This window comes from Apteryx mantelli, chromosome 3, assembly GCF_036417845.1.
Source record: "Apteryx mantelli isolate bAptMan1 chromosome 3, bAptMan1.hap1, whole genome shotgun sequence".
In the NCBI taxonomy this organism is placed as follows: domain Eukaryota; kingdom Metazoa; phylum Chordata; class Aves; order Apterygiformes; family Apterygidae; genus Apteryx; species Apteryx mantelli.
The window spans coordinates 113,230,255-113,487,660 of record NC_089980.1 but is presented as its reverse complement, the minus strand read 5'-3'; the positions used below and the strand labels follow the sequence as shown (position 1 = coordinate 113,487,660).

Here is a 257,406-nt window from a genome sequence, read left to right as displayed (position 1 = left end):
GACCAGCAGCTTGGGTGCAAAGTTTGCAGAGCTGCAAGTGAAAGGCAGGCACAGAATTGGAAGTAGAAGGCGTCCCTTAGCATTACAAAGGCTAAGGTACCCAGGGCATGTGCAACATCATGAAAACATGCCAACATTAAATTATACAAAGTATCTTAGTAATAGTGAGGAGCAACCAGATTTTGATCTCAGACAAAGATTATTGCTTTTATCAATTAATTTAACAACTCCAACCATTGGGGAAAATGTGACTTTTCATTTGACTTCTCAGGTACTAATCAATTCTTAATTATCTTTAACTGTATTGACCTGCTCCCACTGTTTGTGCCATATAGATCAATGAATGACATTATAAAGAACACAATATCACACTTGGAGAGCAATGCATTCATGTATTATTCACTCTGTATAAATATATACTGTTACCTCTTTTTGACCTAAGCAGTTAGCCAAAGTTTGTGGCTGGCAAGTTGCTCGCATGAGGAGATACTGATAATGGAGTAGGGAGTTTCTTTGATATAATCCTGTTTATTTACATCAGCAGCAGGAAAATACAAAATCCTTTTTCTCCAAACACAGAGAAAAATCAGTCTCTTAGTTTACAGCTCTAAGCCTGTCCTGGAGCAGTTCTCAGCCCCAAAAGCTGCCTTTCTCAGGACCGCATTCCCAAGACTGGCTCAGGCTGCAGCTGGTACTCCCTTGGCCGCTTCTCTCTTATCTTCTTTGAGCTTTCTGCCTTTACAGCACAACAACCAGAAAAACCTTTCCAGCCTTTCATCTGCTTTTCTTTCATACTCAGAAATATGCACCCACATCTGGGACTGAGGCTACAGTCTAGTTCTGTGAAGGGACTTAACTGCTTTTTTCCAGTAGTTATGTTCCTCTCTCTCAATGCAGAAACAATGCATTTGGGGTGGGGAGTGTGGTCTGAGAGGTCAAAACACAGAGCATAAGAGGGATAGTGCTTTTGTGCAGAGAGAGTAAGGAAGAGAACAGAAGTCACTACAGACAAACAAAGAAAAAAATACACGCCTCAGGAAAACACAGAAAAGTGTGTTTGGAGACTCACCTGAGCATATAGCCATGTTTACAAGGATTCTTTTCCTTTGGTGCCCACTGATATGTGCTACAAGCTTATGGAAAACAATCCCTCCCAACATTTAAAAAATAATAATCCTGGCTTTGTCTGTAATGCTGAGAAAAGGGGGAATATACTGAATATTCAGTAATATATACTGAAAGGATATACCGAATTTACACTTAGTTTAGCTGAAGATAGAAGTGCCTTTCTGTTTTCTGCTCTTCTTTTCCTAAAATAACCTAATTTCTCCTTGTGATTTATTCCAGCTTCTGCCAAACGCCATGGCAGTCAAAAATCTGTCAGAGCTTTTCCTCACTTCTTCCATGCTCTGCCAGCCCTACGAGGGCAGCAGGGACAGGTGCTTGGAGAAGGGTATTCTGACTTTATGGAGGGGAAAGGTTGAGGTCCTTAGTTCACATTTTTTTCTGCAACTTTAATGGTTTGATATCAAACAAGAGTCTGGCTTCAGAATTATGATGGATGAGTCCTTTGCCTGACTTGCTGTTCTGGACAGGAGTGAGATAAGCGAGAACTGGTCCAGCATTTTAAACTAAGATCTCTAAAGCAAAGAATCATTTTCTCTGTTGATGTACATAAGATAAAAATAAGATTACATGGAGTCCACACCAGACAGAAGACTCAGCGTTATAAACAGTTACAGAATGAAAATAACCCTTGCACACAGAAGCCACAAAAAATCTGTCTCACTTTGCACTCATTTAGAACCTGTTTTGATGGATGAGGTGGGATTTAAGTGGGTACTTTACTTTGGTGCATATCCTCTCCTGAGGTCTACTCTAAAAGTGCATTACGTTGGTCCTCCTGGGCAGGTACAAGTGCCAAAATGGCTTTTGAAGACTGCCAGGTAATAATATCATGCCAGAAGACATGTCACAAATAAACACTGAATTGAAAAAGCATTTGTATTGCCTTGGTATATCAAGCATTGATTCAAGTATTTTTCATGATTTGGAAGTCTGATCCTGAACTCTATATGTTTTCAGAATTTAATACTTTGAATAGGATAAATCCCTCATCAACTGTAGCCTTATTCAAAACCTTGGACTTTTCAAAGAATAGATACATATTTCTGTGTGTGGTGACATGAACAGAGTTAGCACAGTTCACAAATCCCTCTGCTGAAACAGAGATTCTATTCCTTGTTATGGATTTTCTAGTGTTTTAAGTAACTTTATATATTCTGCACCATACAGTTAATCTCTTTACAGGAACACGTGTGCTTATATAACTGTCACTGCACCAAGGCCCATATGCTTGCTTTACTGAATGGGAGCATGAATGTGCTATTTTAATTCCCTCTTTACCACTTTTACCTACAGAACAAGATTTTCCCCTTCTGGCCCAAGACTGGGTACATAACTAGGGTTACTATAACCTAAAGAGAAGTGAAAGCCTGGGGGACAGTGAGGATATCACCAGGGAAGAACGTGGTGGAGGATGTACTTGCACTATGCATATAAGTGCAGCATGAGTGTTGGTCTATACCAAGTGCCTGTACACAAATGGATGCAGCATGGGAAACAAACAAGAGGAATTAGACGTTTTTGCATATTTGTAGAGATATGATCTCACTGTGAGTACAGAAATATGGTGGGACAGCTTATGTGACTGGAGTGCTGCAACGAATTTCCATCTTTTTTTTTATATTCAGTCAAGCTTTTCAGGAAAGACAGACTGGAAAAGCAAGGAGGAGCAGTTGTGCTCTATAAAATGGAGAGGCTCAAATAAGGCTTTGCCTTAGAGCAAGTCAAGATCTTATGGGTAAGGATCATTGGACAGACCAACATGTGTAACACTGTAATATGCATCTGCAACAGATCACCTTATCAAGAACAAGGAGGCAGATGAAGCCTTCTTTAGAAACTTCATGGTCACAGGCCCTGGTACTCATGGGGGACTTCAACCACCCTGATACCTGCTGGAAGGACATAAAGCTGGGTGCACTCCAGGGTGTTTCTGAAGTGTATTGACAACAACTACTTGATGCAGGGCATCAACAAACTGACTAGGGAGATGCTAACCAGACCTGTTACTCTCAAATAAGTAAAAATTGGTCTAGCATGTGGCGGTCAAGGGCAGCCTTGGCTGCAGTGATCTTGAGTCCATTCTGAGAAAAGTGAGCAAGACACATCCTGGAATCACAATCCTAGACCTAAGGAAAGCAAATTTCAGCTTGTTCAGGGCTATTTTAATTCCCTCTTTATTCTCTTCTTCCCTGCTTGACAGGATCTTAGGGGAGACATTTTCAAATGAAAACTGCAAATTTTGGGAAGCAGCTACTTATTTATGTAAATACTTATATATTTATGCAACTTCTACTACTATATGTCCATACTTCACTATAGTGACAATAGAGCAGAGCAGGGATCACAGAATCACAAAATGGCTGAGGTTGGAAGGGACCTCTGGAGACCATCTAGTCCAAACACCCTGCTCAAGCAGGGTCACCTACAGCACACTGTACAGGACTGTGTCCAGATGGCTTTTGAATATCACCAAGGAAGGAGACTCCACAACCTCTCTGGGCAATCTGCTCCAGTGCTCTGTCACCCTCACAGGAAAGAAGTTTTTCCTCACATTCGGATGGAACTGCCTATGTTTCAGTTTGTGCCCATCACCTCTTGTCCTATTGCTGGGCACCACTGAGAAGAGTCTGGACCCATCCTCCTTACACTCTCCCTTCAAATACTTATACACATTAGTAAGATTCCCCCCTCAGTCTTTTCTCCAGGCTGAACAGGCCCAGCTCTCTCAGCCTTTCCTCATAAGAGAGATGCTCCAGTCTCCTAGTCATCTTTGTAGCCCTGCGCTGGACTTGATCCAGTAGCTCCATGTCTCTCTTGTGTTGGGGAGCCCAGAATTGGACACAGTACTCCAGATGGGGCCTCACCAGGGCTGAGTAGAGGGGGAGGATCACCTCCTTCAACCTTCTGGCAATCCTCTGCCTAATGAACCCCAGGATACCATTGGCCTTCTTGACCACAATAGCACACTGCTGGCTCATGGTCAACCAGTACTCCCAGATCTTTCTCTGCAGAGCTGCTTTGCAGCAGGTCAGGGATGGAATCTTTAATCACCTCACACTCAACTCTTCAAAAATGTGGAGTTGAAATTAGAAATAAGCCTATGGCAAAGTCTAAACATGATGACTAAATGATGGTGAATATATGTATAAGGTATGTAATATAGACAATATAGACAACACACACACACACACACACACACACACACACACACATATATATAATATTATAATGCATATCTATGCATTATATGACAACTTAAAAAAAATTTGTTTCATAGTTGGACCCTAAATCTATATTCAATCATGTACACCAAAATAGGATGACTGTTAAGAAGACATCTGCAAACGTTCATCACAGTGAATTCTGAGTTTTCAAGATTTTTGAAAGTTAAAGTATAGATTCAGAAACCTAACCTCAGATACACAAGAATGGACAGAGGGTGGGGCAGGGCTAGCTGGGGGTCACAAGACTCTAAGCACAGGAGCATGATTTCTCCAGGCTTTTTGTATAGTCAGTAGAGAGAGAGCATTTTCTCCAGAGGGCATTTCAGAGCAGACTAAACTATGCTCCTACTCTGAAGTATTTCATAAAGGGACTTATAAACTCTCTACCGACAACTGAGGAAACCTACAGAAAATTAGCCTCCTATGCCTAAAGCTAGTCTTTGTGAATACCCCCCGATGTACTGCTTTATACTATTTCTTTATATAAAGGTAGATCAAATAATTGGACTGTCATAACAATATGGCAAAGGTACTTGTACAGATAAGGAAGGCTTCTTTGATGTAAATTTGAATCTTGAACTTCAGGAGATGCATGATGATATTAAGTTAAATTGGAAAGAAACCCTATGGTTGGAAAGAAACAGAGATAAAAGCAGGGTATAGATTTTTATTTTATTCTGCCCCTATTTCTCTCTTTGACCATTAGTTGGAATTCTAAACTAATGAAAAACCCTAATTTTAATATTGAGATTATAGTTTTCTTACTTAAAAAAGTAAAATCTTTTTCTTACTTTTATTCACCAATTAATCATTCCATTTCTGTAGGGTACATTTAGATCCTCGTTCTAGGATACTTATGCAGACAATAAATACGCATTTAAAATTTGCTTGGGTAAGAACTGCAGGATTAGATCCTTTGTAAGTCAGAACAGAATGCAGGAAAAATAATTTTCTGCTAGATTGTAGGGCAAGTTAGACAAATGTCTAATGAAACTTGTTTATACAGCACTATAATAAAAAAATTATATATGTTATCTATGTGCATTCTAAGCACATCACATCACCAGTCTGAATCATTTTATATCACACTGAAGGTCTTTTAGACAACAATTTAAAAGCATTTTTTTTGCTTATTCAGGAATTTTTTTTCTATTTATACACCTTGAATATGTAGAAGGTTAACTTTGAAAGAGGTAACGCATTCCCTTTGCGTTTTCCACTTTGGGAAAGATATTTTGGATATGTACCTGTTTTATCCTCATTTAAAAGGATTTCACAAATACATTGTTTCATATGTCTCTTCATGATCAAAAGAAAAAATGGCCTTGATAAGCCATGATCAAAAGAAATTTAAAAACAATCCCACAATAATTCATTTTAGCAAAAATATAGAAATAAATGAAAGTCAGATAAGACTGAACAGATAGGTGGCAAATAAAAATCATAAATAAATAACAATAAATTTATGACTGCATAAGACCTTTCATGCAGTACAAAGAATCTACAAAGACAAAATCAGGAACAAACAGTGTTTTTAATCTTTCTATGTAAACTAAAATGTTCTACTTAGAATTGAAAAGATGTTTAGTAAAGATACCTTGTTTCTTCATTTTCACACAGACATTTTTGTCACATTACAGCTAGATATGCACAATGGTTTTTACAAGGAAAAACATGGGAACAACCAGCATCCCAGTATCCACAGGATAGGAATGTTCTCAGATTCATTAAAAAAAAAGCCAAAAAAATGTTTGAGTGTCAGTATCCTTACTGCAGCATATGCTAAAAAAACACTGAAATGAAAATATGGGTTAAGTTCAGCAACTGATTGAGTACTATTGTTTGGCACAGAGGCTGTGCCTTTGTCTTTAGAAAGTATGACCATACTAGTATAAAGTACACTACTAAGTATACTAGAAAGTATACTAGATCTCAAACCTGAAAATATTTAGAGATAATTCATTCAGTGAGTAATATTACTGATGTCCATGGGATTATCAGGATAGAAAAGTTCATTTTGGTCATCATGCATGCTCTAAGGTAATTGCAATACTCTAACTATTCAGTAATCTATCATTGTGATAGACCACTAATCAAGTCAATCAACACAAGGTGATAAACACATTGTCCACTATTTATTACTATTTTAAATAATCTCTGATATGCCCTGGTCAGTCATCATATTATGACATGGAGTTCAGTCAACATCAAACAGCAGATGACTGAATTTTGTAAGAGGTGAAGTAAAAAACTTCGTAAGAAAAACGTGTTTGGATTCTTTCTATAATCAATAGTGAAAAGAAAGTTCTCCAAGGGAAAAAACAGAGCAGTTTAATTAGGGCCCAGCTCTGAACCATCCTCTGCAAGAGCCTTTCCCTTTCAATTATCTATAAAGAAAGCCTAGGGAAACTAGGGAGATCTATGATTTTATGAACAACCTCCTCTGTCAATATAAAATTGGAACCATGGCTGCTGAATGGTTATTACAGCTTATGGTGCAAAACCTTAAATTAATTATCATTAGGTTTGAAAAAGGGAAGAAAAGAAAAACAAAGGTTATAGCCAAATGGATTTCAGTAGGATGGACAATAAATGCTTATTCAACCCCTCTAGTCTTAAATTGCAAAATAATGAGCAGGGAATGCATTTCATGGGATGTCCCAAGTGACTCAGAAATACCTCATCCTTTTCCAATATTAGTCTTACCATTGAAACCTGACGCCACAGTCAAACTGTTTAACAAACACTGTTCAAACATCTTCAACAGTTTAAAAACTAGGAAAACAATGAACATTAGTGGGGGATAGAAGCCTGAAATCAAAAACATGCATGTTAAATTACTTATCTACGTCTGGCAATTTCTTGTATTTTTATAGATGAGATCGCTGGGGTTGCTTATGATTCAGGTTGGTTGATATTTTCCATATAGTATTCTGCCCTTAGTTGCTTATAATCTTGCAAATTTTCATCTAACTCAACTGAAACCTTTCCATTCTGAGGCCAAACACTTTGGAGAAATTTTTGTTAAAATGATTCAGCTCTTTCTGATGATAAGTACAGGTAGTGCAAACGATATTGTAAAGTCAAGGAAAAGGTATCCTGAGCTATATTTGCTCTGCGGTACCTATTTGCCCTGAGGTATATTTGCCCTCTGGTACTCACATGCTTTGACTTAAGGCATGTTTCCAAGATGCACCTTATCTAACTTCATACAAATATTTCTAAAATTGTCTGGGCTGGAAAACATAAAATCATTGCCATTTACAAGTTCTCTGTAGAAACTTTTGATCTTAACAGCTTTGCTTCTGTGTAGATGCTTTGCTTGGTGAGCCTGCTTCAGCCAGTGCAGAGTAATACCTTTCTATGCAGGTACTAGTTTGGATGGCGGTGGGCCAGGAGGGGGCCAGGAGCAAAATCGGTACGGGGGTGCTCTCCTCGGCTTTCAGCGAGCATTGAAACCACTGAACTGTGAACATTCAAAACTGGAAAGACACAAGCTGAGCCTAAAGGGATACAAGAAAGTGAAGGCAAAAAAAAAAAAAACCTGAGGAAGGCAGTACATAAATTGGAACTGGAAGTGAGTGCTGTGGGTAATAACAACTGTGTAAAAGTTGAAACTTGAAAGTGAAACTGCAACTAGGTTGGCAAAAACACGGCAAGATAGAAAAACAAGAGCCAGCAGAACAGATTACTGGCAGGCAGAGGAAAAAGGAAGAGGATGACCAGAGGGGATGGTGAGCAGAATTAGCTGGCAAAGGACTGGAACTGCACTTGGGAAGGGAACTGGGAAGTGCACGTGCAAGGCAGTGGGACAGGTCTCAGCAGGAGCCAGGGTGCTGCAGGGAACCAGGGGAGGGCGGCAGACTGGATGACGAGCACGAGGAGTTACGCACAGTGCCATGGCGGCAGGGGTGCAGGCACTGGAGGAAGAGGCAGACTGATTGAGAAGCAAGGAAAGGCAGACCTCGGACTAAGCAAAGGAACTGAGGAAAAGACAGGGTATGACTGGGCAAGAAGATTAAGAGCGAGGTAGAGATTATGACAGGAAGTCTGGAGTGAGGGGGCAGTCAGATAATGGCCTCCTGTAATCTGTCACCATGGAAAGGGGAGAGGAGGATTTCTCGATAAAGCCTATTTGGTCAGTTGAACACTTTCCTCATTATTCAGTAAATTACTTAATAAAGGAGTAATTTGATTGCAAGGTAATGTAGTTAAGTGGCCAGGGAAGCAATGCCTGTTATTTAAGTGTTAATTTCAAAGCTCTTGTCATAATACCTCAGACTCTAAACTTGTGAAAAAAAGATGCTGGAAGGGAACCCCAATGCCAAGTTAGGGTCTGTAAGATTTAAATTCACTTCATTCTCCACGTCTGGTAGTGAGAAAGGACCAGTTTGGGAAGAAAAACTTAGATGTACTACTTACAAATTACTATAAACCAGGGCCACTAAGGAAAAGGCAATATAATCCCATGGCAGAGTATTTCCAGAAAAGAAGGGGTAGTCTTAGTATTATTGTACAAAGCATGTCTGAGGCTTTATGTGAAATACTGCATGCAATTCTGGCTGCCCAAGGTGAAGGAATTCAAACTGGAACACATGCGGAGAAGGGCTATGGGACAATCAAGGAAATGGATTCAATTTTACAGGAGAAGCATAAGGAGTTTGGCTTTTTTGTCTGGCAGAAGGAAGGCTTAGCGGGAATATGATGTGTCTACAAAAACATCAGAGGGGTAAGTTTCAGGGAATGAAAAGAATTATCTAAGCAATGTTGCACAAGTGTAAAACAGATATTGACTGGCCATGAATAAATGTAAACTGGAGTTTAGAAGAAGGTTTCTAACCAACTGGGAAATGAGGTTCAGCAGCAGTTTTCCATTAGGAGCTGCACAGGCAAAGGAAACCTAAAATGGAGTTTGATCTGTTTATGAACATGATTATTTGATAGGGTTGTCTGTAAAAACAGGAAATGGCCTTAGTAGTGGCTTGAAAAATTCTGTATTTCTACCTTCTGCTTTTAGTAAAATTACATGGCTCTACACCTTCCCTTTGGAAAACAGCAAACTTCTCAAGCACATATAGCAATATGGTAGCAACTTCTCATTTTCCTGTTTTATACTGGGGTTGTATTTATCTTTCAGCATGATAAATAACAAGTTCTATATATCTCTGCACATTAAAAGATGCCAGACCATAAAAGTGGCAATGCTGCTTCATATTACAAGAAAAATAGATAAAATATAAGATACTTCAAAGTAGTTTCAGGAACTTTAAATTCTATTATTGATATGCAAATAAGTGGTAAGACATGACAAAGTTATGACAGTTTGCAGTGGTATAATATTTATATAGACTAAATTAGTTTTATATATATGTGAGTGAGATGAAGAAGGGGCAAGGCCTCAAAGATCAAACACATTACCGTAATTTTCTACGAGCCCTGTGATAGCTACACTGGCGACACAACTTTCATTCATTTGTTCAAAAGATTTCAGCTTTCTGACAAAACAATCAGTACATTCCAAATTTCTTTTTAAGATTTCCTTTCTATCCATTATTAAAGACTTTCTTATCTTTCTAATATGTAAAGAAAGGTTCTTAGAAAATTATTAAGAAAATATCATGAATCTCTGGCCCTTTTCACTGCCTTCCATCAGTCTGTCTGAATATCCCTGCCTATAGGCTTTTCAGCTTGTCTGTTAATGTTGCTGTTAAATACCGTATCTAGCAAAATCTGAGAAAATGAGCACCCCCACACACATCAAGGCAAGAAATGACACACATACTTACAAGTATAGTCATTACATGAATTTCACATAACATGCAATCAGGAGCACATAATAAATTATCAGAAAACAGAGAAAAATCTGTGTTTTGTTATCTTACAATGGACTAGCATTTGAGGAGTTACTTGCAGTTACAGAATTTTAAATTGCAATTGTGATTGTCAAGTTAATATTGTCTGTTTGAATTTTCTACTTCACTTAAAGATGTATAGTTTAAGCTATAGGTTTCATTCAGATATTGTCATTGTTGCAGGTTTTTTCCTCAATTTGTGACTATCATTGCAACAAGATTTGCTTTTAAAAAATGTCATATCATTGTTAACTTGCTAAAAGCTCCCAGTACATTTTTTTAAATGTTTTAAAGTAATTTTAAAAGGAATGTTGTCAACTATTACACTTAAGTTATGATACATGTATGTGGGGATAATTATTCTACTAATCATCCAATTTACATTATGAAAAGGCTGTAGTGTTTTGCAAAATAATTGTTCCTTCTTTGCTAAATTACAACCCTAACTGTAACTCAGCAAATGTTTCTGGCCATCTTTAACAAACATTTTGAATGGATTGATGCTGATTACACGTTTCTTTCTATAGATTACATCTCCCTTCTCTAGTTCACCTGTCTTGCAGCCCTCACAAATTTCAAAGCAGAGGAGCACCATCTAGTTGTTTCTACACCAAAGCTGCTGCCCTTTTCCTTAAAAATATGTACTGCTTTGGGTAGTATTTGTTTCAGGGACTATTATTAACAGTAAGAAGTTAATTGTAATGGCTTTAGGCATATTTAAGCATGAACCCCCTTTGTATTTTTAATATTTGTTTCTACATGAATAAAAGAAGATATTCAAGAAAGAAAGAACTTAGCACATTAGAATTTGTTTGGCATTGTTGCATGTGTTTGCAAGCAGGAACTGGGACTACACAGAGGATATTTCAACGTCATGCATCTACAGGAATGATCTCAGAAATCCCTTTGTCCTTTCTCAGGGATGTGAGCGAGACCCGCTAGCACATCCAGTCTCAGTCAAATTCCTCAGCAAAGAGCAGAGCAGCAGATGTATAAGCTGCAGCTTGCTAATATGGGATACATCCCCCCACAGTTCTTGTTGCCTTTCCCAAACTAAATACCTATCACTCAGGTGAGTTTAGCTTTTTCACTTTTAAATTTAACTGTAAATTATTTTTACAGTTTTGGTGGCAACACAATCAGGATTTTTAGTCCTAATTTTAGCAACGTTCTTCCTACTGAAAACAGCATAGATATTTTATGTAGGCTGCAGAAAAGTGCACTGTCAGGATCTTTGTTGTAATCAGCTGCCCAGCAGATTAATACTGCAGACTCTCCACTAAGAATTAGGAAGGATAATTTTTTTCCTTTGAATTACATAGTTCGTCAGCATGCCTCCATGTAGAATCTGTATTAGTGCCCGAAGAAAAGAAGTACTTGGCAAAAATGTAGTACCTGAAGAGACCTATATGAGTCGGTCTATAAAAGAATCTGGCAAGAGTTAAAGAAGGTCATTGTATCATTTTTACAGCTTCCCAAGTGAAAATTATCTTCATCCTGAAAAACTTCCTAAGGCTGCATATCCAAAGGTACCTGGAGACCTACACTATATTCTAGATGTTAATTTAAGAAATCCAAAAAGACTTTAATACACAGAAGAAAATAAACTATCTTGTCATAGGCATATTTCTTTGCCCTAGGGCTGTTAAAAGCAAGAAATTCCAAGTTACAAACTAAACTACATCAGTTGCTGGATTGAGATGAATAAAATCAGCTATGTATTGCCCTATTCTCAGGCACAACAGAAGCCAAGAAAACTGAAGGTGGAGAACTGTGCACAAGTCTATAGACTTAATGAGAGAGTTGCTATGGGAGAACAAGAAAAAGCACAAATTACACTTATGTATGTCTTATTTATTACAGTAGAACCTGTTAAGAATTATTAGTTGAATACCAGGGCTAAAAAGCTGGAGAAACAATACACTAAAAAGCTGGAGAAACAACACTAAGTCATTCAGGGTAGAAGAAGTTTGTCTTAACCTGTTACATAATATACTTCATAAAAGTTGGTACCCTGAGAAACAGATGGATGCTACAAATTCAATTCCTTAAAGGAGCTGTTAGAAGCAGCCTTTCATGACTCCTAATGAGGTCAAGGTTTAATACGAAATGAGCTAAAGCATTCCAGTATTGGAAAATAACATTTAAATTTAAAATCACCAAAATTTATTTTCATGAACTAGAGTTAATGGTAGGAATGTTGCCCTTCTTGGGCTTTGTTTCTCCAGAAACCACTAAGCTATAGAGAAAAAGCAGTAAGGACTGGAAGAAGAAATCCTTTAAAATAGTAGATGCCATCTCATTTTCTATTAGGATCCTGGAACCCTGCTGAACTTGCATAATCTGGATCCTGCAAATTATCATGATGGGACTGGACCAGAGAGGTGAAAAAAATGACATAACCATTTTTATAGTGTATCCATGGATGCTGAAATATTGCTGTATATAAGAACCTACATGTTTATGTCTGGGCAGACATAAATGATGCAATAATAATTAATTATCTGTAATGAATTTATACTTTCTGTAGAAGAGAAAGACTGCAAAATAATCTCTGCTACCATGTGATTCTGATCACTCTTAATCTACAGTGAGGAACCTCTTTGAACAAAATGAAAACAATAACCTCTTACTGGTAGATTGCTATTTAGGCTGTTTTTTGACTGAACTGTTGCACAATGCATTGGTAACAACATATTATTATGGTATAAATAAAAATTTGGTCACCAAATATTTCTGAAAGAGTTTGTCAATAAATTACAGGTCATAATTTGTCTCGGGTTCATTTTCAGTAATTCTCTTCCGTACACATTTTTAAGCACACCACTGAGGTGCTGACTTTTGCCCAACCATCTAATTAATGAAAAAGTCAAATAAATACTAATAAAAATAAAAAACAACAATAATAAACACAAATTTAGAAGATCTGGTAACTTCACATTTAGGAAAGTTAAAATATTCAACACATTTTATAGATCTTTAAGACCACTGTGCCAACACCTACTATACTTCTTAAACCAAAGCCTGTTTACCCTGAAGTAGTTAAAAAGAGCCAGAAAAATAAACAGAAGAAATATTTCAATATGGATATCAGACAGCTACCCCCACTGGAAATGGAACAGTGTGTTGGAATATTAAAACAAAGTCACTGGCAAATCTCCAAGATAACAGCTGGACGATACCCAGCAAAGTCATACATCATAACACAATCTCTGTAGGAACAGATACTATCTAAATAAAACTGAAAATGAGGCTGATTCTCTGCTTCTTGGGAAGATCTAGAAAGCTAGCCAACATCACATTGCTCCTAATGACCAGCTGAGCCATGGTGCCCCAGATCGCTATCTGCTTTCTGCATCCATGGAGCAAGTCCTTAGAACATCTCACTCAAACTCCAAGAAATGGGGTGTCCTTGTGCAAGCAACCTCTTTCACAAATCTTTGTACTGTGCAGCAGGGCCTTCCTATTGCCTTGTCAACTCCTGTTCATCTGTACTATACAAATTAGGTGATTCACCTCACTGTCCCAGATCCACACTGCCTTTCACTGTCCACACTGACCACGTTATGTCTGGATGTTAAAACGAGGGGCCATTTGTAAGGCTGGGAAAAGTCAAGAAAGGGTAGGTGTCCCCTCGCACCTCTAGCTAAAGAGAAGCAAAATTCAGCATGGTAATATCCCTCTTTATCCCACCTCCAGTCTTTATTCACAGTGAGAGGCATGAATTGTCCCATGCATCTCCAGTGAGATGTTAATTCCACGTTCACTGAGTGGAGAAATTAATAACACCCTTGTTGCAGACAAGAGAAGAATAGAGACAACTCAAGCACTCAAAAATACCGCAGACACTAGAAAAACATTCAAGCCCATTCTTTGTGGGCAGCATGTTGTGGAACGGATTGCATTTATTCTTCAGAAAGGAGAAGGACAGCTATCACTCCAGAAGAGCTGAGAGAGCAGTAGAGTTAAGTTGTTTCTAGCGCTCCAATTTTCTACCTAAGCTATAGGTACAAATACCACAAGTACCTCACTTTCTGTGCATGTGATGTGGGCTGCTGCAAGCTGACATTTATATTCTTCCATCCACAGAAGGAGCCTGGGAAGGAAAATGAGCACTGTAAAACAAACCTGCTCCTTCCCACGCCTCCACCTCCAATGTCCAAGTGAGCAGCTGGCCACGAACCCAAGAGGAATCTGCAGAAGAACTGGCACTGCTGCAGCTGCTGTTCCTGGTCCAAAATGAAGCTTCCGGGCTTTTTTTGTTGTTGTTTTCCAGAGGGGAAAGGCAGGACAATGGTGAGGTCAAAAGAGCAGCATGGGAGAAGTTGTGACCATCTGCTAAAGGAGAGTGCATTCAGCAATCTGGCAACAGGGGACAGCCAACTCTGATCTGTTAGGAAATAAGATACTAAACTTTTTGGTTCATTTCTGGTTTTATTCATGGACTCTACGAATTCTTTGTAAGCCCAACTTTCTGATACAGTGTTTGGTTGAGGAAAGACTCAGGCCGGACATAAAGAAGCCACTACAGTGAGCAGAGACTGACCTACTTCAGGTGAGGGAGGGAGGCGGTGTAGCTGGTGGGCAGGAAGCATTGAGGACAACATTCATGGTGCCATAAAATATTAACATATCCATTTGGCACTGTATGTTTGTACACTGTATGTTCAGCGTACAAACAACATTTTACATTTTTCATTTCTGGTACTGAGGAAAGTCCATTCTCTCCTTTGTGTAAAGTTTAGGAATTTAGATGAGAATTCATACAGTCAGTGTTATTGCTTTATAAGTGCAATCAACCAATTTGGTAAGTATATTACTGGCTGATGTTCCCTTTTTCATTTTAGTGAGAAAATTTTTCCTCAAAGATTTTTTCTTTTTTTTTAATATTTGTGAACAAGTGTGGTAGCCAGCAGTCATTGCCAAAGACTTGTTTCCTTACTAAAAATCTTACCTGGACTTCAGCCATGTTCCTTCCCGCTGCTCTCATTTTTCTGAAACCCTCTTGCTCTCTCAGCTTCCTCTTTCTCTGTTGCAAATACTGTTGATGAGAGAGGAAAGCTCTCTCTCCTTAAAGAATATGTACAACTCCATCCTGTTTACTCCAGTTCAGATTGACCTCCTGGTCAAAACTGCAGAGCTGCATCATTTTATCACAATAAATTACAGCCCCTTGAAACAATGAAACTTGAGTTGAAATGTTTCTGCTCAGTATGAAAGGACATAATGGCACCTAGAAAAATTAACTAATTAATTCTTATAACATTCCTATGCTACAGGGAGGTAGAAATGATTAAATCAAACTGAGAAAACGGATGCATCTCCTGACATCTTGAAAATATATCATTTTAGGTTTCTCACATTAAGAAGTAAAAACATTTACATTAACTCCCCCAACATTGTTGGTACCTGTTTATATTCAGAAATGAAACCCTTTGGTCATTATCCATGAATCATTTTGTTACCCTTGAATTTAGTAAACAAGATCTTTATCTCTTTTGGTCAGGCCGCCTACTTTCAGAGTGGGAGAGCAAGAGCAATGTCCCTATGATGTAAAATAAAACTATTGCAAAAAATGCTAGCTGTGTTTCCTTTTTAGTTTCTAGGTGACTTTTGAAACTCAATTGAGATTGAAAAGTTATGTAAGAATAGTTCTAAAAAATGAAGAAACTGCTTTCCCTGAAGCATTTCAGATTAATGGCACTCCTGATTTTCTCTTTGTAACCAGAAGCATTGATCAGCTTTGATTCATGTAAGGATAATCTTCTGGTGTGCTTCTTTCTGTGATGTGATGGATTTAATTTAATTTGCTCAGTATGCTTGTTTTGCTAGGAGAAGCTTATTTCTTGATTCTTGCTATTTTTCCTCCAAATTATGCACATATCTTGTCTTCACCAATCAAACATAATTTCTGCAGCAATACATGCCACATCCTGGGTTCACAGTCTGCGTGTTGTGAACCTGATGTTGTGACCACAGACAGGTCTGGGACATGGATACAATTTTCCTTTTAGTCTCTGACACCAGATGGGAAGAAAGTCCTGAATTTTTTTTCTTATACAACATAGGGCCACAGTCTGGGAAAAGCAAGGATCACCACTGAATAATGTAATGACCAGAGGGCATGTATAACACTGCTGTCAAAAATGAGGCTGTAGTTCATAATATGCTGTCTTTAATGATGAAGCACACTTAAAAATTTCTCATCCCCAACAGCTCCTTCTGGCCCCTCCAACTTGCTGTAAATCAGATCACCAAAATGAAATAATACTCTCAGAAAAATGGGGCTTGGAGGGAAAGACAGTTCTTTAGAACAGAGTCAATGATGCATCATGAACATCAAACAATTGTAATGCCACACAGAGCGGGCAGCAAACAACGATGGTATTAATGTGCATGCATGGCAGGGGTAATTTCTTAAGCCTATTTCACCTTCAAAGTGATTTTATCGTGGATGTACTATCTGAAAAACTGTGTGTCCAAATACCTAAGGTCTCTCATGAAGTTTGAAAATGCCTCTGATATTTACTATACTGAGAATTACGATGAGTCCAAGTGGTGGTGAACTTGTTAAACTGTTAGAAAGTATACATCATCCACATAAGCTGGTAGTATTTCTCCATGCTTCTAACAAGACATACACGTAGTGGATCCAAAGTTCTCCCTTTATAGGGGCTTTCTTTAGTGTTAACTTCACCAAAAAGACAAAGACCTCACTCATCCTACTGCTTCTGCTGAGCTTCAGTGCTCCTGGAGTTTCTTTTTGTAAGAACTCTTTGTCTTTTCCTTGGCCTCAGGAGACATTCGAATCCTTTTTATAACCCAATATATTGCCAGTAAGAACTCCTTGTTCCAATAGGAAGGGAAAGCAGATGAATTCTATGTCTCTGAGTATGTTCCTAGAGCATGAATCCTTTTACAATCCCATTTGTGAAAGACTTCATACACTACTCCTTATTCAAGCAAGTATAATGATGCAACTTTATTCATAATAATACATTCACTTGCTTTTTGTCTGATACAGTTTTGCTGCTGCCTGCAAGTCCTACATGAAAGCATAGTAAACTATTTGGTTTGCATTCTGCCATTCTTGAGAATGTCAGGTTTAGACCTAATTTTTTTCAAACTAATTAACAGTTTTAGATGCTCAATCCAAACATCTCAGTGTCTTGTTCCAGAGAAAGCTGGACAATGTTTTCTAAGAGTATCAGCAAGTTACCAAGTTAAAAGAGGTTAGCATAGGTCATAAACATGCAGTGAATTTGTCATGCCATTGTAACTATCTGTGTACATACTTGCCTCCCATAAATACCATTATCTTGCTAGTCAGCATGAAAGGATCATCAATCATTTACTTGCTTCCAGGTAAGACAGTTACTCTTTGGCAGGTACTGCACAACCTGTTATGCTGTGACTTTGAACCTGTATGGTGTACAACACCAACAGTAGCCACACTGAAATTTAGGTATGTAAAATTACCATATAAAGTCTGATCAAGGGTCTGGAGTCTACTACTCGTGCCCAAACTGCTTGTACTGTGAGCCCTTTCCTTGAAATCTTTAACACACAAGTCCCAGATCTTAATTTCTAGCCTACAAAACCAATGCAAAAATTTCAACTAGATGAATAGTAACCACTTTCATAAATGTAATGTTGCTCTGTTGGGCTGCAAGAAGGAATAACTTTTTAACTTTTCCAACAGACATCTCTCTACAAAAGGTGATGCAGCATATATGCAGTAGATTAACATGATATAGCAAGAAAAAGGTAATCTTTTTGTTCACACAGTATCTAGCTTTGTGTTACACGGTATATCAGAACTGCATTATGTGAAAGAACACAAAAGCCAAAGTAGCTAGATAATCACCTCAGAATAATCTTATTCTTTTCCTCAGGACTTTGTCCAAAATAATCTTTGCTCTAAAACTTGGGGATACCTTATAAAAGTCAAATAATAGTCCTGCTATCAGTGAGTGGCTTTCAACATTTTCCAGTCTGTGGATCTGTAGAGCTTTTCCAGTAGATATATGTGTCACTTTAAATTTCCACATCCATGGATTATTGTATAATAAATACTGTTCATATTGCAAATTCCTACGAAGTGATCTATGCATCTGTAGCCCACAGGGCAAAAGCACTGTCATAATACATAGAATGCATATAAGTATTCTGCAAGCATTACATAACAACACTGATCACTCAACTGAGAGCACCCTTTTATCCCATTTCATATGTTTTGGACATTTTGACCAAGTTGCTTACTTTTCTGAAAGGTTTTGTTACATTCCAGTGATCCCAATGTATTCTCTCTGTGCCTCACTGAAAGAGAAATTTGAATCCAACTTCAAAAAGCAGAAAAGCAAATGGGTTACTCTTTAGCACTCCCAAGAGTTCCACCTGCCATTTACCTTCTTCCTTATAATCCATTTTTACATTTTCTTCCACTTAATATTAGATTGGTCAAATTCATTACTGGCTTCAGTAGAATTACAGAAAAGATTTATGTGACCCCTGGATAACTAAATGCATATCATGAGCATTGCAAACAATCAAAATGCATTTGTTCTACTTGATCATAAATTAACATTTATCTAACATTTGTCATCTGTTCATAGCAGCAACTTTTGCTGTTAGTCTATTATCTGCCTGCATATGTAACAGTACTGAGAGTTATACCTAGTTCTGTCACATTTCTTCTGTGTACTTACTTTGCTAATAGATAAAACTAACTAAACAGAGCTAGAGGAATGCAAAAACATTTTGTAGCTCTTATTCTATATACTGTTTAGATGTATTCAAAGAAGAGGGAGAAAATGGACAAGCAAGATGAAAAAAAATACTTTATTCATTTTCCAGACTAATCATTTTATCAGAATGTACAGCACAAAAAGGCATTAGATAATGGAAAATCTGGTTGACTGTCAATACTATTGATAAAATACTTATTATACTAAAAACTAAAGTGATCCATAACATTCTGGAAGACAGCAATCTCAATGCTGATGTGTTCTTCTTTAAAAGATCAGATTGTAAGGGGTGGAAGGTAGAAAAATGTTTTTATTCCATCTTTACGACATTGGCCTGATATACAGCATAAGGTGAAAGATGTCATGGACTGCTCTGAGGGTGCAGTTCCACTACATCTTAAACTGGTCTAATTCAGATCTCCTTCAGCCCCTCCCTCAACCATGTGGCCCTGTCCCCTGCCTTGCACATGTACTGTTGCTCATAAGTCATGGGGTAACCTCATTCAGGAGCTGATATAGCTGAAAAATCATAGAATGAAAGAATAAATCAGGTTGGAAGGGACTTTGGGAGTTTGTTCAGCCAACACTGAACTGAGACCAGGTTTGCTTTCGAGTTCATCCAGTTGGGTCTTGAAAACCTCTAGGAACTGAGATTCCACAGTCTCTGGGCAAGCTGCTCCACTGCTTGGCTGTCCCCATGGTAAACATTTTTTTTCTTATGTGAAGTCAGAACTTCCCAGTAGGGAGGATTCCAATTCTTTTGGTGGAGAAATTTTTTTGTATATCCAAACAGAATCTCCCCTGAAGCAACTTATGCTGGTTGCCTTTAGTCCTGCTGCTATGCACCTTTGTTACTGTACTAGTAGAAGCTCTTCTTGTGGCCCATGGTGTCCCATTCCAGTCTCAACTCAAGTTGAGACTCAACTCAAGCCAGGCTCTTGATACATTTATTTGCTTTCCTCAGTATAGGGATGGACCATTCTTACACTTGGAGGATGCTGTCTTAAAGAACTATCAGCTTTCTTGAGCTTCTTTATTTGACCTTCAGGTTCACTTCCCATGGGATCCCACCTACCAGTCCCCTGAATAAGTCAAAGTCTGCACTCCTGGAGTCCGAGGTCTGTACTCAGCTGCTTGCCTACCCTCAGGATCTTGAGCTCCACTATTTCATGGTTGCTACAGCCAAGGCTGCCATTTATTATCATCTTGCTGGTCAGTTTTTCCTTGTTCATGAGTAGTAGATCATTCACTCAGCAAAATGAGTGCCTCTCAGCATTTCTGCCTAATTAAATTCCTTCCTTACAGTATCAAAGTTCTCACAAATTGGAACTTAAGAAACATAAAAATATGTATTCTGGGTCAGAGTTTATCTAATCCAGTAATCTGTCTCAGGTAGAGTCTCCACCTATTTATGGCTTCACGGTGTTATCAGGAGGTCAAATCCGGTAGCTTGATAGAGATGAGGCTGATGCAGCACCATACGCCAAGTTCCAATCAGTAGCAACGCTGAGAATGTATTTCCTGTAGGAAAATATATGCACACACATATACAATGCATGTATATATATATATACATGGCCAGCCACACACATCAACAAAGCACTCACATAAACACAAACAGCACCAGGAAGGTCAATTAGTAGGATATATATATATGATATGTGTATATATATATATCGTATATATATATATATCAAGATATATGTGTGTGTGTATATATATATATATACACATATGTACAGTGTGGATCCCTCTAGTAAGTGGGCTTAGACACTCCATCTACCCCATAGCTGGCTCCTGGATCCCCAGTCTCCCCAGTTTCTGGCACCTGAAAATACGAGCCCCCAAGGCCTGCAGCCCCACTCCAGTTGCTGGCACCCCTTCTCCCCCCACCTTCCCCCACCCCCCAACACTGAAGATCCCTCCACTAGTGGTCCTTGGACATGTAGTCCATCCAGTAACTGGTCCTGGATCCTCACTCTTCCCAGATGCCTCATCCCTAGAGACGTACATACAGACATACAGACATACACACACACACTCAGTCTCCCAGTCGACCCCTGCCCCCTGCACCCAGACCCTACAGTTCCTCTGGCAGTTGGCCAGGATTCCCCTGGTCTCTCCAGTAGCCAAATCCCTCTTGGTCTCACCCTTAGAGACACACACACATACCTGGCTCTCAGGTCATTTAACCAACTTGCCAGCTAGTCCAACTTGATATTCACCAATGATCACACACTGATTTGCATACACTCACTCGTTCCAGTTGCTGGCACCACAGACACACAGGCCTTGTGATCTGTGGTCTGACTACAGTTCCTGGCACTTTATTTCATTCACTCCAGTCTCTCCAGTTGTTGGCACCACTGGCACACAGGCCCCTATGACCCGTGGTCAGAATCCAGTTGCTGGCACTGAGATCTCCACACACACACATGCACACAGAATAGAGTTTCTCACCCAGGAAAAATAGTTAGAAATAAATTTGATATGAAGACAGGAGACACTGTGCTGATCAGGTGCAGGGCATGACCAGACAAGCCTACTGACCTGCCCCTTTTTTACATGCAACTGGTCTTTTTTATCCCTTTATACCTCTAGTTTCCTGTGTTTGCTCCTCCCCAAAACACCTAGATCTCTCTCATTCTCCACCTTTGGTTCCTCCCCTAAACATCCCATAATAAGTCTTGTGCAATCCCCAAATGCTCTTCCCCTGCATCCCATAATGTATCCCATACCCCCAGACAGTAACCCCCTCAGACTGAATCTGTCTCCAGGGATCTGCTCCCATTGACTCATCTTGCTGGTTTTCATACCTGAGCAGTGGGGCTGATGCTCTTATAACTTAAGTTATAAGTTCAGGAAAGCATATACATTAAAACTTAAGTTTTAATACATTTAGTAGCCCCCAATGTATTTTCCTTCTAGCCTCCATCTCAATACTATGTCCACTTTTGGCAACCACAACATCTGGCTGTTAGGAGTTCCACAGTTTAAGTTCCTCTTGTGTGAAGAACCACATTTTCCAGCTTGCTCTGAACCTGCTTTCTGCTAATTTCTTTTGATGCACATACTTCTTTAATGGGAGGAGAGAGTGAACAGGCACTCCCTAATTACGCTCTCCACACCACTCATCAATCCATAGACCCCCTTAGTTGACCGTGTAACAGACTGAAGAGTTCTAGCCTGAAGAGTTCTAGCCCACTTAATCATACAGAGCCTACTCCGTATCTTTGATCATCCCAGTCCCCGATCTCTGAACCTGAGTAGTTCTTCCTATTTAACTAGGGAGACAAGATCTGCCGACAGGAGGCAGCAAACTATAGTTACATGTATAGTGGTGTTCCTTATTTTGCTGCCTCTTCCTAAGGAGATAGAAACAGAGGACTCTTTTCCTATGTGTACCATTTCACTCATAAGCCATGTCAGAAGCTCTAGTTGGAAAGCACTCTAGGTGCCTTCAGATGAGTGTTCGTCATTCATGTTGGGGGGATATAAGAAGTTTTCACTTCCTGTGATTTGTTTTCTTTGCTCTATGTATTGCTTCAGGAGCTGAGTCAGCAGCGGCAAATGTGAATCAGCACCTCACCTGCCTCAGTTCACAGCCTGGACTCCTAATTTACCTTACCATCACTTTTACTAACGGAAACAGTGGAGCAGTTCCGGAGCAGATAGCAGGAGGTGAAGACCTCTTAAATAGCTCTCAAATGTATCACCAAGATCTACCTGAAGACACCCAAAGGGAGGGTGTTTTTAAACAGTCTCTTTCGGCCTGCTTTGCCAAGTGAGAACAGCAGAATCATGAAACATTTTGGATTCTCTTCCTTAATGCTGTCTTCCATAGTCCAGAGCTGCATCTCCATAAAGAACTGTATGAAAAGCAAGCAACATACGGTCAGTATTCCAGCTCTGCATTGCTTAGGAATATCATACAACTTCACTGCAGAATTTTACTAGAGAGGTCAGATAATCTGGCTTTCCCATCCCTTTACAGCTGCTGTCACGGCCTGAACAGCAGGCAGTGAAAGCTCTTTGGAGGACAGATGTGTAAGCTTTCCACACCAGCATGAACAACACAGACACCTGTTTATTAGCATGTTGTCGAGTCATACTCTCAATTATATGATGGGCTGTTATTTTTCAGCATGGTGCTGTGTTTTTCTTTTATGCTAGGTCTTTTGGGGGCATAGTACGTCAAAGAGGTGTCTTGCTGGGTGAGTTAAAACTTAAAAGGGTAAGTCTCTATCCTATTATCAGCATTTCACAAACTCAAAATAAAGCTAGTGCTGTGTCAGCAGATTAGCTGTGGAGCTAAAAGGGATAATTTCTTAAATTGCAGGGTAAGAAGAAAAAATAAAATTGGTGTCACTGCCTCAGCTGAAAAAAATGAACTGCAATTTCCTTTTCTGAAGAAGGCCTCATACTTAGTATATGTCACTTTATGCTGATTGTGAACATCAGCATTAGAAAATGAACAAAGCCATCTCATTGATGAAAATATTTAACAATTTTGTAAGACTACATGATCCATAATATTAAATTTTCTTTGTGACAAGAAATAAATGTCCCTCAATTTTTTCCATATACTGTCAAACACAAACAAGGAGTGAGGCTATCAGTAAAGGTTTTTGACAATGATAAACACACATCTATCTGACAAGCTTATGCAACACTCTTTTTCAATATCACCCACAAAGATCCTCTTGCTATGTTAAAAAAACCCTCTACACTTTTTGTTTTAACATAATATATACTAAAAGGGGAAACTATGAGATAAGAAATTCCTCTTGTCTGTTCAGATTGCATTACTCTGTAAAATGGAAAAGCTTTCATTGTTTTGTAGAACAGAAGTGCAAAGTTAAAACATGCTTTTTTAAGCAACAGTCAAATCAGGGAAACAGGAAAACAAACAAGCTACTGTTGGCAATCTCAGGAGGCATTCTGCTTGTGGAGAAGCAATAAGACTAGAATGCCTCTGAGACTATTGATGCATGACTCCTATGTCTTATTTACAACAGTGCAACACAAACTGCTGCCAGCAGGGGTGTCAGATTACTCTGGTATGAAAATGGGCAGTATCAGCGTAGCCTTTCACTAATCTAGCTCTATTTTGAGCCCTATTTGAGCGCTGTATTAGCGCTGCTTTGGGCTGGTTTCCTGGTCCACTCTGAATCATCAAAATTCATTTCTCACCAGCTGGAGGTGGCCATTCCTGGGCTCAAAGATGTCCTCCTTCTGCCAACTACTCAGGAATGATTCTGCTGATTTTTATATCAACCAGGACAGAAGAAAGAAAAAGGGGTTCAGGAGCAAGGCATGGCACAGAGGAGGGACAAAAATTCTCAATGACACAGATTAGGATGCCTGCTATCACTTTAACATAGCACCTCTCTTTGATAAGAAAATCATTTTTTAGACAAACATAACAACAATTAAATCTATGTTACTTCAATAAAGCATTTGATATGAGGTAAGTTATTACAGAAGAAGAAGGAGGAGAAGGAGGAGAAGGAGGAGAAGGAGGTTTGCTCAGTAATTCTTACGTGGGGAAGGTAGATAGGGGTGAGTAGGATTGCAGTAGAGGGAGAACTAAAGAGGTTTCTAATGGAGGTCCTCAATGGGCAGCTAAGATCCAGTCTTAAGATCCAGTTAAGTCTTAGATCCAGTTAAGATCCAATATGAGTTACTATTTCATTATGACCTTGGAAACAAAGAAAGCGTGTGCTAATGAAATTTGCAGATGGCCTGAAACAAGGCTGTATTAAATTAGAGGCAGACCAGAATATAGAAACAATTGGATGACCTCACAGACTGGAATGGAGTGAAATTAGAAACTAATAAGCAGGCAGCTACAATTTGGAAGCTCATCAGCTGGAAATATTAGTCAATTACAGAATAATTATGTAGCCCTGATAAAAGGCGCATATGATCCTAGGATGGATATTGTAAAGTATATCTAGATACCCAGTACTAATGTCATGGTGCATGGCAGCTGGAACTCTGGGTACAGTTTTGTGTGCTACTTAAGAAAGTCATGTTCAGACTGAAACAGGCACAAGCAAGAACTGTTAGGGTTATCAAGAAAATGCAGAGCCTATTTTCTTAGAGGAGACTATGATGGTTGAAGTGGCCAATCAGAGCTATTAGGAGGCTTTCTGCTGCTGCTTCCTCCATGCAGGCGAGGTGCGGCTTGCACCAAGTATTTCTTCACATCTCTGCATCTATAATGGCCAAGTAGCATACTAGGTAAGCTAGCTGACCTCCCCAAGTATGTTTTGTTGTACAGGCATTCAGGTGTTATATACACAGATTGACTGACTGGGATTTGCTACTTAGGGAGATGTAACATACACCAACTTTTTCAGTTTATCAGGGATTCATAGCTCACACTTGGAAATTTAAAAATGAATAAAAATACAAAAGGTTAAAACTCTTGTTTGTTCAAGTTAGAAATAAGTCTATCAAAACAAACAAAAGCTGGTGATAATACATGATGCTAGATTATACTTAATAATAACATTCCTTCTTAATTGTTTTGGCTGTCTTTTACACAGCTCAATGCTATGTCTTAGGGAGTAATTCATACCCCATCATCTGAACTCTGTTTCAGAGAAATGAAACTTGTCTCTGTGTTACAGCATTACAAAGCACCACCCAAAGATTCCTTGATGAGAGGGAATCTTTTGAATTATCAAAGAAATTATTGGGACTACAACTCCTTTTTATGTTTTACTATTACTTTCCTACTTTAGGAAAACTATTGCATTGTAGCTTTTTAAAAGTTGTTCAAGATTGTTTCAATGCTTAGTAAATATTTAGACATTTTTAGGACTATGTTACCTTTGCTATTCAAAGGATTCTTTGGGACGTTGACTATTCTTTTTGATCAGGAGGTCAAGTGAAATGCAACTTTCACGGTCCTTCCTTTTTAGACATAATATAACCTGTAAAACCCTTTCTTCACAGTGCAGCAATCTACAAACTGTATGTCATATGAGATATTGACTGTAGAGAAACCATGTTAATCTTACAGTTCATGAAATATAGGAAGCTAGGGAGTTTTTAGACACCTTGAAATCCATAATCCTAACAACAAGCCTAGCAGGAGGGCACTTACATTAAGTTGACTTCCACTCCATTTGTTGTCATTTTCAGGAGTTCATTACATCACAAAAGCTAAAACAGCTCTATGTGTTCAAACTGGTAAAATAACAGCTGCAAAAAGATATTACTGCTTTCTGTAAGTACAGGGCAATGAATGCTAAGGAGGAAGAAGAGCTATTTAAACTGAGAGACAATACTGGCACAGGAACAGATAGGTATTAACTACCTATGGAAATCTGAAGTTTTGTCACCATCAGAGAATGAAGTAATGGTAAAGCTTGAGGTAACAGTGAGGTCAAAACTTTAGCAGTTTAACAGGAGCTCTGTAAATTCATGGGATATTTTTGGTATTGTATATATTTATTAACAAAGGTGGGTGTCCCTAGTGCAATGTAACTTTGAATAATCCTAGTCTGCTCTGACAGTGAGTTGTTCCATCCTCTTGTAGCCACTGCTCTTCACTATGTCTACCAGTGGAGAATCAAAGCATACAGCTTTGATGGTACATTTCAGCATATTTCCCTTTAAAGTCTAATCTGAACAACTACAAAACCTGCTGACTCATCTGGAAACTATTCACAAAAACATATAATTTTTGCAAGGAATAGTGAAGATAGGATCACCCTTTTCATATATCAGCTTAAGGCAATTACAAATCATCAGAAGTTTTGCAGTTTCCTGTCCCCATGCAAATCCGCAGAGATGTGGCCAATTTATGAACTAATGTTATTTGCACATGCACAGCAGAATTTGATCTGCTTGCTAATTTTCTGACCATCCCAGTTTCATTACATGCATTTTCAAACTCAATTGAAAGGCTCACAGCTATTTACTTATTCTATCCATAAAGATAATCTTACATAGGAATGGTCCTGAATCTAAGGAAACACTAATTCAATGACAAGACTCTTACTAATTTCAGTGGGACCAAAGTTTCACTTTGAGAGATTAAATGCTACCTCTTCAATTGCTTCATCTTCTTATCTCTCTGCACTTCAGAACTCTGATCAAGCACAAGCTTATCTCTGATGGTATTGAGAACAGAATCTCTCTGACATGGTACATTTAAATCTCCATCGCCTCCTCTTCCAGAGTTGGCTTCAGACCAATGGTGTTTATAGCCACTGCATTAAGACTAGATTCCCCTTTCCTTGAGCCAAGGTTGAGAACCTTGGAAATAATATTTCATTACTGCCTGGCATATATCTATGTAACTTACTGACAGAAATATAAAGTATAAGTAAATACACATATGTATACATACACACACACACACACGTATATTCATTGGTCATTTTGTTCACATAGTGAATACACGTGAAAGGAAGTCTGACACAGATTCAGAAGATGGAGCTACTAAGAGATTTGCTCCAAAAATGTCACAGAGCTAGGGTCATATTTATGTCCTAGAAACAAACAGATTTTACCAATGCTAAAATATTATATATTTAGATTTAGATATCTTTGTTAGTATTGGTGTAGCCATCTGCTAGGTAGACTCCTAGGGGACAAGATTTAAGGTTTGAGCCTGCCCATGAAAATGAGAAAGGCTTAATGGACCAGATCAAAGTCTACTTAGATAAGCATTCTCTCTCCAACAGCAGATGCCTAAAGAATGTGCAGTTCTGGGACTTATTGAGGTAGAGGTGGTTTGTGTATTTTTAATAGTCCTAAGATGGATTTTATGAATTTGCTCAATTTGTTTCTAGAACCCATGTAGTTTGTCATCATTCAGAACACTGTTCCACAGTTCAGTTAGGCACAATGTGAAAAAAATCTCTTTTGAGACACCATCTGCTTGTTTCATTCGACGCCTGCTACTTCTCATATGGAACACAACGTTCCATGTTCACTTTCTCCATACTGCTCGTGATTTGGGAGAGACCTCTAGGACATCTTCCTTCTGCCATTTCTTTCCCAAGCTGAAAAGTCCTTGTGTAAACAGTTACTTCTCACATGGAAACCATGTAATATCTTCATTTTGCTTCTCTATTTTCTTTCCAGTTCTGCTTTGTCCTTTTACAGTTGAAGAAATGAGAACAGCACATTGAAGATTTCAGAACTGATTTATACAATGGTATAGCAATGTTCTTGGTTTTGTCCTGTGCTTCTGAGTTGTGTAGGCTGTGTAATAGAGTCACAAAGCATGGCTTTCCTTTAAAAAGGTATGCTGATTTTTTCTCATTGTAAATCTATTTGTGCTGGCTAATTTCATTATTTTATTATAAATTTTATAAATTTTTTATAAATTTTATCAATTTTCCTAGGGTAGATATCAAGTTTTCTAGCTTTTAGTTCCCTCCAACCTTCTAGCACTAAAGCCCCTAAAGTGCTTTTACTAAGGGTTGACTTACTATAGTCAAGAGTTCAGTTGCCCTCAGGTAATTTTGAACTCTTGGGTAAACACCATCTAGTCTTGCCCATTTGCTAATCCTCCTCTTGTTGGCTTGCTCAGTTTTTTTCCCTCCCCACACTGCAGTTTGAGCCGCAACAGACTTCAGAAAACAGCGATTAGATTCTCTGACGCACCTTCCTATAAAAAAATTCTCGGCGAAGCCTCCAGAGGATTCTTCACGGTAAACACGATCACAAAATATTAATTTATCGTTTACCTTTCAAAACACTATTTTCAGCAGCATTCAGCTGCCCTATGACTCCTCCCACATGCACAAACTAACGCCCACCGGAGCTGGACAAAGCAAACACATTTCTAAAAAATTTGTCAGGAAGTGAGAGCTAATTATGGTTACTGACTTCGGTATCCGTTCAGCAGTGATACCCGGACACCCTCTCCCTCCCCGCCCGCCCGCCACGGCCGCTCAACGGTCCCCGGCACGGCCGGCCCCGCCCCTCGGCCCTCCCGCCACGCCGCCGCGGGCGGGCGGGGCCAGGCGCGCTGCGGCGGCGCGCAGGGGCCGGGCGCAGTGCGCAGGCGCGGGCGGCGGCGTGTTTGAACGGTGGCGGGTGCGGGCAGCGGAGCGGAGCAGAGCAGAACTTTTTGGTCCTGCGCCGCGCCGCGAATGGAGTCCGTCCTGAAAGGTACCGGCCCGTCCGCACAGGAGGGGGCCGTCCTTCTCCCGAGGCAGCCCCGGGGCTGGAGCGGGCCCGTTTCTCAGCGCGACCCGGCCCCGTCCCCAGCCGTTTTCTCGGCGCTCCCCGGCGGAGAGCGGCCGGGCCGGGCCGGGCCGGGCTTGCCCGCTGCGGGGTGGCGGCTCGCCTCCTTCCCCGCCCGGCCTCTCCCTCCCGGGGCCGCCCGGCGCCAGGTCGGAGAGGAGCGCCGGCCTCTGGCGCGGGTTTAGCCCTCGCCCGCGCCGCGTCCGCCTCGTTTCGCCTCATGGCTCTGCGGGCGCAAGCAGGGGGCGGCCCGGAGCGCGTTTGGGAACGGGGCTGCCCCTCCGGTCCGCTGCAGGCCCGCCGGAAAGCGGCGGCGGGAGCGCGCCCTGCCCCATCCCCCGCCACGCAGCCCGGCCCGGGCGCCCTCGGGGCGGCGGTGCTGCGCCGTGACTGCCCTCGGCACGCCCTGCCCCGGGTCCCCCCACAGCCCCTTTAGGCCTCCTTAGGTTGCCCTCTGCTTCCCTTTTCCTCACTATCATTGCCTTCTTCGAGGCCTTCTAGCATAAGTAGCCCCTTTACAAGAACCTGGCTCTTCCCTTCCCAGAGCTAGTTTAAAAAAAGCAAAAAACTCCAAGCCCTTTCTCATCTTCGTTTTTGTCTACTGTACAAAAACTACAAAGTGTTTTGTCTCTCTTTGCAGCAGTGTTTTTAGTTAGCTAAAATTGACTAATTAGAATGCAAAATATACCTTTTATCCTTTGGGGATTTTTATCCTCCTTGGTTTTTTTTTTAAATCCTTTTTACCTTTTATAGTAGGTACATGCATTCCTCCAAGTTCCTTGTTAGAACTTTACTGATATTCTCCAACCTATTTTTCTAGCAGACCTATAACGGAAAAGGTTATAAAAATATTTGATATGAGAGGAAGTTACTGTGTTTTTTTTTTTTCCTAAAACAAGTGCAGTATTTTTCACAATAGAGCAGCCAAAGAAAACAGAGCAACTCTGACAAAAAGCTGCCCTGGTCCAGTAGTAAAATGGACATAATTAAAAAGAGAATTGATAGTAGACTTGTTCTAAGTTCCCATGTGTATTTGAAGTCACAGTGTTGATAATCAGTTGTTTTTTTTTCCCCCTCTGATCGGGCTAAGATAAGGAAGTGCTCTGTGTTTCTTGTTTCTCTTATATGGTAAAAACGTCTAGCAATTATAACATGCTAATTAATAACATGTTAATCTTTATAAAAGTACTTTTACTGTTTCAGCATTATTCTGTTTTGTATTTTGAGAGAAGACAGACGATACTACATACGCACTTCCGATTCATTATTAACTAAGATATATAAACAGTGTTTGCCAAGGATAACACTTACACTGGCATTTTCAATTTTATTCATTAGTTCTGAGAGTTGTCTGGCCTGCAGTTTGTTTAAAGTTATTCTTGGTGCACTAACAGCCTTCCAGTTTTCTGGAATTTTCCTAATGAGTCGCTACTCAAAGAAGAAATTGGTATGACCAGGGTAGCTATAAATCTTTTAGTCTAATGCCCATCCTAGGTAAAACTAATGAAGGGATTGCTATGAGTTTAATTTGCTCATCCCTCCCTGTCAATACATCTCTGTTGTTTTTGCAGGGGGAAAAAAACCCTCAGTCAAGCTGATTCATTCCTTGAAGAGATTCTGAATCTGGTTGTTAAAGGAAGCTGTGTAAATGTACAAAAAAGTCCTGTAAAACAACTGACTTGAAACATTGTTATATTAGGCTTGTGATCTGTACTTAGTTGTGTTATTCAATATAAATAAGGAACTAGTGAAATTTTAAGTCAGTTGGGAGTCCTTAAGTAATAATTCCATTACATTTTTCCCATTATGTTCTGGAATAACTTATGTTAAAATTTGATTGACTCAAAGGTTAGCAGTGTTTAAATAATGGTAAGGATAAGCAGACATGTAAAGATACTGTATTGCTTGATTAGCAGGTAATGTGTTTTAAGTTATTTAACAAATATCAAATGTAATAGTTTGTTCTATTACAGCTAATTTAAATACTCTTAAAAGGAATTTTCCTTCTGCTGCTAAGGTATGATATTCAGTTTATTAAAAGCTATAATTGCTGGGGAATGCAACATGTATAAAAGCAGAATTTTGTTGGGAAGACAGTTGAACCAGTTGTATCTCAGTATACTTACATGGCTGTTTGTAACTTTTCTCTGATCCAGGTATTTCAGCGTTTGTAGATGTTTGGTCATCTAACAGAACAGAAAACTACTCAAAAACCTTTGAACAGCAACTTCTTGATATGGGAGCAAAAGTAAGGAAACTATTTTGAAACAAATGGAATAGGAAGGCTCTTAATTACAAACTGTAGTTTACTTATTCTACTTGTCATGTATATTTATTTGTGGTGTGAGTTATGAAGTGCAGGAAGGAAGATAATCGCAGACCTGAGAACAGATGAAGGTGCTATAGAATTCTTACTAGTGTCAGGATGGGAAATGCATTTAAAGCATATGTGTATTTGTGTACGTATGTGTGTGTACACATACTCCTCGTATATTAGTATGCTACGTACCATGACATTTTATTCTCCCTCTCCTGCAAATGTGGTTCAGTTACAGAAAGTACCAGTAAAAACTCATCTAAGAGTCTTTGTGTATGTTTGAGTGATTTCTTGCCATATCAAACATGCTTGATTTGTAACTGCAAAAGATGTTTAACTGCCAGCTGTAAAACTTCAACCTGAGATTAAAGTCAGACTAGCATCTCCCCTTCTTGCACATTATCACTGGTTAATGGAGATTTTTACAGCCCACATTATGCTCTTAACGTTTGTGTGAACTCCCAGTGCTTTTTAAATGGGCGTGTTAGGTGTATCTCATTGTAATTTATTAAATTTTGCTTCTGTCCCTGAAGCCCCTCTTTCTGTATGATTTTAGCTGAGATGCCATGACAGAATAGAAGAACTGGTTTTATTATAAAAGCAAATGCAACTCACAATATATATCTTTTGAGTAAGAAATATTTCTTGTTATGTTCTTTTAAATTGTTCTATCAGACGTGTAGAATTCTGTTCTGATGATTTCTGGTTTCTCTCACAGAAAATAATGACTAAACAAAAGATTTCAAAATCCTTTCCCTATTTTGTGTTGATCAGAAAGTAGCTGAATGCGTTAAAAGGTACAAGCAGATGATACAATGAGCTTATTTAGCAGATGGCTATGACTGAAAAGGGGTGGTCCTCCTCCTTCATCACTTGATTCCTGGCCAGGTGCTCCCTTTGCTTTTATTGGGCTGATATTATTACATAATACATAATATTAAACTGAATTGGCTCACTTTAGCAGGAGAGAAAATTTCCCACTAGATTGTTGGTTGAGTGGTTGAGTCATCTCAAGGTAAGGTCAGTTAAGTGTCAGAGAACCTTTGGGGTTAAGGGAGGAGGCAGGAGAGGGAGACTGCTGCATGCAGCTGTACCCTTACTGTTGGTTTTGTTATGAGAGGAGAGCTTAAAGTGGTGCTTCTCCATAATTTGGAGGCAAAGCCACATCTAAGGATGTGGCCTCCTTAAGACATAGGCTGTGAGCCTGATGCTAGCCGAAGTGACTAAGAACTTATATCTGGAGTCATAACTTACTCCAAAAGAGGATCATTGGTCCTGTATAACCAGATATTTAAAATCTCATGGTTTGTGTCTTCTGTGAAGAGGTAAATCAGCTTACAACTAGAAAAATCTTTGGAAAAGTCAAATAGCTTTTTCTCAAAGCCAAACACAGATCCAGTATATTGGGAGCCAAATATAGTGGTGCAATTGAGAGTCACAACAGAAAGCTACACAGCTACTGCTCTTCGGTTGTGCTGAGAAGATGCTGCTGTAAAATATTGTCATAAGTGGGATCACAACAACTGATCAAACTGTCCTATACGTAGATGTTTAGTCCCCACAAAATGAAACTTTGGTTGTGAAGAATGGAGTAGCTAGAACTAGAAAGGCTTTCATTTGGTTGTCAATAGAGACTGATATCTAAAGACTTTTGAACAGTTGTACAATGTAATGAAAATCTGTGAGGTATGACACAAGCTGTTCTGACTTGGTTTTAGTATCTCACTTGTTAAGCGAAAAGGTTTATAGTTCATTTATAGTTCATGATGGTTCCACCCTTCCATGATGACTCCCTCAAAACTAGAAGTGATCTTTAATGATGAGATGAGGTTAACTTTTCTCTTTGGACCCGTGATAGCTTTGCTAAATAGAAGAGATGTAATGGTGATTTCTTTGGATAATGACAACTGATTTCTGTGCTGGCTGTTGCATAAAATCATGTTGGGCTACTTAAAAATGTTGAAAAAGTAGTGATATAGCTACAGTAGGGAGATGAAAAAGGTAACCTAGAGAAAAGAAGCTTGAAATCAAAAGGCTATTCTAGTCTGCCTTGTATCAGGAGTACTTGCTTCCAAAAAAAAAAAGGCAGTGCATTGGCTTGACTAATGAGACTTGGTTTTGGTTGCTTCAGGTTTTGTTGCTGAGATGGGAAAGATCAAAACAGTCCTTGACATGTTTAGAGAAAGGTTTTATGTTAATGTTTTGTGCAGAAAAAGTGGACTACTCTATCTAGTTTCATTAGCATTTTCTAATTAGCAGACTGAAAGATGAGCTCTCTGTGTACTTCTGCAGGTTTCAAAAACCTTCAACAAGCACGTGACCCATGTAGTCTTCAAAGAAGGACGTTTGGCTACATGGAGAAAAGCACAGAAGACTGGCGTAAAAATAGTTTCTGTACTCTGGGTGGAGAAGTGAGTAGTATTGAATATAATGAATGTGACTTGTTGCAGACAGAATGTGTTCTAGTACTGTTTTATTTAAGAACTTAAAATACAGTACCTGTTTGGGTTTTTTTATACACTTGAAATAGTGATAAATCTATGGGTAAATGATCCCTTTGCTATGATGACATTATTCCTATTGTAAAGCATATTACTTCTGCCAAAAAGGTAGAATGTTCTCTCTTGAAAAATAAATGTGTTATTAAAGTAGTTGCATAGTTGTTAACCACTGAGCGTTCCACTCCTTTGCTCTCAGATGGCATTCATAGGCAAGGCAGTGAAGACCAGATATTTATGTTGGATAGAATTCCTCCATTTCCATATGAAAAGGCAATTTCATCATCTATGCATAGCACCTCCCCAGATTCCATCAGGGACAAAAATGAAGGAGGTAATTGAACTTAATTCCCATAGACAGAGTATCTCCTAGCAAGTAAGGAAAAGGTCCATATGTAGTATGGCTCTTAAATGTGACAGGGTCAGAATGGCACTGCTTGAAAATTCTCAACTACCATATGGGAAAAGTTAAACTAAAAAAAAATATATCAAATTTAAGCCTTGCTGCAAGCCTGTGAGAAAATTTGCTTGTAGTCCATGTTTTTTCCTCTGAGTTTACTAAGTGGTTGTGAGGCTGAGCTTGGATTTCAGATAAGCTGTAACAACACTTAAAATCTTTAAAAATGTGCGTGTGTTCTACTCAAACACTCCAACGGATGAATTGCTGTAATAATGGAAAGAAAAATATAGGTTAAGTAAAAGGCCCTCTCCTATACTGGTAAAGTGCTACATGTGTGAAGAAACATCCGCTGCATAAATAGAAAGAAGAAGAAGAAGAAAAATAAAAAAACAACACCAGTATCTAAAGCCACAAAAGAAAATCAGGCAGTTCCGCAGAAACAAACTTTTTATTAGCGTATCAGATGTAGTAGCTAAAGCTGTACAATCCAGCTGGCTTTAATACTGAGGAAAAAAATGTGTTGTAAGTTCTCAAAACTGAATGTGAGTGATATAAAATGTTGTTTATATGAATATTTCCTTCTGTGACCTGGGGCTACCTGAGTGCATGTCAGATTAAGGGTCAGTGCAGCAGTGAATCTTTGGTTATAAAATTAAATATGCTTCTCAGATGGCTAATTGTGGAATTTAGAACCTTAGTCAGAGGAACTGTATTCTAGGACTTGGATATATTATAGTTTAATAAAAAAAAAAAAAATCAGATGAGTAGCATCTGCAACTGAAGAATGAGAGCGACTGCAAAGGAGCCTCCAAGATGTACTGTCATAATGGGGATACGATTTCTCTACAATACTCAACTTTAAAAAGGAGTCTACATAAAACTGAGAAAGTTTGTTTAAAAAGAAACCAAGACAGTGAAGGGGATAAAATCCTTGCTGGTATCATGGAGACTATTTAAAGCTCAAGTCCTATGCAATTGCTCTATCAAAACAGATTTTAGAAAGATGTGAAAGAAATTGGCATGGTAGAATAGTTTAAGTAAAATAAAAGAACAGATAATACAATTGAAGGAAAAATCAGTGCAGCTTCTGTTTAGGGAAGTTGTGACCTGTGGCTATGCTAGACACCTTTGAAGGAATCCATAAGGAACTGGACAAAGAAAATAAGATATAATCTATTTGGACCTATAAAAGGCAGTCAGCATGCCTCTGAAGGACTCTTTAATAAGCCATGTGGTGAAAGAATGTCCACGAATGGGTAAGTAACTCTAAAAAAGTTAAGATGCAGGAATAAATCATTGGTTTTGCTAACAGAGGAAGCTTATTAGTGGAGTCTTGCAGGGATATGTGCTGAGACTTGTGTGGTCCAACATATTATTAAATTACATGGAGAGGATGAATAGTGAGTTGGAAACATTTGCTGATGATATATTCTTGTCCTTATTTTAAAAACTTCATATTGTGAAGAATTGATAGGACTCTTCTCTTTGGTTGATCTCTGAAACCACTAAACAAGGAAGTAAGGAAGTAAGTCATAAATAATTACTCCAGCATCTCCTGACATTTCTGCTTTGTGCCAAATATTCTCCCACTTAACAGCTAATGTGTCCTCTACTTTGAAACTGTTATGTGTACACTAGTATTATTTTTCTCGGAGCACTGTTTGTGCCTCTAAGAGGAACATACCCTACGGTTTGAGAAATACTATAATACTCTTGTCCATAAAAAACAGTGCAAGCTATTAGAATGCAAAATTTTGTGCAGTATTCTTTATTGCATGATGTCTTGTTGGATGCTTAGTAGATTTTGAGTGCTCTCTCTCTGGTGATGTTCCTGAAACTTGTATTAGAAGCTTCTACCTTGTAGGGCAAGCCTCTCTTTATTTGCATCTAAAGTGAATGCAGTTCTACAGTTTAACAAGAAGTAATTTTATTGAGAAGGAAAGAAAACTTTTTGAAAGCTTATAAAAATGACAATTGAAAGTCCAATAAGACTCATAACTGCAGAGAGTAGAGTTAATGTATTAAAACATCTTTCAGATTTTTTCATTTTTTTTCTAAGAATGGTAGATATGTCTGTCTTTAAGAATAGTGCACAAGAATCATGGACTTGCTGTAAGATTCATTCAGATCAATTGCAAATTTAATTCAAAATGGGTGACACTTTCTGAATCAATGAGACATTTGAGTTGAAGCACTAAAAAAATTTTTCAATGAGCAATTTAAAAGAAAATACATAAAATAGAATTTGCTACATAAAATAGAATTGCTGAAATCTTTGTGTCCAAATTAAGTCCGAGAGGACTTAATGCTTACAAGTCAAATATACAGTTGGGAAACTCTACTTGTGTTTCCTTAATAAGGTAACTTGCTCCTGTCACAAGTATGATGTGCTAAATCATTTACACTCAGATTTGTTTGCAAAGCAAAAAATTCTTCTAAGTTCTTTAATACATAAATTTCTTCTGTTTAGCTTCTATGAGTATTAATTTAAACTTTAATGTAGCCTGCACCTCTGTAATGATTATTATTTAGAGGTTAATAATAGCCACTGAAGTCCAGGATGTTGAATAGCATCTCTATTTGATGCTCCAGGGAACTCTAAACTTGGTTAGTTGACAATTATATGTAGTTGTTTGGCTTTTTTTTTTACTCAAAACTGAGTAACTCTGAACATTAGATTGTAGTTCTAAAAATATGAACTTTAAAGCAGTTAGATCACTAGGTGTCACTAGAATCACAGTTTTATATGATTTCTGGAGAAATTCTAGTGTAGTCCATAAGGTTCCATACTCTTTCTCATAATCGGTTTTGTTACTGAAAAAACTGTTCAGGAATGAAATTATATTTGGCTATTTTGATCAAAAAACTTATTTTTTAAAATTTTTGTAAGGGGTTCTGCATTAATAACCAAATTCTTGTTTCAACATTATCCACAGCGTTCACAACTATGGTTGATTGTATCATACCCCAAGATAACATTTGTTCCAGTGTTCTTAAGTCAGTCTGTGAATACAAAGAGACAGGAAAATCTAGGAGTAAGGTATAAATTTGGTTGAAAAATAAGTCTGCATAAATATAGATTGCCCCTGGACTGGGGGGAGGCTGGAAATCAGAGAACTGGTAATAATGGATAAATTGTAAAAGCCAGGATCAGGTGAGGCCTCCCTCTTCACTTGTGTGAATAGAAGCATTTCCTTTTTCTTTCTATTTTCATGATATTCTGTAGATTGTAGTTGGGAGATTACTGTCATCGAAGTGTGCAAGTTAAGGTTAAGTATCTCTCTAGCCAGACTAGCGCTACAGTACCCAAAAAATTCAGGGCAAGGTTTGAGGTTCATGTGAATCTGGTCAGAAGAACTGAATAAAGGGAATTTTGAATGCACAGGGAATAACCCAGAGCACTGATGCAGCGGTTTTAGAGGACATCATTAGGACAAATAAATTTGTACAATGTCCTGTATTAAGCAGGTATGATATAGTTATGTTTTTTTAACATTGTAGTAGTAATGCTAAAGACAAACTTAGGAACAGTTGGTGCTTCACATGTAGACCTCGGACAAGTTTTTTGCAATAAAGGTTCTCATCCTAAAAAAGGATATTGATTGTTCTAATTTATTATACAGATGTCGAGAAACTGGAGTACGTGTTGATGAATCTTTATTTCCTGCAGTATATGCTAATGAAGGATTACCCTTGATTAAAAAAGTGAGTATGTAATTTAAAAAAGTGAGTATGTAATTTAAAAAAAATAATAATAATAGGCCCAGTTTAAGTGGACTTTAAATTTTGAGCTTGACTTCCTGACCTCAGGCATTTGAATTGTTTTGTTTCCAAACATACTGTAAATTGTATCTATCCATTTGAGCAGGTTTTTAAATATAGCTTATAGCTGTGATGATTTGACATCTTATCTGACAAAAGGGTAATAAAAGTGGAGATTTTCTATTCGTGAATAGAGATATGGAAATAAAGGTTTAAATGAAAATTTAATGACAATTGGCCATTAAAAAAAAAGCCAGAATGACTTCAGTGTGAGTGGTGTTCCATTGACTTGCAGGAAATCTTAAAATCCTGGTATTCAAAAAGAAAAAAAATCTTTTTAAAGCTTTAGCTTTGTTGCAAGCAAAAAAAAGTTAGACTGGTGGCATAGTCTAGATATTTCTGAAATCTAACCTAAGTGCTCTCAGGGCCTTTTCTACTTATTTTGTATTAAAATTCATTTTGGAAAACGTTAACTTCTGCAGTTATCTGTGACTCTCAAGGAGATAATTATAAATAGTGTAGAACAATAAACTGATAATACTGTGATAAAGAGATAGGTGCATAAGTACTTCTGGAAGTCTTATAGTATATACTTAATAGTTTTATATGTCTTGTAGCACAAATGTATGCAGCCAAAAGACTTTGTTGAAAAAACTCCAGAAAATGATAGAAAGCTGCAGAGAAGACTGGACCAGATGGCTAAAGAATTAGCTATACAAAAAATGGCAGGTAATGCTGGTAAGAACTACTTTAGAGTGAGATTCAAATATCTTGAAATTATTTCTTTAGAGCATTTAGAGTAGATTTCCATATGGCTTTTATGCATCTCACTGTAAAAAAGTTTAATTACTTCTTATAGAGTTGTTTGCAGGTTTGTGGTGTTATCAAGGCACATCTAGTGATGTTAGTATGTAGAACCTAAGTTTGATTTTTCAGAAAAGACTTTTGAAAAAGTTAATATATACATGCTATAGCAGCTTCAGATTAATGTACAAATGCATTTTCTTTGTGTAGAAACTGATATACCAGTTTTGTTATTTGAAGATGATGGTTCGCTTGTATATAGCCCTGTTAATAAGATAAAAGATCAATGTAGTGCAATGGAAAGAAGAATAAAGGAGATGAAGGAAAAGAGGGAAAATCTGTCTCTTACTGGTAAGAAGTTAAATTTTATTTATTCATAAACAGGTGCAAATGGCTTACCATCTTTATTGCTGAATTTTGGCACTTTTGTCTTGCTCCATCCTTTAGGCTTTTTTTTTTCCATACATTACTTATCTTGAAACCTTTGCTTACCTTGACTTGAAATGAAAATATTTAATTACAAAGGCATACATACTTAAACTAGACATGACTTGCTATCCTAACTACCTTAGAAGGATGTGATCTTGAGCTGGTACCATCAAAGTCAGTTAGGGTTTGTCATTACATGGATAAGCATTTCTAAAGGCATTAGTCCAGTAGTGCCCATAACTCACTAAAACGAAGGCTTGCCAGTTGGAGCTTTGAATCTTTGACCTAGCTAGCGCTAAGGTAGGCAGTTGTTATTTTGACTGTGCTGCTGGTCTAAATGATATGCACAGAATAGGTAGTACTTGTTTCCTCCTGCAGTTCAGTGTTAGAACTATGTTTCTGCCCATTTGAAGAATTATATATTTTACAGCTGCTTTGTTATGATTTGACTTCAGTGCCTCTTATGTATGATGACTGGACCCAAAAGCTGAGTATCATTTGTATTTGAACTGAGCTGAGCATCAGTGAGCTTTCGAAGCTGAGCCCTTCTGTGTATTCCGTGCCCCTGACCACCTTATCAGTTTGGCTGCACATTCTCCTTTCCAGTAGATGTGAATGTTTTAACTCTTAATTTCCTTCTATTGAAATGGTAGGAGAAATTATGGAACACCTTTTTTGCAAAAAGGAATTCTTGAACAGTCATAGGACTGTTCAAGAGTACTAATGTATAAATTGGACTTTCTAAACTTGTGAATTGTTACAACTGTACAGCAAGATCCTTAATCTTATTTCCTGTTAAGTTTTAATATTAACACTTTAATTGACAAAGATTTTGATTTTTTGTCTACAGTGACTTTGCAAAATTAAAATTACAAAGTTTAGGACTTAAGACCCTGATTCTTTAAAGTACTTCAATATGATGTGCAGTGTCCCCTTGAACTAATGGGAAGGCTTAAATATTTAATTGATCAGGTATAAACTATTAAAAGCACTGAGATTTAAAATTACATGTTTCTAAGTTTTGCTTTGTTGCTGAAGCAGTATTCACTTCAACAAATAATCAGATTTTTCAGTACTTAAAGTTAAGAGTGCTTCCATACTCCCAGGCCAACAGTTTAAAAAGGAGTCCAAAACTGATGAGCCATATGTCTAGGTACTGAAGAATGGGATTTAAAAATAAACTCAGTTGAGCAAATCTAGATGACTTCAAAATACAGATCCTAGTGAATTATATCTAGATTTCTGCTTTCAACTCATTTGGACAGATATTTATTCTGTGTTAGCATTTGTGTTACCTTTCAGTAAAAGTATGAATGAGGTCTAAATTTTGTTGTTTAGTATTTAAAAAAATAAGTATTTAAATGTACATCATATTTTATAGTAATATTTGAAGCTTCAAAAAGTCTATACCAGATACACTTTGAGGTTTATCACTTCAAAAATTCTTATGGAAAGAATGTGAAGAACTAGTGGCATATGGATGAGAAATTAAACTTAATTTATTTTAGCATGGCTTGTATTTTATGTTTTGTTTTGAAGTGTTAAGGTAATACCTTCAAAATCTTTGAAAAGCATTTCTCCTATATCAAGGCATTACTGCTAATTGCAGAATTTGAGTTTATTTAGTAAAAAAAAAAAAAAAAAAACCCTCAGATGGCTTAGAAATGTCCTTATATTTCATCAATTGTATTTTGGTTTCAGAAAAAAATGGTGCTGAGTTTTCTAGAAATCAGATAAAAATTTTAGACTATCTAATGGCTTTTTTATTGGTGATATTAATTTTAAATACTGCCTAAGCAGTCTGATAAGTATTTGTATGTTTATAGTTAGTCATCAAAGCAATCACTTACCTCTTATCATTGAGCTGTTTGAAATATGATTAGATGCTATGAAAATCTGTTTGTTTGCAGATAGGGCTAACTGATCTATTATTAATCAATTTCTAGCTTCACAGATATCTCAGATACCTCCATGTAATTCACCAAAAGACTGCCACCTGTCAACCTGCATTTTAACTGATTCAGCAGATGTGTTGCCAGGTAATTAACACAACTTCTGTATATTTACTTTAGAATGTGCAGTGATATAATTGTGTACTGAAATAGGAACTTTGTGTTTGCTGTATTGTTTATATTTAAAGTTGAATTATTTTAGGTTTCTTAACTGATAAAGTATGTAGAACTAAGAATTCAGGGAAAATGGAGCATGAAAAATCACTTAGGATAAATTCCCTGCCTTACTGCTGGATTGATTGTGTCATCTTCCCTTCTTTTCTCATCCAATTCCCCATTAGCTTGTTATCCTAGCGTTCTATCAGTTTTTCTGTTCTTGCAGTGATCTTGTATAAAACACAATGTGTATGTTTAACAGTGTGATTTAGGAAGCAAAAAAGAGAATTGAAGACAACTGTTCAACACATGTTAATGCAGATATGAAACATTTTAATGATGAAGACAATGTAAAAATCTGAATTTAGAAGAAAAGCAAATGTGCTATCCAGCTAAAATATTCAGGGAGTGAAGACAAAAGTGCAAATGACGAGAATAAAAATAAATCAGCTTTTGAATTTTTTTATGGTTGCAGATGAATTAAATAGTTCATGTTATCAAGGTTCTTACTCTGATGCTCAGGAAGCTAGGCATTTGTTCATGTGTTTTGGCATAGTAGTAGGACCTAAGGGGGATGGTTACTCTGAAGGTGGTTGATCTACATCAGCGTGCATCTTTATTCATTTTATTTTTGCTGTTGCATACTTCAGATCTCTTTGCTCATGTGACCGACATGAGACATGAACAGCAGTCGGATGCTAATGATTGACTGCAGCTTTTAGAATTAATTATGAGGGGCCCTTGGGTGGCCTGACTAGTTTTCTGTTCTACCATGAGAGTAAGCTACAGCTTAAACTTTTTTCAAATGTTGTATTTTATTGACGACATACAGAAATTCTGCCACTGTGCCCTAAATGAGAATAGGGGCAAAAATTATACAAAGCAGGGTTCTGTAGCCGTCGTTGAGACTGGTTGTTATTTCTTAATGCAGTGTTGTGGAGAAGTAATAGTTCAATTCTGAAAGTAGCACAGCTATGCCAACAAACTCTTTATCTTGGTGAATAAATCATGTGCTGAGAAGGTTGGACATTATTATTTGAGAGCTTCATCTTGAGTTTGTTCCCCAGCATTTTGACTGCACAATGTAATCTTACATCAAGAAAAGACCTGCACATCCCTTTAAGAGATCCAGCATAGCTTCTATTTCTGAGGTGTTATGATGGTGACCCTTTTGTTTGCACTTATGAGACATAGGAGAGTATATTAGTTAATAAAGATTAAAAGATTTGAAGAATCCAGTTTAATTAGAGGACATCAATTAAGATGTTTTCAGTTGTCATTTTGGGTGTCTGATCATGTCATGTGAAACCTCTCCATGTCTTTCATTATTCTGAATTTAGCTAGGCTACACTGTATGTTTAAAAGTATTTATGTTTAGTAAGCAATTAACATCAAGACTTCCTCTAAAACCTACAGGAGCAATTACAGAAGGAGTAAGGAGCTGAAGCTTTGCACCCAACAGTGCATATTAATATAAATATTTGTTGCAATAAATATTAGAGTGCAGGACCTTAGAGTACAGGAGAGCTAGATTTTTAAATGCATATTCTAAATAATTAAAGGTTCTAGCCTGTTCCAGAGGAAATTTTTGCAAAGAGTTGTGAATAGATCCTATGTTACCCCCATTTCATTGCAAAGTTGCTTCATGAAAATAGCTATAAGAAACAATACATTTTTCCATATTCTAGTTGTTTTTAATATACTATTTTGATGTATGTGGTACAGTAATACCACATTGTATTTAACTTCATCTTAACTCTAGGGAGAATACAAGGTGGTGGTGGTAATGCTGTGGTAGCAAAAATGCTTATTTAATTTCCAGTATTATTATAGCTAGCTTTATCAATGTAAATGTGCTTTGTGTGCTATTTTCTCCACATAGTTAAGAATGAGAGTTCTTCTACTGCTTTGTTTTAAAGAAGCAGAGCAGAATTTGGGGATACTTATTACCACATAAGAAGATATGCTAGCTAGTGCTATTCTCACTCCTTGCCAACATAGAACTTGCTTTGTTTCTAATCCATTTTCTGTTTAATTGTTGTTACTAACTTAGCCACAATTCAGACATATATGGCTAAATACTTGTTTACTTCTTTCAATAACTTCATATTTGTTTTACTAAGAAATTTTGAACTGTTTCTGCTGTGTTAAATGTTTATATTGTTGCTCTTCGTATTTTGCAGAAAAACAGATGGAAGACTGCTTAAACTCAAGTTTTGATGATCTTTGGGGAACTGATAAATTCAAAAGGCGGAAAACAGAGGTAGCTGAACACATCTGTGATACTCAGAGTGATGTACGTATTTCCATGAGTGCGTCACTGAATTCTCCATCATGTAGCTATGACCAGAAGAGTTTAACCCCAAAGCGATCTAGCAGGAGATGCTTAGGTAAAAAACAGATTTTGCAACACACGTTGGATGGTAAACTGTCTTCAGAAAAGAAAGATTTTAAAAAGTTTCCAAACAAAAATCGGATTGGTGAAAATACCATAACTCCTTCAGTCACAAACAAAAGTTCACTTCCCCAAATCAAGGGGTTGGGTCATGTTACTCCTTCTGAAAAAATAGTCCAGTTAAATACTACTCCTCCTCTGATTGGCAGTCACTCTAATTCACCAGTGAGCAGTGAAGACTTAAATACATGTTCATTTGGTAGAAGTTTTCCTGTTGATATAAGTGATTGTATGCTTGAAGACGAAAGGAAGAAGAAACCAAAAGTACGATCTAGTTTGAAACCAGCTACCTCAGAACTGGATGCGTCAGGGTCTAAAAAAGAGTTCCTGCAAGCAGTTACTACATATAACAAGCCTTTGTGCACTGAGGAGGTGTCTTATGAAGATTACTTTTCATCATCTAATTTGAATGCAAATGAAGTACAGATATGGGTACCAAAGAAATCACAGAATCCTCCTGAAGTTTGTCGCAATGACTTTTTTAGAAAAATAGAGTCACTTGATGAGAGTTTCAATAAGCCTCATGCTACTTCTGAGAGAAGTAGGGAAAAATCTATTCCAGCAAATGATGTTTCGTTAGAGAACAACTTCAAACCAACTGAACCTTCGGAAAGCATACTATTAAATTGTATGTCAGATGGTGAAAACGCTGAGAATACAGAAGCTCTAGATTCTGACATCGTGACTAGACATGCTCACGACAAATCCTACAGAACCAATATGAATTACTGTACTCGCACTACTGGTAAGTTGCTGCATAGCACTGGAAAGTGAAAAGATATTATCATGCTTCATTAGAAATATTTGTGCAACTAAATTGCAAAATAAATTTTCATTTCCAAGGGAAAATGTATTTCAGAATTACATCAAAAGAAGAAAATGCTGCAGTGGTGACTTTTTTTCTGAATGAAATAAGTGAGTGCATGGGAGCCAAAAGAACACCTATTTATTTTCCCATACATTACAAATATAAAGAAGGCACCGAGAAATAAGGGAACTGTGCTCACAAAATGCAACAAAAGTATATGAGCCTTCTTTTTCCCCTAATACCTGGGATTCTGTAAACTGCTATTCTTCTAGAGTATTCTTAAAAACCACAGTCCTCCTGTTTTAAATGCTATGGTACTCTTGTAAATTGGTTATAAGTAATTTTTAATCATAGGGTCCCTTGCTTAGATTATTTTTATTTCACAAATTAAAATGGCTACTTCAAATTATTTGCAGTTAAAGGCTTAAAAACTCTAGGAAAACCTAATTTTGAAGTTAGCAATTTCTAACTTGTGTTATAATGAAGACTGAGTTAGAAATTAGAGAGCACATGCAAGAATTGCAAAACAAACACCTTTTTCAACCAAAATTTTTTATATGGAACTGATCCTAGTTTTTAATAATTTAAAGAATATTTTCTATATTTAAGCATTTTCAGGTTGGCTTAGCCTCAGTTATTTCAATATAGTTGTAGATTAGAATATTGCGTCTCAGGAACTTCACTGAAAAATGCTCCTAACTTGCATTGTGGTAATTACTTCCAGGTGTTGGTATTTTGATGTCTGTCTGTCAGCCTTTACATAGGGTTAATTATTTGTAATTATGATTGTATATTTTAGCCAGATTTTTCCCAGAAAGTTCTGGAACAGTGCATTAATAAATTATGGTAAATTTAATACTAATTTAAAGGGCTGGACAGACTTGGTATCAGACTTATGAAATCATCTGGTAGAAAAACTAAAAGGTGGCTGTACATGTATCTGTGGGATTTAAGTTGCTGAACTATGAGCTGTTGTGTCGAGTTCACTATGTCTGTATTAATACCTGGGGCACATCATTATAGCATAGTTTTGAAAAAATTGTTGATGCAAGTGTATGCTCATACAAGTGTACATGTACATCCGCATGTGTATGAACTCACTGTACATGTTTTATACCATGTGGCCATGTACTAGAAGATGATCTTTAAATGTATTTTTTAATGTCAAAAACCAGTCAGTTTTTCCTTAATCACAAAAACAAATGAGGAGACTCAATTCTAACATAAATTTTAGTGATTCAGTATGAACAATGTTTTAACATGCTACACTTTTATTTTCTCACTGGTCAACATGCTTAAACTAATAGATTTTGGAGGAGAAGAAAATGCAGTATCCAACAAACAAGAGTTTATCAGATATTTATACTGTTTCTCCCTTTTGGTTAGTTAGGAACTTTGTAAATCTCAAGTTGTCCCTCTAGTGATTTTAATAATATCATTTATCAGTGATGGCCATTTTCCTTAAAGGAAAATATGATTTCATCAGCTTTGTGCATGTGCTGGGTAGTCAAGTAGAACCTTGAGCGTGACAGCTCAAGTCAGCTGTCTTGAAAATGGGAGAGAGTGATAACAAAGTGAGTTGTATTTTACGTAATAATACAAGTTCTGTGGGAAAAATGAAAATCTTGTTTTAAACTTCTAGTTACTGTGATGTTGTAATGTTGAATCATGTGTTTTATTAAATATTGACTTAATATATTTTCTTATTTTTATTTTGCTTGAATGTAAGTTATTGTTCATGTTAATGAGTAAATAAATAGTAATTGTGTTGACCTTTTTCCGTATGTTCTAGGTGATTGAAGAGTGGTAAATACAGTATATTATTTTTAAAAACTAAAGGGGTCTCTTCACTCATCACATGTATGGATAGGAATATTCAGATATCCATATAAGATTTAATTATATATCTGTATATATTTTAAATATCAAACACTTTTCTTGCCCATTTTCTCCTTGTGTTTTTAGGTCAGTGGTTGTCTTACCCAATGTCTTTAATGAAAAGCAGTAAGATTTTGATAAGCATTCTGTGTATAGACTAACTGCAACCTTTGATTTTAACGTAGAAGTGTAATATGTAGGCTAACCAGGGACTAACTTTTCAAGTCCTAATGCTTATGTTGTAGCAAACTTCAGAAGTTCCTTTTTAGGGCACTCTCATGGCCATCCATTTCTTCTGCTGAACAGCACAAGCATAAATCTGACTAATTTTTATTTTGTTCAAGTTATAAATTACGTAGAGATCTGTCACAGATGGAAGAGTTGAAATTAATTAGGAGTTATAAGAATATATTAAAAAAAAACCAAACTTTCCCACTCAGATTCCCATTTTCACCAGAAATAACCATGAGGAAGATGAAATGAGTTTTCTATCCTTCTGATTAAAGCAGTCACATTTGATATATTTCAGTGCTGTGCAATCAATAACTGTTGTGTAACTGGTTTTTGCATGTCAGCACCAAGATTTTCAGCAATTACAGGGTCAGAAATGGGTAGGTTTTCTCTGTCGTGAATATAAGTTTATGGAAATGCAATAATGTTACTTTCTGTGAAAGTTAAAAATCTATGTTAGAAGGGATGTCTAAAAATTTCCATGTCATTCAAGCTGTGAATTGCATTGCTTCAAAGTCCAGTTCATATGCTTATAATTTCTTTTGGTAGGGCTGATTGTAAGATAAGTTGGCGCTTGAACTACATGGTTTAGAATGCTAACACTTGCTTACTTGCTTCTAAGATTTTATCATCTAACAATCACTTAGAAACTTGAACCTGGACTTACTATTATTTCTAGTCTCAACAATAAAGTTAACCCAGTTGAGTGAATTTTAGATATTTATGGTGAATGTTGAAAGCAAGTATTATCTTGTTTGGCAAGAGATGCAAACTAAGATCCATTACAGTCTACTGGACTTAGTTCAAGGTTAAAATGAGGAATCTAGAATATCTTTATTTGTTGCAAAGTTGAACAAGTTGAATTTATTTAGATGAATGAATTTTACCTGAGATTCTAGGTCCAGAATTTCAAGATGAGTGCTTAATGCTGCTAAAATACGATCTATTTCTTTAAAAACACACATTTGAATCTGCTTAGATTTGATCTGCTTTTATTAACTTTTTTCCAGTTTTGAAAGAAAAGCCCTCAAATGTATTGGATGATGTCTTTTACTGACATTACTTTATTAGTGTCCTTTATTAAGCAAGTAAGGGATGATGAAGACAGTTATTTCTTGTTTGATTTCTTTCATTTGTCTTTGCAAAAAGATTAATTGTAGCTAATTATTAAAACAAAAAAGGATAAGCATTTCAGAATAGAGAAATAGGTTGAGGATTATTTCAATGTTAGAATTACAAAGGCTGATGACGCTTGTCCTATAGCAGATTACAAAGTAGATAAAATTGTTTCTGAACCATTAAGAGGGTCTCTTTGAGAACCCTGTGGACACAAGCTTTTGGAGAGCTTGAAAGTGTGTTCTGATTAGCCATTACTTAATATCTGCCCACCCTGAAATAATGACACAAGTTATTAAATATTCTGTAAATGCATACTTACAGGATTAAGAATGATGAGAAAGACTGACTTTGTTCACAGTTAGGGTAAGCAACTCTGGATAAGTACAAAATAGTAGATGTGATATAGTTTACTTTCAGCGAGACTGTTTGTTACAATATTCTCAGAGTAGAATGCTATACTCTAGATAAAATTCTTATTATATGAACACGATTGACTTGATTGACCAAAAACTAGCTCAAGGTAGCTAATCCTTACTTTGCTGTCAGCTGGAAGAAAATATCAAATGGAATTTCAAAGATATTCTTCTGGATCAAAACTTCTCATTGATAAGTGATCATGAATGATGAGAAATTTAAATTGCAAATTAAAGCCACTCAGAGGGTTTCTAATACTTCAGAGGACTATCAGATTTGAGGAAATTTTGATAGTTGTCATTGCGCAATGTTTCAGAAGAGAATTTAGGGGACCTAATGGCCTGCTTTGATGCAAGTTAGCCGAGTGTTTGGACAAAATTTAGGGATAGCTAACAGTGGATGAATTGCTTCAACAGGTTCTGTAAACCTCACCTGAAATACCTAGGAAGGGCTACTAAAGATGAAAACTCCCCACTTGTGGCCAAGAAGGTGCTTTAAAAAGCAGCAGTCAGAGAAAAACAGGCAATAGATAGCCTTTAGTGCTACAAGATGGAAAAGCTATGAGGTGCTGAGAAGTCCTGATAGACAGAGGAGAGGAAATAGGAACTGGATTTTAAAGAATGGTACTTATGTGATGCATCACCCAAAAGAGATAATGGATCTTGTTCCCTACTACTGCTTTCCTGTAAACGTAAAGAATCAGTGAGTAGTGAAACCGAACTGGAAGGAGGTCCAAGCATTTGGTTTTTGGACTCTGTCCCTAAGAATAAGAGCTGAGGAGCTTGAGCATTCAGGCCAAGAGTGGCAAAAGGAGTATTTTACCACTTCTGGCCCCAAAAAATGAAACAGTGCTCGATCCTTTCAGTGATTACAATAATTGTGGAATCCTTACCGGAATTTAACAAAGAGTGATATCTTGCTTTTAAACAAAGATGTAAATATATTCTCCTGCTCAGAGTAAAGGAATGCAGTAGATAATCTCTTGATACACTTTGCAGTTCTGTATCTTTTTTTTAGGATCCAAAATGCATTTTTCAATAACAGCTTTTAGAAGTCCTATTTTACAAATAAAAGGAGTTAAAGAAATTTAAATTCTTTTTTTAGCAATGTTTTTTCTTGTTTGGCACATCAAGATCTTTTATTTCTCTTGCCATTGGTCTTGCTGTATGATTGAAGATGATAAGCCTTAGTGCAATGCAAAATAAAGTTAATGCAGCTAAGTAATCAGTTCTCCATTTGTTAAATAACACTTTTTAATTTAAATTAATGATTGTACCTAAAAGCCAGCCAACCATGACAGCTGATTTGAGAGTTCAGGAAGGATTCTTCTTTGTGTAGGTATGTCTTGAGTTTTGGAACTAACGTGCTCTGGTTTTCTTCTATTACACAAAGCTACTGTGACACTGAGTATAAACCAATATAAAACTTGGAACTTCAGTGTGAAGAAATGATGAAATCTTCACTAGTTTAAAAGCTTAACACATTTTAGGAAAGTAATTTGTAGTGGAAAATGTTTGCTGTCTGTGTGGTGTTCTGTCTTTTTTTTTTTTTTTTGTTCTGTCATTTCAAGGATTAAGAGTTTAAGTAGCTGAGAGGAGGAGACATAAATGATTCTTGGCTGCTATATGCTTATATATGTATCTTGAATTCACTTTGGAGGACTTATGTGACCAAATTAAATGCAGTTAGATTAGTTAATGTGGATATAGTATCCTTCAGTATTTTCTAAAAATGATCAAAACATCTTATTCAGGAGGAGATGGATTTAGACCACTTAAAGTTTAATAATTAGGGATTAAACTGGTCTCATGCATTTCTTTGAAATTAAAAAAAAATAATTAAAGAATTTCCTAAAGTAGACTCCATTGAATTAAATTTGGGAAAAATGACCTACTTTAAATCTTCAGTAATTAAAGCTGCATTGATCAAAAGATAGATCAAAGGTGTGTTTTTCATCTTATGCAAGCAAATTTTCTCAAATGAATCCAGAAGTTTTAGTGCTTATAAAAGTCATCCTGACAACAGGGAAGAATTAAAATACATATTCACAAAACAGGCAATGAGAGTACATACTGCTTTGTGGTAGCCACATTAGAGTACATTCTTACAGACAGTGCCTTTTTAAAGGACAAGGCTGATAAGTGTGCATGTGCAGTTATTCCTTTCCTGCTAACAGCTTGTTAGATGTGCTTGCAAAGTGTCATTTGAAAACGTTTGACCTTCCAGTCATTACAGATGTACATAATGGATACTGAAAGCACTGACATTTCAATTAGAAAGGAAGAATCTAGCCATCAGTGCTTTAAACCCTCAAATATCTGTATTGTGTGTATTCAGAGAAATTACAAATTTTGTAATAAAACTAATTTAACTGATACTTTAGTTCTGACTAATGATATTCAAAATACTGAAAATTGGGAATTTTGCAACAAGTTTGTTTCCAAGGTCAGAGACTGAAATACTGAGTTAGATGCTTGAGTGTCACTGTGTTTTCCATAATTGAAATAAAATAGAAAAATAATTGGCGCAGTTTAACTTGGATTTCTTAATTGTACATAGCTCTACTTAGATAAAATAATCAGTAGCAATTTCATTTTGCAAGATCATAGTTTTATTTCAAGTTTCTAAATTTAATACACTTGGTTTCTAGGTGATGAAAATGAAGTTTCAAAGTGTCATGTTACTGATGGCTCTTGCAAACTTTTTAATGAACAAGAGAATAAGCTCAATGGGGGGTTAAGAAAAACTAGAAGACTTCAAAAGGTCAGTTTAACTAGACATTAAGCTCTTTTCTTGGTGAATCATTGAATGTATTTAAAGAAAAAAACTGCATTCTTTATGCACTATCACCTTAAAAACCTTTTCTGAATCTTATTTTCCTTGAAATATTATGCGAATTGTGTTCAAAGACAATATATACAACCATGGAACTCAGCTTTCTGTATTAGAAACTTGTACTGGCAGAGTTATGTCAAGTTAACATTGTAAGGGAGTTTGGCAGACTGGCTTAAACCACTTTAGTCCCATTCTGTTACCCCCTGCAGAAGGAAAATACACACAGCACAGTAATGGCGTTGCTGCACAAAGAAAGTCCTGCTGTGGAGCAGTGTGAATTCCACAGAACTTGTAGTATAGCTGTGAGTTCCTGACCTGAAAAGATGTTTATCCTTTTTGGAGGAATTACTAAACATAGTCATTTGGGGCAGGGGGTATGTGGTTTTTTGTTGTTGTTGTTTTGGGGGGAAGTTATTTTTTGTTTTTTCTTTTGTAAATATGAAACTGATCAGCAGGAAAATAAATAGTAGTTCTTTTTATCAGTAAGTAGCAAGTAGTACAATTAAAAGGAGAGTACTGATTTGTTTTGAGAATGGGAGGTCCCAAAGCACTGAAAGAAATATTACGTAATTCTATGAAATAAGTTAGTTAGATGTTTCAATGGTAGCTATTGGTAGAGTTTCAAAGAGATTGATCAAAGATTTTGATCCTCTCTTATATAAAAGTTCTCAGCAGGTGCAATTAGTAGGCAGTTCAACTCTTAAGCTTCTTGAAGGTAGGATACTAATCTCTGTGGACCAGTGATCTGTTCTGGGGTAAAAGTATGATTTGACTTCCTGCCTGCATCTTATTACTTGACACATTTCTTAACTATTTGTTCAGTTTCTCCTTCTGAACATCAACATATATATCATTTATATAACTAATAACTTTAAGCATTATATAGAATGTATAAATCAACCTCATTCTAGATTCGCCTTTTGTAGCTACGTTAAGATTGCCTATGTTTTAAGCTAAAGCATCTGTCCAGAACAGCTTCATTTCCTGCAAAAGAAATATGACTAAAATTGCTAAATATATTGCATATCCACAGACTATAATCAGTGGCTCTTCTTAAAGCTATCGCCAGAAATAGTGCTTAGATTTGTCAGATTTGATGGTACTGATTCCTTTTCCTGTGTAATTACGTTACAAGAGCATTTTACATTATTTTTAATTTTTATTTCATTGTTCTTAACATAAATGTCCCAGCATAATTATTACATAATAAAGAGAAACAAAGAGCAATAAAACATTCTTATTGTTCCTGGCTTTCAAACCAAGGGCCAAACATTGGCCTTCAAGTGAAAGGTGGTTGTCTGTGAATGTTGCTCTGTAGTATCCACCAATCTTTCTCTTGCTTGTTGCAAAGCTTTTTCTGTGAGGTGTCTGAAGGTAGCAAAAACTAAGTTATAGCTGGAGAAAATTCATATTCAGTGTTTTGAGGTAGCTTCTTTCATTCATCCATTTTCTGATTAGGAAACCTAAAGAATACAGTCACTCAAGGAATAATACAGATCAATTCAAATCTCATTAACATAGCACACTCTTTCTCTCGAGTCGTGAATGCTTTGTTTTGTCATTTTAAAGGCTTCCTGACACAGTCTGTTTGTACAATTTTTTTTAATTATAACATACAAACTCTACAAAAAGGATGTGACATTTAACCAACAAATTTGCACTGAAAAGCTTTTAATACATATTTAAAGACAACTGCTGGAGGAAGGGAAAAGAATATGAATTAATGTTCATGAATTTATCTGTTGAAGATCTATTATCCATTACTTGTATGCAAATATGCATACAAAATTTTTAAAACCAACATTGGAGATCTGTAGAAATTCTTTATGAAGAAATTTTAAGAGGATATTGTTTTGGTCAAAATTAGACTAAATGTCTAAATTCTTGTAAAAAAAAAAATGCAAACCTTCTTTAGTTCCAATCAAAATATTTTTATTAAGCTTTTGAAACAAACCTGAGAAAAGGGGTTTTTTTAATATAAATATGAACACTTTCTTTGAATGATTGCAACTTAAACATTGCAACATTCTACTAATGTTTAGCAAGGTGAAAGTGAAGTTAAAATACAAAGTATTGTTTTGTTTCCTTTACCTGAAGCAAGAAGTGTGTGAGAGGATTAGCACAAATATTTAAAAAAAAATGTGATTTTATTGACTTATAGGATTATGGAGAGCATTTTAATGCTTGTTTCCATTTCAAAAGGAAGCACATGTGAAAAATACACGCATAAAAGAAATGTCATTTCATAGCTATTTTGATGGAACAACTTTTCTAGAAATATGAATATCCAGACCTTTTCTTTCTAAAAAAGCAATGCTTGAAATAATATTTTAAATTATATTAATTGTAGAATAAATGCAATTTTATAATAAATTGTTCAAATATAGGGCTTCAGATCATATTGCTGGTGTCCTAAGAATCCATTTTAAAATGCAGTCTGTTAATTTCATTATTTGGCTTTAAGATTCTCAATCTGGAAAGCAATGTAAATTGCAGTTATTTTTTTTCCTAGGAAACATAGTTTGAAATGTAATCTCTCTAAAAATTTTAGCTGTTTGCTGAATGTAATTCTTAAAGAATATCTGCACTGAAACTTTATCTAGTACTTTTATTATAACTCCATTCTACAGTGAATGTATGTCAGGTATATAGGGTTTGTAATGTGATAGTAAAACTAAATTTACAAAGGGCACACAAATAGCTGAAGGAATTATGGCCAGAGTTAGGTGTTTGTTTAATTTCATTTGGTGTGGTTTCTTTATTATAAATGAAGCTGTAGATTTGGTGTTTCTCTGCAATGCCATTGTTATGCATTTGTTTTCTTCAAAACCTCATGCAGTTTTAGTTTTTGTATGTTTTCTGCAGAAGTTGAGATAGAGAATGAATTTGTTTAGGTACATTTATATCAGAACTGTAGGTTACAAGTGCTCATGTTTTTGTTCTTTATCTGTACTATTTATATAGGCATGCTCATTGTATTCTAACATGGATGACTTCTAATCAAGGTTATCTGAAGTTCTTGCTTGTAAACTAACAAAAGCTGTGAAGACAGAGCAGTCTATAACAGCAACCTCAGGCATGTTGGGGGAAGATAAGTGAGACTTTAACCTTAGTAGCATCAGGAATGAGCTTTTTTTATAACAAAATCAAGAGTTTTAAAGTGCTGTACTTATTCACACAAAGGTAGATTTTTAAAAAATGCCCTATGTGTAAGAGTTCTTAGATTATGGGTTGTCGTGCCTCAAAGCTGACGACAGTTCCAGATCGTTCTCATGCGGAGCTGGTAAGAACAAGTGGTGTGGGTTAATACCTGCGAATGTCAGCAGGTGGCTTCCCTGGTCTAGAAATCTAAATTGATGACACTGGTGTTCAGGGATGAAATAACCCTTTACATACTGTGGTGCATTTTTCAATTATTCCATGGATTTAAATACATTGCTCTTTGCTGCTCTGCATAAGGATGACCCAGTGATATCACTAAAAACCATAAAGCCAAAAATTTATTCAAATAAATTCATTTCAGTAGTGTTAATTTGTTGGTATAATGTTGAGTGCTCATTTCATTGCTTAATGTCACAAAATGTGTGCATTCATCATCACATTTGTCACATCACAAATGCGTACATTTTGCACTTTAAACAGATCAGAGAGACTCATTATGAATAACCAGTTAACTGCCAATTTTTTCAACTAAGAAGTTGTTTGGGGTTTTTAGAGGGATATGGGTGGTAGTGGACTTTTTTTTTAAGGACCTAATAGTATCATGTCACTTAGAAATGCAACTAGAATAAATTTTACATTCGAAAACCCCTAAGAAACAACTGTCTTTTGAGTGAATAGAGCAAACTATTTAACCGTGTGAGAAAGCAGTTAAGTATCATAAGGGGTAATTAAAAACATATTTTCTCAAAGAAGACATCATAGACTTAGCTGAAATTCCTTAAATTTTGTTTTCAAACAGATTCATCTTGGTTTGTATTTCTGTAGCTCTTGGATTTGACACTCATCTTAGATTTTTAATACTGAACTTGTGAGATTTTTTTGAGAGAGATTTTTATAAAAAAATCTCAGCTCACACAATGGAGAAACTGGTGTAAAACAGGCCATCTTTGGATCCTGTTATCAACACACTGCTTTTTGAAAATATTTTGTTCATGGCAAAACAGATTTTAGTGTCCTGAAAAGTCTGCAACTATAAAACTTGAAGTGCCTGGCCAGAAATACAAGAAAGCAACTTTATGTCCATAAATGTGCACTGACTGAAACAGATTGCATCTCAACAACATCTTATTTTATGTTTTCCTTCCATTTTGATTTAAGTCACTAAATAGCTAGGTAAGTATTTTAAGAACTGATACTTGAAATGTTACTAACTTCCAGTTGCGAATGAATGTTAAACTACTCTGAATTAGACATGGTGAGAGCACTCAAGCTCATTTATAGTTAACATTGATGGTGTTGGAACTACCTGCTTGTTTATGGTCTGGGGAAAATGTTTGATTTAGTGGGGGGAGGTGGACAGATGGGCCTGGAGAGTTATTCAAATTGATTGCTTCTGTGAGCAGAGATGAGATGAGCAAGTAAAGCTGCGAATTGTAAGAGTTTGACTGACTAACATTAAGGTTAAGTTCTACGATATTGACTGAATGTCTGATGGTATGATTTTATGAGAATCTGATTAGATCATGGAATGTTTCAAGTTCAGCAGATATCTCATCCTACATGAAATAATCATGAGCATCTGACCAACATCTAGCTGAGGGCAACTATATAGTTGATTGTTTAATTGTAGTTATCTAGCTGACTCAACATACTGAGAGTTGAAGAAAGGGTGGGAAACAAGTTATTGAGCATACTGCATTGTCGGACAATAACTTTGAAAGGTAAAATTGTCTAGTGATAAAAAAGATTAAATGTTATACATAACTGCAGAGAAGTGCTGCCTTGGAGCGTCTGAAATAAGCTATTGAATGGGACATTGAAATCCAGCAAGATGGTTTGTTTCTACTGGCAAGATGCAGCTTATTAGTCATTATTATAATAATTAGTCATTGTTATAATCAAAATATAGATGCGGTCATTTGTTCCAAACCTCTGGATTTTATAATAATACTAACATTTGAGAGCAACGTCAATACCCTTCTATGGCAAAAGGCACAACCTTCTCTCAAATGCTAAAGTTGAGTGTTTCTTGTCTTCCTGGTGAGACTTGCACCTGCTATCCACACTGTTGATTGGATTGCTGTTTGAAACTCTGGAAACATATTCCATTCCAGTGATGTAGGAGGTGGTTGACTTTGAACTTTGTCATCCTGGCAAGCAGGGTGGTTAAGATCCAGGGAGCTGAATTCACCCGAATTCTTATCGAAAGTTGTCACTCAATTTCTATCCAGTCAGCAGACTCGCATATTGGTTCTCTTTCAGAACCTTATTCAAGAAATAGTGGCATAAGTATACAGAGGATTTTGGTTCTGTCTGCATAGAATTAAGAAAAAAATTTTCCTGTGTTTCTTCTTTTCAGAAGATACGCAGGTATGGTGATTTTTGGTCTGGAGGCTTACATAAAGTCAGAACATAATTGCTCTATCATAATCCAAGTGTTTTTGGTTCCCCATCTTAATTCATATTTGCAAAATAACTACCTGGAGTTTTACATATGCCTTTACCAACACCTGTGTAATTATGGAAACTTTCAGAGAGACATCACACTTTGGTAAAAAATGATCATCTAGGTGCTATTCATTAGGACTCCTTCACTTACTTTAAGGCAAGTGGGAGATGGCGTTAGAGCCAACTGTGGTGAAAAGTGTATATGGATAAGCACAGAAAAGAAAATCCTAAAATCCCAAGTTGTTTGAAGTACATCTACACCTTCTCTGTCCTTTTCCTTAAAAGCCCATGGCATTCTTGGATGTGATGGTGGAAGAGAGGTGCAAGAAATGGATGCAGTTCTTTTTCTGGCTCTGATCATGAGAAACTGTGCATAAGTACTGTAGGAAGTATGAGGGCAAAATATTCTTCGAGTGCTTGAGACGTATGCCTGCCTCACTGAAGAAGGTGTGTATGTATGGTAAGACTTAACTCTAGTTGCTGGTAAATAGTAGTTCTCTATTTCCTTGGTACACTGTTACGTTTAAAGCTCTAGGTCATAACTATCATGCCCAAAAGCCAAATAATCCACTGGACTGCAGCTGTCTTGGCAGCGAATCAGTATAAAACTGAGCCTATTTTCCCTCTTGGCATCAGAAACCACCAGGAGGAAAAGCAACTGCTGGCTAGATCCTCTTGTTTGGGAAATCTAACTCTTGGAAAAATGAACATCCTATGTAAACTTACTGATACCTGGCATGACACTATAGGCCGGAAATCCTTTAGTTGACGGAACTGCTTTCTAAGTGATATCCTCACAGCTCTTGAAAATTGTTGTAAATCAATGTGAACAAAAGACTTCCTAAACTCTATTTCAAAGCATTTGACATATCTTTCCATTAATGATTCTTTTTAAAGTAAATTAACAAATACCTTCGTTGTTTTCTATGTCTAAATCAGTTTATGGATTCTAGGTGTGATCTCTGTAGAACTGTGGTATGAGCTCACAGAAGTCTGAATGGTACAGTAATATTAATATACAGTCTGTTAAATAAGAGAAGTCTTGTACCATATTACTCTTTAATAGTTGTACCTTTTTAGTATAAAGAATCAGAAATGCTGAAATCTGTGGCTGTTCATCATAAGTATACACTCCAGAATTTCTTTTTTAAAAGAATTGTGTCTGTGTATGACTAATTCATATTCCTTTAGGAAAGGAAAATTCCATAATAAGCTGCTTTTTAGAGAAGAAATTCTTCATACAAAGTGGGTTTAATTATTTTCAACTTGTTGTATCTATGCTGAAATTATTTTTTTCTTTTACTCTTCATAATATTGCTGCTGCACATCAAAGCCTTCAGTAAGTACTGTTCAATTAAGTTGCTTATCTTATTGTCTAGAGGGCAGTAAGGCTTTAGCTTAGACTGACTCTCTGACACAGGTGGGTTACAGTCTTGTTAGCAGAGCATTTACTGAAGTTTGCCATCTTGTATCCTAACCTATAGCTAAAATCCAGTCTTTGGGGGGGAGGGGGAGGGAGGGCTGCAAAGGGTGATGTTCAGGAGTATATTCATCTGAAATTCAGCTCTCCTGCTGCATGGTTGGAAATCTTCAGAAGATTTCAACTATCCAAATTAACTTCACTGTGTTAATTTAATTTAACAGTTCAGGTGATCTAAAGATGGTTCTTTCCCTCTTATGATTTCCATCTCACAACCTGCACAATGGGACTGTATCTCTTTGTGCCTCAGTCGCTTCTGTCCGATGTCAAACCCATCATGAGCAGTGTCATTGAGCCCCCGACCTCTGTAGGGAAGTGGCTGAGAGGCAGGCCTGGTTTGTTCTGTTCCTTCCATGATGGGTGGTCACCACCATTACCAAGATGGAATGGACGGCTGATGAGGGCTTAAAAACCATGCCATTAGTTTCACTAGAGCTGCTCTACTGTTGCCCTCTACTTTTGTAAATTTTTTTTATCTCACAGTTAGGATGTCTCAGTTGAAGCCATATGGAAAACTTTACTACTAAAAGGCAACTGAGAACTATGCTGCTTCTTCCTGAGCAGTACCAACCAGAAAGCTAAACATTAACCTCTACCTGTTTGAAGGGCTTGGGCTTCAGTCAGAATGAGAATCACTCTTGCCTGTGCTTGCCAGACACTGTAGAAATGATAATCATTGGCTTTTGGCTTTTTGTGTCATGCTGATTGACTTTTACCTTTCTGTTGGCAGTCAAAGGGGTGAGAAGGAGTGTCTTTGTTACTCAGCTTTCCCCTTACTCTTTGTCTGTCTTACAGGAAAAAGACAGTTTCTAGTTTTGTTAATGGCCACAGCCAGATACACTGAAGATGCAGAGGGCTGGGAGATCTGTCCCTTGCTGCAGAATTTTGTATCACCTGTAGTTGATTCCCCCCCCCCCCTTTTTATTATTGTTTTTAGCCATTATGGTTGTGTTTAGAAACTGAAAATGTCAGTAAGTTGTAAATCTTTTAAGTGACACTGCTACTCTGGAAAGTCTGAAGTGACAGCTATTCATCATCCTTAATCTTGCCCACAGAACTTCTAGGGTTCCTATGCCTGTGATTATAGGATTCCTCATTTCCAATACTTGACACTGGGTGAAATTTGACACCCTGGCACCTGTCATGTCATTTTTATTTTTCTGTCATGTTTTAACCTGCTTTGTTTTTTCATCTTTCCCCATAGTAGGATTGATTTGATTAGGATGGACACATCTTTCACATCTCCAGGATCAAAGCAGAGCTCCTATTTTTGGCCAGGAAATTAAAGTTGAAATTCACTTTGCAGCCAAAGGAATCCAGAAAATAACAGTATCAAAGGACTGATAAGGAGAGATAGGCCAGCCAGAAAGTAAATTATAGCTTTGAGTAATCACTGTTTAAAACTACTGAATAGTAATCATTCACTACAATTATGAATTATTGTCAACTATGATTCATGGTTACATGAATAGAATAAGGTAGTGCAATTTAGGGATTGTTTCTTAGAAACAGGCTTAAAGTTTTGGAACTTCATTATAACTTTTGTAGATAAAAGCAGAATGAAATTAAGCTGATTCCTGAATATTTCTATGCTCCACATAGTTCTGTTTTATGGCTCCTGTAATAGTAGGACTAAAGAATGTGACTTCTGAAGTACAGCTGTAAAGATTGAAAGCAAATAAATATATAAGCTCTGAGTCAATCTCAAAACCATCTGATGGAACTTCAGTAGCCAAAGGAAAAAAAAGATTGAAAGAGTATGAAATGGGTAGGGATAATACTCTTGTACTCCTTTACTCTTTATTTGCACATGTGCCCCCCCCACACACACCCCTACCTCCCTACCTTTTCTCCCTTCCCTCCAAAGTCTTGGATCCTGGCATAGGGGCCAAAGCGCACTGGGTATCTTGTTGAGTCCTAAAGGTGAAGGTCTTTTTATGCTGTTACAGTATATGTCTAACAGAATGCTGAAGATTATTCCTTTTGGGATGTAGGTGAACTTCGGTAAGTTATGGAATACCCCGCATATTAGAGGAATATTTGGAGTAAGCAGTACATGCTTGAGAATTCATTTGTATTGCCTGATATCCTTTCTTGGAGAGAGAAGGAAAAAAAAAATCCGAGGCCTGGGGACTTGTCCCAAAGACAAAATAAGATCTAATTTACTTAGGTCAGAATTTAAGCAGTGACAATGTAAAACATTAATTCCTATCAAGCAAATTCTTATCATGAATGTGTTTTATTCTTGAGAATTAGCCTGGAAAGACATTTTTTTTATGGTCACTTTTTAGTTCATTTTGTCACTCATGGTATTCCTAGGGAAACAAAATTTGAAGTCACTTTTTTGAAAAGCAGTTGTACAATACGACTTCTTTTATTGTCCTTCAGCTCCAAGAAGCACCCGCTGAAACTTAGCAGTAACAAAGAACACATTTTGAGGTTGGATGTCTCTTTTGTGGTGTAGGTCAGTTAACAGGAAGTACTGAACTGTGTTTTAAGTATTGGGAGGGTTTAGAAATATTGTTTCCTTTGAGGTATTGAAATGCCTGTTTTATATTTCATATGACTTGGAATAATTTGATTGTTGGTGGACTCTAAAAAGAAATATCAATGCAACAGTAATCCTCAGAAGTATATAAAGGAAAGCTGAAATGTGAAAATGTTCTATAGGTTCATAGTTTATAACAGTCCTCATTTCAGACCTAAAAAAAAAAAAAATCGGAAAGAAACATGTTCTGATTTAGAGTACAAATATGCAGCTTTTTAGTATTTGGAGATTAATTATAAATAAAAAGGGCCATTTAACTTAATACCACCTTTTTCAGTGTTTTATTAATAGTAATCCTGCTACAAATGTGCATTAGAATTCATAATGATGCTTACCAGATGTCTTTTTGCTAGTCAGAAATGAAAATATTAACTCAAAATATTTTGCAATAAAGCAAATTGTAAAATAAAACAGATACAAGTAGTGTAGAAGAAAAATTGTATGGCAAGGGAGGGGAGAAAGCCATTGACTTAAGATGTATAACTGAAAATTAAAGCAAGTTTGCCTAATTTTTCTAATGAGTAACCATCTTAAAGAAGACTGCTTGTCTTTATTGAAGCAGTAAAACAAAATGTTGTCTGCTTGGCAAATGACCTCTAACTCGCTAAAGATATGCTGTTCTGAAGGAAGATGGAGTAATAGTTTGGAAGAAATTAAATGTATACCAGTCTCTACTTTTTGTATGCATTCTTCTGCATTCTTGAATCTTTGTCTTTAAGAGAGCACTGACAGAGGAGGAGCACTGAAGACACTTGCACACAGTATTCACTGTACTCTGTGATGTACTCTGTACTCCTTATGCTATGTGTTGTCCTAATAGAAGCTGATTTTTCAGGGTAATGTCAGGACAGGCTGTGGGTTTCCCAATTTCTGTGAATCCAGCATGTTTAGTACCTTGAGGGTGAGGTATTAAGAAACTGCGGGTAACAAACATTTCTGCTCTGAATCTGAGGAAACAGTTGTAGGAACTGAAGCTACTTTGTTGGCCTTTGTTTATAGTAATGCTTTTGTTAACAAAAATTTTGGCGAAACTAGTGTTCTGATCATTAGGTTAATGTTTTTGACATTTCAGTTGCAAGCATGGATGCTTTTCTGCACTTCCTCAAACTAAACAGGTGCATCAGGATCTGGATTTGGGACAGGTACTATACAAGGGCCCCAAGGACCTAGTGCAGTTATTTGTTTGGATTAACTCCAGACTTTTAGCCGAAGAGCTTTATTCAGATGGCAGTGAGGTACTGAAGGAGAACATCAGGGTTATGCTGAAGCAATCTGCAGATCTGAAGTGAGGCCCAGAAGAATTGGGTAGAGAAGAGCTAAACCATGTTTTTAAGCCATGTTTAGTGCAATCATGGGCTCTTGGATCCCCAAGGATTCCTTAAAGTTTTAGGAGTTTACATAAACTTCAACAACTTTTTGTGTATTAGGACAGTATGAGGCATGTTTTCGTTATTGTGTATTGTGGCCCTGTGTCTGACTTAATCATCTGTCCTAACCTCTCCCAGTATGACCCAGAATGCCCAATATCTCAGTCCTTTTGCCAGGAGAACCCTTACTGGAAAGAGGTCTTTTTGAGTGACTAATCAAAACGGTTAAATTTTGATTAACCACTAAAATTCAAATGCAGAATTGAAACTATGAAGGTCTTGGAGCTTCCAAGAACTATTAAATGTGACTACTTTTTGGAGTTGAAAATAATGAGGTAGAAGGTCTTTTGGCTAAGATTAGTCTAAGACATCATCAGTAAGTATTTCTGGTAATGTTAGGAATTTTGAAACTTACATTTCTAAAATGTTACCTAGAATTTCTCCTGAAGAAATAGGAGACTTAAGACCACAGGTTTCTGTAATGTTAACTTTTCAGTATAAGAAATATTTGTGTATTTTTTGCATCTCCACTGTAGCTCACTGCTTCACTACCTGCACTGTATCTTCCTCCCTACCCTACTTAGCTCTCTTATTTTCACTTTTCTCATTTTTTGTTTCCTCATGTGAAGTTTTATTCCATTCTGTAAATAAGTTTTTACATTTTCACATTCTATATATTTTCAGTTCTGAACTGTTGTATAGTTTACATAATGTTTTCTAAGTGTGTATTTATCATGAATTAAAAATTATTTGAAAATGCTACATTATTTTTACTTCAAGATTTAAGTAGCTTCTTTTTTAATATTCCTCTAATTTACCCAGCTTCAGGATGAAATTAGTTTGTGTATGCTAATGAAAAGACTCCTCTCCCCCCCAGTCTTACTGGCACTGTATGATATTTTTGGTTAAAACATCTTTGTAACAAAGCATTGCTGCAAAGGAGAAAATACTAGCATGTATACAGCACCAGTTTTTAATATCTGACTTGTCAAGAGTATCTAAATTGTGTTTTAATTATGCAAAGATTGTTCATATGATGAACACCTATATAGTCATGGTACAAACTAAAGGCTAATAGTCTACAGAGCTAATTCTAAGGAACTCTGTTCTTAAATGTGACAAATTGCTTGAATGCTTAATGGAGGATAGTTCTGTACTGATAAGAGAGGAGGGATAGAGTTATGTTAGAGTAGGTTCCGTCTTCAATTCTGTGATTCATTACTGAGCTAACAAAGTTAACAGAACATAACTAAAAGTTAATTGATCTACTCTTTCTACAAACTTAAAATGTTTGTATATGCATACCTGTGCGTGTTTATGTAGTTATCAGTAACTCTTAGCCAAACTTTTCAAAAATTCTTCTTGCGTAGACTTTTTTGGTGATTGTGTTACATTTAGTTGCATGTTTTTCTGATACGGCTAAAATTCATGTTCTGTCCTACCTGCATGACAGAGGCTTTCATGCTCACCACTGATCACTAGAGGACACCTTTTTCTCTTCTGACTTCTATAATGTTAACTCTCAAAATGCATATATAGAACCTGTATGGGACAAAAACTCTTACTTTGCATGTAAGCTAGGGGGATCTGTTGGGGAGGGGGAATGCTTTTTAAGATGTCTCCAAATTGCTAATTTGAGAACTGTTGCACTCTTTGAGTGTACCTTGTGTATTATATTTCTCAGTCAGCTTAGGTGAGATTTAGGAGTGAAACTATTTGATTTAAAAACCTAGATTTACACTACTGAAGTTTCCACACAAAAAAAACCTTTAGCACCAAAATAAAATTAAAAATATTCAACTTATACTTAAATATATTCTTTTGTTTCTTCAGCATCTCAGACAGTTTCTGCCTTTCTTTTGGAATAAACTGGAATCACTTTTACTTAAGGGTGTTTTGTTGAAGTTAGGCTGCTTTTTCCTTTTTATCTGAGAAGAAAAAGGCAGATGTCAAAAAATAAACTTTTTTTCTGTGGCATCTCTGGCTTGAAAGCCTTTGCTTTGATTTGATTTCACTGGTGGAAACTTCTATTCTTGTTTTCTGCTATTGGATGGTTTGATACCAGATGTGATGGAGGGGCTTCCTTCCTTCCTTATCCTTGAAGTTTAACATCTTTAGTGTATGTGTTAATTAGTACAGCCTCTGCCTCAGCTGACACTGTAAGTATGAAGTAGTTCAGTCTTTTAATGAAACGCTTTATAATTTACGTTTTTCTTCAGAGAAAACTTTACAGATTTTTTATGTTTTCTTGTCTCTTCTTTTTCACACCTCTAGCCAACAAGGACACTAGTTATGACGAGTATGTCTTCTGAGTAAGTACTAAACATTTTGACTCTTTAGTCAGAATACAATTTAAACTTGAATGTTGTTAATCTTTTCATGCCTGTTTAAAAAAAAAAAAAAAAAGCGGGTGGGGAATTTATCTATGCACCATGTGTTAAAATATTTTATTTCATTCTGTCTTCTAGCTGAAAACACACATATATTTTGTTACTACTGTACACTGTATAGACACTCGCCTGTGTACATGCATGTGTTGTTATGGTATAGACAGAAGTAGTTTTTCCATGGGTGAGCTCAACAGGCTTCAGGGTAATAAAATCAGAAAAATTCAAAACTTGCTTAGAATTTTTCTTTTTGAAGGAAACAAAAAGTGGAGTTTTATGCAATAAGTGGTTCAGACTTTCAGCCCAAGAATTAGCTTTTTCCACATAAATTTCAATTGTTTTTATAAAAAAGTCATTATGATCTGAAACATCAGTTTAAAATGTTTTCTTTAACATAAATAGTTGCTGAAGAAATATCAGTGTTAGGCTTTTTAGCTGCTCTAGTTGCAAAACATTAGAAGCAGCTGCCACTGCATATTTGGGGAAGAGTTAATATTTTTCTAGCTTGCTCTTATCATTCTCTTAAAACTCTTAGAAAATAAAGAACATCCAACAAAAACACAATTCCATATTTCATACTATGCTTGGTTACAGTTTCTGAATTCTTTTTCAAAACTCAACATGTTTGTACAAAATATTTCAGGTTTAAAGAAAAATAATTAAATCATGACAGTTGCATAGATGTAAGCACTGAGGAGGAGCACTCTGGCTGTCTTTTTAGAAATTCTTTGTAAATGATTGTCAGTAGCTGTTGTCAAGTATATTATATTATAGGTCAGAAACAAAACTAATAATACTTTTTGTTTAATAAAAATGGATACTAATAACACTGAGACTGTAAGTGTACTTTTTGTTTAATAAAAATGGATACTAATAACACTGAGACTGTAAGTGCACTTCACAAATCATGCAATACAGTATTACTGTAAGGGAGCTAAAGATAATAGCTGCAGAGCAGATGAGAGTAGTGGAAAACAGAGGTGGTGATCTGCATAAAAGAAGAAAACAAATCCTGGCAGAGCTGGGGAAAATGTTTTGTTGAAAGAATGTTTGATATCTGTTGACATTTCTTAATAAACAGTTGCTATTTTATTAAATAATTTAAAAGTCTGGTGATAACAATTACTGTTCTTCAGAACTTTTTCATCAAGATTGTGCTTTTGGCTGTCCAGAGTTGTAGGCATTCATCAACATGTAAGTGGGTGAAGGGAAAGGAAGTGCTTCTGAAAGAATTAAAGAACTGAAAACATTCCTCCAAAATACAAGCCAACAGACAAAAACCAGTTATGTTCAAATGGGCCAAAAGTAGCCAAAAGCTACTACCAAGTAGCTACAATTATAAAAGTGGTTCATTATAATTTAAGTTGCAAGATACATTAGTTCAGTGGTTTAATGGCGTAGTGCTTTGAGATTATATTAATTGCTGCTCACTGATTCACAATAGTAACTGCCTTTTCACTGAATCACAAGTTCAGTGAAATTTTGCTGTAAATTTTGCATGCAGCAGTTTTTGCAGCTGACTCAACTGTGAACTCGTGAGTTTTCACTGTAATTTGTAAGGTATGTTACATTTAGCTCTTAGTTGTACAACAGGACCTTTTATTCTAAGGAATTTTTTATAGACAAAAAAGAGCTAAGAAAAGCTTTAGGCAGTGCATGAAAAATGCGTCACCTGAGCAGGTCTAGGCAGGGTCAGCTTCTCTATGGGTTTCACTCTGGCAAAAAAACTTCACTCATAGGATCTGTCAAGTTAAAACACATCAAGTGAAAAGGGAATAATATAAATTCTAGTAATGTTCAATGCTGTATAGCCAAGGCCAGAATTCACACTAACTAGTGTCTGAAGTTAGGCAGTCAATTTAGTGGTTTGGTTATTAAGCGTCTCCACATAAAATATCACCTTTTGACTTCAGTGTGAAGTTAATTTGTGTGAAGCTGTTTGGTTTTACTATTAATTTTTTGTTTGAAACTTTTTTAAATTGCTGGATTCCCTGTGTAGTGTTTACTTTAGCTAGTGTATTTTGGGAGCTTTTTTAACTGAGTTACTTTCAGTAGAGAGAAACATAGAAAGAATGAAATTATCCCAGAGGCTTCATGAGATGTTCAAAGCGTGCTCATGTTATGTCAGTGACTTAACTTGCTGTTTTACCTGAGAGGGTCACCACTGTGTTACATGTGACTTCGTTCAAGGTTGTGCTTAATTACTTGTTCTTGTGTAGAATGCCATAGACACTTCCAAGAAGTCAGGTGGGGAACAGAGAATCCAAGGGAATCAGGCTTTCATTCACAGATCTTTAGCAATAAATTCTTCTCATGCAGCAGCTATTCTCTAGGGATACCTGTTTTTGTGATGATATATTTATATGCTTCAGTATAGATATGTAGAGAAGACAACTTAGAATTCTAGACAGAGGTGACCATTCTGTTTTTTATATGGTGGTAATTTTTTATTTTTTTAAGGATAAGTGAATTTCACTGAAATACTGGCTTAGATGTATAGGTAGTAAGCCAAAACTTTAAGATGTCTTTAAATTTATATGCAGATGCTGAAAATTTGATACTTCCTAATGATACGCTCAGAAAAGCTTTGCCTAAATGGTTGTTTCATAGCAATACTTTTGATGATAGTACTCTAGAAACAACTGTGAATGAGGGTCTGTTGTACTAGACATTGTACACAATATGATAATTTCTAATTCAAAAAGCTTCTATTTAAGCAGGCAAGATAGATGCAGAGGGCAAAAGAACTTTGATATACAAGTAGATACAACTATGATGACAGACAGATTCTGTTCAGGTTTTGGGTTAAGACTAATGAATTTAGGGCTAGGAAATGGGTAAAGGCTGCAGGGGGGAAAAAGATAAGGGGTAAGTGAGTAAGGAAGAGAGGTAGAAACATTGCAAGAAAGTTTGAGTTAATCTTAGTGTTGTGTGTGTATATACTTGTGTATTCACACAATTGTGTGTTCATTCAATATTGTATGCTTTTCCCTTTTCTTTTTAGAAAACAAAATACCATAATTCAGGTAGTGAATAAACTTGGAGACTTTTTGTTCTCAGATGATGTATGCGAAACAACAAGTCATGTAGTTGCAGGGAGTCCTCGTCGCACACTGAATATTATGCTGGGAATTGCTCGTGGATGTTGGATTGTTTCTTATGAATGGGTAAGAAAAATACTTCAATTTTACTACAAAATAAAGTTCATTTTTTTGTAGCTGAAATATCAACTATATAACCATGTGTGTGTCCATACTGTGTACAGTGGTGCAGTGTTCAGGTACTTGGGCTTACCTAGGTAGATAGCTCAGCTAGAGGAAATTTCTCTGTGAAGCTCTGTGTTACCATGACTGACTGTCTTTTACTACTTAATCTAACCAACCTATTCTTATATTGCACTTCAGTGTGCAATTTGGAAATGCCTAAAGTCTCAACATCTGTTGCAGATGGAGACAAAATCATGTCACATGCATTATTTCTGGACAGATTAATGCCGAGACAAACCATTTCTGCTCAACATTAGCCAAGATACAGATTCTGAATAGGAATAACATCTTAGGTTGACTTTTTTTACATTTATTAAATATACTTCTGTTCTGAAACATAGTTTTGTTCCACATTGGTAAAAATGTAGGGGAATTATTGGATATTTTGCTGAGCAGTGGTAAAACTTTTTTTTTCACCAAATGTCTGGATAAAATAATCACTACATATCCTCAAAATTTCTTGCAGACTACCACATAAAGTTACCAGACTGTTCCTGTAAAGACAAGATCATAGTGAATTACTCACTGTGATTATACAGGTCAATTGCCAACCATTCACTCTGACCTTACAGACTGCAGTTTCTCTGCTTTCTTCACATTCCCAAAGTTGTAAAACATAGCTGTTGAACAGCTATTTTCATAAAAATTCCATCTTATATGGAAAAGGGTTGTAGAATAACTTATTTCTTTCATTTTTCTCATAAATACTTTAAAATTTAGTTATTGGGCTGAAAACAAAATAAATATTGTTGCCTTTTTGTTTACAAAATGTCTGAATGAGTGTGAAAAAGTTGGCCCTATATGATATATATGTAGTTATCTGAAGAAGCTGTTATCGTATCCTTTGGGATTTTCCTATCTTTGTACACAGGGCAGTATTTGGATAATCAGTATTCTGACAATTGGTGTTCTGGAATTTCATTGTTTGTTCTATGCACTGCCATGACTTGTCATTTTTATGAACCAATCTATGGCGAAACCATCAATGTGCTCTTTGCTAGACCAGTATTGACTGGTAGCAAAGCCAAATTCTCTTCTGCTTTGGACTAATTCCTGTGGGATACCATTGAACTCATCACAGGGTCAGCTCGATCTCTCATATAATACCAATAAATTAACTAGAACTGTTCCAAAGATTAACTTGTTCCTGTAAGTATTATTGAATCAAATCCTGAAGTTGTCTTCCCTCATTTTTACTGAGCTGATGTCTAGACAAAGTTCTGAAGTTTCTAGGAGAGCTGCATGAGAAGAATCTAGAGAAAAACTTGATAATTTAGTTCTCTAAATGACAATTTTTTTCATCTATTCATAACTATTCACTATATAACTGTGTGAATACTGCTATTTTTCATTTTTATAGAGCTGTGCTTGAATCATTACTGAGGCTGGGTAGAAGTCCATTACAAATGTCTAATCCCACTAGTAATTAAAGTCATTATTTCACTGAGGCTTTTTAGAAAACATCACTTTGAACTTTTTTTTAAAAAGACGATTTCATAATCTGGTTAAGAATCTGGTTAATACATGCGTTTTATTACATAAGAGCATTCTTGTCTTATTTTTAATTGGCATAATTTTGCCATCTTTTTACCTATATTATGTGATTGAATACTTTAATCAGAGAAGAAGCCTTACTTATAACCGTAAGGAATTCTGTAGAAAGTAAGTCAGGAGAAGTCCTTCTATTAATGCTAAAATATCAAATCCTTTAAATACCTTTCTATACTGTAGTTAATCCTACCATAAGTACTCTAATTGGTAAAATATTTCAAATTGGATACTTAAAATAATCAATTGGTCTGTTTGATATTATTAGTACTTTTTAAATAAAGCACATTAATTTTGTGCAATGATAATTGTCTTGTGGAAGATCTTTTCGAACACTTTAAGAAGCTGAAATGTTCTTTATTTGCCATTGCCTTTTGACTTTTAGTGTGGGGAGGGAATTTAGGCTGCAGTATCAGCAGACCAGCAAGACTCAATTTTAGGAGCAGCTAATATATGCTTAATATCTTAATGTTATCTGCTTTATTCTCCTAACTTCCAATATTCCTATGTCCAGCATCCATGCTCAGTCCATACTGTGCTGCTTTATCATTATTTTCACTTAAGTCTTCTCTTGTAACTGTGCAAGCTTGAAAACTTCTAAATAACTCTTCTCAATATAAATACTTCATGTATTCTGAAGTATTATTGCTTTTCTTTATTCCTTTTCCACATTCTAAAGAACTATTGAATAAAAGGATATTAGTGGCTTAACAAGAAAAAGTAGTTCACTCAAGAATATTGCAAATTGTGCCTTGTTTTGGTCTTACGTGATTTTGAACCTTTTTTTAGTGTTGCTATGAAAATACAGTTTAAAAAATTCTCTTCTGAAGTCAGAAGCAAACTCTTCTGTGTTCATGAAAACTTTGAATATTTTAGTGAGTGATGACTTAATTATTTACTGCAGGACCTGTTCATGATCTCTGTATCTAATTTCCTTTTAATCTAAGAAAGTAGATACAGTGCCTCTGTACTCAATTCCAGAACCATGATAGACAGGCATTAATCCATCTTGTGTTCAGATAAACAAAATTCATTTCTAAACAAGATTCTGTAAATACTTCAAGGATTGATAGAGGTTATTACTGCAAAATTGGCCTGTAAAATGAAATGAGATTACTTAAACATAACTAATCCTTTGGGTTTATGTTTTAATCTACTTGGGTTGTTTGCCAGTTACTCTTGGTAGCACAGACATCATTTTGGTTACTATACGGACATGAGGTATGTATTATAGAGCATGGTACATCTGTTCCTACTCAAGATTTATTTATGAAGAAACAATTTTCATGAAGCATGCCTCTAAGAGAGAATTGCGTTAAAAGCTACAATTTTCTTGGTTCTGTGAAAGTTAATTTTCACTGTGTGATTAAAAGAGAAATGGCTTGGATTAACAAGTTTCTCTTTTATTTGCAATAACTGTATAAAGTTGTAAGACCTCAATATTCTTATTTAATTGTAAAAAATATAAATAAATACCACCTTAAAATTTGTATGTTAAAATCTTAAATTGCAGTCTTAACTGAATGTTTTTAAGAAGTTACTTACTATATTTGCCTTAGCTACATACAACAATGCATTATATGTTTCAAATGCTTTTTTTTTAAAGGTCATATTTATTAATGTCCTTAACTCTTACTTTTAGATTTGGTATGCTTATAATGACTACAGAAATAGTTTCTCTTTTTGTACAGCTGAATGTTTTCAAACATTCAGTTGTGTATTTTCTAAAAGTAAACATTCTATTCTCTGGATTTTTGTAATAGTAAAGCTCAACAATAAGTTTGAAGATGTACTGCTTTTCATTAACAGCAAAAAATAGCTGTTTACTTCCAATAGTCTGCAAAACTGAGCACCTTCCCTCCCCACACAAGTAAATCACCACTTCCTTGGTCACACAAAGCACCAACTTTTGCAGCAGTCTATGTAAGAGGGTGTTGTTTTCCCTGAAAGTCATCAAGCATGAGCTACTTTTGACCAAAGACTATAGAACTTATTCCTGATAATTATGAGAGTGCTTTAAAAATTCAGTTTGCAATTTGCTTCTTGTAGCAACAGAATTTGGGCAAAAGAGCTCCTTGTAAAAAGTTGTTATAAGATGGTCTAACTGTATTTAGGAAAATGAGATTTAAAGTACTGAACTATAATCAGTCTGTTAAGTCTAGAATCTTGTTTCCTTAAGTAGTCTGTACAGTTGTAAAGGATAAATATATCATGCTTAATATCTATTATGCTAATTTTTGTCCAAGGGGAACATTTTATAATACTGCTTTCCAAATTTTATGGGGCAAAAATTTTAGAATTTAAATGGTACATAATAAATAGATTTATATGGCATCTTCTTCCAAAAGAATCAAAAAATTTACAGAATATTTCAGTTATTTGTAAATCAAGCATGGAAATAATTTCATGCACCGATGAAGTTCAGCTTGTTCTAAGGTGAATAATGACTTAGTTTAATAGTGCATGGCTAGGCTAACAGTAAGGAACAGACATGATCTGTTTGAAATGGCTAGAGAACTATTTAGGCAAAATGTGATTGCCAGAGAAAGAATTATGCAAAACACAGGGATTTACCTTCTAATTCCATATATCCCATTTTTGGGGGTATCTTCCTCTGCACTTATTGCTTAACTACTTATTGCTTAAACAGCGGGGTACTGGGGGCTTGTTTTTGGTTTTGAGTACATGAATCGTGCTCTCTCATTAGCATGTAAGAACAGTTATTTGAATCATATTTAGGGATTGCCAAATGGGTGGGAGCTACAGAAAAGATGTCGGGGAGCTCAAATATCTCTAAAAGGGGAAAGTTGCTGAATTGTGTGACAGTGAACAGTGTGTGCAAAGAATTTCAGTCTTTTATTACCTGTTTTGGACACTTTATTGCTCAGCTGATGCTGATGAAGCCAATGAGGGGAAAATCAACTCCTCTTCCATTAGAATGTATCTGTGTTTCAGAACTTAAACTATCTAGAAATTAGTAGGAAAATTTGTAGGCTCAAGGACAGCCCCATGATAGGAAGTTAAATCTTTTTTCCATTTCCCATAAAGACAGTGTTTTCTACTCCCTGAGGCATTATGTCTGAGCGCTCTTCATAAAATTCTTTTTAATATTATAGTTTACCAGCTGCAATTTATAATGATAAATTGCTTTCAAGAAGAATTTAAAAGACCAACCCAGGAAAAATCCTGGATGGAATATTTTTAGAAAGTCTTAGAAAAACACTGTATTTCAGTAACTGAGAATATAACCATTTCAAGTAGTAGATAAAATGAGTTAAGATCCCTACAAATGAGATAGTAGTTCAACTACTATATTCATTTGTTCATCATATATTGATATGATAGAGAACCATTTCTGTGACAGGCAGAGGGAATGTCTTCATATAGCCTCAATTTTCAATTTGTAAATATGAGTAGTCCCTATGGAGGGAAAAATGTCATTGAACAATTAAAGTACTTTTTTTTTTTTTTTCCTGTTGTTGTTGTTACTTATCTTGTGATGGCCCTGATGGGAGTCAGAAAAATCTGAGTGTTAGGGCTGCTGCTCTCCAAGGATCATGACCATCCAGAGTTTCAGAGCTAAGTTGAACACTAATGATCATGTATTTTCCAGACAGTCAATGCTCTGCATTTCTAGCAACCTTTTTTTGTAATCTTAGAATATGTTCTATATAGAGAATATGTAGAGTATGTACAGTTGACAGGAGAGGTTACAGGAGAGAATGAGTTGGAGCTGCTTTTCTTTACAGGCTGGCTCACATATGTAATGTGGGTTATATACAATACTTGCATAATCCCAGTTGCTAGTGGAGTAGCCCAGGGGTTGATACTGTTTAACAACTTTATCAGTGACCTGGATGATGGGACAGAATGCACCCTCAGCAAGTTTGCAGATAATGCAAAACTGGGAGAAGTGGCCGATAGACCAGAGGGCTGTGCTGCCATTCAGAGGGACCTCAACAGGCTGGAGAGATTGGCAGAGGGAAACTTCCTGAAATTCTGCAAAGGGAAGTGCTAAGTCCTGCCCCTAGGGAGGAATAACCCCATGCACCAATACAGGCTGGGAACTGACCTACTGGAAAGCAGCTTTGCAGAGAAGGACCTGGGGGTCCTGGTGGACCACAAGTTGATCACCAGTAATGAACCCTCATGGCAAAGAAGGCCAACAGTGTTCTGAGCTGCATTAGAAGTTGACTTTTCTAATATTCAGTCTTCCACGACTTTTGACAATTAGTATAACATCATGAGCAAATATGACTTCGGTATTTTTAATGTTGTGTTTCTATTGTAAAATTTGTAACTTTCTAATTGATTTTTTTGGGGAGGGTTTGGGAAATCATTTGGTTTTGGTAAATGAAATATGCAAAACAACTGTTTTAACTTCACTGTTAATTCTTATTACACATTCAGAAGGTTTATTATTTTAGAAGTCATGAGAGTTATACTTACCACTTAATTTATTTTAGGTTCTGTGGTCTTTGGAATTGGGCCATTGGATCTCAGAGGAACCATATGAGCTATCGTCCAACTTTCCTGCTGCTCCTGTAAGTTAAATTGCCCTTTATGTTTGTGAACATTCTTTTGTTTCTCTGAAAAATGATTGGCCCTGTAAATAGGTTGTGAATAAGAATGCTTACTAGAAAAAATATTCAATTAAAGAATATATTATTTTCTCCTTTATCCACTATTTCAAAGTGTGTGCAAAACCTTTGGTATATATGGAAAGGGCAACAGATTGATTCACTGATTAACATCTGAATAACTTTTTTTTTTAATTTAAGTATAAATGTCCTTTAATTTACTTATGGAATATTTTATTTCTATCTCTACTTGTGTATAAATTGGAGAGGCATGTTATCACATAATGGGAAGGTGTGTCAGTTTATGGACTCAATATTTTCAGTCCAGTTACTGCTTATGTTGTTGTTTTTTTCCCTTAAATGACTTTGGGAATGTAAAATCACTGTGGGCTTCTAAAAATGTGAAGTGAGTAAAATGGAACATTTTTTCCATGTTGAATTCTCATTCTCAAGTAATGAATAGCAAGCTAGTCTAGAAGTGTATATGTGGGGGCATGGTTGTCTGCTTTTGAAGTGGGAGGAGGGAAGTTGTTTTTGTTAACTACTTATAGATCTGGGTTATATCCAAGTGTATCTTCACTCCATGTGTTGTAATTGACTAAACAAAAATTTTAATTTGAACTTGGAACAAGTAGAATTTTACCAGATTAGTGGTCAATAACTCTGATAGTTTTGTCAAAAAGACTTTACAATTTTTCTTGCACTGTAGCAGCTGCATAAGTATATTTTTATCTGCTATTTGTTTCTCAGAGTTTCACAGATGCTTTGAAGAAAGAACATTTAAGGGGGGGATTGAACTTCCTTTTTACTATAATTTTATTAACTTTTAAGAACTTGTTATTTTTAACATTCCTTCTAAATCTACAATTTATGTAAATTTATGTGCTCAAGATGAAGACTTTATTCCTTGATTATAAGCTGTATGTTCTCAAAGCATAGGGAAAATGTAAGTTATTCTGAAATGAGCCCAAAGAAATTAATCATCCACTATAATGTAGTATTTTTTCTAAAAGGCGGGAGTGGATATTTTTTTGCATAGCCAATACTTGAAGAATGGCGAAGCTTAATGTGGACAATAAATAAGGAGCAGAAAAAGGGAAAAAAACCCACAATACTTCAGATTAGGCAGTTTTTTGTTTTCTGTTTCTTCTTGTTTGAGTTTTCTGTTTCTTCTCAGACTGCCTTGTCTAATAACTAAGTATGTTATCGGTAACTACTTCATTTTACATACCATTCTTTGGAAGTGATTGCTGCTGGTGTTGTTTTTTAGATTCTGTTTACAACATTTATCCTTACAGCAGAAGAAGGGGGGGCTTGAGAGATGGTGAGAAGATAAAATTGAGGGAAGTTTTGGTTGTGCTGAGAGCTTGCATCACTTCTGTTTGCAGTGTGCTTCTTTTGTCAAAGGGACAAAGTCAATGTCCAAGTGATAATTCCATCACCTTTCCAGTCATTCCCTCTTGAGTCATTCTCTTCTTACTCTAACAGATATCTTATTTTTAAAGTTATGATTATTATTTGAGCATGAATGAATGTAAAATATTTTCTGTAGTTCTCTGAGTAAATGCAGGAAAAAAACAGGAAATAAAGTGATCTAGTCTAAGTATTTCTATTAAATGTTATAGAAACAGAATAATTAGATTGGAAGGGACCTCTGGAGGTCATCTAGTTCGACCTCCTGCTCAAAGCAGGCCTAATTAGATCAAGTTGTTCAGAGACTAGGGGACAATGTTATTAAATGGTCATTTTAAATATATTGAGATTATTTTATACAGTTCTTCAGAGGATGACTGTTAATTTACATTTATTATGTTTATTTAAAGTCATATCATAAAGTAATATTAGAAGTATTTTTTTCTTTGCCACCCTTTGGTAATGCTGACGTTACACATCTTCAGTGAAGCAGAATGGTGTTGTTGCAAATGGTGGGGTAGTCTTTGACAGCAACTTTAATGACTATCAATATGAAATGAAGAGTGTTTTCCACCTTTTTCAAAATCATTTAATGCTTTTAAGATATAATACCTTTTGGTAAGTAAGCTGCCAGAAACTTTGTGTCCGAGTTGTTTTTGTTTTGTTCTTTGGTATGAGATATGTTCTTGTCTTGCAACTAATTCAGTCATTTGTTGAAAATAAAATTTCCAAAATTATTACTTCAAGGCTAAGATGAAGCATGAGAATTAAAACCTGAATTTAATTTGGGGAGAAATCTCTACAAAATTATTTTGTGTGCTTTATAAAGAATATCTTCTGAATCTGAACTGCAGTGTACAATGCGCATTTTTAAACCATACAATAAAAAATGCAAAAATCACCCAGTGGTGTCATTTATTCATGTTGTATCATACATTGAGGGCCTACCTACTTCACAGAGAATTTCCAGGAAGAAGTGCTAACCTCACCGGGGGTGAGGGGAGCATAAGACCTTAGGTTACTTTCAATTTTCTTCTACTTTTTCATATGTAGCAATTTTTATCTTAATTCATGAGCATGAATTGAATTGCATCAAAGAACATGCATATATATATATATATATATATCTTTTAGATAACTTACTTTTACAAAAGGTATAAATGGACTACAGCACCAGGTGATAATTGATTGTCATAGACAACTGGACATCTGGTGTTTATGCCGTTGTCTCAGTTTTATATAAAACTTGTCAATTATTTTACAGTTATATGACAAGGAAAGAAAAGTGCAATCTTCATAAAAATATAAGGAAACATACTATAATTTGCAGGGATTTTTGTAGCTTAAAGATAGTGACTGTAATAAGTTCAAACTGAAAGAAATGGTGGGTTTTTTTGTTTTGTTTTGTTTTTTTAGCATGGTATTTCCCAAGAATGAATGCAAAGTACTTAAATGCTGTTTGTCCCTTGTTAAGTAATACAGGCTATTGGAAAAAAATCCCTGAATAAGTGTAAGAAGTTTAGGGGACTATAGGAGGAAAGAATGTATTCTTTAACTATGGTATAGAGCTAATTACAGGACAGTATATTTTTTATGTACATAAACAGCAAACATGACATGGATAGATAAATAGATCTAGATCTAGTTAAGTGTTTTATATTAATGTTTAAAGTTCAGTGATGAAGTAAAAGGCATATTTCTAAAACTATTTTAGATATTTTTCACAGTTCCAGTTATTTACTAACACATACATAAATGATCAATAAAACAGAGTCCTTTAAGTTGTCTGACAGTTTCTTGGATGTTCTTTTTATTCAGTCTTTTGACCAATTCACTGTTATATCACGTTCGTGCTTTAGACGTGAATAATATGAGCTTTAGCTGATTGAGGCTATTGCAATTCAAGAATTGGAATGAACTGATCCCTTCAGAACACTAGTGCATGTTTTCTGGGCTTGAAAATGAAACAAGTTGCAGATGTGTGCTTATGTGCTCAGCAAATGAAGTCCTTGAAGACTACACAATACATAATTCATGTAAGAATGCAAAAGCATTTAGAAATCTGCTGGTCGAATCATCATAGTTGTGGCTTTGAGAGAGTATCCTGACCCTTTCCAGTAGTACCACTTGATACCATTAAACTTGTTGTTGTTCTGTCGTAATGGATAATACATTCCATTGAGGTTAGAAGGACCACATGCATCAAACCACCATCCTGCAAGACCAAAAAAAATATATCAGCAAATGAAAATATCAGCACAGGTAGTTTTCAAAACTCTGTGTATGTGTATACATACACAAAACATATTTATATATGAGAAGGTGTTAATGCTTTGTCCAGAATGAGAAAGAAATCTAAAAACTATTTTTCATACTTATGGTTTGGAAGCATCAATATAAAATATTTGCCTCAAACTCAATAAGGAAATATATTTATTTATTAACTGCATATTCTTGAAGCTTATGTAATACAAAGCTAGCCATAGGAGTTTAAAGTTGAAAGGGAAGTTGTTAAGCAAGGTTAATTCATCATCAGTATCAAAGGTTTATGTTGACAATCTGAGGACAGAACTTGACCTGAACTTTAATGATATTAGATCTTCTTTATTTTTCATCTGCTTTTTGATAAACTTGTGTCCTTCACACATTTAAACTCTACATTTTGTATTTTTTTTTTTTTTAGAGGATTAATTCAGTTATCTGTTTCAGTTCTGTATGCAGATCAATTCAAAACCTCCGTGCTGAAACAGCTGAACTTGGTAAGAAGGAAAAGGAGAAAAAAGGCCACATCTATTTTGTATCTTTGTGGTCCTGACCTGTTGGTGGGTTGTAAAGAAAATTTATTTTTATTAATAAGATAATATTTTTATACTTCTATTATGATGGCGATAATGTGTCCTGTTTTATAGGGCAGTAATCCAATCATCCTTTTGGATAAACTGAAACTGCCTTTTGTCTTGCAACTAGTGGTATAGGGAATCAAATCTTTGCTTAAGAGATAACAGGAAGAAAAATCAAATTTTCAAAGCAGTGTTTATATCACAGAGTGTGGAATTTTGGACTTCTGGAATTCTAGAAAGAGTTGTCTGGTTCAAGATTAAGAAAAAATCACCTAAAACTCCAATAACAAGTGAACCATCATTAGAAAAATGTAGATACTTTATATATAATGGTGTATCTTAAATGTATGCATTGTTGTTTAATACTCTTATTGAAATATGTAATTAAATACTTGGACCCTTCTGGGACCTGTAAAGTATACGGCAGGTGAGGACTTTCTGTTTTTTTGTTTCTTTTTCTTCAAGAGCCAATATAGTGTTTTCTTTGCCTTTTGATACTTAGTGAACGTTTTTGTGCTTAAAGAATCAGGAACCATTTCACTGACCAGCTGAGTTCCTAGGGCAAGTTTTCAGACTTTTTAGGTGTTGTGATGTCTGGGACTGTTATCTCATTCCTTTGAAGAGTAATCTGCTGTCGCTCATGCTAGTTCCACAATTACAGACTTTCTAGTACCACAACTTGAGAGACTGGATTTGACACCCTCCACCTTGTGCCCCCACCCCGCCCCCCCGGCACATGTAGTTTTAACTTCTCTTGTTTCATTTTAACTGACCTTTGTCAAACAGTAAAATATGTCATTTGAGGTCACCATGCTAGTCCTTCTATCTGAGTTTTGGACTTCTTCAATAGTTAAAATTTAATAAATCAAAATTACCACTGTTTACCTCAGACAATTTCAGTGCCAATAAAAATAGGAAGACTGAGAAACTGAAAATCATTCCTACCTCCTGTTAGCATTTGTGAACATTTGCAAATACATTTGTCATTGTCTGCATCCTTTGTGCTAAAATCATTTCCTGGTTGGCTTATACTACTTATTTTTCCTGCTGTCCCAGTAAGTCCTTTAAGATGGATCCTGTAGAAGTGAGGAATAGAAAAACAAATATTAGGTGGAAGTTAATGATAGTTGATCTACAAAATAATGATGAAATATTTCTGCAATAAATATCCTGTTCAAATAGTTGAGTTCTCTTCTGGCCAGTGTACTGTTGTAAACTGTTGTTTTGGAGCTTAATATTTTGATATGAGCAGAAATAGTCACTGCACTATTATAATGAATAGAGAATTTAACCTTTACTTGTGTAGAGATGATTGGTTTTTTCAGGTCCTATTAGAACAAACTGAGAGCAGGTAGGTAACTCATAATTTTTCATGCACACCATGCATTTCTTAATACTGTAAATGCATTGTGTGCAGATAACTTTTTTAATTGAGTTTTTCCTTTCTTTTTCTTTAGTTCCTATTTTGCTATTAGCTCAATGTGGCAATGAATCATTACAACTTTGCAACTATGATGGATAAGAAGATTACCTGGTCTACCAATTGTAACTGATATTTTAGGATTTTCTCAATATTCCTTTTCCATTTTCCAAATTACTCTTCCTTTTCACATCTTTCATAGATATAAAAATGTTAGATTATCTCAAGTATTTTATTAGTGTATTTCACTCTCCCTGGGAAGTTAAACTTTCAGGGAGGCTGCAACTGTTTGGATCTGCTCATCCAGGTGCAAATGCAGTCTCAATGGGGAGAGATACGGGGGCACTGAACTGGGGAGGCAATTACACAGCTGCTGCTGTGGTATGCAACTGAGAGTCCACGTGTCGAATTGGGAGGCCTTGAACCCCCTGGGCCCTCAGTAACTCTTTGCCAGTTGCATTTCTGTGTCAAGCAGCTTATCTGTCTCAGAGCTATCCTGTTTGTTTAAGGAAGAGAATTGACTTTTTGAGAAGTAACTTGTCCCCAGATCTGTCTTGATCTTGCATGTAATTCTCTGCTTACTATAAAGGTTGTTAGTTTGAGGATTTTTACTGTAGGATATGTATCATTGTACTGCTATGTGTTACCTTAAATGCTATATAGTTTTAATTTTCGAGTGTCTTTGGTAGTTCAACAGATTATCTTAAAACTTTTTATATAGTCCCTATGTGAAAATAGTGAATTCTCATTCATTTAGGTTTCAAAACACTAGATCACTACAGATTTTTTCAAAAAATCTCTTTCAAAGAGTTATATTCTGTTTTTCCAGAATATACTTACTAGAATTCTTGTAAATTCAAAACTGTTTTCAAACACTGATTGCTGTAAGGCAATCTCTAACGAAGATAGAACTAAAGTTTCCAAATATAGTGTTATGAGCCTAGGCTTGATTTTCAAATATCACTTGAAGTCTAATGTAAGTAGAGTGTTATGCAAATGACTGGATTTTAAAAAGTATAACTTGGTAGAACTGTGTAATATTGCATTAGATTACAATACTTGTACTGCTGTTTTTTGAAGAAAAGCTATTTCCCTGGCTATTCAGTCACAATTTCTCCATTGGTGGTTTGGCTTAGAAGGTCACTCATTTTCCTTCTATACTCTCTTTGGGGAGAATTCATTTAAGAAATGAATTTCCTTCTTAGTTTGTATGTTATGAATTATACTTTGTAGTACTTATACATTATTTACTGCTCTCACACACATGTATCTGTGTGTTTAGGCAAACTGATCTCTTAGGGTATGACTGAAGACAAGAATAATTTTAAAAAAATAATGGAAGCAAAGGAAATCTTAACAGTTTCATTGGACTGTTCCTAAATAAAGATGCAAATATAGTTAATGATGCAGAAATGTCAGAAGCACTTCTGTTCCAAGTTTTGAAAAGGAAGATGATATACTATTGTTACAAAATGAAGTTTTTCCAATGTAGTAACTTAAGCAGTTGTTAAATATCATCTGTGTGGCATCAAGAGTCCCAAAAGAGGGAGCATCAGTAGGATAGAAATCTTCTTGACCAGTTTTTACCAAATCAGGCAAAACTGAAGAAATTCCAGAAGGTCTCTTATGACTATTTGAACATGAAAATATTCAAAAGGAATGAATGGGATGATACACACTATTCCTGAGTATAACAGAAAAACTTTGAGAAATGGTCCTATCAACTAAATCTGATATCATTCTGATATCATTCTTTACCTTTATTATGGAAATTTTTAATTCTAGCTAGCTAGGTCTAATACAGGTAGACCTGTGTAAGAGGTGTGTGTGTGTGTGGTGGTGGGGGTTGTTATTTTTGTTTGTTTGTTTTTGTTCTTTTAGTATTCAGTGGGTTAGGAACTGACTGGCAGATACCAGCAGTCATTGATGGAGTATTTCAGTAGTACTGATGGAATAGTAATTGTAAGGAATAGTAATTGTAGAAAATCACAGAAACATTTTTGTTGATCTAATCTCAAGATTGTATGCATTTCTACAAATGTTTTACTGAATCCCATGTTCCACATATCTGTAAAATGCAAAGATATTTGGTTGAAATGTAATGGCTTATGACATATCAGAGACATTATCTGGTGGTCCCTTCTGTTGGGAACCCTGTGAAACTTGTACAAAGTTTTCCTTCATATACAGCCTCATTTAAAAGAGTTAACAAGTGAAAACAATTTGGACAGAAAGTAGATAACATGGGTATGCAGAAACTTAAATTACTTAAAAGCCCTGAAAAGGTGAGAATTAGAATGATGTCCTCTTGTTCAGATAAAAGTAATTCTCCCTGCTATAGGATTCATGCAACCAAGCTGCAGAAGGTTGTGATACAACCATGTCACCATTAACACTGTGTCAATATGTGAGAAGTAGAATCTAGGTTATCTTACCTTATTCAGATTTTCACTGTGTACTAACTTGAACTAGCATGAAATCTATGGTGGTGCATGGCAGGAGGATGAGAGGCAATAGATGTAAATTGAAACGAGAGCTGCTGACTGGATATCAGGAAAAACATTTTCACCGTGATGACAGATGAGCAGTGGAACAGGCTGTGCAGCCTCCATCCTTGGAGATTATCAAGACCCGACTTGCCCTAAGCAACCTTATCTGATCTCTTAGCTGACCCCACTTTGAGCAGGAAGTTGGACTCAACTGATGCTCATTCCAGTCTGTTTTTTTTCTATGATTCTATGAAATTTTGTTTTTCTGACTCAACTCATGTTCTTTCCAGCATTCAAAAATTGTGTTAGTTTTTTAACATAATGAAAGTTGCTCTTTATTGAATACTTTCTTAATTTTTCTCTTTTATAATGTTAAATATATTCTTTAAACCACCACATTCAATGATGCATTTAATATTTGGTTACATTTTGAAAGGAAGTATTTATTTACAGACAACCATCTTAGTTTTTAGTAGTTATTTTTTAATAATGTAGATGGACAAGGGTAATGACCCATTTTGCAAAGGTTGCCTTTATAAGTATTTTAATGCATTATTTTAAAAATCTCTGCTGTAGATTCTAACTGTTTCCAGATGAATAAAATATTGTCTTTGGAGCTGAGACAACTGTATGCTACTAAGGCATTAAGATCTAGCATTTTGGGGGAGGGAGATACTGATAGTTTTGAATTGCTTTGCATATGAGACTTGAGTTGAAGTAACAGCATCGTCTTCCATTTACCTTTTTATTATCTTTTGAAAGGGGAAGAATGTACTAGTTTTGTCCATGACTGGTACAAAATCTTAATTATACTTTATTAAAGTTATTTTAATAGAATGTAGTTCTTAACAGAATTCAGTTCTCTGAGGTGTCAGATTGACCTTCTTTACAATGAATGGTTGTTAGATCTCAGAGAAATTAATTTAAATTTAAGCAGCTTTTCTGTCCAGTCGGGCAAAGCTCCATGAATCTATACGATTCACAAAGAAATATTCCCAGACCATGCAGTAGGAAGGCATCTGCCTAGTTTCTTATATAAGCAGTCATACACTATCTACTGCATTTACAGAGAGTCTGGAGTAATAGAATGAAGCATGAACTGCCCATATATTTCAGTAATGGCTGATACTGTTTAAAATGTATAAGCTCTTTTATTTTTTTTAACCAAACGTAAGAAAAAATTAAGCTCTGTGCCTATATTTTCTAGAATGATGGGAGCATAAGTGATATGGCTATTAAAATCAAGTGTTAAAGATGACAGTTTGTAGAAGGGTGGGACTAGACTTTTGCTTTTAGCTTCTTTTTCACAGATAGGAACATTATTCTTCCAGAGTCTGAGACAGTGAGTAATGGAATGAGAAGGTAGAATTACCTCTGTACTCAGTGTGCTGCTTCTGTAAAGTGAAAATCTTCTTGCAGGACTGTGTGCCTTAGTCATCCACCTTCTAGGAATGTGTTTATTTCCTGGACTTATGATTTAATAGTCTCTTGTTTTCTTGAAGTAATTTGCAATGTTAATCCAGCAAATTTTTCCTTGTTTTTATTTTGTTTTTATGCAAATAATGGTAGTGGAAATTAACTTTACAAAGTAAAATTGGCTCAGCGTTTTAGTTAAACGGTTAGGAATTCTTACAATTTGATCTTAGTAGAGAAAGATCTGATTATCTAAACTATATTATTTAAAGACAAGATCACTTCTTTCTTTAAAATGTGGATAATAACTACTTAGCTGAATTTATTAGAATGCTGCAAGATACAAAATTCTGTTCAGAGAAGAGGAAAAGCATGTCTAAAAGTTCAATTTGGCTAATAGTTCTCTTTGAGAAGCTCAGCTATGATGTGGAAAAAATTAACAGAGCTAGGGAAAAACAGTCATCCCACTACTCTGCTGATACTGAACTTTGAGGGTAATCACATGCATACATGAATGCATTGTACACAATAGATTGTTGTTATTACCCTCTCTGTAAAGAGTATAATTGTGTGGATCTACCTATCCAGAGAAGAACATGAACATGGGGTCATTTTTCTATTCACTTCCTTTTTCTGCAACTGCAGGAATGTTCCTGTTGCCCTGGAAGTTGTACACTGCCAACTGCTCTGTCAGCTTGTGTAGTATATTTTCTCTTTGTCTTTGGAGCATCTTGTATAGAATATTCACCCAGTGTGCACTAGTAAAATGTACGTACTGTCTTTAAAAAATAAATAAATTATTAAAACTAAAAAGGCAATAAGTGAAAATTGGAGCAAGCCTTTTTTTTTTCCTGAGTGAATTTAAAAACCTTTGTAAATGGTATGAAATAAAGTAATGCAACTAAACAGTTTAAAATAATTAGCATCAGATTTTTTTTATTTAGATCAGGTTTTTCTGCTTACCTGTACTTTAGATCTTCACCAGATAGATAGAAGTGGTCGTACAGTGAATATGCCTCATTGCCTTCCCAATCTTTCAGGTGTATTTTAAGAACATAACGTTTCTGATTAGTCAGTTGAGAAACAAACTCATTTCCTAGCCAGTACTCCCCAGCAGGATCACCAAATCCCTGTAATTCAAGTTGTATATTTAAATAACTTTCATTTGTTTTTTTCCTTGACTTAGAAAGTGATATAGTGATCATTTCAAAGTATCATAGTTTTCAGTCTGTCAACTAATAATTTCTCTGTGTAAGAGAAGGTTATATATCTTTAGTATTTCAGAGTAGATTACAGCAAAGAAAAATTCAGAAATCTGAAATAAAGTGAATCAATGCCAATCTTAGTAGATTTGGAGCAAGTTGCCAGTAGAAACACAAATATAAATAACTTAAAAATGTGGACACATCATGTAATAGTGATTAAGAGGCAGAAAAAAACCTGAAGTTTCTCTTCATATTTTCTAAATGAACATGAAAAAAAAAGACCTTTTGAAACCTGCTTACAATCTGAGGGCATTATTAATATTACTTTATTATATCAGATTTCAGATAATTAATACTAAGGCTTCAGAGAACATTGTTCTTACCATCTTGTACTCTTTCCACGTCCGGTGAAAATCCACACTGCCATCTTCACGTCTCTGAATAATTGTCCAGCCTCCTCCACCAGTTTCCATGTCACAGTAAGCCTATCAGAGTAAATGCATAATGGTGTAAGCGCATGTCATCATTTCAAAACAAAAATACTGAGCATGTACTTTGCATAATTCTGTATAGTGGCGAGTATTAACATGTGCAAGAGCAGAATATGTGGATTAACCTAAAAAAAAGTGCTGTTTTTCATAGCTTTCACACAAGTGAGTCTTTAGTGTCCACAATGATGCAATTGTTCAGTGTTCATCACACTTAACAGAATACATATTAAAAATAGCTGATAGCTAGTATTAAAGGGACAAACTTAAAATGTAGATTTTTTTTGAATGAAAAATATGTTGACTTGGATTCTATACTTGCCTGTCTGTTACACTGATATTTTTGTGAGTTTCCTGATCAAATATTCCTCCTGAAAGATGTTTTCATTTCTCTAGCTGCTTTTGTGAAATATGAACTCAAATTTCTCATAGTTAGAGTATACACATTGCCCACTGCCTGAATTTAACAATCAATCTGAAACTGTTTTTTTTGTTGTTTTTTTTTCTCCCCACTGTCATTGTTTCAATACCTTTGCAGATGATTTGCTCCCCAAAAAGTAAATCTAGGTATAGTACAATTATCAGCTGAAAGTAAACCTTCAAGCCATATTGTTAGTCAGACTGCAGTGGTTATCTTGTATTCTAGAACAGAAAAGTAACGACTATAAAATGTTTTTTCAATTATCCATAAATCGTCTTTGAATTTGCCAAGTTATTGCTACACATTTGAAAGGTTTGACATGTTATAGGCAGTTCACCGAACTCAGTCTTAAGTTGCCCGAAAAATGCATCCCCAGCACAGAGTAATTCTAATTTATAGGTGAGATATTGAAATGAAGTATTTTGTTCAAAATAGATATCCATATCCAATCTGAAAGAAGCTTAGGAAATGACATACTGTGGATTGAACTAAAAACAATGAACAATGAATTAAGCACAACATAGTTGTGGTCCGATTTCTCTGAAGTATACTTTAAAAGGTTATAGGAAAGGACATTGGAATAAAGGAACTATATATATCATGTACACAAAAAAGATGGGCCTGTGAATATATAGAGACTTTACTTTGACTAAATCCTTAGTCAAAAATTTTCAATTATATTTTCTGTCTTAAGAAAACTTTTCTTACATGGGAAGTATATTTCTCATTGTTCTAAATAAAAAAAAATAAAGAAAAAGATCAAATAATTTGAAATGTAATAACTATATTATGATGAAGTGGGCATGTCTTGAAACCTCTTTTCAAAACTGGAGCTGAATTCACGTCAGTAATTATATAAATTACATGTTAGTACTGATACTCAGAAAAACCTGAAAGTTTTTATGCAAGTATTCCTGTTCACAGTTTAACATTACAGGCTCTGTAACTTGGAAGTTTTAAAAAATTGTATCACTTTCTCTTAAGATACTGAAGTTCTGAGTCTTTTTCAAACTCTTTAAAAAGTTTGAAAATTATAGTTAGAAAAAAAGTAGAAAATTATAGCAAAGATTTGGCTTCTTACACTTTGGTACGATATTTCATCTGTACAGATTAGATTTAAAAAAAAAAATTAAAAAAAGAAGCCAACCCCTAGAACTGAGTGTGTTTCATTTTCAACCTGGGTGTTTCTCCCTTTCTTTATTTAGAGAGAGAAAAAAAAAAAACAACAACTCTTGGGTGATCTTTCTTCTTACCTAACTCGTTACTGCTATTTGTCACAATAAATGCCCCAAATCATGTTTGAACGACACTGAAGCTGGTATCTTCATCCTCGTCTGTGGGAGGGGGTCTTGTCAGTACAGGCAGTTTTGAGTTCTTTGAACCACACTGACCATGCTGGAAACTTATTGAATAATATGACTCCAGTCAAGCCAGAGTTTGTTTCTGTGCTGTGGCTGTGTTGCGTGCACCATCATAGGAAGGAGAGTGTATTCCTTACAGGTTTTCAATATAGCTGGCTATTTCAGTGTGTGTGTGTGTAATACGCATATATTTATATATACTTATATAAATCAAACCACTACTTTATCGTGTGAGCAGTGGCATATATACTGTTCAAAGGCATCAAACTTTTAAAGGAAAGGAAAGCCCTTAGAGCTGCTAAAATGAAATATATTAGTTAGTGTATGAATAGGCTGTAAGACATTGGAAATGCAAAGCACATGTTGTGTTGTGTCTAGACTGTTTGTTCAGCATCAGAGAATCAAGAGATGTCCAGCTGGAGATTTTTTGGCAAGATAAAGAAGAAAATGAGTTGGATTAGGGTTTCCTGGTTAAAGTATATCATGTAAATTGAATTTAATAGAAAGCAGCAACTTTAATTTTTACTGCTGCATGCAGTTCTTACACCTCAAAACCTGCGTTTTTGTTTTTTGCTAATCTCTGTACTTGATATGACTGGTAATGATTTGGTAATAGTTTGTGTGTGTGTGTATATACATATATGTATGTATGTAAAAAACAAATAAAGAGTGGAGTTCTAAAGGTATTGTAAAAGATTTATCAATCTCTTGAAAAGCTAACTCCTGCAATGTGTAATGCTTATGTAAAATGTAATTGCTACAAGAGGCTATGAAGAAGGATACAAGGGATGGACTAAAGCACATGTTGATAATTTTATTAAGCATCTCTGCAGGTTAAAATGCTGATTTAACAGTTATCAAATATAATTGGTTATAGAGTAAGTTGTTCACTCCCAGGATCTACCCTACTGAAAGTATTTTACAATAAGCCAAATGCAGAATAAAATGTTTTCACCTTTCTCTGAAACATGTTTTAGTTACTTAGAGAGAGGTAGGATAGTAATTTAGATGGACTACTCGTTCAGTCTGTTGCTATTTCAAACATTAAGTGATGTTTTTTTAATGCTACATAAAATTTCCATGGCCCCCAACATTTAAATTTCAATTCAGTTGGGATTATTACTTTGAAGTTATAAATACATTGAAATAGCACTATATTTAGTTCTAATGAGATTAAAATATTCTCAAAAAGTGGGATTTTCCATTATAAAAAATACTTTCCTGAACTTCTGTTAATGTCTTATAAAAAATATTCCTGTTATAGCCAATAACCATTTTGCATGTGACTGGTAAGGTGACTTGCTCTAACAGATAGTATAGACTCTTTGCAATAAGTGTTTTGGTAGTGCAAATTTCTTCCCTGATGGAGAAGCAATTTAGTAGCAACTGAAATACATAATAAGAAATGTTAAAAGAAAAGACCAGAAAAATCTTGTGTAGATATTTCTTTCCAATAATGATTTTATAAAGTTTATGTAAATTTGAGAGTATAATTTTTCCATGCTAAAAAGAATTTTTAGTCATCTATAAGTGCTTCTTATAGATGCCAGTTTTTTATGGTCTTGGAAATGGAAATCCTTTTCCTTATTGAGTGGAAGGTGGGGCACAGGCAATGGGAACATACTGGTTTACATCACCTCCTTCTCCTGTCATAACACCTGTTTTAACGCATGACAGGATAGTTGTTTGAGATTTCAGTGTATGGTTTCTAACTGCCATACTTTATAGTTCCACACTAGCCCCCTTGAGTTAGATAAAAAGGAAAAATTAGTTTTACCAGCTTTAGATAACCATCATACAGTGAATTTTTTTTGCTTTCAGGCTTGACTGACAATCCAGAATCCTGTTTTGCCAGGCCTCACATATTCAGCTTTACTCATAAAGTCATTCCTTAGCTTTCCAGATCATTTCCCTAAAAATGAAATTTATCAATTTTCTGACTAATCAAGACTAAAATCTTAACCTGCTAGATGTCATATTTACTATAGAACTAGGATTTTCAAATTTACATATATGCTTTGTTTTTAATTTGGGAAAGAATAAAGTTGATGAATACTGACAGTAAAGCTGAAAAAGAGAAATTTAGTGAAATAAGTTGATTAACTGTTGTTACTTTTTCCTAAAAGTACTTAAGTGGATGATATGTATTCATAAGTATTTTTAAGGATAAAGATAGGCTGCTCAGTGGAATGAAGATTAAGGAAAAGATCTGCTTAGTTTAAAATAAACACAGTAAATTTGCTGTGTCAGTCTGCAGAGGGAAACATTTCTTAATGAAGTATGTGATAGATGAGGGGGGAGGAAGTATTTATTTAGACTCTAACTTCTTAAAAAAAAAAAATCTTCAGTAAAATGATATGCATATGAAGCTTTCTCTAACACTCATTACTGGAACAGAGCTCTTCTGATCTTTGAGCCCAGCCTAGGTTTTGTATTCAAAAGGAAGAAATGTAACATTTCATAGAACTAGTAAGGATAGTTACCAAGATTAGATAGGCAGCAGGAGTCTTCAAACAGATGCCAAAAGGAATAAAGAGATTAGCTTCTCAAATTACAACAAATTGGCAAGAGATATATTTGATTTATCTTGTGAACTCCTTCACTACTTACAGCTGTAGCACTGTGGGAGCTAAGGTCAGTTGTTTATATTTTTCACCTTCAGCTAAGGATCAGTGCTGTATTTTTGAAAATGTGGTAAGAAATGTATTCTCAGAAGTAGTAACCTTTCCCAAAGATTCTGTGTCACCTGTGAGCAGTCAGTTTGATGTCATCACTGTCTAGCAACAGTTCTCTGGCCTTCAGAACAAGTCATTTTTCTTCTTTTTAGATCTATTTTTAGATATTTAGGGTCTATGTGTTTTCAGTCTTACTAAGTGATAAGACTATGGCTGAGTTCTTGGGATGAAGATCCACTACATTTCTTATACCAAAACAAGCAGTGTTGCAACGTCTGTGCTGTCTCCATTTGCATCACTTTTGGCTATTGTCTGAATGCTCATAAGTAGCTTTTCAGTCATGATGCTCAATGACTATATTTTTCTTTCTCTGGCTCCTAGAGATGTGACTAGATGAGAATCTCAGCCTTAGTTTCATTGTTCTGGAAAGAAGTAATTGCATACATGGTTTACAAAGTAATTTAACGTAATACTAATTACCAGTTAAAAAGCCAGATGATGAGACTGTTAAAATGCACAAAATGCCCCTTCATCTAACCCATGATTGTATAGTAGAAGCAACATAAATGCCTCTTTTTAAGTTTGGGGTTGGCAACACTTTATGTATGTGTATTTTAAATCTAACCTCCATGGCATGGGCTTCTTCTGAAATGACTAACTAATTCTCTGCATGATCACTTTTCAGAAGAGTTTTACAAAACTATTCTTGTTGCTAAATTCAAACTTGCCCAACTTGTTTTTTGCAAGAAAAGTTAAAAAAAAAAAAAGTTTTTTTAAAAAAAGACCTCTGCTTGGAACATTTCTACTCAAATGGGGGAGGGAGATGGGGAAGAGTTCGGCCACTACATCAGCCAGTATTTTCAGATTTGGGATAATACATTGGTAAGAGTTGTGGGTAATGGTTGAGCTGATATATTGCCATAATGTGGCATTCAGGGTCATCCAGACTCAACTGTTCTGTCTGATTAAAACCAAGAAGTTAGTTGGTTCATGTAACTGCTGTAAACATGAAGTTATTGAGTTCTCATGGGTTTGCCTCTGCTGCTTTTTCTTCTGTCGGCAGTCTTGCTGTTTTTCCTCAGTGTTTTTAAAAGGTCTTAGCTTTTGTCCTGGTGCAGAACAGGAAAGCTTGAAAATATCAATGGAATGAAATAATTTTCCTCTCAGCTGTATTATGCACTGCTTTAGTTTTGCATTATGATGGAAGACACATTAGTGAAGTTGGATTAGTTACGCAGATTTCACAGAAGTTGTTTATAAGCCTGTTGGGAGGTCAGAAGGTGTTACAAGAGGAAAAGATGAAAACATAAACAGCAGTGCAGCACTTTTGGCAAATAAAAAAGGTCATTCTGTTTCCTGGTCTGAGTAGCCATCCACATCGTAAACAGTTGATAATGGTGTAATGTGTTGATTATCCCTAAACGTTCGCTTCCCTTGACAACTCCTCTTATGCATTTGTATTTGTATAAAAATTTGCATCAGATTAAAACCTTTTAGTCTTTTTTTCACTTCATATAGTATGTAAAACTTTCACTAGTTGTCTCTTTCAGGGTCTTTTTTTTTCATTCTGTCTGCAGTGAGCACAATAAAATTAATATTATTAAATAGAATAAAATTACTTCTGTTTTAACGTAGCAAATTACTCTGCTATCAGAATTTTTTTTTCTGCTAAGTGTTTTAGGCCTCTATGTTCAAATGTAAAGCATTTAATGTTTTACAGTCTAGTAAATTTGCAATTGTACTTTTGTCTTAGGGATAGAATATTTTGGTAAATAGTTTAAACACTGAGTTCAGTAGTCTGGCAGATTACTGACATTTCTGTAGAAATGTGAATTGCTATAGATTCTCAGTAGTTCAAACAAAATGTACTAATTGTCTTAAACTTTATGGCTTTGAAAATGCAGTTAAATTTTGACAGTCAGAAATTTCCATTTTGCAATATGGCATGCGTTTGTGTCTGCTTTTAGAAAATACTCATGCATTACCCTTCATGTGGTAATACAACACTCTCTGAATGCATCTTATGTAACTAATTTTGTTACGGAACAGATGTATTGAATAGAGACTATATTATTTCAAGGAAGAACAGCCTTTTTCTTTTTCAAGAGAAGTAGACTGCAGATATCATTAATTTCTCTAGATGTTATCAACAAAAACTGCAATTTTCATGTATTATATTTTCTAGGCTTTACCTAAACAAATTGTTTGTTTCCTTTAGTTGAGACCTTTGTAAGGGTTTTTGTAAGATCACAGTCAGGCCTGAGCTACATGGAAAAAGTCTTTAAGCAATTTACTTCATTGATGAACTTAATTTCTAATTCTTTCCTATCAAAACTTGGGAAAAAATGCTTTCTTTGTCAAAGCTTTACCAATTGCTTTTCCAAATGTGCCCTCACTTTTTTTTATTTTTGTACATTTTCTGTTATGCTTTTTGTTTGTATTTCTTGTATAATAAAATAGGGCCTTAGGAATTCCATAAATACTTTCTTTTGTAAGGAGATGTCTACAATATTAAATCCTGAAATAAAAAAGTACAAAATCGTCTCTTAGTATTTGTCTAAGAAATATATTAAGCATTTTTTGCATATATTCAAATGTCCCTCAGCCTGCTGTTTCTGAAAAGTTGGAAACAAAAATCTTTCATTTGAGCCCTGGTCTTCAGAATCCTCCCTGCAGTTTTTGGTTCTTTTTTTTCTTGTACTCCATCCGGGACTTTTTTTGCTTTCCAGATTTTGTTTCTCTTGAATTATACCATCTGAAGCTTTATCTTTCTTTTTACTCTAGTAGGTGGAGTGTCTTTGTCGGCCATCCAGTGTTTCATCCAGTGAGTGCCCTTTTTAGCTCAGGTCTCTTCTACAGGGAAATATTGTACTGATTTAACTTAAAATGACTTTGAAGTTAATTTCAATTAAACATGTAGAAAAAATAAGTTTTCATTTAAACTGATTCAGTGAAACCACTGCAAAGTCTCACCTTTTATGTAAATCAGGGCAATATTTTGTAGGAGGATCTTCTCTAGTTGTGTCCCAGTGTCAGCTGCACTAATCTAACTGCTAATCAGTTATGCAAATGCCCTTAAAACTCTTCATAACATAACAAATTGGAACCCCTACGAGAGTCCAGTCCTAGTAGATTGCTCACTTGAATCCACAAGTACTCTTCTGTGCCCCGTTTTGTGAAGGAAGTCTGTTGGGTTTTTTATTTTGTTTTGTTTTGTTTTAAACCTCCTCTTGCCACCTGGAGGGACTTGAGCATATGAAGGTACTAACAACTTTGAGCAAACAAGAGATTGCTGGCACTCCTGGTGTCCTGAAATGCTAGCTTTGACTTTCCTTAATTGACAAAGGTGGTGTGATCCTGAGTTTGTGAAGCTGCAAAGGAAGAGTTAATTCAATGTGATATCTAAAGGAAAACTGCATTTTTTTAACATCCAGTGATAAACTAGCTGTCAAAGCACAGTCATGGTTATAAAACACTCAAGGCTTGTATACGTTAGTGTCTTGGGCAGGAATATCTTCAGAGACAAGGACTATTATACTTGAAGGCTTTCTTGCATTATAGGCGGTTAACGTGATCTGTGCCACAGATCATATACAGTGATTGTATTGGAGTTTGAGATTTGATACAGAGATAAAAGTATTATGTTACTTTAATTCTGTGTTGATTTTGTGGAAACAAAGAATGAAATCATGGTAAGCTGAAGTGAACAATGAAATGCTTGGCCAAGATTTCATCTGAAGGACTTTTTTCCCCTGTGAGGATTCAGATCTGTAAGTGATGAACTACCCATAAAAAACATGGTAAGTAAATATTGGGTAAAAGTTCACTATTAACTAGGCTTTAAAATAGCATATTTACTAGATCAAATAATTTTCTTAACATGTATGCATAGGCAGCATTTTATAGGCATCGTACCTTCTTTTCTTCTGCGGTGTTAGGGACTGTTAAGGTGTAGATTCCACTTGTTGTGAGGCCAGATTTAAATGCTTCAGCACAATCTTTGAAACTGATTTGCTCCTCTTTAGCTATGAAGTTGTTTTTAGCTGCTAAAAATAAAAAGAAATTGAAGGCATTTAACAGGAGATGAATAAAAGTTACGAAGGAGTAATTAATGACAGTGAAAAATATGCCTGGTCCTGGAAGAAATGGCAGATTAAGGCTTTAATTATGTGTTACTTTATATATTTGAAAGGGTTGTTCTGGTACAAGCATGACTGCTTGATAGGTTCAAAAGAGATGATACCTATTAATATGTTGAGTAAGAAAACTTAAGATATATCTCATTCAGTTAAGCAGGTTCTGCTTCCGTTGCCTTTTCTGGTCTCTGCATGCATTACAACCTCATGATTAACTACTATTACAAACATATCTATAGAAACTGATTATATTAATAATGACCTTTGGCTGGAATTCTGTAAAGTGGTGAAATCTAATAAAAGAGTTGTGAAATCTTTTACAACACAGCTGACCGGAGTAATTGTTCTCAAAAAGTTTTAGCTAGGTTTTCCCCTCTATACTGAGCAGCAGTATCAGCAGGGTACTTGTGGTTGCTCGTGGTAGTTCAGCACACCCCCATAAGGAATCATCTTTTCTGAAATTCATTTGTATAAAAAAAAAATACATTTTAATATGTCTGAGGCACCTTGTTTTACAGAACAATCTAAGGCTCATCTTCTTGTTCAGTTCTTTATTTACTATGAAGGTTGGAATTTCCTGGTATTTAGCCTGCTGACTGATATTTTATACTCAACCCTTTCGCGGTTAGTTCTGTGTATTTTCCTTTTTTAATTTAATCTGAGGAACACAGCCAATCACTACAAAATTTTAGGTGCTTTATAAATATATGCTTATTATTGTTGCTTAATGTTGTATTCTCTTCAGCTTGCTTATTCATTATTTACCCGTTTACATGCTTTTCCTCAAATATAAAAATAACACATTCAGTGTTAATTGATTTTCCACACTCTATTGTTTGTATACTGTCTTAAAAGCTTTCCCTGCTAATTTTGTCTTTTTGGCAAACATTCATTATTTTTTCCACTCTAGGTTTAATGGTGTTGTAGCGAACATGACTTTGACTTGTTTACTTATTTGTGCACTAGCATAACAGATAACATCAGCAGGAACATGTACAGCCTTGGTAATGGTGTTTAAGGGGATACTGCCAGATATTAAGCCAAACTTGGTACTTTAGTTACAAGTTACAACTTTAAACTTTGTTTAAAAAGACCTAGAAGATCCTATTATTTAGGGCACTATAGATAGTGCATGTTAAACACTTTTCCATATTTGTGATCCAACTGTACTGTAGATAGTGCTTGATAATTTCAAAATGGAGCCAACTCTAAAACAGCTATAGGAGTCTTGTTTGATTATTCAGGCTGAATGAAATAGAGAAAGTAGAAATAGTATATAAAATGAAAAAATGCTTTTCTTGATCAAAATAATCATTTAGGGAAATGTTAAAGAACCTTTTGGTGGAATAAATAATGTAGGTTCCTGTTTTTATAGTAAAAAAACATTTTCAACATTCTAAATGTACATTTATAATTCACTGGACACTGTCTTCTGGGCTGCAACTTCTAGGACAGGAAAATTTGTATTCCCAAACTATTTACTGAAATTTAAATGTGTAAGCATGTTTTGGTCCTACATGTATTCTTAAAGTATGAAACTGAGCCCATCTATGCTCTTTTCGGTTGCAATGAAAGCTATTTTAAATTCTTCCTAGTAGTTCATTTTAAATCCTTTTTAGGTATCCTATATGCTCTGTGTCTTTCCAGCCCTGAGAGCTTCAAAGGCCAACGTTCTAGATTCTTTACTCTTTTATAGAGAGTATCTGTAACTTCTAAATTTGTTAATGTTCCATATGAGACATGAAGTTCAAGATAATAAATTAGCTCACTTGTTTAATTCATGTGCAGCCATAATCTTCAGCTTATGGTTTGTGTGGTCTTTTATGAAGCATGTGAATCTGTATAAATACGGAAGCTATGGTTGGTGGCTATGATTTGTTGCAGGGCTGTCAGGCATATTAGGGATGATGTAATATATAAAATTTGCTCAGATGAGTGATTTTTAGAATGAATAGGGAAGCTTCAGTGAAAGAGTGGAGGACTTCTGGGAGTACCTGCTGCCCCAGGCTGGTGCTGTCTGTGGTCTGGATGCTAAGATCTGGGCCAGCACCGATTCCTTTGCTCTTAATGGCCACTATTAGTTGTCTTTCTTTGATCAACTCTATGTATATACAGCAATGCAAGGTGGCAGAGGCTCATTACGATGCAGGCTCCTGCAGTAATATTTGTGAGCCAGGAAGAAAAACTATAGGCCTACATCATGCAGTCTAACCTGGATGTATGGTTAAGGCAATGTATTACAGTATTGCCAGATGAATGAATGCCATGTGAGATAAATGATATTTGGCACCTCTGTGGTTTGTTGGACTACTGGAGAACTGGGCAGGCAAACCAACATAGAGCACAGAAGATGAGCAAAATGTTGAAAACCAATCATGTGAGCTTCTCCTCGACCCCCCTGGAAAAATAAGTCTGTTAACTCTGTCATAGAATTTAGGGTAAAAACATTAATTTTTGAGGAGCTGAAATGTGGGGAAACTGGTTGTAAAACATTATAGGTAAGAGTGTACACAAATTAATGAATGTTACTCCAATGATGTAGGCATATCTGCTTTTACTTACAGTTTGGTGTAGATATCATAGTAAGCAAGTTATGAACAGTCTCCATCAGATCATGTTGCTGTTTTTGCAGAACTGAGTTGTTTACTGTAGCTGTAACTAACTGTTTTTCTAGTTCTTCTATAATAGAATTCTGTCTGGATACTAATACTTGAAGCTGATCTTTTTCATCTTTTATTGACTTCAGCTGAAGTGTGTGCTTGTCTTCCATCTCGAGAACTCTTTTTTCTAGAAAGCTGAATGAAAGATTACAATTAGGTTCTCAAGAAACAATTTTGAGCTGATATAAAGAATATTAAACCTGTTGCAGAAGTTATTTCCTTCTTTATAAGAACACAGTTCTATTTTTTGATGCTATGCATGCAGTAGAAAGCTGAATGAAAGCTGATGTTTGATATATACATCTTTATTATATAACAAATTAGTATTTAAATAAGCAACATTTTCTATTATAGTCTGTATCTCACACTTATAAAATGTAGCAGTTGAGTGTTTGATAATTCACTGTGATGAAAGAAAAGATATAGTTTGTCTTTTTAGTCCTGGGAAAAGGATAGTAGCACTAGCAGTACAGGGATAACCGGTATAAAATGGATTTAGACCCAAAGTAACTATTACTTATGACTATGAATCATCTTGAATACCTTTTTCCCAGAGGTTTGACATAACAGTGAAGGATTTCATGTTTTGCCCTACTGAAAGATGAAACTCATTTAAAAATGAACCTATTAACTTTTCAATTGTCCTGCATTATAATATGTCCTTAACAAAAATAAATGTTAGACTTCAGACAGGGAAATGTACAAATAGTTACTCTATGATGTGTTACCCGTCTGGAGTTCTGGAGCTGGCCCGAGTAGGTGGCTGGTTGGAGGATGATTTAATTGGTAATTGTTCTGAACCAGACTCGAGAAAGCTAATGGTAAAAAATGCACAATCGGAAAGGAGAAGCTGGCCTAAAATTCTTGACTGTATTATTGGGAAAAAAAATTCTGAACCTTATGTTTCAAGCAGATGAACTCAATGTTAGATAATCTTTTTTTGGGTAAGAAATAACGCTTCTGTATTTACATGGGTTTTATAGGGGTAGTCTAAGGTCTGTTGAGTTCAACACAAAAGCAGTGATGTTCTAAAATTCAGTATTTACTTTGCCTTCCTTTGGTTAAGGATGCTTGTTTTATTAAACTGGTAGAGAAAACCTTTAGGGAGCATATATAAATACAGTAGAGTAGTGAACACATGTCAAAACATGTCTCAAGCTTTTTTAAGCTAATGTTTTTTACAATAAAAAGCACTTTGCACATATGGTTCTCATTGAGAAACATGGCTTTGAAGGAGAAAACACACTGCTATTGCTGCTTTGAGATTTCTCTGTAAACTGTTTATTGCCAAAAGTAAAATAAGACCCCAGTGATATGAAGCTGGAGCTAGCTGAAAAAAAAGCATGCACCTTTGGACAGTGGCTGAGTACAGCAATGAATAGGAGTAATAGTTGGATATCAGTCTGAATTTCAAAAGATAGAATGGCTAGGAACCTGCAACATGGTAGTCTGACTTTTCTTATAAGGTTAAAAAAAAATGTGGCAATGATATGATTGTGTATTAGGATAGCTGTGTACTAAATGAAAATAGAATTTTAATTAGAGATATGTTTGCACTGGCTGGGTTTGAATCCTGTTACATAATTGATAATTTCATCTAGATAAGTCTAAAGAAGACTATAAATTGGCTACAATTGAAATATTGAGAAGTATTTCAATTTTTAACCTGAAGTTCCACATATAAAGCAGGACTTTAGATAGTAAAGAACCATATATAACCAGAACATGTCTAGTTATGGCTTTACTAGGAATAAACAACTGCTGCAGCTATATCTCACTGAAAGTCTATGGAATTTATGTTTCTGATCACTTGAATTGGGAGAGGGGTCTGACTCATTTAAGCACTTCAAGAAGGTTATCTTGCACAATAAAGTAAGTAGTCAGTGCTCCCAGCAATCACCATTTTGCACTTGAAATGATCACATGGATGCTGCTTAGTGGATGCTCCACAGAGTTGCAATTGCCTATCTGATGTAAAATAAGAAGAGACCTGCATGTGTCTTCTGGCCATAAATAATATATGACCTTCGTAATGAGTATAGCTGGGCAGGGGGGAGGTAAGGGAGGTTCTGTGCAAGGCCTAGTAGTAAGATAAGTCTGAGGCTTTTTTTAGTTTGTCATATCTGACAAAGGTATCTTCTTGTCCTTTTGCATTTATGAATAATAAACTGAATAAACCTGAAGCCTCTTTCCCTGAAAGAAGTCCATTAATGATGTGTGACTACTGTAAACCAGAAAGCAATGAATCATGCAAACAAATGTGTTTGTTTGGATTCATAAAAATTATTGTCCTGACACAATGATTGTTTTATTTTCACTCAAATATATTATTATTACTGCAATGTATCAACATACATACATGCTCTAATTCAAGTGACATATAGAATGGCAAGGAAGACTGGCAACACATGGCACATCTTTAGAGTGTATTTCTCTGTTAATAAAGTATCAGGGCTGCTGTGGTGGGTTCTCATCACCTCTCTGTCTTCACAGCAGAGGTGTTTGAGGCCAGGAAGCAAACTGGTTCAGGGACTTGATCTGCTTGAAAATGGATCTATTTACCTTAGTGTGGACTCTCGTCTGATGGCACTAAAGCCAAGTACAAGAAAGAAGACTACTAGTCCTGATTTTTAGGTCAGCTTAAGTTGTCACAGTGTTATATTTTCAATTCTAAAGACAGACCATGAGTTCTGGTACATTTATCACCTCATTAACTGTACTATTTGTTCTCTTTGTAGAATATAATCAAAAATTTTCTGTTCAAGAGATCTTTGTGTAAGCATAGAATTCTAATTGAAACAGGCGCGTTTACTAAAGTCTATCTAACTAACATAACAGAAAGCTAATACTGTTGTATAAAAGGGTAGTATAAAAATAAGAATTTACTATAATGTTTATAACTGAGGAATGAGAATTCACAAACAGAATCAGCATTCACACATCCTTGAATGTTCTGATGTTATTGGAATTTCTAAAAATATTTTGAAAAATGTTAGTAACAATTTCAGTTTAAACAATTAAACTGCAGTGAGGATAATAAACCAATATACTTTAATGAAAAGTATCAACAGTGATGTTTTTTATATTTTAGATAGTAAATGTGGGGGCCTTTTTGGTGCTACTCTGACATTTTAGCTGTCAGTTCTTTCTGTATTTATAAACAAGTTTGGCTATTTCTTCACTGAGGAAAGATTTTTGAAACTGCTGCAATTGGAGAAGCATTATTTTCCTACTTGAACACTTTTGTTTCCAAAACCATTAGAAGGGCACTTTAGAGAATAATATTTTGCTGGGTTGGTAGGCAAGCTTACCTGTTTTTTTCTTGTAGTTTAGTTATCTCGTTCGTCTGATCTGAAATCTGTCTTTCTAATTTGTTTGTTGAAAGAGAATGCTCCAAAAGCTGAAGTTCAAGTCTGGTTGTCTGGTTTAGTACCTAAGTAAAAATTTTTTAAAAGTCTTTGAAAACCAAGATACAACTTTTTAACAAATTGCAATTTCATTATACTAAGTCATACAAATCTATATCTACAACTATAATTTGAACGCTATTTGTCTGAACAGTTAATATGGGCACAAATGCCCACAGAATTAGAATGAAGAAGGCACAGAGTGGCAATTGTGTGGTTCTGTTGACACTTATTATTGGGAATATTTCAGTAACATGTTACATTTCTGATAAATGGCTGAGAGTTACTCTGTCCCTTAATTTTCTTGTCATACCTTCCCCCCTGCTTTGATATCCTTTTTTCATTACTAGAACTATCATGTTTATTATACAGAGAGTAATTTAAATTGATATGTTTTCTCAGTCTGGTGTAGAAAGACACTCAATCTGGTGTCAGTCTGCTTTGTATATCTTTCATTAGTTGACATCTTGGCCCAGTCCTCTGAAATCACTAGATATTTCCATTTTAATTACATAAGTGCCAGAATTTGACACACTGTGCCTAGAAATAAGTATTTTGCTTAATCTTAAATTGTATTTTAAAGTGTTATCCTGTGACCACATTTTTGTCTGACATTTCTTGTGTTTCACATCTCTCTCTCTATACGTATATATCTCAATATATGTACTCTCTATATATTGTTTACTGCTTAAATTTATTTGCATCTTTAAATGAAGAAATGCTTGTGTTAGGAAACATGAAAGATACTTTTTGCTTTGTATTGTATTGCATTACTTTGAGCCCTGTTTTCTAGCAATATTTATCATTGTTTTAGAACAGCTTTTTTTAATTCATCAGAATTTGGCTTTCATTGGAAGGAATAATTGATTACTGAAGTTCTTCATGTTAAACAGTCGTTCAGGACGTGATTTCACACTTAAGTGTAATTGAAAATTGTTGCCAAAAGTAAGTGTCCTTGAGAGAGTAGTTTTTTGCTTAATTTCCTTATGCTGTTAATTAGGCCCTTAACTCAGTCACCAGTAATTGCAAGCAGAGAAGAAAAGCTACAGTGATGATATTCTTCCTCTAAGCTGAAAATAATTGAGTAATTTCCATAAAGACATTACTGTGAATGAGTAAATATATTCTCTCAACGTGTAAAATTCTGGGCTCCATTAGAAAGTTAAGTTCTGCACACCTCTGAACTATGAGCTATCAGTGTATCAAAGAATGCCAAAGGCTTGTTTTAGGTTAAAAAATATTGGAATTCATTGGATGAATTCTACGATAGTACAATACCTAGCAAGGATTTCAGGTTTTGTGTGTTACTCAGATTATATAAAACTAGGTGCTATATACTATATTCAGTATTTGTTCAAGAATTATGTATTGTAATTTTCCTTCCATGTTAAGAAAACTACAAGCACACAGCATTCTACATTAATTGGCTTTGTCCTTATGTTAAAAAGCAGAATGTATTTAAAAAGTTGCATTCTGTTTCAGATGATGTTTGTCTTATTATAGTTAATGTTTTTCAGTTAAAGCAATAATTATGTCTTTTAATATTTTGTTTGAAATCATTCAGAGAACAGCATGTTTACTAGGCAAGTTTACTTCAGTGTGAGTTTACTTTTCTAGTAGCCTCCTTCTAATTCTTTTTTTTCTTGCATGATTCATCTTTTTATTTATCCCTCTTTTAAGTAATAATAATACAGTGCATTGTCCTGGAGATTTGTTATCCCACTTATAGTATCTCTGAAAATGTTACATAAAAAGAGGCATTTTCATTAATAAGAAATTAAAAAATGGAAAAAATTAAATATAAAAAACCTTTTGGCAAATAATAAATGGAACAAGGAGTGTTTGAATGAACATAATATCCTCATTTTAGATAAGATCTGGTAACTGAGGGATGAATAATCAACAATAGAGAGAACAAACAGGGGTTGTGTAAAAGCATACTATTACCCAATTAATGCTTGGATATACACTAGTATTTTTAAGTATGTTATCTTTAAGGAAGAAAGTAACAGTTGTTTTCCTAGATGTACTTAAATCCTCCTGACCATAATGGGAGTCTTTCAAGTGGCAGTGAGCTTGGGATGGGGCTGTACATTACAAAATATTAATGTTTTCTTCAGTAGGGGAGAGCTGTTGATTATAGTGGTTGACTTCTAATTGTTGAATATTTAGAGCACTGCTTTTGTAACACTAAGCTGTGTTAAATGTAGTTACAGGCTTTGGGAAGCAGAAGCATTTTTAGATTGAAATTCATTACTTACTTGTGCTTCAACATCTGTTAATTTGCGGGTCTGTTCAGCTGTTTGATTTAATAAGTTTGTGCCTATTTCAATCATTACTGCAGTCTGGTTCTGCACTGCAGTTTGCTGGATCTCTACCATTTCTTTCTTCATACTGTCTTGGATGTAATTCTCAAGCTACATGGGAAAGGAAAGAGAGAAGATAGTTGCATTCTTTAAATGTTGGAAGGGGGGAGTTTGTACAGTAAGTCTGCTGGCTGACTTGCTAAACAAATTCGTTCTTTGTTCTTGTCTGTTATCCATTTATGTGGGGTTTTTCAATGTTGCTACCAGAAATTAACCTCTGTCAGTGGCTACCAGTTTTTTCAACTCTGTAATGTATAGATTTGTGTTAGGTAGATAGAAGATGTAGCGGCGAGAATGCCTGCAGGCCCTCGAAGCCTGTTCTGTGTTCCTGCTCCCACCGTTGTTACCACCAGAGGAGCTTCACCAGCTCTGGCAGCGGTGAGAATGTTTTAGAAGACAAAAGCTTAAGAGTTTAGTCATCTTCCTGTATCTAGACTTTAAATATTTTGAAAAGCATTTTTTATCACATGACTAGAAGTCACAGAAGAGGTCAGATGTAATGTAACACTGTTATGTGCATATTTTTATCAGAGACACTTTCAAATAAATATATGAAACAGTAGAGAAACCTATAAATTCTTTACATACTTAATATTTAGGAATGCAAAAACTGTTTTTAATACATGATTCCATAGCTATTTCTATGGCTAAACTAATAAGGCTTTTTTGTAGTCATTTTATAGCAGAGTACATTTCTTTCAAGGAACTGACGAGTGGAAGGAGAAAATTCAGTTAATTTTTCATGCAGTCTTTTTTCATGTGTTTGAATTATCCAAAAACAATCTGATTTTTCTCCACGCTTCTTTTAAAATCATGTTCTGAATAACTTCTGCAAATATTTCATAGTTCTTTCATGAGTCTTCTGCTTATGTTGAAACTCTCTGTTAAAAAGCCAGGCCACATGATTTCTCCTCCCCCCCCCCCCCCCCCCAACAGTGACAAGGGGAAACTCCTAGAAACAGATTTCTGGTTCAGAAATCAGTGATTTCACATTTCTGCTGGTATATAACGTTCAAATTTTACTTACTGATTTCAGTGAAATTATATATATACTCAGTTACTTAAGTGTACTACTAAATTGTATCTTAAAATGATAATCATTCACAGGAAAAAGAACTTGATATTTTGTGAGCAAATAATTGATGCATTTCTAAGAATTTTCCCTTCTTTAATTCTAAAAGTCTGTTCCAAAATAAGCCATGGACGTGAATTAGGATTTTTTGATGAGTTCAGTTTAAGTCAGGCTACAGTAATATGAAATTGACACTTCTTGACCATGTCTGTCTAGTTAGCTTTTCAGAATTATAGGTTAAGCTTTAAAATTAAAACTGCTGCACTTCTAAGGAATCAGTGAGGTTACTTCAAAATCCAGGGAATGTTTTTAAAAAATATTCTGGGAAGTCGGAACCTACATGCATGTGCCTGTAACTGAAGTCAAAGCTATCTTCAAAAAAAAAAAAAAAAAAAAACAAGTTTCGAGTTTGAGCCACAAGGTTAAAATGAGTCATTTTAACAGTCTACTGGATTGGGATTGAGAGCTGTGGAAAACACAAACTATCTTTTCAAAATGTGGGAACTGTTAAAAAAAAAAAAAAAATTACTGACAAGACATGGAATCTGTGTTTAAAAAAAAAAGTTTTTTTTAAAAAAAGATCATAAGTCAGCATTTCCAAATTTCTGGAGCTTAAGCAAGCAGAGGCATTTCAAAACAATAATAAAAAAAACCCTGTTTGCTGAAGGGTCACATTTTTGCTGAGGCTTTGGTGCTTTTGGGGGAGGCAGTCAATCTAATAAAGCTAGAGGACACAATATAGCAAAAACAAATCTTTGTCTGTGTTAGTGTTAGCCATAGTCTCTTAATATATGGTTGGATAATTGATTTGTCTTTCTAGCCTTTTGGTACAAATTTTGCTGTCTGCGCGATATGTTGTTAGGGTTCTTTGGCAGAGACAGGGAGGATTGGGGGGAAGACTTAAAACAAAGACTCATTTTCAGCTTCTGCCTGTCTGCTTCTCTACGCTCCCCAAAATTCAAAAGCTTGGTAATTACCTGTTCATTCTTTATGGACTAAATACTGCTTTCCTAGATCATTTCTTGAAGTAATATAAGTACTAGATCTCTTTGTGAACTTTTTTGATATAGCAGTATTGATTATTAGGAGTTTTTTTCCTTTACATTTTCATGCAGCTAGAAATTGTTTTGACCTTAGATGCTATTGTACCAGCAAAAATAAGTGTTCTGGATACTCAGAATTTATGGTGTTTGTCCTTCAGGAAAGCCATATAAGCAAAATCACTCTAATGTTGTTCTATTAGCAGATTTTCAGTTCCTCTGTCCTTGTCTGCACTAAAAAGCTGCTAAAAACACTTGGTCTGCCTATTTCTTCATATATACCATCAGGTATTTAAAAACTTTTACAGACAGTATCTTTCTAAAACAGAGAATTTGCAAACTTATTACTGCTGGGAGGCTATCAAACATGGATCAATAGCAGCAGTATATTCAGAAAGTGTTTGGTAACTGGTTCCTAACTTTTTTCATGTACATAAATAGTCTCTGCAGATTTTCATACCGTGCGACTAATGATTAGTGAGTCTCCGGCAAGGTGAGGTTCGAGAAGTGCACTGAACAGAGTGCAAAATCAGATTCTCGGAGCAAGAATCCAACCTGGTCTCTGCCTAGGAACTGTAATGCAATAGATGCCTGCCAGTTACTACTTTCAGGAGTTTTACTAAGGCAGCCATCATGTTGCCATAGCTAAGGTGGAATGAGTCTTGCAGTCATTTGGGATTCAAGAGAGCCATAACTATTTTTGAGCTTGTTGCCAACCTATGAAGAGGATACTAGCTAATAACTATTAGCTAGGATCATTAAGCACAAATTGTAAAACTTCAGCAATTCCTAATCTAAAGAAAATGATAAAAACAGGATCATATATATATATTTTTTTGAGTTAATTTGATAATGCTGTCTTGATATGGATGATGGCTTGCAAGGAGGTGAGCCTTAAAGATTGTTATATGGCTTATGTTCCATAGCAATAAGGAAAAAGAGGTTTATATTTGAACACTCTATTAAACCACTGCTCAGATATGGCCATTTCATTTCTGAACAGCTAACAATCAATTGCCAGTTCTATCAGCTTGGAATGTTTCCACCTTAAATATCGCCTGGATGTGATCCTGTGCAACGTGCTCTAGGTGACCCTGCTTGAGCAGGGGGGTTGGACCAGATGATCTCCAGAGGTCCCTTCCAAACTCAACCATTCTGTGATTCTGTGATTACTTCAGTGAGCACTAGAATTTTTTGGGGGGAGGGGGCTTCACAGTTATTTTTAAGAAGTGACAAATGAAGAAAATAGGGGGAATTAGGAAGTTAAAACTTCTTGTAAAACTAGAAGTATATTCTTAGTTTCAGTTAAGCATTATTTCTTTTTGTCCAGTGTGACCAGAATTTCAAAGTAGGATCTGTTTGTTCATTCTATTCTCTCCATGCAGCTGGTGAACTGCAATGCACAACAGAGATTTCAGATCTGGCACAAGTTTTAACCCACGTACATTATACTGCTGAAGAAGGGTACTTACTTCTCAGATGTACATCAAGGATTAGCATTTTTGAAGTATCTTTCAGGCAGTACTACATGTTCTTTACATACTAACCTTTTTAGAATACTAAAAGCGGGCATACAATCAAATGGTTTTGGCATGATAATTTGATGTGGGCATCAAGAGGTTGGGTCTAGACTCTTTTCAGTGGTGCCCAGTGACAGGACGTGAGGCAACAGGCACAAACTGAAACACAGGAAGTTCCATCTGAATATGAGGAAAAAACTTCTTCACTGTGAGGGTGACAGAGCACTGGCACAGGTTGCCCAGACTGGTGGTGGAGTCTCCTTCTCTGGAGATATTCAAAACCCACCTGGAGGCAACCCTGTACAATGTGCTCTAGGTGACCCCACTTGAGCAGGGCGGTTGGACTAGATGATCTCCAGAGGCCCCTTCCAACCTCAACCATTCTGTGATTCTGTGATCTTCAATTTCCATCATAATATGACAACTAAAGTACTTTCCTGTTCACAGGATCATGCCTTTAATGTTTCCTGTTGCTCTTGGATATTCCTCATTTTAAAAACTTTCCCACCAGAGACAAATCTAGTTTGATCAACCATTTTAGTATTTTTAAAAACTTTGGAAACATCTTTCAGGTCAGTTTCTCCTTTTCTGTTAAAATAAGATCAGTGGATTTTGATTGATAGGTTGTAATTGTTATAGACCAACTATAGACCTATAGGCCAGCTTTGGGCCTTGAGGTATTAGATTATGAGAAGTTGGATTATAGTGATAAATTAATTTAAAAAGCAGTACAGTATGATATTTAGTGCAACATAGTCCAAGGAGATGTACAAAAATTCTGAGGCACTTATAAAAATATGTAATTTTTCACTGAAGTTAGATCCTGCTCCATGAAGACTGAGAACAACAATTAATGTGTATCCCCCCCCTGAAAAGGTTGGACATCTGGGGATTAAAGAATTTCTGATTCCAAATTAACTTTAGCAATCGAAGTTGGGGATCTGGACATCATTATGGACAGCCTGGAAAAGACCTTTGCTCAAAATGTGCCTCTGTTAAAAGAAAATGAAGGGAGATCTCTAGAATGCATTTACTTTGCTTCAGTACCACACTAACGTATTATATAGATCAAGGATGTGGCCTCACCTGGCACTCCCTATGCATATAGATCAGCCACATTTAGAAAGAACATTGGGAAAACAAGGGACATTTAGAGAAAAGCAGTGAGATATCTCAGATATCAGAGAGCTAGCATATGAGAAAACACTGAAAATATTGTGTGGGTTTTTTTTATTTGGGAGAAGGCTTGCAATAAAAATTTAGGAGGCAATAGTTTTAAAAAATATATTGATCAAGAGCTTTGATTCTTTCCATTTCATTACAAAGAAGAAATTGCTTCATAAAATAATTGTGGATATTAGACCTTGTGCTTCAAGGCTGGATCCTTGTTTACTAGAGATGAGAATGAGAATCTGAGCAGCCATATCTGCAAATAGGATTACAGAATTGCATTACTTTGAAAATGTTATCACTTAGTTATTTCAAAATCGAATACTAGAAAATGAGTTAATTCTGGGCTTAAAGGTAAGGTAAACATTTTAACGTATGTTTAGACAATTGCACGGTTAAAACACAGCTCTCAGGTTGTTCTGATTACAGTAAGCAAAACCTGTGATTACAATCTGAGGCATCTGGTGTTTCTGGTTACCAGATTTTTACACCCCTTGTCACTGTGCTTGCAACCTTAGAAAGCAGTTGTTTTGGGTATTGTAGATCTACATTACAACTTATCTTATTTGAATATCTTTAAGTATAGGCCTATCTCTGAATATCTTAGCTCTGCAATATCTGCTTTTTTCATATATTATCTTATTCATGTGATATATCCTAAATCATTGGAATATTTTTTTGACCTCTAGCTTAACAGATTGTATTCAAATCTGTTTTTCATCTTAAAAGTATTAAGCAAGCAACTTAGAGAATATAGTATTTTTACTTATTTGAAAGTATGAAATATGACCATCAAAACATTTATTTTAACATTCTTAGCCAATTTCATGATCTGGCTTATTTATTCTATTTTGGAGCAACATGAAGCAGCAAAATAATACTGACCACATAACTGGCTTTGGAGCTTCTTTTTTTTTCTTTCTCTAAGAATCATACAAAGCATAAAACTTCTGTGCTTTCTTTCATATTCACTAATCCTCTTCTACTTTTGTCTGTTCTCTGCATGTGTACATCGTAAAATCTCTTTTTATGAATTGACCAAATATATGCACTCACCTCTCTTTGCTTATATTTCCCTTCCTCCCATTGCACAATCCAAAATTGTCAAAAATTGAAGTTTTTACAACTATGTTTCATAATTTTTTTTTTAGTGGCAGGTGCCTACTTCCTTCTTCAAAGATAAAGGAAAGAAATACTTTCATCCAAAATGCCCATCATGTCCTCCTGATCTTAGCGAGGGCAGAACGTATCCCCATAGCATACTTTCAGGCAGTGAGGCCCTTGTGTTTCTCTGAGAGGGGAAAGGAAGAACTTTTTTGTTGCTGCAGCCTCGGGTTAAGGTAGCCGTGGCTCAGTGTCACCGGCACCCTAGAGGATTAGCAGCAATTCTGAAAGAATGTTGTTCCTAGTGGCATATCCCATTGCAGAGTACTATCAGTCAACTTCTGCCAAGAAGACGCCTTCGTTTACAAGCAGTAGCATAGTCAGAATTTCTGAAAGGGAAAAATGGCTTGGGTCACTTCCAGGAGGGACAGACATGGGAGCGAAATGTTGCAGTTTCCATACAGGAGTTTGAGAACTTGGCAGTTTGACTTGTAAAGCGCAGCATTGTCCTTCAAGGTGGTGCTCAAATCTGGGAGGTGCAACAGGGTTTGGCATTTTGCCAGATTACTCCTTTGCTGTGTGACAACTTATGGGAAGATAATTTTTAATCTTTTTAATTCTATGAATAGCCAGTGTATAAGACTTAAGTGTTCGTGTATGTAAACCTTAATTACATGATGGTTATTTTGGACAAAGTAGTTGTCAAAACCTAATAGCTGACTATTAGTGATGTGTCTTTAAATATGTTATAATTAAGAAACAGTTTGAATTCTCAGATAATTATATATGAGAGGCCTGTAAACCTGAGGTGAAAACATGGTATTCTTCATAGGTTGTTTAATTTCCATTTAAATGTAAGACTTGTCTCAACTCGAGCTCAACCTAACAAGCATTGCTCACTGTTCCATAACATGGTTATCATATTCTGTTTTTAAGGGAATAAGTCAATGAATCCTGTCATAAGAAAACTGGAGGAAGGGAGTTATTAACACCTGAAGATTTGAAAGAAGGCATAGTATTTCTGTGATTCTTGATGGGCTTTCTTATGGAACATTCTGTTTTTTGTGTAAGACAACTGGTTGACATGGAAGAAAGCAAATATAATAATGAAATCTCAGATGGGAAAAAACAGGTCTTTTAAAGTATGCTTAAACTGCCTCAAAACAGCTGGTAAGGTTTCAAATAAAATTGAAGAAAATAATTTCATAATTAAGGTTTGTAAAACAGTCATACATTTTTAGAGGAACAAAATTCTCTATTAGGATATAAATTTTGGGTTGTCATGCCTTATTACTTCAAATCATATTAAATTATAAAGTTTGACAGAAATACTTTAGCTAAGTTGCCAAAAAAATGAGGATAGATCAATCATATTTGAACACATTCCAAAACATTGCTTTTATAGCCAAGATTTTGGGTTTTTTTCTTAAACAGGCTTTAAGTTGGCAAGAAAGAAAAGACAACATGTAGAGTATGCATTAACAGAAATTTGTTTTCTAACTGTTGACAGAGGTGAAATTAATCATTTATGAAGGGAGATCTGCCAATTCTTATTGAAATGAAGAGCCTTCCATATGTCTGTTGTATACTTTGTGTCCATATTACAGAACAGTTTTTCCAAAGCATCAGCAAATTATTAGTGCATTTTGCAGGCATTTTAACCTATAATTTTTTCATTTAAAATTATATATGAAATCTTGCTTTTGTTTTTTGTCTGCCAAATGGCTACTCTATACTAATTAAATGCTCATGTTCTTGGCAGCAATTATAGCTATATTAATACATACATTAAAATCCCTTCTTTGCTAAGTGCTACCCGTATGAATGACACAAATAGTACTTGCTGCTGATTTCACCTTTATAGATTTTGTCAGTTACTGGAGCAAACAGTCTTTCCAAAGAAAGTTTTCATGGTGATCTTTTTAATCAGTTATAATCCCACTCTGTCAACTGTAATACTTATTTTCAAAGAGAAGCGATACTAATCCTGAGCTTCTAAATAGTACTGTTTCCCATAGAAGAAGGAGGTAGACGGCTGGATCTGCATGATCTTTGTATCCATCCCTAAGGTCATCAGAATCTGTCAAGATCTTTTTTTCTTTCACTCATGGGTGGATTTCAATTAATACACTTAGCAATTTACTACTTTCAGGAACTTCATCTATAAATCTGAGAAAATACTGACCACATTTTTTAGGCTTTCTCACAACTTCTCTACTGAAATCTGAAGATAATATTTATCTTACAAATACAACATTCTTATACTGTACCTACCAGGAGAAATAGTAAAGAGGTCAGAAGTTTATCTATAATCACATTTCTATAGCCCTGTATTTCGATTGGCAAAGATTGGCCCTATAAACTCAGCAACTGCTATATATGATGCACTGCATGAAGCTCAAGTGCGTTTGTTATGTTCACTCTAACAGCTAAATGCTGGCATTGGTCCATGCCCCAGCCATGTGTTCCTGCTCACCTCCTTGCACTGGCTCTCACAGTCATCATTAGACCCTCCACTCAGCCTGGAGACACTAACCTGAAAGAAAAAGGGGCCAATTCTGTCAGGTTTGTGGATTTAATCTGATGTCCTAGCACTAGAGGGAGAGTAGCTCTCTAAGGGAACACAGGGGAGCGAGAAGGTTGGAGAGGAGGAATAGAGTCTTCCCTTGCAGCTGTGGTGAGTTGTTTGACTGCCTCCAGTTATAATGTGCAATTTTACAATTCGGATACCATCACTGAAAGAACCGATAAGGCTCTGAGTACTTAAGGCTCTGAGTACGTGTGTAAAGATAACAGTTAAGGATGCAAACTAGAAAGCTGGGTTTTGGCAGCTCATTGTCAGCTCCAGACCTCTAGACAGCAGAAACACAGGAAACCTCATGTTGAGGAGCAAAGCAATACAAACTGCACCTACCCCATCAAGGAGAGATGAAAAGAAACAAAGATCTCAGAGAGTAGAATTGTTGCTGATATAACTGTGGCTGTTGATAGTATATAAAATTTCTTTTAAAAAATACTACAATTTAAAAGTAAAATTATATGCAAGAGTTTTAAGTATAGACTTTGCCTAAAATTCTCCTAAGGATAACAGTGACAAGCATGTGAGGATCATTATATTCCTTTGGATAGGAAGGTGCAGTGACAGCTGATTGTTCTCCTGCCACTTATTTAAAGATTCAGGTCCTTCATATTCTTTGAGAGTTTTTTTTCTAATAAATATGGAAAAGTAAAACTAGCAGTAAGCTTCCTTCGTATTTTCAGGAGAGAAAACCAAAGAATATGAATAAAGAGGTCTGGATTCCTCTGTATCCATTTTGTTGTCATCACTTCACAGGCAAAACCTCAGTTTGTAAAACTGTAATTTATAGCACATTTTAACAGAGAAGGAATAGCATCAATATTACCAATTTCTGATCCCCTTTTTATCTTATTCTTGTTTTTCAGTATTCCCATAAATTTTCTCCATGAGAAACAGCCATTGATAGTCTCAGACCTTGATTGTGGTTAGAAATTTTTTACAACACAGTTCAAAATAACTCATGGAAATATTGAACAGTTGGCATTACAACACATATTACATGCTAAGTCATCTATTTTAGGTTTAGATAAAATTGCAGGGCTAATGATATGTCAGTAGTTGTTTTCTTATTTAGGAAAACATATATATTTGATTCAGTTCTGTCTGCAGCATACAATGATTTTCTAAGCATCCATTGCAACTGTCTTCTGATTCTATAATTTTGGGGTTCAGTTTCTAAAATGAGGGTAGATATAGTCAAAATCCTAGCAACAGAAAATACAGCACATGTCTTTGGGCATTTTTTTAAATATGCGTAAAAGCTCCAGTGTTTGATTGATAAATATATTCAGTTGTCAAAAGCTTTCTGAATTACTGTTCTTGTATCCCTATTAAAAAATGCCCTGTGCGTTATGCAAAACTTACCTTTGTGGATTCAGACCAAAAGGATCTTAATAGTCCTTCTATACTTGCAGTCATCATCTTGAGATTTTGCTCCCTAGGCAGTGGGATAATTAGTTTATATACAGAACTGAGCAAGATGAAAAATGAACTTTAGGCAGCCATAATCAATTTTTTCTCAGATTTAGTGACAGGACAAAGTAAGGAAGCCTCAAAGAGGAGTCCCTTCAGTTCTTTTTCTGAATATTTTTTCAGAGTAGAGACAAGACCTTTCCACTTCTCATACTCCAGATGTCATGAGTTATCTTTAACTCAGCAATACTTGGTCTTAGTTGCCTGCCCTTGTTTCGGGGTGGCAGTGTTCTTTGGATTGTAGCCACGTCTGGTTTCTTCATGAGTCATCTGAAGTAGAATTTAGCCCATAATTTGAAACATTTTTTTGAAGCTCTTTGCAAATATGCATCTGAGGCATAGAAGCTCATCTGTGTTTGCCATGGAATCCTCAAATGTCTGATTCACAGATACATTTTTGTATATTAAGACATACAATACAGTTTGTCAAAGACTATTTTAATAGACTTCACTTTTAATTAAAACATTAAATATATAAATTGTTTATTCCTAATATAATAAAGTCTGCATACCAGAAATGTTTTGGGGATGAAATTATCTTTTTGCGTACTGTTGAAAATGGATAATGGTGAAATGTAAAGTAGTTTTGATAAAAAGAGGGAACAGTATCATTAAATATATGAACACAACAATTTCATCACAGCAGTTCACATATGAAGCAAACTATTAGTAATTATATGGAGTTTACCTACATATATACGCTATACATACTGTTTAACGTGTATGTATGTAATGAATGGAGCACAATACTAAGTATTCTTGCCAGGCTCTCCATGTATACTTATATTTATCTTCTGCATCCCTGCAATTTCTTGGTGTTGTGGAGACTTAACTGCTATAAAAATTCTAATTTTGCAGACAGTTTTATTCTCTTTTAAAAAAAAAAAAAAAGCTCTTCATACTTGCTTTTAGTCTATCAATGTTGCTATTACTTAAAATTAGCAAAAAATGGAAGAATCACTATCCCTTCCAAGGTTAATTTATCTTGAGAGATCTAAGGGACTTTTTAAAGGTATTGCATCAATCTATCAATCAAGCTTTAAGCTATTTTAAATTAGCTTTTATTAAAATATTTTATTTTTCTCTTTTCTGAAGGTAAATCATCGATTTTAGTACCCTGTACTTTCAGAAAAAATTATTACACTGAAGAAGAATAAAGTGATTGGGTCTGGAAAAGAGACATTTTAAATTGGGTTTATTGCCCTTTCTTTTGGTTAGGGCAGGAAGTCCCCATGGACTGCGTTGTTTCTCAAGGGAGGAAAAAAGTCTTTTGTGAATGTATATGGGAATGCTTGAGACGTCTCTACAGTATTAGCTTTTTACTTGCCCCATTGAGCGTGTCTGCCTTGGTTAAGACCTCCAGCTAAGTTTTTTCTCTCTTATCTCATTTTTTCTGTCAGCAAACAAAAAGGTGATAGTAATATTATAAGTGAATGCTAGCTGAAAGTGAGCTGTGATTTATTGAAAGTTATTCAAAGTAGAATTGTGTAATAAATTACTAAAAGGTTAAATACTAACTCTTAGACTAGTAAATAAAGACTTTAAAGTAAATTGTATGCAGGAGATGGTTCAGTTAAAGCCACTTGTGCACTAAATGAAAACTTAACAACTTATTCTCATGTGTGATTACATCTCATTTAGAGTGAGCTGTTGGTTATGCTTTTATAATTTACATTTCTTCCTAGCAGAAGATCCCCCTTCATTGAGAAAAATCTACTTGAGTAAAAACCAAATATCTCATTAATATAACATGAAACCAAATGTATAAACTGCCTTCATTGTCTTCACAAATATTTATAAAGAATAGCTCTCACTCTGTGTTCTTGACTGAAAGAATTTTGTTCCAAATACTGAAAGGTATTACAGTGCAATCATACTTCCTAATATATGTTTTGAGCTAACTACAAAAGTTACAATCAAAATTATTGTCTAGAAAAGGCAAAAGAGTGCATAGAAAAAGGGAAGAGATTTTCAGAGCTGAAACCATTCCAAAGCTCTCTTTGTTAGCTCCCACCTTTCCAGACCCTGAGCTTGTTTTGTAAATTTTATAATGCACTACTGCTTTCCCAGCAGCATGTGTCACTTGGAGGATGACAGAGGTTCTTTATAGTATATATGATGCATATACTTTATATGATGCATAGGTGTGCATTTTTAAGAGATGTAAATAAATGTGTAAATTAGAAAGATATTCTTGGTATTTAAAAAAATTGTTAATAAAAACTAAACCATCACCCTGACAAATCTTTTAATAGCCTTTGTTTCTGTGTGGGTAAGGAAATCGTTTAAAAGCAAAATTTAACAATATCTTCAGATCTAAAACAATAATTGGTGATTAAGTATTTTCATTAAGAATAAAGGTTATTCATTAAGGCAGTAATCTAAGATTCTGAATCACTGTTTTTAAAGATCATAGCTAAGTGGTATTTCTCTTAGAAGTCAGGGAAGGAATTCATAAAGTTCCCATTAGTCTAAAAATAAAGAACAAATAAATAAATAAATAGTCTGAGTCATGAATGGCATTTTGCCGAAGTTCAGTAGCATTGAAGCCAGGAAGATAAGAAGCCAGTGACGCTTCTGCCATTCACTGAAATGAATATAAATGTTCCTCATTCAACAATCAACATTCAAAATTAGGATTTCTTATTTATAAACAGTATAAGAAACATTGCCATTCAATATTTATTTTTTAAATTCTAAGTTATAGTATTGGGCTCTAATTTGATGAATATTCAAAAATTTCTGCAGACAAGTCCTATGAGTTGTCAGTTATATTTTTACTTTCATGCTACCTTAAGTGAATCAGGACTCTTCCAGGTTGGTGGGATTCTGCCCCGAAAAGCAGATAGTTTGAATAAACTCAGTTGCTATCCTAGATCTAGAGTAAGCCTTTGCCTTTTGGGGGTATTTTTTTGTGTTTTTTTTTTTCCTCATTACACTGAGCCACTGGCAGCTGAAATAAACTGACTGTCAGGAATGCTGCTAGTGGTATTTATGGCATTATTCTTGAAAGACATTGGCTACATAGCCTTACAAAGTTTATGACACTGTAGCAAGTTTATATCTGGCACAAAATTTCCTTAGTCTAAAACCATTTACCTTTTTTATCTCATTTCACAAATTCAAGTGAAGTGTGTTTTGAATTCAGCTTTCAATAGGAGAGCCAATTTTACATAATAACTCACAATGTAGCACAGAAAATCATAATGCAATTATTTGGGGAAATAGGAAGCAAATCCCTCTTTTCAAAACATGTTATTAGGGAAGTGAAAGAGAGCTAGGCATTTATGGTTCATGCTCAGTACTGCTTTCTAGGGAAGCAGTCATCTTGCATTTCACTTCCAACCAGAAGGAAGAATGATTTGGAGTTCAAGGATCAAACTAGTTAGGAAGCTGTGGAATACAATTAGTCCCTTCTGTAGGCTATAAAACTGGGTGTCTCCTGTTTCAAAGCTGTGTTCTCAGAGCATCTTTGAGCGTGAAATATCATTAGATTTTTCAAACTTCACAGATAAAGGAAACTGAAAACATTTTGAGTATTTCTTAAACTTTGGAACATACTGGCTTCCAAATATAGTTTACAGAGTTTTTACAAAATATACTGTTTTTTGAAGAAAGCTCAGCGATGATGCTACTAAGAGAGACTCAGTCATTTGAGCTGAAAGCATGCCAATTTTTGAATGTTTAAGAGTCTGAGGCAGTGCACATGTTGTCAGTTGCTGACCTCAGTTTTGAAGGAATGAATTTCTCTAAGAACATATGCGCTAATTTTTCTGTACATTTGCACAAAAACAACAAAAAAAGTAATCTGATCTCTTAAGTTCTTAAGTGCAGAAGTTCCTTTTTAAGGCATGCTGCATCTTTCTCTCCCCTGTTTCCATTGCTAATATGCTGGAGGGCAGGGGAAGCGGTCTTTCTGAAAAGTTGCCTCATATTTCTATAACCAGTCAGAGAATTCCTCACTTTTGATGGACTTTTTTTTTCTCTGAATATTGCCACATCAGAGCTGTCAAAGAACTTCCCTAAGGTTTCTAAAATACTGGGGGGGGGGGGGGGGGGGGGGGGGGGGGGCAGTTGGCAGGACCCAAAAAATAAAATGCGTTTGACTGACTGCAAAAGACACTTAAGTGGCCCTTTAAATGAGGGAAGCTCCAATGGTCACCTCTGCTTAGTTCAAAAACTGAACATCCCAGCAGCTTGATATGTTCTTGTCAAATGGTACTTATTTATATCCCTTTGTTGTTGCATTAACACAGTTAATCTTAAAAGCGAAAGCTTATGAGGAATTCCATGCTAGAAAGATAGAACAGGATGCTACTCTGTTGAGTGGACAATTTTAAACATTTGGCAATAAGATCAGCACATATAGGCAGCATACTGCAGAAACAAAATGTGTAATTTTAGTATGTGATACAGATGCTTGAGGAAAAAAAAATATTTTAAATTATGTGATCCTAATGACAAATACTTTTTCACCTCAAGAGCTAGGATTATCCATCTAAAAACAGGTAGCTCAGTTTATTGGAAAAGCACCAAGAAAAAAATTCTTTCCATTCAGTGCTTGCGAACTCTCCTCTTTGTCTCTGGTGTCCCGCAGAGCGCTCGGGTGGTGACGGAAAGTCGCTTCTTGAGCTGAATTCCAGGCAATGCTCCTGGAAGCCTCCAGCCAGAGAGCTGCCTGTTGGTGCCCTTCTGCGGAGAGCAGAAACAGGAGCCAGATCTTCTCAAAACCAAGCAAGCAGTTCATGTCGAATATAGAGAAGAGGAGGAAATCTAAGCACAAACAATGACTGAGGACCAAAGCTGTGCATTTTAGGATGGGTATTTTATGAGACAAAGCTGTCTGTCTGTCAAGATCAGAGAGGTTGGTCCACTGACAAAAGAGACTTTTAAATGCACTTTCAAAAGACTTCTTCAGAGGCCAGACGCTGCTTCCAAGATTAGTAACCGTATCTTGCAATACCAGGCCGTTGGTACTGCATGTAACTGGCCAAGAAAAGGAGTAAGGAAAAGTCTTAATACCCCATAGAGTATCCATAGGGGTGGGGTTAAAAAAAAAAAAAAAAAAGATGAGGCCCAAAGACCCCAGAATTGAGAATTATGAACGACAAGGGGTGTAGCAAAAGGGAGTTCAGACTGAAAAGCCAGGAATCCAAATGGTCTCCAAGAAAGGAAAAAAAAGAGACTGAAGCTGGATCAAAACAGAAATAGAAAAACTGAAGTGTCAGGGATGTGAAAGAGGCTAGCAATTCCTAAAGGCAAGAGCTGCAAAAGGAGGTTGGAAGACTGATGGTAAAGCTGGCTAAGGGCAGGGATTGTCTGGTTGGCTCAAAGTTTAAAAAAACGTCGTGAAGCTGGAAGGAACTCCATGGAGGAAAATGGTGGGCGTGAAGAAATAGACGGGATCAGACTCTGAGGAAGAGTCTTTCCCACTTAGACTTATGAGAGAAAAGAAAATGGTATCTGGTATTTGTGTATTTCCTTCTAATTAAAATGATCACTCTTTTTTCTGTTTGTTACTCATTAGAAGTGGTCTACATGAAGAAGGACTTGCAGCAAGACTGTTTTAGTGTTTTACTCCACTATCATCCTCGCATAGTTAAAAAAGCTTCACCTTTCAAGTCAAGTAAGATTTTTAGATGCACCAGATGAAACCTCAGTTCACTAAAGTCAGTGGGAATTTTCCCATTTGCCTTCAATGGATTTTGTACATTGTTCTCAGGACCATTTTAAAATAATGAAGCTTGCTATAAGGAAGAAGCACAACTCAAGGCATGGATAAGTTTTCTTTATATGCAAGTCAAAAAGTTGAAAGCTTCAGAAAAAAAAAAAGGATAATACTAACCCTTAGGTGTTAGTAATAGGATATAACTAAAACTCTTCTGTAGCTGGTGAAATGTAGTTTAACTGTTTTTCCTATCTTAAGCTGTCAGAATCCTTGTTTGTATGTGGTAGAGGCTTCAGCAGAGATCAGACTGTTTATATCTTGTAGCAGCTTATATCCCTTCTAAGGGTTAGGTTATTAGTCTTGTGTTTCACCTGCTAGTTATTTGTACTTTTCTTTCATCTCTGAGTAGTTTTCAGAAAGCATTCCAAAAAAGGCTCCAGTAGCAGTCACAAAAGTGCTCTTTATTTACTATAACTTTAGAGGTAATTATTATATTTGATAGAAATTCTGGCATCAGGATGAAAGTTTGACATAAATTAAAAATATGGGGATAGGTAATACAGTTGAATTTCAAACCTCACACAAGGAAATTTAGTTTTATTTTAAAATTCCAATTCTTTAAAAGCATAAAAGATCGTGTCTGTTCTCACTTATTCACTTAGTCTTTTGCCTATTTTATCTGTGTTTTTTTTCAAGTCATAGTAAGAAAATGCAAGTTGGTGTTCCCTTAAAATAGTTGAATTACCATGTTAATAGGAAGACTTACAAATTTGTATTTCTTACTTTTCTAAACAGAAAAGCAGAATCAGGGAATTTTTCCATGAAGTCTTCGTCAGGGAATTTTCTTGAATATTGAACTGTCTGACTGCATAGGCTATCTATTAATGCAATAAGAGACTACTGTAAGTGTGTCTTGCATTACTATGTATCGTTCAGTCCTGATCCACAGCTTTTTTGATGTTTGAATGCTGACTTCTTCCATAGCAGAGGTTGCCAGTTGACAGCTGATAGAGTGGAAAGAGCAGGCTGCTGCTATTTGATTGATTAGTACGTTCTCTTTATAGGGCAGTTTTGTATTTCATTTTGAAACTGTAGATTTGAACTAGTATCTTGCAGGTGGTTACACCTTGCAAATGGAAAGTGGAGGAAAATTGTTTCTAACCACAACTGCACACAAGACAATGTTGTTGTAGTTCAAAGGAAAGGCTCTCAAGAGAATAAGTTTGTATAGATCACACTCAAATACCTTCTTAGGAGTAAGACAAAACTAAAATCAGTTTAGGCAGCAGCTATCAAAATTAAACCTCTCAGCTTACTCAAATACCTCAGCGTAAGACCACACATCAAGTCCTGTGATGGAGGGCAGGCCTCCAGTACACTGACGTCACCTGGCAGGTATGGGGGCTGGGGAGCTGCTGGTGGGCAAGGGCTGCAGCTTTGCCCAGGAAACGTCCTTCCCGGAGCTGGGTGTCTCCCCGTTGCCACCCCCTGACACAATGGAACAAAAGAGGCTCTTCCCTTCCAGTATCACACAGGTCAGGTGCAGGCCTGAATCAAAAAGAAACCGTAGTTGCAAAGCTGATATTGTGAGCACGTGAGATGAATGGTTCTTGGCCTTGCAGTGTGAGAATGAACAGGTCTGCACAGCAGTTGTTTGGACTAGGCTTAATAAACGTTCAGTCATTTTACACTAGAGATTTGAAGAAGTTCCTGTCATTTTTAAATGGGTACAATTTTTCTTTCTCCAATGATGAGAACTTTCGGTTTTTTACTTCCCTATCACGAAGTTCTATTAAATGGAGTGATAATTAAAGATAATACATTTGCCTAGTGTGTTTTCATATGGTTTTGGCAAACATCTTACTCAAAAAGCATACAAAAACATTACTTCTTGAGTAGTTCAAATGACTACAGTTGTATGATTGATTATGCTGTACTTGAACAGGTTTCTCTAATATGGTAATTTTGACTTTATACTGAATTACTGTGGTCATCATGTAGGCTTTAGCACAGCTTTTGAAATAGATTTGGCTACTTTCAGTATCTTGATGATTGCATTATTAAAAGATATTACAGAGTTTAAAAATTGAATGTCTGTTCAAGAATTTCAGTTGTTACCATTGAGAGAGCTGAGACTGTATCCAGCCACGCTTTTTTCCTCCCTCCTGGAAACTTATATAGTAATGTCATAGCTAGCTATTCAGAAAAATATTGTCTGTTAATCTCTTAGCTGTGTTACCAAAACATGCTTATTTTGATCACCGACCAAAATCAAGGTAGCTAGTTGATACATTGTCCCACAGAGAGTGGAGGTACACTATTTGCTCTGTCATGATGCTTGAGTCCTGACTACAAATGCAAAACTGAAAGTTTGTTTTTTTTTCTCCGACACTATTAAAGGGTGGTTGAGTAAAGTTAAGATATTTCTTGAGGTTAACAGGAATATCTAGAAACAGCTGGATTGAATGGAAAATCTAACGCATCTAAGAATTCTAAAGTATTCACTCATCTACTGAAGGAAATATTTCACTCCTTATAGCTTTTGTGAATAATATTATTCTGTGAAGAATACTTGGTTTGCATACTTCTACTAAAAGAGAGAGAAGTCAAGAGAAGGTTAGCAGAAAGTATAAAGACAGTAGAAAAGTACCTGTAGCTTCACTCTCTCTAAACTATATCATAATGAGCTGAAAGTTGGAAAGAGAACAGACAGATATCTCCTGACCATGCAAATTGTGGGATACATTTTCTGAACTTTGTAAACAACATCTTAAATTTAGGATTACATTGTTGCACAGGCAGATGAAAACTAATTCTTTGTGCAGGAAAATGTAGTAAGCATAAAAAAAGGCATTTAAGGAGTACTGATGTATTTTCCTAGGCAGCTGGAAAACTGACACAGTGAGTGTTTGCAGAACTATTTAGGTGTGGAATTTTTTTTATACAAAATATGGATCTGGATTTTGTAACTCAAAGAATTCTCTAACATTTCCTCTCTGCTTGGTCTACTTAGAATGGACTTGAGATTCACCAAACAGTATTTCATTTGTTCCTGGAGGAATAAGTACGATTCTTTTTTTCTCCACCCCACTTTTTAAAGATGTCTGCTAAGGGAAACAAAATGATGACAGTATTTCCAGTTGTAAAGCTTCTTTTAAATTTTTTGTGTTTGAAGTTATTTGGCTTAATTTGTTCCACTGTGGAATGTGCCATATCTCTGAGGCATTTCTCAGTATTAACATACACTGTACTATACCTCTGTTTTTTTTCAGATGTTTAACCCTATGAAACAATCTGATTCTCCTTTTATTTTTTCACCTGCAATTTACATTTTGATTAGTCTGAGAGTTTGGAAATTCAAAAGAATAAAATGGGAGACAGAATTATCTTTGTAGCTTATTTCTGAAAGTACTCATTCAGCCCTATAGAAACTCACCTTTTTTTGAAGGTTATATTTGTATTTATAGTCTACTGACAATTTTTTTTTCTCAGCAGTGTAGCTGGCTTTACAAGTGAGAGATTTATTAGGGTGTATTTGGACTACCAACTTATTTTCTCGGTGTAACATCCCTATTTCATATACTAGCACATGCATGAAACATTCTTCTGTTCAAGAGTCACTTCTCCCATCTTCTCTCAGTGCTTAAGAAAATGTGCATTCTGTACTGGTATCCTTAAGGCTCCTATCAGTATCCTGTTGCTAGTTAGATGCCAGTACTTTTTCTCTGAAATTGCAGCTTGCATCTTTTGTTCCAGCTTGCATCTTTTGTTGGGGTGTGGGAATGGAGAGAGACTGAGCTCAATGGAAAGGACATTAGTCCCAGTTTGAGCCTTATATCTAAGCTGTTGTAATGAATGGGAAGCGTAATGTATATATTCATATCTTAGTAGTGTGTTCTACACTTCTACTTATTGTCTCTTAATTCTGAGGTTTGCAAACTTCAGTGTCAAAGTTGTGTGCGAGGGTGAGGGCTACGCAGCATGCTAGCCTTTGCAACAACTTTGGCAAGGCTGGTAAATTTGCATCTTCAAGAGGGATTGCTTTTTCTTCTCCCATTCCTCTGTTTCTCTTTCTTCCAGACTGAAAAGGTGGACCAAACTTACTCTAGGGCTCTAATTTAGATAGTCTGAGTTGTCTGATGGTGCTCTGGGTTTACTAAGCTCCAGAGAAGGATCAGAGAATATCACCTCCCTCTCTTGTAGGCCCTAATCTAAAGTCTGAGACTGTATCTTCTCGGTCAGTTGGCAACATTTTACATGTCTAGCCCTTTAATGATAATGGTGCAGAAAGTCTTACTTTGCCCCATCGTGGCCTTCAGCCAAAGCTATTTAAAACCCTGCAAAACAAGAGATGCAATTGGAGGTTCTTGCATGAAAATATGTAAAGGGTTGTTAAATAAGTATTGTGTTTCACTGTGCTGGTTTGGTTTACTGAGAAATATTGTAACTCAAGTAATGTATAGTGTGGTATATTTTCAACAACACTAAATATTGTAGCATGAAAAGAGCAGTATCATAATATGGTCACTGAAGCTCCTAAGCTTTATATTAAGATGGTTAAAAATGGGAAGCTGTGTGTGTTTTAGGCAAAATTCAATGCTAAGTAAAACCTATGTAGTTTGTTTCTGGTGACTAGAAATCAAGCAAATGGTACTAGTTGTTTTTTCTTGCTAAATTATGGGGAAATACATATTAGTGAATTAACTCATGATTGACAGCAAAAATGACCAGTAGCAAGATAATTGCCTGTAAAAGAAATGACACTTCTAAATGAAACCCAATCTGCAAAAGGTTCTAGAACATTCTAAATGTTCTGTTATTTGTTTTATAGCATATTTATGTTAAGTGGGTGTGCAAACAAAAAGGGCCAGAAGCTGTCAACTTGAGCATCTCCAGGTTTATTTCCTACATGTGCACTTGAAGGAAGGGGAGGGGGGAAAGGACTTGATGTCAATAATGAATGGGGAAGGTCTCCCCATTTGCTGTTTGGACCAGCCAGAAATGATAACTTTATGATCATATTAATAAAAACATAAGCAATGCACATGAAAATATATTTTGAATGCTGGAAACTGGTTCAGCAAAGCAAAAGTCTGTTTACCATAATTTTTTCTGATTACTTCTCAGAGACGGTGAGTTCTCAAATTCAATTTTGTCTCGTAGATCTGTACAAGAAAAACTCTCCTCCTCTTTGTTGATTTTGTACAATTTCATACCTGTTTCATCAATTTGTTACTTGCGGAATGATGCTCAGTCTTTACAAGATAGTTTTTGAACACATGAAACTGTATCAAATCCTTTCTTAGGAATTTATCTATAGAAGATATAACAACAAACTCCACAGTCAGATCATTTAATATTCCTTAGAAACTTTACCCGATATCATGCACCGATCTCAAAGTAAAACAGTATTTTCTTTTGGATCCTGCCAGTACTCTTTTGCTTAGTAAATACATAGCTGATAGACAGAAACAAGCACTTTTCACATATAAGTGAAAACAGATGCATTACTTAAGAAAGGAATGCAGTTCTTGAGTTAAGAGTCAGAATCATCTCTTGCATACTTCAAAATGCAATACTGTACAATATATTTGTCCTTGTGCATTGTGTACAGATGTTTGTGGATGACGGCATATGAGAATATTCTTATTCATATTTGAGATAATACATAGGGTTTTATAGAACTTCAGTACAAGTATTACAAGAATTATTACCATTCATTAATAATTATCCATCAAGAGTTATAAGAATTCATTCCCTACACCTTAAAACATCTGAATTTATGGTGCTTAAAGAAGAAAAATGTTTCAACATGACCAAGGAGTTTTAGTTTCCAGGAAAAGGTCACAAGGAAAAAGGAGTCACAGTTCAGAATATCCAAAACCACTGCACTTCTATCAGTAAAGTGTCTGTCTCATAGTCTGCTGGGCTGGTTCAGGATGAAGTTCTGTTCTTAGGTTTAAAAGTTGACTGCTGCCGCAGACTTTCATTTGTCTTTTGGCATGCTGATAAACTACAAATAAATTGCCTATATTCCGTATGCTATTATCAATTTGATCATATATTGTTTTGAACAAGAAAGACTAAGAAAATGCAACCTGTTTGTTTTGCACAGTTGCTTTGGACAGAGACTCATATCTCCCAGAGTCATGGGATGTACTAAGAAATAAATTCAAGTCAGCATTTGGTTATCTCAGTGTCTTAATACCTGAAAAATGCAGTTACTTGAGTAAAATTGCCATGTTTCAAATGGTAAAGGTGCCATTAATTCAGATAAAGATTTGTTTATTTGTAGACAGACATTTGCTTGTCTTTTAGGAATATTTGAAAACCTGATTTTTTTATATATAAAAGTGTCTCAAGGTTAGTAGTTAACAGTAGTTAGAAGACTGGAAATTTTAAACTTAGTAATGTATCTCAGCTGTATACCAACCTCCTAATCCCATCAAATCAATTGAAAGTCTTGATAGGTTTGTTCTCCCTGCTCCCTCTCCCCAAGCCTCTCCTACACTTCAATATAAAATTGATCCCATGGTAAGGAAGGTCAAAGAAGAAGGTTCATTTTCAGGTACATAACTGCACAACTGATCTAGGGTTTTGGCCTTTGCTCTACAGCATCTACTGCTAGACACCGAGTTAGGTGTAATAGTGGTTTGTATGTCATCTGAATGCTAAAACATAATTTACTTTTGAAAGACATTCCAGCTTTATATATGATATTCACAGTAGTGGCATACAGCATTAACATGCTTCAGAGAAAAGAATGTGTTTTCATGAAGCAATACCCAACTTAATTTGTAGCAATTATAGACCAAAGTCTTTTGCTCTGCATGCAGGAGTAGATCAAAAAAGAACCTGGACCTACGTAACTAATTTTCTTCCCATTGTGTTTGTCCATTAACCAGATAAAGTGCACACTTCCCATGCTGTTCCATTCATACAGCCTAGTGTTCATTCAGGAGCATAATGTTTCCTTTAGTTGATGGATTAAAGGCAGGAGTGGGGGGAGGAGTGTAAAAATGTTTTGGGATGTACAATACTTTTGGAATAAAGTTTAAAGGTTAAGTCACACTAAAAGTTTGTGATACAATTTTAATTTTTTTTTTTACATAGCTTCAAAAGACAACTGGTTTTGCCTCTTAACTGAGCAAAATTATTTTTCTCAAAAGCAAGAGGTAAGGTAGAGTTCTGTGCAATTGCTACGAACTTAATGCCATGTTGTTTTTAATCAAGATTCCATTACATTTCAATACAGTATATAAAGTAAGTGAACAACATTTTTTTGCCAAGCCTTGTCTGATCTTCCATTATATTTTGGTTAACTGAAATATGAACCTAGCTGTGTGTTTTATTGACTGAAAAAAATAGCAAGTAAACTCAGTAAATGACTTTAAAGGTTATTGTTTCCTTTTCATCTTTACTTAGCAGACCAGGTGTCACTAGCACAGCAAATCTGAGGAAAAGCTACTTTTGTTGGGAGTCTCTTTGTGAACATAACAAATGACATAAAGGGCAGGTGTTAAAGTAGTGAAAAAGGCAAACAGTAGTTATTCTACAGGATGTTTAGCTGTGGAACGTAAAAAAAACCCAGCCTATTCTAAAGCATTTTATTTGGAAATCTTTGCTCAAATGAAAGAAATGTGTCTGTCTTGTAGAACAAAATCTGCCTTTTGATCTGCCCAAAGAATGAGTGAGATATACTTGTCCTATTCCTCTTGTAACTGATTTCCCAGAGACTGACAGGAAAAAGGGCAGTTTTTACTAAATAAGGATGCTGGAATTTGCTTACTGGTTTCTGTTTACCTGATGTCACTTACGATATTGTGTTTGCCTACTTAAGTGGTATTTAGCACTGGAGTCTTCTGTGTGATTTCTACTATTTATGTTAGGAAATTGCTTACCAGCTGGGTAGATTAGACTGTTTTACTTTGTGTTTTTCATCCTGCATTGCACATCTGTTACTGTTACTCTTAACGTTACAATAGTGAGCATTGCGAAATTAATAAGTAGAGAGATAAATATGTATGTGGAGGTAAGTGTGCTTGCTTGTGAAATAAGAAAAAGAGCTACTGAACTGATGGTTTAGCTAACATTTGAAAATGTGGGTGTCTAAATTAAGCATCCTAAGCCCATAAAGATGACTAAAGACAGATTTAGAGGCCCACACTGAAGCCTTCATGTGTATGCATTTTGGATTTAAGCTTCAAAGCTTATTTTCAGGTGATGAAAACACTCTGCTTTCTACTGTGAAGTGTGACTGTTCTGCTTTACACACACAAATTTGCTAGATGGTTTCTTAGATTGTATCATACTAGTTCTGTAACTCTGTAACTGATGAGAGACACAAACCCTAATGAAAAATGATTATTTGATAATAATTTTTGATTTAGAATAAAGAAGTGCCTACTCATATTGTAGAGAATTATGAATATTCTCCACTGGCAACAAGTAGTTTTCTTTATGAGAGAAAGCCTTATGACATCATTATAGCATTTAAAGACTTATTTGTAGTTATAATGTCAGTTGCTCAGTTCAATCCGCAGAAGATTTATTGCTTTGAACAGAGATATCTTAGTAGAGACACAGACACAGGATTATAAGTTTACTGTGCAGTTAAACTATACTATCACACTTTCTCAGATAACAGTGAAATAAAAGTTTAATGACTTAAAATATATTGAACTGTATAACATTTAGAATCAAGTGAGTTTCTGTAAAAATGTGGAATAGTGATCAGGTTTATTTTCCAGTAATATCAAGAATTTATACAGAATAACTTTTTCTACTATTTCAGGTAAAATTTTATATATGTTGCCACTTTGGGAATAAACACGTCATTTTCCTATAGTTACGATGGAGTTGCATTAAAGGCAGCTATGTGGCATTTGAAACACTGTCTTTCCCCAATTCTTTCCCCTTGAATATATTATATTTGAGTGGAAATATTACAGGATGCAAAGTATTTCTGTTAATGAACTTTCTTGAAATTCTGTCACTTCACTAGACTGATTTCACTGCAAGTCAGACTTGCAACTCCTCGTAACTGTGGCTTACGTATGTTATTTTCTTGCAGGCAAATTTTAAAATCATGTTTCAAATATGAAAAAAATGTGCCTCAAATAAAGACGTGTTCCATATTGTTTAAATAGAGATAAACTAGCTCTTGTCAGTGAATTGTAAAGTATCTGGTTCTTTCATGTCAGACTTTTCAGACATGCTCGCAGTCTGCCTGTGTAATTACTATTTGTCCAAGCAGCTCCAGTGTAATGATAAACTATAAAGCATGAGTTCTGCAAAACAGTGCAATTTTCTGTACCCTACTAGTCTGTAAAATTTTGTTTTCAGACTTCAAAACAACTTTTTGATTGAAAACTAATTCAGAAATGTAGTCTAGATCATGCATTCTGAGTTTCAAAACTCTTAGAAAAAAAAATGAAATAGATAACAAGATCTTGTAAACAAGCTTTTTAGAATAGAAGTAATATTGCCCTACCTTCATTAGCCACTGAGTGTTGTTTTCCATGATGTTTTCAAGCAGTTGCAGTCTTTGTACTGAATCATCATAATCTAAAGGTGCATCCCTTTGCACCGCGTTCGACACGTAAGAACTGGAAGATCGGCAGTTGTCTGTCTCAGGCAAAAGGAAGGTATAGCTGCATGACCCGTGCTGAACCTGGTACTGCTTCTTGCCTATGGTCTCCATGCTTTTACTAAAGGAGTTGTATCCTGAAGCTAAGAAAAGATTGCAGCTCAAAATAAAGTAAACGCTCAGCTGCATTTTAACTCCTATGGTAACCCAGCAGATCTAGACGGCTTCAGGATACTATCAAGAACCCAGACCTAGGTAACCTGCACTGAAATTCAGTGCTCTGCTGCCATGTGTCGCCTGGATGAGGGCTGGGCTCTTTGGCTGTGCTCGCTGCAGCCTGGAAGCGTGCCGTCCTCTCCCAGTCGCGCCCTGAGCTGTCAGATGCGGAAAGGAAAAGCAGCCCCGCGTACGCTGCGGGAGCTGGGCTCGTTCTGAGAATAAGCTTGAACGCTTTCTTCTGCGCGTCTTTGTCACGATTTTACGGCTTTGGTATCTGAATCAATCACTTTGCTTTCCTTATATGATAAGTTGATAAGAGGAGGCAGACATGTGTAGCGGAGCTGCTCCTCCCTCCTGGCTTGGCCATTATCTTCCTGCCGAGGGAGGTCACTCGCGAGGGAGGGAGGGAGGAGAGAAGCGGGGCGCTCTGCCCAGCGCCGCGCGGTGGGCTGGGGAAACCGCCGGGAAGAGCCAGCCCTTCCCGGACCCCTGCGAATTCCTGAAGCACGGCTCTAATTAAGAGTTTCCTAGACAGAGGAATCAGTTCCGATAGCCTCCTCCAACCATGTTTTCAGAGGGAGCTTGTAAATTATTTGTAGTGGTAATAATTTTTAAACGCTGTCAAAAAAAAAAAAAAATGCCCGTGTGTGTTTGTTCCTTTTAAAGAAAACTATTTTAAAACGTAGACCAAGATGAAACTTCATTTATGTTTAATACATCCTATAATTACAAAGATACTGTTGTAAGCACACAAAAGCAGCTTTTGGCATGCCCTTGCAAGGAGAGCAAGAGAGGTTTTTTTAATGAAAAGTCTGCAGTCTAACATGCAGACAATGTATTTTACCATATCTCTGAGTTGAATTTTTTTTTTCATGCATGTCTTTCAGGAGTTAAATGTTTTCAAGCTTTTCTTTTTAGCGTTTTTTGTCTGTATTAACAGGCTAGCTTTAAAAGGGATAACATTAAAAAGAGTTACAAATCAAAAGTCAGCTGGGACTGGAAGAGGGAATAACTTTACAAACAAAGTGGCTGTAAGGCATTCCTCAGTAAGCGACAGGGGTGCATATTAGTTATTTTATCAGTTTACATGAGCCCAATTCTGGGCCCTGAAAAGTGGGAAATACCTCTAAAAGGTGAGGGGAAATCTAATAAAGGAAATATTTGATTGTATATATAAGAATAAAAAAGAACTCTCCCCCCACTTCCCACTCCCATGTTCTCTGCAACAATCAGTGAACTTGAAAAAGCAGAAAATGGCTAACCAATTTACCAAACCTTGGGAAAGAGTTGATTCCACTGAAATTTTGGAAGAATTTAGTTTTCTGTTGCAGAAGGTATCTTCTTGAAACCAGCATGTTAGGAAACTGATTTCCAGAGAGAAACTGCCTGGGAGTTTTGCTAGGTTTGGATCTGGAAGCTATAGATTTTCTTAATTAAAATAAACAAAGGGAATGCCATACTAGTCAGACTAACATGAATTAGAGACCAAAGGTTCTCTTATCCTAGGAAAATCCCAGTGTGCCTCAGGATCTCTTAGGACAGACTTTCTTACACAACTTTCTATATTTAATATAGTGTATTAATGTGGTTTTTACTTTTTATAACATGAAAGTTGTGTTCAGGGGTTGTCAAAAATAGTTGTAGCAGCTAATATGCATGCTGTACCTTGTTGGTAGCTGTTGGGATTTCTTTATGTAATACAGTCTGTTACCTTTTGAAGGAGCAGTCTCTAGAGTTTAATTCTGGAGACTCCAAAAGGCTCAAATTATACTTGGACTGTGACCCATAAAACCAATTTGTCAGATTTGTTTCCTGTGGAAGGTTCATTTGCCATTGTTCATCCTTCCAGTCAGAGGAAATGGAGGAATATGTTTGGAACTTGGGATACAGTCAAGAATATTTTCTACAAACTGTACATATTTAAAGGGTTTGGCATATATTTGCATTCCCCATCTGTTCAGCTTTCTATTGCAATAACAAAGCTAATTAATATGACAGCTACCTGTGTTGTTAAAGAAACTTCAAAACTTTTCTGCACAGTGATTTCTACTTTTCAGTATATTGAAATCTTTGAAAGAAAGTTTATTTTCGTGTGAATAACAAACTTTTGCAAAGTTTTTGAGGAACCTACTATTACTCAATGAAATCAGCATGTAGGATTAGATTTGCATACTAGACTATGAAGCATTTCTAGGTATCTAACCAGACATTCAAATTCATTAAGTATTTTCTTTAATTTTGAATACTTCCTATAAAAAATTCTATTAAACTGTATGAGAATTTCCCATTATTACTTGTACTTAAATGTCCTTAACTTGGTCTGTCCTCTGCTTTGTTATCCTCTTACAGCTACTCCAAAGAATATAGGACCCCAAATAGAGTAGTGCTGAAAATAAGAATGCTCCAACCCTGAAAGCATCCCTCTCCTAATGAGGAAGAACTGGAAAATAATCTTATTAATTTTCTTAGGTTATGTTTTCATGGATTTTTTAAAACCTTTAGTTATTTATTGAAGGAAAAGGTAAGACTGACCATCATTGTATTTTAGAAGTTTTCTTTTTAATTACTAGACCTCTGCGCAAGGGCTGTACATATGTAAAATTAGGGGAAATTGTTGACCGAAATTGTTAGACAGGATTTCCATGAGAGGCTGGATGAGATCAACAGCTTTTGAATTTCTGTGAAGCTTACATCCGTATGCCACACAGGTGAGTCAGATCACCAACGTAGTCTTCCAGCTCAGTTTTGCTGTGTTTTTGAGGAGAAACTAGAGTGTCTCCAAAGGTTTGAAGTGGAATCTCTTTTCCTTTAGGAAAGGCCAGTAGGTGTCCCTGGAAGGCCCTCGGGCAGTAGAGGCGCCCGGAGCAGAGCTGGACTTGGAGGCTGCCTGACAGTGCTTGCTGTATCTTGGACCTCCACTAGGGAGAACTGTGGTTGTAGGAATACTGGGAAGAGAAATTAGTTTACCTTTTACTGTTCCTTTTCTTGAATGAATGGCCAGGTGCTATGGCAGCTGTCAGCAGTTCAGGGGAAAAGTATGGGAAGTGCAGGTATTGCTCTGTGAAATGCCAGCAAAGGCCTATGGGAAGACCCGTACCAGCACAGCAGGGACCTTTAATTGGGTCCTGTTCTGTGCTTGTTGTCCTGCTCCTGGAGTAACACTGTGAGGTTCCCATGGTAATGCTTTTCCCAACTTTTCTTTGATACTTCCTGGCTGCAGCAGCAATAGCTTGAATACTGCCCCCCAACACACACATGCGTGCACGCACGCACACCGCTACCTGCTTGAGAATTTTGTTATTTCTCCATCTGTGCCCAATGGACTCATACGGCTTTAATGCAGCGCTCTTTCCCACTGCCCAGGAAAGTGAGCGAGCTTTCACCTTACCAGTAAAATAAATATACGTCTCTCTAACCCTGCACTACAGGATAGCACTGTATTTGGTGCATCTTTTGGAGCATTTGTTTGTGATCCTTCACCCTTTCTACCCCTTTGGGAGCAGCTTTCCCAGCTGTGGAGGAGGAAGTGGTCTTCTATGCCTCCCCAGGGAGACAAAGCCAGTCAGAGTTCAGGGGGAAAGAAAGTAGTAAGAGCTAAATTTAGAAAACTAGTGTGAAAAGTAAAGCAAGTTAAATACTTTTTTGTCCTTGAAAACTGAGGAGGAAGGAAGATGCCTGAATACAGCCTTTTCACTGAGCCTCAGAGACTTTAGAACAAGTGTTCTTGCAGGGCAGGACTCATTCCAGCAAAGCTGAATGACAGAGAAGATCTGTCTACTGTCAGTTAGGAGAAGGAACATCTCATTGTTAGACATGCTGAAGTAGGAAGGAATGTAAATAATGTCATGGAATCTTTTATATGCCAGTATGAAATTCAGTAAAAAGTTATAATTCAGTTGCTTCTTGGTATATTTTTAATGTTAATTGTGCTGTTCATCTTTTATTTGTGCTGTAGAGATGGAGTAGCATGTCTGCATTCATGATACATTTATTCTGCAAACTGAAGTATTGATGCTTAGTCTGTGATTTCCTGCTTGCTTTATATCTGAGTGTATATAGTATTTGACATAAAATAGCAAACAGTGGCTTGGTATATTTAAAGTACAAATGAGATCTTTCCCTTTTTAAGAAAGAAGATATTCACTCTACAGAAATCACCTTATAAGAAGGGCAGAAATGTACATTTTGTCAAAACTAAACATTTAGAACGTTTTGCCAGATGTTTCAGGCAATTTCCTTTCCTGGGAAACAGTAATTTCCCTTACTCAGCCAATCCTGTTTTTATTCCATACAGCATATGACTAAGCTGCTTTGAGAGAGATGCCTGAATACCACTAACATTATCTTTCCAATTATCATTTTACTTACAGCTGCAGAGATTCTGTTTGACAGGCTAATACAGAGGCACTTTTGTGAGACCTTTGATAGAAAAGGAAGCATAAGTTTTTGAGGTAACATAGACTAAAGCCAAGTCAACATTTTTTGTACCTGCAGACATAGCCATCTAAAACTTTCGAGGTGTTGATTTAGTAGATAAGCAAGTTTTTCTTTCAGCCATTCTTATGTTTTTGCAAGGAAAAAAAAATACATAATGAAATCTGCAAAATATTGATATAACAATGAGAACAAGTATTTTTTGGTGCTGCATTGTTATACGGTTATTTAATATATATATATAAATTAAAATGTTGTCGTATGAGAATGTGGAACTTCAAAATTAAATCTGAGATGAAAAATTATCTGAAACTTTGCAATAAAATTATTAAAGTATTTTATATATTCCTGGTATTTACATTCCTCACATTTTGACATCCTTATGTTAAGTCCCCAGCTTTGGTTCTTGGTACTTTAATATTAGTTTATGGTAGTTCCATTTGCTGGCTCCAGAATATTTTCTTTCACTGGGAATTTTTTTAGCATGTTTCTCAGGAACAAATGTCAACAAAGACAAGACTCCTGAACTCGCAACTTAAAAAAAACAGTGAATAGGATCCTGAACCCTACTAGATTTTTAGTCTGCTGAAAATCTTATCTGTTCTGAGATCTTACACTCCCCTTAAGAGAAAGGAATGCCAGATTATTATGTTTTCCAATAAGGCAAAATGGATTGTTTTCTTCAAAACACATAATTTGGCCAGTTCCTCAGCTTTTCTAAAATGAACAGTAGTATCTTACCACTATAATACGCTCATCATCTTAGTATCTGAATTAGTATATACACTTACATGAAATATTCACTATAAATTTGCTAAGATAAAAGTATTATGCAAAAAAAACTTATTCCAAAATAAAAAGCCAAGCTATTCTTTTCCTACAAACTGTTCTGTGTATCTCAAGAAATATATTTTTTTAAATAATCACTTTCAGAAATTATTTAGAAATGTCTGTGACAGTACTAGTGAGTGTCAAGGCATTGCATCCATACATTTATAACAATTATTTACAAATCAGAGAGTAAGTTTTATTTAGTCATTGCAGTGATTCCTGTGCCTTAATTCTCTAACTTTTGTTCTTTTTTTGTTCTTTTTTCCTTTTGTTCTTCCCCTTCTAGGTCTTTCTTCCTCTGTAAATGTCTTAATGAAATCATCAGAAATCTCCTTTCATTCTTTCTGATGCTTCTTACATTCCCTCTCATCTTTTTCTCTACTTCTAACTTTGTATCTGTTCTCTATCCCTCTCTCCCCTAAATTATCCCTAAAAAGGATAATTTGCCTATTATCCTTTTTATTTTGTTGCAGCTGCTCCAGGAGTCCACTCACTTTCTCAGCTGCTGCTTTTTCCTAATCATTCAGAACATCTGTTGTAGCATCTTGTGAATTCGTCGTCGCCTTTCTCTTCTGTCTCGGATTGTTCCCTCCACATCTCTGTTGATTGGCCTTCCTTTCAAGGGAGGGCATTTACCCAGTATTTCTCATCTTGCACTTTTACTGAAAGGGCAAGAGGTCATTAATCTAATCCACTGAAAATTTCAGTTATCGTTCTATCTTGGTGACTCAGTCTGTTTGTTCCCATCTTGCCTTGTAACATCCAATCCATCATTTTAGGACACATGATATTTTTTCCTAGATGCCACACCATTAGTTAAGCCTAATGTGGCCCAAAGTAAACTTTATATCTTCCCTTGGAAATGCTTGCTAGCCCCTTTTCTCTTTCACAGTTGACACTGTCACCATCCTTCAATTCACTTAAACCTATTGTCTGCAAGTTAGCTTTAGATCCTTTTGTTGCTTTGGCCAGTTCTTGGTGTTTTATTTTCTCCCTTTTTTTGATGCTATCCTTTCATTTCTGTCTCTCAAATTCTTGTGCTAATCCTCGCCATCAACACCTTGAGTTTTGTAACAGATTCTTTCTGGCTCCTCAATAATATATGAAATGTGACTTGCCTGGGAAGCTCATATCAGTTCTGCCTCACTTAGTGAGTTACATGCAACTTTCTTCTCACCATAATTGTTATACCAGCATCAGAGCTCACAGAAGTGGACTTACCTGCTTAAATACCTGTACTTTGTTTCCATTCTTACAAGCTCTGAATTCAGCCTCCTTTTCTTCTGCCAAATCTGTCAGCTTCATTGCTTCCTTTGCACTTTACACTGGAGTGACTTTCTTGGAGTGTCTTGGCTACATTTGGAATATCTTTTCTCAGTTAATCTGAAACTTTGTGTGACCGTATTTTCGAAGTGTAGACTTATTCTGATGTCCCACTTTTGTTATATAGCATTTGCTCAACTTCTTTGCTCAAGGCTCTTTGAACGAAGTTATATTAACATTAAAAATTTTATAGATGTGTATATATACTGATAATTAACACAATTTGCTTTGTAAAGTGCTTAGTATGCTGTAGATGCAACTATAACTAAAATATATTTGGTTATGTTAGTTTAGATTTGTGGTATCTTATCTTGAGCAACAACGATGACATGCACATATGGGTTTTTTGAAATTCCGGTTCTTATGAATTCCACATTCAGTCCACATCAATCCAAATTTTCAAGGGATATCTAAATTAGAGTACACAAATATGAAATAAATAATGAAGTTCCTATAATGAAGTTCCTATTAATAGGACAAATGGTCGTTTCTTCTACTGTGAACATATTTACTTAGTACATGCATATTTAGTCTTGATTATTGAATTATATTAAAAGAAATGAACAGAGATATTCTTACTCTTATCCTCTTATACTGTTTATATGCTCTTTTGAAAGCTCACCTTTTAACCATAGTTTCGTGTATTTGGACTATTTAAACCTATGAAGGATTTTGACTTTTGTTGTATCATGATGTGAAAAGGCAGTAGACTGTGAAAGAATCCAGAAGGCTCTGAAAAATGAGAAATCTGCCTTACTGACATCTTAAAGAAAAATGTATATGCTCTTTGTTTAAAGGAATGTATTTTAAAAATGTCTAAGCAGTTGACAGTAATCTAGCCTTCCAAATAACCTTAGTCTTTCTGATTTAACCTTTCCTCTGGTAAGCAGTCCTTCAGGTTAGCGGAAGGTTCTCTCATCTGGTAATAACATACTTTATTGCTAACAACTGTGTGCCATACTTACCAAGAACATGTTCAAGTTAAGATTTTGAATTCAAAGATAAATTGGTGTCAAAGAGAGAATGAAAAGGAAGTGAGAAACTGTAAAAGAGGAATAAACAAAGCTTTCAGAGAGAGAGGACATTTATGGCAACAGTAAGGTACCTAGTTCCTGACATCTGTTTCCCTCAAGAAAAAAATACAGTACATAGACAAACTTTTTTATGGAGGGTGCAAGACAAATATTTATAGCATTTTTTTCATGTATTCATGTATTCATATTTGTTGAACTGTATTATACATATGTAATTTGGAGAGGATAGACCAATTATAAACTATGTTTCCATTCCATAAAGATAATTCTTTGCTTTCTTCAATATTAGTAAACAGTTCACTAATAGCTCTTAAAAGCAGTGCCTACCCTTTTACTTACTCCGCAGCAAAAACGGGATTCTTTTTATCATCAGTCTTATTGCTGTACAAGCAGAGAAAGTAAATGCATGCTGTTGCCCTTTTTTTTGTCCCCTGGTTAACCTGTGATGGTTAGTAGAAACCTAACCAGGAGAACCTGGGACAGGAGAAAGATTGCCTGCCTACTGATAACAAGAGTAGGGTTCCTTTGAGCTCGGACTCCTTGCTTCCTTATGGCCATCTAGTGAAACTCCTCTTCTTATGTATATGTTAACATAAGTACCTCACTGGCTGAATAACAGTCTGTTCTTTATCTCTTCAAATAAACCATTTGCTGGAAGGATAATCCTCCATCTCCAATGGAATGTGTACAGAAGATCAGATCAGTATCCTATCATTAAAATGGTATATTCTTCCCAGCATAAACCAATTAGTCCTTTTACTGCTCTTTCACTAAATCTGAATTATAAATGAGTAGTTTCACTGCACATAGGAAATCTAAATCTTTGAAAATCTTTTTTTTTCATCTTATTAGAAATGGATATCAGTGAAATTCAGAGACAATCACGGATGATATCTCTATTGTCAGAAGAAGAATCCCCAGTTCAGGCTAGCCGCAGCCAAACTCTGATCCATATTTAGAAATTCAAACAAATAGTTCAATCTTACCTTCTTAGCTTCAGTTTAAACTTGATTTTAGGAGCTCTTGTAGTTATATATTCTCACGCGGTTTTAAAGTCAGTCTCTTCAGTCAAATCATGTGATCAAATTCTATTTTAAATAATCTATAAAGCTTCATCTTATTATAAAGTTATGTATTATCAGTTTTTACTGGATCAGATGTAGCCTGTGAGGTGTTATTAATCACAATGTGCAGTGGATAGCATTTTTCTTTAACATAATTAACTTTATATCTAATTCATCAAGTTACTGGTCAGCTGATATTGTTCTACTATTTCCTGCCTTTCTTTATCTGTTCCCCACTCATTTTTCTTTTTTTCATAGAGCAAAAATACATACCTCTAATTTAAAAAATTTACTAGATTTTGGCATGACAGCTAGAAGAATGATAGATACTGCCTAAACCTGCCAGCTTAGAATTTTTTCCTCTTCTATCAATGAAGTAATGTGTCACAGTGGGATTCTTTAATATAATATAAACATCACATCACCCTATGCTTCCTTGTAGAGTCAGTGGAGAAATTTCTTTTCACTGATCATAAAGTGGCTCTTGAGTAACTAGCTCGAGTGAAAATAACTACATTATAAGCATCTGAATTTAAGTGAGATGAATGATATATAGTTCACTAAACATTATAAATGCAGGCTTCATGCTTATTAAAAAAAACCAGATTTCTTGAAAAGGTGGTGAGATTGAGAATGAAACCACCTGATTTCTTGTCCTTTGCTAAAAATTCTAGTTTGACTTACTGAAAGAAGTGATGGTCATTCCATTTTTCAGGTATGTCCCATTCTCTCTGCTTAAAGTGCCATTATTGGTATATTATCAACTGGTATTTTTTCATTTTCTTATACTTTCGGGCCTATTGCATCCCAGCTTTATTGTTTTGATTCTCATCTCTTTCAGTAATGGATTCATTGGGCTATGAATCAATTGAAAATCAGACCACCAAGAAACTAGGTCTGACTACATTATTCACTATGGAAATATATTTCTTTTATACTGTGGGCATATTTCTCAAGGTGAAGGCACTATATCTTTGGTAAATGTCAGGAGAAGTGTTTAAACAGTGCCTTTTCTGGAAGCTCATTGCAACCCTCTTACAGATGGCAAAGAAGAATGGGCTAAAGAAGGACTGGTGTTTCAGCCAGCTGTGAGGAACTCCAGGCAGGTCTGCAGCAGGCAGCAGAACAGTTAGGAGTCACAGCCTAAACTTTGTTTTAATTTTATACCACCTATAAAGAAATATCTTCTGACACTAAGATCTATTAGGCTGTAGAAAAGCCTCTCATGAGAAGTGGTGGAATCCCTATTGCATGAGTAATTTAATATAGATGGGCAAAACACTAAAATATGTAAAGAAAAATCCTATACTGGCAGCAGTGTGCATTAGGTGACCTAATAAGCTTTTTCATCTCTAATTTCTCTCATTAAACCCCATCACTTTGCTGATGGAAAGAAAAATGTTTATGTTGGACCTCCATGAGAAAAGTACTTATAGACAAAATATCCATCCCCAGATGATAAGAATATAATTAATATCTTTGAAATAAATCTTTCATTTTCTCACAGCCATGGAATTAAAACCATCAGCCACAAGCTAATATTAATGCCTGCAACCTGTTAAGCACAATTATTGCAATATTAGCAGCAGTGGTCTTAATATCAGAAATTATTATATTGTTAGATTTCATTGCAATACTTGAACAACTGCATTGTATATTATTAATTATAGGAGTGACATGTAAAAGAATATAGTTAGTGCTATTTCTAAAAGCATGAAAGTGAGCCTCTGGTTCATCAGCTATTATTGACCACAAGTGAGCCTGCTTGGCTAACTGAGAAATTTACAACCAGACAAATTATTCTCAAGTATCAATAGCTTAATTGCTAATTTTGTTTTCAAAATTAAAACCATTCTTATTTAAACACAATTCCAGTAAGTGAGTCAGAATGGGGAAATCCTCAAGCAGTTGCCATTTGCATTAAATTTACACAGTCAGGATTTTTTTTTCAGAGATGTAGATTTCTCACCAAAACATTCACTGGACTAGTTAAATCATTGGAAGTATCTTCAAGAGGTGTCACCTGAGTTAAGATACTGGCTTTCATGGCTGGTCCAAATGAGAACCAGGCTTTACAGTAAATGAAGCTGGTTTCCTCTTACTGATTTGCCAATATTGTTCATGAATTCATTAAATGTGGGATATTCCATATCTTTGCTGTCTCTTCCTAGTCAGAAAGAGGCATCTATTTCCAGAAAATGGGATGGCATATGGCTTAGTATGGTTTTCCCATATTACAGCTGGGAGAAGGAAGTAATTAAAATGAACAAAAGATGAACAAGAATGAAGGAACTCAGTATCATAGATAAGGGAGAGAAGGTGTCGTCTTGTCTTTTTTTTCCCCCTTAGTTAATTTTTTTCTCATTAAAAGTAGGGTTGAGAGGTCTTAAATACTAAATGTTAAAGTCCAGGACAGTTGTGGACAGTGTAACAGCTCTGCACATGAAAAGCAAATGCACTGTGGTAGGTACTGCATCTGCTATATATGCATGTTTTGTCTGTGTGTGTGCTGTGTCATTTTGCCAATTTACCAGGCATCTGGAAAACAGCCTGCCTCCTATGAAAATATGTGGAAAGCCATCTCCCATATGCTTTTCATATGAGACACAAGACTTGACTGTGTAATACAGGACATCCCCTGTTATGTGGGACCTCTGTCAAGCCCAGCTGAAAGAAAAGATACAGGTAAGAGAACAAAACCAGAGGAGTAAATCATTACTAAATCCTAATTTGGTTTCTAATGTTTATATTTTTCTCTAGTCTCAGCTGTTCTAGTCCACTTTAACAATGTCTCTAAGCTAAACTGGTTCTCTAGAACAGTTAAATGTATTCTGTTCTTTCTAATCTATCAAATGCTTTATGGTTAAACTTTAAAATGTTCTTCATTTTCATAAGTGATTGTTGGTCAGATTTTAAAGGTAATGTACCCTATAGGTCAAAATCTGTTAGGCTTTGAGTCTTCCAAAAATCCCACTGTGTGTCCATTTGCATCTTTAAGTACCTACACATCTCTGACCCATAAGTACATAAGGGCCTTTTAATAAGTTAAGCACCTTCATGAGTGCTTCAAGTAGTATTTGAAAGCTTAACTGCAGGTGTTATTTTTCACAGCAGTTTTGGGGTTAAAAAATGTTGCCTTGTTTTGGGGTATACCAATGTTGCCAGTGCTTGTGTTACTCAGCTGTTTTGGTTTTGTTATGTCCTAGATTTTGAACTAATTAGATTAAGAGAAAATCATAGTTTTAATTTAGGGGAAAAAATCTGTTTCTCATGGTTGCAGAAGCATGAAAATGTTACTCTGCTACATGGCAGAGGAGAAGGCAAATAATTAAAACCTATAATTATATTTTTAGCATGATTTTGGATGCCAGATTCGTGATTTCTGAACATTTCAATTAGCAATCCTGAGCATATAAATTCCACTGAAAGTCTCATTGAAAGACCTTTATTTCATGTTTTTAAAATTAGTAATGTGAAACTGATAATATTCTATGTGTTTGGCTTTGCTTTTGAGGCTTTTTGCTTGAGGGTGAGACAGGAGAGTTTGAGAATCTCTTAGTAGCATCTTCATTAGTGATGCATATGATGAAGAAAATCTTAGAGACATTATAATGAATGTGTTTACAGATAGGATCCTCCTTTAGTTTAGAGCTAGAGTGAAGGGCAGAGACAAAGAGGAGAAGTAAAATAAATGTGCAACATTTTAATTCCCTGAACATAATCTAGATTATCATTTTTCAGCTTTAATTTATTCATTTAATTTACTCTGTCAGAGTTAAATTAAACTTCAGATACAGCCCAAATCACCAGGGTAGTTGGCAGTATTGCAGAGGTGATATTTTAATAATACTTCTATCTCAAATATATTTACTAGATAACTTTGTGGATAACAAGTTGTTATCCTTACTTTCAAATATCTATTTACATATCTAATATTATTCAGCCCTCTGTTTCCTGGGGTGTATGTGTTTACTATACCTAATGATAAGCAAATCCTCTCACTACAGCTATATCCAAGCATGATTCAATACCTTTGAAAACTTCAGTTTAAATTGGGTGTCACGCTTACAGGAGCACAATATGATCCATAGTTACACTACAGCTGTCCCACAAGTTTCCTGCTTTAATGAGAATCTTTACCTTCATTTACCATGTTTTCAGTAATAACTGAGTTAGCCAAAGGAAAAGAGATGGCAGAGACCGCTTATCCCACCATGGTCTCAGTGTGAATAGTAGTTCAAAGAACATGTTGTCAGGACATTACTTTCTGCAAGTCACATACTGTGTCTCCATGTAATATTCTATTGCTCTTAGTTTGGCTGTGTCATATATCTGTGGTACTCAGAACAATCCCTTTATGTATTTGATATATTACTACAGACAAGAAAGAAAAGAACTTTCATATACTCAGGATAAGGAATGCAAATTACTATTTTTATTTAATAAAGACAGATGGTTGAGGCTGGCACTAATTTTGTCCTTTATTACCAATTAATATATGAGAACTTGAAGTACATTTTGCTTTCATACCAGGGAAATTGGCTCACACTGAAAGAAGGACGACATATCATGGTTTTTTGTGGACTGTCCTTTAAATGTTAGTTTACAAAGACACTCCGAGTCAAAAGGCCAATTTTGTCCAAAGGATGTTTTTAAATCTTTTTTAAGATCCATGTAGCATATTCAGACAAAACGGCCAAGACAGAACAGTTTCAGAAACCAGTTGGACTTTATGTATGGAACCCATTTGTGGAAAGCTGCCCAACTACCTGTATGGCTTCTCTGGCTCATATACTTGATTTGTTCATTTGAACAATTATCATGTCCTGTAATGATTTATGAAGAGCATGTGACAAACCAACTAGTTGCTAAAAAAAGCTCTGATTTGGCTATATAGGTAATTTTCCATGATAAAAATCACTGTATGTAATTCTTGTGAGGTGTACTTTTTACCATTTTCTGGTCCTCGCTTACAGTGCTGTGTATGTCTTGCCACACTTTGGACCTTTCTTTATCACAAAAAAATTTCATTAGTTAATTTGCTCGTAATTTTAATATATGCCACCAGTTTTCTTTCTGCATTTGACTGGTTTGGACTAACATGGCAAGGAAAAATGAGCAAATATAAAGTCTTTGCTAGAGGAAGGACTCAAGTGTTGACAGGATAGCTGATTTCAGCCCAGAGTTTTCTCTGCATAGAACACATTTCATAAAGCAAAACTGCAGGTTTTGTTTGTTTGTTTTGGGGTTTTGTTCCAAGTTTCTTGAAAGGAGATGATCCTTAAATGAAAAGAAACACCAGGATGTGTTTCCATAAACTTCTTATGAGAAATACTGTGATAACAAGGCACGAAAAGAGCAAGCTAAATCTGCAGCAAAGAAGCTCAAATTAATGTGCAGATATTAAAAGGAACAGAGTTAGGTCCAGTCTTCTTTGCAGCCAATATTCATTGCTACAAAGAAATTGAGGTTTATATTGGTCTGTTGAGATGGCTTTGATAGATTCCTGACTTGCTGTAATTGGTAACACATTCTACTTTTACATTGTTTTCTGAACTGTAACCTTGCACTTCTGGAAAATCAGAGTTTGGGGAAGCTGTATTATCATATAAAACCACAATCAAAGCTTTATTTTGGTCTTTCTTTCCACAGTTGCAAAAGCCTGGTTGAGATTATGTGCCATTGTCCATTTGTTGTCTTACGGTGCTGTTACACTGTGACTGTGATTGTGTTTGCCTGTATGATTTATTACAAGCTTACTGGCAGGTGGTCATGTACACTATGCAATAATGCTTCATACTAACAGTAATCAGCTTTTAGCTTTTGTCTGATTTTTTCTGGGGTAAATAGATAGTAGTATAAACATCATCCTAATGCCTAGAAAATCATGGTTGTTTTCAGTCAGTTCCATCAGTTCTTTTATCCTATTCAGTAAAAAAGGTTTCTCTGATTGTGCGTAATATTCCATGAGGGAAAGTAATATTGCATTTTTGGATGGTAGTGACAGAAGAATTAGTGTTCCATATTTCTTATGAGAACATGGTGGGAGAAGAAGTTGTTCATGAGAAGAACAGTGTATGCTAGAAAACTTCCTGGCTCCTACGTATGAATGATTTTGCAACAGTTAAACCATTGGAGCCCCATAGGAGCTATATAGCTAAAGTTTCAAAAATCCTGCTTTGTCTCACTTGATCCCCCCACTTGTTAGTTAGAAAGAAATTGTTTATGTATGTTTTATTGCATAACTGTAAATCAGGCTTATATGCAATGTTTATCTGTCATGGTTAAAATACTGGCAGCCCAAAATATAATCCATTTATTTAAATTGTGAAAATGTAAAGAACTTCTAAACATAGAACAGTAAAATGTATCTATCAAGCAATGCTGTTGTATAAGAGAAAAAATGTGTGAAATATATGGTCTTATCATTATAATATGGCAGAGACACATTTCTTGGTTCTTTTAATAATGTATATTTAACAGTAGTTTTAGATGGAACAGCTGAAGAAGCCACAATATGGTGGAACTTTTGGGGGGACTATTTATAGCTATCTTTACTTCCAGAAAGGAAAATATCTAGTCTCACAGTTTTAGTGGAGACAGCTGTTGAGAAGCTCTCATTGGCTTTTGTTTATCAAAATTGTAGTACACTATATCCAGGCAATAAAATTAGTTATAAATCTGACTCCCTTATAACACAATGTCATGTAATGGTTCCATCAAAAGTGAATCTTAGTAGTTTAATTAAAGTTCCCATATTTTTAACAGATTCCTTGCTCTGTTTCCTTATTTAATCATAAGCAAAGGGATATATTGCAACTCTATTTATGTTCTTGCAAGAACATATGACAGTAAAGTCTGTGCCACAATCTTCACAGCATAAGCTCATGGCCTACAGACCTGATTAGATACTTTTTTCTGAATGTAATTCTCAGTTACAGGAACAGGAAAGTCTTTTTGATTTCCCAAGGACATCAGCAAGGGCATTTTAGCTGATACAGCTCCTCTTTTCAGACTCTTTCATGAATGTTTCTAAGGGATAGTCTTAACTGCTCTAGTCTGTCCTACAAAAATAGAGGTTAAAACAATTCACAGCTAAGATGAAGAAAATGCTATAAGAACCTGAGCCAAATTCTGTCCTACCTGTCCTGGTTTCACTGGTATAAAAGTTGTAACAGGCTCCTTTGATTCCTAACTCCCATACCTTTGCTCCAGCCACACACACACAAAAAAAAATCTGTTTTAAATTTCTTGTAAGATAGTTGCAGAACCAAACTCCAACTTCAGTTAATTTATTTTGCATTGTTTTTGATTTAATGTGCTTGTATGTGTATAGAGACATACTTTTATTCTTATTCTTACTATATTGTGATTTATTATGTGTTGATGAAATTCTGTTGTAGACCTTGGAGGTTCTTCCAAAGACAAGAAATTCAATTGTCATGTTTTTCTTACAATGATTTATGTCTTGTGTATTGAAGTTATTTGTCAGAGCTATTTAACAGAGCATCTAAGCTCATAATTTTTAAAAAATGTGTTATTTAATATGTGCCTAAGAATGGTCCCAAAGGCTACAATCAAAAAAAGGGGTCTCATTTTGCTAGTCAGTATATTAGTATTGTAAAGGTACTATTTCTTCATTATTTTTCACTGGACATAAAACAGGACTCTGCATCTTAATGCATTGTACAAATCCAAAACAAAAGATAGTGTCGACCCCAAGGACCTTTTTATCTGCAGAAGACTATTTCCACTCTTTTTCTTTTTTCTTTTTTTTTTGCCTACCTATACAAGAGATCACACTTCTCCCACATTCTGTTTTGCTAAATTTATCTATGGCCCTGAAGCTCTGTCAACTTTGTTTCAAGAGAAGGAATCTGGCAGTAGCCAATACGAGGGACTTTCACCTGCGGAACTGATTCCAGGCAGCCCAATTCTGCCGACCTTCTGCCGACTATTGTCTTTGCTGCGTGAGACGACTGTTTTTAAAGCTACTGTAGAAAGAGAAGTTTAATTGGAGTATGTTTGCCTGAGGGAGGGGAATTTTATGGGTAGTCTGAAAGGGGTTGAATTAGTTGACTTTTTAACAGTATCTGTTAATTAGTATCTTCTAATAATGTATTTTGGAGAATCCAGGGCAAAAGAGTAAAAATTCTGTTTACTGTTAATTTCCTAAAATCAAAGGAAATAAACATTAAAAAAAAACAATTTAAAATGTGCTGTGCTAGCATGTTAAAACTGCAAAGCTTATCCTAAAACTTTAAAGGTTTCCAAAGGTTTTGCTTAGCCTCAGAGAGTCCTACATGAATCGAGGTAAATGTCAAGTGCCCGAAAGAGCTTTATTTTCAACAGAAAGCCAGGTCAAACTCTGTGGGGTTCACTGAGTTTATTATTTAAATTCAGGGTTTAGTCTAACATGAAGGAGATAAACAACTGTGTAAACGTTGATAAAAATTTAATGGCAAAGTTTTGCACAAAACTTCATCATGTGAAACTAATTTGGTTCAAATAATGCTAATGAAAAGGACCATAACATACTAGCTTAGATCTTTTAAATTACCAACATTTTTTTTTAACTACAGGGTGACAGTGGATACAAGTAGACAGTACAGGCACTTAAACTTTTGTACTTGAGTTGATTGTGGCTGAGAAGAAAAATTGTAAAATCAGAACGTTGTGAACTACTGAAAGCTGTTTCTTATCCACCGAGTTTTCAGTGTGGCTCAGCACAAGCTTGTGAAAAACTATGTGCCTTCCTGAAGTGGTCCCATCTCATAGTGTGATCTTGTCATATGCTCTGTGCTGTGCGGGTTTGGGCCAGTTGCTGCTTACGTATATAGAAGACACCTGAAGGAGACGTATTGGTCCATCTGACATGCAGTTAGGCAACATGATAGAGGTATTCTACCTTTCCTAGAGGTTGATGAGATCATGGTTAAATTCAGGATTTTTTTCAGGATTAACTGTACTATTTCTGGTTTCATGCTCTCCTTGAAGAATGTTGGAGACTTCGTATTGGCTATTTGTGTTATCAGTTCTCAGCATCCTCTTTTGGCTAGTGGATAGCTCTATGTTAAAGATATCAGTGCATGTTCTTTCGAATGGCTTCCAAATTTATCTAGCACACAATTGTAACTGGGTGATAATGATTCTAACTGCCTTTAGGTGACAAATTCTTTGCTATTTATTCAAAAAAAGTAGTGCTCTTCATAAAGATAATGTGCAAACAGACACCTTTTAGTAATAGTTAATTTACTTATTCAAAGTGGAATGTGTTGATTAATTATATAGCTTCTGTTATAATGTCATTTTTTTAATTTGAGCTTTTGTCATGGTGAATCAGCACTTCCAGTTCTGGGATTAAATAAATTCAGAAAAGAAACCGTCTGTGTTGTATTGTATAGATTGTATTGTACTTAACCAGACAATTATGCTATGATGTGTTTGCAGGACTGCTGCTTAACTTTTCTTTGGAAGTTGTCTTTCTCATAATATTTGCAAATCAAGTAGAAAGAGATTTTTTATCTATCATCTAAACATTAGCAAAAACTGAGTATTAAGGAAAGAGGGCATCGTAAAGGATACTTATTACTCTGATCAAATAGAACACGCTGAGGCAAACACAGGATCATTTCTGATTAAAAAAATATTTTCAAATGGTAGGTTAAATGATTTAACATGAGATATGATAATAGATAAGATTTGCTGTACAGAATAGTATATTTATTCTAGAATGTTATAGAATAGTATTCTATCATTCTAAGAATGCTTTTGAATCAGCTCACACAGATACTATGTTTACATGGTATCAGACTTATTAGGGAGGTTGATTACTACTTTAATACTGTTTTCACTAATAGTGTATCATCAAAGCTATTACCTGTGTTTCGTCTCAGAGGAATGCATGCCATAATTAAGTGCGCTTCAAAAACCAAATTAAACTGAATGGAAGAAGTAACCAGCAAGGATGTTCTCTTGAGCATTCATTCTTACCATGATGAATGATGCTTGTTTTTCTCTTCTCTTTAATTAGAATGTTTCTACATTTGCCAAAGAAAATGTTGGAATGCAGACAAAAACTGAAATTATAGGAACAGGGCTTGATGTAATAGCTTTTTTGTAAAGGAAACACAACTTGTTTGGTATTTTATTGAAACAGGAAGTTCAGAACCCCACTACACACAAGTACAACAAATTCTCAGGTGCTCGTTGAGTCATCTGTTGTTGGAAGCAGTCACATAGAAGGCTTCCCCTTGATTTAGTTTTAATCTTCAATTAACAAAGGGAAGGAAATTACATACAGATTTAGTTTTAGATTATGTGTAAAGCTCTCTATGTTGCTTTTTAGTTGTCACCCTGATGTGCGTACTTTGTGTGTATATCATGTTGGAACAACTGGAATGTTTCTGAGTGAATATATTCAGTTTTTAATGAGCATAAGAAACTTCATGTGCTTCCTTTTTTTAAAAAACGTAAAGCTTGCTTAATGAAAATATTCTGATTTTTCCTCCTTCTAGTCATGTCATACCTGATTTCATACAGCTTTACTGCTAGCAGGAAAAGTAATGATCTGTAACAGGGTGATAATTGATAAAACTATTATTTAAGTTTAGTCTGGGTTTATTTACTTTTTAATTGTCATGTTTGTTTATAATAAGATGACTGTTATACAGCAGAGAAGAGCATGGCAAAACCATGTAGTTTTCTTTAGCTGTGAAATCTTTAAAAGGCACTTGGGAATTTGTGTGTGTGTGCTCTCTGTAGAAGATTTAGTTTTTCCCTTCCTTCAGAGGTCTGTATGACACTGGCCTTCTTTGAATGAGAAAGGTTTTATTGAATTCCCTCCAAATCCCATCAATACTGTTCCTCTGTTTAATCCCAGGAGTACTCAAGTGCTGTACAGTGAATTTTCCTTTCCCCCACCAACAGTCTGAGCAATGCTGTCTTTGTAGCTCTCCCACTACTGGTCCATAAGATAAAGATGAGTGCATTAGCAATTTAATCAATAATGTCATTTTAAGAAAAAAACTCCATGGGTAACATTAGAACTGTCGTGCCAACTCCTAAATTTTAAAGTTGAAATATCTTTAAATTAAAAATAGACACATGATCCAGGGAGTACACAGGATGTTTTTAAACCTTTACCATATACAGGGTTATCTAGATTGAAAAGGAAAATTCTTTTTTGAATCTTCTAAGTATTGTATATATTTAGTATAGAAAGTATAGTATATCTAGAACAGTCTTCTTATGACGTACACACAAATGTATATAAACAGTACTTACATTGGGGTAGTTTATATTGTTTTATGGCCACCTTTTTCCATTGATTTTATTTGGAATTCTGGATTGAGATGGAGCCATAGACTGTAAATATTTGTTTTACAGTCTTGTGCTAGAAAACTAGTGTATTTTTTCCACAGGACGTTATTGAGCAAATATTGTATTTTATCTAAGTTATCCAGTTGTTTGACTAAAAAGTAACTTCAGTATTTTTGCTTGGAGTCCTTGTCTCTTTCTGTGCTTCAGAGTATTAAGCATTGAGCACCTACACTCAAATATCCAGTTGTTCATAGTTTATGTACAATACTTGCTAAGCATCCTTTGGTCTTTAATTTGAAAATGCTTCCTTATGCAATTGGCAGCCTATTGAAAAGGCCTACTCTTACTAATGCACCTCAGATAAAATCCAGACAGGCTAAAAAGTAGTAGTCTTACTGTCCTGCATAGTTCTTAGATGAAGAAAAACACCTGGTCTACCTAACTCAAAAATGTGATTGACAGAGTAATAGGGATATAGGAAAGAAACTCAGAGAGGAAGGCAGGGTCAGCAGTTTGACAAGCTTTGCCCAGCTGCCATGAGAAGTCACTGAAAGTCCACTATGATAAGAAGTTAATCATGTTATAGCTGGTCATCTCAAAATAAACAACAAAAAGAAGTTCTGTGTGTATTTTATAAAAATATTTCTTCACCGTTGAATTACATTTCCAGTAAAAAGAAGTGGACCATCTTCATGCCGTTTTACATCTACACTGTAATAGCTTCACCTGTAAAGTCACAGTTTTATTTCCTCTTCAGTAAGATAAGGTTCTGTAAGACTAAATGCAGATATAAGGTGATTCAAATTAATATTGCTGCATTATCTTTGTAACTAAAAAATCGCAAGATCCTATTTAAACTAGAAATAAGTGATAGAAAGGAAGCAAAGCACAAAACACTGCTAACCTTCACAGAGAAAGGTTAACACATCTTAAAATACTAAATGCATTTGAAATCCTAAGCCACAGTAAGATTATATTCTGAACAAGACTTATATTCTAAAATGGCTTCCTCTTCTCTTTGGCAATGGCAGCTGAGATCCAAAAGAAGGCACAGAAGTGTGAGTTAATATGTTGCACCTTCTGTTTGGTGTATCAGCTCAAAAGCTGATAGGTGGCAACTCCTTGAAATAGATATTGAAATCAGTTATTTTTAGAAGGGTGTCATTTGGCACCACTCACAACTAATCATTATGGTTTGTGAATTATTTTTTCACTTTGTTAAAATCAACTTGATGGCTTACCACCAACTTGAAAAATGCTCTGGTTTAAAAGAAAAAAAAAAGAGGAGCAGAGAATAAATGTAGTGTCAGGTACTCTGCCTTTTTCCTACCAGCTCTTGTGTCATGAAAGTATTCTATATTCGCAGCATAAATCTTTTTCATTCAGCTATACAAAAGACCATCACAGATTGCTGTCAAACATATAGTCAGAGTTTGTTCTTCTGGATTCTTTCATTTATTGTCATGCTAGAAGTTACAAAAGTTCATGAAAAGAATATTCAAATAGAAAATGCTAGTAGTGTGCTTTGGTTAGTACTTATGAAGAAAGAGATGCTCTCGAAGAAACTCTTTCTTTGAATAATTGTCATTTTAAAACATGTTCGATAAAAAGCACCTGATCAAATATTGTTCACTTTAAATACTTTTTTTCTATAAAACATTGTGTGCTGGCAGCTCCACTTGTTGCTCTTAGCACAGGAGGTTTAAATGACTTTACTTTTGATACCTCCTATGGGATCTTTTAACTTGTGACATAGATTAAGTTGAGAAGAGGTGTTATTACACATAAACAAATACCATTGCCAAGGTATACTAATCAGGAAAATTGTTGACCAGAAGTAATTGTGATAGTTCTGTCAGGAGTTTCCAAAAGTAAGCTAAATCTGTTATTTGTTTTATATATATATATATATACACACACATACATATATTTGTAACTAGTGGCATTCCATGAGACTTGCATCCATTTGAATGATGCCAGCTAATCTATTTGAATAGTTTTCTTTCAGTAGTTCTCAGGCAATTTTAAAGATTTTTCTATTACTTGAACATTAATGCAATTTCTACTGACCTTTTAGTTTGTATTTCAAAAATAAAGCATTCCCTGCTACTTATCATTGTAGTGCATGAGTTCCACTGCAAATATGGAAAATAACATATAAATTTTAATGCAATGTTCAGGGTTTCTACTATGCTAAATCATTACCCTGCATCTTTTATAAATGATTTAAGAAAAAACAGCTTATAATCATGCATCACTTTTTTCATTATAATGTGATCTGTTATGTTGTAGTACTTTGGGTGCTGAACAGAAGTATTTTACATTTTTGTTAATGAAGGAATATTTTAGGCTGCCCTACTTAGATGCACTTTTTTCCTCAGTTGAAACTAAAAAAAGGCAACTTTTAAAAAGTAATTTGCTGATGCCTCTTTTTTAAAGCCAAGTCTTTTTTATTTGTCTCACTGAAGCATATCAAAAAAAGATTGAGAAAAGTTGATCCTATGAAATTTGAAGGAAAAAGAACTGACTGTGTTCAAGCTTTGACATATTTCATAAAGCTGTTGAAAACCAAACCATGAAAGCCAGATTTATGAGCTTTTTTAAAGTTATTTGTAGAGTCCCAAGACGATTATGTTCCCATCACTTACTGTAGCCTTTAAAACTCAAATGACGCTTAAAAATATTCATGTTTGGCACACATTGAGTTACTGCTGGGTGTTGCAATGGCACTCAGCTAAACTAAAAGATTACAGGGAAGAATGTACTCTGCATTGGCTTAAATCAATTCAGTTTGTTGAGGGAGAGGAAAAGGACTTACATATTCATATTTTAAAGATAATACTTGGAATTATTTTTAATGTTAAGATTACTTTTATGGTGGGTTAATACAATTGTTTGGGGAAAGAGCCTTTAGGGAGCATCTGTGTAACCCTTCACATTTGCCAGGCTTTTCCTTTCAACAAGATCACTGATTTTGTTATTGCTGGAATAGAAAACCCTTTTATTTATTGAAGCATTATTCATCTGTACTTTGCCAGGTATAGCAAATCTGTTGACAGCACTGGATTTATCATTTACAATTAAAGGCCAATGGAAGGATTCACCTTGCCCCTAAACCACCAAAACAAATGTCATTCTTGGAGCTTGCTGCACAATATCCTGTGTTGATTAAAAAGAAAGTTGGACTGTCCAAAATGATCCAATATCTCAAAAGTCTTAGGTAGTTAATATGAGACTATCCTTTTCAATGTATTTTATGCAAATGCTAGGCTTCCATGCCTAGTATCTTGATTATATGTAGTCTTTAACTATAGGTAACATAAAGTTGTTTTCAGTTAATTGCAGCATGTTATTAGCTGATGGAATTTCTATTTAAAAACAGTCTTTTACTGGTAAAATACACTTAGCTTGAAATGTGTTATGTTTCAGTCTGTGTAAATGCAGGTATGTTCATGACATTCTCTGTGCTTCTTCTGTAATTAAACTTTGCTACTTACTCATTAACACTTCATCCCTTAAGCTGCTCCACTGAAATGAATGAGCTACTCATGGAACAGGTGCTAGTTCCATGGAATACGTACTGGTCTTTAAAAAAAAAAAAAAAAAAGCTTTTTGTGGATTGGCAGAGTCGAGTAAGTCTAGAGGATACTATATGTAAAACGTGGGTAAATGGTTTCAACATAGGGGGATAAATGCCAAGATGTGACATTCCTTATTGCTGCCATGTGGGAATGGACTATGAGAGAACAATAAGGATAAATTGCAACTGTTATAGTAAAAAAAAAATAAGCTAAATTTAGTTGAGGTAATTATTTTTGTGCAGATAAGAATTCAAATTAAAAGATGATTCCATACCTAACTTTTACAATTTTAACTCACTAAATATACCTATTACATCTACCAAAAGTGACTTCATACTTACTTGTGGCTGTGTCTACATAAGCCAGTAATGCAGAGTGATGGGAATGGATGGCAGAGCAAGCCAGTTAGCGCTGAGAACCCACCTTGCACATAATACTTGGTTCGGTGCTCTGGACTAGTTCGAGTCTGGTCCCTTGAACTGAGTGCATCTGCTGGTTAAATTTCCTCTGAAAGGAATCCAGTCTGTGCACTTGAAGGCTGCTCCACGATGTAAGCCCAAACAGAGTTGGGGACAACCAAGAGATTAGTTTCAAAATTGCACTCCCAGTTTGAACTAAAACTGTAAGTATGTAAGTATCTCTTATGCTGAAGGTCTTGTGAGGCTATATCCAGCAAGAGTAGGTCTTTGTAAACTGTGAGGGAAAACATGTCCTTGTATGTGCTGTATACCTTTTAAAGTTGTGGATGGTTTTCTAAAGCAAATTATTTGGAGGCTGAGATTTTCTTGATTTGTATGTTGGTTCAACTGTGTTTGTTCAGTTGCCAGCTGCTGAGTTAAGGAAAGAGAAGAATGTCTGACTTTAATTTACTTCCTTTTGATTTTTGAAGCGGAGGAACTTGCATACATTTAAAAACTTACTTAGATGGAGAGTCCTCCCAACAGTGTCAGATAGAAAATGGTGGCTTCAATGTGGCTTACTTCAGATCTGCTGCACAGACGATTTGTGTATGCTCAGATCAACTCTTTCTCATACACACAATGAGCCCACCACACCAGCATACTATGGAGTCATTGGCATACAATGTACTGCTATCCTATCCATATGCTACATTCATTGTCTAAGATTTTTCTAAGCTAACAGGCAGGAAAATCTAGTTAATCATCACCTAAAGTAGTAGAATTGTAGATTGACTCTGTAAGTGGTATCCTACTGCCCAGCTTGTCATAGCTAGCTCTTTTGTCATCACTATTGCAAACTAAAATAAAGTTTAACATATTCAAAGACAAAACTCAATCTCCTTTTAAATTGCTACCATTTACATGGCAATTCCTGCCATATTCTATGCTTTTTCCTCTCTCCTATTGCATATAAAGATGTTCTTTAGAGAACTTTCTTTTCCTTTTCTAGAGCAAGTAAATACTGCAGAAAAAAAAATTTTTGCTAAATTATGTTTGCATATTGAAGTTCTTAGTTCTGCACAGATTTTCACAGATTGCTAATTCTGCACACACGAATAGTCTCATTGAGGTCAATGGCATTACTCAGGTGCATAAGGATAAGGTTGGAAGTAAAATGATCTTGACAGATTTAAGAAATGATCAGAAATAATATGATGGAGTTCAATAAGGAAAAGAGCAAAGCAGGGAGAAATAATTGACCACGGAAATGAAAAATTAGATTGACAGTATTTCTGTGAAAAAAGCAACTGAGTATTTTAGAGAATCCAGAACAGAATATGTCACCTATGTCATGTTCTGCTGAAAGAAGCAGGCATACTAGGATGTGTTAACAGGAATGCTATACCTAAAATACATGAATTGTTCCCACTGTACACAGCACTGGTAGGGCCTCAGCTAGAGTATTGTGTCTAGTTTTGGGCACCACACTTCAGGAAAGATGTGAATCAATTGGAGGGAATCCAGGGGAGAATAACAAAGTGATCAGAGGTCTAGAAAACATGACCTGTGAGCAAAGATTGAAAGAATTGTGTTTGTTTAGTCTAGAGAATAGAAGACCAAGGAGAGAGATGATAACAGTCTTCGAATATTCAAAAGTTTGTTGCAAAGAGGAAGAGAATAAATTGTTCTCCATGTCCCTTGGCACTAGAACAAGAAGTAACATGCTCAAAATGCAGCAAAAAAAGTTAGATTAGATATTAGGAAAAGCTTTCTGACTATAAGAGTATGCAAACACTGGCATAGATTGCTTACAGAGGTTGATAATTTCTATCTTTGAACCTTTTTAGGTTTCTTGGGGTCTTGCCACTTGTAGTAGTACCTCTAGTGGTACACCAGAATGATACATGGCACAGACTGATATGTGGCACACTCATGTACCACTTCAGAGTGATGCAAGGCACAGATCTACTATATTTGGGTGAGAAAAAATCCTTTTCAGGACTATTCATTATAATTGGTAATTATTTGCAGAATTTAGAGCTCAATTTGCAATTGCAATTTGCAGTTTCATCACTGCCCGATAGTCAGTTGAGTTTAATTCTCTTGAAAGAAGACAAAACCAAAGATGAACAAGTTATTGAGGTATTTCTGAAGGAAGGTTTAAACTTTTTCTTATCCAGAATAATCCTTCTTTAACTAATTTATAATGAAAGGATTTTTTAATTTCAAAAAGAATTAGTTGGTGTTTAAGCCAAATACAAAAATATTTAATTCAGAAAGTTTTTGGAATTATAAACAAATACCACAATAAAGTGACCACATTTTACAACCTTAACAGATTGTTTTTATGTGATATATATTATCCTATATATATTATATATTCTATTATATATGTAGGAGCAGAAATACAGCTCCTTGATTTAGACATCAAGCTTATCCTCAAAAGGGAAAAGACTTTACAAAAAAGTCCTTAAATTTATTTACCCTAATTTTTTTCTATTAATCTATAGATGATTATGTTGATATTATATAGTATTTTTAAACAGTTCTAGTTTAGGAAAACAAGTAAATTAAACTAAAAATAAGTGAATTTGTTATCTTTTTTCCTGCAAAAATTTTCTGTCCCGGAAGAAATGGTTCAAACATCTTCCAGTATAATTTTGAATATCTGCCAAGCAGTAGATTTATTTGCCAAACATTTTCATACAGTATTCCCACTGGGACTCAGTCTTTCAGAGAATAAATTGGTGAAATTAGCTTTTCTTATCAGTCTGTGGGATTTGAGAGAAGCAAGCTTGTCTGCCAACACGGAGTGGAAAGAAACAATATTAGCTAAATCGGCTGCATTTTAGCTTTCTTCCCTTCATCTTGGCCAGGAAACACATGAAGGACTATGGAGAGGAGGGGAAGCAACTGTGTTTTGGAGAAACTTCCAGATAATACAATCTTTAGTGTATGTCATTTATCCTTCTTCTACATTCTTTTTTTTTTTTCTTTCCAAGAGCAAACATGGGAGGTTTCTTTTTTCAGGACCAAATTTTTCACTCTATCTTTTAAACCTTTCTCCTTTTTCTTCTGTCTCCCATGTCAGTGCACAAGTCCCTTACTGCAAAAACATAAACTGAGTTTGCCTGTACATAATCTCTGTTTATGTCCATGTGCTGGGGTGATGATGTAGCTTTATCAAGCATTCAAAAAGTGCATTCTCAGTTTTCTCTATTTGAGGGCTTATGGTTGTCTAATTTGACGAGTTTCTATTTTAGCCAAGTGTTACTACTATCCAATATAAAAATGTTATTTCAGTAAATATTCAGAAATATGGATATAATATAAATAATTTGCATGAATGTTGCAAGTTGAGTTATGCTCAGAGAATAACAACCATCCATACCAATTATAAATGTATTTCATGCCAAGGAGTGGAATGAGATTATTGTTGCTATTCACATAAATATATTTACCCAGTTGCTTTTTACTGAACAATACTTGTATGGTTTGAACCACTTGGACTCATGCATCCATGTGATGCCACATTAATTTAGGCGAGACTCTTCAAAGGTAAAGAGCTATTTCTTTGTGAAACAACTTGCTGAATGATCTTGTATCCAACTTTCAACAAGCTCTTTTATGCTGGTGAGCACCAATTTATTTATCTAGCACAGCATTTCAATATAATTTTAAATTAAAGAATTTAGTGAATATTTTTCAGCTCTAATGTTAATATATTGAAAAAATAACAGCAGAGTGCTAAAATAAATTGCAAAAAAAATCAAACTAAAATGGTGATCTCTTAATTTAAGTAGCAAATGTACATCACACATTGTTACTACAAAAATAGAGTTGCTATTTGATTAGTCATTTCCATTCTTTTAATAAACCTGACATTTAGAAAGATGAGAAAGAGAGCATTTCTTCCTTGTCCTGCAGGAGAGCTACAGCACTGTTAGCACAAACTCCCTTGATCCCTGTAGGGTCCTGCAGATTCTGCAAATTCCTCACTGCAGGATAACTGTACTTTCAGAAGTCTGCCCACTGCAATATGCTCCCCTTTATCAGAAGCAGGCCAATACTTCATTTCTGTGTATGTGTGTGAGCCCTTGATCTTCAAACGTACATGGGGTTCCACATATGTGTTTTTCTTTTAAATTTTTACTAAGTGACAGACTGTCTGAAAATGCACATAACGATTTTAGGGTAATGTTTCCTAACAGTGCTGTAGCTTGTATATCTAGCAGTGTTGTAGCTTTAGTATGTTGCTCTTCTTGAATAGGTTGGTCTTTTTACAGAATTACAGTAACTGAAAATATAGATGTTACTGGCACAATATATTTATTTGTACTGAAATCATATGGATATTAAAATCTTAGACATTGAGATTTCCCCAGCAACATTACCCAGCTATATTAAATAGATGTATTATTTTATGTGCATCCTTCTTGTTAAATTTGTAGATTAATGAAGCATAAAGATTCTTTCAGTTTTATCAATTTCATGCTTTTTTGACATTTAATAGTTGCAGAGTGGTGAATTAACCCATAGACTTTGATGGTCAAATCCTTTTCTGTTTGATGAAAATGGACAATTTCTCATCAACTTCAAATGAAATAACACTTGGGTTTTAGACACATATAAGCCATAAAATATACAGTCTTATCTCTTCAGACTTATCTCTGAAATTTTATCTTCTGCTGTTTGCATTTAATAAAATGTATTTATTATTTTTGCAAGTAGCAGTAACCACGATGTAGTTAAAACTTTCCATATGTTCAACAAATACTTCATATGAAAATAGCCTAAATAGGCATTGGTAAGGTTTCCAATATTATATTAACCCCTCAGCAAAATAGTAATGATAAAATACATTTTCGAAGTGTATTTTTGTAGGTTTATTTGTCTCTGATTAATAGCAGAAATTAAGAGTAAAGATTTACCATAATGCACATTCAAATTTTTAGACATGTACAGATATTATAAATGGCTTCATTTTATATAATATTTTCAAAGCAAGTATTTCACATTTTGAATTCCAGACTATAAATACAATTTATATTAAATTTAATAGTTCAGGACCGTATTCTCCATTTAGTTCTTGTGAGGAATTATTTTTCTAATTGCGTTTTGGACTGAAAATGTCTTCATGTGCCATTTTCTGGAAGTACACTGGAAACTGTGTGCTGTTCGTAGGACATTAGCAGTTTCATTGCTGAAAACATTCCCATAGACATTCAGAAAAATTAGTTTTCTTATATTGTCTATTGCATGAATTCAAGCATCTATTCAGATATATACCTTAGGGGAAGAACTCACATAATTCAAAAAGGAAGAATAATTTTTACTAAAAGGTTTTTTTCTTTTTTAATCTTCCTCCTTAGTGTAGCCTAAACTAACATTTTAAAACAAGTTTAGTTGCCATCCAATATAATATTTTCTTAAAATCTTAAGCAAAAATGTTATTTTACTATTTACTTAATGATGACAAGCTTTGTATGCCAACCTTTCTTGTTCTTTTTCACCCAGAATTAAAACCAAAAAAGGGGATGGATGGAAAAGAGATTGATGTCTTGTAAAAATATAAATCAGAGTTCACTCCGTTAGTTTCAACATTTCCCACAGTGAAAGCAGCCTACAATCAGATATTTTCCCCTCCTTCTTAGCTGTCTCTTCTGATCATCATCTCTGATCATCTTCTCTTGCTGCTGTGATTTGGGTCCTGATCTGACAAATAGATACACCTTTGGGGGACTTGAGGCTTTTTCCTAAGTCTCGTTAAAAGGTCACATCCTTGTTCCTATATGGAAGGCTTTTGTATTTGTTCCTGCACCCTACCCACCAAGAGCTTATTTGTATACATTTTCATAACATTCTAGACAAAGTTGTAAAGTTCGTTTAATAAGTGGTGTTTTGGTTTGGGGGGATTGAGAACCAGAATCAAAATTGAACAGGTGGATGGCAAAAAGTCTCAATATTGAACAAGTACATGTACAACATAGGTTAACAAATTTTACTATTTTGTTTCTGCTGATGTTGAAATTTCTGAGCTGAATTCTGGAAATATTAGGAAACATGAGATGAACGTCTTATACTACTGAAACACAAGAGGGAGGATAGTTGGTGAAATGTGTTATTTTTGTAAGGAAGAGAAAGAGAAGTTCTATTTCTTTACCATAAGTTCTTCATAAGTTTTATTTCTGTCAAGAGTGATTTTTTCCCCTTCCAATCTTAGATTCAAAGAAACATCTACATTAATGATACCTTTTTGACAAATACATACATATACCAGGCATCCTCCTACCATCCATCCATCTAGTGAAAGAATGAAATTAGTGCTTACGGTCTTAATAAAAAGAGTAAACAGACCCTCTTATAAGAGATTTCATTTTTCTATCCATCTGCTAACAAATATAATTAGAAAGGAAAATTGACGTCACTCTGATATCATAGCAGACAGCAGTGCCATCTGTAATAATACAGACTGACACAATTGTAACTATAACTGCCAATTGATACAGACACAATTTGTGGAAATAATCACTTTGGGGGCCTGAAATTTTCCCAGGCTTGGTCTCTGCTGAGGAATTATTTATTTATTTTTAAAAGCTTACACAAAATCTGTATGGTTTCAAAGGGCTTGAAGCACTCCTGGAGTGCTGTGAACTCTTTGATGTTGCAGAAGCAGCTGAGTCAATTCAATGGTAAGAGCTAGATTATGCTATTTAATCCCAAAACCAAACTCTGCATGGTCAGCTAAATGGTTGTCTCTTCAGCACCTGGCTAGTACTATTTCTTTCAGATTAGTGGGCCAGAAAGCAAAGTTAACCTTTCAGAATACTCTGTGAGCTGTGTGAACTTAAACGCTACTAATTTTTCTGAGCTCTGAGAAATGGGTGGACCCCAGGTGCTCGAGCAAATCCAAGCACAACTGTGTCTGGAAAGCTCTGGTGGTGATTCAGGTGAAGGAAAGATAAATACGAAGTTCCAAGTTGAAACTTATTTTGATGATGTCACACAGATATACTGTATACTTTATCTTGTCATACTAACAAATGCATTGATAATACCCACAGCTAGGTGTTTAAAAGGAAATTTAAGAAATCAGGTACCATCTCAATAGCATGTGAGCATTTCACTTTCTTGGTCTCTTTTAATCTAAGCTAAACATAGAATAAAACATGCTACTTGCATACATCAGCTGATGCAAGTGTTATTTGGTGCTCAAAATTTGCATTTCCTGATTTGATGATTAGCTGTGTGCATTTTTGCCTTTAATATTAATTTAGTCCAAATGTTCTTCTTGTAGAAAGACATATTGTACAAAAGAGTTTTCATTACAGTGACAGCAAATAAATGCTTTCAGGGAAAATGCATGAGGAAGTGGGAATACAATTAGCCCTTTTAAGTCATATTCCACAAAATGTGAGAAATAGCAGGACTGCAACAAGTTATATTTTGCATCTTCTATCTAACACAAGTTCTGCTGAATTTTTAAAATAATTTCTCAATCCTGAACATTTTCATCTTTGAAATCTTAGAGTTACAGGCTGATAAAAACGGTGTTAAGTCTTTGAGTTAAAACTGTTTTATTTTAGATAAACTAATGCTAAAGTCTCTTGATAATAGTTTTTCTTCTTTCATTGCAGTTGTTTTGTCCAAATAAACAACTGCAGAGATCTTCTCTGTGTTAGATCAACTAAGATGGGATTGTATCTATCATGAAGCTGTTTTGAGGTTGATGTGAAGGGATTATTATTTTTCATTAGAGTATAGTGCATTCTTTAATTGGTTGACCTAACTTACCACAAGCACTTTTGTAGTTGCCTCATGGTTGCACAGTTTTTTAATATATGAAAATGAATGATTGCAATCCCAGCAACACCAAAATTATGACACTATTTTTTACATCAGAGATTGCAAGCTGTGTTATATTCTTGATCTAGTCCCATTTTAAGACACTGACCATAGCCTCAAAGCCTAAGGCTCCCAAGACCCCATCAGCAAGTGGTACGCTTACAGATTCCTCTGAGGCCACATATTAAATTTGTGCAGTACTTAGTTTTCTGTATTTCATGACATCAAGATGCCCAGCAGCCAGGTATTTATAGAAGAGCATTCTGTGTACCTCCATATGTACCTCAGGTGGAGGTAAATGGTGCATACCTTGTCCAAAATAAGATCTGCACGTGTGAGATATCATGTGCCAACTTATGCACAGGAAATACAATCAGATTTGTCCACTGCATGAGTGATGAAGAGTTGCTCTACACATGTATCATTTATCTCACTGAGACTCAAGACTGTCCCTTGGAACTGAGCCCTCGTCCTCCAAAGTCTGCAGTGTAACTCTACTTTGTTGCAGTGCTCAACAAAATTATTTAGAAGCTCTTTGGCTGCAGTGAGGCAGGATTAGGTGCCATTACATTCACAAACGTAAATTCACACAAGAATTATAAATAGAGGGTGTCTCTTGGATTCTGCTTGAGTCCTTTTGGCATCCTTCAGCCATAGCAGTCTCTGTAACCAGCTGCATTCAGCATACAAAGAATCAACTTTGTTTTAGTATCAAGAGAGTAGCTGAGGAATTGACAAGCACAGAAAGTTGAATTCTCTGTTGATGGAGGAGATCTCAGAGTTCAGGCTAGGATTGACTTGTTTCACAAGCAGAGGACAACGCACAGAGACTACCTGAGCTATACCTCATATTTGCACGGGCTTCATGCTTCACTGGTGCTTCAGCTGGCTATTTTTTTATGAGTGCTAAGGCAATTCACTTTCACTTTTATCTAAGGATGTGTGAAAATGCTGTAGAACTATTTGGTTTCATAAACCCTTGTAAGTTGGGTAAGTTGGGTGCACTTTCTCTGGCTGCACATCTCCTGCTAAGCATATATATTATTGCATTAAAATCTTAACTTCCTGTGGTCTCACAGCAAGTTTGTGCCAGAATTGGAGGAAGAACTCAGGTATCTACTCAATAAGTAATTTATTCCACTGTTCCAGTTACACCTCTTCACTGACTACAGTTTCTTATTCTTCCATGTTATGTAAATGTAAGAGATATATGCAGAGTAGCCTTTTTTCTGCCGTGCAACTCGCTCTTATGATTCCTTGTGATCATCTGTATAAAAAATTACAAGCATCAAATAATATGAAAACTTTGTTTTTGTTTTCATTATAAATTCTCTAACCTTTAACAAGGGATACAGGATCAGAAATATTACACACTTATTTGTCAGATCAAGGTTAACCTCACTGTAAGAAATGCAAGCTTGATTTCTTTTTTATTTTAATGTGAAAACTCTATATTGTTTAACATGGTTGGTGTGCTTATATGCATTGCTTTTGTGCACACTGTAGCTAAAGGAAATGGTTTTAAATGCCAAACCACTATCCTATCTGGTATATGCAAAGAAGAAACTTTGCCTCATATAGATCAAGCAGGTTCGTATTCGATAGTGTTACAGGCTGTGCAACATTCACAAAGGACTTCCTTTTTTGCTTTTGTGAGGACGAAAGAGTTTACATGAAACAGTTAGTTTACAGATTCTGCTAGATATGCCACATAGTTTTGTTATGTATTTTTACCAGGAGCTGCTTGTTTTAAACTGTCTTCTGTCCCCTTAGACTGTGATCTGGGCCTATCGAAAGGAATTAAGAGTTAAAGCATGAATTTCCATTAAGTATTTACACAAATGTGCAGCAACATTAGAAACAAATAACGTAGTAGAGGGTTATTTCTAGAGGTTTACCTTCATGTCTTTTACAGTTGGCTCATACTCAAATGCAAGGTTAGGCTTAGATGTTTTTTAAATTTAATTGAGCCGGCAAAGGTAGTTAAGCTTTTGGATGCATAAACCCATTTCAATATTTAAAATAGAAAAGCAGCAAATTACAAAGCTAAATATAAACTGGTTAAATTGCTCTGAATTTTGTTATTTGTGTCACATAATATGTCTGCAAGAAAAGGCAGCTGGTATCTTTGGAGCACAGGAGGTGGAAATAGCCACTAAAGTAGTATAAACTCTGAATTATATACTTTATAAAGTTCACAGGTACAAACTGATGAGCACTATATTTTCTAAATTCTGTAAAAATCTCAGTTTGTATTTGCACTGAACAACTATAATTATTTAGTATATCATTTAGTATTTCTCTGCAATAACCAGTATTATAAATGTAAGCATGTATGATTATGGTGAAAGACAATTCTGTCATAAGAAGAATTATAGGAAAACCATCTAATCTGTAAATGAAATTGTCTCAACTCTGGTTTTGGAATTATATCAGTCAAGTACATTGTGTATGGGCATTTTAGCTCTTCTTTCAAAACAACCATAATATTAAAATACAGCAAATTCATGGTACAGTTTACCCAAGAGCTTCTGAATCAGCTGACAAAATATGACATATTCATGTACTATAATTCTGTTTCTGAATTCATGAAGAAAAGGATTTGTTTTACTTTTAGTGCAGTTAAAACGTATTGACTATCAATTTCCATGTTTCCTCAAATACAGATCTGCAGACTTCAACGTCATCTATCAACAGGAAAATATCAGCAGAATCTCTTTTCAAGTCAGCCTGTGATGTTTGTATCTCCTACCAGTCAGCCACCCTGCAAAAAGCTGACTGAACTTATACAGCTCTCAGGAGGAAAAATATGTAAAGCCTTACGTCAGGCAAAAATCTGTATAGGGGGTTTCCCAGGAAAGAAGTACCAGGAAATAAAATACCTATCAGAAAAATGGATATTAGGTAAGAGACTAAATTTCAACCCATATAAAATATTATGGAATATGTATTCAAAAATTAACTGTAAATAGATTACTAAACTGAGATTATGGAGAGAAGAGAATGGAACAGACTTTAACAGTTGTTACATTTTTAGGAAGATTGTCTCCATGGTAAGAATTTTCTGTTAAAATTAAGACTGCTTTTTGCTGATCCTAGTACTTACCATTGTAATTTTACCAAGAACAGTCTCATCCAAAGTGTTTCAATTTATCTTTTGTATTATTGTTTCACTTAGATATCATGTATATCTGAACAAACTAAATTATGGGAAAACCCCCTTGGGATAATTGCTTTTAAAAAATGGCATATGTTTCAGTTTTAGATACAAGTAAGAAAGATTTTAAACTGGTGTAGACTGTCATAGCACTACTGAAATACAATGATTTGTACCCTCTGATAATCTCTCTTGAATTATATATTATACATTTGAAATACAATTTTCTGCAGTCACTATTTCAGTTGCAACAAATTTCTTCTTAAAATTTCCTGTTGAGTTTCTGAGAGTTGTTAGTTGACTGCTTTTTCATTATGGACACCACAGTTCTAAAGGTTATCTCTTTGCAGGGAATCAGATGTAAAATTGTAATATCATTTCCCTCAAAGAAAAGCTTTTGATAATCTCTCTAGGATTTACAGCTTCCAGTCTGACAGTTTCCCTCTTTTTGACAAGCTAAGGGTTTTTTTTTTCCAAAAAGGGAGAACTCTTGCATACTAAAAAAAATTAAGATTAATTTTGCTCATAAACTAGCTTTACTTTATCTTTGACGCTCCTCCAGATAGTACCTCACTCAAACTCTGACAATAAATGTACCACGACTCAATATTACACAAGACCAGACAAACAAGTCCTAATCTCTTGACTGTTAATGCTCTCTGACCATAATGACTTAAAACCTGAAAGAATCACTGAAAAAAGAAAGTGAGTGAGCCATAAGGAAAAGCTAGTTGTCTAAACACAAGTGTATTTGATACTTCCACAAAGATAAAATCATGAAGAGTTGAAAGAGACACACAAGAAGAAGCCATTGTTTATTGTGCCCTTTTTTAAGCTTTGAAGAAGATTTAAAGAGCAAATGTCCCAAAAAAGTGACAAGATGAGGAAACGAGGTTTGTGTGAGACTGAAAATATGATGTAGTAAACTAAAGAAAAACATTTTTCACAGCAGTTCATCAGTCATAACTTTCAGATGGACAAATGTAATAATCTAGAATGACATGCAATTCATTCTATAATACATGCAATTTAATACCCATCTCCTGCTATTATATAATTTTGTCTCTAGTTTATATATTAAGTCAAGTTTCATTGCATGAGACTGTGCACGTCTAACTCTTCTCCTGGTCTCATAGAGTTCTGCCTCTCTCCAGCCCCAGTTACCGCATGAGCTAAATGCAGTTGGATAGGCCAAGCTCAGCCCACCAGTGGATCGAAGGAGTCACTTGTCCCACCACACAGAGTTTCACACATTAGGAAGCGGATTCTGAATTCTTTGTGCCTTTTGCAAGTTTCTCAGTATATGCGCTCTTGCATTCTGATGACGCCTTTTCTAACTGTTATATTCTGCTCATGAGGCATGATTATGTAGACTCCTGCTAAAGGATTGTAAATGATGAATCATGAGCACATATCTGAGAGGAAGGATACAGACCTTTGAAGTTCTGACCCTTTCTCAGCAACTGTTGACATGTTTACTGTATGTACGCAGCAGCCTGTCCCTACAGATTGATGTGTTAAATAAATCAAATCAAATCTGAAATTTTGTCTAATCTTTGACACTTCTGTGTTGCAGTCCAGTTGGTTTGTGGTTATCTGCTTTCTGCTCTTAATACCTACTGCCAATTAATTCAACCAAGGTTGACCACAATAAAAAAAAAATAAGTCGATAATTCAGCACCTTTTTTAAACTAAAGTAAATGGTGTGTTTGCTGTACTATCATTTGACTGTTTGCATTTATTTACAGGGTTCTCCTCTCTCTGTCCTCAGCTCCGTCACACTGTTTTGTATCAAAAATTGGTCTAAAGTACATGGCACTTTATAATCAGCTTCTTGTGCATTTTATCCTAAATAATTCTTTTTTATTTCTTTTAGATTCAATCACGCAGCATACAATATGTCCTATGGAAAACTACATTTTTCAGCTGTGATCTAACTCAAGAGTTTCCATATGGTTTTAAGGAAACAAGCCTAGTTTGGATTCAACAAGAAACTAAGCTGTGAATAAATTTTCTAAGAAAAAGCAAGCAACATATTTATAAATATAGTCAAATGTTTTCTACATTTTTATTACTTGTGTAAATGACCATCTTGTGAAATCTTTAGCTTTTTATAATAAAGTACTTCCCTAATAAAAATCATCATGCTTTTATTTATTTGTTGGAGACCATTAGGCCTAAAAGTTGAATTAATCATTATTCACTGAGAAGAAGTGGGAAGATATTTGCTAGTGCCTGAGTGAATTTGATCATGTTGCAGTGCAATTAGATGTGCATGCTGTGTGGATGTGTGTGCCTGAGCTGGCTTTGGTCTAGGTAGCAGGAGTTGTGCAACCAGTGAAGATGTGTGGATGCTATAAGCCTCCTCTATTCTGAGTGCCTCTGTGGACAGCTGAAGGCCCATGTTGCCGTATCTTCATGACTAGTGCTAATTAAGTTTTTTAGGTAAAAGTATAAGGTTGCCCATCATGCTTAACTCACACTTCTGGTGTAAACTTGCACTCCTAAATCCTGTTTTCAAAAGTAACTGAAACTCAGTAATTATGCTCAGATGCATAGTTATGATATTACTTTATTTAAATACCTTTAATTGAGTTTCAAGCTGTGTTTACCTCACATGTAAGCTAAAACTATAAGCCAGTACTGATACTGAGTCAAATGAATTAAGGCAGCAAATCATTCATATGCTTAAATCTGTTGAAAATGTAACTTGTAATTAAATTCTTTAGGTATATTTGAAATTTTTATATTGCTGTAAATATCTTAAATGTTAAAATCCTCTTCAATCTGAGGTTTTGTTTTTAGTGGGTACAAAGTAAGTTTTGAATGTTTGTAAAGTGCATTATGTAATACATATTAAGCTATAAATACACAACCTCCCTTAAAGATTTGCAGGATTCTTCAAAATGATATATCACCACCATTGAGAATAATGTATAATCAAGTAAATTAATGGCTGCTCATAACTCACACCTTCCAAACTCAGTGCTCCCCTCAGAGAACTGTCAGCATAAGACAGTGGAAACCCTGGACTAAAAATAATGATCTCGAGTGAATACTATGGAACAGTCAAGGTACAGTGCTTTATAAATGTTGCCATGCTATTGCAATATTCTAACTTCTTGGGGTTTTTAAGGGCACAGGGGTTTGGATGCACAATTTCTTTAAATTTGAGGATTATACAGATGTTTTTCTTCTGAAAAAATTCAGCAGTATCTAGGTGGTAGGCTGTTTCAGGCACAAATTGCATCCTTATGGTAGCTCTGTAAAATGTGTAACATACTTTTTAATGGAAAAACTCCAAGTTATAATTATTTCATAGAGAATTAGATTGACTTTATTTTCAGAAATACTGAACACCGGTAATTCAAGAGGATTTATTTATCAATAATATTGCAATAAATACAATTAATTGAGGTCTTTTGCTGCTAACTTTTCTAACGTACATTTTTAACAGTATTTTACCTAGGAAAAATATGTTTAGATGCAAAAGTTGCTAATCAGGTCTGTTTATAAATTTACCTATTTTAAATTGAAACTATTTACCAACTTACTAAAAGCATTAGTAACATGGTACCACTCTTCACCCTTGACCTTATGAGCGCCTCTATTTAGGAGTCTGGTTGCCAAGTACTATAAACTAAAATAGAAATACTTAAATAAGCTGTGACATGTGAACATATGGTTCCCAGTAAATAGCAGAATAATTTGTTTAAATTATATTGCTTAACTTTGAATATTATGACTCCTAGTTTATTTTGTAGTCATTTCTTAAGTGTACTACACATAAAAATTTGTCACTACTAATTTATATAATATAGCATTCCAAATCAGTTTCCTCATAAAATCTTCTTAAGATGAATCTCAGCTATTTAAATTGTAACTTCTTGGGTCAATTGGTTGGTCCTTATTAGACACCCATGATAAGTCTAATAGACTTCTTTTTAATAAAAATTTCAGATAAAACAATCTGTTACTTTAGATAATTTCAGCTTAAATTGTGTGTTTTGACAGAAATCCTTATCTCTGTTGGCAGTTCTTGCAAAGATTGTAGTACACAGGTAAATATAGCCAGCAGGAACTGAAATGCCTAATTTTGGTTTCACATTGTTGGTAAAAGGAGTGCTGTGTATCCATGATGACAATTGTACAACTGTAACAAAATTACATTAAGATGGTTAAAGATTTCTTTAGGTTAGCTTAATTTTATTAGGAATATAGAAACAAAAATTAAATTAGAATTAGAAATCAAAACCAAAATAGTATCCTTCTTGAGATTCACCTTGGCTGAGCTAATTTCTGAAAGTAGTTAACTCCCAGCACAGGTCCTGTTTTAACTCATGACACTTGCGTAGGTGGTATAGGTCATATCACTCGATGATTCATGGTCCGCCAATATCCTTACCACAATTCCCTCCTTCCTCTTCCACAGACAGTTTACCACACTTTACATAATTTACTGGGGACTCACATTGGCAAATGCAGAAATATTGAGGACAAACACAGGGATGACCTTGTGTTGCTAAACTTGTGTCTGAATGGAAACAAAATTGGTGTCTTGTTCAAAAAGGGCAGCCTTAAAAATAAGGTAGGATCTAAAACTATGTCTTTATAGTTACAGTGGCCAATAATATGAGATTGGCTAGGGATGTGTTTTAGGCAAGACTGCTGGAAACTAATAAGGTGGGTGGATTAGACATCCGGGTTCCCCCTCCCCTCTCTATTTTTCTAATCAGTTTTAGATTACAACTGTATTTGGGGGGTGTGTATCTAGTCAGTAAAAAGCCTCTAAATATTCACAGTGATCCTGGTGTATGAGCCATCTGGTTTGGATTTATTAAATACAGATTTGTTGAGCTGCTTTTATGTTTCTGTGTGTTTTCCTGACTTGTCCATGGGTAATTTTTTGGAGATAGTTACTTATTAAATAAAAATAACTTGTAAAGACTATTGCACAGCTTGAGCTTCTATTCATAGTTTCACTGTGAGAAACTTCTGTATCTTAATTGATCTGTATAGAAGATAATATAGGCATGACTGCATTATGTGGTAAAGTGTTATTAATCCATTCAGAGCTAAGAAGCTGCTAGCATTAACATGCATTTCTTTGTGAAGCCTATAAGCAACTTAGGATCTGTGAGGCAAAAGTGTTTTTAAATTAGTATTTCTGAAGAGGAACCGTGGCTGTGAGTGGAGCTGTGGCACTTCTAGAGCATGATGTGGAGGTGTCCGAGGAACGCTGTCTAGAAAGCTGATTAAACTCTAATCTTTTCCTCAAGAGCAACTCACAGCCCTGAAATAAAACTGGAATATTTGCTCAGACTGAAAACTGGAAAGCATGAAAAACTCTGCATCTGTGCCAGAAGTCTGACTTATTTAATGAGAGATCTAATAACAGAAAACCAAATGGCTGTATGCCTTCTTGCATTAAGCGGAGACTTTTATTTCTGATCTCCTTTTATTGCTGTATTTCAGAATTAGCTCTTTGCGTGACATGACCAAATGCTTGAGTCCTGGAAGAGCATTACCACAGTGCAGCAGCTTGACAACAAGGGGGTCTAAAACTGCTGGTAGTAAATAACAACTGGTGTTTCAGGTTATCAGCACAGGTGTCCTGTAAGAGCTCTGGCTGGAAGTAAACAAAATGGAGTTTTTCTCCTGTTGACACAGATGTGAAACAATCCTTTAACCACAAATGAATAGCTTGAACTCTTGCGCAGGGCTGAGGTGTTGATAGGTAGCAGCCAGGTGTAATGCAAGACTGCAAGTTGCTTTGAAATGCCAGAGCCAGCATCCCTCAGAGGGGCCTTTGCCTGGTGATGTGTGGCAGCACTCCCAGCCCCTGGCACATCCGCACCTTCGTCGCTTCTGGGAATCCCGAACCTTCCTGTGACTTCTACTGTTCTGGTCAGTGTAGTTTGCGTAGTAGCTTTTGTAGTCTGGAAAGCACCTGAACTATCGTTAGGCACAAACCTCCCTGCAGAGTTTATTTCCCAAAGAGATTTATCAATGCCCAGAATGACTTACACGTTGTTCTTGGTCAAAAAAAAAAGTTCTGCAGTTGCATGTGAGATGGGAAAAGGATTGTTCTCCAGCTACCAAAGGTTGGTACTGCAGGTCCAGACAGGTTTGGGAGTTGTTTTTTTCCTTCTTTATGACAGATTTTATGAAACCATATAGTTACGGATTTTCAGAGATATAGAAACTAGATCTTAATGGGAGGTGTGGGTAAACGGAGCTGATTTTGCAATATTGTCACTGTGACATGATCCTTTAATAACAGACAAAGCAACTGAAGCTGAAACTTCGAAACTTCAGTAAGTAAATGCTTTCTGCCAAACATGAGTCTCTTTTAAGATCCTGTTTTTCTAATCTTGGGTTCGTTAAAGAAATATACGTTCAATTTGCAGGAGGAGACAGCTTTTCAGTTGAGAACTGTGAACTTCATTAAATATCAGGTACAGTTGGATGATGTAGAAAAGAGACAGGAATCATCATGGTCTGTTATGCTGCACACTGACAAACCGTCTACTCATTCCAGAGATGATCTCATGTCTAAATTACAATACAGGCTATTTACACACAAATATCGAAAGAATGCAGTCTGGAGCACAGTGTAAATAAGGAAGAAATTGCCTTGTCAAAGGTGGAAGAACTTCCTTGATAAGGATATCACAGACCTTGCTACCAGGGGATGAAGAACCATCTGCAGAGGAAGAGAAACAAGCAAATCCTTTTACTCAAATCAAAAAAGAGGTACAATTTTTATATTACACAGTGACTGGACATCATCTTTTCCTCCTTCATATTCCTCCAGAATAACTATTTCTTGTATAATGCCTACAGATTCTATTGTGCTGTGTCAATCAAATTCATAAAACATGCCCTGTTTTTGACTTGACCCTCCCCTCTAAAGCACAAATATTTTCCTTAGCCAGGCACCTTGGTTTTCACATAAACTTCAAGATCTACCCTTTCCTCTCTGCCAGAACTGCTGTCCAAGTCCCGAACATATTTTTCATCTTGAATACTGTTATCTTCCCTTCAGTCATCTTGACACTTGCAATATCAACCCCTCTTATCTACCAAACACCTGTTCCTAAGATTATTTGTGCAGTTCCCAGTTCTGTTCTTGCCATCTTAGTCACTTCTAAGTTATGTCATCTTTAGTCACTAGCTGCTTCCCTTCCTCCAGTTCATGAAAAAAAGACTTCCTTTTTTTCTAAGCTCTCATCAGTTTAGTCTCACCCTTCCTATCAGATCTGACATCTAACTACTTGTTGATTCTCACTTTTGTTTCACTAAAGGGTACCAGCCCTGATCACTAAGTCTTGAGTGAGTTAATAACTGTTTTTATACTTCTCTTTTCGGACTTCCCTTTTACAAGTTACTGTAGAAATCCACTGTGCAGTTCTTTATCCTCTCCAAGTCCTTCTTCAAAATTTTCTGCTTCTTTACCGTGTGTGGTACACCACAAATACCTGCTCGTGGCTAGGCAGGTAGAAAGCTGTACTTTCAGCTTTTGATGGGCCAAGAACTGCGTATCTGCTCTTTTATCTGGATGATGTTGCTCTATCTATTCCTCTTCCAGCCCTTTGGTTCATCTGTTGTTGTGTATGTTTCCCAGATGAAGCTCTCCTCCAGCACGTTGTCATGTTCGTGAGTGGACAAGTGCTAGGGACCATCAGACTCTACCTTGCCAGATATGTGGAAGGAGAGTCATAACAGAAGAGATTCTCATTATATTAAGGTAAGACACTGTATATGTACTTTGCACAACCCTATGCCTATTTTCAACAAACAGTAAATAATGTAACATGTTATCCTGGAAAGGCTGTGTACATTCAGACTGTATGCATCATAATATGCTTGAGCCTTAAGTTACTTTTCAGAGTTTTTTAGACTCAGCTAAGGATAATTTTCCTGTAGATCATTTTTATATTGTTGACCTGACTGCAAGTGTGGGGAGAGGTAAAGAAAGAGCACTTTCTAGATTTTCTGTTCCAGAGTGAAGTATTGCAGGTCACGCTCTTAAGCACGAGAAGTTCAGTCTAAAGAAATTTTGCTAAGTAATCACTGGGATTCAGATGATTACCATGAAAACCAAGATGATTTTTATGTATGCAGTACTGAAGATGACATGACTTTACATGTTCAGTTTAACAGATACAGGTAAGACTCTTTCATCAGTGTGGCTAACTAAACTCACATCTGAGATTCTGCATCATCTGAGGAGGGGTAAAGGTTTTAATTTAAGAAATGAACAAATATAGACCTGCTCTGATTATAGCCTAATGTGTCGATTCAGATGAAAATCAAGTCATTTGGAAACAATATCATAAGCTTACACATACTTGACCTCTGTGAAGAGCTTGACTGGTCACTCTGCCACTTTTAATATGCACTTAAAGAAATCTGGTGCTCCTCCTCCCCCCACTGATGACTGAGTATTTCTGAATAACTTAAAATTCACACCCACTTGAAATGTTGACTTGGGAATACACTTTTTTGGACACATGCTTCATCATATTTCAGCTGTACACAAAGATAAGCATTTTAGAAGTTTGGAGGCAGAGCATTTCCTCCTACAGAAGAGAATTTATATTTTCCCTGACATTGCCCAGGCAACACAGGCTTGAAGAAAAAAATTGACGCTAAAAGCAGAGTTCTCTAGTCTGGGAATCAACACTGTTATTTTATTCCCAGCTACATTCAGTATCCGACTTGACAAAGAGAAGAATGTACTTTGTAACTGCAGGGACATTGAACATATTTTGATGACCCATATAAAAGCTATTAGAGGGCATGAGGAAGCAAATAAAGGAATCTGGAGTTTTAGAAAGATTCGACATCAGATTCTCTCTGACTTCATCCAGTCTTTTGTCCTTCTGTGCCATTTCTTCTTTTTTTTTTCCTGTTATTATTAGTGCTATTTTTTGTCTATTAAATTTAAAAAATGTTGCATGAGAGACTGAAACCCATGGTCTGTTCTCACCTAACCAGTATCTTAGCCACTGAGCTTCAGAATCAGTTCTGCTCTTCTGCCTTCCTGTTTGAAATCTTTCATATACCTAGAACAGCAGTGGTGAGCCACACACAAACTTAGAAATTAGAGAACTCTCATGGGAGCCATGGGCTTGAATCTTCTCAGGCTCAGAAGGGTTTTGGACCCAAGTCTAATTTAGCTAAAGTGACAAGTAAACCGAAAGGTGTCTACACGCTGAACTTAACAGAAGTTCCATACTTCATGCCAGACCAGCAGCCACCTTCCTTCACGTTTTCAAGCATGCAGGCATGTAGTTCTGATCCCCTATATCAAAACAGGAAGTTTTGAAGAGGCTGAGAGAGCAGCAATAAAGTCAAACTTACGAAATGGTCTCCGTATGAGAAATGATTATTTAGACTAGGATTCTCCCACCTGGAAAAGAGATGGCTTAGAGGGAGTTGTTGCTCTTCACACAACATATAATCAAGCTATGAAACTTCATGGATGTTGAAAGTTTATATGAATTTAAAAAGCAACTGGACAAATTCAAATTGAAAACATCTAGCTCAGAAAATTTCTGAGCGAGGAATTCTTGGAGGCTGGGCAACTCTCCTGAATGGCATGCTGACTCCCTTGATCTTCATGGGACCAGTTCCAGGTGCATTCTGGCCTTTTTGAGTAGTATCAGCCAGGCAATTATACAAGATATTATACACCTTGTAAAACTAGTTGGAAGAAATGGGTATGCTAATCTACATTGGTCTGCAGTACTAAGAAGGTACAACGTCCTTCCTGATGATGAACCATCACATCTGGTGAGGGCAGCAGGTAAGATGCATGTTGCATCAATGGGCTACAACACAGTTTGAGGAAGCCATGACAGCCAAGTCTCCTATGATTTCCTTTCTGTCTGTCAGCCTGAGATAGTGTGGGTTGAATCTTATGAATGCTGTACTGTCCAATCATCTTTGCAACCCTGGAAGTGGAAGTCAGCATCCAAATAACCTTGGCAATCTTACCTTGGTGGTCCTATCATTACTGCACCAAATAAGAGGAACTTTCTCTATCTTGAAGTTCTTCCTACACTGGTGGGAGACCATGTCTTCCCATATCAACAGCACAAACCTGTCACCACTTATCACTCTTCATGGACCAGATACTATGAAATGGCCAGACACTATGAAATGGATGTATAACCACAGAAAATGTCTACCAAAGTAGCCAGCCCTGACTGCTCTAACTCTTTGCACAGATGCCACCAGCTGCTCTGTATGGCACACAGTGACAAGGAAAGCTTGCTTACTGCACAAGGAATCTCAGTACAGTTCCCAGCTGTCTCAATGTCTGCAGTCAGAAATGGACCTGTGCTGCTGCTGCAAATACAGCTGTCCCAGGCAAAGCTGAAAATGGCACGTCGCTCTAGTTGTGCAGAGATGCAAATGGTAGTTTGGCTCAGCAGTGGAGTGCATGGCACCTTCTACACAACTCCTCCTTGCGGTGGCTGACTTGAGAAACATCCTTTTCACAGGAGCTGCCCAAACTTAGCCATAACATGAGCCATTCCACACACACAGGGTAGGCTCGCAGTAGGCTGGGCACAGCGCAGTCTTGGCTACTGCATGATACAGCTAAGATGCATCTGGCTGAAAAATCACCGTCAGGTGCTTTTTTAATTTGTTGCTGTCCACTTGAAATGCGTTCCTTACAACTGAGTCTGTACTCACAAGTGCTCGGGGCCAGTGCTCAAAATCATGAAATCACACCCCTAAAGAATTAGTTTTGGAAAGAATAGTATTCCCATCTACACTGTTTCTTAGTTATTTACACATAACCCCTCCTAGTAATGGCTAGGAATCGTTCAGTGCTTTAAGTAATTATATTATTACTGTTTGTTTTCCTGGAGCCATTATCTGAGTAGCTAATGGTAGCTACTAACTAATACTACTCCTTATGTCTGAAATAATTCTAGAATTCTTTCAAATTAATCAAAGAACAATGTTCCAAATATCTTTAGGAAGCAAAAATATTTGAAATTGTGAGGAAATAACTGAAGCCACTGTTGTTATTACTTGATCTGAACTTGATAACTTTTTGCTGTTCTGTTTTTGGCAGAATCAGCTTCAGTTAATGAGATATGAGGGCCTTTACTTTTTGCAGATCAGAAATGAGTGCTTTGCTCCATCTTAGCTAATGAAATTCCCTTACATCAAAGGCTTTATCCTTTCTCCAGTTCTGTCTTAGTAGCTGGATGCTGTAAAACCAGGAATTCACTAAGATGATTAATACCTTACTCCACAGTAAGAAAGTATAAATATTCTTACGCCAGCTTCCAAATACAAACGTTCAACTTCCAAGCAGAGAAGAAACTGGGATGTACAATCCCAAGTTATACATGGAAAGAGTACAGACCCAGGGGTCTCTCAGGAAAACTGAATGGTACAAATGGAGTGTGGGAAAATGCTCAGAGCTTCAGGTCATGGCTGACATTTAAACTCAACACCTCTGTTTCTGTGTTGCTATTACTGGTAGTCAGTGACGTAAAACACTGCTTTGCTGTGGGTTTGGTATTGAGATAATTTGTACAATCAGCTCCTGAATATGGCTATATTTACAGACTTAATAAAATCTTTCTATAAAATACCAAAACAGGTACCTAGAAGTAATGTTCTTTTTTAACTAGAAGAGATATGTTTTTTTGTATTACCTGCTCAATTAAAGTACTAATATCTGCCTCTTTACAAATGTGATCAATCACGTTATTATTGTCCATGATTCAGGTAACATTGTTAAGTTTTGCACCCAAAAGGACCTAGTGAGGTGACTTTCCTCTCTCCACACTTTATTTTTTTCATCAGCTCTGTTACTCAAAAGAAGAAAAATTACTGCACTAGAGATGGTCTGAGGTGCTTCGTCTTTGGCTGTTGCCTGCGGTCTTTTCCTTAATAAAGGAAAAGACCAGACATCTGAACTGGATCAGCACAGGCTCTGTCAGTCCGCCTCTCCAGCTAACATTGGTAATGAGAGGCTGGTTTATGGACAGATGACGCTATTTATTCTCCATGTTGTTTTTTTAACTATGTTTCTGTAAAACATTCTTCTATTTTTTAAGAGAATGAGCCCAACTCCTGATGAATTTGTGGTTTGGAAAAAAGGTGGCACATTGCATAGAAGAAATAACTTTGAAAATACCCTTTAAAAACACCCAGCATTGTCTTAGGTAATACTTAAGTAATATGCACATGGCTGCTGCTAAGACTATATAAATGGCTGCATTAGTGCAAATAAAAGAAGCCATCTAGGCCTGCCTATTAAAAGGCAGTTTGTCTGCAGCCTTCTAAGTCTGTTTTTCTTACCTTAGGAGGTTGCAGAATCATTAAGAGAATCATGGCAGGGTTAATAACCGTTAGCAAATGCCAGTTGTGGTAAATCAAATCCTACTCAAGCCATTGCCAGATTGGGCTTTGACTGTGCCAGAACAACTTTACCCCATCTTTGCTCATCAGTCCTTCATACCATGAAAGGTAATAAAAGCACGAGTGCATCAGATGAAGCTCTGATGGCTTTGTTCTTTCAGTGATGGAAGCCAAATTCTGACTGATGGAAGCTATTCGGTATATCACCAGCATTTGATTAAAATGTGGTCTGTTAAACCTGCTATACCTGAAAGGGAAGGTGGAGAAAAAGAAAAGGAATAGCACTTTGAAGTTTTTTCCCCCCAGGAAAGTTCCTCTTTTTCCCCTTTACTGTGGGTCACTACAGAAATAAATTCAAGTTGGGGGAAGTAGTGAAAGAAAGAGGAAGAACAGGCAGCTAGTTTGTACATGTACGTGTCCACTGATAGAGGTTTTTGGGTGAACAGATATTTCAAGTACAAGGTAAGAGAATCTAGACACCCAAAGCAAACATCTTTGTTGAAAGGGTTGGAAGGTTCAAAGGGAGCCATTAGCAAGCAGAGATGTTAAGTAAGAGGTTATCACCTACCTGATTGGTAGGCATCACCGTGCAGGAGCTCTCTGCTGACCCTAAACCCGTGGCAAACTGCAAATGATACAAGGCTTAAAGACAGTTGCACAAATTTCAGCATTACGATTCACTGCAGGATCAAGTAGAAGAGAAATTTGGCTTAGAACAAAAATGATAGTAATAACAACCTGGTCCATAGGGCATTTTTTCACAATAGTTGTCAAAGTGTTTAATAAAACCCTTTGCAGTACAACTCTGAAAGAGAAGACATGACGCAGGACAAACCACCAAAACTGACAGTCAGATGCGAAGGACAGGTGGAGTCAAACTGATTCACAAATGTGAACTGCTTCAGCTGAAGTTTGGGACGCTGTAGGTCATTGTGTCATTTCTCTGAATGAACCAGTCTGATATTCTGAAAACCAAATATATCCCCAAACTTAAGGAAAGTAGGACGCCCACATTTAACAGTCACTACATCTTTCATTTTAAATGAGACATTTAAATCCTCTATTCAAAGAATGAAAAGTGTTTTTTAAGGTACTAAAAAAGATGTCTCTTCCAGTGCTTGAAATAATCCATTTCAGAGTGATACTAACTGAAAGATATCATAGACAGAGTAAAAAGTGTTGGAGGATAGGGCAGCTTTTTTAAAAAAATAATAATAATGTTTTACCAGTTAGGTTTGTTTTTAGACATTTTAAAAGAGACAAAGTTGATTTTGAACGGTAGCTTTAGCAGTGAATCACAACAAAAAAAACATGCATCACTGATTTCATGTTACACGTTACATATGTTACACTAGCAAAAACCTCCTCTTGAAAGGTTTAATTGCATTAACAATGTTATTTTATATGATGTTTTTGTACTAACAAGCTGCATTTCGATGACTTATTGAGGTCATACAGGACATTTATGTTTAGATGTCTGTTGGCATCTGCTGATTGTGTTCAATTGCCAATAGTATAGTAAAGAGATCTTTCGCTGCTTTGTTAGGTGCTATGAGAAATTCAGACTTATTCCATCCAATTCTGGATTTTGACAGAAGCAAAAAAAGCTTTACAGATTATGTCTTTTTAAAATGTAATCAGGCCCCAGCGAGCTCTGAGGATGGAGCGCCCCTGCCTTCCACATGTGGGGAATCCCGGCTGCAGACGCGTTGGAGGAGAACCCGCATCTCAGCACAGCCAGTAACATGCAACCTAACGCCCCCAGTGATACCCAGCTCCTGCCAGTGCCCTGGGCAGGTCACTACAGAAAGGGCTCGTGTGCAAAGTTCCCAGGACTTAAAGCATGAAGAGATTCAATACATGAAAACAGGTACGGATAATGACTCTAATACAGTTGCAGTCAGTATGGATTTCTTCTAACAGCCAGTACCAATAAGCCTCTGGCAGTGGAAGACACCAACTTGCAATAAAGAGCCAAGCCTGAAGAGCAAGTATGTGGGTCCCCGCCACCCTGCAGCTGCCAGTGAAATCGGCAGGTGCTCAGAGGGGCAGGCCTCACCCAGGACAGGGCGCTGTGCAGAAGCCATTTCCTGTTTTCACAGCATGAAGTGTGTGTTTGCCCTGCTCAACACCATATTTGTGTCTTTATCTGGTCTTTGATTTCTCCTAGGTTTCAGAAATCTCAGCTAGCCCCATCCCTCACTCTAAAGTACCATTTAATGTAACCGGTGGATAAAAAGCATATGTAATTTTTTAATAAGATTTCTGGCTTCACCCTTTTAACCCAAAGAATAACTATAAATAGTTTATAATGTCTGGGATTTCCACAGCCTAAGTGCAGCTATAAATAGTTCTAAACATTTTCCCACTTCATGCTTTTGAAAAGAACATTCTCCACTTCCTTTCTTGGAGAACCCTTGGGAATAATGCTAGATCACAGCTCAGAAAATATGTATATTAGGAGAGTTTAGCAAAACATAGCTAACAAAGTTGCTAACAGCAGCTCTCAAATTAATTTCACATAAGGAAAAGGTCATGCATCTTTTGTAACAAGTTCATATTCATAACTCACCCCAGGACACTGAAACCAACCATTTGTGGTATGTCTCTATTCACTTAGCCCATAAGGGTATTTGGGGGGTTGTTTGTTTTTGCAAGGAATTCGTTGTTCTCCAGCCTCGCAAGCCATGGCAGGATTTATTTGTATTTACTTGAAGTACGTGTGTGTCCAGCATCTGGTATTTCAAACATTAAAGCAGAACACGTCCTTTCGTCTTATTTTTAAGCATGACTTCAGTACCCTCCTGCAGACGTCTGTGCGACTGGAAGCGCTCAGCCGGGACGCAGCGGCAGGGTACAAGCACCCCGGCTCGGCGGAGGCTTTCCCAGGGCAGCGGCCCCGGGGGGCCGCGGCCGGGCGGGAGCTCGGGGCCGCCCGCGCCGCTCCGCGCCGCTCCGCGCTGCGCCGCGCCGCCCCCTGCTGGCGCGCCGCGGGCCGCCACGCGCGGCACCCCGCACCCGGGTGGGAGGGAACTCCCTTTTCGCCGAGGCTGAGCTCGGCTTTGAAACGAGCCAGAAGCAGGAAAGCTTGTAAATCTAAAGCTCAGGAGAGATTGCTCCAAAAGCAAAACAAAACAAAACAAAACAAAACAACAACAACAACAAACCTAAGTCTGCAAGGCAAATGCGACTCCCTGCCATTGTGTCCTTCATTTTTTTTATGTTGCCTTTTTATTTTGCTTTAAGTCCCCACAGTCCTTTTCGCTTAAAAAGCTCTAAAACCTCCCCTATTTGTTTTAGCCTTGACTTGGAGATATTTGAAGTTGATGATCAGAAAAACTGAAATTTATTGTTGCAGAGGACAATAAGAAATTATTTGCTCAAGGAAAGCAGATCACGTGTCTCTTAATGGACAGATATTTGTAACATTCAGCTACAGGGAATGGCTTCCACACAGAAAATTATGGAAGTTCAGTTCAGTAGAACAGCTCAGTTCCAGAGAGCCAGAGCATTTACTCTGAGTGGCTCAGGAAAATGTTCATGTGAAAACAGAAAACCCCAGATGCCGTTACATCTTTTCAAAATACAGAGCAGTTTATTGAGAGCATTTCATGCATGGCTTACATGTATACAAAAATCTAGATGAGCAGTAATGAAAGACCAGATTCAAAACAAACATTTTTAAATTGGGCCTAGGAACTGGCAGGGATGTTGAGTTCCTAATATTAGATGGCAATGACTTCTGTAAACAAGGAGCATGAGAAGAGAAAGTCCTAACCCCATAGGACACCAGCAACTCAGAGAACCTCGGTGGCATAAGGTGTGAAGTGTGTGATGGCTAACATTAAAAGTACAGTGAAATGGTTTACAGAATAGATCAAATCAAGCTGAGATGCCTCCAGGAATTCAAATTTGTTTTCTTTAGATCCTTTAGTTTTAAATGTGTACCTATGCAGTGGCAAAGTTGTATACATCATTCATTAAATACAAATTGGCAGTGATGCAACCAAAACCAAGATGCTGATTCCTTAAAAAGAGCCAAAGCTTCCAAAAGGATTACTACTGCAGCCTTTTCTCTGATTTGTTACATGGTGTACATCTCTGCATTCACTTAAACACTGAAAGAAATAAGGCTACCACTTCAAAAATGACTCTTTTGTCATTGACTCGATTGTAGTTGCTCTGGAAAAGAGTTGTTGAGATTGTGGAAAATTCGTCATAACTAAGAAGATCTGATGGTGTATGGGAATAGAGTGTTCTCAGCTTCGCTAGCGTGGCTCCCTCTCACACCACTGCTGAAGGCTTTGGAAGTTGTGTGTCGTGGAGGGGACCGAGTTTTGATTCTTTAGATCCATTGCAGCCAGAATGTGGGGCATAAAAATACTTTGTATCACCACTGATCAAGCAAGAAGTGGAGTGACCAGTGAATGCTCTGTTGTCCATATGAAAAAACACTTTACAGATAACCTCTATATTAAGCTAACTGTGAGAAAAGAGAAGTAATGGCTCTATGGCTGATGACAAAAGACAATGCTGATCTCTCGGTCAGGGAGAATAGCTATCTGCCAGCTAGCACTGTTATTCGGAGTACGCTGAATAAGAACTGAGATGCCTCTACCAGCAGACCAGTAGAATGAGTCTGCTGTTTGGACAGTAGGAACATAAGCCCCTCAAAAAACCTGGAGAAATGATACAACTTTGATATAACGCTTCTTCCTCTAACTTCCAAAGCTTTCCTGAAAAGAGCATTGAGAATGCACCCAGCTGTATGTTACATTTACAGTTACCTGCAATAATCTCATATTTGAGCCAGAAATTGTGTGAAGTCAAAAAAATCAATTGGCATAGCTTATACCATATTGTCATGCAGTAAACGTTCTCTAAGCGTTCATTCTCCTCAGCCCAGTTTCTTTTCCTCCCAATCTTGCTTTTCAAGTGGAACTCCTTTACTACTGAGCATTCATTTAAATAATCAGAGTATGAGCCACAGCCCCTGAACTGGCAATTTCACTCACCTCCCATCTGTGCAGCACTTTTCTGTCTCATGTCCCTAACTCTATAGGGTACAAGTGCAAGTCACTCTGGTGTATTCAACTCAAAGTGTTGCTCCCATTTGGCATGGAACAAGGTCTTACTGAACCCAAAAGCCAAACACAGGATTTCCAAACAGGAGTAATATGCTGGGAGGGCTTAATGTGCTGAGAGGACTCAGCTCCCAGAGAAGACTTCACACTATTCTAGGTATACTGTACTGTGCAACTGAATGGGGAAGTAAGTTGAGCTAGGAAAGAGTTAAATGATCAAGCTGAAATGTTATTTAAATATCATGAATTAAAAGCTCCAGACTAGCTGCAAAGAATAAAAAGGGGCACAAGCTTGGCAATGTTCCTAAGGCAGTAAAAGCAATGTTTAAAGAGAAAGAAATCTTTGTCTGTATGCGAAAAGGAAACTCAATTTGGCAAAATGGAGCAAGGAAAATGTATCTGGGTGATAGCAAACTGACAGAATACAAATTTCCCTCAATGCAAGGAGAATCTCCATGAACATTTAAGCACAGCTACTGTGAAAGATCTCACCTTGTAATACAATCAAGGTGAAAACCCAGCAATTCCATCGTCTATTTTTAAATGCCTGTGTTTAATTGTAATTGTTTCTGTCACATCTCACTCTCTGTTTCCCACCACGAGGAAAAAAAGTCAGTCCCTTCTTCCTCACTCATTTATGTTGTGACAAATGCTGTCTTAGAATTCAGTTTGCTTCCATTGGAGCCATTTGCCGATGATTTAATTAAAACAGGAACATGGAGACCAGCCTCCCTGCAACCCAAACCTCTTGCCTCGCCAAAGAAAACTGTCAGGCAGAGGAGTGAGATTACACTAATGCATCGTAACTGCCAACCGTTGCCGAAAAGGGTGGTCCCCCACCTCCTCCACAGGGAATCTAACACAGGATAGCCTCAGACTAGCATGGATCCGATTGCTGTTTTGGTGGAACAGTGACCCTTTTTTATTGCTTCAGAGGGTTAGTTTTCAGCTGCTTGATCAGGTTCAACTTGTAGTCACCCAGCATTGATATCAGGAAAGCAGTGGGAACTTATGGCTGAGGGGAGAGGACCCGCTCTGGTCAGAGGCAGAGTTGAGTTGCAGCAAATTAGGTATAATGTGAAACAGCCTGTTGAGAAGAGCATGATCAGAAGCCTCAGTGCTAGACCCTTAAAGGACAAGGATGAGAGTTTCTACAGGGTGCAATTAATTACATTGCTATGTTAAGTGCTGAGCATCCCTTTTGCTAAATTGCAAGCCTGCCATTGAAAACTGGGTGGGGAAAATTAACTCAATTTCTTGGAGGTTGTTATTGCTTCAAAATGCATTCTTTCTCCTATCTTGCTCTTGCAGTGAGAAATTCTTCACACAAGACTGTGGAGCAGGGAAGAGTGCTGCCCTGGAGCTGCAAGATCCCTTAAACCTGCCAGACAGAGTAGATGAGGCAGGGAGCTGAAGTGGTAATCCTCATGAGCCCTGTCAGCCAGTGGGGTGACTGACGGGGTGATTTCTCCCACGGGAAGGCTGCTCTGTTATGTTTTCATTGGGGGTCCGCATCAGCCTGCCCTGGCCTCGGCACTCAGCTGGTAGCGCTGCCAGGAGGGGAGGCTGATGGCTGAGCTGCAGCACATCCCATCACTTCCAGCAAAAGGGACATTCTCACCCCATGTGCAAACAACCAAAGTACATTTACTTCTAATGAAACCCTTTCTGAAATGATTGTCGCTTTACATTTGCCTGTAAGGAAACCCCCCAGAATAACTCAGTGCACATCTAGTTCAATTCACTGTTGTTGTTGTTACTGCCCCATGCCAAACACATCCGAGAAAACCCTGGTACTTACATAAATTCCTGCAATCGTATGAACAAGGAGCAATGTCTTCCTGACTGCACCTGGAATTTGGCATATGACACATTAATAGCCTTTGTAGTTTTCTTCTAGGTAGTGTAACCACGGAAGCTCTCTAAACTGAAATAATTAGGACTCTGGAGATTCCCTAAACAAGTTCCCATGAGAAAAGGATTTGTGGTTAAGTTTTCAGAACTCCGGCAACTTGCACAGGCGGGACTATAATGACATTATTCTTTGCAGTGACAGAAAGAAAGAACTCACAAGATAATGCTGAAAGTGGATCCCTTCAACTGGAAATGTGGTATTATATGATTTGCTAATATTTTTATTTTTCTTCTATTCTCAGAGCAAACTTGGATGAACAGTACCTCTCTGCTGTGCTGATACTTATTGATGAAACATTTCAGAAATTACCTGCTCATGTACCTATCTGCCTATACAAGAGAAGGATGTAAATTTAATTATATTCAGCACTTTTGCAGCAAGTTTTTTCTTATGAATCTAGCTTTAGTTTTATAGGACAGGGTTCTGTGAAACTAAGTAGTATACTTGTGCTGCTGCATGGGAAATGTCTTGCTTTTAATGAGTTGCCAACTTAATGACCTGTGGGATTTCAAAGTTCCTTTTTGGTTTTAAAGGAAATGATTAATATATTTTCTGTCTTTAATTATGGTACCATAATTGTGTGAAAGGAATTCCATTCATTCTTTTCTTCAATTAAATGCTTTACATTTGTGAATGTTAGACAATATATTCTCTTAAAAGGTCTGTCCATAAAAGAGATGTATAATATTATTCACTTTCAGACTGAAGATTGATGAAAATAATGGTACTCCTCAGTTTTTGGCCAGAATATTTTGAATCTTACTTTAAAAGGATGCACACGTTGTTTAAATGATTGTTTGACTAAAATAAGGTGGATTTATATGGAAATAAATTCCATGGCTTCAAACATCTATTAACATAATTTATTTTTTACAACAAAAAATATTTTAAAAAACAGGAAATCTCATGTGTATATTTTTGTTGATACTGTACTTGGCGATTGTAACTCACTAACAAATGTCCTAGACTAAATTTGGATAATTGGTAGTATATAATATATTTTAGAAAGCAAATCTTGATCCTACTGCTCTGTCTGCATAATTTAAGCGTTTTCTAGTTCTGAAAATGATCATGACTTCTTTCTCCTTTTTATGCCCCAAATAATTGGGAGTTTAATTTCTTAATTTTCTAAGAGTTTACATAAAGAGAGCAGTGTGCAAGTCCCATCCCTGTGACCCAGATATTTTGAGTCCTGCTATTATGGACCAGATATTTTTCAATGATCTGTGGATCTCTGGAAATAAATTCTTTGATTTGACTATCCCTTGTACCTAAGAAGGACTTGATTTTGCAAAAACTGCTAGGTGGAATGAACTAGATGCCTTCTCAGAGCCTCCCTGACTTCAGCACAGCTGTGTGAAGGCAAAAAGCCCTTCAGTTTATTTTAAGGTAAGATTTAAACTGCAAAACAAAACCATTTCTTATCTACAGAATCATAAATAAAACTTTTTTCCATGCCAGGAAAGATGATCTCCAGCTTGGAAATTTTGAAAGCTATCTTTCTGGAGTATCTTGCTGGAGGTATCTTTCCAATCTTAATATTTAGTTTATTTGTATATTTGGAAGCATTTCACTTTTTGTGTATTGCTCAAGACGTATATGCCTGCCACAAGGATGGAATATAAGGCTTTGATTTAGAAAATCCTTTACTGTGCACAACAAAAACCCACAGCAGTGTAGAGCACCTCTCTCCCACTACCTACTCAGCTTTTCTGACCCAGCACCCCACCAGGTGGTTTCATGGTGCTCATCACCATGGATCTCTAATTCCCTTTCCCACATTGTTTAGCCTAGGGACCAAAACCCACTCTCTGACATGGGTCACAACGATAACAGATGTAACTTTTGATACTGGAAACCTTTCTTTCACATATGTCCAAAACCTCTGTTTCTTTGGGGTTTTGTGTAGTCCCTGGTCCTTTAGAAAAAGGTAGCAAAGTCTGTATTCCCTAACACAATTCCCAGCCTCTCGCGATGTGCCTCTCCACCCTATCAGGGGCACCTGGCTCTTTCCTCAGCAGCAGCACCACTGCAAAAGCAACACAGACCAGGAAAGGACTACCTGCGTCATCAAATCCCAGTTGTCTGCTATTTTAGGACCATTCATATAATCCATTTGTAAAGTTATCAAGCTCCACCTTAAAACTACTTAGGCTTTATTGCCCCACTACACCTACTGGAAAGCTCTCATTTCCAAGAGGTAAGCTTCTACCTTTTAGTAGAAATACTTAGTATTAATTCTTCAGTGCATAGACTTGCATTTTGCAGTGTTACAGTTAATTCCACTTTCATTTCTCATAAACCTGTTAACCTTACTGAGCTGTTCTGCTGTTGCCAAACTGCAGCAGGAAGGATGTAAGTTTAAGGAGTTTTTTTGACACACAAGAACTGCGTTACTGTTCTGTTGATAAATAGAAAATATTCTACTATCCCAGGAAGATCACAATGACCTTGTTTGTACATTCAAAAATGAAAATATACACTCTCCTTTTGTTAAATTAGAGTGCTGGAGTATTCTGCTACACATGAAGTGCAAAGTTAAATTGCAATAATTAGGATTATGAAAAGAAGCATTTAGGTAATTTTCACAAATGTGATTAACTAATATAATTATTACCTAATATATTAATGTAGGAACCAATATGGTTAAGATAAAACTTAGAAAAAGAATTGGTAAAGCAGGTAACATAAAAACATAAGTAAGGCTAATTTTCTGTAGCTTTCCCTCAGCCATGTTTCTGGAAATTCTGCCTCTGACTTAACCATAGATGATGTCAAAATGAACAAGATATGCAATTTAGAAAAAAAGAATGCTAACTCTATTTCTGTTTAAGTAGTTCTGTAGCTTTCATAATAATTTTATTGTGTTCACGCGTGAACCTAGCAAAGGAACCAGTGTTCCCTGGGCTCTAGGCTAATGCGCTATTGCCATTACTAAATGATGCGCCAAAGCTCTGTCCTGACCCAGCTACTCTGTTTTGTGCCATTACGAAATAACAACAGCACACACCCCTACTTTTTGTGACAAAGTTATTAAAGAAAATATTTACCTATATCAATGACAATACCTGTCTTTGAATAACTCTGCTTGCAATCGCTAGTTCTTTTCTTTTTAGCCAGTTCCTCACCCTGCCTACAATTCTAATACTAATCTTCAAGTTCTCCATCTTAAACAATAATTTTCCCTTTGGCACTGTATCAGGTGCTTTACAGAAGTTCATATAAGTCTATCACATTTTTTCAGTTACCTTTATTAAGGAGAGATATCCAGTTTGTTTTTCATGAACTACTGTTAGTAAATGCAGTTTGCATTTTATCCTCTTTTACAGTAACTGTAGTTTCTTTAATCATTCTTTCCATGAAAACAGATTTTAAAGTCCTTTGAAGTCAGACTGACAGACTAGCCAGATCTTCTTTCCTAAATATAGCATCATGTATTGATAGAACTGAAACCCTGCAACTTGTGGAATCAATGATGTTAACCGTTTTCTTCATGCAGACAGCAAATTCTGCCTACGCTCAGTAGACTATGCAAGCATTGTTGGTAGAGGAGCAGTAAATAAAAAGTGGATGCATTCCTCTGTCTGGCATTTCAAGTAAGATAATGGGAAATGAATAAACTCTATATTGCCCATCACAGAATTGGATAACTCTACATATATACATTTATTCTGGATTATATCACCAATGATTGTTCCACTGATGTTGCAGCTACCTGCAGGCCCCTATGGAGTAAGAACACAATTTCTGCAGTCTATAATGTTGAGTCACAACTATGTTTACAGCTTCTGTGCCTTGACAGATGGTTCAAATGATTATGTCTGATAGCAGGATCTGGGCATATGGCAAAAAGTGTAGGTCTATGGCATATTATTCCTTAGTCTTACTGTCCACAGCATATATAGGAGATTATCCTTCCTTATTATATTGGAGCCACCTTTTGCCCCAAGTCTGAGAGAGAACCATACTGCTCCTTCTTTCCTTTTTCATGTAGTATTCCTTCCAAAATGTCTTCTTAAGTGGCATACCAGTGCATCTTGGGTGTTCACATGGGGTTTGTTACTTTGATTCTCCCTTTCTCATCTCTCCAAACAAGAGGATTTTGTAAAACATGAAATAACTGTTCTGTTCTATTTTCCTTAGGAGGAGGATTTTAAGCTTGGGCTTTAAGAAAGATGTGGACAAAATGGGGAGAGTGAAGAAAAAAACAAGTAAAATGGGAAGAAATTTAGAAAATGTGGCCTATGAAAAAAAGATTGAATAAATTAGACTTGTTTACTCCAGAACAAGGAAAACTGAAGAGACTTCATGGAGGAAGGCTGGTAATAACCTTCTTAAAAGTAGAAGATGTAAAGGACTATCTAGGTAAGCTTGAGCTTATCTTAATGCAAGGGGCCTGAAGAGATTCTTTTGAGATCTATCAGTCTTGCATTTCTATGCTTTTGTCCCAAGATGGAAAGTCATTATCAATGCCACAGATAGACATTTTAGGAGTTTTGACCATCAGTACTTTGAGCATTGAGATGGTTATTTTCATCCATATATCTGTATACAAACTGTTCTATTTTCCTTTTCTCAAGTAGTTCTATACAGGATTCAGAGATAAAGGTGGCCTATAGCCAAAGAGGTGGCAATCCTCCACCCAGTTCCACCTAGTCGTTCACAAATTATAGGTGAGCACACACAGAATGGTGACTTTGTATGTGTGCATCTTCTAGGAAGTCTTTACTTGTTGTATTTCGCAGGTTATTCCTCTGGAGATGAACAGAGATTTGTTTTGCTGAAGCTAACTGTATTAATAAAATGTTGTGTGTATTTCCCTTTTTCTTTGGGTGTTACAGTATCAGATAAGGAAATATCACCTTCCCTTTATAAGAAAAGGAGTAAGCAGAGTGAAGATCAGCCAACTACTTCCACCTCTGTTCTTACACCAAGGTCTCATCAGTAGACGAATGGCTTGAGAAACAACAGATTTCATGTTTGGAGACTGGAAACTGTGACAAAAGTACTGTGGGAAGCACAGAAGGGATTAACTGTAACTGCTGTGTCAGTCATCTTTCTACACTGTTTATCGCTTCTTCCACAGAGTGCTATACTTTTCCTTGTCTTATGCAATGTGCTAGCATTAACGCGAAAGACAGTCCCGCTCTGAAGAGGTGAACAGAGAAGGGCAACTTTGTTTTGCAGAGGATTGTGCTATTTCAGAATACAATTTCTTTCTGTCTGGAGCAATCCCCTATTTAGAAAAAGGGAGTGGAACTGTGGCTCTGGGGAACTGCCTGAGGTGGAGTGCCCTGAGCCATGAGCAAGAGGACTCCCCACGCAGCAGGCTGCCCCACAGCTGTGGACACTGAGAGCTCCAGCTATCAAGGAAATGAGAGCTTGGAAGCCCTGAGAGCCAAGGCTCCCGGCACTTCCCAGATCTCTGCCAAGGAACCAGGTCAGCAAGCTGTCAGGAAGCTGGGTAAGGTTCTCACTGAAACGTTAGATTTTGATGAATCAGCAAATACTCAATTAAAAACATGTCAGAATTTTTCCAACCGGCTCTACTCGCAGTCTAAACAAATAAAAGGCGGGGGGAGGAAATACTGTCCTTATTTTACACCACAGGGACTGAGGCACAGAGATACAAAGTAACTTATGCCAGGTGCTACAGCAAGCCTGCGCTCAGGAGGCAAACTGAGATTCCATGCAGTCCCTTAATCACAAGAGTATCCTTCCTCTGAGCTTAATTAATTTGCCATTACAATGACCTTGTGAGATAAGTATTGCTTTCATTTTATAAGTAGGAAACTGAAATAACTTTTACAACAGCAAATAGGAAGCCTGTATCTGAGCCAGGAGTTGAACCCAGTATTCCCAAAGCTGCTCAGCTTTGGTAGCAAGCCTAGCTTCTTCTTCTATGGACAAGGTACACAGACAAGCTACAGTCAGTTTTGGTGGATAACCTTAATTACATAAGTCTACTAATAGCAGCAATGGTATAGATTCCTACAGCAAAATATCTCTGTGTATGGTCTTCTCATACTGAAGGCATATTGTCCATACAAAAATGCTGTTTTACTGTGGCTAAAGCCCTTGTATGTGGCTTTGGGATAGCACAGAACTAAAAAAAAAAAAAAAAAAAAAAAAAAGGCAATATGTAAAGCTCTGTTTTCAAATAAAAGGAGGTAACCAGTGCTTCACTGAAAACTCACATATACAGTTAAATTGGTTTTCCCGGCTCTGCTAAACACCAGCAGCTGTATATACCTAGGCATACCACATAACCTGTTTTCTCTACTCTCTTATAGCACAAGGTTTCTCAGGCTTCTGTATGCAAATACTAACTTAGTCCTTCAGCTGGATTTCCACTTTGAACACAGTACCTAATTGTAGGCAAGAACTGTAGCTCACCTTATATTAAAGTCAGTTCACAATTTTAATTAATAAGCTCTGATTTCAAATGCTTTTGTTTGTTTTCTTATCTTTGCCCATTTTAAAAGTTTGGGGTGAAATTTCTTAAACTGAGTTCTTTTAGGGAACGTAGTTATGGAAAACATGTTATTCTGCTTGTGTTAACATCCTGGTAACCTTTTTCTTTTCTACCAATTTGGGCCTGTGAAGAAGAATTTAAAATTTGATATGATAGTGACATCAAAGTAATGTTAGGTAAGTGATAAGACATCTGTGCTATGGATGTATCTTCTGCTGCTACAGTGAAAATCTGCTCAAATTCAGTGAAGTCACAAACCTTTTAAATCTGTTTGCAAGTGCATAATGGACATCTTGGAGTTTACCAACAAAAACGCTACAAATTCTCTTCTCACTGAACATGCCCAAGTCCTCTGCTCCAGGCTGTGTAGATACTAGCCTTCCTAAGGGACTGAGTGTGCTTCTCACCTTAGGCCTGGCCAAGGCCTATCTGGAGGTAGGCAGCAGGCTGTGAGAAGGTAACTCATTTTCCCATTTTCTCGGTGATCTCACTGCTGACACCTGAGTGCCACAGTGGAAGAGGAAGAGGCCATACAAGTTACAAGCAAAAGTACTGAGAGTTTGAGCAAAGGAGGGGGAAAGAGTAGAACTCTTGGTCGAGGGTGAAACTGTGACTGAGAATTGCGGAGGAAAGTCTGGACTGGGACCAAGTAGGCAGGAAGTAAAAATTAGAATTGCTTGAGCAAGGAGATTTTGACATACAGAAGACAGGATAACAGGATTAGGATCCCTCATGGGAAATTAGGAACAAACTAGGATTCACTAAGAGAAAGAGACTGACACTGTGTGAGAAATATGAATGGGATGCACAGGAGTCATGGGAGTAGAAGTACTTAGGTTTGCCTGGGAAGGAGGCAGGGAAAAAGCATGTAGATACAGAGTAGAACTGAGAACAAAGGATGGATTTTGGAAGGGAGACTAAGAGTTTGATGAGTGAAGGCTGGAAATAGGGTAAGGAGTCCAACAGGAGGAAGGAGAAAACTTGGAGCCAGATGAAAGGTAGAAGAGATCCAGCTTGATGCAAAAGAGTCTGTGTTCATTAAAACACACTTTCCTCAAGGGTCTATAAAGAGTCTTGAGAATCACCATTTCTCTAGGGTCATCAAGTATGTTTTAGAACCATTGACGAAGTGTGTTTTTCCTCCTTTACTAGTTTGGTTTATTCAATGGTGACACACTATACTAGATCTGTAGCAGAGTTTCTGAAAGTTGTTTTTACAGATAAATCCTATGACAGTCAATATAATGTCTCACATGAAATTCTGGAATTTCTTTTTGGATAAAGAAGAATGACTTGCAAAATGAAATCTTAAAAGTTAGCAAATACCATAACTAATGTTTCTTATGCCTGTGAGAGAGAAGATATAGAACAGCTTTCATGTGAGGCACAACAGAATAAAATTCAGTCTGGAAAAGGGACAGCCTACAGGGGATATGATAGAAGTCTGTAGAAATCACAAATGGCCACAAATAAGAGTGGAAAAGGCTTTTCTGTCTCTTTCAGTGGAAGACCTAAGGTACATAAAATGAACCTACAATGATCCAGGTTCAAAACAAAACAAGATGATTCTACTGCTTGCCAAAGGGTGGTGTTGATGCTGAAAGCCTGTATGGGTAAAGGAAAGCATGGATAGGTACATGTAAGATAAATTTGTTGATGATTACTGCTATACAGAAGTGTATCTGGCTCTGGTCCCTGAACTACAAAGAGAGGGGACTTGCAGAAGTCTCAGAGAGCAAGGGAGAAGTTTGCCCTGTCCTTACTCCTAGGTATCTGCTGCTCTTATTGATTTGTGGAGGGGGAAAATAGAGCCAGATCTTCAAGAAGAGGTTCCATAGGAGGCAGAGAAGGACTGAAACCTGTTAATGTACATCTGAACCAGGGTATCCCTTTCACTGCAAGGGCGTAAGTCAGAGGATTTTGTAAATCACAGAACACAACCACTGCCACCCAGAGACATAAGAGGGAAACTCCTCTGGTGGGCCATGGAGTTAGCTCAGAGCCCAAGCAGGCCCACTGGCGTTCCTCACCATTTTCTGATAGTAAGAGACTGGGTCTCTGGGCAGGACATGAACTGAAGAATGGAATAAGCAGACACAGGCCTGTAGAAGTGTTTCTGCGGTGGACTGGCTAGATGTTGTGCAGAATGGTCATGTGCTGTGTGAGAGGCAGTCAAGAAGCCTCACAGGATAGAAGTCCAAGAAGTAGTCCTGCAAGGCCAGAGTCAGTGGCCACCCTCCCACAAGTCTCACCTGAGATAGGAGAGGATTGCAGGATTCAAGGAAGCCTTCATCTCCTAGAGCATTAAGAGATACAGAAGGCTATGGCCACCATTAGAGACAAGGGACAGGGCTAGAGGACCTGTAATCTAACCTAGTGCAGCCACCCTTAAGAACTGTTTTCATGTTACATTAAACAATCACTGGGTAAATGCAGCTTCAACATGAGAGATGCCCATTATTACCTTGCAGGTCACTCTCCATGGTGACAGGAGCTATGGATTTGATACCCTCATCAACCTGAATCCAAGTTTAATCCAGTTCTTTATCCACGAGGGTGGAAATAGGAGGTGGCACCGGCTTCTTCTCTGGCCTTGTTAAAAGAAGTGTGAGTTCTACCAAACACTTTCAGAGAACTGTGGGTGGTGGATCCCAAGTCAACAGAGGCATTTCTGAAGTCCTGACTGAAGTTCTGGGAGGCAGGACTTAGGATGCAACCCTGTCCTCAGCATTTACTTTTACCTGACTCCATGCAAATACACACTGAGCCTGCTAATTTTAAGCAACGTCTTGCTCTGGCTGTTGATTCACTTTGGATACTATTCTGTCCTTCTTAACTTTCTGCATGACACGCACTGTACAGACAGCCTGGGTCTGAATCCACCTCTAAAGGTTTAAGTTTTAAACCTCAAGGCAGTTTGATTTGTATCTAATGTTATCTGGCTTCGCTTACTCTAATTGAAAATTACAGTGAGTGGGTGACAGACTTATGAAACACCATCATGTGACTAGCAGTATGAGAAAATCATTTGATGTTCTCAGTGGGAGCTTAGAGACAGTTTATGGTTCCTTCTAGAGGGGACAGTCATGGGCATTTTTCACTATAAGATGAAAGTTTGATATTTTTCCAGTGTGTGGTGAGTGTCCAGTTTATAGGTGGCAACCACTGCCAAGGGAACTGAACACACAAATACTTATGTTCACAGCAGACAGACTCAGTTCTTTAGGCATGTCAGATTGACCCTTTGACCCCAAATTACAGGCTTGTTTATTTTTTTAAACATGTCAAGGCTGTTATGCCAAAGAAAATAATGAATACCTTAACAGGTTTGGAGCCCTAATTTCATAATGGAATGATCTTTCTTCTTCCAGCTGAAAGTAAAATGGCTAGTAATTAAGTCAGCTGATAGACTGACATTTCAGTTAAAGAAGGTGTTATTAGGACACATGCTTTCATAGGACTAAAGATTACAAACTGTAGAGATGGTCAGAACATGTTTTCTCATTTTGCCTCTGTACTCTAGAATGTGAAAGACCAGCATTCAAATTTCTGTGGTTTAAATCAGAATGATCTAGGATAAAAAGTACCTATGAATCCCAGGAAGAAAGGATTTGTGTGGCAGTGTCCTGAATCTAATCACTGTGGTAGACATACTCATTTCATGAATTTAAAAGTTTGAGTTTCATTCAGCTGCAGACATTTCAGCACCATATTACTTTTTGGTTAAAATATCTGAAAATTAATGAGGGTTGTAGAAATGCAGAATCAAAGCGTATAGCAGAAATTCAAAATTTGGCATAAAATTTAATGATATCCATCCTCTAAGTGAAAACAATGCATAGCTTCTGAAGCCTTACAAACACAAGGCAATATACCAGCATAATTTTTATCTCATAAATTTTGTAAATAAAACTTCTGGTAGGGACAATCTTATTCCAGTATAAAAGCTTTCATACAGGGGATTATACAGCCACACCATAGCAATATAATCATACTGATATAATTATACTAGAAAATTAAACAAGCCCTAAACCTCAGTACAGGAGACTTTGTACTTTTTGTGTGACTAAAAACTGAAATGGTACCCCCGTATATTTGATAATGTATGGTATCAATAATAAAGACAGGAAACTGCATTAAAACAGCCTGTTGAAAATATCAAATGATCAAAAGATGAAGCGGAAATGAATTGTGTGAGTGCGTGTGTGTGTGGGCACACTTATGGTATGGGAGGGTGATAGAGAGATTAGGATGTGAAAAAACATCAAATAGAAGAAAAAATATGTGGACCTTAAGTATAACAAAAAAAGGAAAAACGGGGCATACTTGAAACACGCAAAATGTAAAATACAGCAAAGAAAAATCAGGCAATCCTATTTACCTGTTGGTAGTACAGGAGAGAAAAAAAAAAAGACATTCAAAGGAATTGATGGGCAACCATTCTAAAAGTGGTAAAGACAAATCTTTTTGTATATATGCCTAAAGAACTCAAGGATCCAAGTGGTCAATTTTAACTCTCGTCCAAAGGACTGAGTCAGATTCAAGGTAGGCATAGCCATCTACATAGAATAGCCATGTATATAAACATAGAAACAAAAGGGCTCCACAAATCCTAAACTGCAAGAATATTATTAAGGTTGCAAAGTCAACCACTTAAATTTATCAAGAAATGCCAGACTGTGTTAACTATGAGATTATGTACTACTTTTCCACAAGACTTCTATTGCATTTTTTTGCACAGAATGTACATTATTTTTTTGATGAGCTTGATAATTTATTTTCTTCTTTGTTCAAGGTGTGTCTTCAGTTCTTATTTATTACATGATAGTCAAACCATCCCCCAAAGGCAGAATTGTTCATTTCTGCAGATTTTGCATTCATCATAAAATCATAGTTCTTCAGAAATATTAGTGAACTTATTTTCACAATAGTCCTGTAAGGAGAGAATATGATTTTACACATAAGGAACCAGAGGCCTCAAGTTAATTCCTGGATATTCAAGATTTCTTTATTCCTTCCACACCCTCTTCTCTGCAGCTCGTCTCTTCAGGCTATTCACTGGGCCTTTAATCCCGTCTTGCAAAATATGCCTTTAAGCCCAGCCAGCTAACTGTTTTCCCATATTTTTCCATGTTTTCCCAGTCCTCAGCCAATTGTCTCCCAATCCCAGCTCATTTTTTTTTATTTTACCGCTAGTCTAAGTTTTTCAGTTCTAATCGCAGTTTCTTTAGACAAACGCACCTAATTGCCCCAAATCCTAGTGTCTAGTTGCAGTCTCCTTTGGGAAGCAGAAGGTCCAGATCCTCTCCTCAATCTGTCCTAATGTTCCTGTCATAGTAGAAAGCCACTAATTCCTGCCCACTGCCATGGTGAAGGGCACGGCACCCACTGCCCACCTACGTGCTGGCCTGGGGTGCCTGCATACCTGTTTCTATTCTCCTGGCCTCAGCTTTATCTTCTCTGTATTGTGTTGAATTATTTTCTCTTCCCTGTTACTTTCTTAAGAACTTCTTTAAAAGAATTACTTTCTTTTCCATGTGGCCCTGACATGGACATCACAAAACAGAAGCTTCCTGCTCAGTCTTCTGCTCAGCCAATCTAGAATTGTGCAGCTTGGAGCAGAAAACGTCCCTGCCAAAAGAGGCCACGATGGGGAAAGTGACTGCACTCCAGTAGTCCTGAGCTCAGGCACTGCGTTCAGTCACTCAGTGAGGAGAGATATGTACAAACTGATCAGGACTGGGAGTACTTCCCCGTCCTTTTTGGAGGAGGGGAAGGAAGTAGAGAAGTTTAGTCTTGTTACGGACACAAAAGCTATGATGTGTGTCAAATACCAGTTCTTACTGCAGAGCACAGGACCACTGAGGCAGGTTGAAGAGAAGGTTGCCACGATATCTTTCCCCAAGCCTCATTTTGCTGACCTATTCAGGATAAAATTTTCAACACACTTTACAAAACAGTTCAGCCTGAGGCAAACAACAGCAACGGGAAGAGCTCCTGCTGGTTAAAGTCTGGCAAAGGAAACAGAATCTTAACAGAAGGTATTGAGCATCTACTTCTTTTATAACTGGATCTTCACAAGTTTCAGGATAAAATGTACTTTTTTAAAAGAAGGAATATATAATCCTCTAAGTAATAGTAAGAAACTTCCTCTTTGGGCAGGTTATTGCACAATTCTTTTCTGCAGGATTTCTTGCAATCTTTAAAAGTAGCTGGTGCATCTGGCTGCTGCTGTTACTGCATTAGGGGCCAGGGATGAGCCCAAGCGAAGCAGGCAGCTGCCTACTTTTGTGAGTCAAAACACAAGCTGGCAAGCGTGAAACATGTACAAGCCCCAGACAATAACTGTTGAAGTTGGCGAAAGTGATGAATCTGATTTTCTTAGTGCTGCACTTCAGACTCACATAGGAAAACAAAACAAAAAAAAAGGGAAATCCACTTCTGCTTACACTATGACAAAGTGAGTTAGAATTAACGCTAATTACAGGTTATCAGTCCCGCGTGGGTGCCGAGCAGCCCGGTGCCTCCCCGCGGGAGGACGGTGGTCCCGGGGGACCGCCGCGGCCCTTTCGGCGCACCGGGGAGCGCGCTGAGGGGGCGGTGCTGCCCCGCCGTCGGGGGCTGCGGGGCGGCTGCTCCAGCCCGCGGCCTGCAGGCCCGCCGCCCCGCTCCCGCCGCCGCCGCCGGGCACGAGGCTGGCGGAGGGCCGGGAGGCGGCGGCGGCTGCCAGGCCGCGGCTGAGGCGGGCGCAGCGCCCGGGCCGCCCGGCCCCGGAAGCCCCCGCGCGGCCGCCGAGGCGCCGCCTTCCTGCCGGCGCGGCCCCTCCTCCGGCTGGGCAATATGGTGGCGGAGGCGGCGCGGGGGGAGCCGTGAGCCGGAGCCGGTGCCCGCTGCCCCCGCCGCTCGCGCGTCCCCGCCCGGGGGCGGCCGCCGCCGCCGCCTCCCTGCCCGCCCCGCGGTCTGCCCGGCGCGGCGCGCAATGCGGGCGGCGGCGCTGCCCGGCTCCCGCTGAGCGCGGCCGCTGCCCATGTGGGTGCCCTGGTGAGGCCGGGGAGCGGCGGGACGATGCTGCTGTCGCTGGTGCTGCACACCTACTCCATGCGCTACTTCCTGCCCGCCGCCGTGATGATGGGCACGGCGCCCACCTACGTGCTGGCCTGGGGCGCCTGGCGCCTGCTCTCCGCCCTGCTGCCCGCCCGCTTCTACCGCGAGGTGGACGACCGCCTCTACACAATCTACCAGAGCATGGTGCTCTTCTTCTTCGAGAACTACACGGGCGTGCAGGTGAGCCGCGGCCCCGCGGCGGGCGGGCGGGCGCGGGGGGCGCCGCGGGGCCTCCGCCTGCCGCGCGCGCCGCGGGGAGCCGTTGGGCACCGACCGTTGGTGATGTCAGCGGCGGGCCGGCCGCGCCGCGCCGCGCCGTGCCGCGGGGGAGGGCGGCGGCGCCGCCGGGTCTCCCTTCGCCGCGCTGCCCGCCGCGCTGCCCCGGCTGGGCGCGGCGGGCGGCCCCGCGGAGCCGCCGCCAGCGGGGCTCGTGCTCGCCTCCGCGGGCCCGCCGCGGCCCTACGGAAATGCCCGCCGCTGTCAGCAGGTGCAGGCTTCGGCCTTTCCCTCGTCTGCTCTTCAGGCTGCAGGAGCAAGGGCTCTGAGTCCGTGAGCCATCACGGGAACCTCTCCTTTAGCATCTCGTGTTGCTGCTCTGATGATGCTTTTTTTCACAGAGTGTTGGTGTTGTGTTCATTTTGCAGGTTGGAGAAGTGATGTGACATCGGTCATGCTCTGTCAGCATTTGAATGGCAGCCTCCTTTTGCACACCTGAACCGTGTAGCCTGTTTTGCACAGCCCCAGTATTAAACTGATAGTAGATAAGAACATTATCATGAACTATAATTGTACTTAATACATCTATGAGTTTTAAATAAATAGATTACTTATCCTCTAAACTACTACACTTTCTCAGTTTTCATGCAGTTTGTCCACTGTCAGTTTGGGGCCCTTAAATTTTGGTCAGGCTGGGGTTGTGATTATTCAGTGTCTTGGACACTGAGGTCCCAAGTTTCAAGTTGAGATGTCAGAATTGGAGGCCTCTGTTGTATTACCAGAGGGATATTTGGGTTCAAGTAATAACACTTCATTTAACATTTAGCCTATGAAATGTTAAATGTTTGAAGGAGTTACATATGAGTTTGTAAATGCAGAACTAAATATCGAGACTCTTAATTCTACATTTAAAATAATTAAATAAATGACAAGCACCTGCAGTGCCTCAACCTGACTTCCAAAGTTGCTGAGTATGTAGAAGTGTAAGTGAAGTTAGTGTCAGCTGTAGGCATGCAGGATTGAAGAATAACAAGTGCTTTCATGTTGATTGGCAAGCCATAGAGCCAGTGCAAATAGGTCCTTCTTCATATTTATGGCTGAAGCATTCAGCCACTGTGTCATGAAGCATTTCTTACAAAACTGGGCAAGATCTCCTCTAACTTCCACTCTTGAGCTGCCGTAGTAAGCCTAGCCTAATAGTAACTTTCATGGAAACCCCCAAAGCCAACTAAAGGGAGAGAGTGGAATTGCACAGTTTGACATAAGGGAGAATAGAAAGGATACACAAGGGAAGTGAGATCTTTTAGTGGTGCTTAGCTCTTTGATTCGACTTGTAACTCCTGTAACTTCACCCTTGCATCTTGTCTAAGTTAGTTAACTTCTTTTGTGGTTTCCATATCTGTTTAAAAAAAAAAAAAAAGTAGTTCATAGGTTAAGTACTTATTGTTGGTACCCGCCTTGCTTTTTATGTAGCATCTTTAATGCAGGTATCTTGATAAATAGTAACACATCAGTAATTAGCTGCTAAAGTAATTTTAATAGCTTAACTCAACTCATTCTAAGAATGAGAACTAAAAATCAAGACATAAACTGTAATAAAAGTATTCAGATTTCCTAAGAATAGTGTGAACAGAGTGGGTACCACTTTGAATTTTCAGTAAACACTTTTATCAGAAAAATGCCTATCACGTAAAGATACAGAAAGGAGAATGACAAGGCAACCATTGTCTGTCCGCCTTTTGTTGCATTGATAAAACTTCATATCAGAAAAAAGAAAGTACAAGTGATCATTCAGAACAGGATCAAGGTAGAGATACTTTGTCACAGTGCAGCAACAGATGATCTTAGGGGAAGGGGAGATAATACAGGCAAAGATGAAATAAAGGATGATAGAAACAAAGAAGAGAGCCAAAAAGCAATATGGTATGTGTCACAGGATAAGGAAAATAGTAACTTAGACTGAAAGTTAAATTAAAAACATGGAAAATGTGATAACATGTAGAGAGGTAAGAGGAAGAATCCTTAAGATTCATGTATCATTTAACTGGAAAATATCCCCCATTTATTTGAGGAGGAGAAATGAGATGGCCTCTAGGACCTGCTCTTGCAAACGCTCAACTCGTTTAACTTGAAACTCACTGTGGAAAGTTAAGCATGTGCCTAAGTGTTTGAGGTTGGGATGGTAACCTGAGAGCTATGATGAATTGGCTGCTTTAAGGCATGTCATTGGCATAATGGAACAGGCGACTGGATGCAGAAGTGTATCATCACTAAACTCAATTACTGAAAAAAACAATGTATGAATAATAGCTTGTGTGATTTCATGAAACCAGCTGTAGAGCCTTACCAAGAGTAAGGCATCGTAATAGTCATAGGAGGAAGAATTTAACATTTTTTCAGGCCTGTTAATTTATTCATTTAATCAGTTGAATTTATTGAATTTATTTATTTATTTATTTATTTATTTTGTAACAGGATAAATGTGAGGCCAGCAACCTCATCCACCAGAATACTGGAACACAATGCGTAGTCTCACTGAAGTCATTAGGATTACACAGATGCTTAAGCGATTTACTAAATCAAAGCCTTAAGTGACTTTTTCTTAGCACTGCCACTGTCTTATCCTACGTAAGAAATGTCCTTAAGATTGTGTGCAGTTCAGTAGGCTTTGGCTAATTATGCCTGAATTGTTTTGGATTTTCAGTATGATAACATTGAGGCTACTGTGAATATTTGTTATCTTTGATCTTAAAATCATAATCTTGTTGAAATTGCCAGTAATGTCAGTGGAATGTTAGTTGACTGGAAGTTAGTTTGGGTCCTAAACATAGATTGTTTTTTGATTGAATGAAATAGTAGTGTATCTTGTTTGTTTGTTTTTGCCCAGGGAATGCCTCTGTGTATCAACAGCTTTTAGTCCATAAAGTATCTGATTTCTGTCTCTCCCTCACAAACATACGCACAAACATTTTTTTTTGTTTTTTATCCTCTGACTTGGATGTTTTAGCCAAGTTTATTAAAACAAAACTCCATGCAATGTAGTCATTTTATCTTTGTAAGAAACGCTTTACAGTTGTGAAATGCAATGAAATAAGGTAATATGTGCATGAGAGAGAATCTTGAGAGGATAATAGTTCCTTTTCTCTTAAATATTTGAGAGCTAAAATAATAAGCCTTACAATTGCTGTGAATGATTACTGAATATTTATATTCTAGAGAATGGCTCATGAAATAACTATAAGAGTTTTACTTTCTCACACAAGAGATACTTTCCCTTTTTAAATTTTAGGTCAGTTCTGTTAATTTTTCCACCAAAAAGACTTGTTTGCAAAGCCTGGATAGAATTTGATCTGAGATGGGAACTGTTTAGGTTTTCCAATAATATTAGAGTTCTGTTAATGAATTACCAAAATAGTCCTATCACTGGTCATCATGTATGAGTTGGCTGAAGAAGACTGAAGAAGCTGTGCTTAGAGTATAAAAAAGACAACCCAGAACATATCAATTCTGTAAATGAGGTAAATTGGACAGAAACATGACTAAAGTGAAATCCTATAAAACTATGTAAATTTTGCAGTGTGCAATTGAAGTTTAGCAGGTATCCATGAATTTTATTAGGAATAAGGAGCTATAAATATACAATATTAATCTATACATGGCATTATGACAGTGCTCTCTAGCAATCTTCAGGATTATAAACCCATAGTAAAGAAAATCTGTAGAGGTAGTCAGTTGAAAAATGGAACAGAGAATGGTCCTACTCCTTTCCCATTGCTTTTGGTGCAAATGCAATTGTTGTGGTTCCCACCTGTCCTGCTGTAAGCTTCAAAAGTGCTACAATGTTCTTCTAGGAAGAATATATGCAAGAGGCTTGAACTCTCTGTAAAGTGAGTAGAAAGCCTTAGAGAGCAAAGGATGTTAATCAGTGATGAGCCAAAGCAGTCACTGACACAAACAGGTGCAATTCAGGTGCACTGGAGGACTTGCATTTGCTTGTGCTAAGTGTGGATTTGGCCCCAAGCTTCTGAATCATCAAATAGCATGCGAACTGTGTGGTTGTCTTACTGCTTTTGTCTTTACTGTGTTAGGGAGTTCTGACTCTTACATTTCATACAGCCCAGCGCAAACAATAAACAGTTGTGTCTTAACATAGAACCAAAAAAAAAAAGTGAAAACCAAAATGACTGAAAATATGCATCTGATTAGGACATTTGAAGGGCTGAAAGGGCTAGTAATTCAATATGATGAATCCTGTCATCTTTCTGTGACCCTCAGAGTCTTATCCCAGTTGCTGTCACAGTGATGAAATTAATGCCTATTGTGTTTGTGCACATACTTCAGATCAGATGAGGACTAAATGTTCTTCATTTTTGTGTGTTGTAATTGTGCTTGATATTTTGCATTGAGTGGCAGTGAAGGAATATTAAAGAAATCATCACTTGGACTGCTTCCTAAAGGATCATTTTCCATCTGAAAGATTTTGACAATTGAATAAAATCCACGTCAGAATTAATGTGCAAGGGTTTTGTTCAGTGCTTGTGTCAGCTCTTTCTTTACCCCCACCTCCTTTTGAATAGCAATTGTCGGAAGTGGTACTTTCATTAAAGGCATTATGATATTCTAATTTTCATGGTCATTACAGGACTCTGGAAGGGCCATGAGAATCAGGTGCTACCTCACTGGTGTTTAGCAGAGCTGTGATATTTCTAATAATTATTTTTAAAAATATACGAGGTAACCATTAAACAATACAATGTGCTCTTTGGATTGGTATTGAAGCTTGGAGTGCTGTGTTTCAACAAGGTTGAAAATTACCTAGGGTTAGAGCAAATTAAAACTTTACTGAGACACTGTGCTGCTGAACTTCTAACTATACCTTCCTGCAGAGCAGAATACAGGCAGTGTTTAATGTCTTGGCTTCCTAGATCTGTGAGGAGAGTTAAGTGACTGAGGATTGGGATAGATACTTAGTGTCCTAACCATCAGCCTGTTCACATTAAAAGTGAGAGTTCAAGTTCTGTGCCCATCTTTATTCTCAAGACGGCAGCCTAGCCAGACTAGGTTATTTTTACTGCAAGCACTCTCTGTTACTCCTTTTGAAGCTGTTCCACCAAGCAGCAGGTAATTCAGGAGGCCCCTAGGGCGGATGTGGAAAGCGAAATAGGCAGCACAGGTCTAGTGTCAAAGCTACAATGTATTCACTTCAGAGAAGTGCTGCTGGTTGCTGTTGGTGAGATGGATTCTCATTTCTTAGGCACCGAGTTCTTCCCTCTCCAAAGTGGGGGAAGGCTGTACTTGCATTGCTGCATGACAATCCAGCTTCATCAAAGCACGGTGAAGGTTTGTTTTCTAACTACTTTCTGTGCTTAGATGCAAGTGACCACCCTTCAAGGTGAGGACCCATTTCATGTACAAGTGCCATAACCGGCAAATTTAAAGGAGGCAGCACTCTTCAGCCTTCTGCAGTTGTGTTTGGAAAGAAAGTACCAATAATTGTGTCTTGTCAGGAGCCTGGTTTTATAAATGCGAGCTTGTGTTCTCTGAGCACTCCTCCCAGACTGGGCACCTGACCGGGCAGATCAAGAGTGGAACAGTACTGGGGTGGTACAGGAACCAAGCTAGAAGGCAAAGAGCTGAAGACAAGACAAACCTCCAAGATTAGGTGGAAGCTGAACAGAGTTGAAGGGCTTTGCATTTTGGTAGTCCAAGTCCTTCACTGGGTATAGCTTGTAGCACACTTTGAAAACGATACTATTGGGCGACAGCAACTCTTGTTAGCACTTACTAATATTGACATTTTGTGAAGCTATGTTAAGATTGGAGATAACAGGAGAACATATTGAAGTTAATCTAATCTTTATTGTTGTGTGATAAACTTTTGAAAGAAGCCCTGCTTTTCATAATGAAATTTTCCCACTGTAATGCTAGCTAAATGAAGAGAATTTACCCTAGCTTGTCTTATTAGAAATTTCAGGGAGCCGCTGTCTCCAGGAGAATGTGTCTTTTACGGTATACAACAAAGTCTTGTGTGTAGTTGTAGCAGAAATTAAATGATACCTGCTAAGGCTAAGGGATGTTGCTTTCAAATTGAGATGGATGCCTAATTTTAGACTCTTACGTTCAACTGTGGTGTGAGGTAGCACAAAGAGAAACATTAGGTATGTGAGCTTTGTGCTCTTTCTCTTCTGGATATTTAATCAAATATATGTGCATATGTCTTGCTTAATTTTTGTTGTGACTGCCTTTGGCTACCATCCTTAAAGTGCAAATGAAGTCCCTTGTGACTTCTGGTATTTTGGTATCAGCTAGAAATTTGGTATGTTGTAGTTTCTGACACTAAGGCAGTCTAGAAAGAATTTACTATGGTGAGATTCTGCATTTACTACTGGTCCTCATTACTCCCTACACCCCAATATACGAAGTATTTCATGAATTAAAACTGAGATCTCTTAGTATTTTTAGAAATCAAGTATTAGTTGCTGCTGATTACTGTTTGGATTAATAGATTAGAAGGTTTGTGTGGAGAGTTGCCTAGCATACTTTTTTTAATTGGCAAGTCACAACTGAATCTAAATTTTCTATCAGCCTTATCTAATACTGTCTGCAATTTAATACTAATATCTGTAGCTATTTTTTAAATGTGAGCATGTATATCTAAGGCAATCCTAAAAAGTCAAGTATATGTCAGGTAGGAGAAGCTAAAGATTGAAATGATTGGTTTGAAAGCATTTTTAAAATCTCATTCCAAGTATTTAGCTAGTAAGTTTCACAAGCTTGCACTATGATTTTAAAATTTCTGTTAAATATATTTTAATTTGAATATCTTAAGAATTATAGCATATTCAGTTCTTAATCTAAGTTGTCTTAATTTCACGTAGTTTGCTACATTGGAAATGCAAATATTATTTATCACATTTTAAATTATATATTTTTTAAACTACATATAGTAGGAGGTTATTATACTTCCCTATTTTTGCATCTAGCTGTATTTGGGTAGATGCTAGGCCATGAGTTCTACAGTGCCCTGCCTTGACCTTTTCTTCCTATTACGTAATACAGCTATAACCTTTATGTTAAGATGATCATTAATTGAGAAGTTTTTTCCTCTTGGTGCTATATCGTCAGACTCTGTTCTTGCTAAAAGAAAAATCTAATCATAGTTAAACATTTGTCTCCAATTATTTCAAATGATTTACTTAAGGTTTACAAAGTATCATTCATTTTTCTCAATTTCTTAGTTGCATTAGATAAAGTAGGCTCAGATGTCAAGGATTTTGACATTACAATTATGAAGAAGCATAACTTTTCAGGAGAAAAAATTATTCTTCTTTAATCATTGTTCTGTCAACTTGGATTTACGCTGTGAAGATGTTTGGGATAAGAAAACAGGGAAATTACTTTCTTCTTTTCTTCGTTTCACTTTTGTCACATAGCATTTGTCTTCTTTCCTGTTATAGCTCACTCTTCAGTGTGGAAATAAGAAGTCATGCGGCTCATGCTAGTGTGATTTTAAATTTAAAACTAGCTACCCATGCTTTGATGGAATCTCTGCATTGGAGCACATATCCAAATGCTAAGAAGAATAATTATTTTGGAAGACATTGAACTGTATTGTGGTATTTGCTGTAAATGTTTCCTCTTGAACTTATGGGATGACAGGAAAACCGTACCCTGTCGCATTTGCTAAAGCTGCTAGGAACCTGATGGCACGCATGTTTCTGTTATGTAAGCAAACATAGCGCAAACTTCCAAGCAAGCTGCAGATGAGCAGGCTCATTCACATGGTGTGCAAATATATTGAGTGGTTCTAAAAATAGTTACTTTTTGAGGCTGATTCAAGTTTACTGTGTTCAGGTCTAGAGCCAGATTTGTTGCAACTAGCTCAGCTGTCTGCCTGGATATTCTCTTCTGTCCTTGCTTCTCCTTGAAAGTCCACAGTGCTCAAATTCTAAGTAGTTGTTGAAAATGATGTGTGGAGGCACTTTGGAAAATCTTATTCCATAATCACAAGTAGAGAACAAGGAGGATTCTTAATCTTTCTCTTTCCCATGCATGGTGACTCATTGATAACTGCACCGGTTCACTTCGTACTTGATAGAAACACGTGCAGGAGTATTACAGATGATAAATTTAGTCAACTCCTCCTTGAAGTCCTTGACATTTAGAAGCAAAGTTCCTATTATGAAGAAGTCTAGCTAAAGGAACACAGCAAAAAACATCACTACCAGGAGGTTTCCTGCTTCTGCCTGATGTGAGGCACACAAAGGGTAAGACTTTCAGAACATGCTTAATGGACCAAGGTACTGTAGTTCGTTTTTGGGACATTATGTACCTTCCACCAAGGAAAAGTAACAAAGCAAATGAAAGTTGCATTGAGTGTGGGTCATTTTCCTTTCTCTTTGGAGGAAATTATAAAAATCTGTGGAAAAATAATCTTCAGAAGTGCCAAAGGTTTATATAAGGTAGCTCTCCTAATTGCTCTCCTAATGAAGCAGGTGGAATGCTGTCACTCTTGTGCTGAAAGGCGTATTCAGGTTTTGCACCTGAATACCAGATCTTCAGAAAAACCCTTTAGCTGAAATCTCTGCTTATAAATAGAACACCTTTCAGATGTGCTGTATGTATTTCAAATACGTACAGTACTTGCTAAAAAATGTAATTACTGGCAATTTATGGTAAAACTTATTTAGATGCTCTGACTATGGCTTTCCCAAATGAACATTGATTGCAATTGTGTATTGCTGTGTGGTCTGTGTCATAGAATTGCTTTGTGATCAAAAGCCAGTCATTTGCAGAAAGATCCAATAAGGATTTAGGCACTGAAAATAGGATTTATTCAGAATTTAGCTGACAAAGTCTGAAGTTGTGATCATGAAAATTCTTGCTTGCTTTCTGTTACCAACCCTGAAACAGTTAAATTACACTTTTTTTTAAGGTCTCCCAAATAGCTTTTAACACACCAATTTCTTCATTCTTGCCTGGCCTCCTTAGCTAGGTGCCCAAACTATATGTAAACCTAATCAGAATCTAGAAGCAAAGCTCCCAAATCCACTAAGTACTGCCAAAAATTGTTTAATGTATGCTGGTAGGACTGGGAACCTCAAAACCCAGCTTTGGCTATTATTTTCTATTTAAAAAAAAAGAAAGAAATGGTAATACCTCTCTTTAACTTACTGAGTTAGAGCATGAACTCTGCTTGTAGGATGTGTCTCTTCAGTTCTCCCTACATGCACATAACAGTTCCACCCGCTTTGAAAAAGATGATTTAGGCAAGTATTCTTAGAAAAGAGAATCCCATATCCATAGAAGTACCCTCTAACCTCTGGGAGCAGAGTGTTATGGCGTGATAGGATTTAATATTTGCATGTGCTTGCAGTACTTTTTGTGGACTAGCTGCTGGCAACTTTGTTCAAAGCTGGCAGGCTGCAGGGCCCTCCCTACGCAGCAGTCCAGGTCCCCTTGTCCCCTTCTGCACCGCTGGGCTCTCCCCGTGCATTTGCGTGGGATGTCAAGAAGTCGTGGTTCTGGATTATGTTCCCTGGCTATCCACTGGAGTGCTTCTGTTGAATCTAGTCTGGGGGGCATTAAATAATTTTAATTAAGTAAGTGTAAAATACCTGAAATTGCCTCAATTTACTTGTTATTGTGACAATTTACTCTCTCTGATATTAGTCTTTTGCTCAGGTTAGATATCCTAGATGTTATGAATATTTCCCCAAACTCCTTTGCTCTGCTATGTGCCCCTCTCCAAACACTAATCACCACCTGAATTGTCTCCTGAATGAGAAGTTGCAAAAATATGCACTCTGTGGACAATGTTAGACTTATGTGAATAAAGTTTTTTATAATATTCTGTTCTAAATCACCATTTAAAGCTATGGGGACGCCTATAAAAAAAATGTGGGTAATGCTGCAGTAGGATTAAGTCCTTAACATCTCAGTCCTCTGTGTATCATCTGTGAAAGTTCTAGACAGACAGGAATTGAAAACAAAAACAGTCCAGTTAAATGATACTGCTCATCTAGCAACAAGTGTCTCCTACTTCTTATAGGATTGCGGGCTTTTTGTGTTTTTTTTAGAATTACTCTTATCTTATTGAGAGTATTCAGAATAACAAAATCTGTGGACTGTTTGTACTGTTTAGCCTGCTGCTATAACTAGATATTCTAAGAGAATATCTTTTAGCTAACTTTTCTCTGTGTTAAACTTAACCTTAAGCAATGCTTAGCTTTTGTTCTAAAGTGTGGTAACTCTTATTGCTGTTACTTGATTTCCTTCGGTAAACTGATGGCAGTGAAACTATCAGTATTTTTCCTCAGACAGATTGCCAGCAATGGAAATTATTTAATTCATTTTCATAGAAGCACCATAACTCTAGAAAATTAGGCAATTAATTTCCTCTAGCCTAGATATCTGAAAGTCTTTTTTATGCTCAAATAAAAAAATGTAGTCAAAGAAGTGTGCACAAAATAAAATACTCTATATTTTTACTGACACTGACAGATACTGTTTTATTATAAATATTAATGCATATTTTATTTAACTCCCCATTTCTTTTAAAATTTTGTTGATGCTGATTCTTCCAGGAGGAGCTTTCTCTTTGGATGGACTTTAGACTATGGAAATGGATTGAGAAACTACAGAGCCTTTGTACTCAGCATCAAAACCATACTTTTATACATGTAGCTAGTGCCATTGAATGAAGCATAACTGCTCATATTTGTAAGTGTCAGACATCATTCTTGACATCAGATGATGTGATTTAGTCATACATAATCCATATATGTTCTAATATGGTCTCTTAACAAAGAGAAAATAGAATGGCAGCAGCTTCTTGTTCTGCTGTATTTTTTTTGAAGTTATCTGCTTTCCAGTTCAATCAAATGAAGGATTTTTGAACAGTAATTTGAATTATATATAGGAATCTCCTCAGCAGTCCCCAGAGTTCCGTCTCTTGGCAGTGGTTTTCTTCCCAGAACCCCAGTAAAATACATAGCTGCAGAATATTTGAGTGAACTACCTGCTTCAATAAGATGGATTGGATTGTAATTTGATGGTTTGGTATTGAGTCTGAGCAGCAAATTTTAAATTTGTGCCATTATGTATTGAGCAGATGGTCTCTTTGCTAACTAAATAAGTTATGAGATGTAGCAATAATACTACCTGTTAAACCATTATGTAAAAACTGTATGTGATCTAAAGGTACTTTTAGGAAAAATTATATTTAAAGGTAAACTTTTATTTGCTGATTTAGAGAAAAAACATCTGAACTAAAACATGAGCATTCTTTCTCCTTCTCTCCCATTTGGCCTTACATCCTGATGCATTACCTTGTGTTTAGGTATTGCTTATCAAAAATTTTAAGGACAGTAAGTTGATATAAAAGATTGTAATGCTCCTATTCAGTGATTCAGAGGACATTTGTATTCTTATACTGTAGGCAAATGAAGCCTCTATCTGTTAAATTGGAATAAGAGTGCTTCCCGATCTCAATTCTGTGAAGAAAAATAAACACTGTGAAGTGCTTATAGTAGGGCACAGGCAAACCTGTCAGTGTACAGTACATTGGAGTGTAAGGCTCCCAGTTGTGTCCGTTCTTGAGCCAGCTGCTTGTCAAACAGGGTAAACAGGTTCTGTGATATGAGATGCTTTCTTTATAAGCTCAAAGGACTGGTTGTGTCATCAAGCAGATTTTTAGAAGAAGAGAGAATTTAAACTATTTCCTTTAAGACATCAGTAGCATTACAATTTAAACACTGTTACAACAGATCCTTTACCAGAGCCACAGTGCTGCAGAACTCAGCTTACACAGGGTTATGTATTGACTTCAGAAATCGTATCTGGTAGTTTCTTTTGAAGGTTTGCTGATGCAAACTCCACCCTTTTACCACAAAATTATTTCCGGACTTTTTAACAAAAAGATGAGAAATGTATCTTTACTTACTTTAGTAAGTACTCACATTGCAGTAGTGCCCAGATAATGAAGAAGCTCTTGTAACTTGGATTGCACATTCTTTGGGACAAGTTAGTCGTGAGGAAGTGGCAAAACAAGGAATTGTGTGTTTTGAGGAGAGCACAGCTCAAAATGAAAAAGTTTGTAAGGTTGTTTTCAAGTGAAGTGTTGGTGTCTTGAATATTCTGTTTCTCTTCTCTCCTCCGAGAGAGGGAGGGAAAGTTCTCCTGCTATCACTATACTTCTGCTTTTATCCTCCTTTCAACTTGTTGCCTGTGTGCTTGAAGCTGGTATTTTTCCTGATCAGAGTACTCCACCTTTTTCTCTGCAAAAGGCCCCAGTGCACATCAGTTCTGTTGTTGAAGTAATAGCAAAGAAGGGAGCATTGTTCAGCAATTCACATCTGATTTCTTCGAACAGGGAGAGGGAAAGGGTTGAGAAATCTGAAGAATCAAGACTCTGTGTGGTAGGGTACTGTGTGATCAGTGTGTGATAGGACATAAAATGAGATGGCCCAAGTTTTTGCCACCAATAACCAGCTGTGCTGCTGAAGGAGAGGTACCTGGTCTGCTTGATAGTCAGCTCCAGAACTTCTCCAATTATCAACCTGACGTTTTAATGTAATCTCTTTATCAGGAGCCTGATGTGGTCACCAGCTGACCCGCTTGCAGGTCTTCTGGTAGTGTGATTTCTTTTACCTCTTAGTTATTTTGTCCTAGCCCTATTTACTAAGCTCATGTAGCTAGGATATAATTAAATGATCTACTTCATTTTCTTTAGTGTGCACAGATTTTTCTAAAGAAGAAATCAGGGGGTATCCACCTTGTTTCTGTCAAGTCTCATGCAGATTGAGTAATTCAAGTGTGGCTGCCATGCAAGACACTTTCGCATAGCTTTGCAACCTACTATGTTAGCACAATTGTTGTTGAATAAATTGAACTTATTGCTGTGGAAGAAGTAGAGGCTGTTATGGATGCTGAAGTTGGTGTCACCGGATCACCCTGGAGCTAATTTGCATACCAAGTTCAACTTAATGCATTAGTAAATTCCTCCTTCAGGAGAACTATTATCTCCTGCCTGTGAATCAGAGCAGTGTATGTGTCTTGTGCTTGCTGAGCGTGCGAGCAGCCTGGTATACGGTATACAAGGAGGCGGTGTACCAGCCTTCCCACAGGTTCACTGTCTCTGCTCTAATCTGTCAGCATCCAATTTCCTCTGAGGCCTGACTGAATCGAGTTTGACAGCGATGCTATGTAAATAGGTGGCAGAGGCCCATATCAAAGGTAACTGTATTACCTATTATTGTGAAATGGACTGTGAAACAACCAAAACATGCCTAAAAGCACAAATCTTTGTTCTTTACCCAAGTTATGTTTGCAGTGTGTTTTCCCCCAATTTTCTACTTAAGGCTTCTGTTTTAACTTGCTGTTTTGCTCTTCCTTTTATCTTGTTTTCTTTTCTTGACTTCATGGTGGGTAGGTTTTTTGTTTGTTTATTTTAATGAAACAGCACACATTCCAATGAATAGTTTCCCATTGCTTCATTGTGACAGGTAGTGCAGTCTTTCAAACTAACACTTTGATGGGATGTATGTATGCTGCGGTGCTTGCAGAGCTATGCATAAAATGTTTGAAACGCTATGATGTTAGCTTCTCCCTGAAACTGAAAATTGCATCCCAACCAAATCCTGCAACACTTGCATGTTCCTGGCTGGATAGTGTCCTGTAGGTGGAAAGAGCATCCCCTCTCGTTCTTTCCAGACTGCTAAAACTGCACTGCTCTCCTTCTGATGAAGAATAAGGGTCTCCTAACTGCTCTGAGCTCTCTAGGTTACTTCAAAAGGGGCAATCTGACAGTATGGACAGTTTTTCTTCTGTACTGTCCTTGATAAATCGCTCAAGTGCTTGCCTTCACCATGGTCCTTAGATCTCTTCAGTACCAGCAGACTGGAAAGGAGTCAGTTGCTGTTACACGATCTATAGTGGCAGGGAATTCTGTGACAACAGCTACAAGCAGCAGCAGCAAGTCAAAGTTTTCTGGACACCTTGAAAAACAGTATTGTATCACTTCCTTCTGCAGCTATTAACATTAGATGCTCTGGTTCACCTAAAAGCTTTGAATTGCCAGAAACTGAAGGGATGTCCTGAGGGGACTCTTTCCCTGCTTATCCACAGGTTGAGGAATTCTTCAAACATCATATATTTACATTTATCCATGTCACAAGTATTCCTAATGTACTATAGCTAAACACCACTTTTGATGAGTGGGGAATCACACATTTGTTTGAGTTTCTGCAGTTGCTGATAGTATGTTTGAAGAGCAATTTTTACAAGTTGCTTTTTAAATCAGTGTTCTGGAGCTGAGCTAAGGAAAAGGGGTGACATTTCTGTAGGACTCAATTTCCAGAAATGCAGCACTAAAACCAAAATGCTTCGTTCTCAGGAGGAAAGCTGCATGGCTGAGCACAGAGTACCTGTCTCTTGTGGTTCTGTAATATCTTGCAACTGAAATCTGAAGAAACCTCTAGAGAATGAAGATAGGAAGTTGCCACTTTTGTTGTAATGACAGTGGTATGATACAGTTTCTAGCTCTCAGTTCCTAGCTGTGAATGTCTAATATTTGAATAGTTCATTAAAGGCAAAAGAACAGCTGTATAAGTCTTTTGTTGAAATTACCGAAATAGTCAGCACTGAAATGAATGATGCTGTAGTTAAAGCTGTTGCATCCTCTTAGATGAGCCATCTTGTCCTCAAAATGATGCTAAAGGATTATTGTCTTTCTGGTTGATGAATGAACAAAACAAAATTTCAGTTTTTCTCACCTCTTCTTTCACTTTGAAATAAAATATCCTTTTTGTCTTTAATGAGAACTAATTATGAATAGATCTTTCCGATTTTGTACAGCAGTGTGGCTGCATATTTTATCATGAGTAAAAAATTAAAAAATTTTGGTGTGCTACCTGTAGAGACACTTTTGGCAAACTCTTATGGTAGCCTTTACATATTATGCACAGAATTCTACTTCCGATAACACTGAGAAGGTACTTTTCTGGGATTAAAAAGTGAACTAGATCCAATCTTGTTGAAATAAAAGGCAGGAGAGATTTATTGTTACGTTTGATAGACAATCGCATATGTTTTTTTTTAAGGGAATCATCCTTTAAATTTGTTTTTACTAATGCAGTAGTCACAAGTGAATGCTTTAAATTGTAGATATGATTACACCAAGATTTTTGACTTTATATTAAAGAAAGTAGGAATTAGAAATTAAAGTTGTAAATTACAAATTTCAAACCCTGTTTCTTTCTTGTGTGGGCTCTTACAATGTCAAGTGCAGGTGTGTTTTCCTCTTGTTCTTATTTTCTTACCTTTTATGAAAGCATAGATAGCAATCAATACCTTCTGTACAGTTTTAGTAATCTGTTGTACTGGCTTCTTTCCCTTTCTCTAAAATGATCTTGGCCACAAACTGAATGGTAGAGTACCTTAATTGAAATTACAGAAAACAGCATTTACAGACCTAGAGAGTAACACTGCTAGAAAAATATATTCTTGAAAAATTAAGCTTTAACCATAAGTGAGTATAGGAAGATTATTTTTTACTTCAGTGGGATTTCTGTAACTGAACTGCAAAATTGAATCCTTTGACTGCTGCTTTGCACTTAGTAGCATGTGGTATTTGGAGTGTCAGCGGTAAGGTTATATATTCTCACTGAACTTCAATAAGAAAAGTACTCATATACTTTTCAAAATCTTACTAGAATTTCTTGAAAACTGTTTAGAATATACTTGTCAACTGTCTTGTTACAGATAATTTTTTAGCTAAAATTTACTGTGTATGCTCTCTTTGGGGGAAAAAAAATAATTCAAGTAAGTAATGTTCTCTTTAGTGTATATTGGATGATCTCCCATTCACATATTTACTGAATACTTCAATTTGTCAATAGCTAGTTTCTTGTCTTGAATACAAAATTTGATTAACGGTGCAGTTCTGTTCGCTAAGAGGGAACAGCATGAGTGTAAAACATGTAGTTTTTTTGTGAGGTGCTTGCACAACAGTGCAAAAAGTTATCCGTTTTGTATAGCAGATAAACTAAGGGGTTGGCAGATTTTTCAAAGAGGTGCTCATAGGGACATTTGATAAGGATCAATATGAGACTTGGCATAGTAAGCAGTTTAAATCAAGATCTGAAAATTAGTTATAAATATTTTTCTGATTAAAATCTCTTCATGATTCAGACTGGGAATGTGATAATAATAAGTGGGTTCCAAGCTTCCAAGTAGCTTTTTTTTGTTCTGGTGAATTGAGTTATTTCAAAGAAGAAGGTGTGTTTAACACAGCTAACTTCTAGAAACAAGGAATAAAGCCTGTTAGTATTTGGGGAGTGGGGGGAATGCTGCCTTGAAGGTATTGATTGGGAAAACTAAGCCAAAATAGCTAAAGGAAATATTTAACATTTAGTTTTTATAGATAATTAAGATGCTGCATGGATTCTTCAGTTCACAGTGGAATGGTTTAATTCACTTTTTCATTGTACATTTGAAATAAAACCTAATTGAATTAATCCATTAAAAGCTGATTTGGATTACTGCTTCTGAATCTTTCTTTGTAATCATGCTCTCAGAAGGTTATTTCACTAGTTGACAATTACTTCATTAGGGGGAAAAATTGCAAGGTTATAAAGGGTGCTCTAACGTGATGGAGAAAGGCGTAACAAAAGCTGCTGTCAGGAAGCTGAAGACCAATTTAACAAACCTCACAAAATGCGTGCATTTCTGTTCTTGACAGTTAAAATTGTGGCAAATGGTTGAGATTCTGTTCTTGATCTAATCCAGGAAAATTTATATTTAGATTTAACTAAGCTAATAATGAGTGTCTGGCTGAAGCGTATCTTGCACATGAGATGTATAAAGTTAAATAATGTTTTTATACATGTCTCATGGTCTGTTTTAATTACATTAACATAGGGATCTTGTGAGTATAGATCTGCTTCCATGGATCCAGTTATAGGGCTCAGACAGAACAGAATGGCTTTCTTATGCCCTAATTAATTAATATTTATTGCCTTGTTGATAAGTAGATTGTATGCGTGATGCGTACTGATGTAGTGATGGAGTGTATTTCTGTTAATGGTGCTAACTTGTTGGCAGCTTTCCTGATAAATAGCTATTTACCTTATTGGGTCTCATTACTGAATAATGCAATGAATGTAAATAATAAAGTAATACTGCATTTCTTTTTTAGGTAATAATCTATGGGGATTTGCCAAAAAATAAAGAAAATGTAATATATTTATCAAATCATCAGTGTACAGGTTTGTATTGTTTTTTCTTATACACCCTTATAGATTAAAAACCAGCTTTGACTATGGATATTTCAGCCCACTCTACAGTTACGAGCTAGGAGGGGAAATAGCTACTATGTTTTAGGTTCATCTCTGTAGTATTTATTTAATAGGAGTTTGGTTTGGGCTCTTTTTTTACCATGTTTGTAGTGAAATGCATATGAAATGCCAAAAGACTTGAAATCTCAGCTCTTTCTCTGAATGGGTAAAAGCTAAGAATGCATAAAAATCTTTTTATTGTTAATAGAAATGTAGTGCCTGCAGTTGAAGTAGTAAGATGCAGTCAAAATCGTGTAATGTTTTATAATCACTTGTTTTTTAAATGTGATATTGTCTGTTTAAGACTTGTGAGTGGTCAGTGAGTACATAGGCACCCAAATATGATACATCTATCGGAATCCATTCATAAAGATGTGGACCTATTTCTGTAGTGTGTCTTACCCTCAACTTTCAGAATTGCAGGCAAACTTGGCTCCTTCTGTACCAAATACAAGCTCTAAAGATCCTCTGGATTTAGTCATGACTTACCTATCTTTCCCATCTCAGTATTTAGCTAAAGTTCAGAAAAACATTTGCAATTACTTCCCCTTCTTAAATATCTGCTGTTCCTTAAATTCTGTGATTTTTACTGAAAGTCCACACCGCTGAGAATCAGACCTGTGACTGGGTTGAATTTAATGTAGCAATATCTGCTGAGATTTTCGAAGGAGTAGAGGAAGAGGGATTACCTATTTTATATAATAATCTCAAATCTAAAGGCTTAATGTAGAGCATAAGTAATGTTTTTCTGTGCACTTTCTCAACTGAGTCTAGTGTAAAAAAAAAAAAAAAACACAAAACTTGATGGTAAATGATGGCTAGGGGCTTGTACATTGAGAATATACCAACGGACCTATTGCTACAGAAGACAGTGGTGTCTCACTGTGTTAAATATTTAGCTGTGCAGTGCTGTTTTTTGGAAGGTGGGCTGATGATGCAACAAGAAGCTCAAAGCATGAATACGAACTCTCTACATTTATTTGAACCAGAAGCTGGATAGGAGGGAGAGAGAGAAAGGAAAAACTATCCACAACAAAGTTCCTGTGCTACACTCATAAAGTTAGTTGACATTACCTATAGTTAACATTGGTGGTGACTCTTAAACCAGGTAGTGTCTCTGATGTATCCCAATTAGGCTGAAGCCAGTGTTCAGGAAGACTAGGCAAATGCAGCAGCAAGGCCTATCTGGTAGGTGTAATTTCCATTTGTAGGATTTCAAAGGCACCTCTCGCTCTCCATTAACTCCACAGGGAACATTGTAATTTACCTTAAGGGAGTTTCACCAGATGCCTGAAATTAATTACACATTAGACTGCAGAAGGTCTGTCCAAAGTGAAGCAAATTAGTGGCAATCTCTGTGGACTGGCTGGTTACGTACCCAAATGAAACTTGTAATACATAAGCAAACTGGAAACCAGGCTCTGTGATATTTAACTTGTTAAAATAGGGTTAACCCCATGAGCTGTCATTCCACATTTTGGGTTATTTGAGGAAGCACTGATAGGAAAATAAATACTGAAGCACAATTTTAGCAAAATGTAAAACTTGCATGATGCATAGCTGAGTGTTAAGAATGACTGTTTCAAACATCTCTCTTGCAAAATTTCAGCAATAAAATAAAGTAAAAGTGAAACAGTATTTAAAGCTGTGTTAAAATGCTTTGGCTTTCAGAATTTACTGTATCTAGTAGACATGAGTGATGTGCACAGATATGTAAATTTAACATGCCCACCTAAAGAATAGCAATGTTGGAATCAAAGTAACTTATTTTAAAAGTTGTCCTATGGTAGAACCTTGTAATTCTCAAAACTTTTAATAGGAAATCTAGTATTGCAGTATTTAAAATTGTGACTGAATAGGAGTTATTTGTATAAAGAAGTTGGCAAAGTACGAATCAACTTGATTCAGGAAAGTTCTTTCCCTTTGTTTTTCGTTTTGCTCTTGCACGTTCTTGACAATCTGCTTGTCAGTTTACTGTGTCTCTTTCCAGCCTTTCCCTACTGAGCTTTCCATCAGATTTTTTCATTCAGAAGCCTTTAGTGATATTTGTATGTACAAAATGTGCTTTTTATTTTATCTGTGGCAGTTGAAAACTGGTTTAACTAAACATTTTGGGCTTTTGTCTTTGCAGTTGATTGGATTATTGCAGACATGTTGGCAATTAGGCAGAATGCTCTTGGCCATGTCCGGTATGTTTTGAAAGATGGGTTAAAATGGCTTCCATTGTACGGGTGGTATTTTTCACAGGTAAGTCTATTCGGTTTTTCCTTACTGTTTGTGTGTCACGTATATATAATATACTTTCCTTGCATTTATAATACATATTTTCAAGATACAGTTCTGAGATGACACTTGTTTATTTGAACATGAAAACTACTTGTTTCACTCAGTGTAACTAGATGTGTATCTTTTAGTTGAGAGACACTTATTAAAGAATCAGTTTATTTTTCTAAAGTAATATTTTGTATGAACAGAATGTCTATTACTAGAATTGGAACTGCAGAATCTATGTTAGAAGCCATTTCAGAATATTCTAATACTTCATTCTTTTTACAGTTCAAATGCCCCCTTAGCAGAAAGTATAACTAGACCTTTTTCCCATGTTTTTTGATCATACTGTAAACTAGGAGTAGGTTCACACTGCTCTGGTGTACTTCTTCATTTTTCAGTTAGTAGTTTTTAGCACAAAATAAAAAGAGGAAAATTGGACCTTAGTACAGTGTGCAGGAGAAGCAGCAGGATCCCAGTCTCCATGAAAGTGTTGATGGTTTTGCTTCGGACTTCAATTAAACCAGAACACTATAAACCTAAATGGGTCTAACCATATTCCTATTACTACCTTTTACTTTCTCTTCTTCCTACTTTATGGTCCTCTTGTTCCTTTTAGTATGAGAGCACAACCTGACGTGACTCAGAATTATACAATTACAGAAGAAACAGTGGGCCATGTTCTTTGCATAGATGACTTACTGAGTGGACATGATCTTTAATCCCATAATGATGGTGGAGAACAATGTAAATGACATGTATTTATTACCTCTCTAAAATCCTCCCTGAATTTGTCAAAACTATTCCTTGCTTTCTCTGAAAGCAGGACTGCTTCTATAGACAAATAATTTTAGATGGGTGAACAGAAAGTTTTTGTGAGTATTGGTATATCTTGTCAGGTGATCTGAAATGGCTTCACGGTATTTATCTCAAGATTTAAGTAGATGCTTGGTTGTTAGAGTAGAAATGGGTTAAGTTTTGGGTAACTGTTTCAAAGTGCCTGTTTGACAAGATTCTTTTCCTTTGGCTTCTGTCCTTGATTTTTACCTGTTCCCTGAACTTTGTTGTTTTCTAAAACAAAAAGACCTGCCTGCCCCCCCAACAAAATACCTTAAAAAGTTCTTCTTGTAGAATCATGGTTTGACTGAATTGGCTTTCAGTCCTATACAGGAGGATGGGGGATATTGAGAGGAATACTACACAGAGTATGATCTGAACTATATATTAATATGTAAAAGAATATGTGAAGAATAGGGAACTTATCTATTCTTACCCAAAGTAGATCCAAAGTAGAACCACAGCCCTGAGTTAGTTCCACAAATTCCCTTATGCATCATATGATAAAGAATTAACAGCCTGGCCTTGCAGTTTTGTCATTGACTAGAGCTGAACTCATTGCAGGCTTATGTCAGAAGAGGAGGCTGTACTCTCTCCCTCCACCTTGGCTGCATGTACCTCTATCTCACCACGTGCGCTCTTGCAGCCACAAGGCAAGGTAGATCAGCTGATTGCTAGGACCAGCCAAAGAGGGAAAAGGTTTGAGCGTAAGACCACTGGTGGGAAGAGTGAAGGAGACAGGACAGCCCTATTCTTGCAGTAGACCACAACTATATTGTTTGACTTTGAAACTGTACTTTAAAAATGGGATTCCAAGAAGCTAACATAAGTTAGATTATGTTTAGAGAGCTTAGGGGTGAGAGAGCTTAGTATGCTAAAGAATAGGATGTGCCTTAAAAAATGGCCTTTCCCCTCACTCAGATGTTGCCTTCTAGCTTGGAAATAGATGCCTAAATTGAATTGAGGTGCAGAGCCTTGGATGGTCTCACCTAAACTGTCCACCTCTAGGGAGTGAACTGTCTCACTGTTTTATTTAAAACCATAGGTGGTGGCTGTGGTTCCTGCTTCTGTACAATATGGAAGTGGTTAGAGTGTTCTCCAAGATACTGAGAGATCCAGGTTCAATGTTGCTTTCAGCCTGAGGGTTGAAAATGTTTGCCATCTTCCGGGAGAGTGCCCTAACCAGCAGGCTGTAAAGCTAGGCTGGAGTGTGGGCGCTTGCCATCCTTTCTTCTGAAACCACAGTGTTATCTCCTGGATTTCGAAAGGGAATATGCCCTAGAGAAAATGAGAAAACCACTGGTGGCCTCTTTGTTTCTTGGTGAGGGTTTGCTCTCCCAGTCCCCTAAATAAGTACAGAGTGCAAACCCTGGCCTACCTCAGTGAGGGTGTCCACTGGGGGGCAATGAACTTTTCTGTTGTCTAATACTTTCCCCACTAATGACTCTGGTTCTCTGTTTGTCTTCTGCAAAAGAGAAAGTGACCAGTCTGATGCATGGAAGTAATCTTGCTGTTTTTCCTTGCCTGTAGTCACTAAATTGGTGGTACTTTAAGTCTTCTTTAATTAAAATACAGAGAGGATATCTATTCCATCCGCTATCGCTAGGTGTCCAAAAATTTTTTTTTCAAGATTTTGGAAAATTACTATTGCTATCTGGAATATCCGGTGCTCGGTTTCCTGCCTGCTAAATTGACTGTTGAAAGAAGGTTCCTGTGGAAATTAATCTGAATGTAGGCTATGTTCTTAAACAAAACACATTTATTAAATAAAACCTGTTCAGCTTTGGATTCCTCAAAATATAATACTACTATAGGAAGTAGTGGGAAATAAATATGAAAACAAATAAATGAATATATAAATACATATACATGTTTATGAATAATTCAGTGACACAAATGAAAGGCAGCTTACTGACAATGGTGATGTGTATGTGCTTAAATTACTGAGACGGGATGCAGCAGGAGTGTAGCGCAAGCTAATAGGTATTTTTATTGTTTTTATCACACCAAACAGTGCAAAAACATAAAACACTTCCTGCCCTTCCTGTTGATGTTCTGTCAGTGATGTCACTTACACTCCACTAAAAGTTTCCAGTGCCGCGTAATTACGGCATGCTCACGGAATTCATATTCCCTACCTCAGGTAAACATCCTGTTTGGAAGTAAATGCAGTCTGGATGTCCAGGAGAGCGAAATTCAGGCACAAAGGAAGTATATTTGTAAACATAATCCATTGTTGACTAAGAGAGAGGCTTTTAAAGTACAGGGGAAAAAAATTAAAACCTTAGAAACAGTACTTCCAGAAATCTGTTTTGAAAAGCATTCATGTATTTGATCTCTTACTGAAAAGGAAATGCAGTACAAATTGGGGAATTTGAGCTATATACAGTTGCATAGCTAACAAATTTTTCTTTGGAAGCAGCTATCTAATGGTAAAAAGGAAAAGAGCCACTTAAATTAACCTGTTATGCTCCAGGTTTGTTTTATTAGCCAAAAATACTTCTCTTCATAAAACTGGCTGTATTATTTTTGGGTGGATCTGACTTTTTTTTTGCCCTATCTTTCTCCACCAAAATGCCACTAGCTCCTATTCATCTTATACCACCTGGTGAGGCTGGGACGTAATTTTGGAAAATATTTTTGATATCCCAAACTTTGCTTAACTTTTTAATGTAGAAAGTATATCTTTGTCTTTTCAGTTATTCAGCTTCAGCTTCTGTACCCTTTTGGTTGTCACTGAATTTTAGCCAATTATTTAGCTAATGTGGCATCTTTCTTCTCTTTAGCTTTGCATTCCTGTGCATTTCGGGAGCTGACATATGTGTTTGGTTTTTATGCAGTAACTGGTGATCTTATAATATGCAGTTTGTCTGTTCTTGTGTTAAGTGTCTGTTTTCCTATTTACTTGGGAAGTACAGGCCTGTTTCTAAGCATAAAAAAGGTTGAGGTGGGGACACCAAAACTGTCTGTGGTGTTATGGTGTCCCAGGTAAACTGTATGACAGTAACTGGGATTCCCCCATGTTCACAGATGAAAAAAGGAAAGGGTAGTTCAGCACGTTCCCAGTTTACTGCAGCCGTTTAGTAATTTGATAAATAAGGGATGACTGAATTCAAAGCTTGGCCTAGTTGCATGCACACAAAATGATGGCTTACAAATTATATCAAAGTCTTGTATAGAAGATCTATTATTTTCCATACCAAACTAAGTCTGGACTTCCTGTAGGCAGTTGTGATGAGTGTCGCTTTGCAGAGTAAAATTTCTACTTCCCTTTAATGGTGTCAGATCTTAAAAACAGCCTTACATGTGAAGTGTGTAGATAATGTGCAGCTGTTTGCTGCACAGTTGTTGCAAGCTTTTTCTGCTCATGCCATCATTTACCCAGGACCAGTAAACACATGGGAGATGGTGCTGATATGATGCTCCAGCCTGCAAAGGCCAAGCTAGATGGATTGGGGAATTCTGTTCTCCATTTATTTTTCATCCTCGCCAGTCATAACAGCCCAGCTGAGCACTGCAGCTGGCTACTTCACCTTAGAAGAGAATCACAGACCATGATGTTAAGAGAGGATATTTAATGTGAAGTTAATGCACCATTGACTTCCTGTTCCTTTTCACTGCAGCTTTTGGAGAACAACTTACAAGTTATGTCAAATACCATTAGTTAAGCGTCTGCACGGCCATCTTTCCACACAGTAAAAAGGACAGGGTGAAAGAATAGTACGTAGCTCCTTTTTCATCTGCCTTCTTCTAACTGTGAAACTTTGTTCCTGTCCACACCATGCGAATGAGGTACTATCTCCCCTAACACACACATGCACACACCACAACACCCATGTTTCTATAACGTACTGCATCTTTTTCTAAGATAAGACTGAGGTTCAGCTCTTAGTAGTTTTAGTCTTATTGTCAGCTTTCTGTTAAGAGCATATAAAACCACAAATGGACAGAAATTATCTGACAAAACCTAATGCTAACAGTCAGGGCAGAGGGGCAGAAAAGAGTATTACTGGAAATAAGTTAGGGAATCCCCGAAAACGAGGTCCCTTAAAAATGAAATTCTGTTATTTGGAAGCTATGTTCTTTTCTTCTTTACTGTTTTCAGAATTCATTGTGTCAGTAGTTCATCTTGTTCATCAACGTGTTTGTTTATCCCATTGTAAGTACACTGCGGATGAAACAGTGATGGAAGAAAGATATATGATGAGGCAAATTTTATTTCTTTATAATCTTCTTCCTCTGTGTGTACTTTGCCATAGTGCTTTTGCTGAAATTTTTGTGATTAGATTGTGTGGAGCAATGTATAAAATGAATCTTTCCAGAAAATGGTCCAGTTTTTATAGTGTTTTTCAGCAGAAGTAGCTTATGAGATCTTTTACCTTCTAAAGGGTTTGCATTTCTGTATCTCGGTATTAAACATTTGATTCTTTAAAAAAGTGTATGAAATTGTTTGCATGACCTGTGCTAGTTACTTTTGTGCTACTCATAAGGTTTGTATGTACATGTGCAGTACATGTAATTCCAGTATTTGCATTAGTCACTACTTAAGAATGGGCACATAAAATTGAAAATGTTGAGCTGTAAAAACTTGTATGTGGGTAACTTCACTGGTGTGGATTCTCTTGATCTACAAGTGGTGCGAGGGAGAAGCTAAGCTGTGTTTGTCTGTGTTTTCAGGAATACATCCCTGGGATTAGTTCCAATGCTGACCTACAGTTAATTATTTAACACCTTTAAACAAGACACTCAGATGTCTTCTGATGTTTTTTTTGTAGATATGATCTTTATATAAACAGATCTTGTGAACTTATGCACATGCAGATGTAAAATTAGTTTTAAGTGTTTTCATCCTGGGATAAAATGTCTTGTAGGACATGAGTCATAAACGTGTCTTGTCACTGTAGTCTTGTTTGTTCTTTTATCAAATATTCTGTGTTTAAAATATTTAAATATTTATCTTTTTTTTTTTTCTTGTTTGTTTTTTGTTAGCATGGGGGAGTCTATGTAAAAAGAAGTGCCAAATTCAATGAAAAAGAAATGAGAGAGAAGTTGCGGGCCCAGGTGAAAACTGAGACTCCGGTAAGATTATACATTTCTTTTACCCCCCCCCCCTTCATTTCATTGAGCTTTTTAATGGCAGAGGCTTATTTGGATAAATGAACTGCGCCTGATATCTGCAAACTACAAGACAGCAATCGTGGATTTTGTTTTCTTTCTGTATTTTTGCAGTTATTTTTTATAATTAGAATATCTTTAATTAAAAACTGCTAGAATTTTGACTAGTCTTTTTTATGAATAATATGAACTTCTTTATTCTGTCTGTAGAGGGCAGGGGCATCTGGACTAAATCTTAGAACATGAGTTATAGTAATGTCCTTGAGCAACCAATTTCAGTGTTCCTTGTGTTTCAAGGTACAATATTTTGACTACTGTAATAATGCTTGTCGGAGATTGTTATTTTTGTGAGAAGTCTTCCAAAAGTCCAGATCCATTCTTACAAAATGTTAATTAGTCATCCCAAAGATCAGTCATTTTAATGAAAGTGACATCTTAGAACTGAGTAACATTGTCTGCTACTCTTGAAGAAAAAAAAAATCCAACTCTTGATAATTTTCTATTTGAAGAATGACTGTTAGTGCCAAGTGACTTTTCTCATGACTCCCTGTATGGTTTGTGGCTCAGTGGTTAAAATCACTATGCCTCACTTCCATTACTTGCTGTGCATTAAAATGTTTTCTGCCTTTTTGGCTTGACTTGTGAAAACCAACGCAGTAACCCTTGATATAGAACTGTTACGCTTTTACTTAGTTTGAAATGATGTGATTAGGACTCACCATTCCACCTACTAATAGTAGCACACCTCTTTAAAGCTGAAGCCTGGGTTAATGGAATATATAGGTTGTTTTGACCTTCATAATACTCTTCTTTAAGTGTGTGTGTGTGTGTGTTCAAAAAATGAACTGGCCTTTTTTGGATGATTGATGTATACACATACATAGGTGCATGGTTGTGACACTTACTGGAAAGCCATAAATCAGTAAATCATCCCTCTTAAGACAGTACTCAAATTCATTCTGTCTTGAACTGAGATTTAGTATGGACAGGTTATTACATTATTATTATTATTAATTTGTTAAGATAAACAGTAAGTGTATCTATTTCCTGTTTTTAAAGTATCAGCTATGATGGCCAAAAATACATTATAACAACTAAATTTTTGCTATGAATTTTTGGCTGACATGAAATGACATTATGCTGCAGAATTCCACTTGTCCTGTGGGGCAACTCTCTCTGATATGCTAGTAAATAATGTTCATTGCTGTTAGCATGGGAGAAAGCAGATCAGTCAAATTTTGGCTGCTGCTATTTCCATGGCCTATAAGGATGTCTTAATTCTGTATTATTGTCTGCATATGTGCATTTTGGGTTTTTTGTGCCAAATTCTGTCTTCATTGGTATGCACAAAATGTATTCTTCATTAGATTATACCTCTGTTGCCTTGCACTCTATATTTAATAAATACTTTTGAAATACTTGGTGTCTTATAAATATTTCAGCTAGTGGAAAATACTAGTTTGGGGCACAACATTGTTTAACCATTTTTATATATTTTTAGCATTAGAGTAATATTGTACTTACTATACATTGTATCTTCATGAAGCTCTCTTAAAAGGTCTGTCATTTCTTTGATTTGTGTGTGCAATTTGGTATTGGTTTTTCCTATCAGTATACAACAGTACATTACCTTGGGCTATGTTAGTTTGGGAACGTCTCCCTGGGAAGTTATCTAAATAACTTTTATTGTAGAATTTGTTGACGGTTGCTTGGCTTATAAGAAGCTTAGGTGTATCTAGACGTGTCCATCTAATAATATCCACAGTGAGAAAGCGGCCATATTCGATAATGATAGCTTGTCCTTGCATTACCAAGGAGAGCCATTTTATCCAGGATGTGAAAGGGTTGCATTACATTGTTATTTTCTCTGTGTAAGTGCCAAAGATTCTACTTTCTGTAAAATATGCAGCATAATTCAGTAAGCAAAGATGCAAACTGCAGGATGTGTGAAAGCATGTATTTGAAGCCATCTCCCTGTTTTTCTAAGCTAAAGCTTGCTAAATGAAGCTGTCAGAAGGTTTTTGTCTTAAGCATTTTAAAATGCAAGTCACTAAAATCTGAGTCTTGGTCTCAGTCTTTCTTTGCTAATGCTGGGAGTGGAGCTGAATTTATTCCGCCATTTAAATTAAACACCTTAAGATCCTTTTGAGAAATACAGAAGAGTCTGGTACTTCTGATATGCTTTAAAAAGTGCTGCAGAACCAGTCATGAGCTATGAAAGGTATCATCACTAGCTGATTGCTTTATTGAAATAACTATTAAATAGTGTAGAACCGTGGTAGTAGGCTGCAATAATTTAAAGTTACAAAAGCGGGCTTAGGAAAAACTAAGTTGACAATACAGCCTCTATGTAGGATCGCCCATGCTCCAGGTAGGCTGCTGCCTTGTGCAGCTGCCCATTTACTCTGTGGGGACAGTCACGCAGCATTTGATCTGGCGCTACAGTGGTTTCCCAACTTCTGCTCGCTCTGAAGCTGCTGCTGAGAAGTACTCAGTTCAGGGTGGTGGCACTGGATTTAAAGCCCTACGTAACACTGTCTTCCTAAGCAGTTGCTCCCCCTGCAGAGCGCTGGTAAGTTGCTGTGGTTAGCGTGGGTGAGAGTACCTGGGCAGCGTGTCTTCCTGCCTAAACCTGCTGGTTTCTCACTAGCCAAAGAGGCAGTTTATGATTGGGTTTGGTTTTCTGGCTTCCCTCTCTTCTCCCCACCCAGTACTCACCCCAAAGCACTTTTTTTTTTTCTTTTTTTTCTTTAATTCATGGTTTGGCATTGATCATGATAATAAGATTCTTGGTTCGAACTCTGCATTAAATCAGCGTGTTCTATAGAAACCTCTGAATTTTTTTTTAGTGCAGTTGTAGGAGCATGTGCCCAGAAACACATCTAATTCTGCGTCTGTTCGAAAACCTGCAAATAAGTGTTTCCACTTTTGCTTCAGTACTATAAATTTACTCAGCAGGCTAATGCATATTTTAAGACCAATTGGAATATAAGGGAAGGTTTAAGCTTAAAGCATTTGTTTAAAACTACATTCACTGTGTGTTCTGCTTTTCATGATGGATTTTTAAATCTGATTCATAGATTAAATAAATCCAGAAGGGGTTTTTGTTTTGTTTTGCTTCTAGAATCTTCCTTCTCCTTCCACTTCAGGTGTGTGTGTATTCAAAACCCATACCAAATGAATATGGGATCACTTTGGTGAGTTTGTGTTTTGGTGTAATTTGGCTCTCCGGAAGTCCTGTGGTGTCACAACTGTGCACCGAAACCGAATCTGCTTCCGAGACAGTTGCTGCTGTTTTCTTCTTATTATCTTGGGTTGCAGGATAGAAGTGAACTAAGTACAAGTGATGTAAAAATGGAAGTATGCTGTTTTAAATCTTTCAGTCAAACCGTATAGGGAGAGACACTTAAGTTTACAAAACTAAAATAAAGTTGTCAAAGTCTGTTTACCAAGACAAATGTTTATATCTGCTGGGGTAAAAGACACAGACCATTGAGTTGTCATTTGAGGGGAGACTAAACTTTCCATAATTTATCTGAGAATTGTTTAAATACAGATGCTGTAAATGCCCTTTAACCTGCCTTTACTACTGAGAGAAGTGTGATAACTTGTGTCCTTAATGCATTATTCATGAAGAAGCTTTGCAGTTCTCTAATTTAATGTGACATTCATAAGCAGTCATAATGCTTTTAAACTGAAGACGCTTTAATCAGTAAGGCAAGTACACCCTAAGCTCATCGACACAAGAATAAATTGCTGTAGGCTTCATTTGGAAATAACTAATTTACTACTCTGGAATTTCTATTAAAATTAATGCACTGGCTGGTGCAGTCCCGAATGGGCCTTTTCTCGGAATAGGGAGCAGCTACGATTGGCTGGTGGCTCTGTGTACGTGGTGGAGTTTTTTCTTCTTCTGTTTAATCTAGTGCTAGAGAAAAGTTTGCCTTTCAGCTGCTAAGGAGAGAATTGTATGCCGATAGAGAGATGGAAGGGAATCTGTGTTAAGGGTCATTTTGTTATTTACAGTTTCGCTGCACATACAGTTTAAACAAAAGAATCCAAATGATTAATATTCAGTCTGTCTGGAGCCATCCCTTTTGCCATTAAGAAACCTAAGGCTTATAGAAAGGCAGAACCAGAGCCTCTAATTCGAGTTAGTGTAACAAGCTCTTTATCTATTTAACTGCCACATGTCACTTGGTCCCCCCCCCCCCCCCAATGAGAAGTAAATTAGAGGTTGAAGACAAACAGGAAAACAAGGCTGCATCTTGGCCTCTTCAGCTCAATGTAGAACCAGATGTGGGCTCAGGTGTGCCTGGCACTGTGTTGGGACGGTGCTTTGCATGGCACTGCCTTCTAGCCTTGCTTTAGGACTTCTACCTGACTGCGTTAAAAAGCCCCTTTTCTGTCCTGCTGGTCACGATTGTGGCACCTTCCCAGCCATGGTGTGGCAGCAGGCCATCTCTTAGACCTGCGCAATGTTCTGGTGGTAGGCTGAAAGCCTGCTGCTCCTGTATCTTCTTAGTGGAATTGGAGCTTTTGAACTACTAAATTTTCCATTTCTTTCTTGAAATTATTTCTCAAATCACCATCTAACTATACACTCAAATGGCTCATTACTGAGCCTTTCTAATTGGCAATACTTAATTGAAACGATGTGATTTTGTTTATATAAAATCTGATTGTCTGATTGTCTCATCTTATGTCTTGTTGTAACAGCAGAGACTGTCACACAATTTGAAGGACACTTTTGTGTTAACATTGTTTTAATGTAGGCCCTAACAAGATAAGTGTGTTTCTCAATGTAACAATATAACAAGGAGGCACTGATATACTCAATCTCCTGGTTTTATAAAGAAAATTAACTCTCCTGAACTGCAAACTGTTCAGTTTGTTAACTGAAAATACAACTTGTATTTCTCTTTATCATGGATCAACAGTAGGAAATCTGCATGCTGAGATGTGGGGTTAACCCAGTATAGCCAATATTGAGATGCCTACTATATGTTTTGCTTCTGTGGTTCATTCACTAACAGAATAAATCTTGGTTATACCAAGCAAAGTGAATCAGACACCAGAAACATGAAGAGGACAGATATATTAATACAACTGCTGTAAGACTTAATCTAATTAGTTTGTCATGGAGTCACTAATTTGCAAATTCCTGACAAGTTCTCTATAAATCCTGTATGTCCGTGCTTGCTTTCCTCATATCACCTCTTGTAATTTGTTCAAATTAAGTCAGATGTGCCTTCCCATCCCCATATCTTTTTCAATTATTGATCTGGGTGTTAATGCTTCTCGTTCAACTCTCCAGAAGCACATCTTTTAGGCAGTGGTCTAAATTGATTCAGATTTGAATTTGTCTACTTCTCAGGATGTGATAATGAAAATAATAGTAAAATTAAGCAAATATATTGTTTAATATGATTTTGAATTCTGTAAATAGAAATATTTTGCTGTTTCCCCCGTCACCCACCTAGGAACAGTATCCAGTAAATACGGGATATCTTTAGTCAGTAGTTACCACTTCCTGATGCCCTATGTTCTTTTACAGAATGGCAGCTACTTTATCCTGGGACGCCTTCCAAAGCCCTGTCCTCAGTCAGGTTTTCTCTTTATGGCCTCTTCTTGCTGCTTGTTTATGGTATCTGGGCTGGCTTTGTTCTGGAGTCCAGGGACGCCTTGTGTTGCTTCATGCCCCTTTTCCCTACCATAAACAGAGGAACTCCCTGTTCTGCCTCAAGGGCTTCCTAAGCTGCCCTACTCTCCACTCTGTAAGCACTGCCCCTCTCTGTACTATTGCTATTTCTTTTTGCCTGGGAGACCTTGACAACACTGGGGAAATGAATGGAGCTATTCTCTATGGGTGACAATAGTTATCATCCATTTGTTTAATCCGTATATTAAGTGGTAATTTTACACTGCGGAATCTGCGTGTAACCCCTGCCATTTTTTATTTTTCTGGCTCTGACCAAAATCAGTAAGATTCTACTATCTGATTCCTAATCCACTCCTTCAAGTTTTAGAATTGATCAGAAATAGTGTATTGACATTTATCTGTTACACAGAAACTGGCATGAAAGTGCCAATTAGTTGAACATAGGGACCTATTCTGTTTTGGTTAAAATTGGTATATCACTGAGTCAGTGGTAATGAAGAATTTTGTATGTTGTTTTGAATGTGAACACTGTATTTGCAATCACTGTGAGAATGCTTATAGCTTCTACATGGCTAATTACATGGCCCTAAATGAAAGATTCTGTTAGCAAAAATTGCCTTAGCTACAGCTAGTCTTTATAGGCAATTAAAATGTTTCTACAGTTCAGCAATTCATAATCCAAGTTCAGGGAAGCTTATTTAGTAATTAAAATCTTAAAGATTTATAGTTCTTACAATCTTTTGGAAATGATGCTTAAGGATTTAACTTCTGCTGCCCATGTCAGGAGATGAGAATAGCCAGTCATGCAAATAGATTTGGTAGGCTGAATTGCACTGGCAGAATATTTTTGTCTTGGGCAGGACTGTCCATGAGTATAAGTAGGACATCTTTACCTGAGTAAAATTCAGGAATGTAAATAGAATGTAAATTCAGGAATGTAAATAGGAGCCATAATAAGCGGCATATTAGGTTTGTATACACTTCATGTAAAGCAAGGACTGCTTCTCCATCTTGTTAGTATGCTTTTAATTAAGAAATATTCAGATTTTGGTCAACAAACTTGTTCAGCTGCTGGAGTTTGAGGTTTACAAGAATAATTAAAATATAATTTGTACCCCTGCTTTATTTTACTCATCCAGGACAGGAGTAAGTAGATACTGTGCTCTTTTGTGTAATCAGCTTCCAGTGACTGATTATCTGCTTTGAAGGGGAAAGGATGGTAATGTTGTTGAATGTTTTTAACTCCTGATCTCTGTTATCAAGAATGATTTTCCTGTCCTGTATGCTCCACTGTCACGCTTAACAATTATAGTCACTATAATACCCTTTGGAGCTGAGCATTCATTCTTTAGTGATGGGGAAAAGTATCTTCATCTTGGACTACCATTTTAGAGAACTGATCCAAATTACATGGTTTCAATATCAGCACATTTATGAAAAAAATGTATCTGGGATTGAATATTGTGCCTTTTTCAGCTAACTCTGAATATTTCTATTTAGTCACTTAAATATCTCAACTGTGGACTTCATAGATGAAATGTGTGTGTGACTAGGTGAAAGTGTGTACTGCAACTGAGTCTAAGTTATGCTTATGCTACTGTCTTGTTAAAAAAAAGTAAGCCCCTTGCCTCTTCAATGCAAATTCCACTGATTTCCCCCCCCCCCCCCCAAATCTATATATGTCTTAGTTTTCTGCTGGTCCTTGAAAATCCACCATCAGTTGGACTTCGCCTACTTCTCGGTCTCTGCATGGTCTTCCTCCTCAAACATGCACTACATGTACAGCCTTTCCTGTAGCTCCATTCTGAATGTCTTGTGGTTTGTCTGTTTGTTCAGCTCTAACGACACTGACACTGTTTTTGCTATTCTCAATCTTTTTCTTTTCCCCTTGGACAGATTCTAGGCTGCTTACTCAGTTTTCCTTGTTCTTGATCTCTCTGCTGATGATTTTGACACTATCAGTCCCACATTCTTAAGATCCTTGCTGGCTTCTCCAGTTGGCTTATTTCCTAGATTACTCTCCTCTGCATTTTAGCGTATCTTCCAGTCTTCCCCACTATGTGATGATTCTGGGGAGTTCAGCTGTTGGATCCTGTCTTTATGCTTTAAACCCTTCTCTGGCTGTTCTGCAATCAGCAAGTGCAGATACCAGCATGTGTTGCCAGAAGCACAAAGTTATATTTCTGTGTCTTTCTTCTGAGCTTTTATTTTAGTTTGCATCATGGATGTGTCCTCCCACTTGTCAGCATCCTCCTGTACTCACTGATAATCTTCCTTGGACTGTCTTGTAAATCCACTATCTTTTTTACTTTCAAATATTTCTTGAGACTCATTTCTGCAAAGATAAAAAAGAAATAGTCTAAGCACAGCAGGCATGATTTAACTATGAATGTCAATTCATGTTCAACTCCATGCTTGTTAGCCTTTGTGGCAATAGCTTTTTCTGCTGCAGGTGAGACCCTAGTATGAAATTTTCACTTCATAAGTAGTGTTTTTATCAACTTTATATGTAGAAGATTATGTAAGATTAAAAAAAAATGAGGAAGGAAACCTCTGTTCTGTTTCAGAAGCAAGCTGAAAATTAATCAAATATGACTCCTTCTATTTGAGTACATCATTTTACACTCAGTTATGCAAATATGCCTATACTTAGGCAAACAGTGCATGTGTAATGATTTGAGAATCCGTAAATACAATTGTTGCTGAATAGGTAAGCAAACTAATTTACCTGCAAAATCTAACCCCACATATACAGATGCTTAAAGAAATGTGACTTTAAAGTTCAAATTGTGCTAAACTATCAGTTTACATTCATAATATATTTAACATCTAATACAGTGAGATACATAAAAATGTCTGGGACATAAGATAGCTGATCTCAATTAATAGTATTTCTGATTATGAATGGGATTTCAGTATAACAAAAGATAAGACGCAAGACAGATATTAAAGCAAAAAACGTAGAGTTTAGGTCCTCCATGACATGTCAAGGGGAAGAAGCTTTTGACTTGAATATTAATTGGAGGTCTTCAATTATTAGGTTGTCTCTTTAAAATCTCCTCTTATCCCACTTAACAAAAGCAATACTGTTGTTCATATCAGATGCTTCTGACTTCTTATTTTTTGTTGTTGTGTGCTATTTACCTTCATAAATCACCTAGTTAAATTTCTGTGGGGGACAGATAACAGAAAATTATTTTGAACCCTAAGCAGTAAGTTTCTTGCAGCTAAGAAATTTTTAGCTCAAGTATTCTGATTTTCTTTGGAGCCTCACAGCAATAGGCAGTGTGAAATAAATACCATGGACCTTTCAAGTAATGTTAACTTCTGTAAAAGGAATCAACTACATTTATTCTAAGAACTTGTATCTGTTTTTATCCCACAGATGTATTTAGTGATTTTTCCAGAGGGGACTCGTTACAATCCAGAAATACCAAAAGTCATTGCAGATAGTCAGTCATTTGCTGAAAAGGAAGGTAAGCAAAAAAGCTTTTGAAATCATTCTTTTGTTAGAGTGTTAACATATGTTATACAAAATTATTGGTTATGTGATACGAAGATGATATCACCTTGACTGGACTCTTAAGCCTGTCCATTTCATACTTAACACTTTAGAAAGCCAGTGTTACTCTTAATAATCCCTCCTTTCTCTTTTTTTCAGATAGAGCTAGCTTATATACAGACATTTCATGTATTTCACATTGTACAAGAGTATTAATTTTCAAGGAAGTTCCCTTCAGTTTCTATCTATATTTATGTATTTATGGACTCTTCTTTTCCTACTCCTTCTGGGGCATAGAAATTGCCTACACTGGATCAGGCCACTAATCTACCTAAATTCATGTTATAACTGCAGTTACAGTTGCTACTTGTTATAAAAGATATTTTACAGCGGGAATGTTATGCCTTAAAAACAATCTTCCATTTCCAATTATTATTTACTACGGTACTACCATGGCGTTTTGGTTTTGTTCCTCTTTCACCTTCTATTCTCACCACTCCTTTGTTGAACTTTGTTGTGGAGTTGCTCTAATGAAGACTCGGACTGTCTATATCACCTTAGATGGAATTATTTCAATTTTGGAATGGCTTACAGAAAACCTGAGGGTCTAAAGTTTTTTTTCATTTTTCTCACATCATATACACAAAACATTTAGACTTCTTGCTTCAACAATTCAGTGAGCATGTTTCCTGGTTTTGTTTTTTCCTGTTGACCAAAAGTGAAATAATTCATTCTGAAGGTAAACAAAGAATAACAAATGGGTCTGGTAAATTCATTTCTGTGACACACTGAAATGAATTCAGAAGTCTGTGAATCAGCCTGTTGATATCGTCAAGCTATTAAGTGTATTGTTAGTTTTTGTCCAAAAGGATATATGCTTTTCTTCTCCTTGGGAAGAATGGAATTTGTGTGCGTGTGTGTGTGCGCGAGGGAACTTAAGTCATAATGTATTCATCACTTCAGTTTCCTGTCGGAAATGAAAGTCAAATGTTTCATTTAGGTTGGCGGTTCTTTGAGAGTTCAGAGCGGGTGTTTGGGATTTTATTTTTTTCCTCTCCCCTCTTTTGTAGGGAGAGGGAAGGGCTCTCTTTGGCATTTTGTTATTATTTTAATAAGCCTCTTAATTATATCTCTATAGTCTGTAAAACAGCAAACACTGCTTTGTGCTTTTAAAGGACTTGTTCATTTCTTCTAGTTCTTTCTCAGGTGTTGGTGTGTATAAATCTAAGGGTCACTCCTTTTAAAAACTTTCAGTACAAATATTTATTAAATGGAAAGCATCTTTTATCCTAGTGTAGAATCCTTGTGATGTCTTTTCGCATTGCCTTTTTTTTTTTTTTCTTCTCTCACAAAGATTTGTCTCTCCAACATTTAGTATGGAGAGAATGGGAAGTGGACCCTGTACGAGCAAGTTAATGGTAAGATTCATTCAGCAGTCTGTACTGGCAAGTTAATGGAAAAATTCATATTCACTTGAATTAGAGCATCTCTCACATAAACATAGCAGTGAAGCAGGGATGGCCAGCCTGCCTGGCACTGAAAACCGCATACCAAAATACTCTGTCGGCCAAGAGCCACAAGGCACATACCGTATACTTCAGGAAGCTGAGGATAGGAAACTCCAAGAGTGGCCGCCAGCAGGAGATGATGACAGCTCCCCAGAGTCCCCCCACTCCACTGCACAGCTTTGCTGGCTTAGGCTTGCAGCTTTCATCCAGCAGCCCCAGTGCCACCGCGGTCCCAGCAACTGGCCACATGCTTGTGCTCCAGCACGGGAGCCACATTTGAACTTCTCGCCAGTCAGTCGCATATAGATTGAGTGCTGGCTGTGCTTCTTTTAAGTGTACTAGGGTTGTTATGTAGTTCTGCAGAACTGAACTAAAAATGTGCAATTGCGTCATTGTCCAGAAGATCCTCTGACTTCTTATGGTTTTATGAAAGGTAGTAATGCCTCATACTTGCAGTCAGGGAAATAGGGGCATATTGTAACTTAATGTCTAAAATTGGTACTTCATTCATCTTGGGCAAGTAAAGAGGTCTGATGATTTAGTCTTGTCTTCTTAGTATAACTGATACCAGAGCATTAATTAAATAAACCTATCTGTCCATGCATAGGAAGAAAGGATACCAGACATCAAAAGAGCTTAAAGATGACTGAGGTCCTCCTTGCAAGAGAGGCACCTTTTTTTGTTATTGAAAATATTTCATGTTACAGTTTGTTTTGCTATAGGACTTGGGTTCTACATAAGATCTTATCTCCTAGCAAGACTAGACAGATTTCCTTTTCTGAAACACAGGCAAATCAAACACGCAAAGTGGATCCAATTTGGGTATGAAGAAGTTGAGACTGAAGGCTATAAACCATGGAGAAACTTCTAGGGAAGGAATAGGGCTATATGCTTTCTCACTATTTTTAGAAAGGGATAAAGGATACTGCACAGTGAAAAATGAGTTTCATGAACTGGACTTGAATATTTGTCATCCCAGCCAAGTTCTAGGTTGAGTGTACTGCCAGTTCTTTGTTAGGAGCATTAATGTTCCTGGTTTTCTTGTTGGAGACTGGCATACGCAGAGTAGACTTCACTGCTACTAAATTTGACACAGCAAAACTGTATTCTAATTCATTTGAACACTATTGTAAGTTCTGTCTGTTGTAGTCAGTGGGATACAAAAACTTACCTACCTCCGGGGAAACTGAGAACATTGTCTCATGTCTCACGATGCTAGTACTCTCAGAAACTGAAAATTATTTATTTTACATTTTACAAGTGGCAGAAAATTCCAATCTACCTCTCGGGCTTTTAGCCAGAATGGAACAGGCAACATTTCAATTTCAAAATACATTGTTTGATTGCATTAGGAAAAGAAAAACATGCATCCAAAAGTTCAAAAACAAAAGCAAAAATTACCTCTCTAAAATTGTTTGGTTATTTATGGTAGGATCAATGCAGCAGCCATTCATAGAAAAAGTAAAATTTTGGAGAGTTGATAAAATTATTCCAATATTTATCTGTGTTGGCCAGAATTGTAGTTGTTTGCTGGAATTTCATAGCCACAGCAAACCACGTAAGCAATGTTACCAGAATGTCAGATGCAGACATCTATCTGGTCTTCACGTTTCTGTCAGAGGTGGATAAAACACCCCACCTCCAAGCCAAAGGGGGTACGTGCCACGTAGCTGGATTTGAACCATTACTCCCTGTTGTCCTTTCCTGATGGCGAGTACGTGGCTCTGTGAGATGAGTTCATCAGTTGCTCCCAGACCTGTGTCTTCTGTGGATTTCATGCTGATTGTTACTTGTGTTCCTAATGTGACATCTTTTGAGATTCTGATAATCAAGGGAAATATCTTTCTCTCTCCTCTGTATTCAAGGTCTAGGAATGGGAAGATATGTGTTTTGCCCCATGTCTCCTGAGTTCACCCTGTGCTTTTGCCTTTCAACTGCTTCTATTCAAGTACATAGTCAGTGATCTTACATTAGAATTTGCTTTAGTTTTCCACTATGAGGGAGTGGTCAGCTAACATGATTGTTGTCTTCAAAATGTGGTGCAGTCATTCAGTTGACTTAGATAATAGAGCAGAGCCTAAAAAGGGCCACCTATATTTTAGACATCTTAAAAGTGCAGTGATTCTTCCACGCTAGTAAGTGGGCTTGAGCTGTTGAGTCTGCAGAATTATAGTATGTAGGTGGCACTCATGTTTTCACAAGGATTTAACTTTAATCTTTTCATAATGTTAGAAGTGGTAATTTTTATTTATTTATAACAAACTGTACATCTTCTAAGGCATATTATTGGTACTGGACTGTAGAATAAAATTTCTATAAAGCCCACAAAAATACATAATTTTTTTGGTATCAGCTTTTAGTGTAAAATTTGTTTTATTTATGTCTTTCCAAAATATATATGTACAGATTTCTGATCGTTTTCTAGGGATTAGGCCTGCATCCTGTAGACCTAGACCTGTAGACCTGTTTCAAACAACCACAAATTTCTTAGGTTTAGTATATTATGATCTTTTAGCCAAATTCTGTCATCCACATGGCAAAGATTAGAAAATAAACAAGAAAATCCAACACTTTCCTACTCCTAATGTTATTAACTTTTGAAAAGTTAAAGAGAACATGATAAAAAGTTTGTTAAATATAACTTGGCTTGCTGTTGTTGAACACAGACAAAACAATCTTCCCCAGTGAAAGGCATCTAATGGAATTTTATATTTTTGTTTGATTTCTGACATAGGTCGTTTAATCAAGCAAATATTTCAGGTATTCATTTATTATCTTTTTTGCTTTTAGGCAGAAAAGTTGCAAATGTAAATGTTTTCTAATTCAAAGTTTATCTTGAATAGTATCATGCTTTCTACTAAGATGTTTGTGTGTGCAGGATATGCTTATCTCAAAATTGCTTTTACAGGTCATGTAAAAAAGTGGTATTTCAACTGAGCTAATTGAAAATGTTTCCCTTTTAGATCTTGGCACTAGTTTTAGATTGTATTTTAAACCAATCTGAAGTATCTAATATCAAGAAATGTTTATTTGGAACTGTCTCTCAAAAATAGCTTTTGGTGATATCTTTTTTCCATACACTTTCATGTAAGCAAGTTTGATTTAAAAGTGCACGGTGAAATATGGAGAGGAGAATGTAATTAAAAAATGTGTGTGTGGAGGGAACTTGAGTAGCATTTGAGACGCATATTTTAGAGTGAGGAAAGGGCTTCCATTATTAAATGTCATCCTTTAGGGAATGAGGTTAAGGAGGGTAAAAGGCTACCCTGTATTTTTAAGAACTTTTTTTGGAGATACCTATTATGGAAGAAAGGGTACCAAAGTGTGACATCTCCTGTGTTTGGTGTAGGATGGTCTTATACTTCTTGAGGGCATTATTTACGTTTCTTGTTCATGATAACAGAAAGCACCTTTTTCAAGAGCATGCAACTTTTTAATACTATAATCAGCCAAGTCCTTTTTATATAAGTCAATGGAAAATAGCATGCAAATAGTTTTCTCCGTATTTTTCCTGTAGGACTTTCAATATTGAATGTTAGGAAGAATATTAAAGTTATAAAAATAAATTTTAAAATGACAAGGATGGGGTTTTTACTCATCCACAAACATAATCACAGACTAAATTGCTTACCTGCTATATTTGTGTTCCTACATTGATTACCTATTTTTTTTCGAAGAGATTGAACAGCACTGTTTTTCATTTGACTTTAGCAATAACTGAGCATGCTTGCCACTTTTGGATGAATATTTCTTAGTTATGACATTCTATCTCATATTTAAGAGTCTGAAAATACGAATGCAGTCAGTGCTGCAATATTTGTCTCAACATTCTGAATTAATATTTCCATTCACTGAGGCAAGAAAGCAGTAGATGATTTGGTATGTTCCACTTTGCCTATCAAAATTAAAACTATTTATATTTTTTTATAAAGCTTACTATCTAAATGCACACAAATAAATGAATGTTTATGGCCAATTTTTCTCCAACTCTCCAACATTTTTCCTGCCTATATTTCTCCCTTTTTTCTTCAGCTCTTTCTTCCATGAGTCTGTGTGTTTATGCATGCCCCCTTAATGCTACTCCACTGTGCAGGGGACTTGCACACGTAGGGGCTGGCCTTTACGTTGTGGCCTGACGAGGGTTCCGATCTGCCTCAGTGGCCAGACTGCACCTGAAAATGGTGGAAGGATAATTGAAATTTGCTACCGCGCAGCTAACTTCTCAGTGGGGAAAAAGATGCAAAGTTTATAACTTTCATTTCAGCAGATTTCTACCACAGCTTTCTTGGCAGAATTCCTTCAGATCTATTCTTTTAAAGAGGGAGGATAGGAATCTAGTAATATTTGTAGCTTGGGAAGAGGAAGCTCCCACACAAACATTTCTGTTGAGCTAGAGCCTTTTCTCCCGCCATATGTAATTTTATGTGTCTCTCTGGACTCTGGCTGGTTTCAGTAAGTAACCCTTAGATCACAGGGGAAATTCCAGAGGGCTGGTAGGAAGTTGATCTTGGGTGAGTATTTAGGACACCCCAGATAACTACAAAGCTTTCAGTTTAACATTAGTCCTGCACCAAAAAAACAAAAGAATAAACTGAAAGATCTAATTGATATTGAATTTGATTAATTGTTTTTCACCCTGCTTTTAATTTTTACATTAATGCCAAGTAACATGGCTATATAGGAGGGGATAAAACTTCTCAAACTAATGTCACATCCACTTTTAGTGAGAGCATGACTTCTATTGACTAAATGTGATAGTGCTAATGTTTTAATGTGCTTTAATTTAGAACTGATTTTTATACTGTTTTCATTTCAAAATATGTGTTGTGTGCATATGTCAGGGGTAAAAATAGGATTAATGGACAAATCTGAAACTGTAGCTGTCCTGCTTGCACTGAACAGCTCTGTTTGTAAATTTTTGGCCCAGAGGAAAGGAAGAGAAAGAGAGAGCTTCTTCGTAGAGTTGTACTTGACTATCACGTAATTTCACCCTGAGAGATTAAGTAAGTGGTGGGTTTGTTTATCTTTTGTTCTTTTCAGTTTACATGAAAAATTCAGTTCTGGAGACACTGATGTTTTGGGCCTTTGTACTTCCCAAACTAAAACCTTACCTTTATTTCATTCAATGTCATTGCAGACTTTTTCTGATGCAATTCTGTATCTTATTATAGTCTGGTAAACAGGATGTTATCTGAAGTACCATTGCTCTCTTTATTTCTCCAGATTTTAACATTATTTTAATGACTTCAGAAGCCCTTGATAGGGTTTTTTCAAAAGCCTGCATTGAGATATTACAATATTCGGTATTTTATATCTTCTTATCACTTAAAAATTAGCTAATATCGAAAAACAAGGCTGTGGCATTATAAGGTAGAGTATCACATTATTAGACATTTAGCTTGTTTTCTTTGGCATTTAAAGTAAAATCTCATGACCTCAAATACTTTGACAGAGATTCCTAACTTAGTATTGCACAACATTTAAAAACAGTTTAAGCGCAGTGTTTTGTGAATTGGATACAGGCAACTTGCCAAGGTGACTACAGCATAACGAGTTGAGTTTAAATTCTGTTATGCTGATTTTAGCAAGGATCATCAAGTAACTGTAAGAATGTGTGGTTAATGTTTTTATAAAACAGATTCTTTAAAAGGATGTGTTGAACTCCTGTTATTGTTGCACATCTGTCAGGCACTGGAGATGTACTAAATAACAGATTATGAACTTTCCTTATTGATTTCAACTGGAAGCATACTCCTTTTGTTTTTAAATCTTCAAGAGTGCAGCAGTAGCCAGTGGAATAGGAGAGGCTTGTGCACTTCACAGATTTTCACTGACCATCTTCACCAACAAAATCAGCCATGGTTTCAAAAACACCTCAGCACTGAATAGCCTTTGATGCCTAAATTAATTTGTCCAGAGGACTCTGTCCTCACTGAAGCCTGAATTTCCCCTTCTCCTCTCTATGGTAGTAGTTTGGCAAGGGAGGAATGAGAAATTTTTAGGGCAAAATTAGTATATTTGGGAATGTGGGTCAGCAAGAGGTGTGTTGAATGGAATGTCCACGCTAACCTCATCGCTGACACAACACTAGAATATGCAGTGCTTCACTTGGTGAGTAAACATTTGAAAACATAACATAATTAGCTGTGTTTGATGTAATAGTTCACAAGCTAAAAAAAAACCCCAACAAACTACCGCTGTGTTATGCTTCAAAATATTTACAGGATCCATGTAACATTTTGCACAGACAGTCATCACTATTGCCGGTAGAACTTAGAACAATGACTTCAGAAAGTGTGCCAGTAAATAACCTTTTATCTTGTTGTTTGAACAAAGAGGTCCTTAGCAAATGTTAAGAAATCAAGATAATGATAATGTTTTTTACTGAAATTTTCAACTATAAAAATCCTAGAGCGGTTAGAAACTGATGTTACTTTACAGTGTTCAGTAGGCATTTTCATAATTTTAAATCAAAGTATGCTTTACTCAACAGAAAGGGGGAAAAGTTCAGTCAAAATCAGAACATAGTATAATATCTTTTGTATTAATTTTGTAGGTTAAAATATTTCTAAAGCAGTGCTGCATACTTTGATTTGGAAAAATCTCTACTCCATTTATCAGGAACCACTTGCAGCAATGGCAGGTTCTTTAAAAGTATACTGAAGAGTAAAACAGATGGAAGATAAGGCTAGAAAGGAATAACCTCAATCATATTCTGATACTTTTCTTTGAGAAAGATACACATTTAACAGCAAGATACTGAAATTTCTCAATTCATGTACTTTTTTTTTCCTACAGAAGTACTTTCAAATAAGTGTGGAAGAGCTGTGTTCACATCATGAAAAGTTCGTCTTCATTTTGAGATTCATTTATATTAAAAATTCTGGAAGTGGAATATAGCTTGTACTGTCAAGCCCAGTATGTTCTTGAGTATGCTCTAGGTGGAAGCGGTCGGAGGAAGCAAGGAGTGATATGAACTACTGTTATTAAAACTTGCAGGTTGCTGTTAAACTTGACTTTTTGTCCTCGACATACCAATCTCTGTGTTTTGGCCTGGACTGGTAGAGAAGATTTCTGTGATTATGGTTTTGTTAGTAGCTAAGTGAGTCTATTAGCTTGCTGCCAGGGAAACAGCGAAGGTTTTCTCCTTCCTCCCAGTTCTGTGTTTTGTTATCCCCAGCCTGCTCTGATGGTTGGTTTTCTTCTGGGATGGTGAGTTGAATCAGCTGGGGGTTGGGGAGGGAGTGCCAGAGCCATACAGGGTTAGTAGCAGGAACATGCATGCAGAAAGAGAGAAGTAGAGGGAAATGAATGTGAGGATAACATGGAGTTTTCCCTTTTTGATAGCAGCAAGTCATTATGATTGGCTCAAGCTGTCTTGAGTTAGACCAGAGCCTAACTGCTCTCTGTCATCTTTCTGCAAATTAAGGACCATCAGAGTAACCACATCTAAGGTCTCAGTATGTGACATTAGTAAGAGGGAAGCAAAAGTATGGGAAACTAGAATTCAAGGTAGAAAAATGGCAAAAGCTGAAATTTCTGATAGCTTGTTGGCTTTGGAGAAGTGCAGCATCCTGTTCTGGCATGCATAGTTTAATATGACTGCTGTTTTATTGTCACAGGGCAGGATTAGGATTCAGTATGTTGATAAAATTGTTTTGCCCATTGGAAGTACAGTGCTGGGTGAGCATTAAAAATCCTTGAATTTATCTGTACTTATGCCTCATCTACCAAATTGGTTTCCAATATAGAATTTCAGGAGACTATGTTCTGTGTGTTTAGTATTTTTTAGTTAATTCATCTCATTTTTTTATGTCAGACAGAAACAGTAAGGAGGAACAGCTTTTCATAGGTTATGAGCCACATCAAAATCTTCTAGGGTAGGAGCCATAGCACGGATTGTTTCATTGAGCAGCCTGCCTTTCATTAACATCCCATAAAATTTCTCTTTTATCTTCTACATTTGCTCAATAGAAGAAATGTAATGTGCTTGCTCGCTCTCTCTCTCTTTTTAAACACATGAAAACCAGCAGCATGTAGCCACAGATTATAGGTTGAGAACTTAAAATTAAAAAAAAGGTGTTTTTTGTTTTTTTAATCTGAGTTGGGGGTGCGGTGGTGTCTTGGCATGATGTTTCTTTTCTGTGTGAAGTCCAGTTTACTTTCAAAACTGATTTTTTTTTTCTCCCCCCCCAGGACTTTCTGTATTAAAACATGTGCTGACACCACGTGTGAAGGCAACTCATGTAGCCATTGACACAATGAAAGACTATCTGGATGCAGTTTATGATGTGACTGTAGCGTATGAAGGTACTGTGGACCACAAAGGGCAAAGAAAACTGGCACCATCTATGACAGGTGAGTTGGTGTTGATTAAACATGCTACAGTCATATGCTTTTTCATATACAAAGCCAGCTTCAGTTACCTTGTGACACTTTGAAAATAAAACAGTCTTCACAATGCTTGGGGATTCAGCTGTCTTACAAGCCTTTGGTAGGGCATATTGGTGCTCTTTCAAGTAAAAATGAATTTGAGGCCATTGGCATCAGGTGCCATTTACCTTCATGTTTCTTCTAGCCCCAGGATTTGGGGTGATTTTAAATTCTCTCTCTCCCTCTATGTTATATGTACACGTATGATGTATTTGCTGAAATTCCCTATATTTTAAAGGAATGTGTAGTAGAGTATTTCATTTGTAATTTTTAAAATTGCTAAACATATCCAGTAAGGTTACAAATGCTTTAAAAGCATTTTCTGCAAATGGCCTTCCCTTGCTGTAGTATTTTAAACTGATTATAACACCTTAAGAGATTGCGCTGTATTAGTTTTACATTCCTTCAGTAAACTAACCAAAAATAAGTTTTGGGGTTTCTGTTGGGGGAACTTCTGGGAGAGAAAGCTTGGGGTTGCTTTTTGCTGCTATTATTGTTTTGGGGGAGTTGTTTTTTATCTTTTTTATTATTTTATTTTTTCCCCAGGTAATTCATTTATTGGCACCATTACTGGAGGGCCAAATGTCACCTTTCTTTTCAATTATAGTTGATGCAACTCAGCTGTATTTGTCCGTCACTGTCTTTTACCATCTAGCAGTAGGTGATACTTTTGAGTCTTCTGCCATACTGATACCAAGAAAAAAAAATTCCATAATAGTTCCACAGAACTGTTCAACCTTTTGGACAAGGGATCAGTGTTGCTTGAGGGGCCTGCAGGTAACTTCTTAACTAAGAAGCTGGTTATTCCTCAGTTACTCCTCAGCTGGTCTCATGTCACTGTGAGCCTGGGACTTAATCTTTCAGCTGGTAAAAGTAGCTTATAGTGCAGCTGTTCACATGTACCAATAAAAGGTGTATCTTGTTGAGGTGATGTATACAGTTCACATGAATTCCTTTCAGATACCGGTTACTTAGAAGCTCTGAATTTTTAAATTTTCACCCTATTTAAAAATTCTTCCAAATAGATAACCAACAGAACTGTTAACACTGTATTTTAACTCAACATTTTTGTTGTCCTATAAGTTCCTAAGATGACTTTTTTTACATGTACTTTGTTCCCATCTGGGTTTTTGGCAATTAAGTATTGAAAATGCTTTTCTATATTTTACTTTTTATTTATAATCCTCTTTGGACTTGTATTTTACAGGTTTTACAACTTAAGTTTTTTTATTGTTTTGGGTGTTTTTTTAATACCTTATGACCCTCTTGCAAACTCCCTTGAAGACTGGCACCTTCCCTTTTATCCTGTCAGCCAGTCCTTTTCAGGAGTCCATTCAAAACAAATAGGGTTATTTCCCCTTCCCTGCAGCATCTTGTTTCATGACTTAATTAGTAGATGCTTTCAGCCATTCTCATGCTGGATTCTTGACTGCCTGATGGTTAATTAAACTGTTAAAATGTCATTACCTAAGGATAAGATGGCAAATGTTCAAATTCCTTCCAAGACCTCTTCACCCATTGAACCTTACAATTTGTATAAAACACGATATAATTATGTAAACGGAACTAACAAACTGGATTTCCCTACTGTCTCTCTTTGTGTCCGGTGTCAAGTGCTAATCAAATGATTTGGAGTGACTGCTCTGCATCCAGCCTTTTCAGGACTCCACATCAGTGACTCGCTCTCTGGGTGTATCTTTCAGCTGCCCTTGCTGTTAAGGTTGGGATATTTACTGTCTCAGTCTTAAGTAACAATAAAGCTAGTAATGAAGAATGAAGGGCACTCAACCGGTTGTTATCCATTACGTAGCAGATAAATGAAATATCCATCCAAGACATTCCAAATTATCGTGGTAGTCACGTATATTCCATATAATATAAATTATGTAGATTAAAGACATTTTATAAATTACAGAGGAGAACATTCTTTTAGGCCCTCCAGACACAAAATGGAAGAAAAATAACTTCTGTTCTAAAATGTCAAGATCATCTCACTGTTTCTTCTGCAACAGTCCAGCATTTGGTCTGTTCAGGAATATGATATAACAAGAATTGAATTATAATTTATTATGCATTTGAGATGCATGAGATGCATTTCAGTTATAAAATGACATTTTCATCTGTGCGTTTCATACGAGCATCTCGTTTGTGTCAGTGATGAATGAGAATTTTGTTTTTCATTCTCACCAGAACAAAATGGCAATACAATCCTGGTAATTTTTAAAAGATAAGGTTGACATGTCTTTTTCAATCTAGCAGCTCTGATTGGAATTTATTGCATGAAAAACAAATTTCTGATAAACACAATTTTATTTGAGGTCTGTGTTTCCCATAGTATGACATTTCCCATGTGAATGAAATCTAAATTCCGCACAGATAAAATGTGTTCTCAAGAAACACATTATACTTTCAAATCTATAAATCTCTATTCCTCAGAAGAGCCTGTGCCACTCCTGAAAAACCACATATTTATCCAGGGATATAGTTGGCTCTTGATCACTGTAGGCAGTAGTAAGCAGAGAAGGTTAAAAGGATCATTTCAGTGACTGTGATTAGTTCTACCACACTTTATCTGAGAAATTGTGTTAATAAACTAACTGAAGAAAGTTTTTTTCTGAAGAAAAAAGTACTTTAATTGCATTTTAAATTTGAAATATAGAACTCTCACAGTAAATAGATTCTATCTTAAAATTGATTTTTTTTTTTCACTCCAGCAAGCTGAAATATCATAACATTCGCTTGTTCAACAGGATTAAAACAAAACATAGTATGCTAGCATCTGGAAAAAAGATCTTCACAATCTCTTCTACATTACTGCTTTGAGTACAACACAATGCCAGGAATATCTGTTAACATGGTACCTTTTTAAGCCCAAGCAAATTGCTATAATATATCCTTTCAAATATGTTGTACTTCTTGTTACTATTTATGCACTTTAATGTTTTGTTGGCACTTCCAGAACTGCAAGTTCTGTTTGTTTTAGAAGACATCAAATTTGATTAATAATTTTAGACAAGGATGTCGCTTCTAGTTATTGCTTCACATCCAACTGTCATGACTAATGGTTACAACTTTTTTTCTACCATTTATTGGTTATTCATTCCTTTTTGTTCCAACAAGTTTGGATCTTGGTGCGTTACCAGTGGAAGTCTGTCCACATTACAATTGTCCTGCACACGGCAGCCTTTCCAGAGAAAAACAATTTCCCATAGATTTCTCCCCTCATACTACTAAAGATGTTTTGCCCAAATCATTAATGACAAAATATGATGGTTCTGCTTAGGGAAGGTTATGCTGCTAGATTGTTTTTATTTGTGATCATTAGACTGAGATCCAAATGATTAAGTCCATATTAATCCATATGATTACATGGGCACTGCAACACAGCTTAAGTGCAATTCAGGCACTAAATTCTGAAAGAACTTCTTAGAAGGGACAAGAAAAGAAAAATTGTTTTGCGCTGGATCTGTTGATCTTCTTTTACTACACTGTCATTAAATAAAAAGTAGAAATAAGCTTAGGAAGAAAGAATGAGAACCTAGTGTTTCCCCTCCAAATTAATGCCCTAAGTGTTCACATCTAGCCTTGCCTGGTGTTAAGGTCTCATGAGATGTGGGAAATGTTGTCATTCTTGCACCTAAAAGAGCATTATGTTCACATTTACATCTATATTATTCTGCCTGAAGGTTTTAACATAACCAGATGGTATTTATCTGGCTATTGTGCATGAAAGAGAGTGTGAAATAGCAGTATGTGACAATGATAAACATTGAATAAAAATAGCAAGTACATATAGACTCTGTCTTAAAGAAGTCAGAGGAATTCCTGAGAATTGACTCTGTTGTATATCAGTTCCAGAACAAACAGTTTGAAAGCAAGTGTATGTGTGCATTTCTGAAAATCAGTACATCACTTTGATCAGTATAATTTGAGGAGGTCAGAGTGGTTTAACTTCCCCGGGGGAAATTACGCTTTTCCAAATGCTTATATTTTTGTTAGGACCCAATTAGACAGTATAGTACAGAACGATTGAAAAGAAACTGGAGCAATAGAAACCAGTCCTAGTCTGGACTGTGGCCCAAATTTGATCATTTCCTTTGTCTTTTAAGATCCAAAGAAAGATAACAAGCACATGGTTACAGATGTGTTGAAAGAATTAAAAAACTAAGTTAATAACCTGATAAAGAGTAATAGGATTGTAAAACAGTAAAAATAAGATTCATAGTGATGAAATGACTGTTAATATGTTCACGTCTGCTAGTTGTAATGTTCTTACATGAAAAATTATTGAAAAGTTAATGGCAATTAATTTAGAGCATCTGAAGAAAGGATATAGATTAGAACTGAGTGTGGACATCAGCACTGGTGATATTTGAGTCAAGCATGGGATGGCTTTTTGAATGTATAGTAAATCTCATGTCATGGACTTATGTTTCATGAGTTCAAACAAAATTTAAATAACTACCTTTTGTATTTCATAAAGTAAGTTTTCCATTTAAAATTTGGAGGAGTTTTGATAATAATAGCTGGCAATATAGTTTTAGTGATATTCTATCTTACAGTTTTACTTATATGAAAACCTTCTAAAATTAGTCTGAGCAACATGAAAAGTTCATCCAGTAATTTGTAGATGGCTTATTTGAAGTGGCACTTTAAGCATAGATTTACACATATGCATCAATATTCCGCAGATTACAGTATGGATATATTATATAATGCAAAATATTTTAATACCGTAACAATTAAACATTGTACTTCTATTTGAAAATAATGACATTTCACTGAAGAGTAGCATCAATTTATGGGACCATATGTAGGCCTTGCTGTAGTCCTTTGTTTTTATTTATTTATTTATTTATTTTGAATGAATTGTCTATAAAGGTCTGTTTGAGCTTGAGTGTAGCATAAAAGGTAGCACCTCTGTTTCTTTACCTATGCTGTATGTATTTGTTGTTCAAGAATGCAAAGACTGTTTTGGTGAACTAGGCTGTGTAAGCCCTATGGGTTTTTATCGAATACCATCTTGTTTCAGCAAGACAGCTTACAATGACGCTGTCTGCTGTTCTCCAGTGCTAATACCAGTATGGGAAACTATAGGTACCATTTTCTAATACTAATTTAATGAGTGTCATCCTTTAGATCTGTGCATCTTGAGGAAGGTACAGAAATGTGATGGTCTACATTGAACAAGAGTTTTTCTTATCTGCTACTTTCATGATTTTAAACTGTCATATCCTCTCCTCTGCTTTCCCCTCTCAAAATTGAAGTCAATCTTTGTAGTCTCTCCTTGTTTGTAAAGCAGGTGCCCCATCTCCTTAAACACTAAAGTGTTTAAGCCTTCTCTCACGCCACTACATCCTCCTTGAGACACAGAGACCAGAATTGCACACAGTATTCAAAATGTGGACTCACAGTGTTTTTATATATCTGCAGAGTGACTCCCTCTGCCCTCTTCTCAATATCTTTCCTGATGCTGTCCAGTATTTGGGGGGATTTGGGGCTGCTGCTGCACAATTGAGTGGATGGTTTCAGAGAATGGTCACTGATGACTCCAGAGTTTTAACCACCAGTTCCAAGTTAAGCATCATGTAGTCATGGTTTAGATTATTTCCCTACATTTATTTATGCTGGGACTCAGCTGCCACCTTTCCCTCCCTGATTTGAGGTCCTTTAGGAGTTCCTCGCTATCAGCCAGCATTTGACTACTCTGAAACTGGAGACTTTGCTCCCTTCTTTGGGTCATTGATGATGATGAATAAAACCAGTCCCAGCCTCAATCCCTAGAGGACCCCAGCTGCTGTATCTTCTCCATCCTGAAAAGTGACCATTAAGTCCCTGCATTTGCTTCCTATCCTTAAGCAGCTTTCAGTCTATAAAACATTATTTCCTCTAATCCCATGGCAGCTTAATTTCTTTAATAGCCTTCAGTGAAGAATCCTGTCAGAGGCTTTATGAAAATTCAAATATATCATGTCCACTGAATGCCCTTTATCTGCCTGCTCCTTGACACTGTTGTAGAAATCCAGCAAACTGGTGAGACAGGATTTTCCTTTACAGAATCCATGCCAACTCTTTCCCAGCAGACTCTAATCTGTGCTTAGTAATCTTACCGATTCTGCTTTCTTACCCAGAGTTGTCAGATTCTCTCGTCTGTATTTCCCAACATCATCTCTAAAGCCCTTGTTTGTAGAAGGGAAACTCCTCATGCTTCTAGCACAATGGCTTTTTGTAATAGTAGGTTACACATCTTTGTTTTTAAATTTCACATTTGAGGGCTCTTGGATGAAGGCTATCTGGTTTTGGTGACTTCCTGACAACTTGTTTATATAGTCTAATAGTCTCTGTCTGTTTACTTCAAATTGATCTAGTTCCTTTGAGTGAGTTGGTACAAAGAATGCAATGGGTGTAGGAATCTCCCCAATATTTTCAGTAAGAAGTAGTGCAAAGAATTATTTAAGCTTCTCTTCTGTGGTCTTGTCATGCTTTTTCATGAGTGCCCCTCTTCACACCTTTTGTCATCCAGCAATCCCACCAAGTTCTTGGGTGGCCTACTGCTTTTGAGGCATTTAAAAAAACACGTTAGAATCAGTTACAGCATCCTTTGCAAGGCAGTTTTCAAGTTCCTTTTTAGTCCTCTTAATTTTGTGTTTACATTTGACCTGAGGTGTTTTGTGGGTTTTTTTTTCCTCACTTGTGCAAGCTTTCCATTTCTCAAAGAGGAGTTTGGGATATAATGATAGCCCCTTTAATTTTCCCATTAAGCCATGCAGTGGGTGGGTTTTAGCCCGTTTTTTCTTTTGTGCTGTTGCACATGTTTTACCTGGGTTTCTAATACAAGTTTTTTGAGGTTTTGGCTTTTTTTTTTTTTTTTTTTCTCTTAACAGCCTTTAGGCTACCTCCCTTTGGACTGTACCTTTTTGAGTTTTTGACATTTTTTTTTAGCATCGTTTCCTTGACTGTGTGTTTGTGTGCTGGATTTATTTAGCCTGGGCTAAATACAATGCTAAATGACTATCTTTACAGTGCTAAAGTTAATTGCATTGTGTTTGCAGAGCACCTCTCACTAATACTGTGCACACTCAAGACCACATCAAGAATGGCATCTTTTCCTGTGGGTGCTCTAACCAGTTGTTCCAGCAAACAGTCCCTCCCCACACACACCTCATCCTGGTAAAACATTGATGCAGTCTCTATAAAGGTAGCTGGAATCTCCCCCTCCTGCTAGCAGTGCTGAAGCTGTTGTCTAGCTTAACATTTTCTCATCACTATCATCCAACAGATCAGGAAGTCATCTAATATATATTTTATTAGAGCTTGGGATTTCCATCCACAAGGATTTCAAAGTGCTTCTGTCTTCCAGTACTATTTTTATGCTGTTACACATTATATAATCCTTAATGCATACTGCCGCTCCCTCACTGTACATCCTATTCAGTCATTTCTATAAAGCTGGTAGCCTGGTAACCTTGTATCCTCCCTCAGGGTCACTGGGATGCCTGTTTTATAGGGATAGTCATCTGATGCCACACATTCTAGTTCTCCTGCCTTCCTATTTAGGCTTCTAGTATTGGTATAGAAACACTTAAGTTTTGCCTTCACCCTGTTGTTTAATACTTCATGTGCTAGCCAGCTGGCACTGTAGACAGTCTGATTTGCCTCTGTCATCTATTGTGTTGTACTTTTTATTTCCCTCCTGACTGTTTTTGAGGTACATTGAATTTTAGCCACATCCACCTCATATATTATGCAGTATTTCTGAGAATGCTATTCTTAGCGTCCCAGACTTGTCTCCTGACTAGGAGCTTGAATTTAGTCTCCAGAACAGCTCCTCGGTGCTTCCCTACACCCATGGTACCAGCAGATACCAGTGCTACCAGCTCCTCAGTTGCATCCTCAGGTTAACCTGTCAAAACAATCTTCACTGTACCCTGGATGTCTGCTTTCCTGTCTAGTGTTGTTTTGCTCTACCACCACTTTATTTTGTTAGTGCAAGCAATGAAATAGTTTCTTGTCAGCTAAACTTGAGGTGATTATAGATGTGAGGCTGAGAAACACTGCAGATCTTAACATTCATTTTGCTAAATGATTGTTAATTTGGGCTACCACATAAATGAAAGCAGTGAGACGTTTTTCTTTGGGGAGGAAATAATTTACTAACTGCTTCTGTGACTGAACATGCAAGTCTAGGTAGGCTTATGATTTTACAAATTTTAAAATTAAAAAAGAGGAGAAGACATCTACAGTTCAGGGAGGAGCGTGCCTTTGCTATCATGTTTTGCCTGTAAAACGATATGCACCAGAACACACAATGTTCTGTTACTAAAGAGATCTATTGTTACACATTTGAAATATAAGTTATTTTTAATAAAAATGCATTATTCAGATTTCAGTCTCCTGTGATACCACTTTCACTTAATTGCAAATATTGCTGAAGTCTTTTAAATTAGGAGAGAATGGGAGCTGTTTTATATGCAGACATGATTATATCAGGCTTTGTTTTGTCCGTTTTTAATTTTGAAGGACTTTGGCAATAATTACGTTGCAGTAAAAGAGCTGACGTAGGAGGTTGAAATCTGAGTTATTTTATTGCTATCATATTTAAAGTGCATTTAAAAATAGACTTCTTTAGTAATTGAAAACTGGAATATCTGTTTAAGGTAACATCACTGTTACAACTTTCTTAAGAGGTAAAACAAGTAATTTGGAGTGCTGTAATGAACTTTTGTGTTAGCATTAAGGGAAGGCTGGTTTGAAGCCACTTATATGTCCTTTATGGCATGCAGGTATGTTTGTGTTTTGGAGCATCTCTCGTTTCCTTAGTTTCCCCAGTAATGCTGATAATTCCAAATAGAATTAATTGATTTTTTTGAAGGTTAGGAATTAAAAACTGATATAATTTTGCCAAAGTCACAGCTATCAAAACACTGCACTCAATGTATTTGTTTACAATTAAAAATTCTGGGGATCTGATTCCTTCCCTGGAGGCTGTTGCATCCTCTTTCATTAATCCAGATTCTGCATTGAGTCTTTCAGTACTGTGTTAGTGTGAATTGTCTCCCACAAACGAAGGGTTGGGATTTCACAGTTTAAGAACAAAAATGCTAGATCCGCTATATTATTTTAAATTCCTGCCTTCTACTGTGATTGGTGCTTAGAAGTATTATAAACATTTTGCACTCGTATTTGTTATTTAGCCAGAAGATAGAATATTTTATTAGTGAATTATCTCCCACATGAAAGACCATCCACTTGGCTCCCACATAAGTTGTTAATGTTCTTTTAACCCAAATCATACTTGGTTCTTGACTGACTAACACTGTCCCCAATATAATATTTGATTGTAATATATGATTTGCACTTATGCTTTGTCTTCTGAAGGAAAGTTCAAGTTTGTTTGTTCCTCCTGTTAATTATAACAAATTCTGGCAAGTTTAGGGATCTGAGAAGCCTGTCAGATGCTGGCCTTAAGGGCCAGTGTCCCTGAAGTTGGATGTAATTTGCACATAATAAATGGCTTCAATAAGATTTTGTTTCTTAGCTTGCTTACATAAGTCTTTGGGGAGTTAAGCTGATGTGAAATTAAGGGTCATGGGACCACCACAAACCTTTAGAGGTTGTGGTGATAAAATCCAGCTGTTTTTTCTCAAAAACAACCACTGTATAAATTGTTTTTATCCATTAGTGTTATTAAGTGATTGCAGTGACATTGTTAATCTAAAAAAAAATTGGATTAGTCACATCAAACACTAAAATGAATTGCATAATTAAAGACTAGTCCGATTCCCTGGCCAGCTTGATTGCGTGCATTACAACATCATCTGCAGATGTACTGAATGTCTGGGCTTTGGGACAAAATGGTCCTAAACTGATGGGTGGTAATCTTGATTCTCTGTAAGGGGAGTATCGGGTAGCTGCAAATCACACAGCCCTTGTGAGGCTGTACTCAAACTGCAAGGGTAGGTAAGGCAGTGAGGGATGATATTGGATTTTACATAGGTCGAAAACTAAGAGGAAGTTTTAGGATCTTTACCTAAGTGGATTAAATTTAGACTGATTTAAGAAAAACAGTATGGAGAGTAGTAAGAATTGACTTGGATTGGGACTTGGGTATAAGGTAGAAAACCAGCAGCAATGCTTAGATATTTGTGGGGTTTTGTTTACTTTCTAAGCAGATTGGTAAAATTGCTAAATTTCAGACTCTGGTGGGGGAAAGTGTTTCTTTTGAAATATATGTACCTTATTCCTTTCTTGTTAGCTGGAGCTTATTGGTGATAATGTACTCTATTGATATTTTTAAATGACCAAATATCAGTATTTTTTAAGGAGCATATTAGTAGTTTTAAAATACCATATAACTATTAACAGTGACTATATAACAGTCATCTGACTTAGATTTTTGCTTCTATTTTGTCATTTTCTTTAATAATTTATGACTGGAATTATAAATAACATCAGGAAAGAGCGGTTTGTTCCTATTCAGAACAAACTACAACATGAAGCAATAGAAACATATACTGTACAATGCACAGAATAATGTTTTAAATATCTTTTAAAACTAGATCTTCAGCCCTTGCTGAGCATGCCTAGCATTGTAAAAATTAAGTGATATATACACTTATATAGATGCTTTCTATAGGAATATCTAGTACAAAAAAGACCTTATAATCCAGCTTCCAGACATTTGTTTTCTAGAATACATTTTTGCATATTTTTAGAATGTTCCACTTAATAGGTAATACCACTCAAAAGAGGATTTGTACATCAGTGTGCATTACAAGCATTTAAGACATGGATAATACATCTGTAATTTTAAAATACTCATAGTGTGCTTTTAGCTGCTCATATAGTGAATGACCCTCATATGGTGAAGGAAGGGCTTAGTTTAAGAATCCCATCAGATAGTGTCCTCAGAGAAACAGACCTGGAGAATCCTTCCTTAACATTAAATGCAAGAGGAAAAAGCCTGTTGTCTGATACATGAACACTGTTTATGGGGTGATTAGCAGAAATACTGCATATAAACCTGAAAACAGAGTCCTATGCATATTGTAATTCTGGTCCTCCAAGTACTTAACTTGCCCAGCATCTAGCAGCAGCAGCTTCTTAGCTGTAGCTAGGAGACTGCTTGGCCAGAAAATTTTAAAAAGTAGCACATTTAGTGATGGTTCTGTTTGCTACTCTATAGCTATAGAGGTGGACCTGTTTAATTAGAGCCCTCAGCCATTTCTGGAGTTAATGGTGTGTGGGCCTTGTTCTTTTGATGCTAAGGTGCTGTTCAGTGAAGGACTCTCTCTGCCTGAGGACTGGACAAAACTGCATAGAGCACTCTATAAATGCCTGCATCAAATTGTCACAAGACTTTGCTGATCTCTTTATCTCATCTCCCTCCCTCCCCCTCTATAAGCACACAAACACATTTGCATGAACCGGCTTTTAAAATTCTTTAAGGGAATTTCTAGCATATGATGAGGATTGCTTTGACAGCAAAGTCCTTAAAAATGAATGATCCTGTAAAGAAGAAAAACAAATGGGAGGCTCTCTGCTTTGGCAGACAGTAATAAAGATGTACAGGCAGTGACAATTATTTTGCACAGTCATTCTTCAAGATACCCCTAACAGCTATGGGTCAAACTCTTCTGTACAGCTGTGTTGCTGTCCAAAGAAAACATCAACAGCCTAAAGGGACTACCCAGTACGCGTTACATTTGTTGCCCATCTGTGCTGTAGGAAGGTACTTCTAATCCCTTTCCAAAATATTAAGATTGTCCAAATATCAAAGTGCTTCCATCCTCCCATCGTGCATGTTATTGTACAAGGATGCTGTGGTTACAGTGTTAAATTACTATATTCCTTGCTACTGATAGATGCAAATTATTATCAATACACAAAACCTGGTGGGTTTTTCATCCCAGAGGCAGTAATTTTACCACTTGTTAGTTGTAAGAAATCTCACAAGGCTATTTAGGTAATGGAGTTTTGCTTGTAACTGGCTTAGTGCTTACACAAGGATGAATTTGGGGAGCTGAGAGAGGGGAATTGCAATAAGCTTGTTGTTAGCTTTCTAACACTGTACATGACAACAAAAAAATGAAGGGATGCAAAATGAAAAGCAGCATTTTGTTCTGAGAATATCATTTGCCCTGTTACATATTTTAGTTATAGGTTATGACTTAAATTGAAACCTACTTCGTCCAGGAGATGCTTGGGGTAATTCAGAGTCTGTCATCCATGAGCAACAAAGTTTAGACTTAAAAAAAAAAAAAAAAAAAAAAAAGAGGATTACTAACTTCAGTCAAAATTGCGGGCTGGTAACTTTCTGATGTAGAAGTTACTGCATCCCATGTTAAAGAATGGGTAGATTGCTACTGAGGTAGAAGTGTAACATTTTCAGGCGTTTTATAGTTAGGAGGGTGCATTTTTGGACAATTTTTCATGCTACACCTGACAGTGGGCCACATTGCAAAAGCATGAAGGTCAGAGAACTTCAGTTCAGTAAAGTTCTCAGGACCCAAACATAAAGAAGAAAGGCTTTTGAAAACTGAAGTTAGGCTTCCAAGTCGCTTACAGCTGCAAGGTCAGAACTTCAGAGTATTTTAGATGAATGAATGCTCTGCAGTGTTTCTGTGACTCAGTTCTGTTGTTTTGCTCTCTTTTTAGAGTTTCTTTGCAAGGAATGCCCAAGAGTTCATATTTTCATTGATCGAATTGAACTGAAGGACATTCCAGAAGAGCAGATGTATATGAGAAGGTGGCTTCATGAACGTTTTGAAATAAAGGATAAGTGAGTAGCAATATTCAGAACTTTCAAGAAGCTTGCTTATTTCTTTTTTATTAACAGAACACAATCTAAGATGTTTTAGGTTCATTTCTGCAGTCACAGTTGTCCACTGTAGCAAAAACGTCAGCGGGAGGATGTGGATTACAAACTGTTTTCCCCATTCAGAATTGATTGTAGAATCCCCTGGTGACAAGTGAGTATGGTTCCTCGAGTGTCCTCAAGACCTGACATTCTTAGGGAATCTGTGAGCTGTGCTTATACCTAATAAACATGTATCTGGTTAGGGCCTTCATGCGTCCTGTCCAGGTCCTTTCCAGCTTGATTCAATTATCACTTTCTTTCTAGGCTTTCGTCTTTTGGCAGATCCTTCTAAGAATGAAAAGCTATTAGTGAATCTGGTGATAGACAGGTTACATTCACCACACTCAACTCTATACCTTTGATTTTTGTGTTACCAGCTGCAGAAGCTGAAGAGCTCTCTGAAGGCCTCTATTGAGTTATTCAGAAAGCTATTAGCCTTGTCTGTTGACTGTACAGAGAACCAATGCAGTCCCAGAGGGCTTTAAATCATGCATTTGTTAATTGGGGAGGTGCCAAGATCAGTCAATGGGAAGCGCTAAGCACAGAGAAGTGAACGGTAACACCTGACTCTGGGCTTTGTGGCTGGCACTTCTTTGCTCTCTGACTTCAAACCGCTGATCACTCTTTTGGTTGGAGTTGCACAGATGGTGGTCCTGGGATATTTTGTATAATAACCTCATGAGTAAAGCTTTTGCTCAGGAGGTTGGGATACCTGGGTTTTAGGTCCTCCTTAGCCAAAAAAAACCTGTGAATCCACTTTCCAGTAGGGACTCTATTCATCTGAATATTTCCATTTATCTTCTTGAAGCTGAGTCATGCATGGCCAGGAGTGTAAGATTCCTGGGGCAGGCAAGCAAGCAGAAATGAGTTTGATTCTAGCCTAATAATCGGTATACTGAGTTAGAAAGGAGCAGGTCTCTTCTGCCAAGTGTTTCTGCATCTTCCATCAGGGAGTGATTGGATAAAAACAGAAGTGACCCAGAGATCCCTACCTTCACTGGGGAAAATTAGGTGAAGTAGAAGTTTTGTCTGTCCATCTTTGAATCATGGCAGAACTTAAATGCCTGGTTCCATCCAGCATCTCCAGATAAGGTCACTAGTGAGCATTTGCGACAGATTCTAGGGGCCTTTGTGCTCCAGAAGGGGAGGGTCAGCTGCTTGTTTCTTTTTTAATGTGCCAGTGGGATTTAAGTATTATTTGATGATAGTTTAATTTGCCTTGCCTGAAGTCCTGATTTAGGGAGCTGAATCTGCATACCTTCTAAATCCCTGAATACATGTATAAGGAAGAGATTTGCCAGTTTTTTAGGTATGTTCTCTTTTAAAATTCCGCTGTTGCCAGTCCATGGAAGTAAATGAATGAATGAATTTGACCCATGATCTTTGAATCCATGTAAAGGTTGCCTGTCTGTAAACATGCACTATTACCAAAATGTCTCAGCAGCAGTTTAGGATAACTGCTTTTTATTTTCCTCGCTTCCGAGAGCCAATAAAGTCTTAATTTCATTTTATAGACAAGGAAGTGATACTAAAATAAATGGCTAGTCCAGCGTCCTACAGGAAGTCTTCTGGTGCAGACTAGCAAGTTTGAACCCTGATCATCTATGTCTCATTGTAGATTCCTGTGGATTGAAACATCCAAATCAGCCTATCTGGGTACCAAAGCAGACTGTCACATGAATTTAGAGACATTTAAAACAAAAACCCAGATTTTTTAAAATCTGTTTATTACTGCTCTTCAAATACAAGAGGAAAAACATACTACTAAGCCTATGGTTTAGCATTTTACTCTTGCATTATTGACTTCCAAAATATTTTGAGTATTATGAGCTCTTGTTATATTTATTAGTTTGTATCATGAATACACTTTTTCCCCCTTTCAGTTTTCAGCGATTAACTGTGTGGTATTTTATCTTACAGTATTGACCAGTACTGTGGGCTTATTTGCTAAGTGCTGAAAGAAAATGATTCTTTTAAACTTTTATATTCAATGTTAAAATTACTCCCATAGGAAGAAGATGCTTTTATTGCCCACAAGGTTTCGGGTCGAGTACTCTGATTGTGTAACATTGCTTTGATGAATACAGCATATTCTTAAATCATGTGCATTGTTTAAACTTGTTATAGATGAGTTGCTGCACATACTGTTGAACTAAATTTGTTAGGTAATGTGTGATTAGAAACAGTTATTGAATGAAAGAAAATGTCTTAAACTTCTTATACTGATGTATAAATTTGACCATCTACTTTTGTCTGCTTATAGGTTATTAATAGAGTTTTATGATGCAAAGGATTCTAAAAGAAGAAATAAGTTCCCTGGAAAAGGTGTTCATTCCAAATTAAGCCTCAAGAAAACTTTGCCATCTTTGCTGTTTTTAGGTGGCCTGACTGCTAGTATGCTTCTGACAGAATCTGGAAGGAAACTTTATGTAAAAACATGGATATATGGGACTTTAATTGGCTGCCTGTGGGTTAGCATTAAACCATAAGCAGATGTTAGTCTCCAATCAGTGAAATGTGCTGTCTTTTCTTGCACATTGCACCAAACTTTTTCCTGAATTTATAGTAAAAAGAATGTAAATAAAGCCTTATTGATTGAACATTGGAAATAATAGAATTTGTGACTTAAGCCTCTGTGTGGTTGGTCTGGGGAAAATATATACAGTTTTTCAAAACTGATACTGATTTTTGCTGAAAGAATGACAGATAAACCGAGTTACATGATAAATTGTTTTCCCCATGAGTTAACAACCATCTCTCTCTGCAGAAGATTGATGAAGTATGAGTTATGCATAAGGGTGTCTTAAGTGGACCTGTGAATGTATTTACAGAGATTAATTTAGGGTATATATTTATTCTTCTGATATTCATGTTGAATTTTTGTTACTCTTTGGTGCATTGCAGCAGCTCAGTTGCATCTATCCCAGCTGTATTGCAACAAAAATCAAAACTTTTTTTTAGAATTTTGCTTTTCAGTTTTAGGTAAATACTTTGTTCTTTAAAAGGGTCTATGTAAACTGGCAAATCATGAGGTGTTATGTGAGTCAGAATAAAAGGTTCCTGAGAACGGCTGTTCATGGGGAAGAAGCTCTGTTTATCTAGTGCATGATCTTTTGATTATGTTACAGTATTAGCTGATTATTTTACATGTGCAAAACATTAAATTTTACTGAGGAAACAGCTTATTTTGCGCACCCCGTATTTGTGCATAAAAGGAATGTATGCAGTATAATGAAATGTTAAGTTTTTAAATGTGGCCTAACCAGACTGTAGCCTACCTTGTGTCCGAGTTGTCAATAGCTTGTTGAAAGTTTCAGCTAAGCTAATAGAACTGTAGTGTGTATGTGCCATAAGTAGCAGCGAACGCTCAGAAGTTTCCTGTTACCTCACAATTGTCTGGAAGCAAACTTACCTAGTTTGTTTAAGGTATAGAATTACTACAGCTTCAGGAGTATAGGTTATGGTAACAAGGAACATTCAGAGTTCCTGCTAAATCTGAAGCATGTGCCTTTTCCTACTAACCTGATTTAGGCTAACATTTCATAATCTGGAAATCATTTCAGTGTTGTAAGATCACACTAGATTTTCAAATCATTGTAGGTGATGCAGACTTCAACTGAACTGAAGTTATGGGGTTGATATATGAGACTTGCACGATAGACTAATAGTGAAAGAAATGCACATCCTGTCAGTATTTCACCTGCTTGAAAATATACTTTAAAAAACAAAATCAGCAAACCCTTATTATCAGAAGGTCTGTGATTCCTATGGCTGATATATTTGTTGGGGAAATGCCATTTCCTAATATCAAGGGAATAGTCTATGAATACAGCAGTGGGGTAGGAAAGAGGATGTATTTTATCTTCTTTCATTAGAGAATCAGACTCTCTGTATCGAAATGAAAGAACGAGAGAATATTTTTATATTGCACTTCTAAGCTTTAAATGTGCATCTCTTTCTA

General features: G+C 36.6%; 3 protein-coding genes across 9 annotated transcripts; 2 read left to right on the top strand and 1 right to left on the bottom strand.

Moving 5' to 3' along the window:
* Positions 1-29,007: 29,007 nt before the first annotated feature.
* On the top strand, positions 29,008-164,856 carry MCPH1 (microcephalin 1). Of its 6 annotated transcripts, none has more exons than XM_067294210.1 (14): positions 29,008-29,094; positions 31,326-31,417; positions 33,779-33,897; positions 38,008-38,089; positions 38,764-38,875; positions 39,161-39,301; positions 41,326-41,418; positions 43,671-44,687; positions 51,043-51,155; positions 64,507-64,544; positions 67,624-67,786; positions 73,900-73,977; positions 162,242-162,479; positions 164,609-164,856. In XM_067294210.1, the coding sequence occupies exons 1-14, from the start codon at positions 29,076-29,078 to the stop codon at positions 164,662-164,664; spliced, it is 2,361 nt and encodes a 786-aa protein (XP_067150311.1). In that variant the 5' UTR covers positions 29,008-29,075; the 3' UTR covers positions 164,665-164,856. The 6 variants fall into 6 exon arrangements, with proteins under 6 accessions (XP_067150311.1, XP_067150310.1, XP_067150312.1 ...); XM_067294209.1 differs by having other exon boundaries at positions 38,764-38,884; XM_067294211.1 differs by lacking the exon at positions 39,161-39,301.
* ANGPT2 (angiopoietin 2) lies at positions 77,203-128,093 on the bottom strand. Of its 2 annotated transcripts, XM_013953237.1 has the most exons (9): positions 127,426-128,093; positions 102,203-102,358; positions 99,846-99,967; positions 96,437-96,669; positions 93,654-93,784; positions 85,177-85,278; positions 84,552-84,718; positions 79,212-79,342; positions 77,203-77,641 (listed from the first exon to the last, which is right to left on the bottom strand). In XM_013953237.1, exons 1-9 carry the CDS (start codon positions 127,708-127,710, stop codon positions 77,481-77,483), a joined length of 1,488 nt encoding a protein of 495 aa, XP_013808691.1. In that variant the 5' UTR covers positions 127,711-128,093; the 3' UTR covers positions 77,203-77,480. The 2 variants fall into 2 exon arrangements, with proteins under 2 accessions (XP_013808691.1, XP_013808692.1); XM_013953238.1 differs by lacking the exon at positions 102,203-102,358.
* Positions 164,857-195,549: 30,693 nt separating the features above from the next.
* AGPAT5 (1-acylglycerol-3-phosphate O-acyltransferase 5) lies at positions 195,550-256,630 on the top strand. Its single transcript, XM_067294208.1, has 8 exons — positions 195,550-195,889; positions 213,123-213,192; positions 215,393-215,508; positions 221,356-221,445; positions 230,529-230,619; positions 240,350-240,511; positions 253,244-253,367; positions 255,709-256,630. The coding sequence occupies exons 1-8, from the start codon at positions 195,671-195,673 to the stop codon at positions 255,932-255,934; spliced, it is 1,098 nt and encodes a 365-aa protein (XP_067150309.1). The 5' UTR covers positions 195,550-195,670; the 3' UTR covers positions 255,935-256,630.
* The last annotated feature ends 776 nt before the right edge of the window (positions 256,631-257,406 follow it).

Coding starts and splice junctions, on each gene's coding strand:
- MCPH1 (XM_067294209.1), top strand. Junction 39,302..41,325: donor GGAAAATCTGTCTCTTACTG/GTAAGAAGTTAA, acceptor ATCAATTTCTAG/CTTCACAGATATCTCAGATA. Junction 41,419..43,670: donor TTCAGCAGATGTGTTGCCAG/GTAATTAACACA, acceptor CGTATTTTGCAG/AAAAACAGATGGAAGACTGC.
- ANGPT2 (XM_013953237.1), bottom strand. CDS start 127,710: ATGCAGCTGAGCGTTTACTTTATTTTGAGCTGCAATCTTTTCTTAGCT. Junction 99,968..102,202: donor TAACAGATGTTGAAGCACAA/GTAAGTAATGAA, acceptor ATTTTTACTTAG/GTACTAAACCAGACAACCAG. Junction 84,719..85,176: donor CGTGGAAAGAGTACAAGATG/GTAAGAACAATG, acceptor CTTGAATTACAG/GGATTTGGTGATCCTGCTGG.
- AGPAT5 (XM_067294208.1), top strand. CDS start 195,671: ATGCTGCTGTCGCTGGTGCTGCACACCTACTCCATGCGCTACTTCCTG. Junction 221,446..230,528: donor AGGTGAAAACTGAGACTCCG/GTAAGATTATAC, acceptor TTTATCCCACAG/ATGTATTTAGTGATTTTTCC. Junction 240,512..253,243: donor ACTGGCACCATCTATGACAG/GTGAGTTGGTGT, acceptor CTCTCTTTTTAG/AGTTTCTTTGCAAGGAATGC.